The 266071-nt window shown below is 41.3% G+C and overlaps 1 protein-coding gene across 1 annotated transcript; it reads left to right on the top strand.

Annotated features, from left to right (window-relative positions):
• The first annotated feature begins 48461 nt into the window (after positions 1-48461).
• Positions 48462-211571, top strand: FOXO3 (forkhead box O3). Its single transcript, XM_036766595.1, has 3 exons — positions 48462-49210; positions 180910-182345; positions 206416-211571. The coding sequence occupies exons 1-2, from the start codon at positions 48542-48544 to the stop codon at positions 182308-182310; spliced, it is 2070 nt and encodes a 689-aa protein (XP_036622490.1). The 5' UTR covers positions 48462-48541; the 3' UTR covers positions 182311-182345; positions 206416-211571.
• The last annotated feature ends 54500 nt before the right edge of the window (positions 211572-266071 follow it).

The following is a 266071-nucleotide window of genomic DNA, read 5'->3' as shown; positions in this document are numbered from 1 at the left end:
CATTTCCTTTTGAAAAGAGGAAGTTCAGCTGAAAGCTGCCCTCTCGTGTTATCAGCTGGTGCAGAAACGCTTCCCTCTCACTTTTGTTTTGTATGTATGCCCTCCATAATTGGGACAAGACAGTGTGTGATTTTTATCTGTTTGATTTTTATTTGGCGGGGCATATCTGGAGCAACCACAGACAAGACTGCTTCTTTAAAACCCGTGTCACAAAGGCTTCTTCTAGAAGGACCTGACCTTGTTGTCACTTGGAACCTTCAGGGACCAGAGAACAGAGGCCTTAGGACAGCTAAAACAGAACCAAATTTGACTCCAAAGGGTGGCAGGCTTATAGGGCTTAGGGTGACAGTGTGGTTCGGTGAGATTGGTTCTAGGACTTGGCTTTGAATACTGCCTCAGGAATGTCCCAGCTGAGTAACCTTGCACAAATCACTTAACACCTCAGTGACTCAGTTTCCTCAGTTGTAAAATGTGGTTAAAAATACTTGTTCAATCGATCTCACAGGTGTATTGTGAAGAAATCATCTGATAAGCCGTAACATTCCACATTAAATGTTGGAGGTTGTGTTGAGGCAAGTAGGTGGTGAAGGGGATAGAGAACCAGGCCTGGAGTCAGGAAGATGTAAGTTCAAATTAGGCCTCAGCTCATACTAGCTATGGGACCCTGGGCAAGTCACTTAACCTCTCCTTGCCTCAGTTTTCTCATCTGTAAAATGGGGGTGATAATAGCACCTGCCTCCCAGGGTCGTTACAAGGATCAAATGAGATAATGATTATAAACTGTTCAACTTAATACCTGGCCCATAGTTAGCCATTGTTGTTGCTGTCGGGCATGCCCAAAGGTGTCTTAGGTGATATTATGTAATATGATGTAACAGTATGTGATATGATCGTATTCTGTCAAATCATAGCATATCATATCAAGGGGCACCAAAATTCTCAACATTAAATTCACTATTTCAGTTAAAAAATAAAAATGAAAGGAACCCAGGTGAAATCTGACTTCACTTCCACTTCTTAGAATCAGTGGTTTCCTTCCAGACTCAGCTACTCATTCCTCCCCCACCCCAGTTACCATGCCTGACTTCAAGCACCCTGGCCTACCAGGTCCTCAACTTCCTCAACTCCCATGACTACCGACTCTATCTCTGTCTCTATCTGTATCTGTATCTCTATCTCTATCTCACCGTGATAAATGGGAGTGACCATCACCCCTCCACTCCCTCTCCCCCCTACCCCCATCCCCCACCCTCACCCCTACAATTAACAGATTGACCTGCTGGTGCCAGAATTACTAGTTATGTCTCTGGCAGCAAGCATACCTAAGAGACTGTGGCGGTGAGCTGAGCCTTCCTCTTCCCCCTTCTCCCTCTCCTCTGGTGGTGAAGGGAAGAAGAAGGAACATGAGATGAACACCCTCAGAAGACCTGCACCATCTATGAAAAGATCTTGTTTCCCTTTCATTGACCAGTGAAAACCAGTTTGAACATGTACAGCTCCAGCACTCCTTGTTGGAATGGTAGTTAGGGTTAAATTTTCTATCGTCCTGATTTTTATTCCATGCTTCCTATTAGGTATTTTGAAATACCTATAGATTTCTTAAACTTTTTCCACTCCTGACCCAACCCCTTTTTGGGTCTGTGGCCTGAGGGCGTATGCAGTGCAAAGTGCACATGCTTTGTGTTCAGAACCAAGGCTGCAGTGAAAAAACACCTCGGATTCACTGCAAGTTTGATTTTGAATTAATTTTTGGTTGCTAAGCATTCAGAAACTTTTTACTTTGCCAAATTTTTAACAACCCCATGTGGGGTTGTGACCCCACTGCTTCATACAGAAAACAGGACAGTCTTCTATTGGTATCATACTGGCTCTTCATCTTAAATGATATATAAGGTCAAGTCCTGAGGGATTCTGGTCCTTTGACCAGAACATGGATATCCCTACCATGAGCTGCCTATTCCAGTCATGGAAGGGACATACTGACACCATTCCTGCTAGTAACTGTTCCCTTCCTCCCCTTGTGAATAGCAATAAAGTTTGTTAAAGCTGTTTTCTTTGTGCCAGGTGCTTGTCATATGAATTCTCCTGCACTATCCCTATAATGCTGTAAGTGGAGCCACATGGGAAAAGGAGAGAAGAAACAAGGGCTTTTGGAGATGAGCAGATATTATTGGAAGGAAAGATTTTAAGGGAAAAAAGCTTGTCACAGATGGTGGCAGAGGCAGGCTCCATCCTTATGGGAGGTACAAAGCGATCACTGTGAATAGGACCTCACTCAGGGTTAAGTAGGAGAGTTGTAAGACTGAAAAAGGTCACTGAAAGCTGAGAGAATGGCACCTGACCCCAGAAGAAAGGAGGTGAGTGAAAACAGGAATGTAAATACTGTACCTGTCATGGGACCAATCCAGTAATGCCCTTGGCAACTACGATTTTCCCTACTGGGGCTGTGAACCTATTGCAGGGACTAGAACAAATGATTCTAGGGGGAACTGGATTTTAAAAAAAACCTGGCATTTATCTGGAGGTGGAATATATAATGTTTCCCTTGCTAAGGGGGCTGGGATGCTAGTCCCTTCTCGATTCACAATCTCATAAATAATTATTTTGTGTGTTAATGCTTACTTATTGTTCACTGGAGAAGAATTAACTCAGAGCTAAATGAAGAGAGATCAGAATGTTGCTTAGAGAGGATACTCACAAGGCACAGAGTGTATTGAACTACTGAGAATCTTCCAAGATTCAACTCAAGTCTTTCCAAGTTCTTGGGCAATAGGTCATATGTGTTCATTGGACCTTGCTGCAAACTAGTGATCAACGCTTCAATTAAAATCTACTTGGAGAAAATTCAATTAAATGGCAAGCATTAAGCACCTACTATGTGCTAGGTACTGGAGAAAGAAAGACAAAAGTAAAACAGTCTCTGTCCTCAAGGATCTTAAAGTCTAGCCTGGAGAATCAATAATCAATATACAGCCAATAATCAATAATATAATCTAATCAAATCAATATAATCGATAAGTAATAGAGACAATCCCATTGAAGTGTGGTATGTGGATTTGGCCCCCTGGTAAAAGAGATGCCCATCCCTATCCCCCACCCTCTGATGAGTTGTTGCATTAAAAAGGATGGGCCACTAAGTCAGAAAGAAAGGATTGTTCAGTTGGTCTTAGAAGGAGTGGATCTACCTTCTGATACTTTCTGTCTTCCCATCTACTGACAATGTAGGGATACTATAAGCCACTCTCCTGAACTTCCTTAGGGGAGGGCAGAAAGTGGTTCCTCTTCCCTGTGACAGCTAAAACAACTGCTAGGGAAGCCCAAGTGTAGTCCCAGGGTCCAGACCTGCCTTTTCTGCTCTGTTTCTTTCCCTAAGCATAGTTGACCAGTGAGATAATCACCTTAAAATGGAGATATCCAACCTTGGAAGCAACCTCATGAGTTTGAGAGGTTGGAAGCTCCTAGGTCTCTCAGAGCTGTCAGTGGGAAGTGCTGGAGAAGATGACACAGGAAGATGAGCCTAAGTCAGATGCTGGTTTGCCAGGAGATATGGTTCTGGAGGGAGCCATTCAAACAGTAAAGAGCCACAGTCTAGTCAAGTCAAGTCAAGACAAGTGAAGAGCCACAGTAAAGCACCAAAGCAACTCTTCTAGACTCTAAGTTGAAGACCAGTCAATCTGCCCTGTTAGAGGGAATTTTCTCATTAGGAATTCTCTATAACCATAAAATCATAGGTCTAGATGTTAAAAAAAAATCTGAGTATTGTGTTTGATAAATAATAATAACATAACAAAGAAGTCTAAGAGGTGGCATGTCCTCGAGGAACTTACATTTTCCTCAGGGAAACAGACATGTAAAATTATTAAAGAAATCTGTGACACATTTTCCCTCCCTATATTCAGTGTGCTCCTGGTCTCTCCCACCTCCCCCTTTGAAAGCCTGTTCAAAGGAAAGAGGCTGGTAAACTCACCTACACTAAGTGAATAAAATGCTGGACTTGAAAGTCAGGAAGATTCAAATCCAGCCTCAAACTCTTCTTGGTTGTGTGACCCTGGGCAACTCGATTAACTTTTATCTGCCTCAGTTCCCTCATCTATAAATGGGGATAATAACGGCACCTTCATCTCAGAGTTATTGTGAAGATCAGTTGAGATATTTGTAAAGTGCTTAGCACAGTGCCTGGCATATCGGAGACACTTTTTTTTGGAGGGGGGAAGGCAGAGCAATTAGGGTTAAGTGACTTACCCAAGGTCACACAGCTAGTAAGTGTGCCAAGTGTCTGAGGCTGGATTTGAACTCAGGTCCTCCTGATTCCAGGGCCAGTGCTCTATTCACTTTGCTGCCTAGCTGCCCCACATAGTAGACACTTAATAAGTGCTTGTTTCCTTTCTTCTCTCCCTCCCTACTTCCCTCCCTTCCTTTCCTTCCTCCGTCCTTTCTTCCCTTCCTCCCTTTTTCCCTTTCTTCTTCCCTCCTTCCCTTCTTCTCTTCCTTCCTCCTGTGCTTCCTTCCTTCTTTCCTTCCTCCCTTCCTCTTCCCTCTTCCCTTCTGTGTGGGTTGGATAATTGTGAAGACTTCACAGGGTATGTCTAATGGAGAGGTTTTGGGATTTGGTCTTGTAATTTGGGGAAGGCATGCCCTTCCCTCTCTCTCTCAGATGTTAGAAGATAATGAACTTCTGTGAGCTATTTGTTCTCTGCTCTGGGAAGGGTCTCTCCTTCCCCCATCCCATTTCTCCTCCTAGACTTTCAGACGCCACCCTGGCAGTTGAGTTCTGATAGGGAAAAACCTGGACGAACCTGATCAATCTTGGTCCTCTGCGTAGTTTTCGCGCCTAGATTGTAAGCCCGCCTCTCAGCCAATCCACCTCAGGATAGAGGTGGGTGGGAATCTTCTTCATTAAGACTATAAATTAAGGAAGGTTCTCTTTTACCTCGCCTCCTCCCTTATGGAGGTGTGCCCAAGTCTTGCAAGGTTTGTATAATAAATTTACTTTGTTTCTCTTAAAGATGTCTCTCCTATTATTTAAAATTTCTGTCCCATACACTTCTCTTTCTCTGCTCTCTTCCTCCCTTCCCATTTCCTCCTTCCTTTCTCCTTCCCTCCTTCCTTCTCTCCCTTCTTCCTCCCTTTTTCTCCTTTCCTTCCTCCCTCCTCTTCCCTCCCCTCTCCCTTCCTCCTCTCTTTCCTTCCTTCCTTTTCCCCTTCCTTCCTCCTTCCCTCCTTCTTTCCTCCCTCCCCCTTCCCTTTCTTCTTCCCTTCCTCCCTTCCCTCACTCCCAACAGGGGCTGTTGGATTTTTGCCTTTGTCTCTCCAGCACCTAGACCCGTGCCTGGCACATAGTAGGTGCTTAATAAATGCCATTTGATGGATTGACTGGGTATTGCCTCCATCAATAAAATCAAAGTTCTAGTCCCGTACCTACTCCACCCCTCAAAATCTTGTTCATTGTCTGATACAAAGTTTACAGTAAGATCCCTTAAGAAATGTTCGGGTCTTCAGCACCTTCTTTTGCCTGCACTATTGTAATCATTTCCTAATTGGTCTTCCAGACCTGTCTCCTCCCTCAGATCCATCTTCCCAATGCTGCCAAAATATGACCATTTCATTCCTCTCTTCTAGAAGCTTCGATGGCTCTGTATTGTTCCCAACATAAAATACAAATTCCTCTGAAAGACATTTCAAATACAAAGACATTTCAAGGGAAAACCCTTGTTGTGAGGATACAATGAAATCATTTGCAAAGCGCTTCCCAAACCTTAAAGCACTATGTAAATGCTACCTATTATTATCAGTGTTGTTATAAATGACTACCAAAGCTTAGTGTATAACTTTTCCCGAGTTTACTATGATTTTGCCAGAAGAAAATGTCTTAAACCAAAGGAAAGAAATGCATTTCAGCCACACTAGTTGCTTCTGTCTACTCCAAAGGCTGGCCCTGCCCTGTCTTTCTCTTGGTGAGCCAAGGGGGCTTATCCTGCCTTCCTATGCCAAGAGCTAATGAGCTATGATCTTCATTTGCAGCTCTGTCTCTCCTGATCTAGAAAATCATTAAACTAATTGAAAAATCTATTACATATGTGATGTGATGTCTTACCCAGAATGTTGGATCCAAATCTATTTACAGTAGGTGTCACTAGCTACCTGACACCTTTTCTTTTATATACTTGGAGTGAGAATATATTGCATGTAAATTTATGCAAATAAATGTAAATTGATATTTTGATCCAAGAACCCTGGCATTTTTTTTTAGGCTTTCACTTCAGGGTGTGCCCATTAAGTGTATTCAAACCATCTGGTCCCTTCCTATACTCAGGGCTGGAGATGAGTATTAAAAACAGTGCAGTGTGTGTTAAATGTGTGAAATGAGAATTTATTCTGTGACCTCTAGAAAAGAAGGAAGTTTTTATAAGCGAGATGACTTTGAGGTAAACAACTTGAGCTTTTTATAAAATAACATACTACCACGTTCTACACTAACTTTGTTGGCACACATTTCTTCCATATGTTGAAGACTAGCTGAAAACCGAGGGGAGCCCAATTGTTGTTCAATCATGTCTGACTCTGTGGCTCCATTTGGGGCTTTCTTGGCAAAGATATTGGAATGGTTTGCCATTTCCTTCTCCAGTTCATTTTACAGATGAGGAAACTGAAGGAAACAGGTTTAAGTGACTTGCCCAGGGTCACACAGCTAGTAAGTGTCTGAGGCTGGATTTCAGCTCTGGAAGATGAGCCTTCTGACTCCAGGCCTGTCACTCTATCCGCTGAGCTACTTAGCTGCCTCTCACATAGTAGATACATTGCTGTTGATTCTTAATGATCCCATTTGGGGTTTTCTTGGCAACGATACTGGAATAATTTGCCATTTCCTTCTCCAGCTCACTTTACAGATGAGGAAACTGAGGCAGAGTTAAATGACTTGTTCAAGGTCACATAGCTAATAAGTATCTGAGGCTGGATTTGAACTCAGGTCTTCCTGACTCCAGGCTCAGCACTCTATCCACTGCACCACCAAGCTGAGGAAAACCTTAGTCTAAACTAAAAGATCTCAACATTTTTTAAAGTAAAATTCTTCCTCTTTAATGATGGCGAGTTATTAAAGTGCCGTTACCTTACTCTTCAATTTGCTTTTTAACAAAACATGAAATCTGAACACAAGGGCCATGAAAGTTTAGGCCACGCAATGGTTCATATATATAGAACTGGATGGAACCATAGAGGCCATCTCATTTCTCAGATGAAATAACTGAGCCCAGAGGTGTTAAATATTGTTACCCAAGGTTATACAGCTAGTAATTGGCTGAGGTGAGATTCGAACCCAGGTTCTTTGACTCCACGTCTGCCGCTCATTCCACACTCTACCTCTATGGCCAGGGGCAACTCTTTAACAATAGCATTTATATTCCAAAGTTCGCATAGCACTTTACACGTATTATCTCATTTGCCCCTCACAAGAGCAATGTGAAGTGAGTACTGCATTTCACAGATGAGGAGACGGACTCAGAAAAGTTACATAATTTACCCATGGTCCCACTGTCAGAAATTGAATCCAGATCTTCCTTACTCTAAGACTACCATTCTGTTCCCTATGATATACAATCTCTAGGCATATACCTAGAAAGGGCCTGTTTTTTTCCTGGCCAAAATAAAGAAATGAGCGTCGGGTATCGGTAGGTATTGACTCATTACATTAATGGCAAAGGGGTTAAATACCATAACGAACTCTGGCCTTGAAATATAGCTCAAGCCCCGCAGCCTTGAGACGCATTCTCCCTTCCCTCACTGTCCAGGGCACAGAATCCCCACTGGGCTGCACCACTTGGGCCTCTCTCCATAGTAACTGTGCCCCATTCAGCAATCCCTCACACACTAGCTACCGCCATGTTTCCCTCCTGTTACCTCTGAGTCTAGGTGACAATTATGTTAAAGGGGCTTATAGGGGTTTTTCAGGGTCCTCCCTTCAATTTCTCTGCCTCAATGTGAGCATCCTAACAAGGGCCTTTTGGAGACAAAGGATCGTCATTTGATCTTTTATAATGTATCATAATTTGTTTATTTACATTGCTAAATGTTGTTAAAACCCAATGTGTTGTTGCTGTTGTTTTTGTCCATTAATTGTGTTTGGCTCTTCATGACCCCATTTGGGGTTTTCTTGGCAGAGATATTGGACCATTTTTGTTATTTTCTTCTCCGGCTCATTTTACAGATGAGGAAACTGAGGCAAACAGGGTTAAGTGACTTGCCCAGGGTCACACAACTGATAAGTGTCCGAGGCCAAATTTGAACTCAGGAAGATGAGTCTTCCTGACTCCAGGCCTAGCACTCTAACCACAGTACCGCCTAGCTGCCCTAAAACCCAATAATCCCAATTAAATCCTCAGGTATAGAAGCTCCCAAAACAGTTAAGTAAAACAACGTAAGAGGAAGATTGCATATTACATTCCACCTTTAATCTGTTGTGTTAATGAGTATAAATTTTTAAAAATCTGGTATCAAAAAAAAATCAAGAGGGGCAGAGCATCTAGAACTAAGCAAGTAAAAATCCCATCTTCCTCTTCCCTGATCTTTCCCAATCAGACCATCCCTGGAATATTGTGTTCATTTCTAGGCACCATATTTAGGAAGGATGTCGATAAGCAGGGGAGTCCAGAGGAGGGCAATAAGTTTGGTGAAATACCCTGAGTCGGTGTCATATGAGGATCAGGTGAAAGAACTGATCATGTTACCTTCAAAAAGAAAAAGCATTCAGAGGGAACACGACAGCTGCGTTCAATAGATCTCAAGGACTGACAAGTGGAAGAGGAGTTGTATTTGTTTCTTTTGGACCTAGAAGGCAGGACTCCAAGCTCTGAGTAGAAGCTGCAAAGAGGCAAGCAAGCTTAAGGTTCGTGTTAGGACAAACTTCTTGACAGCTAGAGCTATTACACAACTCAAATCAAATCGACAGGCATTTATTAAGCTCCCACAATATACACTGATGCTAGAGATACAAACCAGTCTTTGAGGAGTGACCAAAGGGGAGGACATAACATTTGCAGAGAATATTAAATAGAAAATACATACAAAGTGATTTCTAGGGGGAAGGTGCTAGCAATGATAGACTTCCTGGGGGACATGCCAAATGAGCTGAGCTTCAAAAAAAGCTGAGGATTCTTTGAGGGGGAGAGGAGGCTTTCCAGCAAAGGCAGGATGGCCACCTGTCAGGTGTGGTGTAGAGGGGATTCTCAATCAAGTAAGAGTTGGATTAAATGGCTTTTGAGCTCCCTTCCAACTCTGAGATTGGGGGAAGGGATAATACACAATGCTACAGATAGTATATGTAGCAGATTATTATAATATGATTATAATATAATCCTAGGACAGCTAGGTGGTGCAGTGGACAGGGTACTGGGCCTGGAGTCAGTTAGGCTCATCTTTCTGAGTTCAAATCTGGCCTCAGACACTTCTAGCTGTACCACCCAGTCAACTTAACTCTGCCTCAGTTTCCTCACCTGCAAAATGAGCTGGAAAAGAAAATGGCAAACCGATCCAGTGTCCTTGCTAAGAAAACCCCAAATGGGGTCATGAAGAATCAGACACAAGTGAACAACAATATATACAATTCTACAATCAATATCATTATATATTCTTATGTGATATAATTTACATTTATGCATATGTGCTCATACATACAAGACTCTCTCAAGATAGGACATTCTAAAACCACATTACCAAAATGGCTTTCAAAGGACTGCTACTCCAGTCTAGCTTCTGATTCATTTTTTTTAACTTTTAAAAAATTTATTTACTTTTAGTTTTCAACATTCACTTTTATAAGATTTTGAGTTCTAAATTTTTCCCCCTCCCTAAGACGGCATGCAACCTGATATAGGCTATAGATGTACAATCCTGTTAAACACATTTCCACATTAGTCATGCTGTGAAAGAAGAATCAGAACAAAAGGAAAAAACTAGGTTCTCATTCTTGAGACTTTGTTTGCAAGAATGAATAATGGCCACAAGGTGGCAGAATCAGCTTATGAAATAGAACTGGCTGTACAGCCTTAGAAAATGGAGAGAAAATTTGCTTCCTCCTGAAAGCAATCAGGCAAGAAATCTGAAGGTCCGGAATACTCTTTGGCCTGCTCCGCCTTTCAGGGCTGGTATGATACAGAAGGCACCTTCCCAATGTCAAGCTTGAATTAAGGCAAGAAAGTGATGAGGGAAAAGATACTTGCAAGAGTCCTTCCGTTGAAATTAGCTCAAGTTCATGGTTGAAGAAATTTAGCATAAAGGGAGTTCTAATTTTGCCTCCCCCCCAGGGGCTTCTCTTGAATGACTCACTCTACTTCCTTCATGCCAACCTGTAAATGGAAATTCTATTCACTCCCTACGTAACTAAGCCTGTGATATCATGGACAGGGAAGGTTATTAGTAAGAGACTTGGCGCTCAGATGGCAAGCACTGCATGAGGGTGAAGCTATCCTTGTAGGCTACCTTGCCTGACCCCTCAAGGTCTTATTCTCTCTCTGGCTCAATGGTGTTTCTATATAATTATGTACTTAGAGATTTTTCTGGTAGAGAGAATAGTTGTTCTGGGTCACAGAGGTCAGCCTAGAAATGGCAGCTACTTGACCTTTAAGCAGTTGATGGGACAAGAGGGGGAAGCTGGTAGCTACTTAGTAAATGTTTGTTGAATTGAAGTGAATGGCTAAAGTATGTCTGTAAAACGAGGGGGTTGGACTAGAGGACTCCGAAGGTCTCTTCTAACTCTCCATCAATGGTCCTTCTTTGAAATTTAGCTGAAACAATACAGAAAGGCTCCCGACCCATCTAGAGGTCATCGCTCTACAGCTGGAAGGGATGTCAGAGGTCATCTTGTCCAATCCTTTCATTTTTCCATAAGAAGAAACTGAGACTTGGAGAGATGAAGTGACCCACCCATGGCCATATAGCTAGTGAGGGACAGGCAGGACTGAAACCACTTGTCTTCTGATTTCAAGTTCATTGCCTCCTGTGGGGCCCCAGATGCCCCCCATTGGTCTTTGGCTATTAGAGCTGTTTTTTGTTGAATGCAACAAAAGTGACCATGAACCATTAAGTGTCTGCTATGTACAGTAGACTGAAGGTGACACGATGGAACGTACACCTCAGCTGGAACCATGGTGCAAAAACAAGTAGAAAATAATGCAAAATAATATGAAGGCAATCCTCCTTCATAGAACTCACAAACTCATGCACGAACTATTGAAGTATAAAATATAATAAGAACTTAAAGTGAGAACTAACCAAAAGCTACCATTCACCTTGACATCCTGAGGAAAAGATGACCCAATACTAGATCCCAGCAATATCCATTTGGAATGATACATCCTTTTCATTCTTTTTCTAAGGGAAGGTTTTGGTAAGAGTTAGGGGGCTAGGTAGGAGAGGAGTACTTTGTGGTGGTGGTGGTCATGGCTGGCTTTAAGGTTTGCAAAGAATTTTACAAGCATTATCTCATTTGATCTCTATAGCACAACCTCTTCAGGTAGTCCTGTGATCCTTATCAGGCTTTTGTGGAGGAAGAAACTGAAGTTCTGGATAAGTTAAATGATTTGCTCGGGGTCATTACTCTAAGTAGTGTCTGAGGTGGGATTTGAACCCAGGTCTTACTCTTCAATTCCATACTGCCTCCCAACCTTTGTAGCTCTCCTTTTAGATGTTCATACTCTGTAACTATTTGTGTTACAATCTTATCTTCTTCTTCTTCTCCTTTCTTTCCTTCCTTCCTTTGTTCTTGCCTTCCCTCCTTTCCTTTCTTTCTCCTTTCCTTCCATCTTCCCTTCCTTTCCTCTTTCCTTCTTTCCTTCCTCCCTTTCCTCCTTTCTTTTCCTTTCTTCTTTTCCTTCTTTGTTCCTTCTTTCCTCGAGAAGAAGAAGAAGAGGAGGAGTAGAGGAAGGAAGGAGGAAGAAGAAAGGAAGGAAGGAACCTAAGAGGGATCTGAGAGCTAGATGGAAAGAAGGCTGAAATATGAAGTACTGACAGCATTGGGCTTGTCCTCCCTAATTTTAGCTAGGGCCAGCCCTGGTGGGGAGGAGATATTACTATGCCTTACTATGCCTTAATTTTGTTTTTAATGGCATTCTCAGTCACCCTGTATTTTAAGCATCATTTCTGCCTCTTCCTTTGAATTTGGAGTTCTTCTCATGCTGTACGTCCACTTGATTCAGTTCAGCAGCATTTACCAATTGCCTACTATGGGCAAGATGTTGCATTGTACAATGAGGGTTCAAAGACAAAAACAAAAATGAAACAGTCCCTGCTGGTGAAATTGGGGGGGAGGGGGAGGGGGAAGAGGATGAGATGTGTGTTTGTATCACCTTCCTTCCAGTCACTTCAGTTCTATAGTATTTATATTATTATTATTATTATTATATTATTTATACAGTGTCCCAAAACTCTTAGTGCATTTTAAAGCTTAATAAATTGACAAATGTAAATGCTACAAACGCAAAACAATATTTGAATGGTAAATAATTTAAATTTTTAAAATATTGATGAATTTCTCGTTAAAATTTAATATAACCACCATCTTGAGCCATGCATCACAGCAGTCTATTTTCAAACTTTGTAAAAACTTTCTTTGGTTCCTGCCCAGTGATTGAAAGAATTGTGTTTGTAGTCTTAGCATTAAGATCATCCAAAGAATGAGGTTTTCCTGTGACCCCATGAGAAAAAGTGTAACGGATCAGGTGACTGAGGTGAACAAGCAAGAGGATTTCTTCTGGTCTGAGAAAGTGTCATTCTGAAACTGCTGAACACAAAATGCATTATGACTGGGTGCCTCATTTTGTTAAAATAAAAAAATCATCATTCAAAATCCACAAAATTAAATAAGTACAAATGAAATTTAAATAAATAAGCTTTGCAGTGATGTTTTTGGTAAGCTTATAGCATTAAAGATTTCTGATATTATTAAAACTTAAACTTGCCCCAAGACTTTTGTATTTTCAATTCATAGGGGCTTACTTTCTAGGAAAAATAGCATATTTGACGTTGTACATTTTAATTTTAACAGGAAAATCATTCTTTTGATTTCATGTGAGTCTTTTATGCCCCTATTCATAACCCTTTACGTTTCCCACCATGCATTTCATCAAACTACATTTGGATAATGAAATTGAAAATGATGATAGAACTATATCAGGATTAAGACATCAAGAGCCCAGCCTTTAGTAAGAGTTGTTTCTCTCAAGGACTGTATGAGCATTTAATTTTCTCCAAGTTTAACCCTCCTGCAATTTAACAAAATGAAACAAAACACTTGGATTTCCATAGTGACTGAGGAAACATGGGGAAGTTTCTGGTTAAGATGTGGTTTGAGAGGAAGCATAGAATCAAAGGCCTTGGCTTTATCTTCAGCACTAGTCATCTGTGAAACAATAATAACAAATTCCTATCTATGTCACATCTGTGCATAGTTGTCTGCGTGTTGCCTCCCCTGTTAGACTGTGCGCTTCTTGAGGGCAGGGGCTGTTTCTGTGCCTTTTGCCTCAGTGCTCAGCACTGCTCCTGGCACATATTAATTAAGTGCTTAATAAATGCTTCTCAACTTAACTCACATTCACAAAGTTATTTCTTCACAAACAACCCCAGGAAGTAGGTAGCATAGGTATCATTATCCCCCAAACGAAGGAACTGAGATGAGAGAGGCAAGCTGACTTTCCCAGAGTTCTACTGCTAATTGTCAGCACTAAGATTTGAACCCCGGTAGCCTGATTCCAGGTCCAATACTCATCCTACCACACCTAACTTCCTTTCCACTTTAATGGAAGTTTGATCTCTTAATCAAACTGTAAAAAATAAACCCTCACAGTTTAGTGAGTAGTGATTTCCCTGATAAGCAAATTGGAGAGAGTCCAGTGGTCCAAATAAAACCCCCTCTTCTCTCCGGAAAAGAATTGGAGTGAAGATATTTCAGCCGTTTTGGAGGAACATGGGAGGAACTGACAAAGACTGGTGAAAACATCAGTCAGGCAAAATATGGGAACACAAGGAAAGCTACAATCGAACTAACAACAGGCTCGCTGGCAAATGGTACAGGTTGATTACACCTACTGCGCAGATGAATGCACAGAGGGGCGTCCTGACGTGTTGCTTTGCATGGAGCTTTGGGGGACAAAGGCAGCCCAGCCTTGGTGATGGTAGGGAGCCCACAGCCAGAGGGTTAATGACAGTCCACAGTGATTCACACAAAAGGGCTGATGTCAAACAACTCTGATGGAATGCTTCCAGGAAGAATAACAGTGGAGAAGAGAAAGCCCTGGAATATTAGGAAAGCCTTTGATACCAGGGCACAAAATAGACCAATCCACATCGGTTAATTACAGGGTTCTTGCTGGCAAACAATGGAGCTGACACTGACTAAGGCTCTCATTGACATCCCCCCCCCCCATTTCCCTTACTCAGATCTTTCTGAAAAATTATCTTTTCAGGGCAAGAATTTTTCATCCTTAGGTTTCAAACCAAAGGTGATTCATTTTAATTTCTTTTCCCCCAAAAAAGTTATACAAAGGTAAGAATTGTTTTTAAAAAACACCCCAAACAATCACAGGGATTAAACGTAGAGTTCAGCTGGGGGAAAAATTTAATGCTTTTTCTTCAATCTAATATCTTGCAGGGGCAATGAGTACGGCGGATAGAGAAATGGTTTTGGAGCCAACACAACCTGTTTTTCAAGGTCTGCTGCCTCTGATACATGCAGGCTGTGTGACCATGGGCAAGTCACTTAACCTCTCAATGCCCCAGGTAACTTTCTAAGACAATAAATTCCAGAGAAGGTGCAGGCATGTGCGGGAAGAGGAAATTCCTCCCCCTGAAATTCCCTATGCCAGTGAAATCACAGGTTCACTCACTCTTCCTAATCTTTATTTATCTCAAGTGTTTTCTTTCCGGAGATGCTCCTGGGGCAAGATTTCCGTGGTGGTAGGAAGGGAGTGGTAACGTCTTTCCTATTTCAGCCGGGGATGTGGCAGAAATAGCAAATAATTTTTGAGTGCCTATTATGTAACAAAGGCACCTTGCTGGGTGCTCTGGGGGAGATTCGAAGAAACCCGACTCGGTCTTGCCCTCAAGGAGATTATAATTGAGTGCAAAAATCTATGCGTACAGAGCTCCAAGTAGCAACTTTGACTTGGTAGGCAGAGAACTTGAAACATTTGGGGCAATATGGGCTTGGCTTCTACTTAGTACAGAGTTCTCTCTAAATGGTTCGGAATTACTGGTGACTTATATGAGGAAAGGAAAGCAGATCTGGTTCCGTTGACATAATGATTGGTGCCACACAACCATAGTGGAAACTTTAGGGAAGGAGAAAGAATAAAGGGAAGGTGGCTGCCATAGGTACAGACCTGAGGGAGGCAGAGAGAGGTAACAGAATGGGAGGCAAAGTGCCTCCCCACCAGTTGCTTCAGGTGATCCCTTAGCGATGGGATATGGGTATTCAGCACTTCCTAGTATAAAGATCAGGAGATGAGCAAGTTTTATTGGACCCTTTCCCCAGCTCCCCATCTAATCCCCGCCCTGTCCACCCACATGGAACTAGGTTGAACACTTTGTTTAAACTTGGCTCTGATTTGGGATATCCCGCAGCTGCTGCCCCAAATGCCCCATCTTAGTCCCTGGCTGTTTTTTGTACAATTCAATAAAAATCAATACTCCTCCATTAAGTGCCTAGTGTGTGCAGCGCATGGCAAGCAGAGCAAAACTGGGAGCATATACCTGGGGGGGGGGGGCATAGTGCAAACACAGGTATGGAATAATGCAAAATTATACATATCAGGTTCCCTTTCATAGAACTCACAAACTCCTACCTGAAAAAGTATACCCAAAAGCATGGTAAGGTAGAAACTAACCAAAGTCTACTATTGACCCTAAGGCCCTATGGGGAAAAAATGTCCTGCTAATAGGGCCATGACTAGAGGAGACAGGGACTTAACAACAAGGCACCAAAATTTAGTGGGGAGGGGGGGAAATATTTAAAATAATAATTTTTAAAACTTGTGCAATTTAAAAATTGGTTGCATGTTGTTCTCAGTTCCATTCCTTCAACAGCATAGAAACTTATTGGCAAAAATAACTAGTTAAACTAGGAAGCCACTAGGAAACTAGGCAACTTATTGGCAAAAATAACTAGTTAAACTAGGAAAGCCAATAATTAGCTTTCTCCTTCTGACCCAACCTTGCACCTACCGACATCAGGTTAACTTCTCCCCTAATCCTAGCCTCCCTAAAGGGACCTCTCAGTATCTCCAAATTTCCCCAACTTGGAGATTCGAATTCTGTAGTCTTTCCCATAATGTTGAATTTGAGGATGTGTTTGTTGGATGCTGCTCCCGGGGTGAGGGGGGCAGCTCAGAACTACTAGTTAGAACGCTGCTTAATGCAAATCATGTGAATCATTGAACTTCCCCTTTTTTCCCTCCCCCACCTAAAAACTAGGGTTTATCCCTCCTTCTTTAATCCTCACACACACAGCAGTTGTGGGGATAAATGAAATAATTAGTTCTTATCCTATGACCCCTGTCAGAAGTCAGGCTGCAGTAAATCATAGTCAACTAGTTTCATTAATCAATAAACACGTATTAAGCACCTACTATATGCCAGCCACTGTGCTAAGGTGCTAGGGATACAAAAACAGGCAAAAGACAGTCTCTGCCCTCAAGGAATTTACACTCTAATGGCTAGGTGGCATTGTGGATGCAATGCTGGGCTGAGAGGTAGGCAGACCTGCATTCAAATATAAACCTGGGCAAGTCACTTAACTTTAAAAAATAACAGGGGTGAGATTGGATTCAATGACCTCTAAGGTCCTGAAAGGACCTAAATCTATAATACTAGGTTCTTTAGGTTCTTTAAAAATTATTTGGTAGAGACCATGGATGAGTCAAGAAGGTGTGAGAGAATATGTTATCATAGATTGTTTGAGGTCCTCAGAAACTATCTAGTCCAAATGAGGAAACTGAAGACCAGAGAAAGGAAGAGAATTGCTTAAGACCACACAGCTGGTTAGTGGCAAAACCCCACAAGGGCAGTGACTAGAGACTTCTCCTGGTGGGGGAAGGAGAGAGAACATACTGTTGTGTGTGTCTAATAGCACCACAAGAGAGAATGGATTAAATCTGAGCGAAGAGGTGGCGTTTCTTTTTTCCTCCTTGGGGAAAAAAAGTACTATAAAAACAAATGTTCTCATTTTGGAGTGGGGATGAGGGTGAGGAAAAGGGAGGAACATATGGGGAAGAAGGGTGACCACTCAGCTCTTTTTGATAGTTCTTAAACCAAAGGCCACCAGGAAGTTGAAAGGGGTCAGCTGGCACTCAGACTCAACACTTACTCAATACTTCAAAAGCCCATGATTTTATCACCCAGTTAAGTCACATAGTGGATCAAGTGAGAGACTTGGAACCAGAAAAACTTGAGTTCAGATCTTGCCTCCAATACTTACTGTGTAACCCGGTACCAGTCACTTAACTAATGAGGACCTCTCTGGTCCTCTGCTTCTTCATCTATAAAATGAGGGAGTTGGACTCAATGAGGTCCTGTTCAGCTCTAAATCTGTGATTCTCAAATGTCACCTTCTGCATGAAGTCTGTCCTGGTGTTCAGATACGTAAAGGGGAGCAGGGAAGGCAGAGCAAGAGACTTTTCTACAAAGTTACCTCGTATCTGTCCTGAGTTTTGAATGTTCCTCTATATGTGCATATAGTCTCTCCTGTTAGAATTCAGGCTTCTACTTTCCAACAAGCTGCTTTAAGGACAGGGATGATTTCATTTTTGTCTATGTATCTCCAGCAGCTCTCACAGTGCCTGGCACATAATAGGTGCTTAATAATTGTTTATTGATCAGTTTATCAGTACAGCTACTCCCTCCACTAACGCAGAGCTAAACCCCTTTGCATGGTCATTTATTACTTAGGATTCTAGGATCATAGAGTTAGATCTTGAAGAGACCTTAGAAGCCATCTATTCCAACCCCCTCATTTTAAAGATGAAGATTCTGAAGCAGCCCAAAGTAATTAAGAGACTTAGCCAAAGTCACAGAAGGAAAAAAGTAGTTGCACCAGAATTTGAATTCAGGTACTCTGGCTTGAGGGGGCAGCTAGGTGGTGCAGTGGATGGAGTGCCAGGTCTGGAGTCAGGAAGTCTCATCTTCCTGAATTCAAGTCTGGCCTGTTACCTGTGTGGCCCCAGAAAAATCATTTAACCCTGTTTGTCCCAGTTTCCTCATCTGCCAAATGAACTGGAGAAGAAAATGACAAACCACTCCAGTATCTTTGCCAAGAAAACCTCAAATGGGGTCATTCAAGTGACTGAACAACAATAACTCTGGCTCCAAACACCATAGTTTCTACGTAGCACAACAATGCCTCTCTTTCTAATGATCTCTCTGTCTCCATTCTTTCTGCTCCTTCCTCCCCTCCTTCCTGGCCCGGAATCCATTTTGCACATAGTCACCAGATTGCTATTCCTCAGACACCACTTTCATCATTTTTCTCCTATATTTAAAACCAATCAGCAGTTTCCCCCACCCCTATTCCCCAACCGCTCCACATTGTTTATAGAATAAAGAACAAATTCTTCAACCTGGCATTAGAAACCCTTTCCCCCAATACAAATTTTGCTTCAGTCAAAGTTCCTTCCAACTTGAAGATTCTGTGATTCTGTGAGTACAAGAGGTAGAAAGTATCTTGTACTCTCTGCTTTTGTAGTTGGTTTTAGTGAGTTCCTGTGGATTCTCTCTATCTACCTGTCTGTCTATCTATCTATCTATATCTATATGTATACATACTCTGTGTGTGTGTGTGTGTGTGTGTGTGTGTGTGTGTGTGTGTGTGTGTGTGTAAAATCTGGTGGCCATTTGTGTGGTGAAGAACCTCTCTGAACTTAGCAGGGCTGGTCCTCAGATGAAAGGCATATAGTCCACAGCTGACCCCCACTTGGTAGGATCTGCCAAGAGTTCATTGGTACTTCTCTGGCCTAGCCAGAGTTCTGGGTCACCCTGAATGATGCCAGGATGAAGCATCACAGTAAGACTTGAGAGGAGGAGGATTTGGCATGGTGAGAGGAAATAATCATTCCTCAGTTAGAGCCCCTCTAAGATCCACATTAAAGAAAATTTCTACAGAGTTATTAAACAGGCTGAATGACTTTGTCAGTTCAGCAGAAACAGAGATCTTCCAGGCAAGCCTGTTCTCTAGAGTCAAGAGCCAGAAGAAGTGGGGAACTTGATTGTAGTATTTTCCCTTGCTGTCTTCCTTAACTCCAGAATACTTATCACAGTCAAGATTCTATTGGGTACCAGCAGAAGGCTTTAATAATAATTAGTTTTTAAGCAAATAAATTCTCTCTAGCCCCAAATGAGGATCTGCATGATGGCACATTCCCTTTTATAGCCACCTAAGTCTAGAACCTATCAATTGAAACTATTTTAGGACAGGCACCCTCTTTTCTACTATTCTGGAGCCCCTCACAGGGACTTGTATGTAGTTGGGGCCAAAGGATATTTGGGTCTAACCGATGGCTAATCCGTCTTTCATTGTGGGTACTGGATGCTGTGTGGAGAAGATAAAATAGAAATAGCAAATAGTGTTAAATCTCTACCAAAGAACCAAGAAGGGAGTATGGTACAGTGGAAAGAAGAATCAAAGAACCTGGGTTTGAATTCCTATTAGAATGTGAGCTCCTTCAGGACAGAGAACTTTTTTTGCAGAGAGAGGACTTCCTTTGTATCTCCACTACTCAGCACAGTACCTGGCACATAGTAGACACTTAATAAATTCTCCTCCTTCTCCTTCTTCTCCTTTCTTCCTCCTCCTCCTCCTCCTCCTCCTTCTTCCTTCTCCCTTCTCCTTCTTCTCCTCCTCCTCTTCTCCCTCCTCCTCTTCTTCCTTCTCCTCCTCCTCCTCCTTCTTCTTGACAATGACCCTGGCTCTGCCACCTACTGCTTATGTGGTCTTGAGAAGTTTAGTTTTCTTATGTGTAAAATGAAGGGGTTGAACTAAATGACCTCCAGGGTCCCTCCCAGCTCTAAATCTTGGATCCTTTGGACTTACAATCTAATGGGGAAAAATAGGAAAAAGATGTATGAACACACACATTTAGAGTGGTGGTGAAGGAGGGCTCCAGGCTTGTGATTTCATCAGTATAGGGAATTCCTAGGACCTATACTCATCCCTAACTCTTAGAGAGTCACCTGGGGCAATGAGAGGCTTAGTGGTTTGGAACTCAGATCTTACTGACTCCAAGAGTGATCTTCTATCATCCAGGCCACCCTGCCTCTCAGAGAGATCCATAAACAGAAGCAAACTGATCAATTCTGAGTCACTTTGTGGCTGTGTTCTATACAATAATGAATAAATGATGAGTCTTGCTCACCTGTCAAGCATATATACAATTGTTGCTATTCAGTTATGTCTGATTCTTTGTGACCCCATTTGGGGTTTTCTTGGCAAAGATGCTACAGTGGTTTGCCATTTCCTTCTCCAGATCATTTTACAGAAGAGGAAACTGACACCAATAGGGTTAAGTGACTTACCCAGGGTCACACAACCAGCAAGTGTGTAAGGCTGGATTTGAACATAGGTCTTCCTGATTCCCAGCCCCAGTGTTCTATCCATTGAGCCACCTAGCTGCCTCCCACATATGAAGTAGGTACAAAATAAATGTTGTCAGATGGATGTATATATATATATATATATATATATATATATATATATATATATCAACCAGTAGAATGTCACAGTCCCCTCATTTTCTAGATGAGGATACTATGTTTCAGAGAAGGAGCTGGACTTGCCCATCACACAATTAAGTTAGGGACAGAGACAAAAATAGAAATTCCAGGTCTCCTGAATCTGAGGCTTAGTGGTCCTCTTACTATGCTGTTAATTTGGATGCTGATAACATGTGACTACGGCAGTTGTGGAAATGGGGCAGTGCATGATTGGTAGCCATCGTGATAATTTTTCCAAAGCACGAGCAGGTCTTCATTTAGAAGCTCACTTGTGGGTAGGATAAAGACAAAACGTCATACAGTATCTGATGCTGAAAGAGACCTGCTGGACTGAAGTCAGACACCAACAAGAATGACTTCACCACATGGTAAACTACTGGACCGTTGCCCTACTCCAAAAAGCCAAATGGAAAGTTAAAAGCATTATAATATCATTTCTTTCCAAATATAGGCTGTACTTTTTGCCCCTAGAGTTGGCTCATGCAAAATGTAACTTCAACACATAATAATACTTTTAGGAAGAGGTTGACCCCCCCCCCCCCAAAGTGATGATGAAAGGGAAAGGAATAGCAATAATATGAATGTATAAAACATCTCTATTTGAATGTGGAGAAAATGTTTAAAGTTTTCACAGAAAATGCACTTTTATACGGTCATCACTGGCTTTAGAGTGGGAAGGACACTGGTCATTTTTACGTAATTGTTTCTCAGTGTATATCTATTCTTTTCCCCTTTCAAAGAGATCTCATTATGGTTATGGCCTATTTCCAGACCTGCATAATACCATGGAGTTTCAAACTTCCCAAGAAGTTAGTTTCTTGCAACCAGAATCTTTCTCATTCTGTTGGTCTGTGAACTAGGTAAGGCAGGCAGCCTTTTAAAGATGTGTGGTCACAAGGACATACTTGAATACCCAAATCTGACCCACCAGCACAGATTTCTACTGAAGAACAAAAAGAGACAACTTTTTTCTCTTTTTCTTCGTTGTGGGGATCCTCCAAGATCTGATGCTCTTACCCTTCCTCTTGACTGACAACAAGAATTTTTTTTTTCTGGACTAGACCTATCCTTTTGTTAATATATGGAACTCCCTGTGAGGAAGCTCCCTCCAACAAAACAGATTACCAATTGCTTTGTAATTTATAGTCTTAGAGAATTGGTTCTATCTGGGCAGATAGTTTTCCAATTGAACAGGAGGAAAAGGGTGGGCTGAATTGCCTTTTGGGGAAATTACAAAATTCTTCACATGACCCCAAATTTCTCCTCAAGACAAAGGCCAATCTTTGTTAACCCCATTTACAAAGCGTTGCTGCATGACTTCAAGGTATAGGACACTGAAGACTTTGAAGGACTGAAAAAGATTATCACCCAAAGGGCAGGGGGCAGGGGGGTGTGATCAGTCTGCAATCCATTATAAACAAGAAATCGTGGAGGCAAATTGAAATAAAGGATATCATCAGAGAAATGTATTAAGTTAAAAAAGAAGATAGGCAAGTCATGTGGTGAGAACAAAGGGTAATTGATAGATGACTGGTGTGCTCTATTAGCACCATCATAATATCAAGAGAAAGTAAGGAAGGCCCCCAGGATGTTGGATGAATCCTCTGACCAGACCTTACGGGTAGAACATAGAGACCTAGACTTGGAGGTAGAAGGAACCTTAGATGTCGTAGGTCCTTGGTCCTATGAACCAAGATCATAGGGAATAGTAAGTAGAAGAGTCAGGATTCACACTCAGCTCTTTCGACTCCAAATCCATCACTCTTTCCACTAAACCACATGAATCACAGTTAAGTAGGATGGGCTGTGGGTTATGAGCTGAATCCTTGGAAGGAACACCCACATCAATAAGATCACGGGTTCATTTTTTATATTATTTTTTGATGTTAATATTTTATCTTTCTTTTTGATTACATGTAAAAACAGTTTTTAACATTTGTTTTTTATCATTTTGAGTTCCAAATCCTCTCCCATCCTCTCTCTCCTCCCCCATCATCGATAAGGCAAGCAAATTGACAAAGATTATATATGTGTAGTCATGCAAAATGTATTTCCATATTAGTCGTGTTGTGAAAGAAAACACAGCCCCCTCTCCCCAAAAAACAGAAGAAAAATAAAGTTAAAAAACAGTATGCTTCAATCTGCATTTGAATTCCATGAGTTCTTTCTTGATCACAGGTTCATTTGAATCCCACTTGTCCTATCTATCTCACAGGAATTTCTGCTGTCAGATAAGCCTTTTATAAACAGCAAAGTGCTACATAAACATGAACTTGTACTGCAATCCTTGTTTTCTATTCTGGGGATAGTTCCCTCAGTTGATGAGAACATAGCCTGAGTGAAGCCAAGGTCAGGGATTCTAATATCCATCCTTGCCTGCAAATTCTTCTCCATCCGGTATTCATAAGTGATACCCCTAATTATAGGAGACTGTCTTACTGGTATCAAGGGAGAATACTGGAAGGATTTGGCGGGATTAGTATAGGTCTGTGACTGCTACCGGAAAAAAAACGAGAAATTTCTTTCATGCCCTTGGTGACAGTAAGTCTGATGTGTCATTTTCATACCTTCAGGGTAGCTTATTAAAAACCAACGGCTACTTACTGTGTTTTCTAGGTAGTGGAGTGGATACAGAATGGGCTTTGGAGTCAGGAAGGTCTGAGTTTGAATCCTGAATCAGACACTAGCTATGTGACCCTAGGAAAGTCACTTAACCTCAAAGTGCTATGTAAATGCTAGCTATTTTTTTAAATTAATGTCTACTGTTTTTGCATCATTTTCACTTCCCAATTTAGCTCCCCCCAATTAAAAAAATTGAGTGCCAACCCTTAAAAGAAAGAACAAAAAAGAAAAAGGGGGAGCAGTTTAGCTGTGTTAATAAACACACTGAATTCAACAGGATAAGCAACATTCAACACCAATAATCTCCCACCTCTATGAAGAAGGGAGGCAAATACATTCTCCTATCTCTTCTTGTGGGCAAAGCTTGGTCAGTATTAATGTTTTGCTTTTTTATTCTTTTCATTTAAATTCCCATGGCCATTGTGTATGGTGTTTGCCTGGTCTGCAACATGTCTTCCAAACCTTATTTTCATGTTAGTCCAGTAGAGAGATCCAAAACATTAAAAATTCGCGTCCTGTTAGAAGGTTTTTGGTAGTGTTCTCAGGGGAAGGAAAAGAGAAAAAAAAGGGATCCATTTTAGCAGCTAACTCAGTGTTCTCACCTTTAGGGTATTTCATGAATTGGAAAATAAAAACAAGAGTGAGATACTGCTGCCACCCTTGGGTTGATCTAAATATGAATACACAACTGTTGTAAAGATCCCCAGGGCAGCCAATCTAAAGTGAAAAAGGTGAATTATAGAGTCACACAGAAACTATTCTTAGGTATTGGGGAAAGGAGTGTGATTCTAATTATTCACAGGAACAACTTCTGGGTAATGTTGAATTTGTAGGAAGAAATGGTTTCATGTTGGTTGGCTGATCCTCACGGGGATCCTCTAAAAAAATAGAGAACCAGCGTCCCCAAGTCTGACACTCGGTTTTCCAGGTTCAAAATTTTGACTTTATTTGTTTACCCAGGGGATCGGACCTGGGTTTGTTTATTGGAGGATATGCCGGATTATAGGGGCAGCTAGGTGAGGCAATGAATAGAGGGCTGAGCCTGGAGTCAGGGAGACTTATCTTTTCTGAGTTCAAATTCAGCCTCAGACCTACTATCTGTGTGACCCTGGGCAAGTCATTTAATCCTGTTTGTCTCAATTTCCTCATTTGTCAAATGACCTGGAGAAGGAAACAGCAAACCGCTCCAGTGTCTTTGCCAAGAAAACTCCGAACGGGGTCACAAAGAGTTGGACGTGACTAAAACAACTCGACATCACCACGCCATGCTATAGATTTAGTGCTGGAGTTAGATCTGTCACCAAATTACAGGACTTCAGGCCAATAAATTGTCATCCAGCCTTGGTTTAAAAGACTCTAGTGGAGGTGGGGGTGAGGGTAGGGGCCAAGCAGAGACATGGTGGAGATAGAAGAGCAAAAAACATATTATCTCCTGAAGTCCCCTCTATACTTATGGATAGCTCAGCTACCATTTAGGGCAACCTCCTACTTTTGCAGATGAAGAAACTGAGGCCTCAAGGGATGAAACAATTTTCTGAAGGTTACACAAATGGCAAGAAGCCGGGCCAGGGATCTTACCACCACCCCATACTGCCTCAGCCTTGCTCTGAACTCTAAAACTTCTTCTAATTCTGAATTACAGAACCTATTCCTATTCTAAGCTGATATTCCTAAAAACACAGGTCTGACCACACAACTCCCTGTTGAAAAAACACCAGTAGCTCCCTTCAGTTTTCTTTAAACTAAAATGCAATTTCTTCTTGGCATTTAAGTCCTTCACAATTTGGCTCCCACCTATCTTTCCGGATGGATTTCACATTGCTCCTCACCATACATTCTGCATTCCAGCCAAACTGGCTGACTTGTTGTTCCCTGCATATCACATTCCATTCTTCTCAAGAACTTGTCCCTTAGATTATTCCCCCTTCTCACTCTAATCTTCAATTTCTCCTTATCTCCTTGGCTCCTTCCTTGCTGCCTACACACATACTCAGATCTCCCCCATCCTTTTAAAAAAGAATCCTGCTATGCCTTCATGTTATCAGCCTCTATCTTTTCTCCTTTTAACAGCCAAATGCTTAGGAAAAAAAGCTGTATATACTCATTACTTCTACTTCCTCACCTCTTATTCCTCCACCGCTTGCAGTATGGCTTCTCTCTAAAGTTACCAGTCATCTCTTTATTGATAATTCCAATGGCCTTTTCTTAGTCCTCCTCTTTCCTGACCTATATTAACTTTCTCCTTGTTGACTACTCTTCTCCTCCATGGGTTTTCATGAAAAACTGTTCTCTCCTGGTTCTCTTCTCACCTATCTGATTTTTTTTATCTCTTTTGTGTATGCATCATCTCTTTTGTGTATGCATCATATATGTCTTGCTGACCCTACTTTTGAATGTACCTCAAGATTGTGCCCAGGGACCTCTTCCTTTCTTTCTCTATATGCCCTCTCTGGGTTCTCCCCAGTTCCTATGAGTTCAATTATCATCTCTCTGCAGATGACTCCAAAATCCACATATCCAGCCCTCATCTCTTTACTGAACTACAATCCCACATCACGAACCAGCTGCCTGATAGTTGTCTCCATCTGAATGTCCCATGGGCACTGGAAACTCAACACATTCAAAATGGGACTTGGTATCATGCCCCACCAAATGCATCCCTCTTTCTAACTTTCTTATTTCCCTTGACTGTTGTAGTAGAAATAGTGGTTTCCTGATGTAGCTTCTCTGACCCTAATACAACTTCCTCCCCTCATGAAACCTGATTAGCCCCAGCTTCCCTGTTATAGGTTCCAGGTCTAGGGGCATAAAAGGTTCCAGTCAAGAGTTGCCTGAGAACATGGGAGTCACTACACCCTGATGACTGACTGACCAAATGCATTTCCAGATGGAGATGAGGGAGGCTGTGTCCAGAGAAACTCAGTGCACCCTGTTGTGTTAGGACAAAGTAAACTTACTTTGTGAAATGTTCAGTGACTTCCAAGTGCATCTTTCTTCCCAACATTAAACCTGAAGTAAGAGGGTGCTGGCTTTAGAGCCATGCCTACAACTAGGACACCGCCATTCTTCTCATCATCACCACCCTCTTTGACTCTGGGCTCTCTCTTAGCCCCCATATCTAATCAATTGCCAAGTCTCATAGATTCTCCCTCCATAGCTCTCCTATCTGTGTCCTCTCCACTCACTACTCCAGATTGGACTCTCATTACCTCTAACCTGGACTATTACAATAGTCTTCTAATTGATCTCCTTGTGTTGTCCTTCTTCTCTCTAGCCCATCTTCCACATAGCTGCCAAACTGATATATCTAAAGGACAGGTCTGACCATTATCATTCCTCTGCTTAAGAGGTTGTGGCAGGTCCCTATCGCCTCCAGGATAACATACAAGCAAACTTACTGCTTGGCATTAAAACCTTTCACAATCTAGCTACAATCTCTTTCCAGAATGATTGCCTGTCACCCACATTCGTGGACTTTATATGCCTACTCACTGTTCCTCACATGTGACCTCCCATCTCCCACCTTCATGGCTTGGCCCAGAGCATCCCACATGGCTAGAATGCTCATACTCCTCCCATCCACTTTTTGTAATCCCTGATAATCTTATCAAGGCTCAGGTCATATGCCACTTTTTACAGGTAGCCTTTCCTGATTCCCCTCCCATTCCCCAGGTCATTAATGTTATAACCCCCCAAATAATTTCTCTATTTTTACTTTGTACTTATTTGTAAATGTATGCATCACCCCAATCTAAATTTCCTTGAAGGCAAGACTGATTTTGGTTTTGTCTTGGGGTTTCCAGCTCCTAGCACAGTGCCTGGCATATAGTGATAAAGATAAGGCCTGGATCTGTGATTTCAGTAGTGTAGGAAATTTCCTCATTTCCCAGATGAGGAAAATCCCTCTACTAATGCAGCTTAGCACTGGCTTTGTGGCTCATAGTTTTAGAGTTGCCTAGAGCACTAAGGGGTTAAGTGACTTCCCCCAGGTCACCTAGCCAATATGTGTCCAAGGCAGGACCTGATCCACACTGGGTCAGGTGCATAATAGGTGATTAATAAATGTTAAATCCCAAACTGGACAATTCATGAGAATTCCTTGGGAAAAAGTTTTTTTTAATGAAATATTATCTAACTCTCAAAGTAGGAAAAAACTCATTTGCATTTAAGACATAGAGAATCAAACCAATTTCTTTCTGTTCAGGTTAGCAAAATTCCCTTTAACTAGGAGATGGGTGGGGAATATCACCTTTGGATAGAGAATTAGAAGAATTATCCCCCATACTGGCTATTAATCCTCCTGTATTTGATTACTCACTGGTCAGGTCATTCAAAAACACGAATCTTCCAGGTAGCATTTGCCCTTATGGAATTGATTCTTTTGTCTTCATTATTTGTTTTCTAACTTCTTATTTTTGCCAAGTCACTTAGATGTGTGAAAAGTGCTCCAAGTGGTCCATTTGAAAAGTAAATTTTGCACAAAAAAATATCAAAAATTAATACAGATATGATAGTGGAACAGAACCCCACATTTTAAGAATTGGACACTTCCTCCTTTGCATATGTCTCAATTTGGTGGTTCTGTCATCCCTTCTGTCTTGGCAGCTGCTGTCTCCCCAGAAATGAATATAAATACTTCCTAATTATATACTAATAACCATTTTTAAAGAAACTATAAACCATTTTGGGATTCAGGAGTCGGGAAAAGCAGTTAAGGTGAATAAATCCTGAGATCACATTGTAGGAAAAAAACACCTTTTTCTTTTTTCTTTCTTTTTCTCTCTCTCTCTCTCTCTCTCTCTCTCTCTCTCTCTCTCTCTCTCTCTCCTCTCTCTCCCTCTCTCTCTCTCTACTTCTCTTTCTCTCTTTTTAGAAAAAGAGTGTATTATAAACTGTTGGAGAGAAGATTACAAAATTTTCTAATTGCTTCTGCAGAAAGTACATTAATTTCCCCCAAGGCAGATTAATGAATCATCCAACAAGCATTTATTAATAATCTACTATGTGCCAGGCACAGTGGTAGGTGCTAAGGATAGAAAATAAAGCACTCTCTGCCCTCAAGGAGCTTATATTCTATTGGGAAAATTCAATAGTGAAAGTATAGGCATCACTAGGAGCTAAAAATGTCACTACTGGGCTAAAGATAGGTCTAAAATGTGAAAGGAGAAGAGATTACCAAAGTTACTGCATTAGGACCTCTATGGTCCCTCGAATTGGTAGATTGACTACTAAGGAAGTTTCCCCAAACACTCTTTTCAACCAACAGAATTCATTCTAACAATAGGGAAAGCAAAAAAATTTCTCCACTGAAGACACAAAAATCAACATGTGTGGTCCAACATCACAGAGTTTTTGGCCTCAAGGATATTGAACCACTTATTTTTCATGGCCTCTGATTGGCACCTGTCTATGTTTTAGTATAGATCAGAGCTTTTTGCACTTAGAGCAATGTGGTATGATGGGGAAATCCCTTGAATTGGAGCCATAAGCTCTGTATTGAAATCCTGTCACTGCTCCTTAGTAGTATATGTCTATGAAAAAAAATTGTTTCACCTCTCTAGTGAAAACAAAGGGTCTGGACTCATTGATCTCTAGGGTACTTTCCAGTTTGAGATTCTTTGCATTTCTTATATCTACTGACTCAGAGGTTTTTTAGAACAGATGTTTATAGCAAACTTATGAAGTTGGAGGGATTTATTAGCATTTCCCCCTGTGTTCTCCCCGTTTCACTGGTTTACCTTTTTCCCAGAGGATGGATGGAGGTAATAATATGACTTGGTGCTCCTAAAACCTTCCCCTTCACTTCATGATGACTTCACAATGCTGTATGCCAGGAGACTTTCTTTACACATTGGTGGGCACATAAACTTGCAGGAGGGAGGCTTAGCACACACTGAAAAAATAATGAATGGTTCCATATGGCCTTAATTTTTTTAAGTACAGCTCCACTGTTCTAAAGCAATTTGTATTTAATTTTCTAATTACCAGACCTTTTAAATAGACTTTTGAATGAGTTGGCACACAAACTCACTTCACAATTTCTCCGTGGATGAGAAATGGGGGTGTAGTGACTGCTTACCTAGTCAAAAACCATCTGGGACTAGCCAGCAAGCAATGCTGCCATAAGACTGTGTTCTGTTCATTTGGTACCTTTTCTAGGCTATTGAAAACTAGCCACATTTCTTACCAGCTAGTGTTCAAAGAGGATATGGTGACCAGTCCTACCTTCTCTACCCTTGTAAGCTAGAAGTTTCACAGATTTAGAATTTGAAGGGTGCTCAGAGGTCATTTAGTCCATTCCCTCATTTTATAGATTAGGAAGCTAAGGCCCAAGAAGGTGAAATTACTTGCCTATAGTTAATAAGTGGGAGAACCAGGATTTGAACCCTGGTCTTCTGTCTCCATAATCTAATGCTTTTCTCACTGTATGATGCTATCCTCCTCTAAGTGGTATCAAATTTTTAGGACTTTCCCCATCATGGTATTGATATATGGCAGGTCGGCATAAGAAATTAAATGAGAATGTTGGAGAAGTTCTGCAGAAGCTGAAGAGAACACACGAAGGCCAGCTGACTACACAGAAAAAGTCTAGAAACTCAGAAATGTATATCAACTGAAATTTTTTTTAAAAGTACTATAAATGCCCCATAACGGAAAAAAATTTAGACCTCTGGTATGAAGGGAAGGTCAGAAATTTTACACAGATTTTCCAGATCGAGGTGTGGAGGGAACACCCCTAACCCCCAAGATGTGGAAGGGATAGCTATATCCCCATTTTATAGTTGAGGAAACCAAAGCAAAAAGAGGCTAAGTAACTTTCCCAGGGTCACACAGCTAAGAAGTATCTGAGGCTGGGTTTGAACTCAGGTTTTCCTGACTCTAGGTCCAGTGCTCTAGCCACTGTGCTACCTAGCTGCCCCAATGGGCAAGTCATTTCTGAAGTCTGGGCCTCAATTTCCGCATATGTAAAATGAAGAGGTTGGGTTTAACGGTCTCTAAGGCCCCCTTCCAATTCTAGATCTCTGATCCTATGATCTTTAGTGGCTTTTTTAGGAGGGCGGGGGAAGAAAGAAGTAGTAATGCTGGATGCTGTTGTACTGGGGCAGTGTTAGCTTATTCCCCAAGAAAGTGAACTGTGCCTCCGAGGAGGAGGAATTAGACCCGGGGGCCCCCAGAAGAAAGACATCTTGGGGTTGGTGGCTGGCCCAGTCCATGGAGCTATGGTCGTTGCTGTAGAACCCAGGCAGGTGGGTAGCAGCTGGGAGGATGGGTCACTCAACCCAGCTTCTCCTCTCCATGTACTTCAGACTTTGACACATCTTCCCTTCTTCCTCCCTTGCCCCCCCCATTGCTTTAATAATCCCCCTCTTTGCTGAGATATCTGTTATAGATCTCTGATAATGAAATGTTTAAACCTATTATAGGAATCTTCCCCTCCAAAGGCTTTGGAAGTTGGGAGTTGAGTGTCAGGAAGGAATGGTTTTTGCTGCAGAAGCCTATGAGACTTGCTAGGAGCTAAATCAGAGAAAGCTTCATATTAATAACAGTTCTTACAATTCCTTTACCCAGGAGGGCACTGAAAGTCCTGGCTGATAAGTTCAATGGGGCTGTAAACTTTGGGGAATAGTGTAAGGGCAAGCAAAGTGGGACTTTTTACTGTTTTTTCTTTTGGAGTGCTTCTCAGCACTAACTCAACCAAGCCTTTTGTTGAGCCTTGCCTTTGTCATGAGAGGTGTGAAGGCCTGGAGAGGTGTGAAGTCCTTGGGCCCTGAAAAAGGGTATATATGTGTGTATATGTATGTGTATATATATATATATATATATATATACACACACACACATACATATACATATATATATATATATACATATACATACATATACTAGGAGGTTATCATTTTGTCTGGGGGCTCACTCATTGGAAGTGTTTTGTGATGTTACTGGGTAGCTATTAAGGAGCCCCCCAACTTTGAAAACTCAGATGCTGGTACTTCTCTCTCTCTCTCTCTCTGGTAACTGTGTATGTATTGCTATGGTCATACAGGTAGAAGCCTGTCTATTGATTTGTGTTATTTTTCTCTGTTTATAATTTCTGCTTGTAATTTCTGTTTGTATTTGCTCTGAAGTTCAGGGTGCTGACATTTTCCCCTGACCTAAGTGAATTTTACATATATATATATATATATATATAATTAAAGTGAGATTGTAAACCCCTTAAAGTTGCTTTTCTTAGAAAAGCAGAGCAAAGAACCTGTGCTAGCAGCCCTTCTGTGTGCTGGTGGTATTGGCCTTGCACAGCCACAGTAGTGGCAAGTAGCATTGTTGTTACAAACAGGTAAGGAATTTAACCTATAATATAGGGATAATCCTGTAATAGTTTAAGTAGGCTAAGGCTCTGCTTTCATTAGTTTTACTGTTAGCTTAGTGTTTGTGTATTTAGATATATTCTATGAATCAGTACACCCAGATCTGATAACATGGATCAATGAATAAAGTCAAAATTCTGAAACTACAAAACTGAGGATCATACCTTTGGACCCTGAATCTTTATGTTTGCAGATCCCCCCTGAGGATCAGCCTAAAACAGTCAGCCAATTTTGCCCACTTCTTTCTACAAATTTGGCATCACATAAAAGGTGTAGCTATATCTATATCTCTACCTATGTCTATCTACATCTACATCTACATCTATTTGTTCAATCATTTCAGTTGTGCCTGACTCTTTACGACCCCATTCGGAGTTTTCTTGGCAAAGATACTAGAGTAGTTTGCCATTTCCCTCTACAGCTCATTTGACAGATGGGGAAACTGAGGCAAACAGGGTTAAGTGACTTGCTGAGGGTTACACAACTAGGAAATGTCTGAGGCCAAGAAGATGAGTCTTCCCAACTCTAGGCCTGGTGCTCTAACCACTGTACCACTTAGCTGCCTCTGTATCTATACCTTTATCTATCTACAACTACAGCCACATCTAATTCTATTTCAGTCTATATACCTGCTTATCTATCAATCCTGGGACAGAATAATGGAGAAAATAGTATTAAGTGTATTCAGAAAGGAAATCAGGGATAGATGAGAGGAAGCCAGAGCCACATTCCGTAAATTGTTTGAGAAAGAGAATGCCATGCCCTTAATGATCTGTTTTAACATCTGATGACAGTAGTTAAATTGCCTGTAACTACTGGGAAGAAGTGGTGCCTTCTAGATTTTGGTGCCTTAGACAAAAACCCACTCTCGCTACTCAAGTTTCAGCTCTGTCTGGATTAGAATTTCAACTATGACACCCAGCTCTGTGTCTGGAAGCATTTCAGTGAAACGTTCTTTCATTGAACCTCTCCAGGCCTAAATTTCCTCGTCTAAAAAAAAAAAGATAATAATACTACCGCTTATCAAGTGAGATTGTCATGAGAAAAATCACTTTGCACACTATAAAGTTTTATAGAAATGTAAGCTGTTATCATTCATTCATTTGATAAAGATTTTTTGAGCATTCGACAATTGTAAAGAAGTAAGCATTAACTATAAGTATGAATGCTAGACCCTTAGCCAAATTCAGTTTGAGATGGCCTGCCATGTTCTGGTGGTCATTTAGGAAAAGGGCAGCTTCTTCTCCTCAATGTTCTCTTTGGAACCCCCATAACACAGCCAATGATCTTTGATTCCCTCACTCCAAGAGAGAAGAGGAGAAGGGGAGGGGAAAGGTTGGGAATGCAATGGTAGAGGATATAGGCACTAGGACAGAGGGACCACAATGATAGGACTCTGGTGGCAGAAGGCCTCATGGAGCTAGTGAGAGCCACGAGGCCTGGGAATGATAGGCTGAAGGACCACTGTGGGAAAGAAGAGCATCTCACAGGTGTCTGCCACCCACGCTGGCCTGGGGCATCACCTGGACACCCCATCTAGTTACAATACTGGCAGGGCAGGGGCCAGACTAATTTGATGAACTTGGGGGCTGTGTGGGTGATACAGAAAGGCAAGAGTGCTGGGCTTGGGGTCAGGGAGACCTGAGATCAAATCTCATGTCAGATACTTCCTTAGCTGGATGACTCTGAGCAGCCTCAGGTGCCTTATCTACAAAACGGGATTAACCAACAGCACAGAGTTGTTCTAAGGTTCAAACGAATGAGCATATTATAGCACTTTGCAAAGCTTAAAATGCTGTATAATATATTATTACATATTAATATGTTACAATAAATTAATATATTGTTACATATTAACATACTATAATATATTAATATATTTATATAACATATATTTATATTTAACATATAAATATAAAATACAATATTATTACATATTAATATATAATATATTAATGCACTATGATATTACATGTCAATATTATAATGTATTAATATAATATTATTATGATTCATTTTGAGAAATGGTTCCTATCCTTAAGGATGCTATCATTTCATTGTAGAGACAAGATATATACAAATGAAATAGATAATATATGATAATTATCTAAATTAAGAGTTGAGAGATGAAGGAGGGGATTAATGTGGGTTAGAGTGGTGAGGGAAGTTGGCTTCCTGTCAATTCTACTTTCATAATATTTCTCTAATTTGTCTCTTCCCTACTCTTACCATCCTAGAACAGTTCCTTCTTTACCACCTGCCTAAATTATTACAATAGCCTCCTCACAGGTCTTCCCACCTCTGCTCTCTATCATCTTTCTGTTTCTAATCCATCTTCCTTCCTACTGTTACAGAACTCATCGTCTTTCTGCATAGATCTGATCGTGTCACTACTCCCCTGCTCAAAAATCTCCAGTGGCTCCCTATTGCTTACTGAGTCAGTCAACTAGTATTTGTTTAGTGCCTACTAAGTGCCGGAGTAAAGTACTAAGTCCAAACTCCTTTTTTTCTGATATTAAAAGACCTCTGAAGTCTGTTATCATTTATTTTCTAGCCTTATCTAGATCTATTGCCTCTCTACTGGATATTACACCCTTCAGCCAAGACTCTCAGTCTTCTTGAACATGCACCTCTATGCCCCTAGGACACTGTTCTTAAGGTTGGGGTGTCTTCCCTTCCTTCTTTTAACAAAAAAGGCCAGAAAAGCTTTAGGTAGTGTTTAGAGCAGGTGTTCTTAAACTGGGGTCTTAAAGAAATATTTTAATATTTTGATATAATTGATTTTTGTAATCCTATGCATTTTATTTTATGCCATTAAAAACATCATGCTGAGAAGGATTCCATAGGCTTCACCAGAGTGCTGAATGGATCCATGGCCCCAAAATGGCTAAGAACTCCTGTTTTGGAGAATGGTATGTATGTCAGGTACCAGCTACACATGAGCAGCATGAATGAATTGATCATTCCTGTTGGGGAAAGCCAAAAGCATTCAGTGCCCAGTTAAGTAAAGTGATGTACACATAGAGGCTTGCCTGGATATAGAACCCTCAGCAGCTAGGGATTCTTTCAACCATACACCTTGTGAGGGGATGGGAGATGGAGGGAACAGTGGCAATAGGGGAGAAGTGTTTGAAATTAAGATGCACACACTGATTATCTATGTACTATGCATCCTGCCCTGTGAGGCAGCTAGGTGGCTCAGTGAATAGAGCACTGGGCCTGGAGTCAGGAAGATCTGAGTTCAAATGTGACCGCAAGACACTTACTAGCTGTATGACCCTGGGCAAGTCACTTTAACCTCTGTTTGCCTTAATGCACTGGAGAAGGAAATAACAATCATTCCAACCATCTTTGGCAAGAAAATCGCATGGATTGTACGATCTAGTGGTCACAAAGAGTCAGACATGAATAAAGAACAGTAATCCTGCCTTGTGCTACCTGTCACAAGGGACATATAAGAAAAGCCTGGTGCTTGGTCCCTATCCTCCAAGATGTGAGGCCAGGGGAGAGAAGCTAATAAGCTGTTTCAGGAGACCAACTTTCCAACCCACGTGAATTAGTGTGAAAACAATTTAAGAGAGTGTTGGATTATGTGCTAAATGGGGAGGTGGTTCTCTTTCTCCAGGGCATCCTTTCCCTTCTCTTCCCCTTCAGAACAAGTTCTCTTCTTATTTCCCAGTTTTGTTACCAGAGCAGAGTCAGACAAAATAAGTGAGTAAGACTTTAGCTGCTTGTCTCGTCTCTTATCCTCTAGGTAAAGTCGCCAGATAAAAAGAGAGAGATTTTGTAGAAACTAATTAGAATTTACTAGGGGGCAAACAACAGAATGGAGGAGAGTGTGCAGAGAACCAAGGTTGGGTCTGCTCTAAGGATAAGGTTAACAATTGAATTTTTAAGATAGGAATACTACAGCCACCATTTCTCTGTTGGATCTAAGTAACCTCATTGTTGTGACTTAATATGTGGCACCCAGAACCTGCGCAAACAAATTTAGCTAGTTAAAAAAAAATAGCTTGGATTTGTATAGTGAAGGAGTCATCAAGCATTCATTAATCATTTATTATACTCAAACAGGCCTCAAACCCTTGGATGAGTTAGGGGAATGTCTATCCCAATCATGTGAAGACTCCCACTGGCAGAATGGGCAGATGAGAATAATTTATTCCAACAGCCATTAAAGTGACTGAAGTAGGTGTTGTGAGAGCTTGGTCAGGCATCGAAGAGGCCAACGGAGAGGTCACCTGCTATATCCTGGGCCATCTCTAGTTGTCCTGAGGTTTGTCTTACCACTGGACTTCATTGACTCTGGGAGAGAGAGTAAGACTGATGGCTTTATGCATCTCTGCCTCCCTTCAATCCCCAAAGTCAGGATGACTAGAGATGACCCAGGATTCAGTAAATGAAAACAAGACTCTAAGATACTTCTTAATGGTAATAATAATAGTTGATATTTGCATAGTGTTTTATGGTTTAGAATTGTTTACATATATTAACACATTTGATCCCCTCCTTAGAGGTAGGCAGGACAGAGATGGTTCATGAAGGTATTTAGCCTGAAAGCTCCCCAAAGAATGAGGTATTTTAATATGCCTGAGATGAAATTTACATTATTCCTTGTATAACTAAAGAGAAATGACCTTTGCCTTAGGCTGTCTCATCTACTAGACTGCAAATTTCCTGAAGGTAAGGACTCAGATTTGTTTACTTGTATGTCTCCTCAGTCCTCAGAACAGGGACTTAGACTTTCTTAATCAATGTTTACTAACTGGTACCAAACCCCCTCTCATTTCCATTCAAATGATTTTTTTTAAATGATAAGGATAGAGATTGGATTGTATTTTTCTTCTCTTTGTTTTTCTAGCAATTAGCCCAGTGCCCTAAGTATTTAATAAATGCTTGTTAACTAACAATGCATTAGCGTTCCAATTTTCCCATATCTTCTCCAACAATTAGGATTTTCCTGTTTTGTCATGTTAGCCAATCTGGCAGGTAAGATGTGGTACCTAAGAGTTGTTTTGATCTGCATTTCTCTAATCAATAGTGATTTAGAGCATTTTTTTCATATGACTATAGGTATCTTTAATTTCTTCCTCTGAAAACTGCTTGTTCATATCCTTTGACCATTTATCAACTGTGAACTAATCCAACCATTCCGGAGAACAATTTGGAACTTTGCCCATAGGACTATAAAAATGTGCATACCCTTTGACACAACAATACGACTTCTAGGGCTGTAACCCAAAGAAATCATACAAGTGGGAAAAGGACCTATATGTTCAAAAATATTTATAGCAGCTCTTTTTGTGGTGGCAAAGAATTGGAAATCAAGGGGATGCCCATTAATTGGGGAATGGCTAAACAAGTTGTGGTATACGAATGTAATGGAATACTATTGTGCTATAAGAAATGAGGAGCAGATGGACTTCATAATAACCTGGAAAGACTTATATGATCTGATGCTGAGTGACAGGAGCAGAACCAGGAGAATGTTATACACAATTACAGACACACGATATCTCTGATGACTAACTTTGATAGACTTGGATCTTCTCAGCAATGCAAGGTTCTGAGACAACTCCAAAAGACTCATGATGGAAAAAGCAATTCACATCCAGAGAAAGAGTTACGGAATCTGAATGCAGATTGAAGCAAACTATTTGCTCTCTCTCTTTTTTTATTGTTTTTGTTTCTGTTTTGTTTCTCCTTTCTCGTGGTTCATTCCGTTGGTTATAATTCTTCTCTACAGCTTGACTATTGTAAAAATATGTTTAGTTTGAAGGTATATGTAGAACTTATATTGGATTGCATGCCATCTTGAGTGGGAAGGGGGCAGGAGAGGGAGGGGGAGAAAATTTGAAACTCAAAAACTTGAGGAACTGAATGTTGTAAACTAAAAATTAATTAATTTAAAAAAAAACAAAAGAAAAATGTTGGTTAATTGTTAACTGACACTACACAGTCAAGGTATAAGTATTTATTTAGTGCTTACTACGTGCTAGGCATAGGGCTAACTGATGGGGGTAGAAAGAATGGTAAAAACCAAACAAACCCCATAGTAAGACCTTCAAGGAGCTTACATGCCAATGGGGGAATACAACATATAAATTAATAGATACATAAAAGATATATACAAAGTAGGAGTTAGGTAATCTCAGACCTGAAGGCACTAGCAGCTTAAAAAAAATATGGGAAAGGCCTCAGCAAAAAGGTGGAATTTGGGCTGAGAATTAAAGGAAGCCAGGGATTCTAGGGAGGAGAGGTAAGGAGGGAGGACATTCCAGGTATGAGGAACAGGGAAAGGAGATGGAGTGTCCTGTGAGAGGAATAGAAAGTAGGCCAGTATAGCTGATTCATAGAATGTGTAGGAGGGGGATAAATTGTTGTTGTTGGTCTTTTGTTTTCGAAGAGGACCAATGACATCACAGAGTGAAGTCTTGACTCACTGGTGAATTGGATTTAAGTGAGGCAGAGTTGCACAAAATCATCAGCCTCACTGTTTCTTCTAGAGTCATTGAAGTCCAGTGGCAAGACAAAATACATGACAACTGGAGATACCCCAGGATGCAGTGGATGACCTTGGCATCTTCCATGCCTGATCAAGCTGTACACACAGCACAGAACCTGCTTTAACCATCTTCTTGGCTATTGGAATAAATTATTCTCATCTGCCCATTCTGGCTGGGGGAATCTTCACATACTTTGGGTAGACATCTCACTAACTCACTCAAGGATTTGAGGTCAGTCAGTTACCCTCAACTGGAATCTGCCAAGATGGCTTTATCTGGTTGTGGCCACTGCCCATAATACATCTTCTTGGAAATTGTAAGAAGACTGGAAAGATAGGAAAGGGTCAGGTTGTGAAATTCCAGAGGATTTTATATTTATTCTTGGATGTAATATGTAGGAGCTGGGGCTTATTAAGTATGAGGAGGGGTCAAGCCCCCTTGACATCATCACGTCTACACTGTAGGAAAATTAGTTTTTTAAAAAATTTAATTTTTTGGTTAGATTTTAAGTTCTGAACTGTCCTCCCCTCACTCCCCACCCCAAACTAGAAAAGGCCACCATTTGACGCAGATTTATAATTACATGTAAAACCACACTATGTATACTGTTAGTTCTTTCTCTGGAGGTGGATAGCATCTTTCTTCATAGGGCTATTCTAGTTGATTGGAATACTTAAAATACTCAGAATAATTTGATTATTCACAATTATTCTTTGAACAATATTGCTGTTACTGTACTCAGTGTTGTTTTGGTTCTGCTCATTTCACTTTTCATTATTTCCTACAAATGCTTCCACATTTTTCTAAAATCACCCAGCTCATCATTTCAGGAAAATCACTTTGGCAGCTCTGTAGAGAGACTTGAGACTTAAGACCAAATAGAAGACTATTGTCTTTGTGAGAGGTGATAAGGGCCTGAACTAGGTAGTTGGCTGTGTGAGTGGAAAGGAGACCTATTTGAGAAATAATGTGAAGGTAGCAATAAGATTTGACAAAGATTGGATATGTGGAGTGAATGAGGGAGGAGTTGAAATGATGGAAAAATTGCGAGCCTGGGCGATTGGGTGAAGTATGATACCCTTGACAACAATAGGACAGTTGCTTTTTTTTTATTCAGAAGAATGAAGAGCTACCCCCAAAGGTCCTAAATAAAAAGCCTTTTAAGATTGTTTCCATCTCCGCAGACTACCCCCCACTCCCAACTACCCCCAATATTGCATTTGATACAATGTGGTTTTATAATCAGGTTTTTAACTCACAGATTGCTGAGGTTGCAACCCCAGATGACTGGGAGTCTAGGGGTACCATTGATAGTGATAATGAAATTTGGAAGAAGGGACAAATAATGAGTTATGTTTAGAACATGTTGAGTTTAAGATGCCCATATCCTTTCTATTTTGAAATTTCTAATAGGCAATTGGTGATGAGGGACTGAAGCTGAGGAGAGAAAATTGGAAGAGAATTGCATATCACTAGCAATTCATAATCTCAGAGACTTGGCTAGGACCCTGATGGGAGAAGTGACTTAGTCTGGATCAATTAGTCAGCATGTGTCAGAGATGGGCCTTGATCCCAGGTCTTCCTGACGATATGACCAGCTCTCTTGCTTTGCTGTGCCATGCTGTCTCTCTCTTTTCTCAAAGCAAATATATTTATTTTGCAAAGTTATTTTCATAACATGGACAATCATTTTAATAATAGTGAGTCTTCTTAAAACTTTTTTTAAAAGTTAAAAGAAGTTGTTTTAACATGTAATTGGTAAAAACATTATCAAAAAGATAAGTGAGTCTTTACCCGTATGTCATGGGGAGAGATTGGGGAGGAAGAAGAAGATACTTAACTACAAACAAAAGGGACCAACAAAAATCCAGTTTGCATGAGATGATTTTTGGCCTGAGTTATACTTAACCATCCTGGAAAACACATGGGAAATACATATGGCATTTTACTGCAGAGCAGGAAGGCAACTGGAGCATTTAATGGAGGACGTTCCAATGTGGGACTGGGGAGGAAGGACAGGACTGCATCTTGGGAATGCTTGTTTGTTGCGTTGTTTTTTTCCTTCCCTTTCAACTTTGTTCCAGATTTGCTTGGCAGTCTGGACCAGATGCTTTATCTTTCTATTCTCTTTAGTACACCTTCGGTAAAATGAGATCCCTGAGATCAACTGAGATAGCAAAGAGGCTTGTAGAGATAGCTACGTCATTGGAATCCTCCTGGGACGCCCCCTCCCCTTTTCTAGGAGCATAAAAAAGTGAGCTGCACCACAGGTGCATTTACACATAGGATTGTTGATTCAGAATTAAAAGAGATCATAAAGGTTATCTGGGCCAGTCCCTTTATTTTCAGAAAGGAAACTGAGGTCCAGAGGAATTGCATGACTTGTCCAGACAGGTTTGCAAACAACCTCAGTGGGAAGGTGCTTGATGATAATGACTATTGCCTAGCCTAAGTGAATTTAGCTTAAAACCAGATAATAAATAAAACAAGATAACATGATCGCGAACTTAGGGCTGGAAGGGACTTCAGAGGCAATCTGGTACAATCCCCTCATTTTACCAATGAGGAAACTGAAGCCCAGAGTAGTTTAGTGACTTGCCCACTAAAGTCATTCAAGAAGTGAGTGGCAGGTTGTACTTTATTATGTCTCTGCCTGTAAAGAGAAGTCGAAGATAGTCTGTAATATTCAGCCTCTCCAATTTTCTTCTTCTAGCAATAGCAGCATGATGCAATGCAATTAGGTCTGGAATGAGAGGATTGGGACTCAAATCCCAATTCTATCACTTATTTCTACTGGTAGAACCTTGAAGGAATCACCTAAGTCTCTGTGTTTTAGTTTCTTTATCTGTAAAATGGACTAGATAAGGGGTTTTTAACCTGTGATTTCCTCAAAGATCTTTATCTTTAGGAATCCTACAAACTATAATTTTTATTCTGCTCCAGAAATCAGAGGGGGGAAAAGTTGGGGGCTGACACACTGGGGGTGGGATTAGTGGGGTACATAGTAGAAGAGGAAAAAATTCAATTAACTTCAATAAATGTATTAAAATGAGGGGGGAATCTTTAGGCAGTCAGAATTTGGAGAACACTCTTGGCTAGATGAGTGCTGAGTTTGTTCTTGTAAACAAAGTCAAGTTCTTACAAGAGTAAATTCTCTGGATCTGATATCCATTTACAAAGCCATGTTTATTTCGCTTACCATTTGAAGCTCACCACCCATTTGGCTCATTTGTCATACAATCCCTTAAGAAATCTTTTATTTTTATTTAATTTTCAAGTGTCATTTCCCTAGTTAGATCCTAAAATCCTTGAGGGCCGTGGCCCAATCTTACACTTCTTCAAATGTTGTACAGTGCCTAAGACAAACAATAGATAATACTAAATAAGTATTTGTAGAATTTCAATTACAAGTAGAAAAAAAAAACTGACCAATTCCACCCTTTAGGGCATGTTCTCGGGAACTGTAAACAATCAATGAACACTGATGGAAGGAGGCACATCGAAGTGTAAACACATGCTTTCTTTCTGGTCTGAGTGCTTTCTCCCATGATGCTTTGTCTTCCTTTTCTGTCACAAGACTCATCAATAGGGATTCCTGGACAGTTGGAAAGAAATGATTCAGATTTCTAGTACAGCATGTTATTAAGAGCTACAACTTCTTTTACATAATGTTTCAACCTGTAACAGTATGCAATAGGGCAGCTCAATCATCCTTTGGTGTCTCCCATCCGCTACATGTTACCATTGCCCCCAAGGAGGCTTACATGAGTTTCATGAATTCAAGCCCCCAAGATGACAGTGGCTTCTAAAAAGGAAACTAAGGAGACACCCCAAATGTGGATTGTGCTCAGAAAGGTAGCAGAGAGGGACTCAACAGTAGTGTAATGCAACAAACATTTAAGAGCTTACGTAAACAAGTCAGCTAGGTGTTGAATTGGATAGAGTGGAAGGCCTGGAATTCTTGAGCTCAAATCTGGCCTCAGACACTTACTAGCTGTGTGTGACCCTGGGAAAGACAATTAACCCTGTTTGCCTCAGTTTCCTCACCTGTAAAATGAGCTGGAGAAGGAAGTGGTAAACAGCTTCAGAATCTTTGCCCAGAAAAGCCAAATGGGTTCATAAAGAATCCAACCAGACCGAATAACTAACAAGCAAGGCATTATGTTGGGTGCTGGTGGAGGAGGGTGGGAGGGGAAGATAAAATATTGAGCCTCTACCCTGAAGGAGTTTACAATCTAGGATGCAGGGGAAGGGATGAAACCCATACAAAAATAGTTTAGCTACAAGTCAGAATGTAATAAATGTGAAGGAGAGAAAAGGTTCACCAAAATACTATAAGAAACTTGAGGATGTATAGTGAGATGAGTGCAGATAGAATACTTTTAAACTTTCTTTTTGTTGGTTTTTTTTTTTTTGCAACACGGCTAATATGGAAATATTTTTTATATAGCATCATATGTATAATTTATATCATATTGCTTGCCTTCTCAGTGGGTGGGGGAACAGCTAGAGGGAGGGAATATGGAACTCAACATAAAAAAATGCTAAAAATAAATAGATAAAAAATTAAATAAAATAAATGGAAATTCCAGGGCAAGATTTCCTTTAACATGGAGGTCAGGATGTATGCATCAAGGAAGGGTTTCATAATGCACCTGAGTTGAGCCTTGAAGGAAAAGGCAGCATTGCGGAGGGAGGCCTCTCAGGCACTAGTACAAATGGTCTGCACAAATGTAGAAGGGAGGATAGCTTTGAGTTTCATAGATAAATTGATAGAGGGAATCTTAGAAGTGATTGAATCCAAACCCTCTACTTTGGGGAGTTGTCCTCAGGAAACCGAGACAGAGAGGTTAAGTGACTTTGGTAAGGTCACACTATAGTGGCTGAGGGTGGACTCAATTGAATCCAGATCTTCTGACTCTAGGACTGCTCCCCTTTTCCACTGCTCCAGGCTAGGAGCAAACTTTCAGAAAAGGAGTGAAATAAGAGGTTGGACCCAAACCATGGAAGGCCTCGAATGCCAGGCTAAGTCATTTGTATCTTCTTATCCCGTAGGGCAGGAGGGCAAATAAGGTGGTGCACTGGATAGAGCATGGGACTTGGAGTCACAAAGATTCGAGCTCAAATCTGGACTCAGACACTTACTAGCTGTGTGACCCTGCACAAGTCACTTAACTCGTATTTGCCTTAGTTCCTTATCTGTAAAATGGGGACACACTGGGAAAGGAAATGGCAAACCACTCCAGTATCTTTGCCAAGAAAACTCCTCTAACTTGTCCATGGGGTCAGAAAGAATCGGTCTGAAAAGGCCATGAGAATCTACTTAGGGGACTTCTAGCAGCTATTGGGCACTATTAAAAGTGTTACTTAAAGGTTCTTTTAGTCACTGCCAGGATGAATGACAGGATGTTAGTGAAACAAATATTAAATGCTCTCAAAATATTGAAATTGGAACTAACAGAGTATCTGGAAAGTCAAGACTTCTTTTTAAAGTTTAGAAAAAGTACAGGGAGAATGTAGAAGCAAGAAAGACACCCCTCCACTGGGTCTGAGGCACTGTCAAATCCTTTTGAACCTCAAATGCTCTGATCCCAAGTTCAAGGCTTTTCCAATCACGACCACCCACTTGGGCACTGAGATCTCCTTTACGTCATCGATGCTTTATGGCCACGTGGTAGCCACATGTAACAACATGAAACTGGTGACATAATGGGGCAGTCACGCAAACCACAGGCATTACAGTGATCTAGGGATGGTGAGATGGATTTGCCTGATGCCTACAGAAACCGTTGCAGCGGCTCGGCGCACCATCCTCCGCAAGTCAGACTGAACTTGACTGGGGACCACCAAGCATTCCTCAGGCTGAAAGAAGCCCCTCAAGATCTAGGAAAGGGAGAGAAAACGCCTCTCCTCCACCGGCCCAGGCGGCAACCTCGAGGTTACCTGAAACTCAGGATTGTTGCTTTCACTGGGAATGCCACACACCTAAGGGGGGGAGATTTGGAGGGTGGGGGCGGAGGATAGGTGAGATGGGGGACAGGGGGTGGGTGGGAGAGGGAGAGAAGGAGGAAGGGAGTGGGAGGGAGAAAGGGAAGGGGGAGAGAGAGAAGAGGAAGGAGAGAGATTGACAGAAGAGAAAGGAGATATTGAAAGTAATAAGGGAGGGAGGGGTAGAGGGAATGGCAGGGAGGGTGCAAGAACGGAGGGGGGAGGGAGACAGAAGAGGAGGAAGAAAAAGAGATTAGGAAGGAGGAGAGAAAGACTGAGAAGACGAAGGAGAGATCGCGAAATATGGAGAGAAGACAAATGAAAGAGATTGAAAGAGGCATAGGAGAGAGACTGAGAAAGAGGAAGAAGGAGGGAAAGATTGGGAAAGAGAAAAGGAAGGAGATTAAGCAAAGAGTAAGAAGAGACTGAGAGAAGGGGAAGGAGATTGACAGAAGAGGAAGGAGAGACAGAGAAAGGATATTGAGAGATATGGGGCGGGGGGAGACAGAGAGTGACAGAGTGACAGACAGACTCTCTCTCTCTCCGCTGGGGACGGGGCGGGGGTGGGGAGGGGGAAGGCAGGCGCGAGCACCTCCGCTTCCCCCAGCCAGCCCGAGGCCGCTCCACGCGTCCCCACCTCTGCGCGCCGCCGCCAGCACAACATTCCATTTATAAATAACACCCACGTGCGCTGGTAAATAAGCGCGCGGTGGCTTGGAGCGGCCCGCCGCGCAGCGTAACACGCGAGGCTCCCGCCGAGCATGCGCCGGCACGCCCGCCCCTCCCCTCCGCACGTGTCCGCCGACTTCCCTAGCACCGCCCCAGCTCCGCTCAGTCTCCTCCCCTAGATTCAGCTCCCCTCCCACTGCTAGCCACCCGGGCTTTGGACACCGCCCACTAGCTCTGGGCTCGCGAGCCTCCGGGGTCCTAGAGCTACCCTAGGTCCTTCGCGCGCCGTAGGGAGCGCCCTGCCTACCACACCTCTCCCTGCAGGAGGCGCAGATGGGGGAAAAAAAAAAGAAATGTTTCTGGCTCGCGCGCTCTTTTTTCCTTCTCCATCCCACGGTTCCTTAGGATTTTACTCGATTGTTTATTATTTGCGGGGCGGGGGAGGGGAGTGGTGGAAAGGGGCGGGAGATGGGAGGCCGGAGACTGGAGCCTTAGGGGCCCGGGCCAGTCAGAGTGTGGCGTGGCTTGATGGGTAAGACTAGCAGCGAATGGCGGCGCGGCACACTGCGCGGCGGTCACGCGCTTATTGATACAATGACATCATCTGTTTGTACGCGTCGAACTAGCTTGGTGCAGGGGCGGGGCCGCACGTCACTTGAGTGACTGACCCTCTGCAAAGCTCTGAGTCCTCGGGCGCCTACCGCTTGGGGAAGTGGAGGTGGGGCCGGGGGCGGGAAGGGGGTAGAGGGGCGCGGCTTGGCTGGCAAAACCCAATGGATGCGCTTTTGGACAATTCCTGATTGCAAATGTTAAGGATCAGGGTGCTAGCCGCTTGCCTGTTCTCAGGAACTTCCCTGAGACTTCATGGAATAATAAATAACGCGTATGACTTAAAACGTCGACAATCTTTGATATTTAATTTCCACGTAGCACATGTAAAGAAGTATACAAGTAACCTGGCGTCCAGCTTTAGGCTCAGGTCCATAATGCAAGGAATGAGGGGTGAAAGATGTTCGCAGCAGAAAAATCTGTTCAGAAATAAAGCCAATATACGCAATTATTACATTAAAACAACTTAAAAAGCCAAGTTATTTTTTTCCCAACGACTTGTGACTATCGGCCTCTGCTCTTTCTTCATTCCAGTGGGTTTTTTTTTGTCGGCACTAATTACTTCGTGCCCCTTTTTCTCCCTGGCAGCCCTCCTCTCCCGCACCCCCCCCCCCCATTAAAAGTAAACCTAGTTTCCTACACGAACAACTGTGTATAAACTAGCATCTGGGTTAAGGCGTTTACTTTGTGCGTCTACATGTGGGGTGAGCCACTACATCAAATCAAAGGGTTTCTGTTTGTGTCGGTCTGTGCGAGTTGCAATATGCGGCGAGTCGATTAACCCCGTCCTAATCACGCTTGCGAGTCTTCAGCCAACGGCTTACTAAGGAAAAGAGCGGTTATCGAATTTCTCATCTTTTCTGGGGCTCATTAGGACCTGAATACTGGATCTCCCTTAAAGTGCGCACGAGGGAGCTCACAACTGTGGGTTCCAACTATACTGCATCCTGTGTACCCAACTCCACGGAAATCCTCAATGAAATTTCCAAAAAGCGAAACACTTTTTAATTAGGTCTTAGTTTCCTGGTTTTTGGGAAGTGCGGCAGGAGAGAAAGAGGAGAGGCCGACGCCCTATAGCTTGCAAACTAAACCATCCTTGTTCTTGCGGGAAGGATCCTTCTAATAAAGATCTCAACGGAGTTTCTCAGCTCCAGGTTCCCCTCGAGCTTTCTCCTCCCCTTCCTTGTCCAGCGTGGGCGCGCACGCACACACACAGACACACATCCCCCCTGCTGCCTGCCTTCTCGGTCCTCCCTCCCCCTGGGCGGGGACCTGTCTGCTGTCAGCTTAGGTTGAGGCTCCCTGCGTGTGTCTATAACTTTGTGTTGCTGCTGCTGGTGGTTGTTAGGAGAAGGAATGTGGAAGTCAGCAGTGTGGAGGGTGACAGGCTGCCCGTGCAAGCTGCAGGAGCGGCCGCAGCAAAAGCCTAAACCCTTCTCCCGCGCAGATTCTTCGCTTTCTTTTTTCTGTATTTTTGGGAGACGTGCAGAATTTTGCTTTCTTCCCCACCGTTTTTAAAGGGAAGGTGCCGCGGTAGACACAGGAACTATGCAACGGGGTTGCTGCTTCTCTCTCCTGTGACTCCGGATCTGTTTTTGAACAAGCTCAGGTTCTTCCCTTTCCCCTCCCCTTGACTTTGTCTTTTTCTCCCCCTCCACCGTCTTCCCCAATCCGCCCCACCTCCCCCTCCCCTTTCTCCTTTTCTAGTGTTTTTAAAGGACTTGAGTGAAGAGGGGGGGAAACTGTCAAGATGGCAGCAGCAGGAGCAAGGAGGTTATGAATGTGTTAGTACTGGATCTTCTCGCAGCCTTAGGGGAGACTTGAAGCTTCCAGACCTGTTGGAAGATTTCTGCTTTGATTTGCCTTTTTTTTTTTAATTGAGAGGCAAACGATGTCAGCCAGAACATTGCAAAACAAAACACCAAAGTGGGTTTTCTTTGCCCAGTTCAGCTTCTTGAGAACAGCCTCCGTTCTATTCTTTTAATTTTTGAAAGTATCTCGGACTAGACTGGCATGAATTTAGATGCATATTAACCCTCCCCTGCCTTTGGGTCGAAACGAGGAGAGAAAGGGAACTGGGGGAAAAAGTCATCGTGGTAATGCAAGAGCCCTAATCTCGTCTGCGGAAGCAAGAAAGAAGCCTGAGCTGCTCTCTGATGGATACAGTGTAATTTCTGTGGTGTGGTGCCTCCTCTTCGGTGGGAGGGTGGGGGTCCGAGAAAGATCGGAAGACGCCACAGACTTTCTCTCCACTGCCACTGACGGAGGCACTTCTCTATCTGCATGGAGTGAAATATAAACAAACACACACTCCCAGTAGCAGAGCAGGCACGGAGCTGCACCACTCAACTGCGTTTGGCTGCTCCTTGCTTTAAAGGGACAACCCTCCCTCCCCAGCACCCTCCTCCTCCTCCTCCACCTCCTCACTTCCCCCTCCCCCCTCCCTCTCCTACTCTTGCCCCCACCCCTCCCCCCTCCCTCCGCCCTACCTTCCTCCCTTCTTCCACGCCCCAGCCACCTTGTCCAGGAGACCTGCCTATCTGACCGCAGCTGGGGGAGGGGGTTGCCCCATCAGTGCCTAATCCTCCGATTGTCTCCACCCCCACCCCCACCCCACCCCCCGCACCCTCAGGCGGCGGCTGCTTTGGACTGGGAGTCGCTCGCTCTACCAGGTTCACGGGAAGGGACGTTTCCAGGTCTGCCTGTTCCCCTGGCTTGGCGAGGTACTGATCTGGGAAGAGGAGGCGGCGGCGGTAAAGGTCCGCCGAGGACTTCATTCCAGCTCAGGATAACCAACTCTCTCCCCCATTTCCCTCCCTTTCTCCCCCACCCCCCAGCCCTCCTCCCCACAGGCAGCGATCCTGATCCCTTAGCCTGTTCTCCCCCCTCCCCTCCTTCCCTCCCCCACTTTACCCCGCCCCAGCGAGAGAGCAAGGAGGAGAGCCACCGCTCGAGCTAGAGAGCGAGCGAGGGAGGGAGCGAAGGAGCGAGCAGCAGCAGGCAAAAGGCAGCCCAAGGGCCCGGGCGGCGAAGATGGCAGAGGCGCCGTCCTCCCCGGCCCCGCTCTCGCCGCTGGAAGTGGAGCTGGACCCGGAGTTCGAGCCCCAGAGCCGGCCCCGCTCCTGTACGTGGCCCCTGCAGAGGCCCGAGCTGCAGGCGAGCCCGGCCAAGCCCTCGGGGGAAGCGGCCGCCGACTCCATGATCCCCGAGGAGGAGGACGACGAGGAAGACGACGACGGGGGCTGCGGAGCCCCTGGGGGCGGCGGAGGAGCCGGCACGGCCATGGTCATGGGCGGCCCGAGCGGCGTCCTCGGCCCGGGACTGCGCCCCGAGGAGGCGGCCCGGCTCCTGGCCCCTGGAGGGCAGGACTCGGGGTCCGGCGCGCCCCCCGGGGCAGGCGTGCTGAGCGGGGGGCAGCAGGCGCCGCTGCAGCCTCCGCAGGCGCCGCTGCCGCTGCCCCCTCCACCGCCGCCGCCGCTGCAGCCGCAGCAACAGGGGGCGAGCGGAGCCGCGGGGCAGCCGAGGAAATGTTCCTCCCGGAGGAACGCGTGGGGAAACCTGTCCTACGCCGACCTGATCACCCGGGCCATCGAGAGCTCCCCGGACAAGCGGCTCACCCTGTCCCAGATCTACGACTGGATGGTGCGCTGCGTGCCCTACTTCAAGGATAAGGGCGACAGCAACAGCTCCGCGGGCTGGAAGGTGCGTACGGACTAGCCCCCCAGGTGGGATCGGGAGGGATGCACGGCAATGCAAACCCTTGGTACTTTTCCTTGGTACTTGGTGCTTTCGCAGGTTGCGGAGGCAGTTTAAGAGGCTGCAAATAAGGTGATGTGTTGGGGGGGGGGGTCCTACGCTTATGAAGAGCGGAGGATGGAGGAGATGGGATGCAATGTTTACGGGGGAAGGGGAGGGGATGGGGTGCAGCAGTGCTGTGGGATGCTCGAGGGAGGGGTGTTGGTGAGGATGAGGGAAAGGGATTGTGATGCGTAGGGAAAAATTGGTTGGGGGAGTCAAGAAGAGCTCCCTGGGACGAATTCCGGAGGTGGGAAAGGTTAAAGAGTAAATGGGAAGGGTACCCGGGAGTATAAGAAAGGAAAGGTGGATGTTGTTGAATTCCCTGGACAGCGCTAAGGCAGGTAGGTGGGAAGATGGCCAACTTTGTGAGGGGCATTCTTCATTTGGTAATTACATGACAGAGCGAGAGAGAAAGAGAGAGTGTGAGTGTGTATGTGTGTGTTTTGCCCAGAGTGTGCGTAGATGTAGGGACATTCATCACGAAGAAGGTGAATGGCTGAAGAAGGTGGATTTGGGGTTCCTTCCACTGCGGAGTTAAGTGTTTCTTTCTCAGAAGATAATGGGTGCAGTAGCTTGGCACAGCATCATTGATCTAATGAGACAACCTGTGGCCCTTAGGTTTAAGTTTTGGTACAGATAGTAACCGTGGCATACTGTACCTGTGGAGGCATCAAATCCTTTGGAAAAAAAAAAAGGAAGTACTTAGAGAAATCTTGGATTCCAGCCCAAACCTTTCCTGGCCTAAGTCCCTTTCCTTGCTTGGGTTCTCCTACCCGATTACCTTCTATATTCATCTGCAATGCATATTGCTTAAGGGATGCCTTCTGATGAGCCTTTTGTGCAGGAAGGAAAGGCTTGGACCATTAGGAACTTGGGCATTTCCCCGAGGCTGTCCCTGTTCCCCAACCTTTGTTTTTCCAGCCTGTCCAGCACTTGTCCTCTGTCTGGACTTAGTTCAGAACCCGTCCATTTACTATTAATGCCTGCGCCAGAGCTCCAGCGTTTTATCAGCGAGATGGAGCAAGGACGCCTTGGTGGCGGGCAGAGGAGCAAAGAGAGACAGAGACTTGGTTAATGGCTTCTACCTGTAAATGAACCGGGAAGAGGGAGACTCTCCTGTTCTTTTTTGGTCTCTTGGGGCTTCAGGCACGTGGTTGAGAGGGAGGTGTGGAGAGGCCTATGATGTAATGACTCTTTCTGCAGTTGGGCATCTAGAGAAATTAACTCTGTGTCTGCTGGTTGCTCCTTTATTTTTACCATCTCCCTCCCTTTTTTCCTCAACTTCATAGAGCATCCACTGGAGAAAAAAGACAAGACTTCTGGTAGCAAGTGAGCAATGTACCCATACTGTGAGGACCTGTGTTCAAATTCTGCCTTTGTGGCTTACCTGTGTGACCTTGAGCAAGTCACTTAACCACAACTTGGGCCTTAGCTTCCTCTCTTATAAAATGAGGGGGTTAGACTAGATAGCCTCTGAGATCTCCTGAACTCTAGACATATGATCCTTTGGTCATATGTAAAACTTGATTTTTTTTTTAATTTGAAAAGAAACAACCCTCCTCCCTTTCTGTGCTCATATGCGGGACTCTGGTCTCCCAAGCATCCTACAAGAAAGCTTAAAAGGTTGAGGTCTGAGAAGGGATTAAATCGAGAGAACCATTTCAGGAGACTCAGGCCAGAAAGAAAATTAGATTTTAATTTGCCTTTATAAGGGTTTTGAAAAGAAAATGCCCCCCTCCTTTTCAAGGCCTTGTTTCACAGAACTTAAAAGTAAAATCCTAGTTTTAGAGCCAACCTGTGAATCAGTTTCCTTCAATATATTCCTGTACCTTACCAAATATTGAATGGTGTTACCGCTTTACAATGGTATGTCAATTGTGTGATACAAGTGCTGTTTACAAATGAGGTGAGATTTGAGCAATTCAGTTTCTTCCAAATGCTAATATTGGGAATCTTTAAAGTTTTGGAGTGTGTGGCTGAAGCCGACCTTTGGAGGTTGTTCATTGTCTTTTTTAGCATTACAGAGGAGGGACTTGGAGCTTACAGGACCAGAAATTAATGATTTGGGAGTTTGAGAAAGTAGGAAGATTTTCCTGATTTTTCTGTCTTGAAAACTTTTTCCTTTTGAATTCAGACTAGTATATTTTTTAATTGGAATTTAATTGCAAATGAAGAATTTTTCACCCTCCCTCTGATTTTAAAACTAATAGGCTAAGAGGTTTGTCTCTAAAAAGAGGCAGTGTAGTAAGTAAGGAATTGACTGGCATTGGAGCTGTAACTGTGATCTTGGCCAAATGATTGAACTGCAGGGAGCCTCAGTTTCCTCATCTGTAAATTGAGGAGTTGGATTAGATGATCTTTGAGATCTCTTCTAAGATTCCAAGGATACTAGAGTGATAGTATTACATTTTAATGTCTATAATTGTTTAATACGTAACTTTGATAACATATATGCAAAAAATATATTCCTTTCACTAAAGTGGCTACAAATTGAGACTGGCTGTTAACATGCCTTCATACAATTTTAACATTTCCAATAGAGGTGTTAATTTCAGTCATGACCTTTATAATATTGGGTCACAACCAATATTTTGTCTCATGGTTTCACATTTCCCTACAACTATCTCCTATGCCCTTACTCCTAAGTTATGAAATACCCTAAATTGAAAGGTCAGATAACTAGCATCCTTGATAGTGAGCCTGACAAGGCTTTCTGACTATTTTAATTCAAATTTGGATATTCTACTTCTGGGTAACAAGTAACTGGGAATTAGAGTTAATTTAACACATGAAAACTTTGATCCTTGGAGACCATGGGGAGGTAATTGAGTTCAGAAGTTTTTGTAAGATGACCTTCATTAAAAGATGCAGCCAGGCAGGAACTACCAAATCTTTGAATGTGAGAGCCCTTTGAAATTGAGGTTAGAAGTGCTGAACACCCAGTATGACTAGTGGCCCCACTTTGGTTTTCCAGCCTTTTTTTTGTTGTTTGTCTGTGGTTTAGTGTGGGTGGAAGAGGAGGGAAAGAAGAGAGGTCAGGAGCTAATTGTGACCTATTTCCAGGCATCCCGATTTCAAGAGTTTGATTGCTAGTGTGGTTAGTCATTCTGGAGGGATGGAAAGGAAGGGTGTGTGTGTCTGGGTCTTCAGGTCTGTCCCTGTGTCCATCCATGCCCGCCTGTGCCTGTGTATGTCTGTGCCTGGGAATTCAAATTCAGCTGTTTTCGTCTTATACTGATGCATCAGTTCCTTGGCATATAAAAATGATCCTGGAAAATAGGCTAAAATTCTAGCCTCCTTTATTCCTCTATGTAAAATAGCACAAAAGCCGAAGTAGGTATACCTTATTGAATAAGGTTATAAATAAGTTATTCATTTCTTTGGAAATTCATTTGTTTGAAGCAATAGCTCCAAACATTCATGTGCACAAGTAAAATAAGAAATGATTATAAAAATCATAAATTCTATTATTTACTCTGCCTTTTTAAAAAAATATACATTATACTTAAAAATCTTTTTTGCTTAATAATGATTAGGATAGATGAATTTAAAGGTCCTAACTAAATCATGCACCCTGTTTTCAGTTTGGCAACTAATGTGAATTCTTGGATTCAATGTTCGATGAGCATTTATTAAGCACCTACTGTGTGCCAAGCACTCACTGGTTGGGATTGCTTTACTAAAATGTATTTTTGCCTTTTTAGTAAAAAAAAAAAATACCATTTTGACCACTTACTATTTCAGCTGATAGGTTAAATCTGTTTGAAGAGAGAAGTTACATTTTTTACATATGCAAAGACATAGATACTTTGAAAATATTAGGTCATAAAAGGTTAATTTTCAATATAGAAAGCTGGGCACTGGGTTCTTAGAAAATATTTGGTAATAAAAGGAGGTTCTCACTGGCAGAAGAAAAGTCCCATTTTGTCAGAAGCAGGAAGTCCTGGGTTGATTGATTGTACATGAGCTCCCAGGTACAAAGTTCCTGTTGAGGTGATGGCTATCTCTCAGGGTCTCTTTTAGCCAGGTCTTAAAGAAGAAATGAAGATTGAGGTATGGCTAAGAGGAAGAAGGATGATGATTTCCTTGAATCCAGATTAGAGTTGATCTGCACACAGAACTCAGCAACAGAAGTCTCATCTTTCTTCGAGACATTACTTAAAGGTTTGTTAAATTAGAAGTCAGTAGTACTGCTATTCTTCCCAGGATTGAATACTTCCTAGAACTCCAGAGCTCACCTGGGAAGGGCCTGGCTCGGCTTGCCACTTCCTTCTTCGTTTTCAGAGTGTTAGGGACAGGATTGATTATTCAGTGCGATGTTTCCTTCTTGGTTCCCTTAGCATAAAAAGATGTAGCATGTTTTTTGATGGGAATGGTTAGTGGTGATGGATCTGGGGGCGAGGGAGGGGAGAGAGAGAGAGAGTGAGAGTTAGAGTGTAAGTACACGTACATGTACATACACTCCCATATATATGCCTTTGGAACCTTTTCCAAGACGTGGCAAAATCAAGGAGTGTTTCACGACCCATGGTGTTCAGTCCTCTTTGAGATGAGTGCATCTGGTCTCATTTCAAAGAACCATATGAAGGAAAGTGTTTTTCACTGCAACTGTCCTCTGCATTTTGTGTGTGCATGCGTGTGTGTGTGTGTGTGTGTGTGTGTGTGTGTGTTTTATAACTGTCATCATGATAAAGTTAGAATAATTTTTTTGGCTTCCGAAATATGAACTCAGATGTGCTTTAAAGCGACTCAGTGAAGGGCTGCTTATGGTCATGTCTAAAGCTTCTGTCTTGTGCTTGGTATTCCTTGCCAAAAGGCTATTTTGTAATTTCCTTTAGCAGTGCTGTACTCGTCAGTGATTCTCAACGAATCTCCTTCCTCTTCCTACAGCAGCAGTACACTAGGGGGACTGTTTTTCCTCTTTTTCAAGCTGTTTCAAAAACTGATGAAATAAAGAAACTGGCCCTTTGTGCCCTTTGATCTGTAAGCTCCCGATGAACTCACATAAGGATCTTTTAGTGTCAGGCTTATCTTCTTAATGGAACATGAATGGAGCCATCGAGGACATATTTTTTAAGAGATCTCGGCAAGTTCTACTTTAAGAAAGAGACACCATAAAAAGAAAAACAAAACATCTTATAGTAGTCAGATTTAAAAAAAAAAAAAGAAGGATGAATTTTACTTGTAATTCCCACTTGAAAGATGCAAGATATTTCCATTTGGAGAGTTGAGAAAATCCATCCTTTTGCTCTCCTACTCCTTGGAAATTTTGTCTGACCCTTTCTATCCAGAGGCCATGATGGAAGACTCTAAGAATGTTTCCCCAGAGGGAGCCAGCAGGCCTAGGCACCCTAATTGGATACCCTCTTTCCCAGTAGCTAATGCTGCAGATCCCTAATAAAAATAGGACTCTAACCTATAGGTTAAGGAGTCTAACTCTCATGGGGTTGTTGTAAGTAAGGCTTAAATGAGATAATGTATATAAAATGTTTTATGATGCCAGTGATGACAGGATATAAAATAATCTGGCTCATTTTTGCATACTTGCTCATGCTTACACTCTCTAGGCTTGGGAGAGGGGCTTAATCCTGACTTTAACCTCTTATTTTTTCTCTTGTCCTGTTATTGCAATGGAGTGGAAAGAATGCTAGATTTGGAATGAAGACCTGGATTTAAACCACATCTCTACCACTTCTGTAGGGTTACACTTGTTCTCTCTTCCCATTGGGTTCAGCCTCCAAAACTGGTTGTGTGACCCTGGGGATGTCACTTAATTTTCCAGTATGTTAGACAATCTCTAAGACTAGGAGAACTTTCTCTAAATTGCAGAGAAAATGCAGACCTGTGTTGGTAATGGGAGCTTCCTCTTAGAACTTCTCTAAACCGATGAAATCATGGGTCCAGGTCCTGTCTGTCTGTTTGAGGAACTGGGGTGGAGTGAATAGAAAGCCGGATTCAAAGGTAGGGAGACTTGGGTTTAATTCCTGCCTCTCCCAAGTACTGGCTGCCTGACTTTGGGCAAGTCGTTTAACCTCGTAAGTACTAGAAGGTACTGACCTACATTGGTAGAGGAAGTTTCCTTGTCTGGGGATTGATTGCTGATACAACTGATAGCACAGGTTCAGTCTGTATCTCCAGTTCCTTGTGGCTCTGGAAATCAGATCTGCTGTACCTGTGTGCCCTCAGGCAAATCATTCCACATTTCTGAGCCTCAGTTTTCTTTGTTTGTAACATTTGGAGGTTGGACCCACGTGACCTTTAAGATCTCTGATTCTAATTCTATTATCTGTTGGCATTTTTTTTTTGTATCTTTGGCAGAATTACCTGTTCCATTGGTATCCATTGACATTTGGTTGTTGGATGATTTAGCCGATGGTCATTATAGCTTTGGGAACTAGAATTAGTAGGGTGTGCATGGTGAGTTGTTGCTGGTGGGTGTTGCCCTTGAGTAGGGTGTGCCATCCAGGATGGGAAAATCTTCTATCTAAGGGTGCTGATTGGAGACAGTGGCGGGGGGTGGGGGGGGGTGGGGGGGTGTAGAAACCAGGGATGGCTATAGTCACAAGATCTGAGTATTTTCTGACTCAACATTAGCGCATCAATTTTTCACAGGTGTAGGTCACCACGTTGTTGACATATGTGGTTATTGTAAGGCATAGGTCAACTTTGGCCTGTTATTGACCTTTCACTATAAAAATATGGAAGACACACATATTTCAAGATGTGATAAGCCATGTTAATATTTTACAAACCCATTAAAGCAGGGTATTTCAAATGGTATCGACATCAACATGAAGGTAAATAGAGACAGTATAAATATGGAATTCTCTCTCTAGGGTGTATGTATGTATGTATGTGTGTGTGTGTGTGTGTGTGTTCGATCTCTTTGGCGGTCTGCTGAAACCAAAAGACCGCTTCTTAGAATAATGTTTTTAAATGAACAAGATAAAATACATAGGATTATAGAGGAAGCCAACTATAATACAGTGGTTATCAGATTTTTTTTTAAAGTTAATAGATCCCAGGTTAAGAACCCTTGATAAATCATAAGTTTAAATCTGGAAAGGGACATTAGAAATCATCTAGTGTAACTCTTTGTTTTATGGTGAGACCCAGAGAGATGGAGTAACTTGGCCAGGATGACACAGGTAATAAACTAGTTGAGTCAAGATTTGAACTCAGGTCCTAGAAGTCAAAGTTCAGCATGCTATCTTACTTCAAATCCACTGCGTCATATGCTGATTGTACTATTTGTTTATGTCTAGTGGCCTAGAGAACAGCCACATAAACTAGTCAGTAACTTCATACCCATTGCCACTTAGAGCATGTTTAGGCTGATTTTAAGGACTCTTTCTTCCTGGGGCCCAGTTCCTATTCCTAGGCATATAGTTGTAGCTATTTGTTGCTGGGAAAACAGATAATCATTCTTCCTCCAGCGATGACAGCATCTTGTACGTCAGAAGTCCTGGTTAGATTTACCCTACTCTTGGCCTGTTCTCAGCAGCCAGTTAGATTATATCCCAGTGCCATGGAAAGTAGATTGGATCCCAGTGGGCTCAGGAGCTGTGAGATTTAAAACCTAGATCAGGATCTGAAAGGGACCTCAGCAGCCACCTCATCTAGCTTCCTTCCTTTATAAGCGAGAACAATTAGGCCCAGGGAGGTAAGTGACTGGACTGAGTTCACGTAGGTATTAAGCATCAGGGGTGGAATTTGTACTTGGGGCTTCTGACTCTAGAGCTTTGCTCCAAAGGGAAACTGGTTAAGTTTCCCTCGAGATGCCCTTGGGGATTCAGGGCCCAAGTAAGGGTGGCTTCCATAGTAGCGTTTAGCCTGAAACTCTTAATTTGGAGCTAGAATAGACCCAAGCGCCTCCTAAATGGAGATAGCTCAGATCTAGAACAGAGGATAGTTGGAGGAAAATTGTGGCTATTGGCCTTATTTTATTCGTTTTCAGTTGTGTCTGACTCTTTGTAACCCTATTTGTGTTTTTTTTTGGCAAAGATCCTTGAAAGGGTTTGCCATTTCCTTCTTATTTTACAGATGAGGAAACGGAGGCAAACAGGATTAAGTGACTGTTGACTGGGGTCACCTGACTAAGTGTCTAAGGCTGGGTTTGAACTCAGGTCTTCCTGACTCCAGGCCTGGCTGCTCTATCTCCTGCACCATCTAGCTGCCCTTTACCTTATTACTCTCCAAGAATCTGAAGCCAGAAGGGGCTTTAGCAGTCACTGAAAATGGAGTGACTTGTTCAGGGTTATGCTGTACTTTCTTTGAAGTCAGAGGGATTGTGTTTGAATCCCGACCTGCCACTTAGAACTCTTGGACCTTGGGGAAATCATTGCACTTTTCTAAGTCTGTCACCATCCTTCTCAGAGTGGTCATGTGGGAAGAGGTGGTGGTGGTGGTGGTTCAGGAATGCTCTATAAATCCTTAAAGAAGTATGTAAATGTGAGCTAATAGTAGTTTGGAATGGTGCAGTACTATAAAGTACTGTCTTGACCCCTGAATTTAGGGCTTTTCCCCACCATACTATGCTGCCTTCTTCTAGGAAGAACAGCCCTACAGTCCAGTGCCTGTTTGCTAGAGTGAGATACAGCTCTGTCTCCAAGGAGCACTGCCATTTTCACAAGAGAAGGAATGCTTCAGGGCTTTTTTTTTTTTTTTTGGTGGACTTTCTCTTGTCTTTTGATCCCAACTTGAATGAATTATGTTCCCTTCTTCTCGATTAGGCCACAGAGAACTGAGAATGGAGTCCATTGACAGGAGCAGCCATTTATTCTTGTAGCGATTAGACCAAAAGGAGCTAATTGTCCTGCTTGTTCAAATGGCTCAACACAGAGAGATGGAAAAGTAAGTGTAAAAGTTTTGGAGTTAGACCAAAGCTAGAACCTTCAGAGACTCATCTTCCTGAGTTCAGATCTGGCCTCAGACACTTACTAGCTGTGTGACCTTGGGCAAATCACTTAATCCTGTTTGCCTCGGTTTCCTCATCTGTAAAATGATCTAGAGAAGGAAATGGCAAACCACTCCAATATTTTTGCCAAGAAAACCCCAAATGGGGTCACAGAGAATCGGACACAACTGAAAAACAACTGAACAACCCAAACTTCCTGACTCCAAGCCCAGGGTTCTAACCATAGTGCCACCTAGCTTAATCTCTCTGACATGTAGTTCCCCCTCTAGGAAATGAGAGGGTTGGATGAGACAACCCCTGAGTTCCTTGCAATTCTAAATGGTTTGGGATTATGACCAGCATTTCCCTCCTGTAGGTGGCAAAACTTTTGCATGGCACAGCTCTGATTCCTGGTCTATCCTACTTCATGTTACAGATAAAGAAGCCGAGGTCTAGAGAAGGATGAGGGTCTTGCCCAAGGTCATTGAGCTAGTTAGTGACAGAGTTCAGACTAGAACCCAGATCTCCCAACCTCTAGCTGAGGGCTCTGACCAGTTTACCATATTATCCTATGAGATGAGTCATAACTGTGTCCCAGATGTCTCCATCCATACTACATTATTTCAGCATGATTCCATCTTGGAATTGTTCCACTTGGTATCTTATTGGTTCCTTCTAAAGAAATTGATTGAGAATGTGGTTGCCTTCCTTCTTGAGTTTGTCCCAGTATAGCTCACTTCTGGGAAGTTTTCTGTGATTAAAACTACACCTTAATCAATACCTTCTCTACTTAATATCACCCCATTATTTATGGGACTGTGTTTGGTCTCTACGGATTTGCAATGATTTGTCTGTCTCTAGGTAAGCTAAGTTTTTCCAAGTTTATAAGTGACAGACAGTGGCTGGTGGCTAAGTATACATGACTTAGAAGCAAGTAGACCTAGATTCCAGTCCCAGGCCTGACACTATCCCTATGTCTGTGCACTAGTCACTTAATATTCTGATTCTGAAAAAAGGCCTATCTGTAAAAAGGGGGATGATAGTCTTTGCCTTACAGTGTCATTTTAAGGCAGAAATGAGATAATTGTATAAAACACTTTGCAAATCTTAAAGCCCTATATAAACATCAGCTATTATTATGTTACATTTTCTAAATAGGGAATGTATTTTCTAATATAGTATTCTGCGCATATGTATATACATATATAATATACATACATTTATGTGTGTACGATATTGACTGAGGGCTGATTTTGTGTGTGTGTGTATTATGACCTTAGTTATAATGTAGGATTGGCTATGTTCCAAGACTTTAAAATTAGAGAGGGATAATATGAATAATCAGAATGACCTAGGGTATCAGGAATGTAATGACATCATAAGTGGAGTCTTCAGGGCACTTGGAGCCATAAAAGAGGGCATGGGCCTGGGACCCAATGGCATTCTTGTTGAAATGATACATTATAGAATTTAAATGATACTTGGACATCCTTGGGGGCTCGATTAGTGTATTAGGCTCTTTTAATGGTCCCAGAAGACTTCACAGATGCCAGAACCAAGAACATCAACTGCCGCAGAGAAGGAAGGGGACATAAGGCCTTTGCGACTACCCTGGCATCTTGCTACATTGTAATGCCGATGTGGCTTGCCCTCAACACATGTAATCAACCGTGATTTGTGCCCAGCACAGTGCCTGGCATATAGTAGGTATTTAATATTTGTTGAGTGAGTGAATGAGTAAATCAGATAAATCAAGTCATTCTAAAGAGTCCTGTGCAAAGAACACCGGCTTTTGTAGTAAGAGGACCCGAGTACTTCTGTCGCTTTTGCTTGGGAGACCATGGACAAGTGATTAAACCTCTTTACCGCTAGGTTTCCTCATGTGTAAGATGAAGGAGTTGGTCTACATGGCACATATCTGTAAAATGGGGATAATCAGCACTTAACTCCCAAGTTTGTTGTGAGGATCAAATTATAAAAACCTTAGTACATAATGTAAATATATTTGTAAAATGATTATGCATGCATAGCCTATATCAGATTGCATGCTGTCTTGGGGAAGGGGAAAAATTCAGAACTCAAAACCTTGTAAAAGTGAATGTTGAAAACTAAAAATAAATATTTTTTAAAAAACACCTTAGTACGGTGCCTGGCACATAGTAAATGCTATGTAAATGTTAGCTATTATTATACTTGTCCCAAATTAAGCTCCTGTGATCCTCTTGAGTAAGTAAAAACCCATTTTTACCAAAATAGATCCACCAGCAGAAGGTTTCTTTAATTCTTTGCAAGCAACTTTTCAGAAATATAGCCATCAAGGACATAATGAAAGTAGCAGGTCATATTTATAGTAATGCTTTGCAGTAACCTATTAGTATTTGGTATTTTCCCAGGATGTCCTTGATTTTGAATCCTTAGTGCAGTTTTAAGCTCTTAAATATTAAAACTTAAACCTATTATATGTAATATATTAATGTATTTCTGTATTATATAATATATAATGTAATTATGATATATAGTAGAATAAACTATATAGCATATAATTTATTCATATATATATATGTATCTTAAACTTTAAGCTATTAAAACTTAAAATTTTAGTCTATCATAACTTAAAACTACTCCAAAACTTTTGGGACATCCTCTACAATGCTTTAAAATTTTTGCAAAATACTTAATATGCACTATCCCATTTGATCTTCCCAATAACCCTATCGCATCTACACTACAATTCCTACTGTACACTGAGGAAACTGAGACTCAGAGGCTAAGAGACTGGGCCATGATCACATAAGTAGTGAGGATCCTAAGGCACTATTTGAACTGAAATCAGACTACTGCAAGTTCAGCCTTCTTTCCATTCTGCCTTTCAGTTCAGGAAGGCCACAGAAGGATCTCATCTGATATGGGTGCCCTGGGAGACTGACGTGGTAAGGGATTATGACCACCATGTAGGTGGAGTGTGAGAGCTTTAAGGCACCTCAGAGAGAAGTTGGGCTATCTACCCCATTGTATACATAGAGAAACAGGGCTATGTACGGTGATTTGCTAGTGACTCACCGAGGTTGGACTAGGATCTGCCCCTTGTTCTATGATTCCAGTATTCTTAATGATGATATCTCAGTTTAATAAATTTGAGATTTTAATGGTGCCTTGTTTTGCCATGTACTTAGGAGTCCAGGATAGATTGGATGGGGTGCTTGAATGCTTTGGAAAGAAAAACAGAAGCCACTTGGAAACTATATGCATTGTATCCTTAGCTTTTTTTTAAATGTCCCTAGAATTTCTGTCGCACCTGTATAGAGATGTTGACCTGCACAGTAGCTACCTCTGTGGAAAGCTCATTTCATGAATTCATCATGTCTCTTTCCAAACTGGGATGTCATGTTTTGAATTTTTCCCTCTTTTCTCTCCATTTTTTCCTCTTCTACAGTATCTCCCAACCCCATCCCCCCAGCCTCCCAAAGTTGTAGGTTGTTTGTTTTTTTTTTTCAGTCAGAGATTTATTATGGAACAAATACCAAGAAAGTGAAGTTGATTCGGTCCTTGCCCTCTCTCCTAATAAAAAGGCCTTTCTGGGTAACTAGGTGGTACAGTGGCTAGAGTACTGGGCTTGGAATCAGGAAGACTCATTTTCATGAGTTTCAGTCTGCCCTCAGACACTCACTAGCTGTGTGACACTGGGCACATCACTTAACCCTGTTTGCCTCAGTTCCTCATCTGTCAAATGAGATGGTATAGGAAATGGCAAACCACTCCAGTATCTTGGCCAAGAAAACCTCAAATGGGGGTCAACAAAGAGTCAGACACGACTGAGAAGACCCTTCTAGTAATTTTACTTCTCCTTCTCCTGGTCAGATGGCGGGGATGAAGAAGCAGGCTCTTTTTATGAGAGCCTGTGGCCACAGAAAGCCGTAGAAAGAGTTGAGGCCTTGAGTAGGAGAGGGACGCTCTTCTGCTAAGTCCCACATTTTGCTTAAGAAGGAATGGGTCTAAAAACAGGCTTAGCTCTCTAGTGAATGGGCAGTGAGTTCCCTACAGAGCATCCTTTTCCTTTGACTTTTAAGAGAAGGGTGTGGGTTTTCTTTTTTTATGCTTAGAAAAGAATACTAAGCCGTACTCCCTGCCCATCCGTACCCCCCTGTTTGGGGTGTCAGAAATGAATAGCTGGACTTCTGAGAACGTTGATTACTGCACTCAGGAGGTGACTTTGAGGATGGAACCAGCAGAGGGAGTGTACACTTACCATTCCCAAGCTTTTTTTCCCCTAGATGCTAAAATACTAACGTGCATTAAAAATAATTCTAAGGCATAGAAATATATTAGAGATGTTTGAACGTGAGACCTAAAAACCCTCGTTCTTAAAAAAAGTCGGAGTGGGGGTTAAATTCTCTATGATCTATTGCTCCAAACAGGAAACTTTAAAAGCAAGAATTCCTTTTTTTTTTAAATTTGAGGGAGGCTAGCTCTTGTCACCCCTCCCTTCTATTGAATTCCTGAATTGACCTTAATCAGGTTACACTTCTTCATAGGATAAGCTGGAAGGGACCTTAGATATTAACTAGTGCAACCCCCAACTCCCTCATTTTACAGGTAAGAAAACTGAGGCCCATAAAAACAAAGCATCCTGACCAAAGTCACACAGAGATAATAAATGGCAGAGTAGGATTCGAACCCAGGTCTTCTGACTCCAAATCCGTCATTCTTTGCCTTACCGCGTTGCCTTAGTTTAGCCTGACTCTGGTATGCATGTTTGTTTGGTTATCTTCTTTTGTTTTCTGTTTTCTCTCTGGGTTTTTTTTCTTGTTTCTTTGGACTGTTTCTTTCCTGCTCCCTCAGGTCCAGTCTCTATTTATTGTAGCTTCTTTGGTTATTACTGTTTATACTTTAGCTCTGCTTTCTGTTCTGTTTGCTCCTCCCCATCTTTCTGAAAAGCCCCCTGGAACCATTCCCTCCAGTACTGAGTCAACTGTGGTAACAACAGGAGACTGCATACCTTTCACTTGAATGGCTCCCTAAAGATGCCAAACCCAGGACAGAGTCATAGAAGTAAAGCTATTAGAGATGGGGGAGGGGATGTCAGACAAAACATAATAATCACAATAGTAATAGCTAGCGTTTATAGAGTACCTACTATGTGCTAGGCACTGTAATCTCCTTTGATCCCCGCGGCTAAGCTGGGAGGTAGACGCTGCTGTTATCCCCATGTTACAGCCAAGGAGAGGGCCAGGAAGGTCTGAGTTCAAATGTGACCCCAGACACTTCCTAGCTGTGTGACCCTGGGCAAGTCACTTAACCCTGTTTGCCTCAGTTTCCTCATCTGTAAAATGATCTGGAGAAGGAAACGGTAAACTACTCTAGGACCTTTGCAAAAGAAAAAAAAAAACAACCCACATGGGGTTAAGAGTTGGACATGACTAAAAGCAACTGAAGAACAATAGCCACATAGTGATTCTGTCTAGGATCGAATAGCTAGGAAGCGTCTGAGGCTGAATTTGAACACATTCTCCTCATTTCAGGCCCATCGCTCTTATCCTCCGTACTGCCTAGCTGACCCTGACATGCTTCCTAACAGAAATTGTTGTAGCTACTGATCGAAGTAGAGACCAAATCTTGGAAATCTTTTTTTGTTTTGTCTTCTTCCCCCGCCTTCCTCCCTCATTTCCTCCAATCTGTCCTTTTGGTGAGGAGGAGATAAAGTGGAAGAGGTTGGGTATGGAGGAGAATAATGAATTCTAATTTGGTTAAAAAGAAAAATTGAATGATAATAATACCAGTTATAGTTCATTGTCCTGGGAAGAAAAGATGGAAGGTAGGATTTTTCCCCCTGGGTTGTTAACTAGAACTTAAACTTTTTCCTTCTAGTGCTCTGTGTGTGTGTGTGCGCGTGTGTGTGCGTGCGTGTGCGTTCCGTGTTTCCCATGTTATTTTTGCCCCCCACATTATTGGCACTCTCATCTTCATCCTTCACTATAGTGCTGGTGTTGTGACCTACATTATTATCTACAGCATTGCCGAGAGTCTCAGATTCGCTGTGGCTTGTGAGACGTGGAGTAGTAGCCAGTGGTTCCCAGTGGAAGAATCAAAGCTGAAAGAGATCTCTTCTAGTTTATAGGTTGGAGAAGGGAGGGAGAAGGTTGCCTCTGATGGAAGTTGGAGGGGGGAAGAGGGAAAGGGGAGAGATTTACTGTGGAAAGAAATTAAGGGTCACTTTCCCATGGGAATTTTCACAGGAATGACTTGGAAAGATGGGAGCAAAAAGCGACATATACCTATCATGTTAGCATGGGTGCAGAGATGCCTTTATGCTTCCCCCACACACACTCATTGTTAAAGACACAGCAGTTGTTCTGATCCCAGCAAGGGTGAACAGCAACAATTATTCAAGACCTCAGAAACCACAAACAAAGAGGTCACAGCGCTGGTGTAGGCTCGGGCTGCCACCTGCATCTCATTTATAAAATGATATGTTTTGCATCAAGCAGAAACTTGAGAAACTTTATCCTCTCTGTGGAGAGGAAGACAAATGGGGATTTTAAAATAACCTATCAATTTTAGGTTTCGGAGACCTTATTGGTAGTTCATCCCTTAATAACCTTTTAACATGGCAATTATTCTTTTAGGTGAATGTGTGTCTGGGTCCTTTTAAATTTTTTTTTCCTCCAGAAGGTTTCAAGTGGTTTAGTACTGAGAAGCAATGGTTTCCCACTGACGAAAAAAAAAAAAAAAAAAAAAAAAAAACCAACTCATAAAATTGTATCAGATTCATCCAGGTAAAATAAAACAAAAAACTGAATTCAGGTAACAGGTAAGTCTTTTAGGGCAGCTTGGTTTGCTAGAAGGAGAATTGGACTTAGAATTGGAGAAACTGGGTTCATATCCTCTTTCTGTTCCTTAGTATCGGATGACCGTTAATTAGATTGTAAGCTCTTCAAGGGGAGAGTACTGTCTTGCCTTTCCTCAGTGCTTAGTGCAGTAACAGGCACATGGTAAGTGCTTAATAAATGCTTATTGATTGACTGACTTTGGCCAAGTTATTCCAGTGTCCTCACTTTTACACTCTGTAACATTAAGGGGTTGGACTGTGTGGTCCCTAAGGGTCCTTCATATTTCATTGAACTCTGAATAATTCCCTCCGTTCTTTACCAGGTCTGTGGATGCTTCCCCTGACAAAATCGACCCTTATTCTGCATTTGTTGAATATGCAAACTCAATGCTCCCAATGGCCTGACTTTTCACTTGTTTTCCATTCATTCCCCTCCTTCTCCCGAGTGAACACCAGATGTAGATCTCGAGTCACTTCTAAATAATAAATGTTAATTACTTATTTCAAGCTACAACTTTGTATGTAGGCTGGGACGAAAAATACAATTTATCTATTGCGTCAGGGAACCGAGGTCTGTCTGCTTTCAGAAGTAGGTGGTAAACTTGACAACTGCCTATATGCAGGTCATCTTACATATTTTTTTTTGATATCCACCCAGATTTGGCAGATGCAGAAAATAAGTGAAAAGCAATGGTTTTGAATGGATAAAGGATAAGAGTTTCCTGTGTGGGCAAGTCAGGTGCAATTCTGATGTGATTAAGCCACTTAAAAGAACTCCTGCATGCTAATGAAGTGCTAGGTTAGAATCCCTATGTTTAAAAATATATATTCTTAAAAATAAGTTTTATTGTGCTTTTTGATTTTACATCACAGTCATTTCTGGATGTGCTCCCTTCTCCATCCTCTCCTCCCTCTACTGAGTGAATCTTTTTCCATAACAATGAAAGGTAGTTAAAGAACTGTGACTACATCTGACTATAAATGCCACTTTCTGCCCCACTCGGCCCCTCCCTCTTCCCTCAGGGAAGGGAAGCTTGTTTTAAATATTATCTGTTTTCCAGGACTTTTTCAGATCTTTTTAGCTAATGATCTTTTTGCTTTTATGTTGTCCTGTCGTGTATATCATGTATATCATACTTCCTATTCTGCTTCTTTCAGTCTTCGTCGCTCAAAGGAATAGCATTTACAAAGCACCTATTCTAGCCAGGCCCTATGAAGCAGTCCTTGCATTCTTTGGAGGGACAGTTTATAGAAATCTGCCCGTGTTTCTCATAATTTTTCACACTGAATCTCTGTCTGTCTCACCCAGGCTCTGTGTTGGATGTCCTGCTCCTTAAAGCCTTCTGTGATGCACCAGGCTTGTATCCTTCCTTTCTCTTCTTCTTCACAACCAAGAGCATAACGGAATCAGATGCAGCTCTCACCGAATCAACACCGTCTTGGACAGCAGACACTTACCAGGCTTCTACATTATGTAGGGCTCGGTGCTAGGTGTTGGCAGAGTTAGTGCTTTGAGACATCTGACATGCTCTTGAGGAAGGCCATCGGTATAGCATACAGACCCTTATTGGCTAACTCTGGAAATGTCAGTCACAGTTTCTTCATCTGTCAGATGCATGTAATTGTAGCATCCTATCTCACGGGGTTGTTAGGATGATCAAATGAATTTAACATGTATGTAAAGTGCTGTGCAAAACTTGTATCTTTAAACATATGTTGGACATTATTAGGATTGATTCAAGCAGTAGTGTCTGTCCACCGGCAGACTAGGTGGTTGGGTGGATAGGGTACTTTACTGGTCCTCCTATCAGGAAGTCATGAGTTCAAATTTGACCGTAGCCACTCACTCTGTAGCTGTTTGACTCTGGGTAAGTCACTTAATCTCTGTCAGTCTCGGTTTCTTCAGCTATAAAACAGGAATGGAAATAGCACCTACCTCTTAGGGTTGCCGTGAAGATAATATTTGTATAATATTAGCACAGTGGGTGCTTAATACATGTTTCTTCCCTTCCCTAAAGGCACTATGGCTGTAGGTGTGCGATGCTGTCTGATCTCACCAATGATGCTCATAAAGTAAAAGGGTCCGGAGTAAAGTCTAACCTGGCAGTTGAGGCTATATAATGTGATACACCACCTTCTACCCATCTTGTCTTATATATGCCATTCAGCAGCCAAACTGGATTCCTTTTGGTTCTTCCCTCTCTAATCTCCCAGCTCTGTGCTTTGTCCTTTCCCCGGGTCTTTATTCAAGGGTTATTCCCTGTGTGTAGAATGACCCTTGTTGCGCCATCTTCCCCTGTTGAATACAATACCCTTTAGAGCACAACTCAAAACTTCCTCTTCCCTGAAGCCTTCTGTGGTTTCTCTTCATCCTCAGATGTCACATAGAACATTTATTTCATAACCTTCTAGTGCACTTATCATGCAGAACTGTGTGTTGTAGTTATCTGTGGTGCTTTTAAAAATCCCCATATTAGACATTAAGCTCCCTGAGAGCAGGAACTAGATCCTATCTAACCTGAGTGTCTCTCCCAGTGCCTAGCACTTTGCCCCTCATAGTAATAATAATTGTTGCTTTGTTTGGTGTTAAAAGTCCTAAATTAGGCTAGATTCCCTTGTACTATGCTTAAGCTTAACTTTAAAATTCTGAAATCAGTGGGATAGTGGAAGGAGTGGCCTGAGAGTTATATAATGCTTAGGTTTGTGCAGGGGTCCTTAACCAGGGGTTATAGCCCCCAAAGGGGCTATCACAAGACTTCAGGGGGCCTCAGAACTTGGATGGGGAAAGTTACTTCTTTATTTTTACTAATTTCTAATGGAAAATTAGCATTTCCTTCCATTATGAATTAAAAAAAAATTCTAAGGCCAGAAGAGGTCCATGACGCACAAAAACTAGTTAAGAACTCTTGGTTGAGTGGACAGAGCAGTAGATTTTGGAGTCAGAGGACTGGATTTGAATCTTAGCTCTGCTACTTATTAGCTGTATCACCTAGGGCAAATTATTTAATCTTTCCCTGTGCCTCAGTTTCTCTATAAAATGGGGATGCAAATAAATATGTATACACATACATACTCTCATATGTACATACACACACGTCTCTCTGTACCTATTTATACACTACTTTCTGGAGTTGTTGAGGAAAACACCTTATCAACTCAAAAGTAGTACACGCATAGGCTATACATACATATGTATACACATGTGTGCGTATGTGTATACATACATACACACACAAGTTTTATAGATAAGGAAACTCTGGACCAAAGAGGCTACATCCAGGGTTTTACTGCTGTTTTGAAGATGGAATAGAGGAAGGCCTTTTTAGTGTATCACAGGGCTTTTTTTTAATGTCGGATTTTAGGAACTCATCAAGACTAAGTAGTAGTTCAGTTCTAACCTCAGTTTGGCCAGGGAGAAATGTGTTCAAGGAGAGATTTGTCAAAACAATCTTTCCTGAAAAAAACAAAACAAAACTGAATATCTGAATCCAAACTGGGCCAGAAGTAAAATAAAATGTAACTGGAAAATATTTGACAAGAATAAATAAAAATACAATAAAACACAGATAATGTGGTTTTCTGAGTAAATAGGTGCCCACTATGTATAGTTTAGTGGCCCCATTTTTTTTTTTTTTGAGTTTAGCACCACTAGCCTAGAGCTTTGAGAGGTTAAAGGATTTACCCAGGGCCACAAGCCCCAGTCCAAGCCGGCTCCATCCATTTATTACCAGGACCTCTCCCAAAAATCTAATAGTAGGCACTTCATTAAGTGCTTGTTGATTTTGTGATGTGATGTCTACCCCCAGGAGTTTCACTTACTGATGAAATCATAGCTATTGTCAATCCCTTTAGAAATGAGTTTTCTTAGGGGGTTGGTCATCTGGTTGCTAACTTATATGCCCTTGGATAATTTTGGGGTTAGGTACTTTAAACATTTTTTCTTCTTTTCTGGATTGGCGAGGAAGAGGGTGTAATGAGCCATGGAGAGGCTATAAAAAGCTATAGGAAGGGGATTCAGTAAAAGTAATAACTTGTATTTTTGTAGTACCTTAAGATTGACAAAGCACTCTACAAGTATTCTTAAATTTAATAATAATAGCTAACATTTATATAGTGGTTACTATGTGCTAAGTGCTTTACCATGATGTCATTTGATCTTCAGCCCTGTGATATAGGTATTGCTATCCCTATTTTCTGAGCAACCTAGCTATCATATAAAAAGCCTGATCAACTTACTTGAGTTCATTGTTTTCTCAGTTTCCATACCAGTAAAATAAACAAATGAATGGAATGAACTTCGAAGTCTCCTATGCCCCTCCCACCTGAAAAACTCTTGGATTCTGAGTTTGAAATCCCTTGGAACCTTTGATAACCTATAGATACTAAAATGGAGACAATTCCAGGCCCCCTTCCCCCTCAGAATAGTTTTCAGGGGAAAAAAAATTGCCTGGCATAAGTTTGACTGCCAAATCAGATCTCATAATTAAAGATATTAAAAATATTTTCCGAGGTGGTTGCCTCTTTGCTACAGTCACTGGTTCGTGGCAGTTTGCCAAAGCAGAAACAAATAATGTTGCATAATGTGAGTTTCAGGCCAGAGCAAAATGTTTATGTTCTCCAGTAAATGCCCGACTACTTTTGTCTTCAAAGTAAAAAATGTGGTGGGAGCAGGGCCTAAAATGGTGGTTTTAATTTGCTGCAGGAATGTGAATCTCCACAGGTTCCAAGACAGACAGACTAGCAAAATACAAACTCTGAATGATGTTGCATGTTCCTGGGTACCCTGGGGGGGAAAAACAACCCCAAACTTCTGGAACAGCCAAGTTCAGAGTGGAGATGGAGAACAGCTTGTGGATGTTGTCTACATTCTGGGGTTCTTTGATAAATATGGAGCAGGCCAAGTGGTTCTGACTGATAACTCAATACCCCAAGAGAGTCAGAATCATGGGTAGAACTTTGCAAGGTGCCAAGAGTTAATAATTCACATTTAAAGAGGGAGTAAAATTATGGTCTCTAAAACTTATTAGGCATCACCTTGAAGGCCTAGTTTATACAAGCCAGGTGAAAGGGACGTACATGAATATTCCAGAAGGTTTTGGACCATCTCATGAATTTTCTAGGTTATTTTCTCAGTTCTGTGTTTTGCATTCCTAGTGTTAACTTGAGCTAATGGTTTTTCTTTAAAGTTTGCTTTATTTTACTCAGCTTTTTCCTTGTCCTTTATTTTAATTTTTTTTATTAAAACTTTTTTTATGCAACTAAGAGAATTGGATTTGGAGCTTTGGTGTAAGTCTTGGCTGCTTTATTTCTGTGATGAAAAATGAAGGGGTTCAGCTGTCTGATCTCAAAGGCCACTTCTAGCTTTAATATTCTATGATTCTGTGCAAGCCACCATGGATTAAATTTTTTTTTTCTCTCTCTGCCCTTGTTGGCTAAAGTAAAATATTTTCCCTACATCAACTTCATTTTAACTCTTTATGTTGGCAGCCAACTAAGAATAAATCTAGTTTAGTTGAAGTAGTGAAAAACTGCTAAATTGAGACTTTCATGGTCTTGGTCATAATTTGCTGGAACCGGTCTTCATTCTGAAATAGTAATAAGAGCTAGCATTTACATAATTCTTTAAGGTTGGCTAAGCACATTAACAAATATTATCTCATTTTATCTTCATTACAACGCTGGAACGTATCTGCTATTGTAACCTCCATTTTACAGGTGAAGAAACCGAGGCAGACAAATGCTGGGGACCCTCATTTTATCCCCACAGCAACTCTAGGCACTTGCTGTTACCAACAATTTGCAGATGAGGAAACTGAGACATACATGAATTAGGTGACTTGCCCAGGACCACACAAGGTAGTAAGTGTCTGAGGTTGGATTTGAACTCAGGTCCAAGTCCAGTGCTCTGTCCACTGACTCATATCCGTTGAGGGCAAGAATTGTTTTGTTTTATTTTATTTTATTGCATACCCAACATCTAGCCCAGTGCCCTACACATAGATGGTGCTTTAGTTATATGCCTGTTGATTGATTAATTACCAGAAATGAACCCCATGCCACCCATACACTCAGCAGTGGTTCAACTCACTTCATTTCAACTCAGCAAACATTTTTAAAGCTCCTACTGTGTGCAGAACAATATGCTAGGCAAAAGGGAGGAGAGGAACGGAGATTTAACAAAAAGAAGATAAAGTTCTGGACATTAAAGAGTTTACAGGAGGAAAGGAAGAAACAGGTATTATTAAATTCCTACTATATGCCAGGCACTGTTTTACAGATATTTCATTTGATCCTTATAACAATCCTGGGAGGTAGGTGCTATGATTATCCCCATGTTACAGATGAAGAAACCAAAGCAGAGGTTCAAGTAACTGGCCTGCACATGTACACACACAGAACCAGTAGAAGCAGAGGCCAGATTTGGACTCAGGTCTTCCTGACTTGAGGCCAGCTAAGAGGTGCACTGGAGATGAGAATCAGGAAGACTTATCTTCCTGAGTTCATCTGTACCCTCAGACACTGGGCAAGTCACTTAACCCTGTTTACCTCAGTTTCTTCATCTGTAAAATGAACTGGAGAAGGAAATGGCAAACTACTCCAGTATATTTGCCAAGAAAACCCCAATTGGGTCACGAAGAGTCAGAAATGACTGAAAAACGGAATGAACAACAACAAACTTCCTGAATTGATACCCATCCCTCTATCCACTGTGCCACCAAACTTCTTTTATAGTCTAGGAGGGGGCTTGTAATACACAAAGATGTGTATGCAAAATAGATAGTGATAACAAAGGCCTCTTAGAGGTCTCAGGAAAGAAAGAAAGATTGTTTCTAGCTAGAAGAATCAAGGAAGGCTTAATGGAGGAGGGAACTTTCGATCCACTTCCAGAAGGATGGAGGTAGCGTTGTAGCAAGTGGAGGTAGGGATGGGGGGAGTGGAGAGGGGGAATCATAGCATTCTGAGTGAATGAACAAAGACAAGGCTGCAGGTGAGTTTGGATCATATAGGAGGAACAGCTAGTGTCCTGTAAAGTTCCAGCTCGTTATCATTTCCCAGCATCATCTTTGATGATGTTCAGATCTAGCTCTGAAGTGGTCAGACACCAACTGTAAAATTGCATGTCAAGGGGACCTTTTATTTTTCTTTCAAGTGGACCTTTTATAACAGTTTGACTATTCATAATGGCTTTTGGCTTGAACATAGATTATGTGGAAGGGTTTATTAGTAAAGAAAAAGCTGGAAAAATAGAGTAACATCAGATTGGGGAGGATCCAAATGCCCAAGTACAGTGATGACTTGATCAGGCTTCTCTCTGCCTACGGAAAATTAATCTGGTAATGGTGTGAAGTGTTTAGAGGTGAGGGAGAGGCTATGATTATAGTCCAGGAAAGTGGCAACCACTCAGCACACTCCTAGACAATTTTTAGGTTTAGAGTTGAAAGGGACCTTGGATGGCATCTAGTTCAGCATCCTCATAAAAGTGGGGAAACTGAGGCAGGAAAAAGGTTGTTCAGTTTACTCAAGGTCAGTATAGGCAGGACTCAGACTCAGGTCCTTTTACTCCAAAGCCCCCATCATTTGTATTTTTTTACATCTTAAAAATTAATTTTTTATTATGATCTTAGCACATGTCAACAAACATCAATCACTTTCATTTTGATTTTTGAAACGATTTTGCAAAAATCATTTTGGAATACAAGGAAAAATAGAAAAAAGTATTACACATGAAACTGAACCTAGGTAGGTTTTTTTAAAAAATGTATATTAAATTGAACTTTTAGCATTCTCTCTACTGCACACTTTTTTTTTAGTAAGAAGAACTTAAAATCTATACTGAGAAGTATTTCAGCCCTTACTGTTTCTAAGACTGACCAAAACATGAGACATGTCTAATTTATTCAGATACTTTGACAGATATTTGACCATATGCATGAAAGGAAATACCTGTCAACAAAATCACATTAGCAGTGGGTTGTGAAAGAAGAAATAGAGAGGAAGGGGATCCATGTGAGATGTTTCACAGGTAGCCCATTCAAGATTTGGCAGCTAGTTGGATATGGGAGTGTGGGGGGAGAGAGATGAGATGAGCCAAAGAAAGGAAAGACTAAGATTTTGAACGTAGGGGACTATGAATGGCGGTGTCATTGTCAGAAAGTGAAGTCAGAATGAATAGTAAGGTTCAGGCAAAAACGATGCTTAGTTTTAGCTGTGTGAATTTGAGGTTCTGGTGAAATGTCTGGTTGCAGTTGAACTGCTTGTAGGATTTCTTTCTTAGGCAGCTAGGAGGTGCAGTAGACCCGGGGTCAGGAAGACCTGAATTCAAAATCCTGCCCCAGATAGTTGCTAGCTTTGTGACCTTAACCTCTGCCTTAGTTTTCTCATCTTTAAAAGGGGGATGATAATACCACCTACCTCCCATAGTAGTTGTGAGGTTGCAATGAAATAGTATTTATAAAGTGCTTTGCAAACCTTAAAGCATTGTATAAATGGTAGCGATTCCTATTTGCTTTGCTGTCTTGTACTGTTGAACATGTGAGTAAAGGAAGAGCCATTTGACCTAGCGGAAAGGGAAGTTGGTTTGGAGTTGAAATCCGAAAATTTGGGTTTTATCTTCCCTTGCCTCACTTTTCTCATCTCCAACATGTTCTTTTTAAGTGATCACTAAGGAAGTCCCTTCTCATTCTATAGCTTGGGATCTGGTTCTCCCTCTCTTCCCCCTTCTGCAATGAAATACTTACCAGGAGAGAAACTCCAACTCAACAGCAGTGTCTCTACCAGCCCATAGATACCAAAGGCCTAGAAAGAAATTGAACTAGACGAGGCCAGCAGACTTTTTGGTGGGGTGGGGAGGGGGTTGGGAAGAGGAACTGAAAATGCAATCCAGACCATTTTTCTAAATTTCCACAAAGAAGTGATGATAATTCATTAGATCTGGTGCATTATTTAACCCATAGAGGTTTGGAATGGATTTAGGAAACTGTCATGGGCCAAAAGTTTGTTTTATTTGGTTTTTCTTAAACGTTGACTTGAGGATTGATACAACACATGATATTAGGCATAAGAAGCCATGAAATTTTACATATCATATGGAATGAATACTCTAGGCTTATGAGGTCCGATGGAAAGACACATTTGAATCATGGCCCTGTCCCTTTTTCCTTGAGCCTTAACCTCTGGGTCTCAGTTTCCTCTTCTCTAAACTGAGGTTGGCCCAGATGAACTAAGGCTTCTTCCAGCTCTTAAATTTACAATCCAGTGCATACTTCCCTGCTCACTTGAAGAGCTTTCTGTCTATAAAAATCAGTGGTATAGATCCCTTCATTTATATCTCTAATCCTGCCTTGAAAAGATAAGTTTATGGAGTCTTCTTTTAGGGTAGATGCCTGCCCTGTCCTTAATTGAGCCCTTCTAAGAAAGATTTGTTTTCTAGATGCAAGTGTTGCATGATCTTGCTGTCTAATTTGTGGCACAGTCAACTTTTTTTTCCATTTTTTTCAGGTCAGAGTTTGGCATCTGTCTCTGGGGCACTGAGAGAGAGAGAGAAAGAGAGAGAGTTTGCTCACTTTTGTTGCTTTACTGTCATAGTGCTACTAGTTAGCTTTTAAAAATACAGAGAATTCTTCATTTTTATGTTGTAGGCACCATGACCAAGGTAAAACAAAATACCATATGGGAAATAAAAAGAACCAAACTTTTATAGTACTGTGGATCATTATTGAGTGCTTTAAAAAACTTTAAACATAGTATTTTTTGTAAAAAAATAAGTTATTAATAAAAGTCCCTTTTAATAATTTTATTCATAACATCCTAGCACCCTAATACATTAAGAGCTTTAAAAGCTGTGTGGCTGAATTATAAATAAAGTGCAGCTACATGTGAGTTTTTTAGTTTGGGCCACCAAGTTCTGACAAATTATAAATTGGTTCACGTTCCATCATACAGCACCTGCATATTGATGATGCTGCTCATTGTTCGTTGCTACGAATACTTAAATTTACAGGTTTCTTTATGTTCAGCATGCTGTCTCCAATGACATCAAAGATCTTTAAGAAAACATTTTATTGATGCTTTTTGTTATTGCATTATGGTCGCTAATGGAGGAATTGATAGACAAAGTTGGGTCAATGTGAAAGTATCAAATTATCAACTTTTAGAGCTTCAAAAGACCTTGTATGTCATTTCTAGTTTTAACCCCTCCTCATTTTACAGACGAAGAAACTGAGGCCTTGCTTTGTTAAGTGCCTAAGGTCAGCCAGCTATCTTCTAAAAAACTGTTAATTAATGTGTTAATAGTTATTAATGTAAACTAATTTAATAAATATTAATCTAAATTGAACTTTTTAGACTAATATTTTATTAATTTATTTAAAGCTAGCATTTATCTAGTTTTTAAAAGTCTGCAAAACACTTTACATGTGTTATCTCATCTGATCGTCACAACAATCCTGGGAGATAGGTGCTTTTATTTTCCTCATCGTACAGAGGAGGACACTGAGGGTGAGTGAGAAAGATTAAGTGAGTTGGTCAGGAAGGAGGAGGCAGGGTTTGGGTTTGAACTTATGGCCCCCCCCCCCTTTTTTTAAGTAGAGGCAATCAGGATTAAATGACTTGCCCAGGGTCACACGGTTAATAGCCAGAGACTGGATTTGAACTCGGGTCCTCCTGATTCCAGGGCCAGTTGCTTTATCCACTGTGCCCCCTAGCTGCTCCTACTTAGGGGCCTTCTGATTCCCAAGTCTAGTATGCTCTCCATTGCACCACCTGGTATTATATTTGTGTTCAAACAAGGCCTTCCTCCATGTGGATCTCAGCATTTTGATTGGTAGAAAATACTGATATTTAAAAAAAAAAATCTTTTCTAGTTTATACTGAACTCCAGTTAACATATATTGAAGTTTCCAGGAATAGGAAAGAAGAGATGTTGCTATTTCGTGTCATAGCACAAGATGTGTAAGGTTAGTATCTCTCTTTTGTGCAATTTAACCTGATATATGAGAAGCTTCCCTGTCTTCTGCCGCTTGAAGTCATTTGCCGAGCCTGTCAGATTTCTCCCCATCTAGAGACTGGATGTCAACTCCGCAACCTTCCTGGCCTCAGCACTTCAGAGTGAGGGTAGGACAATCAATCAGCCAGCATTTATTAAGTGCTTACTATGTGCCAAGCACTGGGTTAAAAAAAGAACCCTCAAAGAGCTTACAGACAGGAGTCAGGGTGTTGTCTATGGAAGCACAACAGAAGGACTTAAGCTTCTTCAGTTTGTTGTAAGCTGACCCTCAATTCTTGCTGGCCTTCATTTTTTGTTTTATTTTTAATTTAATTTATTTAATTTTTAAATTTTTTCTGTGATTTCATCAGTATAGGGAGTTTCATGTGGCCTGAGGCACTGAGTTCAGTGACTTGCCCAGGATGTCTCAGATTGTATGTAGCAGGGGAAGGACTTGAGCCCAGATCTTAGTGACTCCAGTGCTGCCCCTTATGTAGCCACTGCACCCATGCCACCTCTAAAACTTCAGTTTTCTAACCAGCAGCTGTGACATTGTGAGGGGACTACTGCTGATTCCCAGGAGAGATTTACTGAGGGAACACATTCTGTGTGTGTGTGCGCGCTGTGTTCAAAGGGCTTATGTTTGGGTTGGGTTTTTGTTGTTGTTTTTGTCTTTGGGGAATGTTCTTAATTTTTAGGAGCAGCAGCAGACAGGGGAGTTGTCTGTACTGACTCATCCCCAGACGGACGGGGGACATGTGGGAAAAAGATAAGATTAAAATATGCTGGGTGTAATCAGGACAAGAGAGTGACCACAGTAAAGGGAAGTATACTTACAACATGAGATGCTGAATGAGATCAGAACAGAGGGGAGGGAGGCAGGGGAGATAGTTTCTATCATGGCCCAGCATCTTAACAGGCTCATGACATCTACCATAAGGTAAAGCCAGGTAAAGATTAAAATAAGTTATTTTTGCTGGTTAGTGTATCATTTGTTGCTGTAGCATGATGGCCATATCAGATGAAGCCAATGGCCCAAGGAACACTGGGTTGGCCTTAGTTTCAGAATGTGGCCTTGAATTACGTGTTAAAAAAAATTTGGCCCATGGTTTTCAAAATTCCACTCCAAGTCAGCCCTCCTTTTCTCTCAGTGGTGCTTAGATTTAGGGATTAGAGACAGTGTGAGTAGCTAGAGTACTTGACAGGGTGCAAGGAGATCCTGGGTTTCTCTTTCAAGGACTGTGGATTTGACCTTGGAGGAGGCTCCAGTATCCTTTTGGGAAACTCAGGGATGCTTATTGGCCACTAGACGATATTCTTAAGAACCCCTAGTACTTTTCAGAAGAGCTCTTAAATGCAGAGCATGGGTAATAAAACAGGGAATAAAAAAGACATCACACAGCAGATAGAGAGAAAATTGCGTGAAAAGAGGGAACAGAGTTTGGAGGCAAGTCTGAAAAGTGTTGTCCCCATAGAAACCATGGTGATGAACAGGATGGGCTTGGAAACTTGGAACTGATTGTTATTGTCCACCAGGATGGGCACGGCTGGAACTTGACCAGTTCAAGGTGAAGGAACAGAGCCAGAGTTACAATGACCTCTCATGGAAAGGAACAGACACACACAATTTAGAGCTGTCCAAAAATGGAATGCATTGGCTTGAGAGGTGGTAGGTTGCCCTTCGTTGGATATCTTCAGTCAGAGGCTCAGTGACTGCTTGTTGGAGATAATGTAGAGGGGATTTTTGTTCAGGGACAGGATGACTAGTTAGCCTTGAGGGCCTCTTCATCTCTGAGTTTCTGTGATTCTGTGAAGTCGGCTACAGATCAATTGAACCCCCAGTTTTATCTTCTAGGAACCCCACCTTGCTAGGTTGTTGGGGTTTGATGGGGAAGTTGGCAGGGGAGATGAGGGGGAAAGGTGGACATATTGAAAGGAACTGGAAGTAGAACTTCCTTTTCTGAGAAGTAGAGTTCTTCAGAACAAAAACCCATCTATAGCTATCTGTCCATCTATCTCAGACTCAAATCTCTTTTTTTATAAAATATATAATATGTAACACAACAGACTTTAAAATATATTTACATATATGTTATATATTATATAAAATATAGCACTACATATTTTATATTATAATTTTAATAAGTATTCTGATATAATATAAACAATGTATATTTTAAAATTATATATTTTATGTAATTACATTAAAAAACGTGGTATGTTGTATGTATATATCAGAATATATTTAAAGTCTGTTATATAACGTGTAATAATATGATATATTAATATATATTTTTTTAAAGTCTGTTGGCCAAATCTCAGAGCTCTTGGCTTACAGCCCAGAAAAAGACCCTGGGTCTAAGGCTTCTAGGGGCCAGAACTTATGACTTTAATATGGTTCTACTTAGCCCATCTTTGAAAATTACTTTCTATAGAATGGGCCTTTAATTTCTGGTAAATTGAAGAAGAAAGGCTCTGTTCTTTGGCTTCTGTGATAGTGGATAGGACTAAATTGGAAATAAATGCCATGATTGTTGGGTGGCCTTTCATGAAATTCAAAGGAAAATTATAAGCCCCACTAGAAAGAAAGGTAATCATTTACATCCATTTTTTTCTCAGATGTGAATGAATGTTGGCCCTTCCATTAAACTGGGAGTAAAGAGTTGGGAAGAAGGCTTTTCTCTGTTCCCGTTAGTGATCTTCTGGAGGGAAAACAAGAAAAATTAAGTCAGTGCTAGTATGGAAGTGGTATGTGTGTGTGTGTAAATTTATCCACAATTTCCAAGTCTCCATTTCTGTCAGCAAATAAAATCTACAACATGAATAATTTATCCTGGGCAACTGAGGTTGTGATTTTTCAGCATGGGCCATGGCCTCACAAGAATACTCTTCTCTCCCATCTGTATCTCATGCAACTTTAGTTGAGAAGGAAGGGGAGTTATCTGGATTTGCATCAAGTAAAGAAGAGGATCTGTTTTGAATTGTGATGGATTTTACCTGCTTTTTCTCCTTCTAGTTCACAGCCCTTTTAAATCCACTAAGGCTAAAAAGCTTAAAAAAAATTTACACTCTGTTTATGTGTAGATGTTAATGTGTAAATATTTTTTTTAGACATAGATCTTTCTTTGCTTGCTCCCTATGGTCTTCAGAATAAGAGAATGACCTATGCCATTTTTACAGATTCTGATACAAAATTGAGATTTTTTCTTAAACGCTTATTTATTATTGAACCCAAATTTGACTTTGGGATTAGCTACTACCTTTTGTTTGTTTGTTTTTTTAAACTCTGCTCGTGACTTAGTGGTTAGAGAACCAACCTTAAAGCCAGGTAGATCTGAGTTCAGGTTTTGCCTCTAACATATACTGGTTTTGTGACTTCTCCATATTCCAGGCATATATCCCTTTAAGATTCCGAGTTGCAGAGGGTACCAACCTGCATCAGGAGGAGTTTCCTCATCCCTAGTAATGAAATCTCAGATCCAGCCTCAGTCCTTTTGGAGGTAGGAACTAGAATGGAAGCACAATATGTGTCACCACATGGGATTTGGAAGCAAATAATAGGTCTTCAAGCCTAGCGTTCATCCTTTAGCCAAGCTTCACAGGTTAAAAAGCCCATAAAAAAAGAAACAAACAGTCAAGGGACCTTTCAAGAAGATGTCCGAGTGGTCAGTGTTTGAGTAATGTGGAAACAAGAGGAAAAGGAGGTGGCCAAGTTCTAGGAGGCAAGACAAGTCTCTCTTTTATATATAGCTAAGCACAAGATTCAGGGGGATTTCCATTTGGGAACAAGGGATTCCAATAGGTTTCTCCTAAGGAACTAGCCTATAAGGTGTTATATGTGTGTTTGGTAGTGTGACAGTATAATGGGGGGAACCTAGGTTCTCATTGGCCTTTTCCTCCATTAAAAGGGTCGTGGAATATGGAAACACGTTGGAGATGGTGAAGCCTTTGCACGCTTTCTTTAAAACAAAATTTCAGATAACACAAAAATATAAATCATTACTTAACTGAGCAGAAGGTCTGTTGTGTTAACAAAAGGGGAAAAAAAAAAGATGGTTTCTAGCTCAGACATGGGAAAGTTGAAGCAGTTTGGTGGGAGGCATAGTGAAAGCCCCTCCTAAGAGTAGAAGGAAGAATGAAAAGGCTAAATTATCTGTGTCTTGAAAGCAATAATAATGCTCAGTGTTTTACTCATGCTCCCCAAAGAGTCCCGAATTATGAATGACTTCTTTTTTTAATTGGGCTTAGGGCCTTTGCTGGGGGGACTTTTTTTTTTTTAAATCAAACCTTCCAAAGTCACTAGTGTTTTGGGACAAAGTAGTGAGATGAAAAAATAAGAAACTTCAGACAAGGGCCTAGTCTATTTCGCTGTTGTCAGCCTTTCATAAAAAACAAAAAAAACACCAAAAAACTATCTGTGGCCTCTTGCCAAGACTATGTTAAAAGGAACTTAGATGTCTGGGTATTTCTCATCTGCATGAAAAATGAGGAATGTCTCAATTTTCCTGAGATTAATGGTAAAGATAAATGCTTTGTGCTTTAAAAGTACAGGCTCTAGGCTGTCCAAAGAAAAGACCTTCGCAAGAATGTGGTTACTTTTATAGCACATTTTATCTGAAAGTTTGAAAATGGGTTTGATATGATAGCTTTACATTTAGAGGGACAATTTTTCCTCCTTGTTCTCCTCAAACTTCATATATACTATGTAAGAATAAGTTAAGACCTGATGCTTTTTTGTGACTGGCTTGGCATAAATTTGTCACCATTCATCATCTCATCAATCAACATGCATTTATTAAATGTCTGCCGTGTGCCAGGAACTAACTAACTACAACTAGAAATGTAAATACAAAGAAAGAGATGATTCCTACTCACAGAGAGCTTATCTTCACATGGGGAGATGTGGTGAAACGTGGTGATGGGCAAAGAGCACTGGGTGGTAATGTCTCTTTTGTTGTTTAGTTGGTTAGTCATGTCCAACACTTGTGACCGACCCCATTTGAGGTTTTCTTGGCAGAGATATGGGAGTGGTTTGCCATTTCCTTATTTTACAGCTTATTTTACAGCTGAGGAAACCGAGGCCAACAGGGTTAAGTGACTTGCCCAAGGTATCTGAAGCTGAATTTGAACTCAGGTCCTCCTGACTGCAGGCCCAGCACTCTATCCACTGTGCTAATTAGCTACCCTGTAATGTTGTAGGCTAATGAATAATAAAAATAACCATGAGCGTTAATATGGTGCTTTTAAGACTTGCAAAATGTTGCAGATATGTTAATTAAAATAATGGCCAGCTAGCATTGATATAGTGCCTACTGTGTGCCAGGCACTTTGCAAATATTGTCTCATTTGATCCTTATAACAACTGTGGGAGGTAGGTGTTATTAACATCTCTATTTTACAGATGCGGAAACCGAGCCAAACAGGTTATGCGACTTGCTCAGGGTCACACAGCTAATAAGCTTCTGAAACTGGATTTGAACTCAGGTCTTCCTGGCTCTGGGGCCCAGCTTTCTATCCACTCTGCCACCTAGCTGTGGCACTATAGATTTAGAATTGTAATGGACTTTAGAAGCCATCTATCACTGCTCCCTTCTAACCCCCCTCCCCCCATTTTATAGGAAACTGAGGGAAAGGGAAGTGAATTGGCTTGCTTAGCATTATGTGGCTAGTAAATACAGAGAATTTTAGCTTTTTCTTCATTGAAATTGAGATATTCTCAAAGCCTAAAAAAAAATAGATGTGATTTTTTTTCTGCTGTCACCACCCCCTCCTCCCCAGTAATAAACCGATTCTACGTAATTCATGACCTTTCCCTTAGGCTTTTGTTAACATTGCCAAATGACGCCCCTACCTTTCCCTTCATGGCTAGGAAAGTGCAAGCAATGTGTTCTGTCTATTGGGAAAGAAATAAGCCGCTGCTTCTTTCTAGATTCTCCCTTGGAGCTGGTGATCCTTGTGACTTTTGCTGAAACTACCGTATACAGTTGGTGCTCCATAAATGTTGATTTCGGTAGTTTCCCCTCTGTTGTCTCATTTGGGGTAGCCAGGTGGTGCTAGATGTGGCATCCTGAAGATCTCTGTTAGAATCCTACCCTGTTTACGAATGGCGTGACCCTAAAATAGGAATAATTAATAATAATTATTATAATTATAGTTTGGGGCTGTTGTTAGAATCAAATGAAATAATATGCATCATGCATTTTCCACATAAAGAGCTATTTAAATGTTACTATTACTATTATCACCATCATCATCATCATCATTAGATCTTCACAGTAACCCTTTGGTAATGTATTCTGGGAGAGGAAACCTGCGGCCTTGACGCCACATGTGACCCTCTAAGTCAGGGCTGTCCAAAATGGGGCCCACACCACGTGCAGCCCACAGTGTGATTTATGAGCCTGCCTACAAGCATAGAAATTTACATAAATGCTTTTAGTAAATGAAGTTGAGCTACCGCAGAACTCTCACTAAAATGGCAAATCAAAATATATTGTCTATCGTTTCAATAAAAACCTAAGATTGGACAGCCCTGCTCTAGGTCCTCAAGTGCGGTCCCTTAACTAAATCCAAACTTAACAGAACAGATCTCCTTAGTAAAAGGATTTGCTCTGGAAAACTTGGACTCAGTCAAAAGACCTTGCCCAAGGACCTAGAGAGCCACTTGTGGCCTCGAGGCTGCAGGTTCCCCACCCCAGTATAAACACTTAACTGTGCTTGCTCCAGCTAGATTTAGAATTCTTTAGAACTGTGCCTGACACGTAGTGTGCACTTAATAAAACATCTCTTGACCTGAATTTGGAATGCAAGGACTACCTTTTACTCTCTTGTGTGTCTCCCCCATTCTCTTTTCAGCTCTCTCAACTCCTCTCTCTTTTGTATATCTCTCCTTGATCTCTCTGTCTCTGTGTGTGTCTCTCTGTTCCTCCCTCCCCGTTTCCCAATCATCTTTCTCTCTGTCCATTCTTACTGGCTACCTGACTCTCCTTTCATAAACTGATGGGCTCAAATTACTCCAGGACAGCTGCCATATTGAAGAAGATCCCCAGTTCCTCTTCATTTGGGAGATCTCTGGTTTTAGGATTCATCTTTCATGAAAACTTTATCATTTTAAAATATATGCTGTAGATAGGAGTAATACCATTTTAAGTTTTCTTTTGGAGGGGAGAAGGGAGAAGGAAAGGGTTTTAAAGGAATAATAATTTAATTTCTTTTTTTCCTTTACTTACAAGGCATTCAAGTTCTTTGGATCACAGCTTCTTTGTTGGTGAAAATGGTCCTGTCAAAGGACCTTTGGCCTGGAAATTAGGAGTCGTTGGTTCTAGCCTTAGCCCTGACACTAACACGAGTCTCAGGCCTCTCACTCCTAAATAACAAGGGGGATGAAAGATGTTCTCTAAGGACGCTTCCAAGACCAGGTCTGAGAATTTCCTGATTCTATGACCAGCTACTCTCTCATGTCCTTTTTGGTTTTTTTATTCCCTTTTGCTGATTTAGAAAATCTACTTACAGGAAATGTGCATACATAAAGGTTGTGGAAAGGACTAACGTTAGGTTAAGCAGTAAAATGGGCAAAGGAGGCCCTCCCCTCCCTATTCTGGGCTTCTCTTGTTTGTCCTCTGACCCACCTTTTCCCAGCTGTCCCCAAAGCCTTATAATAGAGGGGTGTCCCTATCAGGCAACCCCTCTCCCTCCATTTCATAGTATCCCCCATCCCCTTTTGTCTGATCTAGGTTACACAGCCTCAGGAACTTTCTAGGTGTCTGGTTAGCCAATCTAATAAACTAATGCTAAGGTGTTATTCATACATAGCCTTAAACAACTTCAGATCTGCGAGGAATCAGAGAAATCATCTAGTAATCTAAACTTGAAATCTATAAAGATGAAGTGACCTGCTTGGGGTCACACATCTAGTTTGTGGAAGAGCCAGGATAAGAACCCAAGTCTCCTGATTCCAAGTCAATGTGTTAATGGTTTAGTTGGCACCTCCACAATGATAGATCACATTTGTTCCGAGTAAAAACTCAGCTGTGCTGGAGTAGAAAAGATACTAGCAATGGAACTGGGAGATTTCCCTCACTCTGATTTCAGAGTCTTTTTTGAGACTCAGTGTCCTGATCTATAAATTGGGAAGAATAAGGCATGCCTAAACCTACCACTTTACAGAATTGTTATGAGGATCCAGGCAGGTAGAGTATATGTGAAGTGTTTTATAAGCCATCAAGTGCTATGTAAGATGTCAATAACATTAATAATATTCCCCATGGGAAAGTATGACCCTGGCTACAAACTGTGTGATAATGGGCAAGCCCCACTATCATCTCATATAGTCTCCTAGACTGTAAATTATAGACAGGTCAGCGGAAGGAGTTCCCACCAAGGACAGAATCACAGGTCCTTCACACATTGACCCATACCAAAAAGCATTGACTGCTTAAAAAGCCACAGACAGTAGCTGTGCCTAGAGGAAAACAAGTTTTTAATTTAAGCATTACCCTTTTGGAACCTGTGGTGGCAATGACCCTGGCAGAGACCACACAATATCGAAGGACCGCTGTGTTGGGGGACACTTTCAGACTTTAAAGAACTGCCAGTAGTGACAGGTTTCTGTATCTAGAAGCTGTACCCAGGTTTTTACAGATAGCTGGAGCCTTAGGGTTGTGACTTTGGGAAAGAACAAGGCTGAATATAAAGTTGCCAAGAATTGGAGGTGCGATTAGCCACGGTGCTGCTGGTACCTTCAGCCAAATCACTGACTTTTACTAGTATCATTTTGCCATAAAGGAAATGTTTGCACCATCTCAGCCTTTGCCATGATGGACCGTGCTTACATGGAGTATTGTTTAGTAGAATTAAATGTTTTTGATTGGGAATACAGTTCAAACCAACAATGATGTATACGTATCAGAGGGTGAGTAATGGCAAATGAATCTGCATTCATGTCCCACCTCTGAGTCCTTGATCAAGTCATTGACCTCTCCGGGTCGCAGTTTACTCAACAGTAAAATGAGGGGACTGGACTACATGGCTTCTGAAGTCCCTTCTCGTTCAAAAATCTAAGATCCTATGACCCCTAGTGAGGCAGTGAATGCCAGGGTTGTGAAATGGGCCGCTGTTCTTTGTAGTGTGGTGCTAAAGCCCTTAGGAGCTCGTGGGGTCAGGACCAAAAGCTAGCAATAGGAAGAACACAATGGGAGGTAGAAGAAACACAGGCTAAAAGAAATCAGTGTTTTGAAGTTTCTTAGGTTTAAGTATTAAGTAACTTTCACTGCAGAAATTTTGCTGACCAAGAAACAGTTGCTTTGGATAGTCCATATAAACTTTTAGTAAATATTGACCTATGCAACTGATGTGACTTCATATATATTAGCTGGATATCTTTCAGATCTAGATATCTTTGGCTATAATAAAGTGATTCTACTTGTTAGATCATCAGAAGATTTGTATCTCTGGGGCAGCTAGGTGGCACAGTGAGTAGAGCACCAGCCCTGGAGTCAGGAGGACTTGACTTCAAATTCGGCCTCAGACACTTGAGACGTGTACTAGCTGTGTGACCTTGGGCAAGTCACTTAACCTTAACTGCCCTGCCCAAAATTAAAAAAAAATTTATATCTCAGCATAGCCTATAAAAGGCATGTGAAGATAGACTGAGTTATATCAGATTCATCTGACTTTTAAAGATGAAACTATAGGTTTTTGATACCTTAATTGGCAGTTGTTCCTTTGGGAACAAAATAATTTTATAAAATAAAGTCTTGCATGGGGATAATGGTAGGTGAAAAGTCCCCAGATTGGACATTGCTAATGTGGGAATTTATTTGTCTTAATTGTGTATTAGTAACATGGGCTTTTCTTTTTTATTTCAGTAGGTAGGAGGGAGAGAAAAATAAATGTGTACTGATTGAAAAAATAAATTCCCCAGTTCATATGGCTTTTGTGAAAACAAGTTTTTTGCTTGTGAGGAAGCAGTTTTTTATACTTCAGTAAATTGTTTTACGTATGTTCAAAAGTAGCCAGAGCAGATTACCAGCATCAGACCTGTCTCTGCCACCGATTCATCCAGTCTGATGTTAATTGTTTCCATTGGAGGTAGGACCTTATGAGAGAGGATGCCTCAGTTTTCCTGCTTGAGTTATTACTTCTCCAAGCCTGTATGCCCTTGTTCCCTCTGTGTTCAACAGGTAATTCTTGCTATTTATAACTCCATGGTGGACATGGCCTTTGTTGACATATAGGCTTATTTACTTCCTGGTGTCTGTATTTCAGCTGTAGGGAACACCACATACTGCTGGCCATAGACCTATTACCGGTCAGATGCTCTGCAGCTCCCAGAGGGAAAAGATATAAAACAGACTCATTTGATATATTGTCGGGTACGGAGAGTTGGGCGTTCTCCCTCCTGCTTTCTCTTTGGCTTTGCTCTTTGTTTGTGTAACTTTGGTAAAATCATTGAGCCTGCCTTTTGTAAAGAAGATAACTTGGCTCATCCATGATGTGCAGGAGTGTTGGGTGAATTCATGAGTGGAAGGCATGTAATAATATGTAGCACTTTTGTAGTATTTTGATGATTTCATCTAGAATCTTGCCATCTGGAAATTTGAACATTTACTAGAAAACAGGGCCAATTTTGGATGATACTGAGTCCAATGTGTGTTTTAAATGGTTTATACTTTCATTTTAACTTGTACTTGGAGATTCTGCTTTGGCCTGGGAGGTTATGGATTAAAACACTCCAATAGAGTTCTTGATTAATCAATGTGAGTACTTCTTCCACAAAAACAAATTCCTCCCCTCTCCCATCCCACCAACATATACACTAGTAGAAGTTTTCATACAGGGACCAAAAAAAAAAAATCTACACCCTGGTGCCCAGCCTTTCTGGATGAATCTTTTTGAATTTAGCTAGGCTGATCCTTGAGGGAGAGTCCATCACCAAGTCTGTGACTAAAGACTTGTAGCCTGGTGTAGGTAGAGTGTGCCCTCTGGGACCCTGGGTCATGGTCCCACCATGATTTTAGTGGAGGTAAATTAATATAAATGAATACAGTATAATAATAACTTTTATTGTAGAGCTTAAAATTCCTTAGTTAATCCTCAGAATATCAACATTCATTATCATCTCAGTGATAAGCAGTAGGGTACAGTGGAAAGACCTTGGGCACTTAATATCCTTGAGGCCTCAGTATTCTCATCTATAAAATAGGATATTTCTTTATTTACCTCACAGGGTCTTTGTGGCAAAAGTGCTATGTCAAAAAATGCTTTATAAGTATGATTTGTGATTGTTACTTAATTAGAGTTGAAACTAGGACTAGGCCTTTGAGCCCCACCCCATTTTTTCCCTGGACTATGCTGCCTTTCAACACACATTCAACTAGAAACTTGCCCATTTATTTACCCAGACACTCTCAAGCAGGGGTACTGAACCACTCCTCTCTGCCACGGCTTAAAGTTTCCTCTTCCATGGGGGAAGGAAAGACTCCTGGCAAAGACATTCTTCTCCTCCACACTGCTAGAGACGTTTCAACATGGAATTCACTCTTGGCGATTTTAAGGCTTTGGAAAGATGAAAGGAATTTCCTTTTCACTTGGGCACCTTTGCTGTTGTTCTGTGCTATGGAATGATGAAGTTAGCAGTTCCTAAGAGAATGTGTGTTTAGTTTTTACCTCTTTTATAAAGAGAAATTTTCTGTTTTCACAACCCTGGCATTCATTGCCTCACCAGACACATCATCCTTGTGAGATTAACTTCAAGGTGTATAAATAAAGCCAAAGTGGAGAGTTCCTAGCTAGGGTAGCCTTGAGGTGAGGTATTGTGGCACCATGACAAAGATGTCTGGACTTGAGGTCAGAGAATCTGGGTATAAATCTTGGCTCAAATCTTTTCGACTTAACTATGTGAATCATTTTAGGCAAATCATGTAACCTCTCTAGGCCTCAGATTCCTTAATAATAATAATGGAAGAGGTTGGACTAAAAGTCCTCTGGGGTTGCTCATTCTGGCCTTGAAACAATGAACTCTGCTCAGAGAGGATCTGACCTCTCTTAGAACACATACTACTCTAGCGTTTTTGTGTTCATAGGCTTTAGAATGCTCCCCAGGGGAGAGGTGTGAGGCATATTCCTGGGCCTCTACTTCCTCACTGGATTTCTAATTTTCATCTGCATCTCATTTTGAGGTCCCTCACTTTCTAAAAATGGAAATATCCTATGCTCTGCCATTCCTAGACTCAACCTCTCCAGGAAAGGCTGTCCCTGACTGTAAGGGCCAGAACAGTTTTGGTGTTTTTTTGCAATTCAAGTTACATTTGGTATTTAGTTGTTTAAGATGATAAGACAGTAGACCGATTTGAGCTCCCCATGGGTAGGGCACATATGTCTGTCTTTGGCAGGGTCCACTGTCTTGTCTGTGATTGTATATAAAAAATATTTGGTTGTTTGATTTGAAGGTAAAAGCTTGTCTTTGTTCGTCTTCCCCCACTTTGGTAGGAACGATGCCCTAAACAGACAGAGCATTGTTTGAATTACAATATACTCCCTTCCTTTGGGGTTGTTACAAGAAACCCTTGATGAAATATTTAATTTGTCTCTAAGATTATTATGTAACTGGTTGATATGTTTAACAATATATTGAGCTCTGGAGGGTGCTCTTTAAAGTTCTCATTCTTACTTTAAAAGTCTAAGATGAAACTTTTTCCTCAGCATTTGGCATGCTCTATGTGCCAGTCGGCCAACCTTTCTGCCCCTCGGCCTAAGGAATTTCAGTTTGTAAATGGAACAGTTTCTAATCATTTGGGGCTCTAATAAATATTTTACGTAAGGTAAATCTTGGGAAAACACTCCCTCAAGATTTAGATATTAAAGATCACTCATGATCATTCAAGATTCCTTAGAAGATATTAACTGAAATAACTGTTCGTGACCTTCTGGCTGTTGAGAGGCGTAAAAGTGGTAGACATGCCCACCAAAAGTATTCTCCACTGTGATAGAGGAGATCCAGGTTAAGAATTTCAGTGTGCTCAGTAAGGTCCTCCAGATGCTGTTTTTAGATGACACTGTGTTGTTTGTATCAAGTTCAAAGACCCTTCTGGAAGAGATCTGTATTCACTCAAAGGAATTTGGCCTATTCATCCATACTGGAAAGACCACGCAAATGAATAATGTGTATTGTTCAGATTTCAGCATGCTTCTGAATGGATACCCTGTGGAGCTTATCTAATATGTACATCAAGGACAGACAATACAGATGAACAGTGAGCTGGGGCCCAGAGTTGAAAAGGAGGAGAGTGGATTGGAGTGGTTAGAAGAAGTTATAATATACTTATGTGTGTGTATGTATATGTGTGTGTGTGTGTGTATATAATATATATATACACACATATATATATACATATACATATATATATGTGTATATGTATATGTACATATACACATATATATATATATGTATATTCCTGACCCCAGGCTTCTCAGAACATCAAAGGCCCACTTTTTCAATATAAACTTTTTAGTGATGTTGTTATGTGGCTGCAGGACCTAGGATACTACCACCTCTGTAGAACCAAAGATGAGCATCATCCAGAGGCAATGGAAAGGAACATTGGCGCATTTGGGCAGATTACAACATAGAACCAATGAGTAACTCTAAAGAACAGGAGTAAAGGATGTCATCCAAGAATTGTAAAACAGAAAAAGAAGATTGAGTATCATTGGATTACTGAGTACATGGAAGGTAGCAAGGGACTGGAAAGGTAGGAAGGGTTTGAAAAGCCAAACAGAGAATTTTATATTTGGTTTCCTTGCTGTTCCTTGCATGTGACTGTCTATTTCCTAGCTCTCAGCATTTTTACTGGTTACCCCCCCTTGTCTGGAATGCTTTCCCTTCTAATCTATACCTCTTAGATTCCCTGCCTTCCTTTAAGTCTTAGCTAAAGTTCCACCTTCAAGCAAGCTTTCCCAGTCCTCCTTAATCTTAGTGCCTTCCTTCTGAGACTATCCCCAATTTGTCATCTGTATCTACTCTATCTGTATCTCGTGTTTGTAGATAATTTTGTGAACTTCCTGAGAGCAGGGACTGATTTTTGCCTTTCTTTGTATCTATGGCACTTAGAAGAGTGCTTGGCACATAACAAATGCTAATTAACGGACCTGACTGAAGTACTCCACTCTTACCCTTACAGCATCTGGAGAAATTGAGGGATGCCTTCCGCATTTGCAGAGGGTGCCTTCTGGTGAACTTTGGGCAGGATGCGTCAATAGATGCACAGCATGGATAGTATTTAGATTTGAATCACTGGATGGGGGTTCCCAAATCAATGAGATCAAAGATACATTTCAGTATATTTTGTGAAAAAAAATAAAGTTTTAGATAAAAAGATAAATTAGGGAGGATGAACCTTTTCAAAGGCATACAGTAGAATTCCTTTAAATTAATTACCGGCTCCTGCGATAAATAAAAAATGTGGCTTGATTGATTTAAAAAATCAGGATATATTCAACTTTGCAGGAACTTTTTTATCGAGCAAAGTGAGATAAGCCTGCATTAATTGTTACATACTCCCAGAGGCCATCGGTCCCCCCTTAGTTACTATCACTTATACCTTTCATCAGGTTGGTAGCAGAAAGGAGTAAGTAGCCCCAGAATGTTAAGGTCGTCGATGATCTTACGATTATTCCAATTACCTGGATCCACCGAATGGAAAACTAACTTAATTTAGTTCACCAAAAAAACCCACGGGCGGGAGGAACTAGGAAAAGGGAGTCTGCTGGAGCATTGACCCCAGGCATACAGCCCCGGGTTGGGAGTGGGTGGAGAGTGGAGGAGGGTGTGAGTGCTTCCCAGATTCTGCTGTGCTAGGATGATTTTCTCCTACGGGGACAAAAACAAACCCCTAGTTTGTTCTGGTACAGCCGGAAAAAGTTTGAAGGAACGTGAGAAACTTTGGCTAAAGAGACTTATTATACTGCTTCAGTTTATTTAACATTGACTATCCAAACAGTGTTGTAGGATCTACTGAAGAACGTTGAATTAGAGCTCGGTGAGTTTATGATACAGAACAGGTAGGGCGCAGATAGATTGGGAGATGGCAGACAGAGGGACCTCCAAGGTCTTCTAATAAAATACTTCCATTTTGTAGATGAGCAAAGTGAGATTCAGAGAGGGAAAGGGTCGGGGCAGAATTCTGACTTGCTGCCTTCAGGGTTCAAGGCGCGTCTCTAACGCTTAACTAGCTGTAGGCAACTCACTTTACTTTCTGCGGGGCGCTCTGGAGACCATACATGGCAGGCGGCTTGTTAATATGCATCGATTGGGGGTTGGGGGTTGGGGAAGGGTAGTTTCCAGAGAAATATCCTATACGGATGAAATCACGGGTCTGAATCGCCACACAGGGTCATTGTTCCCCACCCACCCTCCCAATACTAAGACGCACAAACGCATTTTTAGCCCCAGTGGGAGTGGCGTTTGGTGGGGGGCTCCTTTTGTTTTGAGGAGGAGTTTACAGCCTGTTACTGTTCTCTCTCTCCTTTTTGTGTCCCTTCTTTTTAACAATGCTGATGATTAATATAGAAAGGGGGAGGGGGAAAGAAAGTTATATACAGAAATGTAGGCTTGTGTCTGAGTGAAACTTTGTGTCAGTTATATGAGACAGAGTATTACAGCCCATGTCTGGGAGACCCTGTGACGCATGTTTTCTTAACTGTAAAGCCGGAGTTCTATAGGCAATCCCAGCTAGGCCCTGTGCACATGCACACACACTCACATGCACACACACACACACACACACACACACACACACACACACACACGGCATTGTTTACTTCCTCTGTGAAGGCTGCTCAGGACGTTCAGTACCAAGGAGGCTGATATGCTTGCATAAACACTCCTGCCAGATTTATCTCTCAAGCCTATCTTTCCTTTCCAGTCTTGGAAAGCTATTAATCTGCTAGGGGAGGCTTTTGTTCTTAGAGTGCAGGCATTATTCTCTAATCATTTAGAGTTCTACAGGAATCTAGTACAGACTTGCAGGTTCATTTCCCTGCAATTTAACCCAGGGCTGAAGAGTAGCTGATTGGGGTGGAGTGGGGGTGGGGGGAGGGAGTCAAACAGGGAGAGTGGGTTTTGGATTCATGGGACTTGGTTGGGCTTCCAGTTACTGTTCTGGAACGAAGCATTATTTAGGAAAGAAAGCAGTGTTTTCTTTGTATGCTTATCAGAAATTTAAGGGACTTTTGGGCTGATTACACGCTGTTACCTTGTACAGTTTGTGTTTTGCTTTAAATAGAAAGGCTCTCTACTGTTAAATGTGTAAAAATTGTTCCATACAGGATCCGCAATCAGAGGGAGGAATCACTGACTTTGGAGTCAGATGGACCCAAGTTCAAATCCTTCCTCTTACTACCCATGTGAACCTAGCCAGTCACTTCCTCTTTTGGGGTCCCAGTTTCCTTTGCTCTGAAATGAGGGAAGGTGTAGGGTGGATTAGATGGTCTCTAGCCTTAGAGATCTTCTGTTCTGATCTTTAACCTTAAAGCCCATCTGGTTAGAACTCTTCATTTTAAGGAGAAAAAACTGGGGCCCAGAGAGAAGTGCTTTGCTAAGGTCATACAAGTAGGAAATAGCAGAGTTGGTATTTAAATTCAGGTTCTCTTGAATCAAAATCTACTGCTCTTTCTTTCCTTTGTACCGTTGCTTCACATCAGAGTCAGTACCATGGATAATCAAAACTGTATCAAGCTGTCAGGTTATATTATTGCAAAAGCAGGTGAGTTTTTTTTTTTTCTTAAAGGAATTTTCTTTTACCCTGTCTGTTCTCTTTGGCATAAAGAAATTCATTCCTGGTCAAAGAAAAAGATCCTATACAGTGCCACATTTAGTCATAATGAATCAAAACCTAAACAGCCACAGTATTGAGACAAAAAGAGGCTTATAGATGTATACAGTTACATCTGAAAATTGGAACTGACTTAAAGGTTTTAATTTGCCTTTTTTGCTGTTTCCATCCAAGTTGGATATAAGAATATTAAAAGTTAGTAGAGGGAAGGAAAGGGCTTATTTAAAGACTAAAAACTTTGGAAGGCAATTTCAGTTTCGTGCAGGCTTTTGGTTTCCTTGCTATAAAATTTATTTTTAATATGTCCACTTGCTAAGACCTGTAAGTTGCCGACAAAGTGCTGATCTTCATTGGTAGAGGGAGTTCCTTCACATTAGAGTTCCCTATACTAATGAAATCAGAGGTTCATTTTCTCCTATCTTTATGGAAAAAATGTGTACTTTAAAAAAAAATCTAACAGGGATTTTATAATATTTAGATCTGGAAGGGACCCCAGAGCCCATCTCTTTGCCCAAGGTCACATAGGGGTAGCAAATATCAGAGGCAGGCTTTGAAGCCAGATCTTATGATATAAGAGCTAGTGCTTTCTCCATTATACCATAATCCTTTAGTTTAGATGCATATCTTCACAGCTGGAAGAGACCTCAGAGGTCATCAGGTCCATTTGACAAAAAAAAGGAAACTGAGGCTAAGAGCCTTACCTTGATGGCATTTTGACTACACCTTGACAGCAAGGTGCTGTGGAAGGAGTAACGGATTTGGACCCAAAAGACCTGAGTTGAAAAAGTCTTAGTTCTTCTACTTGGAGGTGGCTGGATGACTCAGAGGACAGAGCTCTGGTCCTGAAGTCAGGAAGATCTGAGTTCAGATCTGGCCTCTGACCCTTAGAAGCTGTGTGACCTTGGGCAAGTCCCCTTAATCCACTGGAGAAGGAAATGGCAAACCCACTCCTGTATCCTTACCAAGAAAACCCAAATGGGGTCGTGAAGAGTAAGACACAACTGAAAAATAACATGTCAGGCATGTATTTAATATATTTTCCTACATTTATATATGTTGTTGTTCCTGGTAGAGTGAAAGTTTCTTGGGAGTAGTGAATGTTTTGTTTCTTTTGCATCTAGTGAATTACATGGTACCAAGAACATTGGTGATATTGCGGATTGATCGATTTGAAAGGTTTACTTTGAATTAACGATAATCACAATGTCAGTGCTAAATACCTTCTCTCACTATAACAAGGTACTGTAGGGGAATGGCCAGTCAGATTTGTGGTCACAAATAACTTTGTGGCTGGGCCAGAGGATGGAGAAACGTAGTTAAATGGTACCAGCGTTCCCTGTCAGTAGGCCAATTGGACAGACAGGAATTGCTTTCTTAAGCATTTTTTCCTTTGTGTGCTCATTGCTACCGCTGAAAGTGCTTGGTGCTTGCCAACCAAAACAACCGATTTTCCTTTCGAGTCCCAAAGGTGAGAAACTATATTGGGCACTCGAATTTATGGAGAAAAAGGGCAATTTGCTTACCATGAGCCAAGCTGAAAACGAGGCAGCAAAAGCTTGAGGAAGGAAAGAGTTGGGTGTGTTTTCAATCAGAGAGGGAGACAGAAAATTCCTTTCTCTTATGGTTTGCTTTTTTTAATGTTTTAAACTGTAATTAAAATTCATTTTAGCGTTTTCTGAGGTTTTCTGTGTTCTCAGGCTTGGGAGTGGCTGGTTTCCTAAAGGGAATTTGGTTTTTTCATTTACTAACTAGGTTAAAATTTTTTATTATGAAAGTGGCATATAACACCCACACTTTTCTCCCCCCCGACTCTTGAGTGAGGAATCGAAATGAGAAAAGGAAAGAAAACCATATCTCAGTTATAAATGGCTTCATTTGAATGATCATCTGTGTTGGGATGGGGTGTGTGTGTTGTGAGTAAAAACACTGAGGGGAAGCTTAGAAGTCCATAGCAGCTGTACTTACTGTGATACTTAACTGTAAAACCCAACATTTTAGGGCAGACATTTCCTACAGAAGGAATGGAATCCTAATCTGAAAATACATTTGAAAAGTGGCCAATGTACGCTGTTTAATCTTTCTGCTCAATCCAGAAAGTCTTCCATTTACAAGCAAGTCTGAGAACATTGAGTACTAGAAATAGGATTCCTCCCACAGGGACGGCAGTGGAATCCCATGTGCTGAAACTGGTGCCCTCCCTTCTACTTCGCTTCACGCCCCAATCCTCCTCCCCTTTGTCTTCTTCCCTTCATCCCCTCCCCCAGAACTGCTACTTTTGGGTTTATCAGCTCAGGCTGTAGGAAGGAGAGCAATGGGCACTCAGATCCCAGAGTTCTGAATAATGTGCAAAGGCCTAAGAATCAGAACCCATATTAAAGTGCAGCCTCAAGTTCACGGTTGGGTCAGGAATTCAGGAAACAGTGCATGAAAAGTTGCCCAGGCACTGTTTCCTCATAACTCTTTAGCAGCTTGAAATAATAACTTGAGCTCCGGAAATAAACAAAAATTCAGGTTAGATTCTTCTTTCTCTCTGATTTCGGCCCCTGTGCATAGGTAAAAGATAGGACCTAATAGAACAGGGAACCAAATTAAGCAATAGGCATATTGTGTTTCTGGGGCCAGAGGTTTTGGAAGGTCCCAGGCTAAGGTTCTCAGTCTGTGGAAGGAATAACTCCCCTAAGTAGCCTATTGGAAAGAGGAGACTTGGCAGCTAGTACCAGATTCACGATGAACCGTGACCTTGGGCAAATCTACTTCACGGGAACCTGTTGTTTCTCCGTGTTTACCATAGGGGCAGGACACCCCCCCCCCCAAAAAAAGCATTACACCCTCAGTACTACCCACTGTATCACCTGGCTGCAGTTGGAAATGAGGTTGTAAGGGGCTGTCCATACTTGTAATGTGTTAATGTGGAGAACTCCTGGGAGGGAAACATCCTGTAGAGATGCAGATTTTCTACCTGGTTTGTTTGAAAGCAAAGAAAAAACCCACTTACTTCTGGACTGAGAGGTGATAGACTAATATGCAGAATAAGAAATGTATTTTTGGATGGGGCCTATGTGGGAATATATTTTGCTTGACTTGTGTTTATGTGATGTAGGGGTTTGTCTGTCTTCCTTCTTTCCTTTCTTTTTCTTTCTGTGGATGGGAAGAAGTAGAAGTGAGGATAAATATAATACTAGAAAAAAATAATGAAATATAAAATATAGTCCTACTAGTCTTACAAGGGATACAAAAATGTTAAGTGACTTGCCCGGGGTCTCCATACCTAAAACAAGTGGGGTTTGACCCCAGGTTTTCCTGGCTCCAGTATTGGCTTAATGAGGCAGCTAGTTGGCACAGGAGATAGAGTGCTGGGCACAGTCAGGAAGACCTGAGTTGAAATCCAGCTTCAGACACTTACCAGCTGTGTGATCTTGGACAAGTCATGTTTACTAGGTGCCTACTATGTGCCATGCACACACTTTCCTTCACCATAAAATGGGATAATAATAGCATCTGCCTCCCAAGATGATTGTGAGGATGCAGTGAAATATTTGTAAAGCAACTTAAACCGATGCTCGTTACATAGTACGTACTTAACAAGTGCTTCATTTCTTCCCCAATATCCATTCTTCCCTACTGTGTCTTATTGTTAATATTGTCTATAAGCTTTTAAAAATTCTGTTACATGGGAGAGTTCTTAGCGTTGTCCTTAGAACAATACCGCTACTCCAGCTTTGTATAGCAATAGCGGGTGTGCCCTTTTGGTTTTATATTTTCTGATTATTTCCTTAGGTCTACCATCCCTTTTCTATCCACCTCACCTTGCTCATCCCGTAATTTTGCAGTAGAGAAGTTATTTACAGCATGGGCAGCAGTCATTCTTACCGTTGAGAAACTCAGATCCCTTTTCTAAGTGGGCAACTGTATTTTAAATCAACACAGGAGTTATTGTGTGTATGTGTATGTGCTTAGGCTAAGCATGAAATACATCTTTGGAATGGGATTGTTGTGGGTGGAAGGAGCCTGATTATCTCGGGGAGTACCAAGCATATCAGGATTTTCAGTTGTCCGTCTGGTGGATTTGGTTTACCTATTCACACCTGTTTAAACTTCTGGGTTAGCACTTGGGGTGGAGTGGAGGAGATGTGTGGCATGGATTTCCGTCTGGCATTTGTTCGCTACAGCTGGGACCTCAGAATTCACCATTTGTTGCAGTTTTCAGAGGCCATCCGACAAACCATTTAGCAGCCCAGTTCCTGTGAGAGCTCTGATAATGGTCATTGAAAACAGTAATCCCAGAGGATAACGACCTTCAATAATATGTCTGCCAATCTTTACTCTTAATCATAACATCTTTAGCATTGAGGGAGGGCTACTTTTCTAAATGTGCACATGGAGAAACGGGTCTATGGCAAAAAAAATAGACAATTCAGTGTCATCAGACCTCTGAGAAGGGATGTGCCTCCCGCCCCTTTTTAAACGAGAAGCTTGTGTTGAGTGGGAATGGTGGAAATTGATGTGTTCCCACAGCAGCCTTTCTTACAGTTTTTGATGGACCAAGATGGCTAGAAGATTTGGTGTGAAGTTTTTTTCTTAGAAGATTGTATGTTATAATACGAAGATTTCCTCCTTTTCTTTCTAAATGTATCAGAAGAAGTTGATTGTGAAATGGGGGTTGACAGTGTTTAGATCATTTCCATCTTTATATAGAACAGCTTGTGGGTGAGTGCATGGGAAATGATTATGTCAAAAGGTAAAATTGAAGAAAAAAATGAGATAATGGTGAACCGAGTGCATTTCCTTTTTTATTTTATCACATTTCTGTTGACTTTTTGTGTTTCATTGCAAGCTATGCATTTTACAAGGTGCCAAACTACTAAAAGAAGGGATATAGCATTGAAATATAACATCCTTTTTCTCTTTAACCCTACCACTCTTAACTTTTTTTAAAGTTTATAAAGAAGATACTTTGAAATTATTTTTCTCCTCTTCTACCCCCAGCAGGTCTTTTAAGTAACAATCTATTTGTAAGTAGACGGCAGAAGTAAGGGTTAACAGGCATGAGAGGGAGTAAAAACTGAAAGAGGAGAAAATAGGTATCTTTTGAACAATACTTCCTTTCCTTCCTCTCTCTCTCCCCCTTTCCCAATCTCTCTCCCTCCCCCATTTTCTCTCTCCCTCTCCCCACTCCCATTCCTCTTTCTCTCCCTCCCTCTTCCTCCCTCTCTCCCCTTCTCTGTCTTTCTTTGTCTCTCCCTCTCTCTTCCTCTCCCTCTTCTCCCCTCTTCTCTCTCTTCCTTCTCTGTCTCTATCTCTGCCCCTCTTCCTTTTCACTCTCACCCCCTTCTCTCAAGGGATGCACAGCATGTAAAAAGTTATGTTTTGAAAGTCCAAAAGAAGGAAAAAAAATAAGTATTTGGACTTCTGGAGATTCTAGGTTTGTTCTTTGATAGAACCAAAAGGTCTAAACTGATCTCAGCAGTACTTCTGTCTCCCTAATAACTCCCAAGTTTTGCAAGAGGTCTCTGTCAAATGAGAGGCAGGCAATCAGTTAGGCACTGTCCTCTCCTCCTTCCATGTTGTTTATGTTCTCACTGCTTCCTTGCCTCTAAAAATATATAAAGCAAATTTGAGCCCTGTCCCCATGGCTGCTCCCCCATAGGCTTCTGTGGGTCCCCTCCCTCCTGCCTCATTGGCCCACTGGCTTTAGCTTGGCTCAGCTGACTGAGAGTTAATATAGGTCAGTATCGCAATGTGGAATTGACGAGCCGTTCTCATTCCCAAATCCAGCTTTGTTTAATCTGGCTGGGCTCCAGTCCTTTTTAAATACTACTCTTGCCCAGCCTTATGCACTGTGATAAGAACAGGCTTTACAGGAGCCAAGTTTGGTAGGGGTTTTTACCCCCCCCTTCCATCCCCTTTCCCCCTTCCCTAATATACGTAGAAAATATATAAATGTAAAAGATTAAAACATGTGGCCTAAAACATTTTTTTATAAGTACTAGAATAAATATGTGACTAATGCCTTTGGTGGAGAGGAGAGGCGATTAATCCGAGGCATTTTCACGGTGCTTCCCCAAACAGTACAAGCAAGAACTAAAAGTTCAGTTTATCCCCTGGTATTTTAATGCTCTGCCCAAGGAGAGATATTTTGTGGAGGCGTGTCCTTTTTTCCCCCCTTTTCCTTCAAGCAGCTGAGTCTTGCAAACCCTTGTTTAGACCAAGAGTGTGCAGACACTGAAAGCTTCTGGGATTGTTTTGTTGTCGTTTGCCCTGGTTTGTGAGAGGTGTGAGCGCACAGACAGTATTTTTGGGCCATGGTGTGGAATGCAAATTGAATTTTTAGGAACGCTTGAGAAGGATCTTGAAAAGAAGGGAGGGGGGAAAAGCCCCTTTCACTAAAACTGCCACCTCTGTATCCTGTGATTTCATCTAATTTTAACTGCTGCCCTGTGAAAATTTTCAGTGTTTGAGGAATTTAATTTTCCAAATACAGCCTTTGTTTTGCAAAAATACAGCACACTTAAGTGTCTATTTTTAAAGACTCAACAAAAGCCAACCCAGGCCTTTTTTTTTTTTTTGCTCTGTCACCCAGACTATATATAGAGTTACTTTTCAGTTTCTGTTACAGTCATCATTTGTACTCCTGATACTTTCTGTATTGTCCCCACCAGAAAGCATGCATATAGTATATTTAAGAGCATTTCTTTACGGAGGTGGATTGTGTTTCTAATATAGCTTCTCAGGATATATTATTTACTCTAAAAAAGGGAGGAGGCTTTTGTTTATTGTCTTTTGTGATGGGCAAAGTTTTCAGGATAGAGAATTTGAGGCAAGCAAAGGATTCGTGGAGGCTTCCCTGTGTCCCAGTCCTTGGGGTTTTTGGAAAAGCCCATGTTTCTATGTTTGTGGTGGTTATTTAAGGGTTCTGCTACTTGGATGAAATTATAGCTGCAGCAGGCAGTGCTTCTGGAAGGAGGGGCCTAATTAATACTAGTGTTACTGTACTACTGTGCCCATTTCTTCCTTTTTTTCTTTTTTAAAAGTATAAATACTTTGTTTTATATAATAATCATTTCCGGAAATACTCCTTTACCTCCTCAGTAACCTAGGAACACTTTCCTTTAAAAAAGATTTTTAAAAATGAGAAAAAAAAGCAGCCCATAACCCCTCACCTCTGTAATGAAGCTGGGGAGATCCATTTTCTCAACTTTCCTCTGGTACCAAACTTGGTCATTACAATTACGTAACATTCAGTTTTGTTTTATTCTTTGTGTTTACAATGTCATAGTATTGTATATATTGTTTTCCTGGCTCTTAATTATTTTGCTTAGTTCATATAAATCTTTTCCTATTAGAATTTTATTTTCCTGGAAATCTAATATGCATTAAAACTCCAAATAGGAAATATTTATGATATCAGTAAAATGAATATTTTAAAGATACAGCCAAGTTCTCTGATCTTTCAATCCCCATGGCCCAAACCCACCTTCTTGTCTCCTATTCCTACATTGCCCTTACTAGGAAAAATTGCCTAATGAGTAAACTACATTTATTTTAACAAATGCGTATAAAGTACCTACTACTTGCCATGCTCTGTGCTAGGTCCTGAGGCAGTACCTGCCCTCCAAAGAACATAGAAACGTTATAAGGAGATCAAACAAATAATTATATATGTGATAAATATAGTCAGTATGCAGGGGAGTGTTCAAGCAAAGTATCCTGAGGGATCTGAGTAGAATTTAAGATCCTAGAAGTTAGGAATTATTTCATTTTGGTCTTTAGTGCTACGGTCCTAATTGTTGCTGTTCATTCTCAAAGAGGACCAGTGACCCAAGAAACTCACTTGCAGAAAAGGTAATGAGTTACTCGCCCGTTGTCACAGAGCGAGGAAGACGTAATATATTGGTCAATGGGGTGTACCCCTGTCCAACTCTGGTTACAGACCTCAGCTCTGCTGGCTCAAAATTTCATGTTTTTCACTGTCTCCGGTAGTTCCCCTCAGTAATCTGTATGTGTGTTTATAACTACACATTTAAAGACTCTCTTCATTTGTCTCTTCCACATGTCCCTTCCAAATCTAATCTAGTGGGTTGATGATACCATATTATCATTTGTAAATTTATTGACCGAACTAATACAACTTGGTAGGAGAAGCTGAAGATAGGAATGGGGAGAAAAGTGTAAGGAAACCCTAGTCTGAAACAGTTACCTGAAAAGTTTTGTCGCTCATAGTTGGTTAGCAAATAGTCCTTGGAAAGCAGAGAAGGAAATCTGTGGTACGTCAGACAGACCATGTAGTATCATGGAAAGGAGCATCATCAGTCTTAACTCTAGGAGATCTTGGTTCAAGATCCAGCTCTGGTCATCCTTATCCTGCGTGACTTGGCATTTCACTTGATAACTCTCAGTCTCAGTCTATAAAATGGGACTAAATATTTTTACAAGGTACCTTCAGAAGGTTGTTGTAATGAAAGCCCCTTGTAAAACTTGATGTCTGAGACTATTTCGTTTTTGTCTTTGTATCACCAATGCTTTACACAAGGCCTTAAGCATACTCAGTGTGTAATAAATATTTGTGGGTTTTTTAAAAAATTTTAATATTTTATTTTTTCCCCAATTACATGTAAAAACAATTTCAAAAACTTTTTTACAATTATGAGTTCCAAATTCTCTCCCACCCTCCTTCCCCTTCCCCCATCGTTGAGAAGGCAAAGGATTTGATAGAGATTGTGATAAATATTTGTTGAGTAGATCCAGCCAAACTGACCTCCTTCTTGCTGTTGCTCACACATAACGCTCTCATCCCAGGGTGTTTGCACAGTCTGTCACAACGCCTGAATTGTCCTTCCTTCCCAACTCTTTCTACCTCTCAGAATCCCTCATTTCTCTCAAAACTCAGCTCAGTTGCCACTTTCTAAACATGAAGACTTTCCTGTTCCCACACCCAAGTTATGAGTGCCTTTCCCGGAAAATGATGACTTATTTATTTTGTATATATTTTGGGATTCTGATATCACATAATCATTTCATATTAGGATCAATGAAAGGAACAGGGGCTATTTAGCTTGGAAAAGGAAGTTCTATGTTAGCTGTCTGCACATATTTGGAGGGTTCTCCTGTAGAAGAGATTTGTTCTACTTGGCCCCAGAGAGCAGAACTAAGAGCCATGGGTGGAAGCCACAAAAAAGCAGAATCTAGCTTGAAAAAGAAAAAAAAAACCCTTTCCAAATTAGAGCAGTCCAAAATTGAGAGTGTCCTGTATTAGTAGTGAATTTTTCTCCATTGCTGTAGGTCTCTTAAGCTTTGACCAAACAACTGTTGACAGGGATGTTGGAGAAGAGATTCTAGCTCAGGCCCAGGTTGGATTCCAACTCAGAGATGATGTGTTTCTGTTGCATCTTTTTCATTTGTTGCAGAAGCAAACATTTCAGGGAACCCCAAACTGTGGAAGCAGTCATAGAGGCCAGAGGCCAATGAAACTTGTCCAAAAGAAAAAGTCATTCCTGATTCTGTGGCTGGAAACAAACTTACTATCCTCCTAAGAAAAGTTGTTTTCTAATTATACAGGCACGTAGATAAGGCAGCGGACAGAGTGCTAGGCCTGGAGTCAAGAAGACCCGAGTTTAAAAGTGGCCTCTGACACTTATTAGCTATGTGACCCTGGGCAAGTCACCTAACCATATTTGCCCCAGTTTCCTCATCTGTAAAATGAGCTGTAGAGGGAAATGGCAAACCACTCCATTATCTTTGCCAAGAAAACACCAAATGGGGTCCCAGAGTTGACCCACCTGAAAAAAAAAGACCAAAAACCAAATAAGCATGCTATTTTTTTGTTGCACTAAAATATTCACTGAACACCCACTAGTAATCCTAACATACTTTTTAGATAATGGCTCCATGCTACCACTACCCTACCTACTTAGCATTTAAGGTGACAACAACACAGCAAGGGCACCTTGTTATGCCATTACCAGTGCCTCCAGACGTCATGGTGTCTTGGTTTGGTGCTGGTTTAAATATAGTATTCACAAATTTTTTATAGAATCCTAAGTTTAGGTTTGGAAGGGACCTCAGAAGTAATGTAGTCCAACCCTTTCACTTTACAGATGATTAAATAGAGGTCCCCTAAATGAAGCCATTTGCCTAAAACATCACATTTTGGTATTCTGTGTCAGAGCTGGGATTCAGTCTCGTTTTCTTTGACTTCAAATCTCAGCGATCTTGACACTGAACTTCTGAAAGGTCAAATAACTTAAGGACCTTTCCAACTCTAACATTATGTTCTAAGGTTCCTTCTGACTCAGAGTTTTCTTTGAGAGTTTTTGATAAACCACAGGACCCAGATCCTAGACTTACAGGAGCTGGGAGAGGAAAGAGGGTTATTAGACATTCTCAACAATACGCCCCCTCTCTCCTTACTCTGCTGTCATCCTTGAGATCTGCTTCTCTGGACCATTTCCCCAGTCTGCCAGGAACATACAAGCTCCCTTCATCCCCCACACCAAGAGACAGTTCATTTTTATTTCCTTTTTTAATAAAAAGTTTCTCAAGCTTGCATGTATACCACCACCACCACCACGACCACCCCTCCCACCAAGGAAGTTTTGTAGCATTAAAAGGCTACAAAGGTGGCTCCTGCTGCCTGTTTTCAGATTGCCGTACCTTGGATACAAAATGGTAAATCAGACGTGTTTTAAAGTGACTACCTTTTCCTGCTTTCTTGCCTTTTAAAGGTGCTTCTTCCTAATACAAACTTTTAAGGTAGAATTTTCAATAAGTCAGCCAGCATTTATTAAGTGCCTACCATGTGCCAGGCACTGTAGTGAGTGCTGGGGTACAAAGAAAGACAAAAGACAGTCCCTGCCCTCAAGGAGTTTACAATCTATCAAACAAATAGGTACAAACAAGCTATATATGGGATAGATAGGAAATAGTCAACAGAAGAAAGGCATTAGAATTAAGAGGAATTGGGAAAACTCTCTGTAGAAGGTGGCATTTTATTTGGGACTTTGAAAAGTCCAAGCAGAAGGGTTCCTCCCCACCCCCAAATACTATTACAAAACCACCTAAACTAACTGTATTCACTGATGAAACCAGCGTCTTAAAGTTCTCTGGTTTTCCTTTGAGGATTCTAATATCACACATTTTATGGCATGCTTTGGCAAGCCTCTCTGCTTTGCCACATGGTGTAATGGGAAAAGTGTTGGATTTGGAGTCAGGAAGATCTGAATTCAAATCCTACCTCAGGCGCTGACCCTGTGCAAGTTACTTAGCCTCTTTGGGCCTCGGTTCCTCAGATGTACAATGAGAGGGACAATTAGATGGCCACAGAGATCCCAGCTGTGATCTTTTGAATCCCTTAAATGCCCCTGCTATTGACCTCTGAAACACTACACTCGTCCATAGCTCAGAACTGTAAGTCTTATTTGCCCAATTTTATCTTCTGTAATTGGTATGTGGTCCTTAAGAGTGTCTTCATTTTTCATTGGGTCATTCTTAGGCCCGTCAAAGATGCGGATGTCTCAGCCCTGCTGACTTCCTACTCAGCCTTGTTGAGTCAGACACATAAAGAGAATGGACGAGAGAAGAATGACCAAGCACTTCCTGAGTGGTGGGTTGAAATGGGGTAATCCCTAGCAGTGTATGTAAAAGAAAAGCTTCAGACAAATCAGGAAAAATAACTTTTAAGGTGTTTGGGCAAAGTAATTTTACTTTGGATTCTCAGAGAAATAAGAAGGGGGAAAAATCCAGCTTATGAATAAAACACTGTTCCTTCAGAAGTGGGATTTTTCTCCTGTTAGATGGTGTCACCAAACACAAGATATGTCCAAAGTAGGATCTTGGACAGTTCTAGACTAACCAGTCCTGCCAGTGCTGGACCTGGAGTTGGGAAGATCTGTATTCAAATCCTTCCTCCCACACTTAACTAGCTCTGTGACCCTGGGCAAATCACTTTAATCTGTGTTTGCCTCAGTTTCCTTATCTGTAAAAAAGAGAGGGTCTCAGAGGCTGTAAATTTATGATCTTGTGACCCCTAACTTCCCCTATTATGCTCCACCCGCCTCCCAAAACATACACACTCTCATACACGTGGCTTAGAACTGAATCTTAGCTTCCTTATCTGTAAAATGAGGAGAGTGGCAACTTTTTTTTTAATAATATTTTTAGTTTTCAGCATTGATTTTCACAAGAGTTTGAATTACAAATTTTCTCCCCATTTTTACCCTCCCCCCTCACTCCAAGATGTTATATATTCTGGTTGCCCTGTTCCCCAGTCAGCCCTCCCTTCTGTCACCCAACTTCCCTCCCATCCCCTTTTCCGTTCCTTTCTTGTAGGGCAAGATACATTTCTGCGCCCCATTGCCTGTGTATCTTATTTCCCAGTTGCATGCAAAAACAATTTTTTTTGAACATCTGCTTTTAAAACTTTGAGTTCCAAATTCTCTCCCCTCTTCCCTCCCCACCCACCCTCCCTAAGAAGGCAAGCAGTTCAACATAGGCCACATAGGTATCATACTCATGTTGTGAAAGACTAACTATATTTTGCTCCTTCCTATCCTATCCCCCTTTATTCAATTTTCTCCCAATTTTGTCCCTTTTCAAAAGTGTTTGGTTTTGATTACCTCCTCTCCCATCTGCCCTCCCTTCTATCATCCCCCCTTTTTTATCTCCTTCCTCCTTCTTTCCTGTGGGGTAAGATACCCAATTGAGTGTGTATGTTATTCCCTCCTTAGGTCCAATCTGATGAGAGCAAGATTCACTCATTCCCCCCTCACCTATCCCCTCTTCTTTTCCTACAGAACTGCTTTTTCTTGCCACTTTTATGAAAGATAATTTACCCCATTCTATCACTCACTTTCTCTCTCTCTCAATATATTCCTTTCTCATCCCTTAATTTGATTTTATTTTTTTTAGATATCATCCCTTCATATTCAACTCACCCTGTGCCCTCTGTCTATATATACACATACATACATATACATATATACATACATACATATACATACATACACACACATACATATATACATATATACATACACATACACACACACACACACACACACACACACACATATATATATATATATATATATATATATATATATTCCCTTCAGCTATCCTAATACTGAGGTCTCATGAATTATACACATCATCTTTCCATGTAGGAATGTAAACAAAACAGTTCAACTTTAGTAAGTCCCTTGTGATTTCTCTTTCTTGTTTACCTTTTCATGCTTCTCTTGATTCTTGTGTTTGAAAGTCAAATTTTCTATTCAGCTCTGATTTTTTCACTGAGAAAGCTTGAAAGTCCTTTATTTTATTGAAAGTCCATATTTTGCCTTGGAGCATGATACTCAGTTTTGCTGGGTAGGTGATTCTTGGTTTTAATCCTAGCTCCATTGACCTCTGGAATATCATATTCCAAGCCCTTCGATCCCTTAATGTAGAAGCTGCCAGATCTTGTGTTATCCTGATTGTGTTTCCACAATACTCAAATTGTTTCTTTCTGGCTGCTTGCAGTATTTTCTCCTTGACCTGGGAGCTCTGCAATTTGGCGACAATGTTCCTAGGAGTTTTCTTTTTGGGCTCTTTTTCAGGAGGCAATCGGTGGATTCTTTCAATTTCTATTTTACCCTCTGGCTCTAGAATATCAGGGCAGTTCTCCTTGATAATTTCTTGAAAGATGATATCTAGGCTCTTTTTTTGATCATGGCTTTCAGGTAGTCCAATAATTTTTAAATTCTCTCTCCTGGATCTATTTTCCAGGTCAGTGGTTTTTCCAATGAGATATTTGACATTGTCTTCCATTTTTTCATTCCTTTGATTCTGTTTTATAATATCTTGATTTCTCCTAAAGTCTAGCTTCCACTTGCTCCAATCTAATTTTTAAGGTAGTATTTTCTTCAGTGGTCTTTTGGACCTCCTTTTGCATTTGGGTAATTCTGCCTTTCAAGGCATTCTTCTCCTCGTTGGCTTTTTGGAGCTCTTTTGCTATTTAAGTTAGTCTATTTTTTAAGGTGTTATTTTCTTCAGTATTTTTTTGGTTCTCCTTTAGCAAGTCATTGACTTGTTTTTCATGGTTTTCTCGTGTCCTTCCCATTTCTCTTCCCAATTTTTCCTCTACTTCTCTAACTTGCTTTTCCAAATCTTTTTTGAGCTCTTCCATGGCCTGGGGCCAGTTCATGTTTTTCTTGGAGGCTTTTGTTGTAGGCTCTTTGACTTTGTTGACTTCTTCTGTCTGTATGTTTTGGTCTTCTTTGTCACCTAAGAAAGATTCCAAAGCCTGAGTCTGAATTTGAGTTCGTTTTCACTGCCTGGCCATGTTCCCAGCCAACTCATTTGACCCTTGAGTTTTTTGTCGGGGTATGACTGCTTGTAGAGTAGAGAGTACTTTGTCCCAAGCTTGAGGGTCTGCGCTGTTGTTTTCCGAGCTGTTTCTACACAGCAAGCTCTGCCACACCAGCGCTACTCCTCCCCCGAGAACCACCAGCCCAGAACTGACTCAGATCCAGAAGCAACTGCAGCTGTAGTTTTGTAGCTGCACCACTTTCGCTGCCCCTGGGGAGGTGGCCGAATCATGAACTCCTTTCACTCTGTCCCCCTGCAGTTTTTCCCACTAACCTTCTCTGTTGTCTTTGGTGTTTGTGGGTTGAGAAGTCTGTTAACTGCCACAGCTCACTGATTCAGGGCTCTAGAGCCTGTTCTGCCTGGCTCCTGGTCTGGTTGGTCCAGGTGCGGCTCACGCTGGTCTCTGCGCTGCTCCTGTTCCAGCTCCGTGCGATAGACCTTACCCCACGACCATGCAGGCTGTCCTGGGCTGGAGCCCTGCTTCTCTGTGCTATTTTGTGGGTTCTGCAGTTCTGGAATTTGTTCAGAGCCATTTTTTATAGGTATTTGGAGGGACCTGGAGGGGAGCTCACGCAAGTCCCTGCTTTCCAGCCGCCATCTTGGCTCCGCCAGTGCTGGGTTTTGAATTAGAAAAAAGGGAGTAGCAACTTCTAAGGTTTTTCCCATCCCTAAGTTTGTGAGCCTCTGGGTTAGGGAGGTGTCCGTTTTATAGCAAATGACTTAGTGGAAATTCAGCCCCCCTGAAAATGGAGGGGGGCAGGGAAGGGAAGACTTAAGAATCAATTCTCCAGAGCTTGCCACTGATGGAATTCTGTTGTAGACAGAGGTCATTTTTTTTTAGAAATGCACGCCGAATTTGTTCTTGGGTTCTCTCTTGCTTCCTGTCTCTTCGCAAGATTTGAACAGTTGGTACTTTCTTACTCCTGCAGCCAGACTTTGCTGGAAGTAGTAGCGTTAATATTAGTAACTCACACTGATTTATCAAGGGGTTTCTGAAGGCCATCCTTACAGCTAGTCTGTACTTTAACCTGTCTTTGTGCAGGTGGAGAAGGCAAACATCCCGGCATGTCTTTTTCCTCCTTTTTCTTTTTTAGTTCTAATTCACGTGAGAGGTTACTGACAGCTGTTGCAGTTATCAGATTCTCTCTTTGATGAGAAACCTGGGATCTAAGGTCATTTCATTAGAAAGTTGAGAGCCACGTCCTAATTCCTAGAATGAGCAAGTTGCTTCTATTCAGTTGCTTTCTCTGGTGTCTTTACAACATCAACGACCATTTTGAATTTACGTAAATTTGAGGATGTTCTCTTTATTTTTTTTAAAAAATTGGTATTGTTGCCCAAGATTTTTTGGAGAAAAATAAGTTTCTTCCTGTTTGTAAGTTTTATGTTGGTTATTAAGGGCCCAGGGATCAAGAGTCATATTATTTCTACCAGTTCCTCCTGATCATATTCTGAATGTAGATTGGCATTGCCATAGTCACACCTAGAGTCAAGTCATATCCAGTGCTGGGGATACCACCCCTCAAAAAAAGTATTTAAGAAGTCTAACGGGAGAGACACCATGCACATGACTATGTATAAACAAGATATATACAGGATAAAGTGGAAGTAATCTCAGAGGAAAGACATTAGCATTAAGGGGGACCAGAAAAGGGACCTTGTAGAAGGTTGGGCTTTTAGCTGAGACCTGAAGGAAGTCAGAGAAGCCTCTGGCTAGCATTTATTAATGCCCTATCATGCACTAGGCACTGCATTAAGTACCAAGGATACGATGAAGGTTAAAAAAACAACAACAAAACCCAGTCCCTGCTGATGGAGAAGATGTCTTATGAATGACTATGTGGAAACAAGATGGCCAGGATTAATGAGGTCCTCTCAGAGGAAAGGCACTAAGATTAAGGAGGACTGGGAAAGGCTTCTTGCAGAAGATGGGATTTGAAGGAAGCCTGGCAATCTAGGAGGCAAGAGACAAGGAGGGGGAGACCTCCAGTTACGGCGGACGGTGAAATGCACAAAATCTTGTTCAAGGAACAGCGAGAAGGTGAATGTGAGTGGACTCTAGAGCCTGTGGTAAGGAGTAAAGTGTAAGATGACTGCAAAGGCAGGGTGGGGCTAGGTTCTGAAAGGCTTTAAAAGCCAAAGACTTTCTGTTTCATCTTGGAGGTGAAGGGGCAGCTAGGTGGTGCATTGGATAGAGGGCTGGGCTTGGAATCAGGAGGACTCATCTTCCTGAGTTCAAATCTCACCTGAGACACTTACTAGTTGTGTGACCCTGGGCAAGCCCCTTCACCCTGTTTGCCTCAGTTTCCTTATCTGTAAAATGAGCTGGAGAAGGAAATGACAAACCTCTCTAGTATCTTTGCTAAGAAAACCTCTAATGGGGCAACAAAGTCAAATATAACGGAAACAACTGAACAGCTGAAGTTTATTGAATGGGATAGATGGAGGGAAAGGGGCAAGGGAGGAGTGACATAGTCAGACCTGCCTTTTTGGCCTTTAATGGGTGAATGGAAGATGGACTGGAGTGGGGGATATACTTGAGGCAGGAAGACCAAGAGTTTCTTATTGTCAGTAGTTTATGTAAAATTGTACTTCCACACATTGGAGTGAAGCTCAGTAGCTGGTTTTGGGATCACCTTCAATTTAGCCAGCAGGGGCATAATTAGCTTAAGATTAAGGGCTTTCCATAATGCTGCCCATAAGAGCCATCATACAATTCTAGTCTTGCCCAATGGCTGGCACTGTGGCAGCATTATGATTTAAGGAAAGCTCTTACAGCCTTTTCTCAGAAGGAAGGCTTTCCATATTGCAACATGCTGAATTTTGACAGGGTTTTATAAAACTTCGTTTAATAAAAAAACAAATCATTTGTTACACAAGACAGAGTTGTTTATTAAAATCTGTTACTAAGTGCTCTTTTATTAGGCCTATTTTAATAAGCATTTTTATCCGTGGCATAGATGAAGACATAAAATCTCTTAAAAGATTTGGGCATGATAAGAATCTGGGAAGGATAGCCAATATAATATATTAGGTGACAGAATTGTATGCCAAAAAGATCTCAATAAGGTAGAACAGTGGGCCAAATATAGTAAAATAAAATTTCTCCATTTTGATGGATCTGTAATCTTATGGCTAGATTAGGCATTTCCTTCACTGGTGGAGGTTGGTAGCCCATCTCTGCCTACCCATTGTGCCCAATGTGCTGGAGACCTTCTTCTAGGTGTTTTATCGTTTCCTAGATGTTTGCAGAACTATTGGATGCACCACCTGCTTTCTCTCAAGCTTGACCACTTCCTTATCTTATCATAGACATCCTTCTTGTCATCTCTTACATCACTCTATGTGCTGCTGTCTACACCCACCATCATCATCTCATGAGCACTGTATCTTTCCGTCACTCTTGGAACAACTTCTGGTTCTTGTTCTCAAATCAATTAAGATATTTAAATGTAGTAACCCTCCTTCATTCGCTGGAAAACTAAGATAAGCCTGTGTTCTGCAATTCATGTTCTTCTTAGTTGCTTGGGATCCCTGGGAGTTTAAATAACTTGTCCAGTCATTTAGATGTGTTTGGATTACCAGAGAATGGACGTGCACGTTTGTTTGCATCTTTGCTTGGCTTTTTAAAGGGTTGGTTTTTGGTTTTGGTTTTTCTGTTTAAGGACTCTTTTGAGAATAAAAGAAAGGTATTTCCCATTATTTTACACTTTTCAAAAAAATCCCCTCTCTTCCCACCCTCCCCCCCATTTTTATATCTTTAATGATATAGTCAAATGCTTTTCTAGTAGTTAATTCCCCCTGCCCCATTTTACGTGAACTAATAAGCAGTAGTAGGTGCCGGAAATATACTTTCCAGCAAGGAATCAGAATTTCAGATGAAGTCAGAAATATCACTTAAAAAAAGACTGGAATCTAATGAACTCAGGCTCCAGTACAGTCTCTGTTTTGACATACTAAAATCCTTGGTATTAAAAAAAAAAAGGAAAGGTTAAAGAACATGCAAAACAAAAACACAAATAAACTAAAATACACGTCAGATTAATTTACCCATTTAAAATTAGTGAGTGTTGAGAAAGTGAAGGTGGTAGGGCACAGTAATGGTAGGTATCTCTCTTTTTAGTCACAGAAAACCTCTTATAGAAAACTGTCTTCCTGGTCTCTCAAATAATTATTTCTTTTATTATATTACAAGTCTGGTTAGCTGCTTTATCCCAAAGAATGAGTGTATCTCCCCCCCCCCCCATACACTTTATTTCTTTATGAGAGACATTGGCAGATAGGGTTATGGTATCCAGGCAGGATCATTCTAGAAATTAACTTGCTCAGTCTCCAAGGCCAGCGGTGTGCTTCCAGCCAAGCGCGATCATAACTGGCCATCGGGTCTCAGTCATGCTTTACCAGTCGAAGGTCAATATAAGTTGCAAATAGGTACTTCCGTAAATCATAATATACCACTTCATTTGTCACCAACCCAAAGAATAACAGATTGGCTAATAATATTTATAGTAACTTACCATAAATTCCCTGTATTCTGGTATTGAGGAGATGAATAACTAAGAGGGCTTCAGTTTTCAGAGTATCTTGATTCTTAATGAGGGAACTGTCCATGGAAGGAGAGATGAGAAGGAGGCTGTGACAAAAAGGTACAAAAAGAATGATTTAACACATGTTATTATCAGTATAACTTTAGCCAAAAGAAAACCCAAAATATTTTTAACAGGAAAAACATTGATAACCAGGTTAGTTATGTGTTTTGTCATTCTTGTTATTTTTAGCACACTATTTTTATTTTTATTTCATCTAAGTAATTGTCCTTTGGTGAAGAATTAGCTTTGTTAGTGTATTCTACAAACATTTAGGCCATGAATGTACAAAGAAAAACCAAATAAAAACACAGCCCCTGTCTTCAGTGAATTTATATTCTTCTCAGAGAATATAAACAGGTAAGTATATGTATGATCATTTGAGTAGGGAGGGGGGACATAGGAAAGGGGCAAAGGAGATGTGATAGAGATCTTCCCCAAAGGTGTGTTGCATGATTAAATTATTTTGGGGAATGGTGGTCTTAATCCAACCCTGTTCTCTTTATTCTTGGTGGATACCAAGTTCCAGAGAGGGGACTTGAAAGAACTCAGGTCTTCTCAGATGTACTATCTCATAGTGCATCAGATTTAAAAATGAAACCAGCCCTCAACAATAATTTTATAATATACATGTAAATCTCAAAAATTAGAACCAATAGATAATTCTGAAACTTGTTTTTAGCAAATCATTTCTATTCTGTTCTCATCGTAGACTGTTTACCATAACTCCATAAACAAAATTTTTGGAGCAATTTTGGGGTATACCTTGCTCGTATTTAGAACAAATGAACTCTAGAAAATGACCAATAGTCAGTCAACAAGCGGCCCAGATTATGTACAAATTAGATAAGCAGCTTCTATTTTTAAGACTCGCTAGGCTATCTTAACACAGTAGCAGCACTCAATGTCCAAAGTTAGTGGCTGCTTCCTACATGTCCAGGAGACAGTCAAGAATTCATAATGTTGGTCATGAGGTCTTCAGGGAAAACACTCTAGCTAGAGTGGAAAGCACATTGGACTGGGCAAATGAGAAGAGCTGTCACTTGACCTTGAGTAGTAAGTACATCCCATGAGCTTCTTTTTTCTATCAAATGGAGATGATGAAATTGGCTAATCAATTCATCAGTTAATACACAGTAATTACCTACTGTGTTCAACAAAATAATCATGTTATCGTGGATAGATTCCTAGGGTTCAAATTGCCACTCTGACAGGTGCTGGCTCTATGATTCTGGGCAGGGCAGTCAGCCTCTCACTGCTATAGGAACTTTGGTAATAGAGGTTGTAGAGAAGGTGTTGACTTTAATTGGTGGTGGGAATTTTCTCACCAGTGAAATCACAGGTCTAGTCCATATCCCTATTCTTATCCCTACTAAGATGCTAGGGTGGAACACTGGACCTTGAGTCATTAAGACCCAAGTTCAAATCCTGCCTCCGACACTTACTAGCTATGTGACCTTGGGCAAGTCACTTAACCCCTGTCTAAATGCTAGGCTTTCTATTGAGACTCTATAGAGATCCTGTCCAATGTGGTGAAGACCTGCAAAATTAGGATAATAAGACCTATCTCCCAGAGTTATTGTGACGATAAAATGAGATAATATTTATCACTATATAAATGCTATCTGGTGGTGCTGGTGCTGGTAATAGTACCACCATGAACAACAACAACCCTGGACGAGCATCAAGGGAATGAGCATGTACAACATGAATATGGTACCTTGAGTGGGGAGACACTAGTAGCTTAGGGGATGGGGGATGTGGAATCAAATAACGTATGCTTTGTAAACTATATAAATGTGAACTATTGTTGTTTGTGGTTGGACCTCACCATTACCAAGGTTGTTAAAGACATCAGAAGTATTATCATCCATAGATGTTTCTTAGAAGTTTAAAAGGAGGTGCCTTACGTTAAAAAAGATTTCTCTGCTTTATTTGACTCATGTTGGAATATTCATGGAAGCCTGGCTGTTGGGATTTTTCCATTTCACCTACTTTGTCTTTTTATTAACTTTTAAGATCATAAAGAAGCCACTAAGACTGTGTTTTTGCAGAAGGCTTTAAAGGAAGGAAAGTGGTTAAAAAAAAACAAAACTGCGCTAGAGGTGTTAATCACCAGCTCCTCTGAGAGTGTGTTTGGGGAGGGGGAGCAGGGGAGAAGAGTTTTGAAGAGTTATAGCCGGCTCTTTGACCAAACTGAGTTGTCACAGTGGGCGTACTACCTTTCTGTGCCTTATTATGTCTTGGGGTTTAGTATTCTGAACCACCAGACTGGAATAATATTGTTGTAACTAACTTTAAATTTTAAAGATGTCTTGCCGTGTATCTCTGCCTTCCTGTCCTGCCGGCAGCCTCAGACTCATCATGTTCAGAATTGAACTTATCAAAACAGAACAAAAACTAACAGACACGGCCCCCTTTCCAGCTTCCCTCTTTCTATGGCTAGGATGGTCACTCAACCCTAAAACCTCAGTCATTCAGACTGAAAGCTTCCCAGGTTAAGTGCATTGCCATATTAAAATTTAGTTATTTCCTCTAGGGTCTAACACATTCCTGCATTTTTTTCCAGTCAAACTATACTCATCTTCCCTTACTCTTCAATCCTAAATTCTCACAAGTCTTTCCCTATGCATGGAACATACTAGCTCCACATTTCTTCTCATTTAAATCTCTCTTCATTCAGAAGGTCCAGTTTAGGAACCCCCTTACCACATAAAGCATTCTCAGATTCCTTTACCTGAATGTGATTTCTCCCTCTTCCTTCGAATTTCTTATTGTATTTTATCTAGGTCTTCTTTGTATTTACCACATTAACAGTTAAATCATCCATATTTTCTTACTCTTCCTTCACATAGATTGTAAGCTCCTTGAAAGCTAGAACTATGTGATTAAAAAAAAGCTTTCTATTATTCCAAGGGCCTGTGGAACATGGTGCTTTATACATAGTAGTAGATGCTTAAATGCGTTTTGACTTGAATGTGAAATGCTACATGAAGAAGGATAATTAATTAATACAAAAAGCATATGTGAATATATGGTAATTTTTGGTGCATCATAGCGCAGTGGTTCTGAGAGCTAAGGGTTAAGTGGATTTTTAATGGAAATGTCCAGGGAAAGAAGAGATAGGTGAAATGCTCTTTAATTCTCTTCCTTCAAGAACTGAATTGTTCACTGTTTCTCTCTCTGTGGCTAGGGAGTGATTTGGCAAGAATAGGAGAGAGACATGGAAAGTGTATTTGGGCTCATGGTTTAAAAAGCACTCTACATAAATTATTTCCTTTGATCATCCCAACAGCCCTACAAGACTAGATAAGTATACATTTATACAGATGAGAGAACCGAGGCTTAGAATAGTTATATGACTTTCCAAAGTTATAGCAAATATGGTGCTGTAAGTGTTTCAGTCAGCACCTTAGCCCTGCCAGCAGTCCTTTCAACTCCAGATCCCGGTCTTTTCAATCCACCCCATCGAGTGGGACCCCTACCTCTCTTCAGGGTTCAGGTCCAGTGTCGTCTTCCTTCAAGAGGCATTTTCTGGTTCCCCCAATTGTTAGTTCCATAAATATAAATCTCATGTATTTACTTATGGGTGAACATGTTGTTTTCTCCCCAGAAGAAAAGAAGTTCCTTGAAGTCAGGGGCTGTCTCATTTTTGTAAAACCTTATGTCTTTGGCACCAAGCACAGTGCCTGGCATACAGTAGGAATATAATAGGTGTTTGTTGATTGATGGTGAAAACAGGGCTCCCAATCTTGTGCTTGCTTTTTCCCCCCTCCGACACGTGTTTGGCCTTGGAGAGCTGCCATCATCTCGTGGGTTCACTGTTCTCCAACCATAGGACCAGAATCAAGATGAAGACTTCCTCTTAAATAAAACATCATGGTTGTCAGAATGGCTGTTCTCGTATAGACTTGAATGGAGCTTTCTCAGTATGGGGCTGATGGCTCAGTTATTGCAGGGTGGTATGACTTGGATGGACCCCCTTGAACAAGGGAAGTTTGGAAGATACTCATAGTGAATCAAGGGCACAGGCAGTATACCAACTTGTGGAGGGAGGAGAGACACTGCTGAGGTGTGGTCACTTGGAATGAGGAGTGGGGAGCGGGGTGATGTAGGAGAGGAGCTCACTCCTAGTGCCCCTGAGCGTGTATGCTCAGTATATTCCAAGTTCCTTGCCCTGAGTTAGACCCCGATTATCTCACCTTAGTTACACCTCCGAGTCCAAACCCTGTACCTCACCCCACCTTCATTCCCTTTTATTAAATAAGATAAACAGATGAAACGGAGGCCTCAAGGGAAATAGCCACATAGTTTTTCCATGTGGCATTTGTTTTTGTGTTGATGTGAGGTAGACCTAGAAAGGTTTAAGTCATTCGCCCGAGGTCATATAGCTAGCTAATGGTAGAGCTTGGACATGGACCTATTCAACATTTGAACTATAATTTTAGTTATTAGTGAGAAAAGGAAAACAATATATAATTTAATTTATACCTATGGGAAATCAGAGGTTTGGGGGTGTGTGACTTAATAATGGCTTACATTTGTATAGCCCTTGGAAGTTTACAAAACACTTTTCTTCACTTCCTTGGGAGATTGGTAGTGTAATAATATTCTCATTTTGCAGATGAGAAAACTGAGGCTTTGGAAGATTATGTAATTTGCCCATAATTACACAGCTAGTAAACAATGGATTTTGGGCTTGAATGAAATTCCAGTGTTCTTTCCGCTATACCATATTACCTCTTCTAAGATAAAATGCTGAGATTTATTGAGCAGATTAGAAACTTAGTTATTTTGATAATACCTCTAAAAAGAAGGAAAAAAAAACCAGTCCGGAGGGCTAAGAAGAAGCCTTAGAGAATCTTGGCTTTAGTTAGTCATAAAATTGGAATGGTTTTGAAAGGTAAGAGTAACTTGTTAGTATATTACTCAGGATTAAACAAGGAAGAGAAATTGTATTAACCTGCTTTGTATTATAATGTAAGAAGCAACTAGATATGTTTTTGTGTGATTGATTTGCTTTTGCATTCCTCTCTAAGACTCTTGCTGGACTGTACTTGGGTGTTTTTGATTTTTTATTATTTTGGCTTGGGTGACATTCCTTAACACTTGAGTATATTCATTCACCTGAAGTGAAGGGAGTGTGTCATCCATCTGAGTGAAAGGGAGTTTTTGGGCGCTTCTTTGCATTCTGGATACCACACTTTGGGCATGGTTACAGATCAGATAGGAAGCATTATGATGATGATTTATTTTTTCCTTTAGTAAATTAAATGCCCTTGGTTCTTATCTTTGCTATTCTTTCAAGAGAAGAATAGGCTGATTCACATTGGTTTTTGTCACTTCTACCTTTTTAGATAGCTGAATTTCTTAACAATGCAGAAGAAACAACCCCAGCTGGAGACATGATTTTTTCTGTGTAGTGTTTGTTTTGGTGTATCGTCCTTCATCAGTGCACGAATGTTTGTTGTTGTTGAGTTGTTTCTGTCATGTCCAATTCTTTGTGACCCCATGTGGGGTTTTCTTGTCAGGGATACTGGAGTGGTTTGTCATTTTCTTCTACAGCGCATTTTACCAATGAGGAACTGAAGCAAATAGGGTGAAGTGACTTGCCCAGGGTCACACAGCTAGTAGGTGTCTCGAAGATGAGTCTTCCTGATTCTAAGCCCAGTTTCTATCCACTTTGCCACCTAGCTGTCCCTAGAAGGAATTTGATTAGATAGGATTGGTGTTGAAGATGTTATTCAGTCATTTCAGTTGTGTCCTACTCTTCATGGCCCTATTTGGGATTTTCTTGGCAAGGACACTGAAGTGGTCTGCCATTTCCTTCTCCAGCTCACTTTACAACCAGGGTTAAGTGACTTGTCCAGGGTCACACACTTAAGAGGCCAGATTTGAACTCAGGAAGGTGAGTCTTCCTGATTTCTGTGCCACTTAATTGCCCACCTAACATGAATATAATCCACCTCTGTTTGATACGTATGTGAGAAGGAGAAAAGTGAAAACAACACTGAATAGCACCTGGGTCGACTTGACTGATCTCGAATTCAGCCAAAGCAAATAAATAGCCTGTCTGGATAATTCAGGTCCTCCCCAAAATCCTTTTTTCCCTTCAGAAACAAGTTTTCTTGGCTTGCCTTCTCTGGATAATTATTTCTTTTCTCCACTGAAACTTTCCTTTGTCAACCCAGGACCTTAACGTTCGGCGGTAAAGCTTAGGTGATGTGTATGTATGGGGTTTCAGAGCCTTCTTCTACATTCAGTTACCGATGTTGTACACCTGCAAATTATAACTTTTGATGGTCTGATGAAAAGATTGGAGAAAAAGTTATTTTAAACTGGCTGCCATCTGTTTTGTGGATTTTTCCTGACTGTTCCACAGGGCGCTGCCCTCCTGGCTTTATTTACTTTAAAAAAAAAAATTCGAGAAGTTTTCTTAGGCCTGAGCAAACTTTTTCAGATAAAATAAATTCAGTTCCAAAGGAAATCTTGGACAGGAATATTCTGTGAACCTTCTTTTAGAGGGTGTTAGAAGGCACAGGATGGACTGAAATTGACCGGTAGAAGAGTTGAGGCTTTTTTGTCCTTGTTCTGATTTGGGGATCAGAGTTGTTGGGCCATTTAATTACTATTTTTATTATTTCCATAGATGTAGTGAGCAGCCTGGATAACTGAATGATTCCTAAGGGGGTGCATACCCAGCGTGAGATGGGGTAAAATAACAAATTAGAACAAAATGGGACCGGGGGAGAGGCACAGGATCCAATTAAAGCGTAAAATGTGTTGCTTTTAAAGACAAAAAATAATTGTTTTGTATTGTAATGTGAGCTTGTGATGCTAGATAATTAATTGTTTTTGCAAATTATTGGGAGAATGTGTTAGGGGTTTGTTGTAGTTGTTTCCCCCTGATTTTTACAAGTAAATTAAGATCTTGTCAGTTTGTACCACAAAGCAACTTAGGTTAGAAACAAAACAATTATAGATGTAGAAAAGGTGGGGCTGGATCAGAAAAGAGCTAATTTAGGATTGAAAGTTTGGACAGTGGGGTCGGTCTGGTATGGGGAGGAGGTTTCTTTCCCCGAGAGTTTGTCCTATCTCTAATGGTTTGTGTCTAACTGTTTACTTGGTGCAGAAATCCAGAGAGTTTGGAGATAAGGAATTCTTCCTGAATTTTTTGTAGGGTATTCCCTTTTTACTCCCAAGGTTGGCCCTGGCTTCTCTTCCAAGAAAAATTCTTTAAAATCACAAGGACAATTCTTCCAGAAAGGCCAGTGGTTTCTGCTAAGCAAATCTGTCTTTCTGATTGTGATGCCCTTCTTCCTTGCCCCAAACTCTCTTCTTTGGCTCATGATACTACAGAGACAAAAGAAGGAAGGGGGAAAAAATCCTTGTTAAGCTGAGTAGCCAGCCCATGTTATTAGGTCTGCTCTACCCCCATCGATCAAAGAGCTTAGAGACGCAAGGGGCCTTTGATACCATCATACCTTTATGATTAAGGTTCATCTTCAGGAAATGATATCGATGAGTCTTCACACCAGGCCTGGAGCTGGAAGAGACCTTACAGTCTGTCTAGTCCAACCTCTGCATTTCATAGATGGAAAACTGAGGCCCAGAGAAGGGCCTAAGGTTACACAGGCAGGAAGTAGCAAAAACAGGATCAGAACTCAGGTCCTTTAACTCCTGAATGCTTTCCTGCGTACCATGGCCATCCTATCATAAAAATTACCATTCAGATGTGCAGTCATGTCTGAATCTTCATCACTCCATGGACTATAGCACATCAGGCCTGTCTGTCCAAGTCTGTCCAAGGTCATGTTCATTGCTTTTCTGACATGATCTGTCCATCTCATCTTCTGCTGTCCACTTCTCCTTTTGTTTTCCCAACATCAGGGTCTTATTCCAGTGAGTCCTGTCTTCTCTTTATGTGACCATAATCATAAAAATAGGTTCAGAGATTAATTGGTAAGCTTTTTAATCTTTCCCCCTCCTCGATCAAGGTCGTAGCAGTGAGGTCTGATTAGCAAGGCCCTAAGAAGTATTCAGGGGGCAGCTAGGTGGATAGAGTAGATGGAACACTGGGCCTAGAGTCAGGAAGACGAGTTAAAATGTGGCCTCAGACATTTAGTAACTGTGTGACCCTGGGCAAGTCACTTAACCCTCTTTTCCTCAGTATCCTCATTTATAAAAGGAGCTGGAGAAGGAAATGCTAAACCACTCCAGTACCATTGCCCAGAAAACCCCAAAATGGGTCACCAAGAGTTGGACATGACTCAGAATGACTGAACAACACCAACAAGGAGGGTTCACAACTAGTACTACCCAGATTGACATGTTTATATTTCCCGTGAAATACTTACTATTTTGATATCTGATTTCAGGCTCTGGACCTATACACCTATACTTACTCATTTGAAAGCTTTTGGGAAAGTCAATTGCAAGGCAAAAGTACTATCCCTCCTTCCCCTGCACCGCCCCCCCCCCCAACAGTGATGGGTGCCATCATTAAGATTAAGTAATAGGCTCCTGTTTTGCTTTCTTACATAAAACTCCCCACTGTGTACTCTATGGTCATAATGTATGCTTTTGTGCAGTTACACACACACTCTCTCTCTCCCTCCCCCCCCCCTTTCTCCCCCTCTCTCTTGCTCTCCCTCTTCCTTTCTCTCCCCTTCTCTCTTCCTCCTCCCTCTATTTCCATCCCTTGTATCTGGGCCTTTTCATTGGCTATCTCTCACTGACATATAACTGGCTTTCCTCACTTCTTCCTCTTGGAATCCCTGGCTTCCTACAAGTTTTATCCCAAGGCCAAGCTTTCGCTCAGGCTTGAGACCATTTCTAGTCTCCCCTCACTTGCTAATGTCTTCACCTTCAAAGGTACCCTATATTTCCTTTGTGTTTTGTACATACTTGTATGTATGTCCTGTCTCTACACCTCCCCTACCCCGACTCCCGTCAGACCAGACTTCTGGGGGTCAGGTGCCTAACACCTAATAGTCTCTTAATAAAACTTGCTTGATTAATTGAGGGAAGGAAGGTATCGATTCACAGAAACTGCCTCACTGTCGTCCGTTGGAATTTTTATTCCCCACTATGAAAGCACATGCAAGGACATAGATAGAAACCTGAGCTGAAGGAGGCGGGGGTAACTCAATCCAGCAGGTTTTGGTAGTTTCATGAGAGTGGGAGGTGATCAAAGAGCTTAGAGATGCGAGGGGCCTTTGATACCATCTTTTTCAACCCCCTCATTGTACAGATCAGAAAATGAGACACAGAGAGGTCATTTCAGGCATCCCCCTCACTCCACAGGGGAGTAAATTGGGGCTCAGAATTACCTTCCTCATAAGCATGCGGTGAACTTTTGTAGAGCCTAGAACTGGGTCTTGGACTCTTAGGACTTGGGACTGAGGAAAGTTGGGAACATGAAATTCATGCATGTTCTCACCTAGCTCTTCAGACTTAACTAGGCAAGTGTAATGAATTGAGAAGGCCTTCTTTAGGGGTTGAGAGATTTATTATCAGTTCGTCCTAAAGCTGTCCCAGCAGTAATGGCTCCCAACCACCAGCTATCCCTTCCAGCTTGTACAACGCCTATTTTTTTTATGGTAGAGGGTTTAGGTCTTGGAAAATGGAACTTAAGCACATTTTACATTTGTTTATATTTTATACATTTGTGTATATATATGTATATATGTGTGTGTGTGTGTATACATACACATACACATATATAGAAGTGTATATATATATATATTTTAGGACATTTTACATTTGTTTATATGTACATTTATATGTAAGTGTGTATATGTTTAGCACGTTTTACATTTGTTTATATTTTACATATTTGTTTATGAACATTTATATAAATGTGTATATATGTATTTATAGATTGGTTCATATGTTTATATTTGTTTGGTTTACACAGAAATAAGGCCCAAGACTTTGGGTCATTAAAGCCTGGGTCACTATCTTCATTTCTTCTCAAAAGTCCAATATATCATGCACCTCCATCCTAATCCTTATACTGTATTGCAGGCATCTCTGCAGGGTTCATGTATCAAATTCTTTGGTGATTCTGTTTTTCAATCTGAAAGCACTGGTGGGAGAGGAAAATGGTATTATTTAATCAAGGAAACTACCGAAAAGAGTTTTCCAAAACATGAACTGTAATTTCCATTTGGCCTTTGAAGCAGCCTGAAGCTGTGGCACATAGGATATACAGATGTTGGGAAATCTGGCTCTCTTTGGATGACCCTCTGTCTTACTGGTTCTAGAACCCTTTCACCACCTTTGACTACACACTGAATTTCACTGGATTTACAATGGGAATTAAACTAGTTTTGCTAGACCTCTAAAGGCAGACCCAGGAACAGTGGCTAGGCATTAGAGAGACCTGATTCTTTTGTGCTTAGGGGAAAATTTTCCAAGAATTAGAGCTATCCAAAAGTCCCCATAGCCACTTGCTGATGTTATCTAGAGGGGATTCCTACTCATTGTAATTTTTTAAATTCAATTTTATTTACAGGTTCTCATTCTCTCCTTCCTACTTACCCCTGCCCACCTCTATTGGGAAAGCAAGGAAGATAAAACCCAGTACAAACATGTATAGTCAAGCAAAACAAATTCCCACATTGGCACGTCCAAAAAAAATATTCGTCAGCCATGAGCTCTCTATCTAGAGATGGGGAGCACGTTTCCTGAATCCTCTGGAGCAGTAGTTTATCGTTGTGTGGATCAGAGTTCCCAAGTTTTTCAAAGTTACTTGTCTTTGCAAGTACTGTTGTTACATAAATTGTCCCCCTAGTTCTGCTCACTTCACTTTACATCAGTTCATCTAAGTCTTAACCAGGTTTCTTTCAAATCGGGGGATTCCTCTTCAGGTACAGGTTAGACTAGAGAACCTCTGAGGTTCCTTCTAATTCCTGAGTTTCAGATTCTGTGATGTTGGGTCTTGTTGCAATGAAGTCTCAAAGCCACCAAATGGACGGTACCAGCACAATTTTCTGATTTGGTGGGGGAGGGAGGTGGACAATTTCCAAAACTTTCCTGACTTATCGGAATAAATGTGTTGGTCTTGCTCCAAGCACTAACTAATTTACTGTATAACCAAGAGAAAATTTTGTACTGCTTCCCCAGGACTCAGTTTCCCCATCTACAAAATGGAGGGAGTTGCCCAAAGTGTTCTCCAATTCTTACGTTAATAGTTTATAACATTTCTTTAAAACTTCCTACCCACCCTCCTGATTGGTCATAGAATTTTGTAGCTTTTCCTTCCACCTCTGATTGACCCCAGAACTGGACTTCCTTATTCATATTCCTGCCAGGAATGGTGCCGCTTCGTTTAAAAGCGGCTGTGAGTTGGCCATGCTCCATCCATTTCCAGATCCCACAGGTAGTTTTGCCAAGGAGGATAAGTCCTACCAAGGAATTATCTTTTTTGCCCCAAGAGGAAAATGAAACAGGAAAATTGTTAAAACGCACAACCCAGACACAGATTTCCCAAGTGGAAAAAGGTTAGAGTTAAAAGAACTTTACAGAAACTTTCTGTTCCCTCCCCAAAACCAAACCAAACCTTTCCTGATAGCCTTGCATGTAATTTCTTCATCACAAACAAAACCCAGGAACAGAAATGAACTAGCAGAAACAGGGAAACCAGATATCCTTACCTGCTAGCCAGCTGTATGGTTTCTGAACACAGTGTACCATTTAAGAGTCTGAGCCGCTATTTGGTTTGTTTGAAAACATCTTTCACTATGGTTGTAAGCCGAAGAGTGTTTAAAAGTGCTTGCCTCGGACTTTTAGGAGGGTTTAGTATTTCTAATAGTGCTCTCTTTCCAAACAGTTGTGGGAGACTTTTGCAAGTTCAGGAAAATAATGCACTACCTACCCACATAAGTTCCCTTTTCTCACTTACCACCACCCCCGCTTCAGGAAGCTGATACTGTTGTCTTAGAATTATGGAGTCCTGGCATGGAGAGGCAGAGGGAGATAGGGACTCCTTTAGGGTGTGGGTTAGACTCTGACTTCTGTGAAGTCTCTTTCAATTCTCAAATTCTGTGACTGTGGTGGCGTTGTCTTGGCCAACCCCCTGTTAAAACTATTATAGAAGACCAGCTTTGGAGTCACGAAGTCCTGGGTTCAAGTCTTGTCTCTGGCTGAGTGAACATGGGCAAATCTCAGTGCCTTGGACAACTCTCTAAGGCCCTAAGCTACAGATGATTTAAATCTTTACCGGGGAAGGAGTTTCCGTACAAGCAGTGACCTATCGTGATTCATCATCATCACAGTGATGGTGATGATTTTTAGGATTTATATAGTGCTTTAAGGTTTGCAAAGAACTTTGCACGTGTTATCTCAAGGTGGCCGGTCCTTAAAGTGACCCTGTGAAGTTGGTACTGTTTTACAGATGAGAAGTGACTTACCCAAAGTTGTCACACAGGTAGTAAATGTCTGAGAGAGGATTTAAACTCAGGTCTTCCTGACTCCCATCAATGAAATGACACATCCAAATCCACTTACGGCCTCCCTCCCTTAGTCCCCCCCCCCCAAAAAAAAAAGGTATAATAGACTTTCTCCATGGAGAAAGACTATCTCCAGTTACCTTTGCCGATGATCATTTCCCCCTAAACTTAAACACCTTAGGGATGGGGAACTCAGTAATAAAACCACTCATTTCATTTTGAAAAAAAACTTCCCTGTTAGAGGGATAGGGACAGGACTTGTGGTTTCATTGACATGGGCAATTTCCAGGAGAGGAGATTCCCTCTGACTGGCCACTAAACGATGGTGCCTCTCAGAGGCAACAAGTTTTTAACAGTCGTTATAAAGAAAAACCCAGCTCCCTCTAACTTGGTCAGGTTAACAAGCTGGTTTGCTCCTAAGCTCTGGCTAGCCAATAAACAGTTAATGTTCGGTGGCATGGCATATGGCGTGACTTCCTTCCTAACATGGGAGGAGCGGCTATCAGCCAGCTCTCTGTGGTGAGGTACCTGTGCTGTTTCATTAGCAGAAGCATAAGAGACTGATAGGAATGTCTTAGTTTGCTTTCTGCCTAAACTCAAATGAATAGTGGCCCAGAGTGTGTGGTACAGGAGAGGTTACTGGAGGTCACTTCACAAATGTCTTCAGGATCCGTCCTCTTTAGATCTCACGTTAGATGATGTGTAACAGGTGATGCTGAGCAGGTTCGTCTCTGAGGTCATGCTGTTCAGGGCTTTGTCGAAAAGAGAAATGGATTGTGAACCAATTACTCATTTAATTCAAGAGATTTTCTTTAATGGGCTCCTCCTGGGACGATAGTGGAGAGAACAGTAGACTTGGAGACAGAAGGCCTGGGTTTGGGAAAGTGCCTCTTCCTAGAGAAGATGCTGCATCTCTCAGCTCCAGGCATTTTCTCTGTCTGTCCCCCATGCCTGGAACAATCTCTCCTCTGCTGACCTTCCTGGCTTCCTTTAAGACCCAATTAAAACCCCATCTTCTACAAGAAGGCTTCCTCAGCTCCTCTTAATGCCATGCCTTCCCTCTGTTAATTATTGCCTGCTTATCCTGAATATAGCTTGCTCTTCACATGTTTTTTTGCATGTTGGAAGCTCCTTGAGGACCTCAACTGTCTTTTGCCTCTTTTTGTATCCCCAACATGTAGCCCAGTGCTTGGCACATAGTAGGTACTTAATAAGTAATTACTGATTGTTTGATAAGTGATCCATTTAATGATTTATTTAATGATTATTTGATGAATAAAATGACCTGTCAGTAAACGAGCATTTATTAAGCACCTGCTACATGTCAGGCACTGTGCTACACAGTAGGGATAGAGAGAGACAAAAGTCAAGGAACTCACCATCTAATGAAACATGCATGACAACATGCAAACAACTACGTGCAAACTATGTACGAGATAAATCAACAGAAGAGATGCATCAGCATTAAGGAGGTCCATAAAGGTTTCTAGCAGAAGGTAGGACCTCTGTTGAAGGGATATGTAGGAGAAAGCAGCATCTCAGAATAGCTGTGGGTATTCTTGAAATAGGCTGTTGAAAAATCATGGCATGATTATAAAAGACACCAGAGAAGGAGTCAGGAGACCTGATTTCTAGTCTCTGCTCTTCCAGTTACCAGCTGAGTGACTTCGAGCAAGACCCTTCTGAGCCTCTGTTTCCACTTAGTAAAATGAGGATAATTCCTTCCTTGTCCATTTCATAGAGTTGTGAAGATCAAATTAAAGAGAAAGAGCATAGCTTAATGGGAAAGGGTGATAGGCTTGGAAGAGGAGAGCTTAGTTTGATGAACCCAGATCTGATGGTTATTGCTGGGAGACCCTAGTCAAGTTGGACCAGGTGATCTCTATGGCCCCTTCCAGCTCTTAGCATTCTATCAACTTAATATGGATAGAATATTGGGTAGTGAAGTGGGCAACTAGGTGGTGCGGTACACATAGTGCTGGAGTCAGGAAAACTCATCTTCCTAAGTTCAAATCTAGACTTACTAGATGTGTGTGACCCTGGGCAGGTCACTTCACCCTGTTTGCCTCAGTTTCCTCATCTGTAAAATTAACTGGAGAAGGAAAAGGCAAACCACTCCAGTATCTTTGCCAAGAAAACCCCAAGTGGGGTCAGCAAAGTCAGACATGACTGAAAGGACTCAACAGCAGCATCATGCAGTGAAAAGAATGCTAGATACGGAGTCAGGAAGACCTAGGTTCAGATTCTGCTTCCACAGTTAGGTTACTTAATCTCAGAGATTTAATGTCTCTATCTGTAAAATGGGGATAGTATCTGTAGCACCTACTAAAGTGAGGATCGAATGAGATAATGGACGTAAGGCCCTTTGCAATCAAAGTCTCATAAAAGTTAGCTTGCACTCATGTATATTCTATCAGCCCACATATGTGTTATACATAGATCCCAATGGAATGTCAGGGCAAGGACTTCTCGACATTCTTGTATTTTGCACCCCTGGCACTTAATACAGTGTCTGGAACATAGTACAGTAGTTACTTAAGAGACCTTGCTTTTCCTGGAAAGTCTTATACTAACTGATGCAAAGTGAAACGAGGAGAACCAGAATATTATACACAGTAACAGCAGTGATGATGTCCTGTGAATAACTTGGCTGTTCTCAACAATACAATGATCTAAGACAGTTCTGAGGGACTTAATGATGAAAGGTGCTGTCCATAACCAGAGAAAGAATTGGTGGAGCCGAAATGCAAATCCAACATACTTTTTCTTTGCTTTATTTATTTTTCTTGTGTTTTTTTTTCTGTGTTCTCACAGCATGACTTACATGGAAATGGGTTTTGCATGACTACACAAGGATAACCTATGTAAAAATGCTTGCCTTCTCAATGAGGGGGGAAAGGGAGGGAAGGAGAGAATTTGGAACTCAAAATTTGAAAAAAGAATGTTAAAATTGTTTTTACGTGTAATTGGAGGGAAAATATTAAATTAGGAAGAGAGAGAAAAAGAAATTTTGTTTTTTAACTGTTTACTCCCAGAAACTTTGAAGAAGTCACTTAAACTGTCTGGGCCTCAGTTTCCTCATTTGTGAAATGAAGAGATTGGATTAGATTGCCTATGAGGTCCCTTCTTACTCTAGAGCTGAAATAAACATACCTACATTGTCCATCTAAATCAGGTGGTTCCGTTGTTATTTCAGAAAGAGGAAGGGAAGGCTCAAGAAACTCCAGGCCACAGAGCTTCTATTCTCCAGCTCTGTCTCTGCCTATCTTACTTTCCATCTGTTTTCTGTGTTACAGATAAGTTCTTTCTTGCACTCACAAAGCCTGCTTTGTTTTAACACCCAGGCATTGGAGGTGGGAGGACATGGAGAAAGTGTCCAAGCAGGCTGACTTTTGACTCTGTTGACAGGGGCAACATGGCCTATCCTTTTTTTTTTTCCCCTCCTTAATGGGAGCTTTTTAATGCTTTCACTGAAAGGTTTGGTTTACATTTAAATTGCATTGGTCTTGTTGCATAATGTCTAGGATCACCTTTAGGGCCAAGACGCTTGGGTTTCTGGGTCTGCCACATGGGCCAGAAGAATATCCTCTTTCTTTGGATGGAAGTGTGGTCTTCTCACCTGTCTGCTTCCTCTAATTCCCCCACTCCCATTACCTGCTTTAAGAGCTGGAGCTTGTCTCCAGACAAAAATACATATACATATGTGTCTACACCGGCCTTCTATTTTTGAAAGTCTGCTTTTAAAAAATCTTACTGATATCTCTTGTTTTTGCATAACCTACATTTTCTAATAAATCCCTCCTCCATCCTCTTGTAACAAAGAATAAAAAAAGAAAAGGAGGAGGGGAGAACAGCTAAACCACATAGAACCTGAATGTGACAATGTATGTAATATTGCATACCCACAGTCCCCCACCTCTGCAAAGAAGGAAGAAAGAAGCATTTATTTGCCATCAGCTGTGCCAGGCACTGTGCTATGCTATGTGCTTTACAGATATTTCTCATTTGATCCTCTGAGGTGTAGGTGCTATTATTACAGCCTTTTTACTTGAGGAAAATGAGGTTAAGTGACTTGCCCAGGGTCACACAGCTAGTAAGTGACTGAAACTAGATTTGAACTCTTTGGAGTCTTCCTGACTCCAGGCCCAGTTTTCTGTTCTTTGCTCCACCTTCCAGTCGTATCGTCTACACCTTCTAGCTCACCATCCCTGAACCTCAACCAACAGGTTATTAGATAGGAAAATGAAAGGTGCAGAGGCTTGAGATCTTGCAAAGATTCTGTCCTGTTTGAGTTCAGATTTTCTGGGCATTTGGAATGGAAGCAGCCAGAGTAAACTAATCACAGGGAGCTTTAGCCAGCAGAAGCTCATTAGAATTAACAGGGGAGGAGATTTATTCCTCTTAAGTCTCTGCAAATGACAGTCAGGTGGCTGGAACCCTCTTGTCTTCCTGGTGGAACTCGGTACTTCCCCAGTCTCTAAGCTGGATGGGGAAGACAATGTTTCAGAAAAGAAAGGCAGTGACTCTTTATAACAAATAGGTATTACATTTATAGAGGAAAATGTAAAGCATTCACGAAGAATGCATCAGGATACGGTGCTGACTTTTGCGGGGGGGGGGGGGGGAGGGAGGTAGGGGCCTTCCATTTAAACTTTCTCTGCCCACCAATTTAATTCAACTTAGTATAGTTCCATGAACATTTATTAAACACCTACTGAGTGCAGAGCACTGTGCCAGGTACAGAATTTAGCAGCACTGCTTTCTTGTACAGTCTAGTAAGGATCTAAGACACATATACATACACATACATAGATAATTGTAATACAAAACAGTACATAATATGCTTTAGGAAGATGCAAACAAAATGCTATTTTAGGGAAGAAGTCATTACCAGTGGGGGACAAGGAATCAAGGAAGACTTCCTGTAGAAGCTAGCATTTAAATTGGTCTTTAAAGGATGGACAAGAATTCCTTTAGATGAGAAAACCTTTAGAGGTACAGTGGGTAAGAGGACATTTCAGGTACAGGGAATAGAGATTGGAAAGTGGAGGTCTGATACTAATTAATCCACTTAATCCAAAATATATACAATCTCCAGGCCTCTGGAGGGATGAATACTTTTCTCCCATCACTGTGTGAGGCACTTGTATGAATTTACTCAGAGATAAAAATGAACCTGATTCATCCCCAAACTTGACTATCTCTTTTTTTTTTCTAAAAAGGCCACAAAAATACTGGTTTCTATGTTAACAACCCAGCTTATACTAGCACTATTTAGATACGGTTTTGATGAGAGTGGGGAGGGAAGAGCCATATGGAATTTATTTGTTTAATTGTGGAACAATGGTAGATAATTTTCTACCTGTGCACCACAGACAAGGTACAATTCTTTCTGACTCAGGGCTTTTGCAATTTTCAAAAGAGCCACCTGAATTTCCTCCAGTCATCATTTGAATAATTGCTGTTACCATCCTTTGTCAGTCAGCCAACTAGGATTTCTTAGACACCCACTGGGTGGGTGGGGGCTCAATACTGGCTCTCCCTCACTACTCTCTAGCAGTTGACTGATGCCAACCAAGTCTGTTCTAGACTCCCTAAGTCTATTCTAGATAATTTAAGTCTATTCTCGATAATTTTCCTCTTCTAGACACGAGCTGGACCTTTTGGTTTCCACCGTCCAGGGCTTAATATTAAGAAACTAGAAATGGAATCTGTGATCGGTTTTTGTTATTGTTTAAAAAAAAAAAACCCAAACCAAAACAAAACTCTAAACTTATTCCGGAGAGACCTGGATTTGATCCCTGGACTCTGCTGATGCTTCTTGGTTTTGTGACCCCCAGCAATTGGGTTTATTTCTAAGCCTCAACTTCCTTATTTGTAAAATGGGGATAATAATGGTTATCCACCTGCGTTCCCCCAGGGCTGCATTGAGGATCCATGGAGAAAGTACAGTGCACGGTCACTTCACAAACCTTTGAGTGTCCCCTGTGAATGTCAGCCTTTATTAATCCTATTCTTAGCTAACTGCAGGAGGCAACACCATCAAGAACCTCATTTCCTGAGTGACCATCTGCCTGTTTGTGTTCACAGTCATAAAGCTGTTTTTTGTTGTTATTTTAGAAAAAAAAATTACAGGAAATTTTGACAGGAACGTCTCAGTTGGGTAGCATGACTGTTTGACAAACTCTGTGTCTCCGATTAAAATTAAATACCAGCCCTGTCTAAGCATATGTTTCACTACCTTATCTGAAGTCACGGGGGTGTGATTAATGACCTTAAGAGTTTTAATTTGGCTTGTCTTACTCTTAAGTCTCATTTAAGCTTGGTTACAAAGCCTGACAAATGACTGTCCCACGGCACCGCCCCCCCTGGGGTTTGTGCATCATCCAGGAGAAAGATGTGATGTGGACTCGGGTGCGACCTGGGCAAGGGAAGGAGGGTTGGGCTGGGCTGACATCTCCAAAAGTTATTCTCAGCAGTTAAATAACACTCATTGGCCAAAGGCAGATTTGGTGACCCCGACCAATCCTGATGTGACTTTGACTGTTGCGCTTTGACATTTTCAAGGCCAGAAAACTGACCTGTCTTGTCTGTTTGCATTTTGTAATCCCAATGAATACAGGTTATGAACCAACTTGTGCTCGAGTCTTTTTCATATATAATCCTCCCCACCACCACCTTTTTTAAGCAAAGTCTTATTTTCTTACACAAACATGAAATATACATGCGATCTTTTAGTTTCTTGGTAGTTCCTCTTCTTCCTAAAACAAACAGCAGGGAAGGAATTAGCATTTACATGATGCCTACTGTGTGCTAAGAGCTTTTTACAAATAATATCTCCTTTAACCCTCACAACAACCCTTCAGTTGGTGCTGTTTGTTATCCCCATTTGACAGTTGGGTAAAGTAGGGGTTAAGTGACTTGACCAGGGTGACAGTTAAAAAGTGTCTGAAGTCAGCTTTGAACTTAGGACATCTTGACTCTTGAGAGAGAGAGAGATTGTTTGAAGTTTTGAAAGAGAAAAAGTATAAAATAGAAAGATCTTGGGAAGTCTGATATAAAAGTTTTCTCTCCCCTCCCCCTAAATCTGCCCTTTTATATGTTCTTTTCTATCTCTGGTGCTGCTAAAACAATTTGTGTTCTAAGCCACACTTCTGAGGCTGATTATGGGAACACTAAGTAATTATTTATCTTGGAAAGAATTAATAGTTTGTTTTTAGTAATAACAATTCAGTTTTACTTTTCTTTCTCCCTGATCTTGAAGCAACTGCTTTTGGCAGTTTGCTAAAAGTTTGAACACTTTTTAATCTTGGGTTGGGGGTAGGGCAAAGACAAATTAATGCTCCCCAACCCCCAAAACCAAAAAAAGTCTTTTGACACAAGTTGCCTTATATAGGATAGGAACTCCATCCTGATGACTAGGGATAGATGCTTTCTCACTGCTGCTGCTGTGGCTTTCTATGGTCACTCAGGGACCCAGCCAGAATGATACTGGGCCGGTCAGATTGTATTTATTTTGCCGAAGTCAGAGGGTGTCCTTATACGAATTCATTTTAATGGAGAATCTCTGTCCTTGTGCAATTGGAGTTTATGAAACAGGATTGGAAAAATACAGCCTGTAATTGGGCACATCCTGTACTACTTAGTGAATCACCAAAGCCATGTAATGGCCACTTGGCGTTCTGGAAGCAAGGTCTGAGCATCCTGAAAAGCCGGGAGTTGCCTGAGCAGCTCATTCAGCTGATGATGCAGGGAGTCCCCCGTTCTTTGTGGGCTGCCCTGTAGGGTGACTCCTTACGTGGTGCCTACAAGTAAAACCAGATTAGTATCTTTCTTGAGCCTGTTTGAAATATCCAGTTGAGCCAGTAAAATTGTCGCAAATCACATTCTTCTAAAGGCTTTCAGCAATAGGAAAGTGTGGAAATTAAAAAAAAAAAACAACCCTGCATGTTTTATGCACAACCTTCTACTATTATCTGTTGTTTTAAGGGTCTCTGTCTTACTTCCTTAGATGTGCAAACACCTGGAGAACAGGGACTATATCTTAAACATCTTTTTTACCATCCCCCTAGTCCCCCAGGGTCAAGTTGGTTCTTGTTGGCTGGTTGGTAAAATGTTGATCCCATCCCTCCAGGCCCTTCAAAGCTCTTTGTATCTTATTTATCCAAGTATCTGGTGGGGTGTACTTAATAAATGTTTGCTGAATGAATGAATGAAATCACAGAATGGCTGAGTGGCTGGATGTGAGTTTTCTCATTAACTAAGGAGCATCACAGAATTATGTAAAACCTATTTGGAGTTTTTAGAGGGTACACTGGAGTGCATTTCCAGCACTTAGTGGTGCCTGGCACATAGTAGGCACTTAATAAATGTTTAATTGATTTTTTTTTAAAGTTCTATTAGGAGACCTTAAATTTGGTATTAATTTCTCTTAACTAGATCAGTGGACTTTGTTGCTTTGCTGCAGGCAGTTACCTGGTGGGCCAGTGAGGCCAAGGCCGTTGGTTCAGTCTCCATATGGTCTAGTTTAGCTTCACACAGAGAAAAAGCTCTGTTTCATGGACAAAGGCAGAAACTTGAATTCTAGCCAGTCTTCTTGTGGAGGCATGCTGTTGGTCACAAGAGGGACTGGGCAAGAGATTGTGGTTGGCTCAATTCGTCCTATCACTGTGACTAGAAGAAAATAGCTCTAAGTGTATGTCCTCCTGATAGTGGGTCAGCAGTATCGTCTTCACGTAGGAAGAGTACAGAACATTAGGCTATCAGTGGAGTCAAACGAGACTGTATATTGGCCCTGTCAAGAATAATAATAATAGGTATTTATATAGCATTTATTTTAAGGTCTTCACAGTGCTTTACAGGTATCTTATTTTGTCTTCACAACAACCTTGGAAGGTAAATGCTGTTGTTATCCTCCCCATTTAACAAGTGGGGAAACTGAGACAGAGGTTAAGTGACTTTCCTAAAGGTCACACAGCTAGTTAATATCTGAGGACATCTTTGACCTCAGGTCTTTCTAACTACTAGGCTCAGAGCTGTATTCATTTTGCCACCTAGCCACTGCTATGGCCCAGAACTCCCAAAATGTTCAGGATCGATAGTAGAACCAGCTCTAAACAAAATAGGTCAATCTGATATCTCTGCTTTTTTTCCTCTTCCCACCCAAATTTACCCTATCTTATTTATCTACTGCTAAAATCTTGTCCTTGTTTCTCATCAGCTTTCTCTCCAGTGCCATAAGCTAATTCACACTAAGGTGTTTGTTGGTAGCAGGTAATTTAGAATCCAAAGCTTAGTAGAACTACAGAATATTAGCAGGCACTTTAAAGGTCATCCCTTCCCTTCCAACTCTGTCGTTTACAGAGAGGCAAACTCAATGAGATGACATTATTTGCTTAAAGATGAATTGGTTTTGGAGGGGGAGAGGATATTTTCGTAGTTGGAAGCCTTTCAGCATCTTCGCAGTTCGGCACCTCTTAGGCCCTACCTGCACACAAGGCCAACCCAGGCCAAAGAGTATGGGGAAAAGGATCTGGGTATGGATTCAAGTTGAACACCAAATGACAATGTTTATGTGTCCTTGGAGGCACAGTTAGGGATGAACAATAATTCTATTGAGTCTGTTTCTTAATATGTTTTACAGTTTCTTATCCCTTTGGTACAGGAAAAAAAAAGACAAAAAGCTAAAGAGAACCAGGCAGAGAGTTAGGAGAGGATGAGGAAGAGGAGAGGAGGCAGAGTTAAGAGAGGATGAGGAAGAGAAGGAAGGGGAGGGGATGGCAACTTTCTCCTTAAGAGCAACCCATGGATTCTGTTCTAGGCAGAATAGTAAGGAAGGAAAAAAGAGAGGGAGGGATACTTGGGTAACGTCCTCCTAGCAAGAAAGAAAGTAAAAAGAAATCAACTGTATCTAGAGGACTTCCCTTATCATCAGGCTGTAACAGAATTCTTGGTTCCCGGCCCCACACATACACACATTTTTCCCAGGGTTTCTCTTTTATATCCACTAACATCTCCCTTCTTCTTCAACACACCTCTCCCGCTCCCCACCGGAAACCCCAAACAAAATCAAATTGCTTCCCTAGGCAAGGAACCCCCGGGCCATGAGTCATCAACTGTGTATTTCACATTGGACCACGTTGGATGCCTTCCTCTTCCCCTGATACCATGATAATTAACAAAATTAAGGGTCGGTGTATCACATGTGGGGATCCAAATCAATTTGCTTTACTCTTACTCTAAACAAATGTGGTAGCAATAGTAGCCGGCATAGAGAAAATGAGTCATTCCACTCTGATGCCTGAGAGCCCGGGAATCTTATATGCTGGATCCCTCATTCATGCATTCTTTCAGAAATTCCCCTCCCTGGTTTCCCAGAAACATGCGTAATGGGCCTTTGAACAAAGAGTTGGATATGTTCCTTTTCCCTGAGTGGAGTAGGAGAGTTGAAGTATTTTGTAGAATAAATGTGGTACTGGCCATTAGGGATGATGGGGGTGGGCGTGAAGTGTAGGGCCGAGGAGGGGGGGGCGGTAACACAACTGGGAGTCCTCAGAGGTTCAAACCTAAAATGCTTTTTAAGTCAGGCTAATACTATTTGTGACATGCTCACCTCTGCATTTCAAAGACTTGTTTAGTGGATAGTCTCTTGAGGCTTTTGTCTTTGCTTGTCACTGGGACAACTCTTCACTCAGATCAGTCCTACCCACCCCTACTCTATCCCACCCCCACCCCCCCCAAAATACCATGTTAATGGCCCTGTGGTGTCAAATGGTTAGAAATGCCAATTGATAGACTAAGCTTTTCCCTTTTCAATTAGTGTGGTGGTGTAGATACAGTCTCTGTACCCTAAAGAACATATTGTCCTTTCTACTACTTAGACAGAAAAGACAAAACACAGCTTAAGAATGGCCCGGGGTATTGGCCTACTGTGGAATGGACTGTGTGATTTGGAGTTTGTGGGTTTCACTGCCCTAGCCTTTCCTGAGGAAAATGTCCAACTTGTGTAATTACAACCCGGGAACCATTTATATTATTATCCACAATGTCTCTCTGACACACATGTAAAGATCTAGACTGACGGTAGTGGATTACTGCAGAAGAAAAAACACTTCCGGATATCCTAAAAGCAACGTAAAATCTCTAACATAAAAGTGTAACAAAAAATGGTTTGTAAGCTTATAGGTGTATGGCGAGGGTTTGTTTGTTTGATGGTCCAGACCCCTGTGGGTTGGGCAACTCCTAATGGAGATCAGCAACTTGACTGCCATGTAATAGTCTCCAAGAGTTGCCTGGGACACTGAGAAATGACTTGTCTATGGTCATACAGCTGAAATGTATCAAAGGCTGGACTTGATCTCTGGTCTCCCTGACTCGAAAGCCAGGATCCACTACTCAGCACTGCTTCTCGTAGGTATATGTAGATTTACATAAACATATTTGTGACTTTTTTAACCACTTTGGCCTGGTCTTTGGAAAGATTCTGGTGGATGGACACTGTGGTCCTACCTCCTCTGTCTTTGATGCCCAGAACAATGCCGAATTGGCCATCTTCGATCAATCTGTGTACACTCTTGTCTTTCATCTTGTCTTAAAACAATTGCCTTCTTATTATTCTTTCTAGTATTCAGTTCCATTCAGCAGATACTTATTAAGGCTAGTGGGTAGTATGGGATAGTAGCCATTTTACAGGCTGATGATGTTTGTGTGGCCAGATGTTAAAAGAACTCACCTGAAAACTGTTTTATTTTTCCTTGGAAGTTTCAGAGTCATTTCCTTTCGGGATGGAAGGGATGGACCTCCTGGTGGAGACACTGTCTCTGGTTCACTGATTGAGAACACCTGTACTCAGATCCTATGAATGGTGCCATGCTTGGTACTTTGCTTGTGGGGAAAGTCTATTTTACCCTATGGGGCTCTTGTCTGACATTTTGCTTTCAAGTTTTGTGTTCCCTTTTAGTTTGAATTTATGCAACACTTTAAGGCCTAGAAAGCACTCTACATACTTTATTACTAAAATATACATATTTTATTTGATCCTTACAACAGCCCCATGAGATAGATACTATTGTTGTCTCTAGTTTACAAAAGAGGAAATCAAGTCTCAGAAGTAAAGTCACAGAGCTAAAATTGTCTAAGATGAAAACCCAGGTCTTCCTAGCTCCAGTTCCTTCATATTATTCACAGTGGCTTCTTAATACATCTTTGCTACTCTGTGACTTGGGCCCAACTCTGGAAGGCAGAGGAATAAATCTCAGATCTTAATCCTTCAGGCTTCATTCTTTTTAGAGCTCTGATCCTCGTAGAGAAAATAGTTGTAAGAAATAAAGTGTATGCCATTCTGGGCTGTATATTTTGTTAATGTAATTAATCCTCTGCCCATCTGTCAGGTGGGGGTTTCATTAAGAAGTAAATAATCTCAGCTATAGACTCTGTGGAATAGGAAGGAAGGAAATTCAGGTCATTCGCTATAGATCCATAAGAGAGAATTAACAAGGAAGACCTTTCCTCCTTGGAAATGCTCAGGCTTGTTAATGTTTCCTACTCTGTGAGCAAGTAGCCAGCCAGTCACCAAGTGTTTACAAAATTCATCATGCTAAGTGTTGGGAATGCAAAGAAAGATGCCTCTTTTGAAGATAACAACAAAACAGTTTCTTGAAGTCTGATTGTTAAACTACTTTTACTTTATCAGGAGTTCAGGAGAAATGAGAACTCCTCAGTGAAAATGGAGAATAGTTGATTGTGTGGGCAGGAGTCCCCAGAATGCCACCAACATTCTAACACCATCTGAAGAGTTAACCGGGCCCTAAAACAGAATGGGACAATTGTGTTATTTCCCATTGCTCCTTAATCTTAGTGAGTTTTGTCAAACTACCACAAATTTATCCTGTGCATAGTTATTTGCATGTTGTCTCCCTCCCAAGACTGTAAGTTCTTTGAGACCTGGGACTATTTATTCCTTGTCTTTCCTTGTATCACTTAGCCCAGTAGGTGTTTACTAAATGTTAGTTGATTGGCTTAGGGACCCCTTTACTCTTCCAAAAGCAGAATTGGGGATATTCCCCAGTAAAAATTTGATTTTTGCTTGCTTAGAGCAAGGCCCACATTTTAATACCCAAATCGCATAGTTCTCTGGCCTTTCTAGGGGCTCTTCCTGTCTCCTAGACTAAAGGCTTTCTGATACCTTTGTGGATGATTAAAAAAGGAATTTCCTCTTTTGGTGCTCATGCAAGACTTCCTTGGTGCAAACTAATGGCAAAAGGCCTAACTTTAAGTCTGCTCTGGGAAGATACAAATATTTTGGCACAGTTCCAAGATAGGGTGAGTGAGGATTAGGTTTTATATTTTTATCTGGCAATGTTAGTTGGAAATTATCAAGTGTACCAGACTAGCAGGGTACTTGCCTGATAAAATGTTGCAAGAGGAGAGCTAGAGTTCAGGATAAAAGCAGTTTGAAAAAAAGATTATTCACTGTTCACAAGTGCAGGTGCTAGCTTGTCTTGAAGTAAGACCAGAGATCGCCACTTTGCTACAAATGAAATAACCCAGGGACCAAGGGTTGAAGCATATGCCTCCAATTTGGTTAAGCTTTAGAATTAGTTTGTATCTCTTAAAAATAATCTTTATTTCTTCACTGATTTAAAAAACAAACAAACACATACCTGAGTGATCCAGGAGATGAAATAAATCACAGTGCTTCCTAAGTAGGATGGAATTGAGTGTTGAAGTTTCCTGACTTTTTTTCCTTCACGATTTTAAATTGTCCAAAACTCCTTGGATCAAACATTTCATTCATTTAAGTATTTGATGACCCATTGAGAACATAATGTAAACACCACCACCAGCAGCTCCTGGCACACCTCCCCACCCCCCCCCCCCCAATTGATTGCATATGTAGTAAACATAAAGCCTTAAAGATTTTGGTGAACACTACTAGCCTAGCTCTTCTCTCACTGAGAATGTGCCCAGAAGAACTCTGGATTGCCTCTCTCTGATCATCCTAACAGAGGGGAGCCTGATTACAATTAAAATAAACCAGAGTGTATTCAGAATTCTGCTTTTCTTATTTTGATAATGATTATCATATCCCCCACTCCATTAAAGTTCGGTGCTGGTGCCTCATTGTGGCTTGGAAGTGACCTTGACTTTTTGAAGACTTATACTAGTATAAACCCAGCAGGTCTTGCCAAGATGGGAAAAATTTCCCCTATGGATTTAGTGACTGAATATGTTTACCATCCAAGAACCAGCCTACCTCTATTTGGAGAGGCTTATCCGCCACCAAAGGGTTAGCTACCAGTGTGTGAATTTAATTTTATTTTATATTTGGTCACAGCCACTTGTGAAGACCATCCATTAAGGCATGGAGGACTTGTGAGCCATGCCTTTGAGAGTTCAAAAATTGGAGAAATCCTGGACTGTTTGGAATACTCAGATATTTACTTTCCTATAAAAAGCTTAATAACTCTTATTTCCTAGTTTTTTCAGTGAATGACTTTTTTTAGTTCTCAAGTGACTAGTTCAATCTTTATTATTAGTGACAATAATTTCCTTTGTCAATTGATGAATCTCATAAAAATTTTTATTATTAATTTAACATAAAAATCTAATATGTGCATATATATATTCAAAACTATTTAAAACAAAAATATACATAAACTAGTGATATAATGAATTATCTTTGAGTCCCTCTACATTCTCACTGAGTTCTTTGCCCATTCCCACCCTTCAGACATATATAATGTTATTTTAATGTAGACATTTTCTTAGGTTCTGCCTCAGATCCTAATCTCCTATAGGGTCTTTATTCTCATGGCTTCATCTGTCACATCTCTGTAGATGCTTCCCATGTCTGTGTCTCTCCCCTTAACTTCTCTCCTGAGCTCCAGACCCACATTTCCATATACCAGCTAGACCTGTGTAGAGTCTCTATGCATCCTTCAAGCCCAGCCCAAAAGTCACCTTCTACATGGACTCCAAAAGAATGCTTGTCTCCCTATTCTTCTTTCTTTGAACTCCTAGAACTTGGCATCTCTCTTAATCACTTATTCCATTTTTGACACTTGTCATATTCTGTTTTATGCTGAGAACCTCGTTTCATTTATTTCCTTCAAGGCCTACCAAAAGAGTTGCATGTAAAAAATATTTGTTAAATGGGATTTAGTTAATCTCCAGAAGGACAACAATACCTGCTTCCTTTATGGCCATTGTTGGTTTCAGATGAGGAGGTTAAAACACACCTTCAGATAAATGATAAATTAAAAGACATGGCCAATCAATATAGTGGGTGTTTTTGCTTGATTTTTTTTTATGGGAAGGTACTTGAGAAGAGTTTATTTATTGTTGTGTCAATAAAAATAAATAACAAATAATACCTTTATCTTTCCTGATATTCCTGTATCTCCAAAAATAAATACAGTAACATCTGTGTAGAGCTTCAGATTCTCAAGAGAAAACCATTGTATCAATCCAACGAGGTCATAAAGTTAGGGGAAAAAAATCCAAAATGATTTAAAAAACCCCTTTTTTATTAAAAGAAAATAAATCCAAAGTGGCAATTATAGATTTTTATCAGGTGGCTTTTGATGCCACAGTTTCCATGGCTGCAAAATTCTAATCTTAAAATTAATTTTCAAAAATGTCTTTACCTACAATTCCAACAAAAGAGGTTATTTTCCAAGAAAGTCTCATTTTTCCTTTGCTCGGTGATAAGGATTAAAACTGTCACAGAGAACTATAAAAATGAATGTCATTGTTAATGATGCAGTAATGTTCCCCTTACCTGCTGGGGTGATCAGGCTTCTTTCTGGCACTCCATCCTTCCAGGAAACACTCTGGAAGGTAGTATTCATTTCTGCTAGTTGCTCCCAGGCCACAGTTCAAACTTTTCTGAGAGTAGTTTTTAGTTTCAGCCCTCCCCCATTTCCCCAAGGTTGATCATTGATTGGGATATGTGTAGGGAGGGGCAGGGTAGTTTGAATTGGATACCCTGGGAAGTGTTTGAGAAAAAGGACATGACTGCATCTGAGGCATGAGTGCTGAAGTTAATCCTGAACTTACTTACATTTAACCTTGAACTCTTGAGCTCAAAGGATTCTCCAGCCAGCCTCAATCTCCCCAGCATGGATTATAAACATGTGCCAGCACACAAAGATTGATGTTTAAGACCCTGGGCTAAGTGCTATTTCATTTTTTTTTCCAAACTAAATTTTTATTGCTATCTTTGGTTTTTACAAAGTGTGTGTGGGGGGAAATCTGCAAAGCTAACCAACACATCAGAAAAGCTTAACATTATATGACGTGTGTCGTCCCCCGTCCCGTCCCCCCCCCCCCCCCCCCCCCCCCGGTCTACAAAGTAGGTGCGAAGACAACTGTCTTCTCCCAGCTCTTATTTGGGGCCAGGCTTGGTCATTATGGTTTCCGAGTGTTCACTCCTATTCTTTTGCTTTCTGTAGTCACTCCCAGCTCCATTGTTCTAGTTTCTCAGGTATTTTCAGTGAGTCCTTGGAGTCATTTGGAAGCGCAGATTCAAAGTATTCTTCATGAAGGGGTGTTACAGGGGAGGCCGGTGCTGTCCTCAGGTCTCAGAAGTAGTATTGGCTGGGTTATTGAACAGGTTAACTATAGCCGCCTAATCCTCAGCACCAGATAGTCACTGTTCTCTGGCGTATGGTCTGCTCCCTCAAGGTACACTTCATTCTTTCTTAGCTTTCAATCTTTATTCTTGGCTGACTTAATAACTTTAGCACAGGTGTGAGAGATAAACCGATATGGTTCACGGGAGGTCGTTTGTTTTTTAAGATAAGCAGCAGCTTATGTAACTAGAAGAAAAGATACAATCAGGCCCTCCCTAATACAGTTGAAAGTTCCTGCCCCACTCCCCTCCTTTTCCTTAGTTTTTTTTTTCTTTCTTGTTCCAGGAATCATTAGTTGTTAAATCTTAACTAAGGCTGTTTCCAGATAAGATTTTTTTTGGAGTATCAGCTGTGAGAGCAGTCAATCAGTAAACATTTATTAAGTACCTACTATGTTCCAGGCACTGTGTTAAACCCTGGGGATACAAAGAAAGGCAAAAGACAGCCCTTGCTCTTAGAAGTAGAAGTCTGCAGTCTAATGAAGGAGACAGCACGAAAACAATTATATACAAACAGGAGCTATATTTCAGGATAAATTGGAGATAATCATCAGAGGAGAGGCACTAGAGTTAAAGGGAATAGAAGGTGGGGTTTTAGTTGGGGCTTGAGAGAAGATAGGAGGTGGTGGAGAGGAAGAGGGAGCGAATCCAGGCATGGGAGCAGCAATGATAGAGTAGATATCTAAAAGCCTATCCCAGGGCAGGCACATTAAAGATCATGGAGGACAGCCCTGAGAGTTTACAGGAAACTGAGGAATCTTGAAGACTTGGGAGGACAGGGGCTGCAACCTTTGGTGATTTTTTTTTAAGGGGAGAAGGCAGGGCAATTGGGGTTAAGTGACTTGCCCAAGGTTACACAGCTAGTAAGCATGTCAAGTGTCTGAGGCCAGATTTGAACTCAGGTCCTCCTGACTCCAGGGCTGGGTGCTCTACTCACTATGACATCCAGCTGCCCCTATACTATAGATATGTTCGTTTTTGGGTTTGTTTTTGGGTTTTTGAGGCAACAGGGGTTAAGTGACTTGCCCAGGATCACACAGCTAGTAAGCGTCTAAGGCTAAATTTGAACTCGGGTCTTCCTGACTCCACTGCGCCACCTAGCTGTCCCCCGTTGGTGATTTGAGTACCATAGTTTTATCTAACAACACTCACATCAGCAGGCGATTGAACATTTGAGAAGCGTTGACATTTCGGCGAGTTCGGAGAACTTTCAGGTTCATAAATCAGGTTTGTATTGTTTTCGCTGTTGAGTTGTTTCAGCCATGTCCGACTCTTGGTGACCCCCTTTGGGGTTTTCTTGGCAAAGATACTGGAATGGTTGGCCATTTCCTTCTCCAGCTCATTTTAGAGGTGAGGACACTGAGGCCACCATGGTTAAGTGACCTGCCCAGGGACCAGATTTGAACTTGAGCCTTCCTGACTCCACGCCCAGCGCTCTATCTGTCACACCACCCAGCTGCCTCAGGCTCTTGTAGCTTACTATATTTTTATATTATTATTATATTTTATATTACTATATTTTCCAGACCCTAAGGTGCATTGATGGGCAGCTGTGATGTTAATGAGTATGGTAAGGAAGACCTAGGTCCAAGTCCCTCCTTTGACGCATGATTTTGTGAGCCTGGGCTAGTAACCCCCTCCGCGCCCCAGGAGGGACGTTGAGGTGACAGTGCAGTAGATTGGGCCTAGAATCAGGAAGACCTTCGTTCAAATCTAGCCTCAGACACTTAACAATATGACCTTGGGCAGATCGCTTAACCTCTGTTTTTGCTTGAGTTCCCTTAACTATCACATGGGAATAACCGCAGCACCTCCCTGTCAGGGTTGTTGTAAAGGTCCAGTGAGATAGTGTTTGCCTCATACATCGCAGACACTATATAAATGCTTATGCCCTTTTCCTTCCTTCTTCCCAAGGAATCTCTAGGAATTTAAATTGCCTGATTCATACACACGGAGGGAGATTCTTGGCGCAGTGGATAGAGCGCTGGGCTTGGAATCAGGAAGACTCATCCTCATGAGTCCAAATCCAGCATTAGATACTTCTTAGCTATGTGACCCTGGGCAAGTCATCTGCCTCAGTTTCCTCATCTGTAAAACGAGCTGGAGAAGGAAATGACAAACCATTCCAGTATCTTTGCCAAGAAAACCCTCCACAAAGAGTTGGACGTGGCTGAATGACTCAACAACAACAACATACCTTTTAGAATCAGACACGTAGTCCAACAACAACAACAACCCCTCCCCCCACACCCCCCCACAATTCCCAATTACACTCTGAAATTTTAAGAAGAAATACTATATTTAAGAAGCTAGTGTTAAGAGGAAAGTCAGATCTTTGTATCACCAACTTCCTCTTTTAAGTGTTTTGGTTTGGTTTGTAAGCCCCACAGTCCCCTGCCTCATTTATCTGAAAAGATAAGACCTAAACCAACTATGGTCCATGCAAGGCAGTATAGCTTTGTGGCCAGCTTTTTTTTTTTTTAAGTGCCCAGCTCATCCACCCTAGCTTAGTTCTGTTCTGAAATGAATGCATCTGTAATTTAATCCCCAGAGTTATTTGTATGTGCATATAGGTATATGAATGTGTCTGGGTATTTTGGTTGGGGCAGGATCGGGACCTGTCATTTCCTAAGTATAAGGAATTCCAGATTAGGGACATTCTGAGCAAGTCACCAATTGTCACTAGCTCTGAACTATAACTTAGAGTCTTAGAATTACCTAGGACATTGAGACATTCAATGACTTGCCTGTTTGTCAAAAGCAGGATTTGAACTCGCCTTCTTGCGCCTAAAGTCAAACCTCTGTCCACCACTCCCTATACTCTTTTGTATACACACTCTCACTATGTTTATTTTAACTCCATAGTTTTGCCTTCAGATTCGAAATTAGCATCCAGAAACCTGGGATAGTGGAATGTGAGTCAGAGAACTGGGTTCAAATTCCACTTTGCTTTTTACTACTTGTGTGACCTTGGGAAGGTCTACTCACCTCTTAGGGGTCTTCAATTTCCTTATCTGTAAAATAAGAGAGGGTTGGACTCTATGATCTCTTAGGTCCCTTCCAGCTCTAAATCTATGAACCTGTGAAAATACATTTCTTAAAAGTCTTTTATCTCATGCCAACAACAACAAAAAAGGTTATAATTACATACCTGTATGTACTATCCAGTCACTGCAGATTTGTCTGATAATAGTAAGGTTTTTCCAGAGATTGGTTTGGTTGGTGTTTTCTGATGACTAATCCGTAGTAGCCTAGTTTCTCGGGTCTTTACACATGTGAAGAGAAGTCAGACTTGGGAAAGTTAAGGCATTTTGATAGGAATCTTAAAATACTGTCATTCTGTGACTTGGGATTTATGTGTTTGGTTTGTTTGGGTGGTACCTGTTTTTAATGACCTCTGGTTATTTCATTTTATTTTTTTTACTCTGAAGCTTATCATTCTACCTGCTATATTGCATTGGCCAAGGGAAGCTGAAGGGCTGGTGATATTAAAGACAAATACTCTTTCTTCCCAAAAAAGGATTAGGAGGAGGTGGAAGTATTAGGCAATGTTTTCCTTTAATAGCAAAGCATGTGAATAGATGCTAGATTATTTCATAATCCTAAAGAACTTTCCAAAAGGAGACATTGAATAACTTCAAGTGAATATAGAATTCATACCTTTTTTACATGAACAAAAGGTCATGGGTTTTTATGGATCTTTTGGGTAAATTTAGACCACAAACAAGGGAAGGAGGAGTCCTTGATTTAAAAAAAAAAGATTAGGAATAGAGATCAGGAAATTGACTTAAGTAGATTTACTTTAATCTTAAGGTGGTTTTTCTAAATATGGCATATAAATTATCTAATATTATGGTACCTTCCTTGCTATTTTGGATGGTGCAGTGCATAGGAACCTGGGCCTGGAGTCAGAAAGACCTTTGTGCAAACCCAGCTTTAGCCACTTACTAGCTGTGTGACCCTGGGCAAGTCACTTAACGTTTGCCTCAGTTTCCTCATCTGTAAAATGGGGCTATCTCCCAGGGGCCTTGTGAGGCTCAAATAATAATTGTAACATTGTAAGCACAGTGCCTGGCATAGATGTTAGATAAATGTTGTTAGTTATTATTATTATTGTTGAAACAATTAATACCATGAGGTTATACGATGATACTATGATAATCCATGTCACAGAGGCTGATTTCCAGGTATGGATACTGTCTCTCTCTCTATCTATCTTTGTGAGTTGCTACAACCTCCCCCCCCCCAAAAAAAAAAATCACCTGGTGGTCAGTCTTCTAATGTTAAGTCCTTTTGATTAGCTAGAATGGACCCCAAGCAGCAGATGCATAGGCTGCAGCCCAGTACCATACAGGCCATCCCACTGTGAGGCCTTGGATATCTGTCCTTAGTTTTATTCCACAGCTTCAGAATACCAGCAGAGAAACTGGAGGGAGAAGGATACTCAGAGGAAGGAAAAGTGGAAAGATTGGGAAGTGGAAGAAACAAGAATTGACAAGAAGAAAAACTCTAGAGAGGTAGAGTAAGGAGATGGAAACTGAAAGCCAAGTGGGCCAGTGGAGGAGAAGAAGAGTATGAGAAGGAGGAGGAGGAGGAGAGAAGACTAGGGGGTAAATTTAAGGATATCTAAGTTCTAAGATTTTTTTTTTTAAGTGGAAGCATGAGAAAATAATCTGCTTTTTTTTTTCATTATAAGCTTTTGGTTAAATACAAGCAGAGTGTTATGGGTGATCATACCACCCCAGAGAGCAATTGAAACATCTGTCCTCTTTATTATGGGGTAACCTGAACTTTGTGCTTTCCCAGTGTTGGGGACGGAACAGTGGAGGCCACATCTGTCTCCAGAAACTTTGTCTAGGGGCTTAGTATCATGGGAATTTGGCTTATCTGTTCTGTGTAGCTCATGTAAGCCTGGTTACATGGCTTTAAAATGTCTCATAAATGATATAAAATCTCATGTTTCCCTCCGCATTCATGGATGACACTATCTTATCAGGAAGTGAATTCTGGGGGGAAAAACCAACCCGACAACTTTATTTATTGGCCTTAAGAACGTAAAGTTATTATTCCACGTGAGACCCATGGCTTGGCCTCATATTATCTCTCTGATAGTAGGGTATTGTTGTGGGAAGAGTGTGATTGCCTTGTTTGATCACAGCCTCAGAGGTTAGATGGAATCCCTGAAACATCCTGACTTGCTTTAATAACCCATTATGGATTATCACTAGGACCACTGATTATTATACTGTTATGACTCAGTACTTTTTTTCCTCCCCCATCCCCCCCCCCCACCTTACTGTTAGCTGCTTTCAGTATCCCCACCTCCTTTTGTTGTAGTATTACCCTATCGAGTTTGATCATACTGTATACCGAGGTTTGGGGAAAGAAAATCCCTCTCATAGGTGCTTAACAACAATAGCTAACAATTATATAGTATCTGCTTTGTGTCAGCCACTTTACAATCATCATCTCATTTGATCCTCACAACAGCCCTTTGAGGTAGGTGCTCATTTTACAAATGAGGAAACTGAGGCAAATAGAGGTTAAGTGACTTGCCCAGGGTCACACAGCCAAGGTTGGATTTGAACTCAAGTCTTTCTGACTCTACACCCATCGATTGTGCTTTCCACTGGCTTTCTGGCTCTAATAAATGGTTACTGATTGAATAAATGAGTCTTCAAGGTTGTTAGCTTTTTTACCCGAAATACCCAGGCACACTCATTGATTTTTACTGTATTAGACATTAACACTCCTCATATTTTCTGTATTAGACATGAAAATATCTTAGTAATCTTATCTTAATAGAGTTGGGCAGCGTGATATAACAACCAGAACAATGGTAATTAATAATCGCTAGCATTTACATAGCACTTTGAAGTTGGCAAAGGCCATTTACCCATGTTATCTAATCAGGCCTTCCTAGCAACTCTGGAACTACGTGTTAGTATCATCCCCATGTTACAGATGAGGAAGCTGAGGCAGACGGGTTAAGAGACTTATCCGGGGTCACAAGGCTATTCAGTTATCTGTGGCCCAGGGATACTGCATCCGTGAGATTTTTAACCACAAAAATATAGAAAGAATTCATACACCCTAAGTTTCCTACCACTGACAAGTACAATAGATCGTACATTTATGTCTAGTTGGTGTTGTAGAATTATGACCTGTTTTCATCAAAAGCCATTTAAAAACCTTAAGAAATAGTTTTTGATATTAGCATCTTTCTATCTTAGGCCTACTTCTTCAATCTGTCCTTCACACAGCGGCCATAGATAGGCCAAAGAGATTGTACCACCCCCATCCCTCCCACTCCATAAACTCCTATGTACAAACTTGTCTATTTGACATTTAAAGCCTTCCCAACCTATACTCAAACCACCTTTCCAGCTTTAATATTCTCTTTCTTTCATATACAACAGAGTCCAGACAGAGTCGCTTTATTATTGTTATTCATGCACAGCACTACACCTCCCAACTGTACCTTTACCTTTACATTGATTATCATCTGTCCCCCCCCTCCCCCCAATACTTATGCTCCCTCCTGAACATCTTTAGACTCCCTGGTTAACCTGAAGGCTTGTTGGGGGGGGGGCGGGGTTCAGGGACGGGGGGTGGGAATCGCTGCACTTTGAGTCTTTGTATACCTCTAGGGCCTAGCATAGTGCCCGACACATGGTAAGTATTTAATTCAACATTCTTAGTCCACATTTTTATTGATTTGGTCATAATTTTACCTTTTCCTTGAAGCCAGTAAGGCCATTCTTTCCAAAAAGGTAAATTTCCTGCTTAAAAATCTCTCCTCCCAGGAGAAAAGGAGTGGGATTTATAAGCCTTGAATTTGGAGGAGTTAAATACAGAAAAGCCTGCTTTCTGGTGCACCTCTTCAGGCATTGTGCTGAGTTTTAGAAATTACAGCTGAGCTTGAAGTAGGATTATAGATTTTTGAGCTGGAAAGAACTTTGGAGGCCTAAAATAGGATCATAGATTTGGAGCATGGAAGCCTGAAGTGGGATCAGAGATCTGGAACGGGAAGGAATCTTGGAGACCATCAAGTCCAGTCCTTTGCTTTTACAAGTGAGGAAACTAAGAGCCTAAGAGGTTAAGCACTTCGCTCACTGCCAAACAGTGCTTAAGTATCTGAGGTAGGATTTGGATCGAGGTTCTTTGTGAAAAGTGAATATTTCACTTTGGATGGGAAAATCTAACACCAGTATCACTGTTGGTTAATTGGTCAGCAAGCATTTATTAAGCACCTAAACCTTAAAAGTTGGGAGAAAGGATAGCCTACCCCTAGCTAGCTGCCAAGTTTATAAAATTCATTGTTTGTAGGAATGGAGATTTTAAAATGTCTGTCTGCGTGCGTGTGTGTGTGTGTGTGTGTGTGTGTGTGTGTCTGTCTGTCTGTCTGTCTGTCTGTCTGTCTGTGTCCTTTCCTGATTGATTATTTGATTTGTGAAATGTCGAACTAATCTTTGAAAGAAAGAAAGAATGGAGTTTGTATATGGGTAGAAAAAATTAAAACTTTTAAAAATCCATTAAAAACAAAATTTATAACAGTTTATGAATGATCAAAAACTTGATACAAGCCCAATCTTTACTGTCTAAAGGTCACCATAATTCTGTGCTCTTTTGTGTTTGGGGTACAATGAGGTCTTTGATGACATGACCATCCTGTGTTCTTGAAATTAAAGGATCACATGCTCTCAGGCAGAAACAGCATGATCTCTCTCCTTTTTAGGTGCCATGTAAGTGGCTTATTGAGGCAAGAAGCGGAGGATGGGTTGATTCCAGGCACCTTTATTCCCAGTCTTTCCATTTCCTGTTTAAAATCTAGGATCCTGTTGATTTCTCAGTAAGGAAAGTTGAACAGCTTAGGCTCAGGCCCTCTTGGAATGGAGAAGAGCCATTGACCTCTCCTTCTAGTCCACAAAAACACAGCGTCCTGGTCATCATTGGTCCCCATCACTTGGTAGCAGACTCCTCACCCTCTCCACACTGATAATTGTTGAGTCTTTTTGTTCTCTGCTCTATAATAATGCTTCTGTGAAACGGTGGTGGTGAGAGACTAGGCTGATCTGATCATGGCCTCATAGTTTTAGAGCTGGAAAGGACTTTGCAGATTATCCAGGCTAATCCTTGATTTTACAAGGAAGGAAACTGAATTTTCACAAAGTTTAAATGGCTTGTCCCAAGATCCCGGAGGCCAGGGGTGGGGAATCTTTGGCCTCTCGAGGCCACACATGGCCCTCTAGGTCCTCAAGTGGGGCTCTTCGACTGAGTCCAAACTTCACAGAACAAATATTCCCCACTCCTGCCATAGGGAGTAAGTAGGTGCTAGGGCTGGGATTTAAACTTGCCTCCTCATCCTCTCCCCATCCTATTCTAAATCCAGGACACTTTCCCACTGTATCATGAAGATATTGGAAGCAGGAGGTAGGTTCTACCTCCCACCTGGCACCAACCTTCTAGGTATTCATTTCCACCAAGGGAAATGGGAGTTTATCCTTGGATTACTGAGCAATAAACATTAGATAGGAAACTGAGTCAGTCAGCCTCTATTTCCTTCTTTGTAAAATGTAGGGGCTGGATCTGTTACTTCCAAGGCCCTTTCCAGCTCTCAGTCTACGATCCTATGTAATAGGCCCTCTGATATTTTATTAATGTTGTCAAAAACCATGTAAAGCAAAGAGGTAAAATCAGTCTATAGGTCACAGTTTTTTAGGGCATCCTATTTTAATTATCTTCTGTTTATTGCAGCACGTGGTTTTAGATTCCATGTTTAAAGTGTAAATATACTCACATATTTCTCCCGAAACCCTTGAACAGGTGCCATTTGTTGGGCTAAAGTATGAGACCCAACCTTTATCTAAAAAAAGTAGTTTTGGAACCATGGTGGGTACAAGGCTATGTTGTATCAATTTGTGCCTATGCTTTTGTTTTAGCTCACAAGAATTTTACTGTCTACCCAGGATAAAGGCTTCCCCAAAACTTGTCAAAGAGAATAAGACATGAAACTGCACATTCATCACCAAGGGGTGATTTATGTTTTTCCTCCCCCACAGTAATTTGGCCATTTAGTTACATTTGGGGAATGTTTTTGAAAGTAAATTTTATATAATGCACACATGAGTTTTATAGAATCCAAATCAAAGGAATCCCGTTCCTTAATGTCACAAAGACTACCGCCGGCTCAGTGATCCCCACTTGAGATGAACTTCATTTTGACTTTTCCTTTTTTATTGTACTAGGCCTTGTTTTCTGGGACCTTGTCTCTTAAGTAAAGATGTCTGGATTTGGCTGCTGTCTTTGCCCCCTCGATTGTTGGACCACAAAGGCTGCCCGTAATGAAGTGATGTAATCCCTCTCTGAATGCGTCCATTGATTCAAAAGCTCAGTGCTGGGTGATGGGTTAGGGAGATGTATAGACAGGCTGACTGCCTGGCCCAGGCTCCTAGTAGAGAGAGAAGCAGCTCTTTTCTTCTAGGGGTCTGGGACTTAAGGATTCCTAGCCTCTAAGGACCCCTTTGTCATCCATTTTCCCTCCCTTTGTCCTCAGATTATCTCCAGGCTCCTGCTCCCTTCCCTCACATAGCTTTCAGGTTCTTGCCTGATTTCACCAGCTAGAAATACTTTCTCCCTGGATCAATATTCCCTATCATTTTCTGTGTGCTGTCTCTCTCTGTATTCATCTGTGTACGTGGTAATAATGATACAGATAGCTAACATGTATGTAACGCTTGTTATGTGCCAGGCATGGTGCTAAACAATCATTTACAATCGTTATCCTATTTGATGCTTACAATAATCCAGGGAGATGGCCATTTTACAGATTATGAAAACAAGGGACCCTCCTAGGGGCGTGTGCCTAGGGGAACACAGCTATAGCGATAGAGGGGTTGGTTTGCTTTAGAGTCAGGACAATCTGTTTGTAACCCAAACTGTTGGTGTGACTAAGGGGTCCTGAGAACAAAACGTTGTTAAGAATTACAGGTATAGAATATATGTTAGACTGTGAATAATGTTCACTCCTATTCTCCGACTCTCGGGGGGAGGGGGGAATTGGTGTCACACATGCACACACATACACACACACACACACACAGATACTCATGGCAGAATTGTTTGTGTAGCAGAACTAGAAACAAAGTAGATAGATGTCCACTGACTTGGAAGTTGCTAAAAGCAAGTGGTGAACATGTAATTCAAACACACACACACACACACACACATCCATAAACAAACTGGAAAATCATAAGAAATGAGGAATATAGGGAATTTGGAAGAACATTAATTTGCACAGAATGAAGGTGTCAGACCTCAGAAAAAATAGGCATGCTTAAAAAATAGAAACAAAAAAGCACTGTATTGGAAGCACAGAAAGGCAGGCTGGCTTTGAAAACAATGTGTAGTATTTATTACATAGTTTGGTTTGGTGGGTGGGGGGTGTTTGGTTGTTGTTAGAGGGGGGAAGGCAAGGCAATCCAGGTTAAGTGACAAGTGACTTGACCAAGGTCACACAGCTAGTATAGGTTTGGTTTTTCTTTTAAATAGTGAAATGGAGATTCATGGTTTCATATTGAATCCTCTTTTGGGGTTGTTTTGTGTTTGTGTTGCTTGTATTATGTATATGGAAATGGTTATTGGGGTTGTTTTTTTTAAATCATTCTGTATTTAAGTTCAAAATGAATAAAAAAAAATTAAATGCATTATAAAATGGAATAGAATTTCTGTGTAATTATAATGACCAATCTTGATCCCAGTAAGTAATAAGGAAATACATTTCCTTCCTGTTGGGGGGGGATTTGGGGGTGCTTATTGATGTGGAGTGTTGCCCATGCTGTCAGATATGGGTGACTGATCTTTGGGGTTTGCTTCACCTTTTCTTCCCTTTGTTACAAGAAGGCTTACAAAATTCTAGGAGGGGTAGAAAGAGTGTGTGTGTGTGTGTGTGTGTGTGTGTAAAACAAAAAGAAAGAGGGGTGTATATTCCAAAAACAACTATAATAAAAGCAAAAGACATCAGTAATTTACTTCCTCCAGAATATTCTACCAGTCTTGTTTCAGGACTCCGTTTCTCCTTGTTGGTTAGAACTAGGTCCAGAACAGCAGTATGCTTCTTCTGCCTTGTGAAAGTTGAAGCAATCAGAAAGGCAAGTCAAGGATTTTGCATTTTGCCCAACTTCTAGCAGAGAGTCCAAGCAGCTGAGGTCCTCCCATCACCGTTTCAGGTTATCTCATTAGAAGTTTACTGGGTGTTTGGAACAATGAGACTGAAGTTGATCAGTTCTCAATACTGGAGTTATTTTTGCAGCTTCTTTGGGTAAAAAGCCAAAGAGGGAACACAGCTAAGGGCCTAGTTGGCTTAGCTGAGAAAAGACTCATTTCTTTAAGGGGAGGGGGCGCGGTTTAAGGCAGTTTACAAAGAGTTGGGGCCAGTTAGCAGGCCCAGCTTAGTGTTGCCAGTACTACCCCACGGGTGTCAAACTTTTCAGCATGGTTTCCGTTGACATTGAGGTGTATAGCAGAGCATTAGATAGCTTTCATTTATACATTAAACATCTAAGCTCAAAAGGGAAGAGAGGATCTTAGCTGCTGTTGTGTGCCGAAGACACCTGGGGTACCTGGCCCAGTGCCAGATGTGCTTGTGCTTGGGGCTAGGATCACATCCTTCTCTTTCTTAAAGGCCCTCTTATCCTTAGACACCGAATGAGAACCCAAGTGAACTTTGCATTCATATGCAAAACTTAATCTTAGCACAAGGACCACTCAGAGAGAGAAAATATTTATTCCATTGGGTTTATTACATAAAAGTATTAGCTTTTTGATCAGGAAAGCTTTTGGGTCTAACTACAGAAACAATACAACTTTTTGTTTGCTTTGTTTGGAGTTGGGGGCCATACTAAATAAAGGAAACACAGATGCAGAGTTTTCCTTTTTTTTTAACAATAATAATAATGATAGCTCAGATTTCTATAGCACTTTGTAGGTTACAAAGGACATCCTCATCTTAGAAATAAGGAAACTTGATGCCTAGAGAGGAACCTGTATCTGTACATTAGATTTTTTTTTTAAGCAGTGCTTGCTTATGCATTTGTTTTGGATTTTTAAAAATTTTTTCAATTAACAAAAATCTATTTGCCCTTCTTGGGGCAGCTAGGTGGTGCAGTGGATAGAGTGCTGGGCCTAGCCTAGTCATCCTTGTGTGTTGAAATGTGGCCTCACACTGTGTGCCTGGGCAAGTCACTTTAACCCTGTTAGCCTCAGTTTCCTCATCTGTAAAATGAGCTGGAGAAGGAAATGGCAAACTACTCTAGCATCTTTGCCAAGAAAACCCCAAATGGGGTCACAAAGAGTCTTAACACTATTGAAAATTTTTTTTTTTGCTGTGGAAGGAAATGGCAAACCACTCCAGTACCTTTGCCAAGAAAACCCCAAATGGGGTCATGAAGAGTTGGACACAACTGAACAACATATGCTCTTCGTCCTACCTTCCCTCTGTACCCCTTTCTCCAAAAGAAGGAAATACAACAACATGCGTTTAATTTTTTTAAAACTTAAATGCTATACTTTTTATACATTTTTAGCCAACTGGCAAGTTTTTATTAAGCACCTACTAGGTTTCAGGCATTGTACTAGGCTCCAGAGCTACAATTTTGTCTTGTTTGTTCAGGTCCAGATCTTCACGAACCCTGGTAATGGGATAGTTGGTAGAAGGCTGGAGTCAGAGTTGGGAAAGCCTGTATTCAAGTCCCATCTCTGACACTTACCAGCTGTGTGATCGTAGAAAAGTCATTTAACACCTCCAAGTCTCAGTTTCCCTAGCTGTAAAATGGGAATAATTATACGTGCAGTACCAACCTCATTGGGTTGTTGTAGGGTGAGTATAGTGGATGGAGGGTTGGAACCAGAGTCAGGAATACCCGAGTTCCAATCTGGCCTCAGGCACTAGCTCTGTGACCTTAGGCAGGTCACTTAGCCTCTTTTTGCCTCAGTTTTCTCATCTATGAAATGTTGAAAATGATATCACCTACCTTGCAAGGTTGTTGTAAGGATCAAATAAGGATCTAAAGTATTTTGCAAACCTTAAAGGCTACGTCAGTGTTGGCTATTATTATGTACATGAAGTGCACCGGCTCACCTTGGAATGCAATAGAAGTGCCAAGTATTGCTATTATTTGTTAACTCTCTGTATGTTTTCTGTGAGTTCAGCAGGCAGGCCTCTGCCTTCTTCATTCAGCTCGATGAAACGGATAAATCTTAAAAATGTAGGTCACTGGAATAGAGATGGACAGAAGAAGGGAGAGAGAGAGAGAGAGAAACAGAGAAAGGAGGGAGGGAGAAAGAAAATCGGGGAGAGACAGAAAGAGAAACACAGAAGGAGAGAGGGAGAGAAGGAAGAAGAGAGGAGAATAGAGAGAGCAAGAGTGAGCGCTATCAGAGCCGTTCTCTCTCCTGAATTAGAAAACTAATGTAAAGCATTTGTCTTACTGAGTGAGGGTGGGATCCAAGAGAGTGATCTCCTGTACCAGATCACTGAGATATACCCATCTATAAAACTGAGCATTACTTTTATGACCCATCACCCTGACTTTAAAATTTTCTGTGTGACCAATTTAGTTTCTAATTCCAGAGTACAGCTCATGAAATATAAATAGGCATTCAGATTATCTCTGATTATATGTATTAGGGGTGTGTGTGTGTGTGTGCGCGTGCGCGTGCGTACGTGCTGTCTTTTTTTCTGGTGTATTATTTCCTATCCAGTTAATGCTCGAGATTTGACTGTGTAAACATTGCTCAAGTAAATTGTCTTTTCCATTAATTAAGTTTAGCCTTTTTAGACAGTGTAATGGCAAGCAAAGTGGAACTTTTTGCTGTTTTTTCTTTTGGAGTGCTTCTCAGTACTAAGGTAATCAAATGTCTTTGAATCTTGCCTTCGTTTGAATCAAGGGTCCTTGATTGGAGACAGTATGTATACTCTGAGGTTAGCATTTTGCTTGGGGGCTGGCTCACTTGTTGGAAGAGTGTTCATGTGATTTGGCCAGACAAGACTCTGGGTAGCTTTTAAGGACAGCTCCCTGCCCCGCTTTGAAAACCCACATAGTGGTGCTTCTCTCTCTCTCTCTCTCTCTCTCTCTCTCTCTCTGGTAACTATGTATGTATTGCTATAATCCAACAGTTGGAAGCCTGTGTGTTGATTTGTGTTATTTTCTCTGTTTGTATTTGCTGTGAAGTTCAGGGTGCTGACTTTTTCCATGGACCTAAGTGAATGATATATATATGTTTAATTAAAGTAAGATTTTAACTCCTTAAAGTTGCTTTCCTTTAGAAAAGCAGATCAAAGAACCTGTTCTAGCAGCTCCCCATATGCTGGTATTATTGGCTTTACGCCTCCACAGTAGCTGCAAGTAACATTGTTGTTACAGACGGTGAAAATTTATCTGAGAGGGGGAAGAAAGACCCAAGAAGACAGAAAAGAAAACCAATTGGGCGTGGGTACAAAGGTGCCAAGGTTAGGTCGCCTTTGTCTTTGAGGACTTAAAAGGCACATTTATAAACAGGCAGCCACATCTTTTTCATGGTCAGGTTAGGAGAAGAGAACATTTATGTCATCCTTTACTCTTTCCTTCACTCCTCCCAGGAGGAGTTCCTCTAGCTAGAGCAAGGAGTTATAGATACATAGTTCCTGTGCTCTCTTGGTGCCCAAATAATGGTGAGAGATTAATAGGTAGGACCTCCAGCACATAGAATGGATTGATGAGTTGAGATTGACAGTAGAGCCATGGAAGACATGTTTGCTCTAATGATTTGTACTAATGAGTGGGGCGTAGGGGGGTGGAATCTTCATCATCGAGGCCAGAGATCCATCAAAGTGTGAATCCGAAACTTAGAAGAATTTCTTTTGCTAGTTTTTCAGGAAATAATTGTTATTTCCCTTACCACAGGCAAATTGTGCTATTTTTAAGAATCCAGATCATGACTACATGTTAAAAGATTTAGACCTTTTGTTTCAGACCTCATGCTGTTGGTAACGTTCGAGTTTTTCAGACAACAAACCGAGAACCCGCTCACTTGGTTTTTATTAAAGTATTTCAGTCTAGCTTTAAGAATTAGGTTTTTTTAAAAAAGTACCGCAAAAACTAGGCATTGGCTAACATCTCACACCATATACCAAGATAAGGTCAAAATGGGTGCATAATTTAGATATAAATGATACTATAAGCAAACTAGGAGAGCAAGAATAGTTTACCTGTCGGATTTATGGAGAATGGAAGAATTTATAACCAAATAAGAAATAGAAAACATTATGTAATACAAAATGGATAATTTTGATTTCATTAAACTGACAATTTTTTGCACCAAGAAAAGCCAATGCAACCAAGATTAGAAGGAAAACAAAAGCTGGGAAATAGTTTTTACAGCAAGTGTTTCTGAAAAAGGCCTCATTTCTCAAATATATAGAGAACGGAGTCAAGTTTATAAGAATAGAGGTCATTCCCCAATTGATATACGGTAAAAGGATATGTATGAACAGGTGGTTTTCAGATGAAGAAATTAAAGCTATCTATAGTCATATGAAAAAATCTTCCAAATCACTATTGATTAGAGAAATGCAAATTAAAACAACTCTGAGGTACCCACATCACACCTATCAGATTGACAGAATATGACAGAAAAAGAAAATGCTAAATGTTGGAGAAGATGTAAGAAAATTGGGACACTAATGAGTTGGTGGAGTTGTAATCTGATCCACCCATTCTGGAGAACAGTTTGGAACTATGCCCAAAGGGCAATCGAACTGTGCATACCCTTGGACCCAGCAATACCACTACTAGGTCTGTATCCCAAAGAGATCATAAAAAAGGGGAAAGGACCCACATAAACAAAAATATTTACTAGCAGCTCTTTTTTATGGTGGCAGAGAATTGGAAATTGAGGGAATGCCCATGAGTTGGGGAATGGCTGAACCAGTTGTGGTATAGGAATGTAATCAAATACTATTGTGCCATAAGAAATGATGAGCAGTTGGATTTCAGAAAAAACCTGGAAAGACTTAAATGAACTGATGATCAGTGAAGTGAGCAGAATCAGGAGAACCCTGTACACAGTAACAGTAACTCTGTGCGATGATCAGATGTGATTGACTTAGCTCTTCTCAGCAATACAGTTCCAAAAGACTCATGTCAGAAAATGCTCTCCGCATTCAGAGAAAGAACTGTGGAGTCTGAACGCAGGTCAAAACATATTATTTTCTCTTTTTATTTTATTTGTGGTGACTTTTTCCTTTTCGTTTTGTTTCTTCTTTCACAACATGACTGATGTGGAAATATGTTTCCATGATTTTACATGTATAACTTATATCAGATTACTTGTCGTCCTAGGGAGGAGGGATGGGAGGGAGAAAAATTTGGAACTCAAAATCTTATAAAAATGAATGTTGAAAACAGTCTTTACATGTAATTGGGAAAAAAATACCATTTATAAAAAAGGAAAAGAATTACAGTTCTGTTTCGCCACATTTTTTTGGCAGCCACATGAGACCAAAGTTGATGACCCAAAAGCTATTATTCATCTTACTATATTTTGCCACTATTGCTGTGTATGGCCCCTCCCCAAGTGGAAGGTGGCCCCTTGTGATGATGACTTGTGGTACCCGTGTGAAGGTGACCCTCCTCCAACCCCGGAGGGGTCATTTGATCAGGCTTTGGTCCTTTCATTTATTCTTTTCCATACATCACCACAAACAGCATCCCAACAAATTGAAGTAATATTTTGATTCTTGTGAGGAAGAACAAGAGAAAGCTGGCTGTGTTCAGTGGCCAAAATACCACACAGTGTGATGGGAGTTAAACCACTGAGCCATTTTATGGCCTTTTAATTGATAATTATTTTCAAAGAGTGCATTATTTGGACATGTGGCAACAATCCAGTGTCATTCCAGAGGCATTTGATATGTAGGTACGTGTGAACGCTATAGTAAATAGACTTCCTTTTGCCAAGAATGGAAATAGGTTATTTAGAAGGAAAAAAAGTAGCCAGTGGGATGGGAGGTGGAAACCAGCCTTTATGACTGTACCAGAACATAACATATCTGGCTTAAATTAGTAGCCAGAAAATGGATCAAGTGATGAAATCTTTTTTTCTGGAAGGGTTTTGTATTCTGTAGTTAAAAAAGAAAAACTTAGGTTGATAGTCTAAAAAAATTGAAATTTAACCTCTCTTGTGGTGGATTGTTTTTTGTTTTGTTTTGTCTTCTAAAAAAGTGGGAGTCTGGGCATACATGCATGTAGATGTGTTCAGATGTATGTGCACCCAATGTGTTCACTTATGAATTTGTGGGACTTGCTTTTTTGGTTTACAGATGCCAGAGACTGTCTATGAAATGACGGTCTTTGGGTTCTTAATAAAGGAGCTAGATAGAGCGTAAGGAGTTGGGAAGGAAGAATCCTTTGTTTCTTACTACATATGATATATCAGAACCACATAGGAGGGAAAAGAGCCCAAAACCTTTCCACCAAGGTTAAATTGAGGGCAGCTGATCGCCAGACAGGGTGAAGTAAGAGGAGTTCTTCTCTCTGAGATGCCCTAAGCCGCCGTGAACACTTAGTAAATATTAATCACCACTAGTACCACTAAGAGATAAGGTAACCCATTTGGAGGTGGGGAAGACAGCAGGGTAGACTTGGTTTTTTACTGTCCTTTGGTGTTAATTAAGGAAAGTGAGAAACTAACTATTGTGCTGTTTATTTAATAAATAAATACTTTGTTGTATTTAGTATAGTCAAGATAGCAGCCACTATAGTTGGAATGGAATAAAAATCACCCTGTCTGCTTTTTTCTTTTTTCCTTCTCTGGCCCTTGTTTTGTCAGTGGGATTCCTATTTGTTGACAGAAACCTTTGCAAAGCTCCCTATCATCCAGAATGGATGTTCAGAACGTGCCAAATGCCTAAGCTCTGCACATGACCCCATCCATTGGCCTCTCTTAAGCGTTCCCCCACACACACACACACACACCTTATTTTTGCTTCTAACCCCACCCATTCTGCCTGCCCATCCCTCTGTTCACTAATGACTCCTTTCCCTCCTGGTTCACGTAGTAGGGAAGGGAGGGTAGAATTGGCTCCAGATAGATCAGCTAGGGCCATTTGATGACGTTTCAACAATGGCAGCAGTTTATAAGCCAAAGGCAACCAGCTTGTTAACTTTATTTTGTAAATGACATTAAATACTGTATTTAGGTCTTAGCAAAGGAGCATCCTGACTCCCCTTTCAGGCTTCGGCTTAGCATCTATGACTCAGCTTCCTTTCTTCTTTGGAAGGCCAGCCAGGGTCACAGCTATGATTGAATAGACCTGATGAACTTGTTTCTGTGGAAATCATTAATATGGTCCATTTTCATTCCTCAGAAAGCCTCAGGAGATTGGAAGTGTGTTACTTGAAGTTACCCTTGAATTGGTTCAGTAATATTTATTACTGTGGTTTTTTTTTTTTCCCAGTGTATTATGTGTACAGGGATCCTTATGGTCAGCCAGACTGGCCCCATAGTCAGACTCTGGTTTTTAAAAGGGTTCTCCTAGCCTCTCATTTGTGTGTAAATATACAGCACTATGCCACACTGGATGAAAGGAAGGGAGAGGGAGAAAGAGAGAGATGGAGAGGGAGAAAGAGAGAGATAGAGAGATTGGTTTTCCCTATCAATAGGTAATTACCTTGGTTCGTTGGCAAATAGCTATCCTCAGGATCTCCTCTAAGGTTAGGACCAAGGTGAATTCCACAAAGTTGGAGAATTTCAGTCATGGTCTAAATTATCAGTATAATAATGAAGTAGGTATAACAGGAAAACAGTATACACAAAGACTACAACAGTATAAGTGGAAAGTACCACCCCCCAAAAAAAACCCAACACCTGAATGCTCTATAATTATAATGACCAACATTAGCCCTGAAGTAGTGTTGAGAAACTCTTGTTCTTTGCAGAAGTGGGGAACTATGGGTATGGAATATTGTATATACTATCAAACATGGTTGATGTTTGTGCTGACTATTGTGCTGTTTTGCTGAGATGCCTTCCCCCCACTCCCTACCCCCACCTCCCTTCCTTTTGAAATCTTGAATAAGGGAGGGGAAAAGAAGATGTATATAGAAATAAACGTCATATAGAAACAATCTAGTAATAAAAAGATTTCACTACACACACACACACACACACACACACACACACACACACACACACACACACAGCATAGCTGAGGAAGTCTGGTGTTCACATAAGGGTGGTACCCATTCCTTAACACCACACTAGTATTGAGAAGGCCTCTGTTTCAGAATTTCATGATGGTGGAGTGTCATTTTCCTGTTACTCTAGAGCATATTCTGGTTCCCTTTATTCTGAAAAGAGCCCTTGTGAGCAGGAGGGCCTTATTCCAATTGGTTTCTTCCTGTATTCTGTACTTCAGTACTTTCCTGGGTTGACTTGTGTGTATTTAGCTTTTCAAGTCAACTACTTGGGTGTTTATCCTTGTCTGCTCTTCAGTTTTTGAACTTGACATATTGAACCAAACCATCTTATTCTTTTTTCCATATGTCCTCTGTTTATTGAGAGGATAGGAAGGACCAAGGATTGGCAATGATTCAAAAGCTTCACCAGTGCCACGGCTTCCCCAGACTCCTAACATTGAAGGTGGTCATTTAGGATGGCTCTGGTTGATGATATTAGCGACAGTAAATACTGTAGGTAGCAAATATTCTTCTAATGGGTCAGCTTTATTAAGGCTGAGTCATTGGCGGTGAGGTTTGGCCCCTAAAGAGGAAATCTTGTATTAGTGCAAGATTACTTGAGTCATGTTTCTAGTTCAACTGCCTCAGCACTTTTAAGCCTTGGGAAGGACAATGTAGTATCATGGAAAGACTGTTGGATTTTAGATCAACTCTCAGTTCTGCTCCTTCATACCTGAATTAGGAAATTGAATTCACCTGCTTCTCCAGGTCTCTTTTTTTTCTTATGTGTAAATAGGGGGTGTTGGACAAAATAACCTCCAAGGTCTAGTTTTAATTCATCCTATCCAAAGTCAGGCAGTCAGAAAGTATTTATTAAGCACTTGGTATGTGCCAAGCACTGTACACAGCACTGGAGTGTAAAATAAGATACCAGCATTTCCACTCTTATCCTGCTCTGATATCTCACCATGGCATGGAGGTAAACCTGAGTTCTCAAAGACCCTATCAGTGGACTGGAAATTCTGACAGCTTGGTTCCTACCAAGCTTGAAAAGCTTCATTTGGGGTACGGGCTTGGCAACTTGCAGGTGAAGGCAGCATAGTAACTGTGGAAAGAATGTTGGATTTGGAGTCAGAGAGGCTGGTTTCAAGTTCTGGCTCCTGGTGACCTTTGACAAATCACTTAACCTCATAGCATCATTTTCCTTACTTGGAAAACCAGATGACATCAGAGAACCCCTTCAGCTCTAAAAATCATGATGTTACTGTGTTGTCCACCATCTAAGAATCAGTCACCAAGGAGAGAGACAGAGAGAAATTCAAACTTAAAGGTAATAAATTTCAGCCGCAGAAATTCTCAAAAACAAACCCTACACAGGGGTGGGGACAGAATCAGTGATAATGGGAGAGATTCCCCACACCTGTGGAGTCCCAGATCCTTAACATATTAATGTTTAAGAGCCCAACGCAAGGACACTACAAATACTACTTTTCTGATACTGTCTCTAAAAGAAATGTTTCTTCTATGCAGGTTCAAACTTGGAATATGAAACTGCCATTCATCTCTCTTCTGTTAGGATTTGGTGTCAGGGTGTGGTGCTAATGGAGTGTGATGAGGGCTTGCACATTTGGATGACGGGCTTGCTTTTAAGCTAGCCCTCAAGATGTCTTAGTGGCTCTAAGGATGACTATTGGGGTGAATGTTTAGATGCTATGGTCAGGAAAATATGCCTTCCAATGTGGTTCCTTTACTGAGACTTGCAGGCAGTGGAACTGGTAGTGGTCTGTTTGCCTTTAAATTATACCCCCACCTTGAAGAACAAAATGGATGATTCACCTCTTGTTTAACAGGTGTCATCTTTCTCTATCAGCAGGAATTTAATGCTTTTCCGTTCTGTGGTTTTAAGCCAAAAAAAAAAAAAAAAAAGGTAGAAACCCATCTTGTGTAATACAGACCCAAGTGAGTCTGTATAGGAGAGAAGCCGCCCCTAAAGTGTATCATGGAACAGTAAGAGGAATCAGAGTGAAGGAAAGAGAGAAGAACTAGACCCAAGCAAAGGTCTGAGTCTCCATGACTTGAAGGTGTATACAGCGTTTTTGTTTTTTTTTAATCCTTGGACTTCCTCAGTCACTTACTGAATGTTTTCCCCCTTTGTTGCTGTTGTTTTTAATCCAGTTGACTATCTTCCAGGCTTAGTTCTGAGGCTCCTTCCTCCATGACACCTCAGGTAGTGAGGTCTAATGGATGCATTGCTGGATTGGGAGTCAGGGGTGCCTGGGGTCAAGAAGTCTTCATCTGACAAATACTTGGCAAGACATTTAAATTCAGAACTTCAGTTTCCTCACCTTAAAAATGGGGAGAATAGTGGTACCTGACTCACAGAGTTAGTTTGTTGTGAGGGTCAAATGAGATAATGCCATAATTCTAAATTATAAAGCACTATGAAAATGTTGGCTGTTATTAATCATAAGATCATAGACTTAAAGTTAGAAGGGCCAGAGAGTCTAACCTCCTTATTTTTACAGATAAGGCAACTGAGGCATAGTCACAAAGCACTTAAGTCATTTGCCCAGAGTCAGGCAGCTAGTAACTGTCTGAGGCAGGATTTGAATCTAGGTCTTCCTAACATCGAGTCTGGTGCCATATCTGTCTTGTACTTGTCGCTGCTCTCCCTCCTCAGGTTTCCTTGTATTTACTTATCAGGGTAGATTCTGTCCCCTCCCCCTCCTAGAAGGTAAGGTAGAGGGATAGATACTGTTTGGTTTTTGTCTTGGTAATCCCGCCGCCTATCCCAATGTCTGGCACACAGTTGGTGCTTAATAAATATTTGTTGAATTGAGTTCCCAATGCTGTTTTTGCTCAGATTTTTACTTTAGCTGAAACTGAAGTACAAAAGATGGCCAGTTTCCGAAAGCATGTACCATTGCCCCTTTTGTAAGTATTGGCACGGATTTTTTCCATCTTTCCCATTTAACCAAAAAATGCCCCTCTGTCCTTCCCAGTCTTTCCAGGGTGTGTGCTTATGTACGGCTGTATAAATTGGACTGAGTCGAAAAGAATCTATCCCCACACATTGGGACCTACTTCAGAGGAGCAATGAGGAAAATGTGTTGCTCTTGAAATAACAACTCCCTTCCCTCCCCCCCCCCCAATCTCCCCCCAAAAAGACGTGTGTATGGAATGGGTTGGGGAGTGGCAAGTTCCAAAGCGAAAATGTCTAAAGAGCTGGAAATACTGTGCTGGTCTGTAATGTTAAAGCCAGAAGATTCATGAGCTTAAAGGGAGGGAAGCAGTTTTCCTGAACTTTAGAAATCAAGCTTTCAAACTCTTTCATTCACCCACTCGGTACCTCTGGCTCCATCCCCACAGTATAGTTACATTAAGTCAGTGATTCCTAGCGCTGAAAATAAAAGAGCAAAAAGAAGAAATTTAGGGGCCAGAAAGAAAAAGGAAAAAAAAAAAGCCACGTTTCACATCCACCCTGAGTTTGGTGGAGGTTAAACAGAAGGATTCTGAATGCATTGTTGGTTGGCAGGCTGAAATGCATTATATTTTAAAAACTCAAATAGTTTTGAAGCTGCTAATCTCTCCTGGCTCAATCATAAACTAATTACATATTTTAAATAGTACAGAGCAGCATCTCTAGTTCAGATTAAGCTTCATAAGAGAATGGTCCAGGACAAAGGCAATATTCGCCTAAAAGCCTCTCTCCTCACATTTTCTAGCTCTCTTCCAGCCACTGTGAAGCCTGCCCAGGCCTGCAAGCACTGGCAAGGGGTAGAGTGGATTGGGCCGTTGATGTGCAGGCACAGGTTAGCTCTACCAACAAAGGCAAGCCTCCAGATAGGAGGTGGACCTTGTAGGATAGCCCAAGAATAAATAACAAGCAATTTGCTTCTCCTACTGCCATGTTAATCTTCAGAAGTGAACTTGATATCCCACATCAGGCCAGGGCATGCAAAGCAAGTCCTATTTGAATTTGCCTAATCGTGGGATCATAAATTGAGAGTTTGAAGGGACCTCAGAGGCCAGCTAGTCCAACCTACTCATTTTACAGTGAGGAAACTGAGATATCCAGGGAGGTTATGACTTGCCCAAGGCCACATACAGTTAACTAGGACCAGAGGCAAAATGTCTCTTTTATTACAATAAAAAGTTAAAATATAAGCATAGTTTGAACAGTGTTTTAGAACCTTGCCTCCCTCCCTTCCTGCCTTCCTGCCTTTCTTCTTTCCTTCTTTCCCGCCTTCCTTCCTCTTCCTTCCTTCCTCTTCCTTCCTCTTTCCCTCTTTGCTTTTTTCCCTCCTTCCTTCCATTCTTTTTCCTTCCTTCTCTTCTTCCTTTCCTTTTTTATTCCCTCCTTCTCTTCTCCCTTCCTTCCCCTTTCATTTCCTATTGCTAAAATGTTCATCAGATGTAATATCTAACAAATACAGACACTGGGATACTTATCAACTCAGCTTGTACTCAAAAACATTACTCTGTAGTTTTCTTGAATGCATATGAATAGAGATTTTTATTTCCCAATTTGCCCAGAACGTGGAGTGGTTTTGAATCTGTTCCTGGGGATTATGTGTTTGAAGATGTGCTGGGATCTTAGAGAGGCAACTATCTTCCCAGAGTAACCAGTGAGTCACTGGTATAACCTGGATGGATTTAGGGAGGCCTTTCCGCTTACGTGGTATACAAACTGAAGACCACACAATATTCTATCTTCTTATCCCTTCATACCTTTGCTTACACTTCTCCCATACCTGGTATGGTCAGTAGTCTTCCTCCTATCCTCCCCGGCCCCAACACACACACACACACACACACACACACACACACACACACACACACACACACACGTTGACATCCTTTCTTTCCTCTAAGGCCTCAAATTCCCCTTTTCACTTCTTTATAAGTGATTTCCTTGAAGCACAGGTCTCTTTATGTGCTGTCTCCTTTGCACTGGCTTTATTATAATTTGTATTACTGGCTTTTGTGGACTTGGCTTAGCCTCTTTACTAGATGGTTAGTTTCTTGAAGGTAAATCATTGTGTCATGATTCACTCTAGAAGTATTCCAGTCTCCCCAGAACTAGTTTAAGGCTTTGCACATACTAGGCCCTTAACAAATGTTATGTGAAGTAATAAATATTATTTTGCATTTTATTTTCCTGTGGCCTCTTTACAGAAGACCTCAGATGTAATTTTTAGACTGGTGATAATTTATTTTTTAAGTTGTCATGTAATTCAAAAGGAATATTAAAGGGTGAGACCACTAATACCAGCTTGCATTAGTCATTGGCAGTCATGTCTGACTCTTCATGACCCCTTTTGGGGTTTTCCTGGCAGAGAACTGCAGTGGTTTGCCATTTCCTTCTGCAGCTCATTTTACAAATGAGGAAACCGAGTTAAACAGACTTGTGACTTGCCCAGGGTCTCACAGCTAGTAAGTGTCTGAGGTCAGATTTGAAGTCAGTTCTTCCTGACTCCAGGCCCACCTAGCTGCCCTTAGCTCACATTTATAGCATTTTGTAAAGAACTTTACATTATTATCTCATCTGATCCTTCTAGTAGTGCTGTGAAGAAGGTATTGTGTGTATTTTCCACATTTTACTGATGAGGAAACAGGCTGGAAGAGGTTAACGGCCTTGGAGAGTGGTACAGTGAAGAGCTCACCAGATTTAGAGTTAGAAGTCCTGGGTTCAGGTCCTAACTGCTTTTTATTACCCATATAACTTGGGGCAAGTCATCCTCTTTCTGGTCCTCACTGTCCTCATCTGTAAAATAAAACAGTTGTACCAAATGACCTCTTAAGAAAGAAAGAGCCAGCTCGAAAATCTTTGTTCCTGTGAACCCATGGTCACACAGCCAATGTCTGACGTGGAATCTTAACCTAGTCCTCTACCGACTCCATGTCCAGCGTTCTTTCGCTGCATCTTGCTATGCTGCCCGCCTCTCATCAACCTTTAAATCCATCCAACTCTGAAACGGCCAAAGTACTCAGCCTCCTTCCCTAATTCTGGATTTTACAATATTCGGTTCAGTTCCATTCATAATATTCAGTTCCATTTGGACCAATGAAGAGCCTTCATCAACCTCTCCTTTGCAAAAATCTTGGGGAGAAGCAGTTCAGTGATGACATTATTTATTGTCAGATATACAGGAAAGACTTCTTTTCAGAGTAGCATCCTGTGCACCACCACCACCCAAGGAGACCACCCAAGATACGAAGCTTCTCTCCGACGTTGCACCCACTAATGCTTATACGCCTGACTGTCCTATCTTTGTATGCTGTTACAGAAGTTGGATTTGGGTAAATGGAAAGTTTATATTTGAACCTTTATGGACAGTACTCACACTCATGATTCTCCAGCTGGATTATTTGTATATGGGTCATGCCCAGGGCCCAGTTTTCAGCAATAGGGTGGAGTTGGGGTTGGGGTAGGATTTGCTTGACTATGTTCCAAAACTCTAAAATAAATATTTGAAAAGAAAAACTTGAAGGGGCTGGGGATTGAAGTATTGTTTATATTATCTACCTCTCTTCTGCCTTTTCCTTTCATTACTGTGGCTAATCCAGGAATTGACTGACTGCTTATTTCTAACTAACAAGAAAGGCATGGTGGTGTAATATTCCTCAGAATCAAGAAGGCCTGGATTCAAGTTTGGCCTCTGGCACAGACTGGCTGGGTGAAAATAGGCAAATTAATTAACCTCTCAGTACCCGTGGAAAATTCTTTAAGAACCAATCTGTGCTAGTAGAGCGAGTTTCCTCACTGGCAGCTCCCTATAAGAGTGAAATTACAGGCAAGGGTAAAACATGTTTCTTTGGTTTTTGTTTTTAGTGATCTTTAAGGACATTGATTTGACAGCTGAATTGAGGATGGATTGGAGAGGGGAGAAACATGAGGCAGGGAGACAAAACTATTGCAGTAGGACAGGTGTGAGATGATGATGGTCTGCACCAGTATGGTGATAATACTAGAAGAGAGAATGAGGCATATGGTAGAGACGTTATGAAGGCAAAATCAACAGGCCTTGGATATTGGGATGGAGAGAACATGAGGAGTGGAGGATATAAGCCTGGGTGATTGGGAAAATGGTTGTGCCTTCCACATTAATAAGGAAGAACTGCTATCCACCTCCAGAGACAGAGCTGATGGAGTCTTGGGTAAGGGAGAAAATGGTGGTGCCTTCCACATTAATAAGAAAGAAACACTGTCCACCTCCAGAGAAAGAGCTGATGGAGTCTCAACGCAGATCAGAGCATACTTTTTAAATTTTTCTTATTTGTTTTTTGGTCCAGGTTTTCTTTTGCAACATGGCTAATATGGAAATATGTTTTGTATGATGACTTCATGTGTATAATCTATATCAAATTGCTTGCCTTCTCAAGGGTGGGGCAGAATTTAGAGCTCAAAATTTTAAAAAACAAATGTTAGAAATTGTTTTCACATGTAATTGGAAAAAAATAAAATAAAAATCTTAAAGGAAATTTTTTTTAAAAAAATCACACTAATGAGAAAGTTAGATTCTTGGGTTGATTAATGCATGTTCCCTTCTTTTCCCTCAAACCCATGAAATTTCACAAGAGGGCATCCAACTTTTGTTTGATCAGAGTGGAAATTCTGTTTGTAATAAAAGTATGTGACGTACTTAGATATGATGGTACTATATCTTCATAAGATCATATAGAGAGGTAGAAGGAGACTTCTGAGACCATCTAGATTAAACTGCTTGTTTTACAGATAAAGAAAATGAGGCACAGAGAGTGACCTTGCCAAAGGGGCAAAGTCTGGGATTTTGAAGCATACCTGAGAATGAAAACCAGGCCCTCAGAATTCAGAGCCAGCATTATTTCCAGTGCCCTATTATTGGTATTGACTAAGAAGGAGTGTCCAGTTGTTCAGTCAAAAAGAATAAAAAAAAGTTATGGGGTTGAGTAAGTGGTAGAGAGGGCAGCTAGGTGGCGTAGCCAATAGAGCATTGGGCCTGGAGTCAGGAAGACCTGAGTTCAAATATGGCCTCAGACACTTCATAGCTGTGTGACCCTGGACAGGTCACTTTATCCTGCTTGCCTCAGTTTCCTTATCTGTAAAATGAGCTGGAGAAGGAAATGCAAGGGACTCCGGTATCTTTGCCAAGAAAACCCCAAATGGGGTAATGAAGAGTCACACAACTGGAAACAACTGAATAACAAAAAAAAAGATGGGGACAAGGACAAAAGACTTTGGGGAGTAGAAGAGGGGAGTTTGGTGAGAGTTGGGGGAGTGGGTGTGGGCAGAGTGTTGCCAAAGCAGAGTTTTGAATGTTCCTCGTATGACGGAAGTGCAGGTTTGGCTTTGAGGAATGGAATGTTCTCTCTTGCCCTCCAAGAACAGAAACAGCTGGGGAAAGAGGTTGGGGAAAAGAAAAAAAGACTGAATTTAAAAACACACACATAGAACACCCCAGCAAAAATGACTCGATCCTGTGATAGCCATCTGTTTTCATGCTATTTAAGAGGTCTTTCTTACCCACTCCACTTCTTCTTTCCATTTGGAAAGGGGGAAGGGGAGGGAAACTCGTTCGTGGATATATATATGGTGACAGCTCCACCCAACCTACACACTCACCCAGCACTCATACAAGTACACATGCCCGAAAGGCCTCACATTTGTTGCTTCTTGAGTCCCATTGTATCATTCAGGTCCCAAATGTATTTACGTAGGTATTTATTCATTCTCCCTTATGAGTGAGCCGGATCTGTCACTTGTCTATTCAATGAAAACTTGAACCAAATGTTAGTTATTAAAGATCTTTGTGGGCAGGGGCTTGTTGTCTGCAAATTAACTGGAAATCTTGCTTCTAACTGGAAATTCGATGCATTCAGCCAAGTCCCTGACAGTATTTATTTTCAGCACATCATCCCTCTCCTCAACCCCCCCCCCCCAACACTTTAAGGGTTTAAACTTTTAATGTTTTAGGAAAGATTCAGAATAGGACTCGTCTGGCAGCTCTGCTCTCAGCAGATCGCCTTTGATTTCACAACAAAGGCTGGATTCATTTGGATTTTTATTTAAGTCATATGGGCTTGTTTTTCCATTATATCAGGCATCCATACATTCACCGGCACAGGTTTCAACCTATTTAGCTAGTAGGTGGAACAGAGGATAGAGCACTGGGCCTGGAGTCAGGAAGACTTATCTTCCTGAGTTCAAATCTGGCCTCAGATGCTTACTAGTTGTGTGACCCTGGGCAAGTCACTTAACCTGTGTTTGCCTCATTTCCTCAACTGTAAAATGGGGATGATAATACTGGAGTGTTAATAGTTGTAATAGCGCTTAGCATAGTGCCTGGCACATAGTAGGTGCTTAATAAATGCATATGGTCTTTCCTTCGCTACTTCAAAATGTGATCCTTTGAACCTGCTTCTAAATTATTTCAAGCTGAAGTCCAGAAGGCAGTGTGCTGATGGAGTGTCAGGATCCGGGAAGTTCATCTCTAGTCAAATTATAGTTGTTGATGGTGGGGGGGGGGCATGGCTTTTTGGGGGGCAATGTTTTAAGGATGTTTAAATTAGCTATGTGACCTCGAGTAAGTATTAGACCTCTCAAAGCCTCATCTTTACAAGCAGGAGGTTGAACTAGATGATCTCAAGGCTCTGAGCTTTAAAGTTCTCTGAGTTTGAACTCAAATGAGGCAGTTCGTTACATAGAGCTGTATCCACAGTCAGGAAGTCCCTGAATTCAAATCCTGCCTTAGACTGTGTGACCCCCCCCCCTCCAGGTAGGTCACCGAACCTCTTAGCCTGAGTTTCCTCATCTGGAAAATGAAGGTGATAAGAATGGCTAACTCACAAGGTTGTCATGGGGATCAGAGTGAATAAGATGTGTTAAGTGCTTTTCATGTCTTAGAACATCTTATAAATAAAATTAAAAGAATGAGGCATCACAACCCAAACCTAGAAACTAGAAATGTTTGAGAGTGATGATAACCTTCCTGCTTCTCTTTTCAGGTGGGCACCAGGAAGGCAAGGGATTAATTAATAGGATTTTGCAATTACTTACTTGTACCTGTTTTCCTTCCCCCCCATCCCCATTCCCATCCCCAGAAGAGCATAAACTCTTTGAGGACAAAAACTGTCTTTTATTTTGTTGTGACATATGAATACTAGAAATACTTTTGGTTCAACTGAATTTTTCTAGTAAAAGTCAATTTGTGTCTTATCTGGATAATTGCCTCAGTTCTCCATTTCACTTTTGTATTTGTGCAATGGCCTTTTTTTCTTACTAGTCAGTACCTGTCCTTACAACCTTAAATATGGGAACCTTAAGGACCACCATCACTGCCATAATAATAATAATAGTGATATATAAGTATATAATATATTGTCTATAATACATATTATATATAATATGTGGATACATTAGTATAGTGCTTTAAGCTTTGCAAAGCACCCAACATATTTTACCAGCTTCTTAAATGCTACAGGTATGATTATCTTCACTTTACATTTGAGGCTCAGAGAGATTAAATAATTTGCATAGAGTCATACAGCTAGCTAGTGAGTGTCAAAGGCACAGTTTCAGCTCAGGTCTTCCTGCCTCCGGTTCTGCCCAGGGTTTCCCTGCTAGAATAACATTCAATCTTAGAAGTTTAAAGCAGAAGTTCTTTTCTGTCTCCAGAGTCTTGCCCTGGAGGTTGGATTATACCTATCTGTCATTCTGTTGTAAGAGTTTTTATTGATAATCCTTTGTTTTTGCATCACCTATATTTCTCCTCCCCATTGGAGGATCGTTGATGAGAGACTAATGATGACAAATTCATTTCTCCGGTTTGAGGGTACAAGCTATCTGATGCACTCCCAAGAGGAGCCATCCCTTATAATAGGATTAAGAACTAGATTTGTGATTCATTGGTATAAGAAGTTCCCAGATGATGAAACTCCCTTGACCCATACAGGTCAGCTCCTCTGCAATTTATAATTTTGGAGGGTTACCTAGAGGCATGAGTTTGGGGGTTTCTTTTAACTTTCTTTTTTTTTTAAGAATGTTTTTATTTTCATTTTTCTCAAATTACATCTAAGAATAATTTTTAACTTTCATTTTTATATAATTTTTGAGTTTCAAATTCTCTCCCTACCCTCTCCCCTCCTTGAGGAAGCAGTCACTTTGATATAGATTATACATTTGTAGTCATGCAAAATATATTTCCATATTAGCCATGTTGCAGAAGAGAACACAGACCAAAAAACAAAAGAAGAAAAATAAGGAAAGTTTTAAAAAATGAGGCTTTGATCTACATTTCAGCCTCTGTCAGTTTTTTCTCTGGATATATGGATGGCATTATTTGTCATAAGTCCTTTGGAATGGTCTTGGATTTGTTGTACTGCTGAGAATAGCTGTCATTCACCTTTGATCATTGTTACAATGTTGCTGTTACTATGTGTAGTGTTCTCGTGGTTCTGCTCACTTCACTTCGCATCAGTTCATATAAGTCTTCCCAGGTTTTTCTGAAATCATCCTGCTCATCATTTCTTAGAGCACCTAAATACCACACAACTTGTTCAGCCATTCCCCAAGTGATGGGCATCCCTTCTGATTCTTTGAGGCATGAGAGATGAAGTGAATTGCCCAGGGTCACAGCCAGTATGGGTCAGAGACCAGGTTTCAGACAGGCTATCTCTCTGTCCACTACATTCTTGTTCTTCCATCAATCATAAATCAGTAAACATTAATTAAGTGCCTGCTATGGGATAGGCACTGTGGCAGTTCTGAAGAACTAACCAACAGCTTTTTCTGATAGAAAAAGCCTGACATTTCGTAAAATGCTCCAAACCCACAGTCCCCCAGCTCTGCAAAGAAGGGGTATACAGGGAAGAATCACCTTCTTATGTCTTTTTTTTTCTTTAAGGGCCAAAGCTTTTCATTTTAAAAAATTTCTTTTCCACTCTCTCTGTTTCCCTGCAGAAGGTGTAACTTTACATTTTCTGCACTGTGGTACACACCCTAATACCCATGTGACTCTTATCTTCCCTTCTTCAGCAGATGCAAATATAGAATTAAGACACTTGCTGTCTCATTTTGCATTATCAGTGACCACAAGTCTAGCAGAAAGATAGTTGAAATACTGGAGCTTGGAAATGACCACGTGCATAAATGGGGGAGGGGTGAATGGAGGAGGAGGGGGAGGGACTGTGTTTCTTAGGCTGTCTTCTGGAAACAGGCCTGAGTGCCAAAGACGCAGCAGAGTCACTTGTACTAAATGGTGACCTGCAAACAGACAAACGTGTAAAGGGGCTCAGGAATTGCCAGCTGCAACTCATTTTGTTGATCTTCCCTCCCTGCTACACCCTCCCCGTTTCGAAAAAAAAATTGGAAGGGAGGGGGCTCTTAAGAGTAAAGTTACACAACTCCCTTTTTATTTTTAAAGTGAGTGGATTCCTTGTTGCTGTGGCTGAGAATGATAAATTGATACCACATGTTGCTTCTAGACAAAAAAGTCTCTGTTTTGCATTGGAAGCCTTTGCAGCTGGTGTCTGGGTTAATGGACAGGCTTCACAAGGTAAACACAGTTTGGAAGAGGCTGAAACAGACATGGAGAGGAGGAGGAGGAGGAGGAGTTGGGGGATTCTTGCATTTATAAGATGAAGAAGAATGGAGAGTTCATCCAGTTGCCCCTGACCGGTACCAGTGCCAATAAAGCACTCGTCAAAAGTTTGAAGTTTTTTCAAGTCAAAATTTCTTCAGCTCTAGTTTTGTATAGGACCTTACACAGTAAATAATATGTATGTCTGTGTGTAGATTGAAAATAGATACAGTTTGAGAGAGAGAGCAGATTCTCAGTTTTAATACATAGTGTGGATTACCGATTTAATGATTTCTCTACCATCTATCTGAAGTGGCCGGGTAGTGCAGTGGGTGGAATGCTAGACTTGGAATTACTAGGAAGGCAGTTGAAATCCTGCTTAAAACACTTACCAGCTGTGTGGTCTTGGACAAGTCAATTAACGGCTCTCAGTTTCATTTTTTTTCCTTCTTTCACCATCTGTAAAATGTAGATAATAATAGGTTTGTTGTCAGGATTAAATGAGATAATACATACAAAGTGCTTTACAAACCTTAGAGTGCAAAATGTATGTCAGTTAATATCTTTTCTTCAAGAGCTAATTTCTTTGGATCGTAGATTTAAAGGACTTCGGAGGTCATCCAGTCCGACACCTCCCACCCCCCAAATGACAGATAAGGAAACAGGCCCTTAAGAAGTTGTTAGGTGGCTTCCACAGGGTCGCTTTAGATATTTCTAGACCATATGCCTTCACTTCAGAATTGATTGGGAACACAGAGTCAATAACCTGTGTTGCAGGTAGAAAATTATTTTCAGTATGTCCTAGAAAATAATGAGCTGGTTCTAGTTAAGTACAGTCATTTTTATGCTAATTCCTTCGAGGAGTGCTGAGCTAGGGAAACTCTGGCCTGTGGTTTTTACATAATGTAGCCTTTGTGAATGGGAACTGTTAATTCCTTAATTCCACTGCCCCCTTGACAGAGCGAAGTGCTAGGTGAGGTTATGCTAATATTGCTCTCCAGTGGAGTCATCCCGGACACAAATTTACCAGTCCTTTTACTGATTAATGCTCATGGGTTCTGGGTAGCCATAGAGATAGCTTCCGTTTGAATTCATTCATAAAAGTAAATTTTAAAAATATAATTAATAAAATTTTTAAAAAATAATATTAAAACAACAGCATCAAAAGAGGTCACAAGAATACATACCTTTGTCTTCTCTTCAGACATAGCATTTATATAACATAGTTAAAGTTTACACAATTCTTCACATGTTATCTCAACAACCCTGGCAGGTGGATGCTATTATAATCCCTATTTTATAGATAAGGAAATAGAGGCAGAAAGAGGTCAAGTGCCTTGCCCAGGGTCACACAGCTAGTGAGTCTGTGTCTGAGGTAGGATTTGAATTGAGCTCCTCCTGACTTCAAGTCCAGGGCTCTTTATTCCTGCCACTATGGGGAATACATAATGTGGATTACGCATTTTATGATTTCTCTCCCATCTGTCTGAAGTGGCTGGGTGTGCAGTGGGTAGAGGGGAGGAGGTGTCATGCAGTCTTTTCCCAAGTGCAGAAAAACAGTATATTTGTGATGCTGTACCCTTCCCAGAGGGGTTCTTTCTGTTGGGTGACTTGTCAGAATCTGGTAGCTAACGTTCTAGGATAAGCCTCTCCAAACTTAGCCAGGCTAGTCCTTTGGCAACAGACATAAAATCATGTCCTGGAAAGAGTGCCGGGTTTTGAATCAGAAAACTGGGGTTTAGCACCTACTGTGTGTCAGGCCCTGGGCTAGGTGCTGGCAATGCAAAGACAGTAAATGAAATGTCTATCCCGGATCTGCCATGTGTAGTCCATGTGAACTTAATGAATCATTCCACCTCCCTAGGCTTTAGTTTACTCATCCATAAAAGAGGGGAGAGGATTGGATTAGATGAAAGATTGGTTTCCCTCAAGTAATACCTCCCACATAAGACCTTTCTTTCGATTTCTAATTTCTCCCCCTAAAGAAATTATCTTGTACTTTTTGTGTGTGTGTGTATGTAAGCGTGCACACACACACACACACACCGGTGTTACCCTGGAGTCAGGAAGACTCATCTCCCTGAGTTCAAATCTGGGCTCGGAGACTTGCTAGTTGTGTGACCCTGGGCAAGTCACTTAACCTTGTTTGCTTCAGTTTCCTCATTTGTAAAATGAGCTGGAGAAAGAAACTGCAAACCACTCCATTGTCTCTGCCAAGAAAACCCCAAATGGATTCACGAAAAGTCAGGTATAACTGAAAAATGACTAAACGTATTTGTGTGTGTGTGTGTGTGTGTGTGTGCACCTAGACACATGCTTGTGTATTGTTTCCTGTCCAATAGAATGTAAGCTCAGTGAGGACAAGAACTATTTTTTTTTCTGTTATAGTATCCCTAGCACATAGAAAAGGGCCTGACATATAATAGGTACTTAATAAATGCTTGTTGTTTGGACAAGGGCAAATGTCCCAATTTTTGAAAGGAGGGAAAGGTGTGGTCTTTACACTTGTCTTGACTTCTACTCCTAGCAAAATTCTAGAACACGTTATTAAGGAAATGAATGGTGAGCATTCAGAAAGGAAAGCAGTGATCTGGAAAAGCCAGCATGGTTTCATCAAAAGCAAGTCATGCCAGTCTAACTTCATTACCTTTTTGACAGGGTTATTAGCCTGATAGGTCAGAGGAATGCCATAGACATCATATGATTAGATTTCAGCAAAGCTTTTGACAAAGTCTCTCATGCTGTCCTTGTGGACCAAGTAGAACAGTATAGGTTAGATGATAATAGATATGGAATTAGGGGAATGATCAGACCCAAAGAAGAGTTGCAGTGGTTTGGTGTCTGTCACCTTAGGGGGAAGTCTCTAATGGGATGCTTCAAGATCAATGCTTGGCCCTGTGCAATTCCAAAGTTTTATCAGTATCATAGATGAAGTCTCATAAAGATATTGCTTACCAAATTTTGAAGATAATGCAAAGCTGTAAAGTATTAATACATGGGAAAACAAAATTAGGATCTGTCACCTACATTTCCCAGAGCTTTGCACGGTGCTTGGCAGATAGCAGGTGCCTAATAAACGCTTGTTCCTTTTCCCCTTGCTCCCTTCATCCCTCCAAGAGAGACATTCCTTATAATTAAATCAGTTTTTAAAAGGAAAAAAAAGTTCATCAAAACTAACATGCTTGAGAAAATCCGATGTTTTCCATAGTGTTCCACACCCATAATTCCTCCCATTTTCTTCCCCCTACCCCTAACCCCAGCCTCCCCAAAGAGAAGTGAAAGGAAGTGTGTTCTCTTTGGGACCAACCTGGGTCATTTTATTTTCACAGCATTCATTTTTGATCACTTTGTTGCAGTTCTTTTCATTTACATTATTGAAAATGTTCTATTGTTTCCTTGGTTCTGCCTTCTTCACTGTGCATCAGTTTATATAAATCTTCCCATGCTTCTCTGTATATATCATGTTCCTTCTTTCTTAGAGCCCAGTATTATTCCATTATGTTCATGCACCAAAACTTCTTTAGCCATTTCCCAATAGATAGGCATCTTCTTTGTTTCCAATTCTTTTCTGCTACAAAAAGCGCTGCTCTAAATATTTTGGTGTATGTAGGGGCATTTCTTTGTATCACTGACCTTCTTGGGGTATATACCTAGAAGTGGAATATCTGGGTCAAAGGATGTGGGCATTCTGACTACTTTACATTCTGACTACTTTATTCACATAATTCCAAATTGCTTTTGAGAAAGATAGGACCAATTCAGAGACTCCCCAGCAGAGCATTAATGTGCCTTTCCATAACCCCTCTAAGATTAACTATTCCCAGCTTTTTGTCATTTTTGCCATTTTGCTAGGTGTGAAAACTTGAGAGTTGTTCTACTTTGCATTTCTCTCACAAGTGATTTGGAGCATTTAGCAAGATGAAATCCAGTGGGAATAACTTTAAAGTTGTACGTTTGGTTCACACAATCAACTTCATTAAGTATAACGTACATGATCTATAGCTAGATTGGGGGAAAAGGGAGTTGGTGGACTTGGAAGTTGGCAGACCAAAAAAACCTAGTAACATCAGAAGGGAGATACAGGGTTCAGAAGATGATCAATTCCGTTTTACTTGATCCAGATTAGAACATATTTACTTACAGTACAAGATTCCATTCTGTGCACCACGTTTTAGGAAGAATGAAGACAAGTTGGAGTGTTTCTAGGATAAAATAACCAAGGTGGTGAGGAGGGGCCTGGAGACCAGGGGATACACAATGATCAGTAAAAAGGACTGGAGATATTTAGCCTAGAGAAGAAAAAAGTTAAGGCAGGAAGAGAGGATTTGGTAACCATGATAGCTGTCTTCCAAAAGACAATGAATGGTAGAGGGTTCCTCCTCATTGGGATTTTCTAGGATGGTTGGATAACCACTTTGGGAGAATTTTATAGTGGGGATTGTTGGTCAGATATAAGTTCAACTAGATATCATCTGAGGTCTCTTCCAGATCTGAGGTTCTGTGATTCTAAGCTTTTTTCCCCAAGTTTCAGCAGGAAAACTAGTAATAACGTTAGTAACAGTGATTAACATTTACAGAACACTTTAAAATTTGCAAAGCAATTCACACGTATCTCACATTTTATCTTTATAACAGCTCTGAGAAATGCGAATACTCTTTATTTCCCCCATTTTACTGAGGAGTAAACTGAGGCAGAGAGCAATTAAGTGGCTTGCCGAGGTCACATAGCTAGTAAATGTCTGAGGCAGGATTTAAACTCAGGTAACAAGAGCATCACATTTGGAAAAAGAATGGCAGCACACACATCACAGCTGCTAATTTTGGCATTTTTCAAGATGATGATAGTAGAAGATGAGGAGGTAGTTTTTAAAGCAACCGATATTCCAACTCTAGATATTTTACAAATGTTCCATCATGTGGAGTGTGAGATGTATCATTGGAAGGTCTGTGTATCTGGAAATCTATTCCTATATGGGTGTGTGGGGATGGGGGATAGTGGCAGAGTATGTTCGTATATATGCGTGCCTTATGTTTTACTAATGTTACTGGAAAAACCTGTCTGGGTCTTATTAGGTAATTTAATGAGACGCCTCGGGGAATGTATTCTGTCACTAATAACCTCCAAAATGAGTCTTGCAGACTTGGGATGCAGAAATAAGTCACCTATTTAATAAATTAGATTTCATTTTGGAATCCAAGGAGAATCAGAATTGTTGAGAACAATCAATGACGGACTCTCTTCTTTAGCGTATTATAATGGCCACTTTCCTAGGGGCAAGAATATCTTGGGACAGTCATGTGGCATAATAGAAGGAAGGTAGAAACCAGGAGCTTACCTTTTCAAGGCAACTCTTTTAAAAAGACAACCTCTTTTAAAAAATTTGTTGATTTTTTTTTTTTTAAGAACAGTAAATTTGTCTCCCAGCACCCAGTAGTATTAACCCCCTGGCTATTTTGTAAAAATGTAGTCAGGTGGCGCAAAGCATGATTTACTTCTAGTTATTTTTAAATACTTACTCTCAGGAAGTAAGATATAAAGAAACAATTTAAAAGTCTTCTTTTCTAGACAGAAATGTTCTAATTCTTGTACCACACCCCCTCTGGATAGTAACTTAGATGGAAAAACACTTCTTTTACTCTATCTCCAAATTCAAACCAAAATGATCGTTCTGTTTGATAAGTATATTCACCTATATTGGGGTGGAGGGTATAGACCAGTGTTTTTTGGGTTGATTTTTTTTAAATCAACCTAGGGTCCTCTTAGTGAGGAAACTTCCTCAGTGAATACAGGTTGTCACCTGCTCTGCAATTTACAGTCTTAGAGAATTTCATGGGGCACCAGAAGTGACTTGCCCAGAATCACTCACTGTGTGTCAAAGTGGTTCAGTCATGCCCAACTCTTTGTAGCCCCAGTTGGGGTTTTCTTGGCAAAGATGCTGGAGTGGTTTGCAGTTTCCTTCGCTAATTCATTTTACAGGTGAGGAAACTGAGGCAAAGGGGTTAAGTGACTTACCCAGGGTCACACAGCTAGTACGTATCTGAGGCCAGATTTGAACTCAGGAAGATAAGTCTTCCTGACTCCAGGCTTGGCACTCTATACACTGGGCATAGGGAGTGTGCCAAAGTTAGGCCTTAAGCCCATATTCCTGGTTCTGAGGCCACCAAGCTGCCTCTCATAAACAGGTGTATGTAAGATAAAAGATTGTTAACGCTGGGAAATTCTTCAAGGGACCAACCCCACCTTTTCATAGTTGGTTTGGATTTAGCAAAACTTGAAGATACATTCTCTCCTTCCCTAATCTATCCCAAATGGGAAAAAAAAAATGCCCTCTTAAGGTTGCCCACTAAATGGAAAAAGACATGCATGGTAAACGACCTCCAGTACATTGAGGGCATCCTCAATGAAGGGTCTGTGGGAAGATGAGTGTCTCATAGAATAAGAAGGATGAAGGATGGAAGAAACACCCACATCAAAGACCTTAGACAGCCACAAGGTACCAGGAGTCTTCCTTAAAGGAAAAACAAGCCTATTTCTTATTGGTTGACATTCAATTTCCCAAAAGAGAATCTTGTTGGTTGTAGGTGTCATTTTAAACTCCTGTCTTGTACATCAAATGGTACCTCTAGTCCCATTAAATGTGAAAGAGATGGATGAGACTGGAAATTTCTAAAATGCTTTAATGCAGTGAAAGGTTGGCTTAGGTCTTGGTGGTGACCTGCTGCCTGCCTGACTCTGTTGGATCTAGAGAATATTCTTAGCCCACATTGTTGCCTAATAAAGCTCAAAGCCTTTATGTAAAGTATCTGCTTAATTGGTGTCCATTTTGATAGAACATCTACCCTGTAACAGGACTATTTTTTACCTTTGTCTCCCAGTTGTTTTTAATCTATGTTTTCTTGGGTATTCCTAGTTTCTTTGATAGGAAACTTTTTTTTTACATTTTAAAGAAATATAATTTCTCAAGCCATTAGCAAAAAATATTCTTTTAAGAGATATAAGAAGAAAAGGCAGTAGAGTATAATCTTCTGGGCAAACTTGGTTTCACTGTTCAGCCATTCATCACACGTGTCGCCTATATTCTCATCTCAAAGCACTTCTTTATGGCAGTTGTATAAATGCCAAAGGTACTGGCTTCATGGCTCTTGGTTATGTTGCCCCATCAAGCACTGCGGTCCTGTCTTCCATGAGAGCACATGCTTCAAATGTTTGGAGTTGTTTGCTTATAGTAAAATCCTGTTGACTCTCTGTTTTTTAAAGACATTCTGGTGGAACACATGGATTTGTATCATCTACATAAATACAGTTGGTGATTGCCAATTTTCTAAAACTCGGATAACTTTAAAATTTGTTCTTTTAATATAGAGCGCCAAAGTGCTATTTCATCTTTAAGTTGCATTGATTCAGCCGGCCTCAAAGACCTGATGGAGAGAATGCCAGCCTTTCTCTCCCTCTCTCTCTCTCTTAGGCTTCCTGTGAAGCCTTTTGCAAATTAGGATCCATCCATGCTGGGGCGTATGCCATCACCCACCGGATCCATCCAGCGAGCTCAGTAATGACAAAAAACGATAAACCCTTGAATTCATTTTGAGCCTGGCTTCTGAAGAGCCAAAAGACCTTTCCATATATTATCCTGCATTATTCTTACATCATCACTGTCAGGGAGGTATGAGGCAGGTATTATCATGGCTGTAATGAAGATGGGGAAATGGGAGTGGAGGCTGATTAAATGACTTGCCCATGGTCACAGGGGGTTAGTCAGTGAGGGAGCTGGGACTAGAATCTAGGTCATTCTTGTCAGGTGTATTTATCTACCAGATGGAGTGGATTATTTCGTGGCAGATGCTATGGTTTGTATTTTTTGTGGTACAGTGAGGAGTAGGAGGAAGATAAGAGTAGGGTGGGGGGTGGGGTAGAATTCATTCTTCTACCTCCCACCTTTTAGTACTGAAGCAAATCTCTCTGTCACTCTTAATATGTTTGGGAGTAATGTCCCAGGTAGAGATAAGAGCCTGTCTTTGGCAAGAGAGGATGTAGGGAATGGAACCACAGGCTAACAGGACTGTGTTACCGATCCTAATGGCTAGAAATAAAGGATGCATATCTACTTTAGACACCAAAAAATGCAAGGGGCAAATTCACTCTGTCCATGTGTAACATTTAATTTTATTCCAATATGCTTAGTTTTAATTAGACTTTAAATAGATTTGGTTTTTTTAGGCAGAGGTAGAACACTTTTTTCTAAAATTTGTGGATTTTTTTTCTCCCTCTTACAGAACTCCATCCGTCACAACTTGTCCCTACACAGTCGATTCAAAAGGGTACAAAATGAAGGGACCGGGAAAAGTTCTTGGTGGATGATCAACCCAGATGGGGGCAAAAGCGGAAAGGCCCCCCGGCGAAGAGCTGTCTCCATGGACAACAGCAACAAGTACACCAAGAGTAGGGGGCGAGCAGCTAAGAAAAAGGCTTCTCTGCAGGCTTCTCAGGAAGCTGCAGAAGATAGTCCCTCCCAGATCTCCAAGTGGCCAGGCAGCCCCACCTCTCGAAGTAGCGATGAGCTGGATGCATGGACGGACTTCCGCTCCCGAACCAACTCCAACGCCAGCACAATAAGCGGGCGCTTGTCGCCCATCCTGGCGACCACTGAGCTAGATGATGTCCAGGATGACGACGCGCCGCTTTCCCCCATGCTGTATAGCAGCTCATCGAGCGTGTCCCCATCGGTCAGCAAACCGTGTACCGTGGAACTCCCACGGCTCACCGACATGGCAGGCACGATGAACTTAAATGACGGACTGACGGACAACCTCATGGATGACCTCTTGGACAATATGACACTCCCACCCTCCCAGCAGTCGCCCCCATCAGGACTCATGCAGAGGAGTTCCAGCTTCCCATATACCGCCAAGGGCTCAGGTCTGGGTTCTCCATCAGGCAGCCTGAACAATGCTGTGTTTGGCCCCTCTTCTCTGAACTCTCTACGCCAGTCTCCCATGCAGACCATCCAAGAGAATAAGCCGGCCACCTTCTCTTCCATGTCTCACTACAGCAACCAGTCGCTCCAGGACCTACTGACGTCCGACTCACTGAGCCATAGTGATGTCATGATGACTCAGTCGGATCCACTCATGTCCCAGGCCAGCACAGCCGTGTCTGCCCAGAATTCACGGAGGAACGTCATGCTCCGCAATGACCCGATGATGTCCTTTGCTGCTCAGTCCAACCAGGGAAGTTTGGTCAATCAGAATCTCCTCCACCAGCAGCACCAGAACCAGAGTCCTCTCGGTGGTAACCGTGCCTTGTCTAATGCCGTCAACAGCATGGGCTTGAGTGACACCAACAGCCTAGGGTCAGCCAAACACCAGCAACAGTCACCCGTCAGCCATTCTATGCAAACCCTTTCTGACTCACTCTCAGGGTCCTCTTTGTATTCCACTAGTGTGAACCTTCCAGTCATGGGCCACGAAAAATTCCCAAGTGATTTGGACCTGGATATTTTTAATGGGAGCTTGGAATGTGACATGGAATCCATCATTCGCAGTGAACTCATGGATGCCGATGGGTTGGATTTTAACTTTGATTCCCTCATCTCTGCTCAGAACGTTGTCAGTCTGAATGTGGGGAACTTCACTGGTGCTAAGCAGGCCTCATCTCAGAGTTGGGTGCCAGGCTGAAGGACCTTTGAGGAAAGGGGGAATGGGCAAAGCAGGTCAGTGCCCCTGTGGCTGTGATGAAATGTTAAAAGGAGGGTGGATAGATCTGGGAAAGGGGGGATTTTCATCTGTTTCCCATTACTTTGGTTTTTACAACACATTAGGAAGTGAGTTCTCAGGGATTTTCATAAAAAGCTGGTCATTTAGTGCCAAGCCAAGTAAAGCTTTAACACAGGGCATCTGCAAATAGGAAACCGCTATCTGCTCAAAGCCTTACCTGATATATCTCCAGGCTGCTTGCTACCCACTGTCTTCCTGGCCCTTCTGCCCTGCTAGGGTTTCCAAGGTAGAGATGATGACTTTGGGATTTCACATGCCCCTACGCTCCAAATTCAAGGTCCCTGCTGTCAGTAACAGGCCTTCTACTGCCTCTCACCCTCTCTCCACCCTCTGATCCACTTGAAGTAGTTTTAGTGAACGAGGCCTGGAACCACCCCAGGCTTACCTGATCTCTTGGTTTTGTTTTTTTCTTTAACTGTGCTTTCCAACAGTTCTAAATTTAGCTAGCATTTTCTCTAGCCTCTAACTTTTTAGGGACCATCCCAGAAGCAAAACCTAATGGGTTATTTTTCCACAGCCATGTTAGTTTTTTTTTTTTTTAAGACTTACATTGATTCCATTTTTTTAAAAAATGTATTTGGAAGCAAAGCCCTTGATAGACCTTTGTAAATGGGAGTTGTTATTATTCAGTTCCCCTCCCTCCCCCAGATAATCAGTCAGTCGACAAATATTAAGTGTTTACTGTATGCCAGTCACTAGGGGATAAAAAAAGAAAAGAAAATATTCTCTGCCCTCGAGGAGCTTATGTTCCAACTGAGGAGATAGGTACCTTCTGTACACACTCTATACAGACTGTGTACCTACGCATATGCGCGCACACATGTGCACACGCCCACACACAGATAGCGTAAATATAAAGCGAATAAATACAAATACAGGATGTCTCAAAAATCTTAATAGTTTTAATAATTCTTAAGGATGTCCCAAAATCTTAATGAAATTCTAATAAATCTGCAATTTTAGGTGGGAAGGCACTAACAGTTGGGGGGGAGGGGCAGGTCTGGAAAGGCTTCATGCAGAAGATGGTTCCTGAGCCGTGTTTTAAAGGAAGAGAAGGACTCCCACAGGAGGAGGTGCATTCCAGTTAATCACTCAGTGAACAAGCATTTATTAAAGAGTTTACTATGTACCAGGCACTGTGCGAAGGGTTTGGGATACAAAAAAAAGCAAAAAACATTCCCTACCCTCAGGGGAGTTCACTTTCTTCTGGAGATAATGCTGTGGGTGTTGAAAAGGGATGAGTTGGGATTTGGAGTGTTATGTTTAAGGGAGCTAGGGAGGGAGAGGCTGGAAAGATAAGGCTATGGCATATGACTTAGACACAGCATGGAGACTAGTCTCAAGACTTCCCAAACTTTTTGAGCCATAGCAATTCTTCGGGATTGTATCCGGAAGGCAAAACACAAGGGAGACTTTTCACCAAATGCTAAGGGGGTAGCCAGACTCTGTTTGGAAGTTTGGCTCACTGTTACATTCATATGGAAAGAGGTCTGGGCTCAGCAGAAAAGTGCAAATTAAAAAAGAGAAATGATCATAAACTCAGCGATCACAGGTGTCGAGTTGGGAAGGAACTCAGAGGTCACCTAGTCACTGATCTCGAGCGACGAGGACAGTCAGTCAGTAAGCACTGATTAAATACCTACGGTGTCGCATGAACTGCACCATACCTCAGAGGACACCTAGCCTGACCCCTTGGTTTTACAGATGAGGAAACTGAGGCCAAGAAAAAGAGATTTGCCTGAGGCTATACACAGATAGTAAGTAGCAGCAAGGTCAGGATTTGAATCCAGGTCTTCATTCATTCCAGTGTACCTACCACTGCCTGAAAATTAAAAGCCAAAACAGCTTACCCTTGTTTGACTCACCGTGCTATGGCCAAGGGGCAGCTAGATGGCATAATGGATAGAGCTCTGGGCCTGAAGTCATAGAGATATGAGTTCAAATGTGGCCTTAGACACTAGCTGTGTGACCCTGGACAAGTCACTTCACGCTGCTTGCCTCGGTTTCCTCATCTGTAAGATGAGCTGGAGAAGGAAATGCCCAATCTTTGCCAAGAAAACCCCAAATGAGAAAGACTGAAAACGACTGAACAATAAAAAACAACAACGAGCCGGAGCCAGAGATTTCGGGGGTCTCTTAGAGACAAACTGGCCCCAGAGGATGGGTGGTTGTAAGTCTGGGAATGTCAAGAGTGTGATAATTCTAAAACTTCTCAACTTTCCCAGGCACTGGCAAGACCCTAATGTAATTCAGACATCTGTTTTCAGTGATTTAATGGCCTTTGAGATGGTAAGGAGGCTGTAATGGAAGCTACTAATTAGGGTGACAGCCCTTCCTTCCTTGCCAGCCTGTTAATGCCTGGAGCCCACATCAGCATGATGGGACATTGACTTCAGAAGTTTACATATTTAGTTCTGGAAGACTAAATTAAATACTTTGGCCTCTGTTACAAAGCCGAGACAAATGTGTCAAAGATAGAAAAGTTTAATCTTTGGGTAGGAAGGCTTGTTTTGAGCCTATTTAAAAGAATAATTTCAGAGAATGAATATGCAAGAAAATTATTGATTTTCTTGGCTGATGTTTCCAGCTGTTAGGAATTTTGCAAGTCACCCAACCCTCATTTTTCAGATGAGAAACCTAGTTAGTTACCCAGGGTCACCCAGACAGCCCATCTGAGTCCCCTCTGAATTAGATGGTTCATTTATTTGGTTTTTAGTTTGGTCTGGTTGAAAAATAGGCACATGCACACACGCACAAAAAACTTCTAAGGGGAAGAAACATTCCTCCATTGTTTTAGGAAGGTGATAGAAACTGGGTACTCAGTAGTTAGTTGTTTCCCCTCAATACCCCCCAGAAAAAAAAAAAAAAAAACCAAAGACTCAAACTTTACTTACTTGGCTTGGAACATGTTCCTTTAGTTAAAAGGAAAAAATCATTTAATCTTAAAAATCTAAAATAAGGAGGAAGATTCAATTTCCTTTGTCTAATATCCATTATTTAGACCTACCTAGGAAATTTACAAGAGTAAAATGTCCCTGAAAGGATTCTCACTGCTTGGCCACAGTACAAGTAATCCTTAAATACCCAATGATTGATTCATCTCCTCCCCTCACCCATTTCTGTCTTTGGGGAAGCCTTCCCTAAAACCATCATAGACCAAAAGAAATACGGCCTGGGTAATAGAACCCATTTTTCCTTTATAAAGAAAAGATTTCTCCAGAATAAGCCCTGTGCCTACAACTCATGGCGGTAAGATTGTGCATACCTCATCAGGTGGTTACCCTGCTCCGCTGTGAGCATCGGGGTGCAGTAGAAAAGATATTTGGTATTAGAGGACCTAGGTTCCAATCTCAACCCTGCTACGTAACTGCCTGGAGCAAATGACTTAACTTACCTGGGCCACCTCAGTTTCTTCATCTGTTAAATAAGGGCATTGGACCACATGACATACAGTGAGTGAGATGGCATATCAGGGAGAATTCTGTAGTTGGGAGTCAAGAAGACCCTGAGTTCAAATCCTGCCTCAGGATTTGCTTTACTAGCTGTGTGACCCTGAGCAAGTCAATATTCTCATTTTCCTCATGTGCAAAATGAGGGGACGGGACTCAGCCTCCACTGAGGAGGTACGAACACACCCACGTACACGCACACGCACATGCATACACTCTTTAACTAGTACCCAGAATTTTCTGTTCTGCCCCTTGCTACTTGTGTGACCTTGGATACTTCATTAAAACACTTCGGGCTTCATTTACTTCATCTGTAAATGAGGGCTTTAGGCTCATTGGGCCTTTTAGCTCTGAATCTCAATGATCCTATGAACAGGCTTACCCGCCCTGAATTTGTCCCATGTCCAGGCACTGGAGCTGCCCCAAATAGGCCTGCTGACCTCCTGATTTGACATGTTGAAATTGAGAACAATGTGGGGTGAAGTTGAAAGATCCTGCTAGTGCTATGAGAAATTGGAGGTGAAAGAGATTCCTTTGGCCTGAGTGTAGAGGAGGGAACTTAAGAGAGGCTTCGTGGAAGAGGCGGCCTGTGAGTTGGGCCCTGGAAAAAAGGGGCTCTCCAATTGCTTATCAGATAAAATATAAACTAGTTTTGGCATTCAAAGGTACAGTGAGGTGACCTCAGATTTCTCATGCTTCTTTTGAAAAATGTTATTGATGCCTTTAGGTTTTTCCATCACTGTAATTTCCCGATGTCCTATACCCACACACTTCTCCCACTTCACTACATACCCCAGTGCTCACCTTAGCAAGGCAACAGGTGTCAAGAAAAAATTCCAATCCTGGTCCTATGGAGCAGGGCTGTCCAAAATGCGGCCTGCAGTGCGATTTATGAAGCTGCCTACAAGCACAGAAATTTGCATAAATGCTTTAGTAAACACAGAGCTCTCACTAAAATGGCGAATCAAAATATGTTGTCTGTTGTTTCAATAACAACCTAAGGTTGGACAGCCCTGCTCTGGAGACAGACCTAGAACTCTGTCTGCGGTGTTCACCTCCCTTGTTAGCATGTTTATCTGTGTATATAACTTTCCTGCATTAGATTTTTTAAACTTATCTTTGTTTCGCTTTCCTCACTTTCCCAACCCATCCCGCCATCCTGTGTAACAAAGAATTGAAAAAAAAAAGTAATTTAGCAAAACTAATCAACACAGTAGTCAATTCTGGCAGTAAATGTATCATTCCATACCTGTAGTCTCCCATCTTGGCTGAGAAGGAAGGGAGGTGCATTTTCTCAACTCTACTCCATGGCCAAACTTCTTGGTCGTTGTAAATTCATGGTCCCTGTAAACACAGTTTGGGGTAGTTTTCCACTGTGGCTTGGGTAATCCAATTAAGATTGGCCATAAACATTAATCTTGTGCCCAGAATTACTTTCTAGGCCAGCGCTTACTTTTGAAATAGATTGTGTCCCAGTACTTTGTTTATAAGTGGGCTACTTAAAACTGAGGTTTTTTTTTTCTTTGTAGAAAAAACCTTTATATGTGATGGCCCCCAGGCCAGCCCTTATAAATCAGTTTAACTACTAATGAACTTGATAGGCATCCACTAAAGTCTTCTTCCAGTACCTGATTTTTTTCTATTAATCAGTTAATAAACATTTATTAAGCACCAACTGTGTGCCAGGTACTTTATCACCCTGGCAATATAAAAAGAGGCAAAAGACAGTTTCTGCCCTCAAGGAGCTTAGAATCTAATGGTGGAGAGGAAACAAGCAAAGAAATACCTGCGAATAAGCTACATACAGGATAAATAGAAAATAATTAACAGAGGGAAGACATTAAATTAAGAGAGGTTAGGGCTTCCTGTAGCCTAGAGGTGACCTTGATTTCTCAAAGGTTCTGGGTTGGTTTCTACCAAGATACAAGAGCTTCACATACAGGCCCAGCAATGGATTGTATGGCTCTCAGAGGACCACTGTGGCCACATGTCACTAGTGTTGACTACTGGGTAATTTATTTGGTCACAACTTCCCCTTAAACTACTATCATTAGATCTTAGATTTAGACCTGGAAAGGGCCTTAGAAAGTCATCTAATTGGGGCAGCTAGGTGGCGCAGTGAGTGGAGCACCAGCCCTGGAGTCAGGAGGATCTGAGTTCAAATCCAACCCCAGATATTGACACGTTTGCTAGCTGTGTGACTTTGGGCAAGTCACTTAACCCCAATTGCCCTGCCTTCCCCCCCTCCAAAAAAAAAGCCATCTAACTAATAACCCTGTCATTTTCCAGATGAGGGAATAGAAATGTAGAGAAATTAAGCTGTTTGCCCAAGTTTTCACAGCTAGAAAGTGGCCGACCCAGGATTCAAACCTGGGTTCCCAAGTCCAAAACTAGCACACTTTCCCCTGTACTGTACTGTCTTAGGACACTGAGAACTTCATTCTGTAGGACCCACATACATAAAGTCACTCATCCTTTGAGATGTAAAAGCCTGAAAAAAGTATCGTGCCCTGCTAAGTTTCCCATGGAACCTTTCCACTCTGTAGGCTGAGTATTTCTGTTGGGGCATCGTAGTCCTGACTCCAGCTGCCATGGTAGAGAGTGGGGCAAGGGGGCTTGAAAGAGCTAGGAGGTCATCTGCCTGTCAACTCTTCCCTTTTTTCCCTGATGTACCCAGGGATTGGCTTTCCTGCCTCTATTTCCATATCTGCCATCTGTTACTTCCTGCCAGGGTTTGTCTGCTTCACCGGTCTCCTGCAGGACAGAACACACAGACAAACCCAAGAAAACAGCTTTCTTGTTCCTGGATAGGATTACAGATTTAGGGCTGGATGAGATACCTCAGAGGTCACATTGTCCAACTAACTCTTCCTTGTTTTCTAAATGAGGAAACTGAGGCCCAGGCAGGTTAAATGAGCTGCCCAGCCATAAAGCACCAGACTCAATTCCATTCTGGACTGCTACTAAAATGAGGTGAGTAATAGAATCAGACCTACAGAACAGATAGAAGCAACAAGAACATTTGCAGTACTAAGGTAGAAAGCATAAAAATGCCAAGCAGTAGCAACTGAGGATGCTCACAGCGCTCTCTCTCTCTCTCTCTCTCCCCCTCTCTCTCTCTCTGTATGTCTCTTTTTTCTTCACTCTTTTAAGATTTACAAATAACTTTCCTCAAAACAACTCTATGAAGTAGGTAGTATCATCCCTATTTTTTAAAGACAAGGAAACTAAGACATCCGGTGGTAAAGTGAGCTGTCCAGGGTCATACAGCTAGTAAGCCAAGAAGAGAGCATCAGTGAGGCAGTCTGATCCAATAAGGAATTTTTGTGACTTGTTCAGTTGTTTCAGTCATATCCTACTCTTCAGGACCCCATTTGAGAGTTTTCTTGGCAAAAAATCTGGAGTGGTTTGCCATTTCTTTCTCCAGCTCATTTTACAGATGAGGAAACTGAGGCAAGCAGGGTTAAGTGACTTGCCCAGGATCACACAGCTAGGGAATGTCTGAGGCAAGATTTGAACTCAGGTCTTCCTGACTCCAGGTCCACTGCTCTATCCTTTGCACCACTTAGCTGTAATAATACTCTGTATCTTATACATCTAAAAACATGAGAAGAGGTGCATAAGCTTTGCCAGATTGCTAAAGAGTGCAGGACCCAAAAGAGGTTCCGAACACCTGATAATGATGCTTTCAGATTTGCAAAATACTGCAAGCAATTAATCACAAAGCATTTATTAACCACTTTTATGTGCCAGGCACTGTGGTGGTCATGAAGTAGCAGAGACAACAATTAAACTCCAGGTACTTAGTGTATCCTACGTTATCTTTACAAATACTATGTCATTTGAGTCTCACAATATTCCTACGAGGTCGATGTTTTTATGTTCAGCCACAGATAAAGAAACTGAAACACAGACTGGCTAAAGGATTTGCCCAGGGTTATACCAATAGTGAGAGTCTAAATCGGAATTTGAACCCACGTCTTCAGGGGTCCAGTCAGCTTTGGGTTATGCCATACATGCTGGGTGTGTTTGTTAGGTGTCATCCATCAAATAGCACCAGGGAGAGATCCCATGATTGAGCATCGTAGTAAGGGAATAGTTCTTGCAGGTTATTTATTTTGGATTTCAGTCCTGCCTGCTTCCCAGAAGTTGCTGCTTTGAGCTGCTCCAGTTAGTTATCTTTTTCTGTTTGTTTAATGCTAGGTTTAGGACTAGTGTACACCAGGTCAGTGTTGCCTTTTCTCCAGGTGGTTACTTGCATTCCAAGGAGACACGATTTGACCTCTGGTGATGGCTGAGTCTCTGCAAAGTGGCCTCTTGTTGGGTCTTTGCCTGCTTGTGCATGCCTCCTACTCTGCAGTCTCTGCTTTGAATAGACTTTCCTGAAGAAAGATGCTTTCCCTCTCCAGGAACCCTCATTTACCACAGGCTTTTCAAAAGCCCGGAGTCTGAACTTTTGTCATTCAGAAAGGGAAGAGTTGTCTGGGTCTTTTCCATTGCTGGCAACCAGCAGAAGAAAGTTGATACAGCTGTAAGAAAGAGTTTTCCTATGGAGAAGCCTGGCATTCTAAGTTAGGGACATTCTTTTCTCCAAGGTTCTGGCATCCCACACTTGGAGGCTACTACTGTTCCTAGCCTCTGACGCTCATGGCATTCTGTGTGTCCGTCAGTGAAGAAGCTACTACTCTCAGATAACCTTGGACCTGCCTGCTGAATGTGGGGGGTCTATAAATAACTCCTTAGGCTTCAGATTATGGTAGTTAAGCCTAGCTTCCTGGAAAGGGGGTGGAGGGGATGGCCTGTGTTGGTAAGAGGGCCTTTTGTAAAGAATAAATGACTGAAGGTAGGGGGTAGACAGAACAACCAAAATTACTGCATTATTGTTACTTTCCTGGATTTGGGCATGGAATTAGAAATTTCTCATAAATGCATTTTGGGAAATTTTCTCAATTGCAAAGCAAAAAATATCTTTGGTAATAATTTTTGCAGGGACCAATTTCAAACCCAGATATTCATGACAGCTGATAGGGTCTTGGTAGAACACCTACAGCTCATCACCCCCTAAAACCCGACATACCCCATTATGAGGGCATGCAAATGTTTCATGCTTCCCTATGTGTGTAACGCACCCTCAGACCAACTCTGCTTTCACTGGGAATGAGAGAGTGGTTGTCATGGTACAGCCTGGCATTGCCAACTCAGCAAGCCTGATAGCCCCAAGGGTTCAGGGGGCATGCCCCAAGGAGATTGCCTCACTATCCTCATTGGAGAATTGTAATCATTATCACAAGATTGGAGCTTAGAGGTGGAAAGAGCCTTAGAGGGCTAAAGTGGCTTGCCTAACGTCACACAGCTGGTAGATTGCTGTGCCAGGGTTTAACCCCACCCTCGCCTCCCCCCATCTTCTGATTCCAATTTTAGTGCCCCTTCCACCATACCAACCCACAGCTGAGCTTCGCACTTTGCCCTGTCTTGGTGATTCCCAACCTTTCTGGAGTTCAAAGAAGCCTGTTGTTGGTTAACTTGCCACCTCAGTTCTTCCTGCTGCAAAGTGCTGTATGATATATATTTATTTTTTTAAAATGTAAGTGAGTAAAACTTAATTCTGCTTTGCAAGTCTACCCCACCCCGACCCTACCCTTTTCAGTAATTGTAGACATGCTAAGTCTAATGGGGATGGGGAGTCTTTAGAGTTTATTTTTTTATTTTTATTTTTAACTTATGGAATAAAAAAACATTTCTATAACATAGTATAATAAAAAAGAAGATTGAACATGAAGCTGCAAATCTATTATGTACAACTTACTATTAGAATTTTAGACTCTTACCTTCAGTCTCTACACTGAATTTTTGTTTCGTCCCTTCTAGCCCTCGAAATGCTCTAGAACAGGCCCGCTGCGTGTGTTCCACAGTGCGATTTATGCAGCCCACCTACAAGCATAGAAATTCACGTAAATGCTTTAGTAAATGAAGCTGAGCTACCGCAGAGCTCTCACTAAAATGGCAAATCAAAATATATTGTCTATTGTTAAAGTAAAAACCTAAGGTTGAACAGCCCTGTTCTAGAATGCCAAGAAGAGACACATTTTTCTCCATAAGGAGTCCCCCTCCTAAACTGGAAGAACATGGGCTTGGGCCATAGTGTGCTTCTCCATAAAAACTATGGGACAGATATCATAAGGTCTTTGTGATTCCAGCATCTTTGACCAAATTCATGGATGTCTTATTCCAACTGGGTTCAATCCATAGCCTTGTTTCTTTAACTTACCCTAGGATGTTCTAGTCTGAGAAGTGCTGTTGATTTAAGAGGCCTTACCAATGAGATGATCCTTATAGGTTTAGCAATTTTGTTTTTGACCTGGAAGCTGCTTCCTCTAATCAATGCAAGTTGGCACCTTTTCTGAACCCTACAAACATGAGAGAGTTGCCCAAGAAGTTAAATGGCATGCTGATATATCTAAGGTAGGACTCAAGCCTAACTTCGTTCCTCCAAGGCCAGGTCTTTTCTTCCATGCTGCCTTTAAGGTTTAATGATGCCTCAGTGTTTCATTGGTCTTATTAAAAGAGCAGCTAGGTGGTGTAGTGAATAGAGCACCGGTTCCGGAGTCAAGATGATCTGATTTCAAATCCAGCCTCATACACTTCCTAGTTGTGTGACCCTTGGCAAGTCACTTAACCCTAATTGCCTCCCCCACCTCTTCCAAATAATAATCCCAGGCCACCTTTGATATGGCTCTGAAGGGTACTGTGCCTCACCGTAGACAAAGAGGTATGAGGGAGTGGGCAGGTGTTAGGGACCTAAATTGTTTCATTAGGGTCTTTAAAACAGTGCTTGATAAAGAACCTTACATCTTGATTAGGATTAGTGAGTGCACATTAGTAATCAAGGCATCCTAGCCATTCCTGCTTACATCAAGGAAAATATAAGCTCCCTGAGGGTAAGGACTATTTTTTTTTCTTTGTATCACCACTGCCTAGCATTTGGCACTATAGGCTCTTAACAAATGTCTGTGAATTGAATGCATGTTAGCAACTCTATTTCATCAGCTTCAGGAAGGGGTATCGTAAGAGAATACTAGTCCTAACCCTCTTCCGTTATGCCTATCCTCCCAGAATCTCATCAACTCCCTCAAAAGAAAGAGGGGGGAACTGTGTTTTTCATCCTCCCATTGCTGAGACCTCAAGTCTCTTTAGGTATTTGGCATCATTTTTGTGTTTTCCTAGAAAGGTAAAACCTGGCTGCCCCCTATTGCGCAGCGTTGGCTATAGTACACCCCCTGATTGATTACCTCTGGTTTGGGGGGTGGTTCTTTTCTTTTTTTTTTCCATAAGAAAATCAAGCAGTAGAAATTTTTATACTTCTCCCCCCACCCCCCAGCAGTAGAAAGGCACTGAAGGCTGATTACAAATTCCAGGTGTTAAGCTTTTCTCACAGCTTCTCATTTTTAATTGACTGACGTAGTGGAGAAAGCCCAGGACTTGAAATCAGAAGACTTGAGTTCCAGTCCCCCCAACACTAATTGGGTGACCCTTGGGCAGGTCATCCCTCCCCAAGGCTCATTTTCTTGATCTACAAAATAAACATGGTTAATAGTTGCACTGTTTATCTTTATGGAGTTGTTGTGTGAGAACAGTGCTTTATAAACCTTTAAGGTACTCTAGAAATGTGAATGACTCTACCATTTGGAATTAAGGTATAGAAAGTGCTTTTGCTTAGTATAAAAGTTCCAGAGAGTAATACTCTGTGTGTCTAAGAAATAAAACTAACTTCTAGTCACTGCATGATGCAGGCTCCTTACAAATAGGGATGATTTCACTCTTTGGGCCTAGTACAGTGCCTGGTACAAGGTAGTAGTTTAGTAAAATACTCATTGGCATAGCCATCTTTTTCATGATAAATACAGACAGCTGGAAGAAAAGACAAAGTGCACATATACACACATAAATATATATAAAATCCTACATGCTTGTATGAAAACTTAATGATTGATACAGTTTGATCCCTTGGAGAAATTGAGGCTGTGGAGGAAAGAGGGGATGAAGTTTGAGGTGGGATTTTCAGTTTATTTTCATTCAGACTGACTTTTTTCACGCTTTACCACTGCAAATAAGGAGAACCACAAATGGTCAATTGTATCTTCAAATGACTGGACAGATACAGTACAGACTTAGGTACCTTAGGACAATCAGTAAGTGATTGTTGGCTGATAAACGAGGCCGTATGTCTGTAATTATGGGTGATACCAGTCTGAGCAAGTTAAGATGCCACCTCATCTCTTCACATCTGTCTTCTTTGACCTCTTGGACAGCAGGCTCACATCCTAGGCCCATAGAGAGTTCAGTTCCAGTAGGACCCCTGGAGATAGTCCCGGCTAGTTTGCTGCCAGTCCAGTCATTGCTGGTAATACCGCTAACCCATTTTTGATTTAAAATGCTGGGGCATGGATTTTTATCACAACTTGAAATTCTGTACTCCAGTTGAATCCATTAACATAGAAGGGTTCTTTTCCTCATTATCGTGGTGTACCCTCCACTGTCCCTTCCCATCTATATTCATTCTTTTCCATATTTTCTCTCCCTCCCTAGCTATCCATTACCCTTGGATTAGGGTGTCTGTGTAGTCATGTCACCAGCTGTTTTTCGGCTACATCCTCAGAGATTATTCTCAGTGCTAGCCCTTGGCGTGCTACTGAGTAATTAAGGCCAGGATTCCTTTCAGAACCACTTTTGGTGTGGGTTGGGAAAATTAATTCGCATATGGCTTTAGTACCCTTCAAACACTTACCAGCCATGCTCAATTCTAGCCTTGGAATGAGTATCTCCTTTTAATGTCAGGACCCCTCCAAACCAAATATTATGCAATTAGACATTACTAGTCATCATCACTGAAGAGAATGTGGGGCACCCCAACCTTCAAGGGGCAGCAACATTCATTACTCAAGCAGTTGACAACTCCGCTTAGCCAAGGGATTTTCATTTAATGTGATGACGCATGGAACAAGCTGAAGTCACACCCAGTGAACATAAACATTGTGATATTTCAAGATGTGGTTTATGACCTTAAGCATTTCCTCTCGTTCCCTTTTGTTTTAAATGATGAATCAATTTATCAGGGCAACTGCTTGAGGCTCAGGACTAAGGGTTTTATTTCATTTCCAGATCACACAATAGACAAAGTTCCTAATTTTGAAGTGGTAAAAGGGTGTGATTTGGAGCTCAAAAAATGGGAGAAGAGAGGGGGAAATTATTGAATACTTACAAAATTGACAAATAAAGGCTATTGAACATTAAATGTGCCCTACACTATTCTAGGCATGTAGGGATACTGAATGGATGGATGGATGGATGGATGGATACGTAGGTAGACAGTTCACTAGATACACACACACACCTTAATCCTTAACCTCAAAGAACTTACAGTCTTGTTGGGAAAATGACTCCCATTCCAAACAATTAGAGGACAATACAAGATAATATATAAGTAAGTTGGGAATTACACAGTACAGCCTCAAGTGCTATAGGAGAAGAGGTTTCTTTGGACTCAGTGGATTATAGTTTTAGACCTAGAAGGATCCTTAAAAGCTTTCCAGCAATTAGAGGGCATCTGACTCAGCATCATCATACTGGTAAGAATACTGAGCATCCAAAGTGCTTTGGCTTTGTATCTCCAATGCCTACTATAATGCATGGGACATAGTGGGTATTCAATTAGTGATTAATAACACACTGACTGATTGAGGAGAACCTATCTTGAACTAAGTAAGACTCAGATTGGCAGATATTAGGGAGGTGGACATTCTAGATGAATACTTCATTAATTCAATCAACGTGTATCGGTTACGTACTGTATACCCTAGCCCTAAGCTAGACACGATAGGATACAAAGAAGTAAATGTCTGGGACTTGTTTCCTTCACCACATTGTAACTTCTTTATATTACTACTCACAAAACATATCATATTGGCTTGCAAGCAGTTGATAAGAAGAGCCCTCCTCAAGGAGTTCATAGTTTCATTGAAAAACAAGACACACAATTATATAAAATACAAGTCCAATAATATAAAGCCACATGTGATTCAACGATGAATGAGTAGTATAGACAGCTATAGGAATTCAGAAAAGGGAAAGATCACTGTGGCTGGTGCCATCGAGTACGATTACATTTTATTGGTTTTTTTTGTCTTTACATCACAGTTCTTCACTACTCAACCACCCCACCCCCCATATTGAACCTTCCCTTGGAACGAAGAAACAGATAAGCAAAAACATCTGCTCCAGAAACTGTCTGACAGTTTATATACTGTTCTGGTAGTCTAGGGAAGGCTTTATAGAGGAGGTGAGACTGGACCTGGGCCCAAAAGGATGTGCAGGGTTTGTGTGAGTGAAGATGATGGGGAAGGACATTCCAAGCAGAGGAAGCAGCGTAAGCAAAAAACACAAGTAGAACATGTTTGATGTGTTCAAGGGACAGTACGTTGAAACAACCCTTGTGTATAGTAGGTAGAATGGTGAATTGAGGAATGATAGACAGTAAGGTTTGACTTGACAGGAGGTGCAGACTGGGGAGGGTTTCCAGTGCCAAGGAAAGGTACTTGAGAGTATGGCATAATGGAAAGAACATTGTACTTGGAGGAACAATCCAGAGTCTTGGCTCTGACAGTAGTTGTATGATCCCAGACAAATCAGCTATGTTTCCTCATCCATAAAATGGATACTATAATCATACTTAAACTGCATATCTCAGAGGGTTGATGAGAGTAATAGCACATGAAGTCAGTGCCGTATAAATGTGAACTGTTATAACTGACCGTGTGGCTTTGAAAAATTTAAACTTCACTTTTAATCTGGTTTTTTCCACATAAGTGTAGTGATTTGGCCTAAAATTTTTTTCCTATCCCCCCAAAAAATAAAATAAAAAACCCACCAAAAAATTATCCCTTTGCCTAATTTACAAAGTAAATGTAACTTATTTTTTTTTAACAATGGCTAGCAGCCTAAAGATTTGAACAACAAAAATTGGAAATCCTCCAACATTACTGTAGGAATCTCTCTTTTGGACAGCTCTCCATCAGTCTCTACTCTTTCTCCCTTCTTAAAACCTCTGGACTTGGCCTTCCTTTCTCTTACCTTCTCCTTCCAACCCCCCACTCCCATCCCCAGGTGTTTCATTAAGAGGCCTTACAGCTCACAGGTAGACTGAAACTCCCAGGGCCTAGGAGGTAATGGCAACACAGGTTCTAGTTTTTGCAGCTGAATGTGTCTGTGTGTCATGGAAAGTAAAAGTTTTATTAAGACTCTCTTGACTACCTCCATGAACAAGTTTTGGTGTACTATCAGGGAACCTCCCTGAAGCAATCCAAACTTGTTTTAAGTCAAGACTCAGTATTAAACTTTAGAAAATAATACTTAAGAAAACTTCCCGTGGAACATAGACAGATGATAGGTGCCTTTTCCTGTTCCTTCTTCATCCCTGCCTCATCCTGGCCTCCACTAAACCTTTAAGAAACACTAAATAACTTAGGAGCTAGATGTCTTGATTTTTTTCCTTTTGGGAGAGTCTCTGACCAAATATAAATTCAATTTCTGCCCTGTCTGCCACTAGAAAACCAGTTAGTTTCTTGGCTTTCCTAACCTCTGTACAGAGTCCTGAGATCACAGACGGCATGGCTAGAATTGTGTAGAGCTACATCTCCTAATTCTTTCTCTGGCAAAAACAAAAGGCTTATCTGGCGCAACTTGGCTCATTGTACCTTTGGTAATCCTGCTAATGTAGATATTAAGTGTGCTACCCTCTCCTCTCTCCTTGATGCTAGACAGTGTCTGATGAGTTATTAAGTTAAACTGTGATGTTGTACCATATCTGCATGCTCCCCCATGCTGTTCAACATCTCATAATAATAACAATAATAACTCATTTATATAGCATTTTAAGATTTGCAAAATGCTTTATTTATATATTCCCTATTGGATCTTGCAACAGCTCCGTAAGCAAGATGCTATTACCCTCATCACCTTACAGATGGGCAAACCGATGGTCAGGAGGTTTGGTCACTTGACCAAGGTCACTCAGCTAGTAGTGGACTAGGATATATTAAGCCCCTACTATGTGCCAGGCGCTGAGGATACAAAGAAGGGCAAAAGACAATTCCTGTTCCCTAAGAATTTCAAGTCTAAAGAAGGAGACAATGTGCAAACAGCTGTGAATAAATAAGAAATATATAGGATAAACTGGAGATGATCATCAGAGGTGAGGCATCAGTGTTAAGGGAGATCAGGAAAGGCTTCTTGTAGAACGTTTGTTTTTTTCTGTCATTTTTATTTATTTTTGTTAGACATTTTCTTTTTGTTGTTCAGTTGTTTCAGCCATATGTGACTCTTTGTGACCCCTTTTTAGGATTTTCTTGGCAAAGATACTGGAGTAGTTTGCCATGTCTTTCTCCAGCTCATTTTACAAATGAAAAAACTGGTGCAAACTGGTGTCTTGCCTAGGTACAGGGCTAGTTAAGTACCTGAAGCTGGATTCGAACTCAGGGAGAAGGAGGAATTTTTAACAGGAACTTGAAGAAAATCAGGAGGCAGAGATGAGAAAGGAGAGGATTCTAGGCATGGAAGAAACTGGTGAGAATTCCTGGAGCTGAAAGAGGGAGTATTTGAGCTGAGGATTCAAATCCACATCTTCCTGTGCTCTCTCTCTTCTTGTAGAGAACTGGAAACAATCTTGAAAGTCTTGTCCGACTCTCTTTTTACATATGAGGAAACTGAGGCTTACAGGCATGAAGTGCCTTGCCCAAGTTTGGACAAGTTAACAGATTTTAACACGGTTCTTCTGAGTTAGTGGTTTTCAAACTATCACAAGGAATCCTGAAACACAAGTTTATTGTTTGTTTTGTTTTGGAGGGGGGGAGGTGAGGCAGTCAGGGTTAAGTGACTTGCCCAAGGTCACACAGCTACTACGTGTCAAATGTCTGAGGCCAGAGTTGAACTCAGATCCTCCTGACTCCAGGGCCAGTGCTCTATCCACTGAGCCACCTACCTGCCCCTATTGTTGTTGGGTTTTTTTTTAATGAACCTTATGTTGTTTATTGATAGTCATTAAAAATAATAATTTTAGAGAATTTTTACCAGAAAGATTCTGCCAAAGTCTTGGATTCTACCACTGTGGAAACAATCGAGATCCACTACTCTAAGTCTGGATTCACTTTCTACTATACCACCCTGCCTCTAGGAAAGCTTGAGACAAAGAGGACTCTCCTTCAATAGATCCAGCTTGTACCTCAGAGGCAGCAAACCAAATCCCTTTGCCCCCGTGTTGATTAGGGCTTTAGGGATAAGCAAATTTAATCCCCAGTATCCACAATTGCCTAGAATCCACCTGAAGGGTTCTGTATTCAAGTTAATTCATCATTGCTTCATTTCTCTTTTTGTCCCATTTTCCCAACCCTACTATGTCACAGGGGCTGGGAAATGGGTTTAAATTATCTGGAGAAAAAGGGGGGGGAGGAGAGAGTGCTTCCTGTCACCTTACCTGGCCACTTTAACCAGGCCTTCCTTCACCTAATATTGCTATTTAGTCACTGTAAAAAAGAGTCACTGAGCTTAATGGATCTGGAGTTGTGAGGCTTTCCTCCTGCGGGTTTTGGTATTTGCTTTTGGGTTTTTTCCTGTGTTGTGTTCAGCAGTGGGGTCCAATTTTTTTTTTCCATTTTTCCCCTCCCTTTGCCACAAAGATAAAAATAATCCTTTTTTCAAAAATTCATGTTTTTCTCAGTGGAATTAAGTTGTGGGAGGACAACAGTACAAACATTTATGGTCTCATGTTCTACCACTTGAATAAGCTGGGGTTTTTTATGTTTTTGTTTAGGGTTTTTTTAAATATTTTGGGGGGGGGTCAGGGAGGTGTTTCCCGTTCTTAGAACATCATGTGTAGTCACGTGACTCGGTGATAATTAGACAGAAACTTGCTGTCCCTGCAGATGCCAAGATTATAGGATGACATACTCTCACCAGATGACAGCATAAACGAATATTTTTAGAACCGGCTGCATCATTTGGCCTCCCCATTTCTTTTTTCTTTGTATTCAACACCATCTTGATTTTTGAAATCTGTTTCTTTTGAGGAGTACAGCTTTGCAAAGTTCTTGGGGGTATTTCTTTCCCCTCCCCCCACATGAATGAAACGTAAGGGTAGTTAAGAATTCCTTATTAGCATTTGTTCTGATGACATATTGCCTGATAACAGTAAGGTCTAGTAGCTTTCTTATTTCTAAACTTGCTTTTCTTTCCAGAGAAATACATTTAATCTGTTATGTATTTAAAACCACACGTACCCCCCACACTCTGACCTAATAGATTTTCCCTTTGAAAGCATAAGAACAATTTATACTTTACCACAACGTACGGGCTATGTGACCCTTACTTTAGGTATTGTTTGGTTCCCAGTCTAGCAGAATGTTTTATTGCTTCATATTCTCCCTCTACTCCACCCAATCAATTGGTAAACACTTATTAACACCTACTATTTGTCGGGTACTGTGCTAAACACTAGGGATTCAAAAAAAGGCAGATTCCAACTTGAGTCAGCTTAACATGCAACAACTTTGAGTCTTTACAAAGGAGTGAGAAGGAATCAGACAAAATGAAATGCAGCTTTCTCTCATTTCCTATTTTTTCCCCTTTATAAGGGGGCTATAAAGGAGTTCTGTTCATGTTACTCAGATGATTATACTTCTCTGGCACATAATGATATCTTAATATCAGAGATTTAGAGCTGGAGGGTTCCGTAGACGCTTTGTAGTCCAACCCCCTTATTTTACAGGTGAGGAAACTGAGGGACAGAGGTTAAGTGGCTTGTCCAGGGTCACATAGTTAATTAGTGATTGAGATAGGATTTGAATTGAGATCTTGCAAATCGTGGACTCTGAAGTGTAAGCACTTGACCCCACTGCCCCCAGCTAGAAGGAACCCTACAGCTCATTTGGCCCATCCTCATCATCTCATGGAGGAGGATGCTGAGGCAAGAGTGGTCGAAGTGATTCATTAAAAATCACTTGGTACTGTTGGGCTTTCACGGTATTTTGCAGTCTGCTTTCCTTTTAACACAGGGAAGTCAGTTTAGTTTTTTCCCCCGTGGATTTTTTATCCTTTTTTTCCTGTGGACCTGGGATAGCATTTAGTATAGAAAATTCAAAATTCCTTTTCCAATTCAGATGGGCAACTTGTAATGTGGAGAATTGCTTGGAACTCCGAAAGGTGGAGGGACTTGCTCAGAATCACACCATCAATATGTGTGAGGGGCAGGACCTGAACCCAGAGCTTGGTAATTCTGAAGCCAAACTGACTCTCCACTGTGCCATATTACCTCTCTTTTCTTCTGCACCGGCAGCCCAGTAAGTGTGCAGAGAAATGCTAGGGCTCGCTTTGTTAAATTTGCAAAGACTATTTCTAAACATATACCTGTTCCTTTCCCAGTCTTGGAAGGAAGGAAGGAAGGGAGGGAGGGAGAGAGAGAGAGAAGAAAGAAAGAAAAAGAGAAGGAAGAAAGAAAGAAAATAAAAGAGGCATTCTCCTGAGCAGATCTCCCTGTGAGCTCCATTACCTATGAAACCTGCAGTAGGTTCTCTGATGTTGTCATAGGTGGTAATGGACCAGGAAAGAAAACAAGGAAAATACTGATGTATATTCTCTGTGAGATGATGATTAACCTCTCTGCATTTCATGATGAAGGCCCCTGAAGACTTTTCATTCTGATGAGGGAATTGTTTCCAGGTTCCCTGGCCTGGGGAACCGAGCCCTGACTATTTCAGGGCTAATAGGGCCTTCCCTCCGAACACTTTGGCCAGATTGTTTTGGTTACCCTCCCAACTGCACCCCATCCAGCTGGGCCCCTTCAGGGGCCTACATCACTCTTTCTCTCTACTTGGGGAGCCAAGTGTATCACTTTTCCATTTGGAATTGCTTTCCAGGGCCACCTAATTAACACCAAGGGGAACTAGAAGGGGAAAAGCACCTGAATTAGGTAATAGGCTAACATTTCTCTCCTGGCACTTTGCAGTAAGTTAAGACTGGGACCTGAGGGACTTTGTTCCTTGCTGACTCATTGCATAGTGATGTTAGTCTGTGGTTTATAAAATGTTATTTTGAAAAGAAAAACTACCTAATAACCCTAGTAAAGACAAAGTAAAGGACATTGGTTGGGGTGGGGCCCTCCAAAAATCTGCAGGCTGATAGAGGGACATGAGTAGCAACAGCAGGGAGGAAAGCATTGTTTTTGCATCTTTCCACCCTCTAAAACCCAGAGATGACCCTGGTTAGTTTCTACAAGGCCAAAGTCACTGAAACCGCCTAAGTCACCAAGATTAAGGAAATGGACAGCAAAAAGGGGGAGAAAATCAGTGATTTCCTTGACTGGTTTCCCTACTTTCTCGAAAGAAAGAAAAAGAGGGAGAAGGAAGGAAAGAAAAAAAAAAGAAGGAAGGAAAGGAAGGGGAAAAGAAGAGAGAGAAAGAGGAAGCAAGAGAAGAAAGAAAAGAAGAGTAAAGAAAGAGAAAACAAACCCACTAAAAGGTTTTCCGCTAAGCTGCATAGCAGTTAACAAGGGTTCCCATGCCCATGGGTGTGCTCTGTTCTAGGGATGAAACATGACTAGGCTAGCTTCCTGCATATTTGTATACAAAGAGTGTGACTTCAGCAAGGATGCCATTTCAGAGGGACAGATTGAGACTTAAAGTCACAAGTACATTTGTGAAAATTCCAAATGCATTTACGATAATGTCACCCCTAATGGGAAGTTGCAGATGTATGTGACATATTTGTTTGTGAATTTATTGATGGATCTTTCATCACCTGCTCTCTCTAGCTGGTAAAAAGATGGGCAGCTAGTGTATCTTGACAATTGCTTCATTTCCATCTTTGCTGTCTGTTTTATGAAACTTTATACTACCAAAACTGTGTTGTATCCATTTAAATTAATTTTTTCCCTCCCTCCCCCCACATAAATAAGACAACTTGTGGCCAGAGGCCTGTCATAGTAGCAATTTTTTTTTTAAATTATACTGATGTATTTTGTTTTGCTTCACTTGTATTTCCCAATATTTTTCTTTTCTTACTTCTGATGGGCTGATGGGGTGCTTGTGCTTGGATCCTCATTCTAACAGCCTCTGCTTGGGTGCCTGTGCCCAAACCCCAATTCCAAAACCACATCCAGTTCTAAAATGACATCTCTCCCTAGCTTCAAAACATTGGCCCCTAGCAGTTTCTCTCTAGCAAAGGACAGCATGCCCTAGCAAAATACTTCTCTCTCCTCTTGATACTGTAGGCAGTTGTGCCTATCTACTCCCCGTGTACTGACAATTGGCTGTACACTAGGTCATGACAATATTCACTATTTACTGACCTTACTGATATGCATCCTAGATACAGTAAAATGTATACTCTCTTACATAGTATTTTGTTTAACAAGACATTAGATGAGAAACTACATAGAGATTCCTCTTTAGCCCTGACCGATAGTTAACTTAGTGACGATTCACAGTAAAAACCACACCCCCTAGTAACCGCCACCACCACCAATGCCCTCCCCCACCATTTCCCAGTGAACTCTGGGTAATACGCCTGCACAGTGGATACAAAAAAGTGCATGTTCCTTTAAGAACTGCCCACCCCTTAACCACGCCCTAATCCCACCTCAAAACACCTAATTGACATGTTTCACTCCTAGATCTCTTATAAAAGCTCTCCCTGCACCCCTCTAAGGTTGCAGGTTCCTTAAGAACTCTTTCCTGCTGTAAAGTGTAAAAATCTTTGCCATCTTGACTTAAAGAATGCTTGAGATCATGAATTCATTCCGGACGGGCCCTGACCTTCTCCAGTACTCCAGTCCTTAAGGGGCACTCCCCCTCAACACTTCCTACTCCATGCCAGAGAGACATCCCTTAAAACGAAAAATTAAAAAATAGTTCAGCAAAACTAATGAGTATATTAACCCAAAATACAAACCTGTGTAGAGTCCCAGATCCATAATCCCTCCTTGCCTCTCCCATCCCCTCCCCCACAATGAAGGAAAGAGAGGTGCATCCACATGACTCTTCTTGGGAGCCAAGCTTAGTTGTTGTTACAGCTTCTTAGGTTACTGTTCTTTCTGTTTACGCTGTTGCAAAGTGTAATGTTGTTTCCCTGATTGTACTTGTCACCTATTCATGTAAGTCTTCCAATGCTTCTCTGAAGTCTGCATATCTATTTCCTGTAATATTCTGTTACATCACTGTTTAGCCATTCCTCCAATCTGTGACCATCTACTTTGTTTCTAGTGCTTTGCTACTATGAACAGCTTCTAGAGTGGCAACTTCTGTTGCTCCCTTCTCTACAAACATACCTTTTCTATTCTCATCAGTTCACATTAAGCGGCCACTTTAAATCTAAATCAGACTGTGCTTTGTGTATATTCAGCTCCATTCTCAAATAGCTGTCTTTTCCCTGAGAGGAATGTGGGAGGCAGAAACGTTCGTTGCTGATAAAGTTGTTTTATCGGGGATTTGTTTTGGGGGTGTGTGTGTGTGTGTGTGTGTGTGTACACATACACATTTTTCTTCCGATTTTTAATGATTTAAGAATCAAATTTGTGGGACTTTCTACTTAGATGTTAATTAATCTCCTGTAGTGTAGGGAGTTTAAATTCCCCCACCCATGCAAACTAAATTAGCAGTTATCAAAGGTGGCAGTTTCTAACCCACCTGGTAATGAAGAGTTAATGAAAAAGTTGGGCAGCCCTGTGGAAAGCATGACTCCCAAGTGTCAAAATGTTTAAAGAGGAGGAGTCTTAATAATTCTAAGGCAGCATAGGACAGTGGGGAAAGCACTAGAGTCTAGACCCTGGGTTCAAAATAATTCCAACATATGGAAACGAGGAAGGTGTCTCGGATTTACAATGAGATGATCTAGGTTTAAATCCTGGCTTAGCCACTTCATAGCTGTGTGACTTTGCACGGCTCACTTAGTGCCTACTTCCTCTTAGGTAAAATGAGAGGATTAAATTAAATGACCTCTAAGGGCCCTTCCATCACGAAATCTGTGATTCCATGACCCAGCCTCTGATCCTCACAATTTGTGGGATATTAGGCAAATCACACAAGCCTCTCCCTGGCCATCTATAAAATAGAGGGATGGGAATTTGGACTCAGATGATCCTATGATGTAGGCCTGTAGTTATATCTAACAGAAAGGCCTTGAAGGCTGTGACTTGTTCCTGAAGCCCAGACAGGAGAGGGGGTCACTTCTAAGTAAGCCTTGTTTTGCCAGCAATTGATTGATTTCTTCGTGGAATGTGATTACAGTATGAGAAACTGTGATTTGAGGTGGGGTGAGGGGGTGGGAAGCAGAGCACGTGCCAATTTATCTCCCAAGCCAGGACCATATGTATAAATATTTATATGTATACATATATAATGTCTATCTATATGTATACATACATACATATATGTGTGTGTGTGTGTATATAAAATAAGTTTATAATAAATGTGTGTTTGTGTCTGTGTGTGTAGGCAGCTGGGTGGTACAGTGAGTGGATAGAGTACCAGGCCTGAAGTTCAGAGGACTCATCTTCCTGGGTTCACATCTGACCTCAGATACTTCCTAGCTGTGTGACCCTGGGCAAGTCATTTGACTCTGTTTGCCCCAGTTTCCTCATCTGTAAAGTGAGCTGGAGAAGGAAATGGCAAACTGCTCCAATATCTTTGCCAAGAAAACCCCAAATGGGTTCATGAAGAAGAGTCAGACAAAACTGAACAACATATAGTACTTTAAAGAGCTACACATGTATCATCTGATCTACACAACCCTGAAAAATAGGTGCTATTAGTGTCATGAAAATGCTAAATGGTGAAATTAAGGCTGAATGATTAAGTATCTTGTTCTTCTAGCTCTAAATCTATGATCTAAGGCTGCTACCCTCCTTTTCTATTGGGACTTGTAACTGAAAAGAACAAAAGGCTGTTTGGCTTTTAGAAAAGAATGCTAGGATTCATCCTTCCCCACACCTTGACAATTCCCATGTTTTAGCCAAAGGACTCAGCTTCCAGACATTTGCCTTTCTTTGTATTCAAATTGCTTATTTTACTTAGGTTCCTAGTTTGGGTACATTTGTGGGGGAGGAAAAGCAATCTCCAATGAAGAATCTTTGAGTGTTACTACTCCCCTGTAGAATTTTGATCCTTGTGGTATTTGTCAAGTAACCAGGCTTTTTCAGAAGTAGAAATTCACCAGTTCTGTAGTGGAAATGAAAATTTCAAATCAAGAAGTATCTATTAAATGATCAGTTTTGTGCTTTACCTTCCTGGGACTCACTTTCCTCACCTGTAAAATTTGTCTTTGCAATGAGTATGTAAAGACAAAAAAAAAAAACCGAAGGAGAAGGAAATAGTCCTTGCCCTCCAGGCTCTATACAAAGTAAATGCAAAACAGTTTCAGGAATTGAGGACGCTGGGTTTTGTGCACAACATTAGGAAGTCCCACAGTATGGGTTGAATGTTCTAATCATCTTACTTTCCTTCTTTTTCTCCTTCAGACCCTCAAACTGACACAAGATCTAAAGAGGAGGAAATAAAAAAACCCTTTGCCAAATCTGCTCTCAGCAAGTGGACAGCGACACCGTTTACAGCTTAATGACCTTTGTGAATCAATCCTGCATCATTTTCCTAATCAAGCAGAGACTGTTAATGGCCCCCTTATCCCCCCCTCCCCCCTCAGCAAAGCTCCTATTGAACTTGAGAACGTATGCAAAATCTTCCCTGTACAGGATGATGGAGCACCTTCCGTGGACACAGCACCCAATGCCCCTGCGCCATCTTGTCAAGACACACTGTGTGCCCTCTAACAGTAGTTCCCTGCCAATGATTATGTGGTGTTATAATATAGCAATGGTTTATGGGCTATTTTAAGTTTGGGTTTTGTGTTTATTTTCTTGCTTTTCTCACTCCTGTGCCCATGCAGTGGTTTTTTGGGTTGTTTTTTCATTTTTTCTGTTAACTGGTTTCACCCACCCTTTCTTTCCCTGGCAAGTTGAAAACTTTGGAAGGAAGCAGACACTTGCCAGTTATGTTCCTGCTTCAGGAGTCACAGACATTGGATCCCTCTGACTCTATAGACTGACAAGTCGCATATTCTAAGGAGCATATTCTTTCGTGTTTTGTCTGATAGAAAACTCTTCTCTTCTTAGAAACCTAACAATGGCACAATCATTTTCAAAAAACAGGACATAGCACAGGAGAAATGAAGAACAATGCATCCTATACAGTGTTTTTTTTTGCTTTTTAAAATTCTGAATGAGAAGATTCTTTTGGAGGGTCCACCAAAGAGACCCAGAAGCTGACTTGCTACTGTCTAAATCAGGATGGCCTGTGGTTTTTGTGGACTGATCCCCATTCAATGTAGTGGACCATCTGTTTATTGGTTGGAAACTCAGCTATTTTCAGGAGAGAAATAAGCTAAGGTACCCATTCATTGCCAAAAGCCACTTAGAAATTTCTTTTTTGGAGGAAAGTAGTGGGGAAAGTAGTTCTTTACTATGTCGAAAATGAGATAAGGTTTTTGCAAGTATATGTCAGGCGTAAAGTGGATAATCTATGTGAAAAGTGCAAACCAGATTGATGAGGGGAGTTTGGATCTTTCATATTTCTTTGAATACTTTTCCTTGATTACTTTCCACCTCAATGTGTAATCAGATCTCCTAGAACTATACAAGGGAGAGAAACAATACCCCACAAACTGATTTTTTAAAAAATAACCCTGGATTATATTTGAACAAATGAAACAGAAATGAAAGGCCATTTTAAACTTTTTGTTTTATTTTTCAGGCTTTTCCAGGCTTTTCATTTTTTTTTTAAAGTTAATGGTGCTGTATAGGTGCTTTCTGTTTAACCTGGAAAGTGTGATTCTTTTTGTTAGTTTCTTTGGTAAGGAGGAGAGTTGGGCGTTCCATTGGTACAGGGAGAACCTGGTAAGAAGAAGCTCCAATTAGTCCAGCATTGGATCACTTGTCCAACATGCTCTATGAAGACTTTTTTTTTCCCCACTTTGGATAAAATCATTATGCATATAAGTGTATAAATATATTTTATTATGTAGAGTACAGAAATGAATAATTATGCATGGGTGATAAGAATACAAACCCGTATTCCATCCCGAAGTTTCAGTGTAGAAGTTCTCACTGATAACGGTCCCATGCAGCACATAGTGACTTCCTTCCACGACACACGAAACACACACGTGCACCTGCTGCCATCTATTGAGCCCCTTTTTTGTTCCTTTACATTATATTAGGGGCCAATATTGGTAGAAATTATACTTGGTGTGTTGGGCATCCCATTTGGTCTCTCAAATGCCCCCACCCCAACCCTGCCATGCTTGTATTGTCTTTTTTGAGTGATGACCCTGTTTGTTTCATCACGTTTCACAGAATTTGTAAATGCTTGTGTAGTTGTGGTTATGGTAGACCAACCTGGACGTAGCAACTTTTTGGACAACTTAAGATCTTATCCTTTTCATTGCAAAAGGTAGTAGTAAGTGTATTCAGATTGGTCGGTTTGTCAGTGGCAAAGTCTTGCTTCCTGTGTCATTCTGCCATGATGAGAGCATGAAAATTGTACAAATAAGGCACCTGTCAAATTTTGCTCCCTAGTCATCTCTGAAAAGCAAAAGGACTGTCTGTTCAGGCATCGGTGAAAGAGAAATACCTCTTTCCATGTTTATTCCTCTGTCCTGAGAGGAGAAGCTAGCCAAGTGGGCCAGAGGAGGGGAATGCACTGTTTTTAGCTATTTTGTCAGATGACCAAAGTGGAACCAGCTGGTGGTAGGGAGCTATTAGGCTATATGAAAGTTGAGGGTGCTCCAGCTAGAGAGCCTAGAGATTGCATTTCAGCTCCTGAGTTAGAAGGAAGTTGTTTTTTCTTTGTTGCTCTAGACCCCAAGAGTTGTTTGGGGGTGGGAGAAGGCAGGAAGTAGATCAGAAAAAGTCCTAAATGTGTTTCAACTGAAAAAAAATGGTATTGAGTTCTCTTCAGTTATATGGTATCTTTTTATTCTCTACTTTTCTTACATTTGATGGGTTTTAATCAGAAACTATCTTGAGAAATGTTTTGAACCCAGATTAGAATTTAATCTAAGACAGCTGAGTACAAGAAAGCACGGGACCAGGGAGCCACAGAACTGAACAGGAAGTCTTTTTCCCCCCCTTATTGAATGACTCAGTGAAACAATAGCTTAAGCATTGGGTGTTCTAAGGGACTGAATCCCTGAGCCATGCAAAAGGGCTGCAAGAGGGTGGAGAAGGTCTGATCCCTTCTGATTTTGTACCTAGAGTTGTTACAGCCCTTCCCCTTTAGCTTCCCACTGCTTTGAAGTCTCCCTGTTCTGTACTATGTCCCCTGCAGAAAGGAGACCCAGCCTGAGCTAAAAGGCCAAAGAAGCAAGGGGCCTGCTAGAGTTGTAGCCATACCTCTCTTAACCTGAGCTGGGTGGAGGTGCCACTTACGGCTTTTGTCTCTCTGGACAGATTAGACTTAAAGGAAAAGCCAGTCTGCCATCTTCTCAACCCATGCATATCATCTGAAAGTACCATTACTGACTTCTTTTGTCAATAGAACTAAGTTTGAAAGCAAAGTAGCAAACCCTACTCTCTCTGGCTGTTTTCAGATATAGGATACTAAATAGAAAAAGCAGTTCCCATAGGTGATGTGATCACTAGGATCAGCCAACCAAATTCCAGTCCTTCTCACCCCTACCTTTAACGGTAGTATGGGGAAGGCTGCCATTATTTCTTTGATAAGGAAACCAGAAGAGTAACTAATATTTCTAATTAGACACGCACTCTGGGGAACTCCTTTCCTCTGAGATCCCAGGCCCAAACATCTTTTACCAAAGTTAGGAAACAGCTTTATCACAAGCTTTCCCTATATGTACTCAAGTGCAGAATATGCACTGCCCTTTTTAGGTTCAGGTATATCCTTAGCTGTGAATGAATCTGAAGTTGTTTTTCTTTTTTTTTCTTTTATTCCCTCATCTACCATAATGTTATTCTTGCTGAAGAAGAGTCATTTGGTGGATGTGTATTATTATTATTTTTTTTTACTTTAAAAAAAATCTCTCCTGTTAATCAGAGGAGGATGTTTGATACAGTACAAAGCGGGCTTTGTGGTATTGTATGTGTGTGTGTGAGAGAGTGTGTGTGTGTGTTGATTTTAATAAACACGTCTACTGCCTCCCCTCCCTGAAGATGAAGCTCATGGTGGCTTTCACTACTACCAGCAGATATTTCCCATTCATAGGGGTGAGATTTCAAGTTAGTTAACAATTTGTGTTCATTGAACTAAGGATGATGAGGACAGGTTTATCTCCTGCCCGATGGATCTTTCTGTTTTTTTAATGGTCATCATTTGGGCTTCTTGAAGATGCAACCAAGACCAAAGTAGTACCACAGCCACTTAATTATTCCCCACAGGAATGAAAGGGACTCCATGGGGATGGGCAAGGAAAAGGAAAAAGCATTGGAGAAATTCAGGCCTTCAGGCTTTCTGCAACCAAAATCAAAATTTCTGCCTTTCCTTTAAAAAAAAAGTTTCTTCTAATATTTTCACACTGATTAAGGAAAACTAATCTTTCCAATACTAAAATTCGCTGATTCTGTTTTCTCTTAGAATATTTTGAGAATATATGATTAAGTACGATTTGTTTTTTAATTAAGAAAACCAGTTGGTTAATGGGGAGATAATCATTGGCAAAGAGGTACGAAGTTCAGCATCTCTGGGGAAAGGGGAAAAAGACTAGTTTTCCTGAAATCATGTCCATCAAATAAGATCTTATAGCAGATACACAAGTTATTAAAGAGTTTTAGTGTTAATATTTAATACATAAGCGCTAAGCATCTAAAGTGGTAACATTTATGCAAATTGAACGATTGTGTATTTTTCTTATTTAATTTTATTTGTGATTTTTTTTCTTTCATGAACGATTGGTTATGAGGCTTCTGCCTAACTCCAGAAATATTTGTACCATTGCTTTAAAAAGCTGTATGTTAGGACATTTATTTCTCTAAAATTATGTTATTGCTTGGCAATCAGCCTCCTCTCATATAATTGTCTTAGTACATCATGTGCATTGGAAATGTAAACAGATGTGGAGGACCAGATAAATTAGTTAATATTTGAAAAAAAAATGTATTGTGCATTTTGGCTTCACATGTTAAACTTTTTTTTTCAGAAAAAAAAAAGTTGCATGAATGGAAAAAAAGTATCTGTATACAGTATCTGTAAAATTGTCTTCTCTGTTTTAGTTTCTTGCTAATAACCTGTACAAACTAGAATGATGTTAAACCCCCGTCTTTGGTGCATGGCCAGAGTCAAAACACCTAAGAGCTGAGAGGCTCCTCCTTTTCTTTGGTGGTGCCTCATCCTCTCTTTCAGAGTGAACACTATCCATTTGCATTCTCACTGAAGATCTTGTCAAACCCTGTGTTGCCATGGATTGACTAACCAACTATATGCCCTCTCTCTTCAGGAGGATCAAACTGTTTTTGATTTGAGAATCTTTCCAAACGAAATAAGAGATGCTGTGCTTATTTTTCCTCAGTGTTTATCTGTAGATATCACCTTGTGTATTCCATTTTCAATTGTAATCTAGTTTGTAAGAGATGGTGACCGCATGTAAATAAAGCATAATGACTCTCTACCCTGTTTCGAGAAAGTGTGGTGTTCTCCAATTCCCTCCCCCTCCACTCCGTTCCCTCTTCAGTAACAGAATCTCCCAGATTCACCCTGTTAGAGGACAATGGAGGTAGAAAGCTGCTTCTATCCAAAAAGGTTCATTCAATTGAGTATACCCAGGTCAAGACCTTGGGGAGCTGGGAACGGAATATGTAAACCTTTCTCCTAGAAGTGCCGAAGATCTGGCCCTTAGAAACACCTAGACATCTTAGCAAAATCAAAATATTATTAGCAAGTCTGTCCAAGGCATCCGAGGTCTGTATGTTGCTTATGACTCCTAAATGAAGGTTCTATTATACCAGTATTGAAGTTGGGGAGACCTTTAGAACCTTTCACCTTGTCATAATTCACATGGAGACCTTTCTCAGGCAGGTGAGTCCCGTTGAAAGAAACATCAGGCATGCACACAGTCTACTGCAAGTCAAACACAAAACTCTCAAGGTTATAGTGGGAACAGAATCAATATTTCCCATATGTACATGTTGGGTTTGGGGCCTCTCTCGGTTAACTTAGCTGCTGGTGCTGAACTCCACCCTGTTGTAAAACTATTCTTAGTAGTCTGGTTCTGGATTCTTTTTTGTTTGCTTTTTTTTTTTTAATGGCTTGATCCTCTAGGAAAAAGTCAGCTTCTAGAAATCCCCCAGGTTAGGTTTATTTTTAATCTAAAGCATTGGCCCAAGTATTCACAGAATCACACCAACTTAGAACTGGAAGGAGAACCTAAAGGTCATCTAGTCCAACTCCTTTATTTTACAGATGAGAAACTAAGGATAAATGACCTTTCCAGTGTCTCTCAATAAGGAGCAAAACCAGGATTAGAAGCCAGATAATGATAACTACCATGTCTGTCACACTAGTGCAAAGCACTTTACAAATACCTCATTTGATCCTCAAAGCAACTCTGTGAAGTAGATGCTACTATTTTCCGCTTTGCAGATAAGGCATCCAGCTGCCTTTGACCATCAGACTCCCAAATTCAGTGCTCTTTCTACCCACCATACCATGCTGTGTCCTGATGTCTTATGTTTGAATACCAGCACCAAATTAAAGTTCCTTGTGTCTTGCAGTAGATTGGATCCTATTTTGAGAATCACGTTTGATAGCAAATATTTTGATTCAAAAATTTTGTCAATAGAATGTGAGCCCCTTGAAGGCAGGTACTAATTTTTGTTTTGTCTTTGTTTCTCCAAGCCATCTTATGTCGAGGAGACTGAATTCCAGTCTCCTGTTCTGCAGTTAAGATGCAGGATTTTAGCATCCTAGGTTTAGAACTGGAAAGATCCTCGGAAGCAGGAGATAGGAAATACAGTTCATCTTTTTGTCAACAGAGCAGGTGGCTCAGTGCATAGAACACTGGGCCCAGAGACAGGAAGACCTGAGTTCAAATCAAGCCTCAGACACATCTTGCCAGGTGACCCTGGGCAAGTCACTTAACCTCTGATTGCCTGAGAAAATGGATTCGCTGGATAAGGAAATGACAAACCACCCTGGTATGTTTGCCAAGAAAACCCTCAATTAAGGGTTCACAAAGGATTGGACAGGACTGAACGACAACAACATACTCTCAAATGCACACCTTGTCTCCCAGTTGTCACTGCTGAAGTGTGCCGTAGACCCACGAGCATCAGATGTGAGAATAAAGAGAGGCAAAGATTGTTACTACTGCCTTCCCCCACTGATCATTATAGTGTCCCCACCTCAGGTCTTGAGTAAGAGTATGGATAGTGTGGGTATAGGGCCATGTTTGGGGGTATAGCGGAAGAGAGACAAGGGGTCCTAAAATAATGTTTGACCTGGCTCTGCTTTCTTCCTATTTAAAGAGAAAAGCTAATATATAGGCAACCAATGGCTAGCACATGGTAGGCATTCAATAGATGTTTGATGATGATGATGAGATACATATCCGCTATAGCCATCAGTGAAAAGTTAAAATAGGGCAAAAGATAGTTTGAAATCTTTGAGACTATCCAACTTAAAGAGTCTCCATTCCTTGAGCTCCTCAATCATCGACCTCTTCAAGTGAAAACCGGACCACTCGTTTTGAATACCATAGTATGGCTTTTTCCTTCAGGTAGGGAGGAATCAGATCACAGTTCTAGAGAAAGATGAAACCTTAGACATCATCTGGTCAAATTACTTGCCCAGTATTACACTCAAAGTGCTCGAGATGGGTAATCTCCAAGGTCACATCTGATTCTTAAACATTTTATGACTCCAGTGTCAGACTTCCATCTAGAATTCTTAATCTGTGATCCGTGGATCTATTGTCTCTCTACGGTCCATGGATAGTTTTCAGAGGGTCAGTGAACTTGGGTAGAGAGAAAATATGTCTTTATGTTTGATAACTTCAAACGGAAATTTAGCATTTTTAAAAATTTATTTTTATTTTAATTTTTTGGAGTGGGGAAGGCAGGGCAATTGAGGTTAAGTGAGTTGCCAAGGTCACACAGCTAGTGTGTCCAGTGTCTGAGGTCACATTTGAACTCAGGTCCTCTCGACTCTAGGGCCGGTGCTCTACTCACTGCGCCGCTTAGCTGCCCCTAGCATTTTTTCAGTTATGACTATGTTAGGCTTCAAAAGGGTTCATGACACACAAAAAAGTTAAGAATCCCTGACCTAGAAAAATATTTTATCGCTTCATGTCACCACAGCACCCATTCCTGTGAGATCCACAAGTCAAGAAGCACCTCTCCTGGATTTTTTTTTCCCAAGGAAGTAACTAGGTGGTGAGGTGATAAGAGCCATCAGTCTGGAGTCTGAAAGACCTGAGTTCAAATCCAGCCTCAGACACTTCCTAGCTAGGTGATGAGGGGCAAGTCACTTAACCTCTGTTTTCCTCAGTTTCCTCAACTGCAAAATGAGGGATAATACCAACACCTGCTTTGCATGTTGTAAGGATCAAATGAAATAATATTTTAAAGCATTTAATTAATACATAAGAGATGCTATATAAATGCTCGTTCCCCTTCCCCACCTCCAAACGAAGCAGAGACTTACCAATTCATCTCTCCTGCTTGCATGGTCACAACTCTAGCTGCCTGAAAAATAAAATAAAATTTCCCTTTTTTCCCCAAGAGTGATTTCTGTCATTTGTAAACCAGCTCACCTGTAAAGATGAAATAGATGGAATTTTATATTCTGTCCATGAGCTCTACTACAAATGCAGCAGTTTCTCTGATACAGAGGGTGCCATATCATAATTAAGTGGAATATATGGGAGTCAGAGTGGTAAAGGAGAAATAGATCTGAGGCCCTTACCTAGACGCTGGCATCAGCTTGGATTTCTGACTTTGAGCAAGTCACTTATCCTTCAATCTCATCATTAAAATGGGTCTCTCCAAAGTCACCAGTGACTGCTTAATTAGCAAATATGTTGGCCTTTTCTCATTCTTCTTAACCTTTCAGTAGCTCTGAGAAGGTTGAGCACCTTGTCTTTCTGTATATTCTCTTCCCTCTGTGTTTTCTCAATTGAGACCTCACTGTGGCAAGACAATCCTTTCATATATCCCTGAATGATTCACTAGCACACTCACCGTAGCAATTTTTGCAAAGCTTTTTATTCCTCCTCAAGCCTCCCAGTGTTCCTCCCCACCCTCCCACCCCCATCCTCAACTGAGAACCTTGTCTCATGTCACAGTGAAAAACTGAAAGTCAGGGCAGCTAGGTGGCTGCCGGCCCTGGAGTCAGGAGGACCTGAGTTCAAAGCTGGCTTCAGACACTAGCTGTGAAACCCTGGGCAAGTTACTTAACCCCAAATGCCTCAAAAAAAAATTGAAAGCTCCCCCTTCATCCTTCCTCCTTATCTCACATCACTCAGATGCCTTCCCCTGCTATCCCCTCTCTTGCCCCTGCCTCATAGGAGGAGGTAGGTGGCCTTTCTTGCCAGGGCAATCTTTTCTTCATACAAAAGTGATCCCATTCTATACAGTCTTGTCCAATATATTACCCCCTATATCATCCCCACTGTCTCACTAATCTTCAATCTCTCTCTGCCTACCAGCTCCCTCCCTATAGCCTAAAAATACTCATACATCTCCATCCTCAAAAAAACTTCACTTGATCCATCCACCCCCGCTAGTTATTGTCCCATGCCTTCCCTCCCTTCCATTGATAAATTTGGAAAGGCTGTCTACACTCAGTGCCATCATTTTCTTTCCTCTCCCTATCTTCTTAACTCTGAAGTGTGGCTTCCAACCTCATTGTTCATCTGAACTGTTCTATTCAAGGTGACCAGTGAGCTCTTAGTTACCAAATCTAATGGCTGTTTGTCAATCCTTATCCTTCCCTACATGATGTCCCTTCTGCCTTTGATATTCCTTAATACTCTTCTCTTTGGGTTTGGTGACACTGCTCCTTCCCAACTCCCCCATCTGACTACTCCTTCTTAACCTCCTTTGCTGGATTTTTATCTAGGTCATGCCTGCTACTTGTGGTTGTCCCCTAGTGCTCTGTCCTGGACCTTCTCTTCTCCCTCTATACTATTTTATTTGGTGCTATTGGCTCCCATAGATTTCATTATTGTCTCTATCTGGGTGATTCTCAGATCTACTTGTCCAACCCTAACCTCTCCCCTCATTCAGCTTTTCTCTGACAGCCAAGGGTACCACTATCTTGTCAGTCACCCAGGCTTACAACCTAGGTGTAATCTTGACTCCTCCCTCTCTTCCACCCCCATATCCAATCAGTTGCTAAAGTTAATCAGTTCTACAAATCTGTCATATACATCTGACATTACCCTGGCGTAGACCTTCTTCGCTTCAAACCTGGACCATTGAAGTAGTCTTCCCTGCTTCGTGTCTCTCCCCACTCCAATCCATTCTCTGTTCAACCGGCAAACTGATCTTCTTTAAGCCCAGGTCTAACCATATAATCCCCCTATTCAACAAACTCCAGGGGCTCCCTATTGCTTCCAGGATCAAAGATAAGATCCTCTGTTTGGCTTTTAAAACCTTTCATAACCTGGGCCCTTAGCACCTTTCTAGTAGTCTTATACCTTTATCCCCCACCTACTGTGCAATTGAGTAACACCGGCTCCTTGTTGTTCATCACATGAGATACTCCATCTGCCTGCTCAGTGCGTTTTCCCTGGCCCTTCCCCATGCTTAGGACACTCTCCCTCCTCTTCTCTGCCCCCTAGCTTCTCGGGTTTTCTTCAAGTCTCAGCTAAACTCTCACTATTTGTCTTTAATCTTAGCATCTTCCCTCTGAGATTACTCCAAATTAAAATATATATTTTTAATTTATTTCCATTATATTTATATTAATTTATTTTATATTTATTATTTATTTATATTTTATTCATTTTATATTTATATTTACATTATATTTATATACATATATATACAAACATACATGTATAAATACAAAAATATACATGCATGTATAGATACAAACAAATATATATGTATAAACATATATATGTATATATGCCTATATATCTTGCTCATACATAGTTGTTTGCATGTTGTCACCCCCACTAAACTGTGAGCTGTTGAGAGCAGGGATTAGAGTTTTTATTTATTTATTTGTTTGTTTATCTATTGCCTTTCTTTGTATTCCCAGCTCTTAACACAGGGCCTGGCACATAGTAAGTACTTAATAAATGCTTGCTGACTTGTTGACTCAGCAGTGGCTTGATTCTCTTCCTACCTCCTTGTGTCCTTGGCTGGATTTGCATCCAGGTCATACCCCCTACGTATCCTCTTAGGCATTGTCCTTTGCCTTCTTCTCTTTTCTCTTTATGTTCTCCCACTTAGTAATCTTATCAGCTCCCTCAATGAACTCATGAAGATTTTACTCAGATCCGTTTTTCATCTTTCTCTCATCTTTTCCTGACCTCCAGTCTCAAATCACTAACCATCTACTGGACATTTCAGAATGGATGCCTTCGAAGCGTCTCATACTCAACACGTTTAAAACAAAACTTACTGTCTTTATCCCACCAGCCTTCTAATTACCCTGATTCACAAGCTCAGTGTCACCCTCACTCTCACTTATTTACCCCACCCAAATGTCCGATCATTTGCAAAATCCTATAACACATCAGCATCATAAGTTGACCCCTTCTCTCCACCACTCTAGTAAAGACCTTTATTGCTTTTCTCCTGGATTCTTACAAGTCTTTTGTTGCTATCCTTGCCTCAGATCTCTGCCCCGCACCCCCCATCTCTCCTCCACCCAGTTGCCCAAGTGATTTTCCTGAGTCACAGGCCTGACCATGTCAGCCCTTACTCAATATACTCCAAAAAACTCCAGTGGCTCCCTACTACCTCTAGGATCAAATATTAACTCCACAGTTTGGCATTTAAAGCTCTTCACAGCTTTACTTCTTGTCTTTCCCATCTTTTAACACATCCCTCCTTTCCATGACTCTACTGGCCTACTTACTATTAATCACACACTGCTGCATTAATGCACTGCCTGTATGCCTTTCCAGGAATGTTCTCCCTCCTTCCTTCTGCCTCCTAGAATTCCTGGCTTTCTTCAAAACTCAGCTCTAGTGCCAGTGTCCTGCAGGAGGCCTTTGCTGCTAATGCCTTCTTCCGCAAGGCTACTTTCCATCTACTCTGGGCGTATCTTGTATGTACTTGTCCTCTCTGCCATTAAAACGTAAGCTTCTGGACAGCAGTAATGTATTTTATTTTTCAATTTGTCTTTGTATCCCCAGCACTTTGCACAGTGTCTGGCCTGTAATTAATAAATGTTATTTTATGAATTTATTTGATAAGGTGACAGAGGTTTTACAAAGAGACAACATGTCATAGCAGACAGTCAGCCTTAGGGTCAGGATGGCTTGGGTTTATGCCAATTCTGATGATCAGAACTGTGTGTCCCTGAGCAGCTTACCTAACCTCCCAGTGTGCCCAGCATTGCAGAGGGGCAGCTAGGTGTCACAGTGGATACAGCATGAGCCCTGGAGTCAAGAAGACCTGCATTCAAATATGACCTCAGACACTTGACACTTACTAGTTGTGTGACCTTGGGCAAGTTACCTAACTTCCCAGTGTGCCCAAGTGACTCTCTTTGACAGCTTGAATCAGTTCAAAAAATTCTTCCCTGGGAGCCCCCCATCCTGATGAAATCATAGGTCCAAAAAAAATGGGAATAATGTGTGCTCTTCCGCCCAGGGCTTAGACGAGACTGCAGGGGTGGGGGAACCTTTGGCCTGGAGGCCACATGTGGCCTTCTACCCCCTTGGGTACAGCCCTTTGACAGGAGCCCAAGTTTTACAGAACAAATCCTTTTATTAATGGAATTTGTTCTGTGAAGTTTAGATACGATCAAAGGGCCGAACTTGAGGACCTAGAGGGCCACACATGGCCTCGAGGCCGCAGGTTCCCCACCCCTGTGTAAGAGCATGTGCTTTGTAACCCATAGTGCTCTAGAAATGTAAGCCCTAGTGCACATTGGGTATGTCCCCCTCCTAAACCCCCAATGGAAGGCTACGTTTTCAGCATGGAGCTGAGGCATTGCCTTGAGGACCCAAGAACCTTTCCTTCTGCAAGAAGGAGCCCAGGAAAGTGTCTAGGGGACGTGTGGCACTTTGCATCAACAGCAGTCAGAGGAGGGTATAGCTTGGGCCCAAGCTCTGTCTCATCCCCGGTGTCCCCTTTTTACAGCTGAGTCAACCAGGAGGGACAAAGATGCAACTCAGGGGGCCTTGCTCCCGAAACCCAGATTTCGAGACGAGCACTCGCGCTCCCTGTGCAGAGCAGCAGGAGGCCTGGCCCGAGCCAGCTCTTTCAGAAACGTCCCTGTTAGAACAAACAATAGAAAGCAAGGCTCTTCACAACCGGCCCTTCCAGTCCTTCCGTGGGGCCGGGCTCGGCCTCCGCCCCGCCCCCTCACGCCACAGAGGCTGCGGAGGGCCCAGCTGCTCAGGTCCGGTACCTGGGCTCTTCTCCGCCCAGCTGCAGCCCGTCACTTCTGCGGGAGAGAGAGCTGTCCCCGGGGGGTAGGGAGCCAGGGGCCGCTTCACTGGTGGCGAACCTCTTCATGGAGAGATTGCGCAAGATGCTCGGAACTGGGCCGGGCATCAGGAGATTTCGATCTGCGAGCGAAGTTTGGTTCACTGACCCGCTGGGGGACCTTGAGCAAATCATTCATCCCCGGCTGGGGGCGGGAGGTGGGAGGTGTGTGTATGTGTGGGGGCGGGGGGATGGCGCGGTTCATTCACTTTCTCAATGCGGTAGGTCGTAGCATAGTAGATAAGAGTGCTTTAGAAAGACCTGGGTTCAAATCCAACCTCAAGTACCTTACTAGCTGTGTGATCTGAGCAAGTCACAACCTCTCAGAACCTCAGTGTATCTGTAAAAGGGAAATAAAAATACCACCTCTGGTAGCAAGCATTTATTAAGCTCCTACTATGTGCCAGGCATTCCGCTAACTTCTGGGGATACAAAGTCAGGGTCGTGTGAAATGATAAAATGTATGTAATACTCTCCCACCTCATTTCTGCCCCACTTGGCTTTCCTCTGGCTTTTTTAAGCTCTACCTGCTTCAAGACTTTCCCAATCCCCATTGAGGCTGGTGCCTTCACTCTGTTGATTATCTCCGATTTATTCTCTATATAGCTTGTTTAATCAGAGCTGTTTGTGTGTTGTCTCCCCCTTCAGACTGAGCTCCCTTAGAGCAGGGACTCTCTTCTACCTTTCTCTGTTATCTTAGCACAGTGCCTGGCACATAGTAGGTGCTTCACAAATGCTTATTGTCTGACTGCCTAACTTGGCAACACTTGAAATGCTATGTAAATGTGAGCTATTACTATTATTCCATCTCCTCGGAGGTGTCTTTTAAAGAGAAAACACTGAGTAACTTTATGAGCTATTCAGAACAAAAAGCCAATAAAAAATGACAGCGATTTGTGCATCTCTGTTTTCAGAGTGTTATAAAATGCTAAGTTAGGTGTTCCCCAAGGGCTAGCTGCTTGCTGTCTCCTTTGACTAATCCAGGTTCATAGTTTCAGAGTTAGTAAGGATCTCAGAGGCCATCTTGTCTAACCTCCCTATTATATAGATAAGGAATCTGGGTCTCATAAAGGTCAAGTGACTTGTCCAGGGTCACACAGTAAGTAGCAGAGTTCAATGTGAATTCAGGTCCTCTGCCTCTAAATGCCACACTTCTCTTGTACTATGCTGTTAATACAGATTTAGTTTCCACCCCTCCGCACCCCCCCCCTTTTTTTAAGCCAAGGCTTTGATTGGGTTGGCTCCCCAAGGATTTCAAATCAGAAGTTTCCTTCTTAGAAGGCACAGGAATAAAGAGCTAGTTTTGTCTTTGCTTTTTCCAGAGTAGGGAGCTGAGATGACCACCCACTGAAGGAAGGGTATCTAAAAAATAACGAATAACCCAAAAACTGCTTCTCCCCCACTTTTGTTGCTATTTAGTGTCCAACTCTTCATGACCACATTTGGGGTTTTCTTGGCAGAGATACTGGAGCGGTTTGCCATTTCCTTCTCCAGCTCATTTTACAGATAAGGAAACTGAAGCAGAGTTAAGTGACTTGCACAGGGTCACTGTTTCAACAATCTGGCTAGCAGCTGTTGTGGGGGTGAAAGACCAACACCACCCCAACAACAAGAATGCTGCCAAAGCCCAGGTTCTTTTGATCTGCTTTACTAAGGAAAGCAACATTAAGCTTACTCTAATTTGGCATACAAATACCATTCACTCAGTTCAGGGGAAAAAGTCAGCACCCTGAACTTTGGAGCAAATACAAACAAATTACAAACATCAACAGACAGACCAAATACAATTCAGAGTTACCAACATCTAGGTTCAGCCCGGGAGCTCATAACAAGGGCTGGCCCAGAGTCACTCGAGCCACCATGGCTGTGGGTAAGAACTCCGAAAAATAGAAAGCCAACCCCTGGTTTTATATCTTTTTCAGGGTCAGGGGTGAGTCACACATTCGACTCACCCACGTGACCTAAAATCATCACAAAGAGGTGACTTAAAGCCACATGGTCTAAAAGCCTCTGATGTCCCAAACGTGTCACTCAAACTCATGTGTAAACTAGGCCCACCCCTGAGGTAAGGAGGTCACCAAGGACTCTCAAATCTACTCAGGGAAACAAAGGCCAAACTCTTCAAGGGCACTTGGTTGAACTGGGTGCTAAGAGCCCATTTTGTTTACCAACACAGTCACACAGCTAGTAAGTGTCTGAGGACAGATTTGAACTCAGGAAGATGAGTCTTTCTGACTCCAGGATCATCATTCCATCCCAGGAGTGGGGAACCTGCAGCCTGTAGGCCACATGTGACTCTCTAGGTCCTTTTTGACTGAATCCAAACTTCACGGAACAAATCCCCTTAATAAAAGGATTTGTTCTGTAAAACTTGGCCTCAGTCAAAGGGCCAAACCTAAGGACCTAGAAGGCCACATGTGGCCTCGAGGCTGAAAGTTCCCCTCCTCTGCTATCCACTTTGCCACCTAGCTGCCCACACCCACTTTACAGATAAATCACTATCTTACTCAAACGATTTGTCTAAGTCAGAAACTTGGCAGATAGTTACTCCCCTCTTTCAAATAGGGAGACTGAGGCAGGACTCAACCTGAGCTCACTGGACCCTGACTTTCTCAATTTTCCTAGCTGCAACTCCCTCTTGTAACCTGCCTGTGCTGTGCTGTTGCCCATTCTTTCTACTGGGTAGCATTGCTTTTGGTGATATCCATTCTGTTTGCCCGGTGAATGCCAGAAGCAGGTGATGACTCACTGGATAGAGTGATGGGCCTGGAATCAGGAAGACCTGAGTTCAAATGGTACCTTCCTAGCTGTGTGACCATCACTTAACCTCTGTCTGCCTCAGTTTCCTCCACGATAAAAAGGGGTAATAACAGCACCTACTTTGAAGCATCGATGCTTCTTTCTTTCTCTTCTGCTGTATTGTCTTCCCCAGGCCTGGCAAAGCCCCTCCTGTTGACCATTTGGAATTTGGGACCAGACCTGTTATTTCATTGGTTTCTGGAACTGCCAGGGCAATTGGCACCTTTATAACTTGGAATATTGCCCAGAGCAAATGATTGACCCATGGTCACACAGCCAGCATGTATCAGTTAGGCTTGAACTCTGGTCTTCTTGACTCTGCCCACTACTCCACATTGCCTGCTAGCCATAACTCAAAGAAAATAAATCAGGGAAAAGGAAAGCACCAGAAAAATGGAATAGGAGAAGGAAAATGGGAGAAAAGCAGGACAGAGACCTGAGAGAAAGGGGGGAAAGCTGGAAGACAAAGAGTGGAGGGAAGAAAGGGAGGGACTTCTTGATACTTTCAGAGGAGGCTGTTTCCTTGGGCCCAGAGGGGTAGCCCTGAGAGCCAGCTGGTGCTGGGACTTGCTGCATCCAGGTCTCCCTGTTCTGAAGAAGTAAGCTGATACAAGAGCCCAAAGCTCAGTTGGAATGTCTGTCAGAAGCTGACAGAAAGCCAAGATAATTCGCTGCCAGTTGAAGGGGTGCTATCCACAGAAAGGCTGCAAGTTGGACTCAGCCCAGACGACAAGAGGGAGCAGTTTACATCAGCATATGTGGGTGGGGGAGGGAAAGGGGCATCTTTCTATCAGCCCTCCATGCCCCCATTCCCTCCAACTCCTCAGGGACATTCAACCCTTGAATCTTTGGGGGGAATAACTCTACCTTGAGGCTCTGCAAATGAATACAGAGTCCCCTCATGGAAAGCCATTTTGTCCCGAGACTGAGTTTTTCTTGATTAAGTTCCAACTCTGGCGGTGATCCAGCTTAATGCTTGAGGGAAATAGATTAGACCTAGGAAGGCAATGAAAATGGGTTGAAGAGGCAAAGCAGTTCAGTGCCACGGAGGCTAGATTGGTAAATTGGTAGGCCTGTAAAATGAGAGTTGGTCTTGCTGGCTGGTCTCTGAGGTCCCTTCCAGCTCTGAGGCTAGGCTACTATTTATTCACCTGTCCAAGTTCATACATACCCTTTCACCTTCCACCTGAAGAGGTTCCTGTTATCACCCTTAAATAATCTTGCAAACTCTGGGACACAGGCTTGGGGAGGATCACTTTTGGGTGGGGGGCGGGGAGTTGCTGTGCCCTCAGACACCTAAATTTACATAGCAAGAGAGACTGCCAGACAAGGTCTGGATACCTTATTAAAATGTTTTTCAGGGTGCTTTGCCAATATTCTCCATAATTTTCAAGTTCCACTTGGTGGCCCTTCAAAGGAATTTAGTACATTTCACTCTCATTCATTTATACTCCACCCAGCACAATGTTTTTTGAGTAAGACCATTCTATGTCAAGGGAACCCTCTCAGCCCTTTCCAGGCACAGCCAGGAAGCTGCCAGTTAGTTGCAAAAAATAAACAGGCTTGAAACCCAAAAGGCTTTAGTGGGTGCCTAAACCCCCAATGACAAAGCCTTGAATCAACTGAAAACTGGACTCATGGAAGTTCTCCTCAGAGGCCTAAAGAATAAGAACTGCCTTCAACAACCCCAGAGAGTGCCCCTTCCCAGCCCAGCTGAACGAGATAGAAGATGTCCATGCCGACTTGAGGGATGAGACCTGGTGTACTGCATCATCCCCTCCCCCATACCTCCTAAACACACACACACACACACACACACACACACACCACTGTCATGAAACCCCCAGATGGTACGAACAGAAAGAAAGAAAGAGGGAGCTTCACAATTTACACTCTCCACAGGATCTAGAGATGTCCTGCTGTTCACAGGTGACTGGGTTTTATTTTGTCGAACTTGACTTCCCAGCAGAATTGGGCACCTCCTTTTGCTTTTCAGCTTTTCTCCATCATCTCCATCTGCCCATCCTATACCCTCTGCCAAACCTCAAGGACAGCTGCCCTCCTACCCTTTGCTGAGATGGAAGGGAAAGGAGAATGGAAAGGGGGAGAGGGGGATCAGAAGGGACGTAAGCTAGAAGTACAGGACTTTGGACTTAATCTTTGAGAAAGATAAACTTTTTATCTTAATGAAATCTTACTGAGGGAATAGCGGCAGGTATTGGAGCCAGGGAGACCTGAATTCAAGCACTCCTCAGACATATACTGGTTATGTGAGTTGGAGAAAGTCACAACCTCCCAGGGTGCCAAGCACCTTGTAATTTCATTGGTACAGGTAACTAGCAGTGAGAAAATTCCCCCAATAAATGTAGGTTGGCATCTTTTCTGCAAGAGTCTTGGAGTGTTGAGCAGCTAAGAGAAGGGCCCAGCATCCCGTAGTCAGAATGTGTCAGAGGAGACCAGAACCCAGATCTTACTAGAAACAGAACCTTGTGAGAATCGGGAAGGCTGAAGGAGCAAAGGTTGCATGAATGGCAGAAACCATTGTGACTGGCAGGGAATGAGGTACCATCAGAACCCTGAAGAATGACCTGTTTTACTCAGCCCAGCAAAGGACCAAGCCAATAGCAGAGGTGCCTTAACAGAGGAGGGATTTATCTACCTTCAAAAGAGAACTCGGGGGTGTGAATGTTTGTAGCAGTTTGAGCCCAATCTCCAAAGGGACCAAAGTGATAGAGAAGAATGTGTCCCCTAGTTTGGGAATTTGGGGTGGGGCTTCTGTGCTTGTTATATCTTCTCAATAAATATATATTTGTAAAAAAATTTTTTTTTTAAAAGCTAACCCTAGAGTCCAAGAAAGAGCTGAGTTTGAATCCCAGCCAGTTGTATGACCTTGGCCAAGTCATAGCCTATCCCAATCATCTCATCTGTAAAATGGAAGTAATATTAATACTTATTTTACCTACTTCACAAGTTTGTTCAATTCTAGAAATATTTTCAAGTACCTACTTTGTGCTAAGCACTATGCTAGGCACTGGGGATTATGGTGTTAATGTGATTAAAGATCTTCCTAGACCATTAATCCCATTAATAGGTCTCAGGTGGAGCTAGATAAGGGAAGCTTGATTGGGGAGGCTTGTTTGTATGAAGGCCTACACCCTTTTGCTAATAAGGTCAAGAGGGTTGGGAAGCCCTCGGGCTCTTAAAAGGGTATATATATATACTCTGAGGGTAGAGGTTAGGCTTTGTCTCAGACCTGTGGGAGGAGAGGAAGGCAGGCAAGCAGACAGCTAGGATTTGTGAGTGAGTATTTATGGGAAGGCCCCAGCAGAGGGGAAGGTTATGGGATGGCTTAGCTCCCTGCTGTGATACTGTGTTTTAAGTTCTTTGCTGTTATAATGAAGTGGACTTGCTGGTTTGGAGATATAATTGTTGCTATGTTGAATTGGAGTTATTGGTTTTGGGATTTGATCCTCTGGTGTCTGAATAAATGTTTTACTTCTTCTGCCTTCTATATGGAGAGTCTCTTATATTCTTCGGTATGGAAATATACAGGCATATTCATGGTCATCATGGATATTGTGACACTTGCCTTACTGATACAGGGATACAAAAACAAAAATAATCCCTGCCCTCAAGGAGCTTATATTCTACTGAACCGAGGAGTAAAAGATGAATATAGATGAGTAAACACGAAGCAGTATGAAGTAATTTCAAAAGGGAGAGAGTGTTTGTGTTAACACTCTCTGGGGAGATCTTTGGCTTTGGGGGATCTGAGGGAATCTCTGGATCTGGGATCTGTAAAGGCCTCCTGTAGGATTTATCATAGAGGAAGTGAAGGATTCAAAGAAAGAGAGTTAAGAAGGAAGTACATTCCAGGCACCAAGATTATTCAAAGGCCCTGTAGCCCTCTTCTGGTTGGTGTGTCCTTAGCCTGGACCATCATGTCATGAGTTGCCCAGGTCATACTCACTTCATTACTGGCTCCAGTGTTCATTTTCCGGATTTCTCCACCTCACCTCCAGTAGCCTGGACCCACCTTGGGTATCTTCCATCACCACTACCACCACCACCACCCCTACTTTCCAGTTCTCTTTTATCTGTCTTCCCCCATTAAAATCTAAGTTGCTAAGAATTAGAAACTCTCTTTTTTAAAAAATTACATTTCTAACTTCAGTGCTTAGCATATAGGAAAGCACTTGATAAGTCCATTATCTATCAAAACAACAATGATATTTTTTCTCTTTTCCTTTTTTATTCCAAAATTTTTATTATTTTATTTTATTTTTATTCCAAATTTAATAGACACCAAGTAAAATAAGCATTTCCATAAATATTGTAGAACAGAGAGGATTGGACATGAAATGGCAAACCTCCATTACATAAAAAGCCTGCTATTCTTTTTAAAGAATATAATAAATTCAACATGTAATGCTGAAAGCTGCCCTGATTGTCATTATGCGGTAAGGATAACGGAGCCACATTTTGAAGAGATAACCTGGAGACCTGAACACCCACTGACCTTTCACTTGAGGTCCCAAATTTCCAAAGAATAAAGCTAATGCTGCATCTTTCCCATCAAGGCCTTCAAGGTGATTCCTATTGGGAGATCACACTCTCCCCTAAGCTCAGCAGCTATTATAGATGGATGGACAGCTATTTCTCTGAGTGGGCTATAGAAAAGCTGAGTCATTTACTGACCAGTCTATCTGAGACCTGCCAAGAGGGAAACTGAGAATAGAAGACACAGACAAGAATCACCACTTTGCAGCTATGTGGCCTAGGGCAATGCCCCTGCCCAATCACTGGGCCTCAGTTTCCCCATCTCCAAAATGAAAGCATGGGACTAATTTATCTTGTAAGAACACAACTTTGTAAACTGTGGAGCTATATAGAAAAGTGAGTTGTCATTCATTTCCCCCTCTCCTGTTTACCACGAAGAAATGGGTCATCTTACTGATACCTGAATATCTACTTGGGCATTCACCCAACCCCATATCTCTGTGAGGTGAGAAAGGCTGGTTTCATTATCCTTGTTTCGTAGATTCGATTCAGCATTCATTGATCATCTACCAGGTGAAGGCAACCATGTTAGTGGATAGAGATCTAGCTCCAGAGTCAGTAAGACCCTGGTTCTGGTCTTCTCTGATGCATTCTGACTGTGGGATCCTGGGCCCAACATTTAAACGCTCAGTGCTTTAATCTAGGCAACACCTCTAAGACTCTAAGTTCGGAAAAGATGCCAACCTACATTTGTAAAGGGAATTTTCTCACTGGGAGTCACCAGCACCAATGAAATCACAAGTTCCCCTTCCCCTCCCAAATAAGAGTTTATCAGACACTGTATTAGGCTCAGGATATACAGTGATAAAAAAGATACAGCACTTGCTCTCAAGGCACCAAAAGGACACAACATGTTCACAGAGAAATAAACTAAAAAGTAAAGTGAGGAGTGAGACAGATCACTCTAGCAATTGGAGGGATCAGGGAAGGCTTCCTGTAGGAGGTGGCATCTGAGCCTTGAAGGACTCTAAACACAGAGGGGGGGATGTGGAGGGGGTTCATTCCATACATAGGGAGTGGCTGAGGGAGGTGCAGGGATGACATAAACCTTTACTGCCAGCCCACAATGAGTTCACTGGTTTACCAGATTAGAGCTTTTTCCACAAAATTCTATTTCCAAAAAGGGATGTGCAGGGAGAGGTAAGACTATGTTTCAGGGTCCTTTCTGGTACATAGTGGGAGGAGACCAACCTTGTGTATGTTCCCTAAGCAGGAGCCACCTGTCTGGATGTTCCAGGGCCTGGCTGCAAGGCATTTACTTATCTTATCCAGACGTGGATCCTTCTGGCTTTTCTTAACCAGAGAAATTAAAGGGTCATACATATTACCTCAGAGCCTCACTTTTTTGCCAAAGAAAATTATAGACTCTGGTAACATGGGGACCCACAAGTTTCCTCTGAATCATTTCTAAGGCTGCACATTGCGTCTTGGAAGGTTGAAAGGTAAAGGCCTGCAGTAAGTGTGAAACTAAGTCATTTCAAAGCAATCTTAAATATGGCAACCAGAGAAATGGGGAGGTGAGATCCACAGTGGAGTTACCTCTTAAAGAGCCCATTTGGGAACAGTTTTAGAGGCTGAGTCTAACTCTCTTTCTTACAGATATGGAAACTGAGGCAGAGAGAGATTAACTGACTTGCCAAGGGTCAAACAGCTAGTAAGTGCTGGGGTCAGTTTAGAACTCAGGTCTTCCTGATTCCAAGGCTAGCATACTACTTACCCCATTTTGTCATCCAACTGCACAAGTCATGACATCATGGGTCCCCTTCAAGAGCAAAGGACCACCACCACCACCAACAACAACAACCTAGCTGCCTAAGGCTGACTCTCTACCCACTACACTACACTGCCTTAATGCCTTCTTCTTACAATAATAATTTTTATTTTCTATCAAGATGCCCAGGGAAATAAGGAGTTAATGTGACTGTGGTTGCTGGCACAGCTGGGGATCATTAGTACCAAAGGCGGGCCAGCCAGGAGAAGGCAATGGGCAGCTGTGAGGTGGGGCTGCTAGGACGGTGTGTTACTGAAGGAAATGGGAAGGGAATGTTGTTTTTCTTATTTACAACTTTGGTTTGGATTTTATGCTCCAGAGAGGAGCTGTGAGCTCTTACTTGAATGTGGCTTTCCAACCCTGGCACCAGCAGTGCCCACAGTAAATCCACTAAATCTCTTTCCACCCCTTGTGTGGCACAACACAGAGCAAGGCTGATGTTGGTTCTCGGCCAATTGTCTGGCTTGGGTAGAAGATGGGATTTTCCAGCCTGGGATGGGATGTTTTTGCTTCACTGGGCTGTGTCCCCACAAGCCAAGCAGAGAATTGGGACAAATACCCAGGTGAGCCCTCCACTTTCTTTTCCCCTGGCATTCCTTGGAGCATTGCTTCAACTCTCCCCTTTGTTCTAAACCTAGGGGTGAAGGATTAGATTTGTTATGGCTGATTGGGCTCAGAAAAGACAAGGGAGGTCTCAAGAACTGGTGCTCTTCAAAAAAAAAAAAGGCAACCCAAAGGACAGATGCCCATTGGCAAAATCCATCCTTTAACATCCTGTCTCCCCCCCACAAATGATGGCTTGGTCCAAGCACTCATCCTAGAGTTGGGGAGGGAGGGAAATAGTGAGTGATAGGATCTAGATACTATCTAGAGAAGATAAAAATCTGGATTATCCTCTACTTAACTTGGTACATGTCTTATGCAATTCTTCACATATTGCCTTTCCCACTAGAATATGAGCAACATGAGGACGGACTGTTTTTTGTTTTGTTTTGGTTTTTTGCCTCTTTTTAAAGCATAGCAGCTTAGTGCCTGGTGCATTGGAGGGCAATCCAAATTTTTCTCTTCCGTGGAAGGTTTCTAGATGCTGTCATTCATCATCTCTCTCTTCCTCCCTGGCACTTCTTACAACTTGGGAGTGAGTGCTTGGACAGAGCCATCATTTGTGAAGGGATACAATACTCTAACTTAGCTAAAGCATATAGTAAGTGCTTAATAAATGTTTATTGGTTGGGGAGCTTTTGTCAGTGACATGGGTCCGCTAACGATAATGATAAATGATAATAACAGTTAGCATTTATACAGCAATTGAAGATTTAACTACAGGCAAAGATTCTGGGTTGGGTTGTAACCTTTGGTTATCAATGAGACACAGAGGGAAAAAAAATCATCAATAAAACATTTTTAAATGCACAAAAAATCCAAAAGGACAGAAATTAATAGAGCAAATTTTTACTACCTTGTTAAATATTAAAAATATATTAAATATATATGCTATACATATATATCTATATGTATGGCTCTGTGTGTGTGTTTTGTTGCTATACAGTCACGTTCAACTCTATGTGACCCCATTTATGATTTTCTTGGCAGAAATCCTGGAGTAGTTTGCCATTTCCTTCTCCAGCTCATTTTACAAATGAGGAAACTGAGGCAAACAGAGTTAAGTGATTTGCCAGGGTCACACTGCTAGTAAATGTCTGAGGCCAGATTTGAACTCATGAAGGTATACATGCATACGTATACACACATATACATACTATACATACATATACACACATATACATACTACACATACATATACACACATATACATAAATACAGAGAGAGAGAGACATATACTTCTCAAACAAACTATAGCTAACAAAAGTTTATGGTTTCCTATGAAAGTCCCTCAATCTTTATTATACAATATATCAAAGCGTTTGTATCTGTTGATAGCTGTTAAATTCACAATAAAAAAGGGAAACTTTATTTTTTAAAAAGGATCCATGGCTCTTTTTAAAATATTTTATTTTCCCCCAGTTACGTGTAAAAACAATTTAAACATTTTTTTTCAAATTTTGAGTTCCAAATTCTCTCCCCCACAAACCATTGAGAAGGCAAAAGGCAAGTAATTTGACATGTGTAGTCATAAAAAACACATTTCCATTAAGTCATGCTGTGAAAGAAAACACAAATAAACAAAAAAACACAACAAGAAAAGGAAAGAAATCATTCTTTCTCTGGAGATGGACAGCATCTTTCACCATAAGTCCTTCAGAATTGTCTTGGGATCCATTGACTTTTGCCCATGTTTTGGTTGTCTTCAGCCAGCCATGTGGTAGATAGAGCACTGGACTTGAAATCAGAAGACCTGGGTTCAAATCTTTTCTTTGACAGCTATTAGCTGTGCAACCTTTCTAAGTCTCAATTCCTTATCTGTAAAATGGATATATTTCTAGAACCTAGCTCATGAGGTAGCTTTGAAGATTAAATGGGGTGATCCATGTAAAGCACCTTGCAAACTTTAAAGTGCAACATACACATCAGCTGTTATTATTGCTATTCCAATCTCATGAAGTTTTTTTGAGAATTAATCAAGAGAATATATGTTTTGTTTCATAGAATGTTATTATTAGATAGACAGCAAGGTATAGGTCCAAAGGCCCAACTATAAGTTCCCCATTCTACCATTTGCAAGCAGTGTCTTCACAAATTACAGAATTCTAGTGTCACAAGAGACCTCACTGGCTATTTAGTCTGTTGTTGTTGTCCTTTGTTTTCAAAGAGGACCAGTGACATCGCTGGTGGTATCTTGACTTGCCAGTGAATTGGATTTAAGTGAGGCAGAGTTGCATAAAGTCAGTCTCACTCTCTCTTCCAGAGTCATCAAAGTCCAGTGGTAGGACAAAGGTCAGGATGCGGCGGATGACCTTGGCCATCTTCCATGTCTGACCAAGCTCTAAGTGCTCCACGGCTCCTACTTGCGCTGCCTTTATGGCCGCTGGAACAAATTGTTCTCATTTGCCTATATGATCCTAGAAAAGTCTAATTTTTCTCACCTCTAAAATAGAAAAATAATTCCTGCCTCAGGGCCATTGTGAAGAAAGCACCTTGTGAATGGTTATTATTTTATTGAAAACACTTCCCCATACCAAAGAGTGTGCAATTATAATGACCAATCTTGTCGTTGAAGAAGAAATGAGAAATTGTACCTCCTTCCCTTTATTGAAGAGAGGTCATGGTCTATGATGTGGAACATCGCATATGTATATACTAGCCAACTAAGTCGATATGTGTGGATTAGCTTTCCTGAACTACTTTTTCTTCTCTCCTCTCCCTTCTTCCCTTTATTTTGTTGTGAGAAATAGCCTCTTATATGATGGGAGAGTATTTTCAGAAATGAAGGTACTGTTAAAAAAAGATAACAATAAAAAAACACGAGAAACCACTTCCCTGAACATGAGGTCATGTTCGCTGATGTATTTTTGATATTTATCTTGCTTTTCAGATTCTGGATGGAGAGCACAGGCCTCACACCAATTCTGCATGATCCCCTCTGGGCTGATGGGGAATGAGATGGAATATCAGCTCATGGTCAATGTGTTCACTGACCTAAAACTTTAGTGTGTTACAGATGATGGTTGTATTCTCTGACCTTCACTCTTCAAGAGTGTCAAAGACCTCGGAAAAGTAGAACACGGTATAGGGCCTATAACAAATCCTTTTATTAAGGGGATTTGTTCTATAAAGTTTGGATTCAGTCAAAGGGCCTCACTTGAGGACCTAGAGGGCCACATTTGGCCTTGAGGTCACAGGTTCTCTGCCCCTGGTATAGACTGAACAAGGTCTGGCTTGCTGTTATTATGATTTAGGATGCAGAAGAAGATCCAAGATACTACACTTGATGGCCCAAACACATAATGTGTTCTTTCTGTGAGTTCATGTTATCTTTTCTCATCATAGAAAGGCACTTATTGTATACCTAAGTGCATCAAGTTGTTGTTCAGCCATGTCCAACTCTTTGTGACCCTATTTGGAGTTTTGTTAGCAAAGACAGTGGATTGGTTTTCTCTTTCCTTCTCCAGTGTTCCCCCATTTTATAGATGAAGAGCTGAGGCAAATAGGGGCAGAATGACTTGTCTGAGGTCAGATTTGAACTCTGGTCTTTCTGACTCCAGGCCCAATCCTCTAGCACTATGCCACTTAGCCTCCCCAGTGCATCAAATAGAGACTTCCATTAACTGAGTTCCTGCCCATCAAGAGCTCATAGTCTAAGGAAAACACCAATATGGACTTGGGTATGATAGCCCAGAGCCATATCCAAGACTGCTAATGCCTAGAACAAATTAAATTGAGGAGATTGGAGGTAAAGGAAGGAGATGGGGAAATATATAGAGACTCTGAGCTAAGAATAATAATAATAGCTAATATTTATATAGTGCCTACTATGTGTCAGGCACTATGATAAGCACTTTATAATTATTACTACATTTGATCCTTGCAACAATCTTGGGAGGTAGGTTCTATTTTTTATTCCCATTTTACAGATGAGGAAACAGAGGTTAAGTGACTTGCCTAGGGTTGCATGGCTAGTCTGGACTTAGATTTTAATTCAGGTCTTCCTGACTCTAGGTCTTGCACTGTGCCGCCTAGCTTCCTGAGGCAAGAGCTCCTTCAGCTTGGTGGCATGTAATCCCTAGTTGGGTAGTGCCTGCCCAGTATGATGGTGGGAGTGGAAATGGATACCATCAGATAGCTGAATCCAGCACACTTGGACCAGGGTCCTCTGCCAACCCAGTATCTCTAATACCTCCCATCCATGGTGGAGAAGAAGCATGCCACACCAAGTAGGCACCCTGGGACACAACCTTTGGTTGCCCCCATGCTGATTATGGTTTTGTAAATGGAATTTGCAAATGAACTCCACCCCCTCTCTAAAACCTATTAGACACCCCCTTGCACTATCTTCTTATCCAGCTGATAATATTCCTAGTTCTGGAGCTAGAAATAAGGATCAGTTGGAGCATCATAAGATCTTAGATCTTTCTATTGAAGGTACCTTAGAGACCATGCAGTCCAATCCCCGTCATTTCCTAGTGGAGCCAACCAAGGCCTAGAGAGGTTATCCAAACTTGTCAAAGAACACACAAGTAGTAAATGATATTACAAGGTTGGCACCCAGATCCTTTGACTCCAGAGGCAATGCTCTGTACCAAAAATGCCTCTCCGAGCGGGAGATGTTGAACCTGGGGAAGACTCAGGGAGTCTAGGAGAACTGTTTTTGAGAATTTGAAAGGGTGTCACATGAAAGAAAGGACTGGATTTATTCCATGGGGCTCAAAGGGCCAGAACTAGAGGCCACAGGTAGAAACTACAGAGAGTCAAATTTTTGCCTGATACGAGCAAATACTTTTTAAACAATTAGAGCTCTCCAAACACAATATGGGCTGCCTACTGATAAAGCCAACATTTATAGCACCTTTTATTTTAAATGTTTTTTATTTAGTTTTCAGCATTGATTTTCACAAGAGTTTGAATTACAAATTTTCTCCCCATTTCTCCCCTCACCCCCACTCCAAGATGGCATATATTCTGGTTGTCCTGTTCCCCAGTCAGCCCTCCCTTCTGTCATCCCACTCCCCTCCCATTCCCTTTTCCCTTCCTTTCTTGTAGGGCAAGATAAATTTCTACGCCCCATTGCCTGTGTATGTTATTTTCTAGTTGCATGCAAAAATTTTTTTTTTTGTTTTTGAACATCTGTTTTTAAAACTTTGAGTTCCAAATTCTCTCCCCTCTTCCCTCCCTGCCTACCTTCCCTAAGAAGGCAAACAATTCAACATAGGCCACATGCGTGTCATTATGTAAAACCTTTCCACAATACTCATGTTGTGAAAGACTAACTATATTTTGCTCCTTCCTACCCTATCCCCCTTTATTGAATTTTCTCCCTTGGCCCTGTCCCCTTTCGAAAGTGTTTGTTTTTGATTACCTCCACCCCCATCTGCCCTCACTTCTATCATCCCCCCTTTTTTTATCTTCTTCCTCCTTTTTTCCTGTGGGGTGAGATACCCAAATGAGTATGTATGGTATTCCCTCCTCAGGTCAAATTTGATGAGAGCAAGATTCACTCATTCCTCCTCACCTGCCTTCTCTTCCTCTCTTACAGAACTGCTTTTTCTTGCCACTTTTATGCAAGATAATTTACCCCATTCTATCTCTCCCTATCTCCCTCTCTCAATATATTCCTCTTTCATCCCTTAATTTGATTTTATTTCTTTTAGATATCTTCCCTTCATCTTCAACTCACCCTGTGCCCGCTCTCTCTCTTTCTCTCTCTCTCTCTCTCTCTATATATATATATATATACACATACATATATACATACATACATACACACATATACACATATATACATAAAGATAGAAATATATATATATATATGCATGCTCCCTTCAGCTACCCTAATACTACTGAGGTCTCATGAATCATACACGTCATCTTTCCATGTAGGAATGTAAACAAAACAGTTCAACTTTAGTAAGTCCCTTGCAATTTCTTTTTCTTGTTCTTTTTCTTGATTACCTTTTCATGCTTCTCTTGATTCTTGTGTTTGAAAGTCAAATTTTCTATTCACTTCTGGTCTTTTCACTGAGAAAGCCTGAAAGTCCTCTATTTTATTAAAAATCCATATTTTGCCTTGGAGCATGATACTCAGTTTTGCTGGGTAGGTGATTCTAGGTTTTAATCCTAGCTCCATTGACCTCTGGAATATCGTATTCCAAGCCCTTTGATCTCTTAATGTAGAAGCTGCTAGATCTTGGATTATTCTGATTGTGTTTCCACATTACTCAAATTGTTTCTTTCTGGGGCTTGCAGTATTTTCTCCTTGATCTGGGAGCTCTGGAATTTGGCAACAATATTCCTAGGAGATTTCTTTTGGGGATCTTTTTGAGGAGGCGATCGGTGGATTCTTTCAATTTCTATTTTACCCTCCGGCTCTAGAATATCAGGGCAGTTCTCCTTGATAATTTCTTGAAAGATGATATCTAAGCTCTTTTTTTGATCATGGCTTTCAGGTAGTCCAATAATTTTTAAATTATCTCTCCTGGATCTATTTTCCAGGTCAGTGGTTTTTCCAATGAGATATTTCACACTGTCTTCCATTTTTTTTCATTCCTTTGGTTCTGTTTTATAATATCTTGATTTCTCAGAAAGTCACTAGCTTCCACTTGCTCCAGTCTAATTTTTAAGGTAATATTTTCTTCAGTGGTCTTTTGGACCTCCTTTTCCATTTGGCTAATTCTGCCTTTCAAGGCATTCTTCTCCTCATTGGCTTTTTGGAGCTCTTTTGCCATTTGAGTTAGTCTATTTTTTTAAGGTGTTGTTTTCTTCAGTATATTTTTCAGTATTTTTTTTGGGTCTCCTTTAGCAAGTCATTGACTTGTTTTTCATGGTTTTCTCTCATCCTTCTCATTTCTTTTCCCAGTTTTTCCTCTACTTCTCTAACATGCTTTTCCAAATCCTTTTTGAGCTCTTCCATGGCCTGAGACCAGTTCATGTTTTCCTTGGAGGCTTTTGCTGTAGGCTCTTTGACTTTGTTGACTTCTTCTATCTGTATGTTTTGGTCTTCTTTGTCACCAAAGAAAGATCCCAGAGTCTGAGACTGAATCTGGGTACGTTTCCACTGCCTGGCCATATTCCCAGCCAACTAACTTGACCCTTGAGTTTTTCAGCGGGGTATGACTGCTTGTGGAGTAAAGAGTACTTTGTTCCAAGCTTGGGGGGGATGAGCCAGCTCTGCTATACCAGCACTCCTCCTTCCCCAAGAACCCCCAACCCGGACTGGACTTAGATCTTCAGCAGGCTCTTCACTCCTGCTCTGATCCTCCACTTAATTCCTCCCACCAGGTGGGCCTGGGGCCAGAAGTAACGGCAGCTGTAGTTCTGTAGCTGCCCCACTTCCGCTGCCCCCCAGGTGGTGGCCAAACAATGAACTCTTTCTACTCCCCCGGCTTTTCCCACTAACCTTTTCTGTTGTCTTTGGTGTTTATGGGTTGAGAAGTCTGGTAACTGCTGCAGCTCACTGATTCAGGGCGCTAGGGCCTGCTCCGCCCGGCTCCTGGTCTGGTTGGTCCACACAGCGCACACTGGGCTCTGCTCCGCTCCAATCCCCTCCACTCCCAGCTCCATTTGGGATAGACCTCACCCAGAGACCATCCAGGCTGTCCTGGGCTGGAGCCCTGCTTCCTTCTGCTATTTTCTGGGTTCTGCCATTTATAGCACCTTTTAAGAGTAACAAAGCACTTTATATATGTTATCTCATTTGGTTCTCACAAAAACCCTGGGAAGTAGGCTGTATTATCATCTCCATCTTACAAATAAGGAAACTGAGACAGAGAGAGGTTAAGTGATTTGCTCAGGGTAACACAACCAAATGTCTGAGGTAGGATTCAAACTTGGGTCTTCCTGACTCCTAGTCCAGCCTTCTGTACCACTTAAAAGCAATTTACTAGTGAAGTAGTAGGCTCCCCTCTGTGACTGTCTTCAAGCAGGGTCTAGGAAGAGGCTAGACAATAGTTTCCCTGTTAGATTGTAACTGCCTTGAGGTCAGGGGTTATCTTTTGCCTCTTTTTGTATTCTGTAGGCACCTAATAAATGGTTTATTGACTGAAGATAGAGTACAAGGTGTTCCTTCCCAGCTAGAGTTGAACTAAGCTGGCTACTGAGATTCCTTTCAATCCTGAGACCCTGTGAAGTCTGTGTTAACGTTTGTCTGTAAGAGCGACAATGTGGTATTATGAAACCTTTACAATCCCTGGAGTCAGGAGAGACCTGAGTTTAAATCTAACTCTAGAACTTATGTATGTGGCCATGGAGGAGTTACTTACCCTCCAAGCCTCAGTCTCCTTATCTGTAAAATTGGCAGAATAAATATCACCTTTCATTAGATTCCTGTGAAGACTGAATCAGGTAATGTATATAATAATGTACACAGAGTACTTTTCAAAATCCTTAATATACATAAATGAAGCAACATCCATTCAAGCAAGGTCCAGATTCTTGGCCCCAGGCGAAATGCCTGAGAAGGAGAGCCCAAAGAAGGCAATGTCTTTGTTCTTTTGCCACCATGAAATCCTAATCCTGTGTCTTTGCTATTTACAGAACAGAAAGGAAAAGCTATGGTTTTCTTGGCACTGAATTAGGCTGCACTACCTCATGCAGCTAAATTATACTCACCCACAAGCTTTAGAAGAAAACTGGGTAAAGTCCTGACCAGTATATTTAGAAGTTGACGGCGGACATTCAGACAAAGTCATAGAGTATTTTTTGCCATGTGGGGAGGTCTGGTGAAAATAACGACTTGACCTGGTTCCAGTTAAACTAAACTTGACTAGGAGAGAAGGGGGAAAGGGAAGCAGTCAAAGTTATATTAGCTTTCCTTCTTTTGAAGTAGATTTTTAATCTATGATGTCGATAAGAATATGTTGAGCCAAGGAGGAGAGAGGAAGCCACAATCGGAAGCAGTGAGATTATTAGCTGGCATTCCATCAATAAAATTTACCCAAAGACCGTTCAACAGCTGGCCTTACATGGGATCATAGGATTTAGAGCTGGAAGGGACCTTTGAGATTAGCTGGTCTAATTCCCTCATTTTACATGTAATCCTGTGTCAAAGTGCCTAGTGAACCCTTCACAGGATTTCCCTGCTCATTGCTTCTTTTTGCTTATTGCTTCCATCTAGAAAATCTGAAAACGTCATACCTACACGAGTACCTAGCATGTTGACATTAATTCTCCTTACAAGCACATAATTCACAATGCTCAAACAACAAACCGGTTTATTACCAGATCAGAGAGAACAAATGGACTCATAATAGAGTTCATGGAAAATAATAACACCTGTCTATGAACAGTGCTTCTCCAGAAACCTAGAGAGCTTCAGTCACTAACAGTCATGTCCTGGATAGGGCTCATAGTGAGGTGACCTCTAGATCCACAGTCCTCACAGTTATTTCCCATGTATTATCTACACATTCCATCTGCCATCTTGCACATCACCAGCACCCTCTCTTCAGAATCAGAATCGCAGAACCTCAGAGTTTATAGGGAATTTAGAAGTCATCTAGTCTAAAGGGCTTGAGTAGAAATCTCTGCAACAGAGGTTCCCAAACTTATTTGGCCTACCACCCCATTTTCGAAAAAAGTTACTTAGTACCCCCTTGGAAATCTACTTTCTTTAGCTCTTTAACAGTTTTTTTTAATTTGCATCATTTCAAAAGTATATATAAAACATATTTTTAAATGACACATCTTAAATTTGATAATTTATTGTAAATTGTGAGATTTTTCCTGCATTGAAATTTTGATGACACAATATTGTGTCATGTAACCATATAGTATAATATTGTAAATAAGTCATTACACTCAAACATTTCTGCTGATTCATGCTGAACTTCCCAACAATGTGCAACAAGCTTGCCTGCCAACACTTGCTTGTTAAGACCTGTTGGTGGACTTGACCACTGATCAGGTAACTTGCATTTTGTCTGTTTATTTGGAAAATGATATAATTACTATGACTAACTCTGTTATAAGATAGATAAAACATGTATGAACAGTTTTTCAAAATTTCCTTAAGTTCTTTTCTTTCCTTAAGCTTCCACTGCCCCCTTATTTTTATTCAACACCCTCTCCACTGCATTATTCCAGCACCCTCCAGGGGGACAGTATCACCCACTTTGGGAATCTATGCTCTACAACATCTCCACCATTTTGCTTTTAGTTGACAACATCTAGTAAGGGGAAATTCAAGACCTCCAAAGTCAGTGTACTACATATTTGGAAAGATCTAATTGCTCAAAAAAACATGGTTTTCCTTATATATCAAAGTGAAATCAGCCTTCTGCAGCTTACTCTTATCCATTGCTTACTTCTGCCTCATAGAACCAAGAACAAGGCAGATCTCTTTTCCACATGGCAGCCATTCAAGTATTTGAAGATAGTCATCTGATTTTTTGAAAGTCTTCTCTTCTCCAGGCTAAATATTCCCAGTTCCTTCAACCAGTCATTGTGCAACATTGTGTACCAGGCTTCTCAGACATTCCTTTTTTCCACTCTAGTCTCAATGATTTAATACTTTTTCTAAGATTAATATCTCTAATTTTCCCTTCATCTCATGCTCTCCTGTTTCCTCCAAGAGCTTGTCTCATTGACCATTCTCTCTCTGTCTCTCCTCTTCAATTCAATCTGTTACCTATAAATATTCTCAGGTCCCCCCATTCTCAAAAGAGGGTGACTATTTATGACCATGCCATTCCTGTTTCCCACTAAACCGCAAAAAGGAACGCTATACACTTAATATCTCCAGTTCATCATTTGCTCACTCCTCAGCCCCTTATAATCTGGCTTCTGGCTCTATCACACTATAGAAAATGTTCTCAGAAACATTTTTACATATCTTAACTGTTATACTCAATGACATATTCCCAGGGCTTGTCTTCCTTGATTTGTCTATAGCTTTTCACAGTGTGGATTACCTTCTCCTCCTGAATGCCCTCTCCGTCTCATTTTTTTTCCTGTCCTTGTATGAGGCAAAAACTGTTGTAAGGTACTGGTTAGAGAAAAGCAATGACTTTCTTCTCTCCCTCCTGGCCATGATGTGTCCATAAGTATATAGTATTTTGTTTCTTTTGTGTTTCTTCTTACCTGATCTTAGGGGGCAACTAGATGGTGCAGTGGATAGAGCGCTGGGCTTAGAGTCAGAAGACTTGAGTTCAAATGTGGCTTCAGACATTTACCAGCTATGTGACCCTGGGCAAGTCACTTCACCCTGTTGGCCTCATTTTCCTCATCTGTAAGATGAGCCAGAGAAGGAAATGACAAACTGTGCCGGTATCTTTGCCAAGAAAATCCCAAAAAGGGTCATGTAGACACAACGGAAATGACTAACAACAATTATCTTAGGACCCTGAATTTCCAGAGATGAAATTGACCAGGTTACAACCCTGAGAACTTCAAAAAATCAGAAGAACTATGAGAGGTCACACTGGCTACTAGAGTTGGCTGCAGAGTCCACTAGAGGTGATTGCAGAGGTCAGTGGTAGAGAAAACCCATGCACATGAAGGTAGAAAGACAGTTACTCAAGCATAATAAGGGGAAAGGAAGAAAGGGAAGGGAACAAATATTTATTAAGAGCCCGCTATCTGCCAAGCACGGTGCTAAATGCTTTACAAATATTATTTCATTTGATCTTTACAAGAATCCTGGGAAGTAGGTGTTATTATTTTATGATTGAGGAAACTGAGACAAACAGAGGTTAAGTGACTTGCCCAGGATCACACAACTAGAAGGTGTCTGAGGCTGAATTAGAACTCAGGTCTTCTTGACTCCAGGCCCAGTGCTGTATCCACTGTACCACCTATCTGCCTACAGCAGCTTCAGAGATCATGGCCTCTTGTGCCAGAGAGATGTGCCATTCGTGGCCTCTCCAAAGTCACCAACAATCAGACCCCTTCAGAGAGCTACACATAGGAGGAACCTTACAAGAATTTCACAAAGAGAGAAAAAGACTCCTGGTAACCTTTAAACTTATGCCTCACCATCTTTATGTTTGAGCCCATGGCCCCAGAGACCTTATACATGTGCAAGGGAAAAGAGCACTCTCCAGTTTAGGGAGATTGTGTTTGTAACTGCTGTGATTGCTATGCCTTCTCATTAAATACTTTTTCTAAACACTAACAAAATTCTACTGGCTGATTGATAATGGAGAGCATGCAGGACGGGAACTTGTTAGCAACAATACTAGAAATTCCAGCTACCCTCTGGGTTATTCTGTAGACTTTTGAGTTGAGTAGGCAGCCATCCTTTGGGGATCATGACTATCTTATTCATGTGAATAAGAATTGGTGAATTATCCCCAGAATGGATGCGGTATCTCCAACAAGAGGTCATCTAGTCTCTGTTCAAAAAAGTCTAATCAAGGGGTACCCACTGCCTCCTGAGGCAGTCCTTTCCACTTTTGGATGGGTTTAATAGAAAATTTTTCCCAATGTGGACAGTGATTTGCATAAAGACATAAATGGCTTCAAATTTGTGAATGACACAAAGATGACAAGTGACAGAATCCAGATAAGATCTTGGAAGGCTCTCAGAGGTGTCCAATTCAAAGCCTGGCATATGACTTGTAAAACTCCTCATGTGCCCAAACCAAATTAAAATGTAATTGGGAAATATTTAACAAAATAAATAAAACACAAATACTGTTAATTTGTGGTTTTCTAAGTAAATATGCAGCCTTGACACCACTGGGCAAGAACACTGGACTGAATCTAATGAGATGAAATTCAGTAGGGATAAAGGTCAAATCTTATACTTGGGTTCAAAAAATCAACTACTACGTATATATCTCAAAGCAAATTCTCTACTGGGCAACAAAAACAAAATCATCTTCACAAATAAAAGACTGGAAAAGTACAATCAGATAGCAATTTGTCTGAAAAGATCTAGGGAATTCAGTGGATTTCAATTTCAATGCACGTTGGCTGCTGATGCAATCATGAGCCAAATTAAGAAAAACAGAGCTTCTAAGAATAAGGAGATGAGAGTTATTTTGCCTTGGTCAGATAATAGTTTAAAAACATTGATAAGCTGAAGAATATTCAGGAGAGAGCAAGTGAAGAACCTTGAGTCTAGGCCATTTAGGAATCAGTTGAAAGAATTGGAGATGTTTGGGATGGAGAAGAGAAGAGTCAGGGGCACATGATAACTGTCTTCAAATATTTGAAGAACTGTATGTGGAGGTTGGGAGTTTGACTTGTTAAGTTTCACCCCAGAAAACAGATCCAATAGCAGGAGGCAAATTTAGGGTTGACTTCAGGAAAAACTTCCTAACAATCGGAGCTATCCTAAAGAGCAGTGGGTTGGCTCAGAAGATAGTGAGTTCCTTGTCACTGAAGGTTTTCAAGTAGAAGCTCAGTGACAGCTTGCAGATATGTTATAGGAGAGATCCCTTTCCAGTTTGGGTTAGATTAGATGCCTCACTTAAATCCAATTCACACACAAGTCAAGACATCACATCATGATGTCATTGGTCTTCTTCAAAGTCAAAGGACCACCACCACCAACAGACTAGATGGCCAGTGAGGTCCCTTCTGACACTAAAATTCTGCAATCTATGAAAACACTGTTCTTTGCAAATTGTTTCAGATCAGTCTTGTCTGAGCATTTCTAAGCAATCCTATATTGAGTTGAGTCCCACCCCCTAGGCTACTAGGCTAAAGCTGTTTCCCTTGATAAATTCCACTTAGTGTTGGACAAACAAAATAAACAGCCAGGCTAAAAACGAGGTTCTCCAGAACTGGAGAAAAACCTTATGTATCTCAGTCTTACCACACTGACCACAAATCCATTCATGATTGTAAGCATAAAAGCATTTTTTTTTTTGCTAAGTAATCTTGCCCAGTCTCCTGTCATCAAAGTCCATATTCTGTTAAAACAGCAGCAAAGGGAGGAACCAAGGTGGTGGAGTAAAAGCTTGAGCACTCTCCCAAACCCCTCTAAAAACAATTCTAAACAAAGTCTAGAGCAGCAGAACCCACAAAATGACAGAATGAAACAAATTTCTAGCCCATGACAACCTGGAAAGTCAACAGGAAAGGTCTATTGCACTGGGCTGGGAGAGGAGCACAGTCCAGCATGGGCAGTGCTCATATAGACAGGGCCCCAGCAAAGTGGGAGCAGGCCTCAGGGGACTGAATCACTGACAGCTGTGGCAGTTTCCAGACTTCTAAACCCACAAATGCCAAAGACATTAGAAGGTCAGTAGGACCTGGGTGAGAGAGGAACATAATTGGGCCCCAGCCCTGGGGTGGGTGGCAGCAGAAGCAGTAGCTGCTTCTGGAGCTCTTGGGCCCACAGATGGTGGGGGGAATCAAGCAGCTGATCAGAGGGGGTTGCAAAGATCTCTTTGCTGGTGCTGAGGCAGGATTCTCTTGTTTTGTCCATGATTTGATCTAGTCCTGGGTGGCTGTCCTTGGGTAAAGAGGAGTGCTGGTATGGCAGACCTTGTGGTGGAGATGGAGAGAGAATCCTTCACACAGTTCCAAGTCAAAAAACAGTGCTTGTGGTCACTCATAGACCAAAGCACAGGCCAGGAGAGGCATAAACACCTCTCCTTTTTCATACAACCTTGGAAGAACTGAAAATTTACAGGTAACTAAAAATATCTCTGAAAACAGCTAAAACAGCTGCACAAAACCCCTGAAGATTGGGACAGTACACCCTCCACACTGGAAGCAGTGTCCTACCTTAACAAAGAGCTAAAAAGTCAAGTAATTGCCTGGGAAAATGAGCAAACATTGGAAAAAAAATCAGACTATAGAATCTTACTTTGGTGACAAGGAAGATCAAAACATACAACCAGAAAAAGAGAGCAAAGTCAAAGCTCCTACATCCAAAGCCTCCAAGAAAAATATGAATTTGTCTCAGGCCACAGAAGAGCTCAAAAAAGATTTGGAAAATCAAGTAAGAGAAGTAGAGAAAAAATTGGGAAGAGTAATGAGAGTGATGCAAGAAAATCATGAAAAAGAAGTAAACAGTTTGTTAAAGGAGACCCAAAAAATGCTGAAGAAAATAACACCTTAAAAAATAGAATAACCCAAATGGCAAAAGAGAACCAAAAAGTCAATGAGAAGAATGCCTTAAAAAGCAGAATTGGCCAAATGGAAAAGGAGGTCCAAAAGCTCACTGAAGAAAATAATTCCTTAAAAATTAGAATGGAGCAAATGGAAGCCAATGACTTTATGAAAAATAAAGAAATTATAAAACAAAACCAAAAGAATGAAAAAATAGGAGACGACGTGAAATATCTTATTGGAAAAAACCACTGACCTTGGAAAATAGATCCAGAAGAGATAATTTTAAAATTACTGGACTTCCTGAAAGTCATTATAAAAAAAAAAACACCTATATGTCATCTTTCAAGAAATTATCAAGGAAAACTTCCCTGACATTCTAGAACCAGAAGGGAAAATAGAAATTGAAAGAATCTACCAATCACTTCCTGAAAGAGATTCCAAAAGGAAAACTCCTAGGAATATTGTAGCCAAATTCCAGAGTTCCCAGGTCAAGGAGAAAATATTACAAGCAGCCACAAAGAAACAATTCAAGTATTGTGGAAGCACAATCAGGATAACACAAGATTTAGCAGCTTCTTTACTTAGGGATCAAATGGCTTGGAATATAATATTCTAGAGGTCAAAAGAGCTAGGATTAAAACCAAGAATCACCTACCCAGAAAAACTGAGTATAATCCTTCAGGGGGAAAAATGGAAATTCAGTGAAATAGAGGACTTTCAAGTATTCTTGATGAAAAGACCTGAGCTGAATAGAAAATGTGATTTTCAAATACAAGAATCAAGAAAAGAATGAAAAGGTAAACAGGAGAGAGAAATCATAAGGGACTTATTAAAGTTAAACTATTTACATTCCTACATAGAAAGATGATATTTATAACTCATGAGACCTCTCTCAGTATTAGGGTAGTTGGAGGGTATATATTATATATACATATATATACAAATTACATATATGTATACATGTATGTGTCTTCATGCTACTTGTGATCTATAGCCCTTGTGCATTTGTGTGTGGACTTCTGGGGCCATGAATCTTATTGTTGTGTTCTTTCTAGTATTTTGTCTCCTCTGAATTTCTAGGTATCTTAAATGTTATTCTTTTTGTGCTCCAGATACTCTCTATGGCAGTTGGGTCTTAATCTAGGGTCCATGAACTTGTTTTAAAAAATACATATTTTGGTAATTGTATTTCAATGTAATCGGCTCCCTTTGTAAGGCTCTGTGTTTCATTTTGTGCATTTAACATTCTGAGATGGGGTCCATAGGCTTTACCAGACTGTCAAAGGAATCTGAGAAATAAAAAAAGTTAAGGACCCTTGCTCTATGGCATATAAACAGGATGTACTAAAAGCCTTAGTGTAGTTTAAGCAGTTTTAAACTATTAAAGTTTAAAGCAGCACTAAGACTTTTGGTACACCCTGTATTGCTTGGTGGATGTGCGCTTGGCAGTTTTTATCCTTCTCCTTCCTTTTCAATATGAAATCCCTTTGACTAGTTTGCAAATCTCTAAGCAAATATATTCATACTAGCCCTCATTAAGTATGCTCCATCCCTGGCTTGTAGCCTCTCATATCTATATTTTCATTTGTGATACAGAAAGCCAAATCCTTTTCTCGGAAACCTTCTTAACAGGATGTCCACCTCCCAAATTTGCCTTTCTTTTCTGAAGCACTTTTCTTCAATTAACATCAGTGATTAAAGTGAAAAAAAAAAAACACCACCCTTGTCCCAAAGGTTTTTTGTTTTCTGCCCAAGATTCTGTATCTTTAGCAATGCTTTCTATATTCCTTCTGGCAGTATCATTGGTGCCCATCTGAATAACCAGGTGTGGGCGGCAATCATCTGGTTTGACGAGTCTTGGGAGATTCTCTGTCATTTCCCGGATCTGTGCCCTGGGGAAGACAGCAGACGTCCCTATTGTTGTTAGTTATTAGGTCAACAAATAGATACCTCTTCAGAGTTCCTTAGAGGGTCATCAACCACCACCATTCTTTATTCCTTCCTGTGACTTTACTGGTTGATCTCTAACCTGATAGCACCTGGGGATTTACAGTATTATTTTTTTTTTAGAATAAGGAGTTGTTACCTCCTCAGAAGGTTGGCTTCTTTCCTCTTTGGGGAGATCTTCATATCTGTCACTTAGCTCCAGACGCTCAGTGGTGCTTCTCTTTCTCTCTGGTGTCACACTCTTTTACCTTATCGTTGTTTGAGGCTGTCTGACTCTCTGTAACCCCACTTTGGGGTTTTCTTGGCAAAGATACTAGAGTGGTTTGCCATTTCTTCCTCCAGCTCATTTTACAAATAAGGACACTGAGGCAAACAGGGTTAAATGACTTGCCCAGAGTCACATAGCTAGTAAGTGTGTGCAGCCAGATTTGAACTCAGGAAGAGGAGTCTTCCTTGATTCCAAGCCAAATGTTCTGTTCACTGCGCCACCTAGGTGCTCTTTCTGTCTTCTTTTGAAATAGGTGAAGATTCCCTTCTTCTCCTATGGATACTTTTCCTCTTCTGGTAAGAGAAAAACTCAACATGTCCAAAACAAAACTCATCATCTTTTCCCTCCCAAGCCCTCACCCCTTCCCAATTCCTACTGAGGATGCCTCCATCCTCCCGGGCACGTAGGCTCACAATCTCAGTGTCATCCTCAATTCCTCACTCACGCTTTCCCCATATATTCAATCTGTTGCCAAGTCTTATCATTTCTTCCTTCCTCAACATCTCCTACATATGGCTCCATCTCTCCACTCACACAACCACCACCATAGAGCAGGCTCTTATTACCTCATACCTGGACCATTGCCTTCTGGTTGAGCTTTATGACTTAAGTATGTCCCCACTCAGATCCTCCTTAACTGCCAAAGGGATTTTTCTCAAGTTCAGGTCTGACCATGTAGCCACCCTACTCAGTAAACTCCACTGGCTCCTTCTTACTTCCAAGGTCAAACATAAAATGCTCTGTTTGGCATTTAAAGCCCTTCCCACCTTTCAGACTACTTACTGTGTGCCCTACCATCTAGCTACAGTGGCCTATTTGCTATTCCTCCCACAAGACACTCCATTTTCTGTCTCCATTCCTTTCCATTGGTTGGAGCTCTTTCTTGCTTCCCATCTTCACCTCCAGGCTTCCCTTAAGTCTCAACTCAAATCCCACCTTCTGCAGGATGCCTTTCCAGGTTCCCCACTGCTGGTGCTCTCCCTCTGAAAATACCTTCCTTTTATGCTGTATATATCTTGTATGTACATAGTTGTTTGCATGTTGCCCCCACCCCCCCCACCCCTCCCACCCCCACTCCCCCTCCCCATTCAACTGTGAACTGCTTGAGGGTAGGAATTGTTTTTTCTCTTTCTTTGTATTCCCAGAGCTTAGCAAAGTGCCTGGTATATAGTAAGAGTTTAATAAATGCTTATTGACTGGTTGATTTTATTTTCACATTCAGACTTTTCTTCCAATTTTGAAAATGCTTAATTCATAGAGAACAGAAAAGTGTTTTTCAGTTATCTTCAAGAGACATTCTTCTAGAAAAGAAACCAACTTGCATAGGCAAGAGTCATTTGGCCATGGCAAAAATACCAATATCTTATACTCTCTAGTTTATTGCAAAATCTTTTCTGCTCTCCATACTTGCTAAACAGTTCTCATTTAGCCTGGATAACTTCTTTGTTTTAGTTTTACCTTGTACTTTGTGTTCATACTGTGTCCACTTATAGGTGTCTTCCTGCATTTATATCTGTATCACTATAAGTCAAATATTTCTATAGCAAAAGAGTGTGGACAGGGCTCCTCTTGTGCTGTATCATGTGACTTGCTGGAAATGAGTGAGCCATTATCTTCTGTTTGGAAATCATTTTGTTATATGGAGAATTTTGGTGTAACCAGATCTGAGTTTGAGTATATGCTCTTGGAGATCTTGAGATCTTAGAGATCTCTTAGAGATCTTGTGGAACTGAGTGTTATAAACTAAAAATAAAAAATAAATTTTAAAAAATGGGTGACCGGGGATAAAGAGCTATTTCTAAGGTCAATTAAGGCAATTAACAACCTCCTCTCTCCTCTTCCCAACATAAAAACCAACATAAAAAATAAAAATAAAGTGCTATTCGATGTCATCTTAAAGGAAGCCCATGCTTATATTTCTCTAGAAGTGGGAGTGATATGCACAGTACTGAGGGAAGCCTGTGGCTCTTTATGCCTATGGAGGAAATTTCTCTTCCACTGAGAAATCTTTCCTTCAAGCAATCTAACCTGTAATCAAACCTATAATGATGAAGCTATTGCTAAGAATCCATACGGTCTAGTTCCTCTAGGAGCTGATACAAGATAAAAATATATTTTAATTTGAAAAGAGGCAGTCATGGTACAGTGGAGTGAGTGCTGGACTTGGAATCTGGAAGACCTGGGTTCAAATCTTGGCTCCAATACATACCAAAGTGTAACTTTAAGTTACATAAACTTTCTTAGCTTCAGTTTCCTGAATTTATAGAATTCCCATTCTATAAAATGAGAATATTAATATTGTTACCACCAATCACCCAGGGTTGTTGTGAGGGAAAGTGCTTTGTAAACAGTTATTAGAAGGGAACAGGAAAGTAAACTTGATTTTTAAAAATATTTTAAAAATTAATATATTTTAACATTACCTTCGTTTCCAAATATATCCTCTTCCTCCCCTTCATCCATTGAGCTGTTTCTTATAAAAAGGATTTTTTTTGGAAGAGAAAAAAAAAAGCAGTCAAGCAAAATGACAAAATCAACTGTCTGACCATAGATGTGATATTCTACACCGATCTATAGTCCCTTGCTTCTGCAAAGAAGAGATGGAGATGCATCTCCTCATTTCTTCTCAAGAGCCAAACCTGGCACCTATAATGACACACCATTCCATTTGGTTTTATTGTTCTTTCTGCTTACATTATTATATGCATGGTTCTTCTGGTTCTATGTACATCCCTCTGTGTCAGTCCATTTAAAGCCTTCCATGCTTCTCTGTATCCTTCACATTTCATCAAATCTTACAGCACAGTAATATTCTATCGTCTTCATGTACTACAATTTATTTAGCCGTTCCTCAATGAATGGGCATATACTTTGTTTCCATAAACTATGTATTTTTGTTATTATCTATTAAGATATAGATATGTGTGTATTATAACAAATTATAGAAAATTTAAAATTTATGGTTCTATGTGGCATCTTTCTATTGTTTGTGCATTTGAAGGTTTGTTTTTGTTTATGGTTCTCGGCTTGGCATTTAAAAACAAATATCAGCTACTGTCATCATCGTTATTAGGAAGGAGAAGCATTTATTAAGCGCTCATGCCAGACAACATGTTAAGTACTTTACAAGTATTATTTTGTTTGATCCTTACAACAACCTTGGGTGGCAGGTGCTGTTATTATTCCCTTTTTACAGTTGAGGAAACTGAGGCAGACAGAAGTTAAGTGACTCGCCCAAGGTCATTCAGCTATTAAGTGTCTGAGGTTGGATTGGAATTCAGGTCTTCCTGATTCTAGGCTGAGCGCTCTATCTGCTGTACCACCCAACTGCCTCTATTATTGTCTTGTTGGTATTTTAAAGGATATATTATTTTATTAGTAGCAATAATCCCTCCAGCTGGGCCATCGCCGGTTGTCTTGACATACATCTTGCCACTGGACTTGGATGCCTGGAGGAGAGACTGAGGCTGATGACTTTGCACAGCTGTGCCTCACTTAAATCCAATTCACTCCCAAGTCAAGACATCACCCTTGTGATGTCACTGGGACCTCTTTGAGAAAGAAGGATGAACCACAAACAATCCCTCCAGCAATCTTTTTTTTTCAAGTTTTATTGATGTCTTTTTTTTCCCTACCAAAGTCATTTCCCCTTAACGGCACCCCACCATTATCGTGAAACTCTTCCTTGTAACAAAAGGGACAAGAAAGTTAAGGAAACCCAGCCAATTCAGAAGTCTCGACTGACAGCATTTATCTCTTTCTGCCTCCTTACCCAACAGAGAGTGGGGAAGTGTACGCTACATCATCAGCTCTCTGGGGAGATATTGGTCATCCCAATTAGTCAGATCACAATTGCCTTTTCATGTTATTTTCATTTAACAAATGAATTATTCATTCACCAGTCCTGCCCTGATACCTCATTTAGCATGGAGGTGACCCTTGATGTTTAAAAGCACTGCTTGCGTAGCAGGAGCTCTGGCAGGTCCTAAGACATTGACACAACTTTGAATATGGGCTTGGTGAGGGTCTGGATATCTCTGGTCCGAGGGCCAGTCTAACTGATTGTCTTCATCAAGGTTAATCACCAGTCTGCTTGTGAAGTTTTAGATCTCAGCAACTGTTGTGGACCATCTCAAGGTTAGCTGAGGACATAGGCATGGCATAAAATCAAAAATCCTTGAAGTAGTAGTAGTAGTAGTAGTGGTGGTGGTGGTGGTAGTAGTAGTGGTAGTAGTAGCAGTGGTAGTAGTAGTAGTAGTAGTAGTAGTGGTGGTGGTGGTGGTGGTGGTGGTAGTAGTAGTGGTAGTAGTAGCAGTGGTAGTAGTAGTAGTAGTAGCAGCAACTAGCATTTATATAGTACCTTAAGACTTGCAAAAAAGCTTTACAAGTTTCTCACCTTTGAACATCACAACAAGCCACTTGGGAGGTAGGTGCTATTAATATAATAATACAGATGAGGAAACTCAGGTAGACAGAAGTTAAATTACTTGCCCAGGGTCACACAGCTAGTATGTGTCAGAGGCCAATTTGAACTCAAGTCTTCTTGAGTCTAGGCCGAGCTCTCTATTCATTGTGCCCCCTAGCTGTATTTATACATGTAATTTATTAATTATATGTAATATATACATTATATATGATATAAATTACTTGCAATAGATAAATTATATCATTTATGTGTGCTTATAAATATTCGTAAATATGTGTTCACGTATATTTCAACAGACTGGATGAGCTGTACCAATGAAAGGCAGAAAGTTAGTATGGTTATCCCTTCCACATTGCAGGGGTTAGGGGCACAGCACCACCACAATCTGGAAAATCCGTGTAAAAATTTTTTAGCCCTCACTATGTTCCAAAGAAGAAGTCTGAATTTGTCTTTTATAGGGTGTTTACAGTACCTTACTGTAAAATTTGGGTTAAGTATTTGGTCATATGTTCAGTGTCTTCTGCTGACCTTTGTGTGTCATCTGCAGCTTCCCCAAAACTGCCCCCAAATTCCCATTTAATTTCTTATGCCAACCCATGATATATCAAAACCATAATGGGGCAAGTTGCAATGTGGAAGGGATAACTATACTTTGATTTAATTCAACAAGCATTTATTAAGTGCCTGCTCTATGGAAGGTATTATTCTAGATGCTAGTAATACAAAGATTAGAACATGGTGCAATCTCTGTCCTTAGGGAGAGTGTACAGTCTACTCAGGGTGGGATGGAAGATACCACACATACACATGTTGCAATCTGTATCAATAGAGGAAGTTCCTTACAGGAAGAACCCTACACAGGTTTGATAGAAAATACACACACACACACACACACACACACACACACACGCACACACACACACACACACACACACCTGGAAAGCCCAAGTTGGATTCAGATTGTGAAGGGACATAAAATACCAGACTAAGTAATTTCCCTTGGGCTTTGGAAGTTTGAATGAAGTGAATCATGGAAAAAAAGTCTTATGATGACACTGCAGCTGACTTGCCTTACTAATTATGTCTCACTTAAGCTAATTAAATTTGCATTCTCTTAGCACACTCTGGCCTGGTGGTAGGAGTTGGTTGGCCCAGGTGTTTGCTAGCTGGAGGAGTGAGCCAACAAAAGATTAAAAATAGCCTTGCACAGTCTATACACTGATTACTGAGAGCTGACCAGGTGGGGAACCGAAAACCCAAAATCCTTATTGGTGCTTCTGGTCATACTCTCCATTAAGCCTTCCTTTTATGAGGCTGTGTGTTACACAGGGATACTTCCATATTATTGGCACAAACCAGCAAGTTGGAGGTTATTTCTAAACAGGTTCAGCAGGTTCTTCATCCTGGAGTTTCCAACATGACCCACACCCACTGAGACTAGTAAGGACCAGGGATCCTAATTACTTGGAGCCACCTGTTGGCCTGCCCATTGACTCAGTCTTGATCCCAGGAGCTCCCCTTGGCCCAGCTCAAACTTTCTGGCAATTAATTCCTTCGCTAGTGATGTTCTATCATCACAGCCTCCTATCCAGTTTTACTGGTTGATATGCTCAGACAGCTGGGGATGAGCTCTCCATATTTAGCTACGTGAGTCCTTAGATAGCAGACATGGTTTGTCACTGGGAATACATGTGGAAGCCTGCTTTTATTACACTCGTAGACTTTGAGAACTTAGGGTCACTTCTATATGGGTTTTCTATACAAAGGTTTCTCTCCTCTCTCTAAACTGTTCAGCATTTCTCCCTAAGTTCCCTACACAAAGAGCATTCCAACCCCCAACCCAACACTAAGGATCCTTCTCCTCCAGACAAGTAGGACTCATGTTGCCCTTTGGTTCTATAATTCTCATAAGTCATTGAAGGCTTTGGCACATGGTGACATCAGGATTATCGGTCACAGAGGCCTCAGATCAGAGATCTAGAGCTAGAGGACAGGTTAGAGGTCATCAAACTCAACCCTTTCATTTTACAGATGATGAAAATGAGTCCCAGAGAGGGTAAGTCACTTGCCCAGGGTTATATAGTTAGTAAGTATTTGAGTTAGGATTTGAATCTAGGTCTTCGTGACTCCAAGTCCGGTATTCTGATTCCAAAGTCACACTGGTAGAAGGGGCAGAACCAGGAATTAAATCCAGGTCCCATAAGCCAGTGAGCTTGGGAAAATTCTGGAAAAAAAATCATTAAAGAATTGGTTTATGAACATTTAGAAAGGGAAGCAATGATTACGAAGGGTCAATGTAGTTTCAGCAAGAACAGACTAACCTCATTTCCTTTTTTGAAAAGATCGCTAAACTAGAAGATGAGAACCCTGGGGATATAATCTGCCGAGATTTTAGCAAAGTTTCTGATGAGGTATTGCATGTTATTCCTGAGGAAGAGATGAAGAAGTTTGAATTGGATAATAATAAAATCAGATGTGCTCAGAATTGGTTGGGTGGCCAGATTCAAAGAAAAGCAATTTTTTTTTAATTAAAAAAAATTTTTTTTAGAGGTGGGTAAGGCAGGGCAATTGGGGTTAAGTGACTGGCCCAGGGTCACACAGATAGTAAGTGTGTCAAGTATCTGAGGCTGAATTTGAACTCAGGTTCTCAACTCCAGGGCCGGTGCTCTACTCGCTGTGCCACCTAGCTACCCCCAAAGAAAAGTTTTTAATGGAACAACATCAGTATGTCAAGGGGTGTTTACAGTACCTTACTGTACCTTTTTTTTTCAAGTTTTATTGATGTCTTTTTTTTCCCTACCAAAATCATTTCCCCTATATGGCACCCAGGCCGTGGAGACCAGTGGAGACCCTCAGGCATCTCTGCTTGGCCTTTTGGTGTTTACCATTCTTATCAATGACTTAGGCAAAGGCACACGTGGCATGCTCATCAAATTTGCTCAAGACACAAAGCAGTGAGGGATAGCTAAAACAAGATGGTAGAATCAGAATCCAAAAGAATCTTGGCAAGCTAGAACATTGGGTGGAATCTATTAAGATGAAGTTTGGTAGAAATACAGCAAAATCTTGTATTTAGGTACCCAAAAAAATCATCTTCATAAGTATAAGATGAGAGTTGTCTGGGGGCGAATGGAGGAAACACATGGATGGAAAGCAGTTTTAGTAAGATAAATCTGGGTGTTTTAGTGAACTGGAAGCTTGATGAATCAACAGTGTGTGATGTGACAGCTAAGAAAAGGTTTGGCCTGCATTAAGAGGGACATTGCTTCCAGGAAAAGAGAGGTAAGAGTCTCACGGTCCTCATCAAACCTCATCTGAAGCACTGTGTTTAGTCCTAGATGCCGCAGTTCAAGAAGTGATATTTGTTGTTTTCTACATTAGATTGTGAGTTCCTTGAGGGGAGGGATTGTCTTTTGCCACTATATCCCCAGCCTGGCACATAGAAGGTACTTAATAATTATTGGTTGGAAATTGAGTGGATTCCCATCAATTGGGGAATGAACAGGTTGTAGTATGATTGTAATAGAATATTATTGTGCTATAAGAAATGATGAGCAGGATGATTTCAGAAAAACCTGGAAAGACTTACATGAACTGATACAGAGTGAAGTGAGCAGAACCAGGAGAACATATACACAGTGACAGCAATACTGAAAGCTGAACAACTGTGAATGACTTAGCTACTCCCAGCAATACAATGATCATAAAAGACAATCCCAAAGGATGCACGAAAAATGTTATCTCCTCTAGAGAAAGAACTGATGACATCTGAATATAGACCAAAGCATACTATTTTTCTCTTTCTCTTCCTTTCTTTTCTTTCTTCTTTCCTTTCTTCCTTCCTTCTTTCCTTCTATTCTTCCTTCCTTTTTTCTTCCTTCCTTTTTTCTTTCTTTTCCTTCCTTCCTTCCTTCCTTCCTTCCTTCCTTCCTTCCTTCCTTCCTTCCTTCCTTCCTTCTTTCCTTCCTTCTTTCCTTCCTTCCTTGTTTTCTTCCATGAAATGACTAATATGGAAATGTTTTACATGACTGCATATGTATAACCTATATCAGATTATTTACTGTTTCAGGAAGGGGGTGGGGAGGGAGGAAGGGATAGAATTTGGAATTCAAAACAAAAAATGAATGTTAAAATTGTTTTTACATATAATGGGGGGAATACATTTTTTAAAAAATTAAATATGAGTTATACTGCTGAAAACAAACAAATAAATATTCATTGATTGATTAATTGAGAAGTTGGTGAATGTCCAAAGGAGAACAACCAGGACAGTGTGGAACCTTGAATCCATATCATATAAGGATCCGTTCAAAAGATTGTGACTGTTTAGCCTGGAGAAGATTTGGCAACATGGAAATTCCAAGTATTTAGAAGGACATTATGTGGAGTCTGCTCTGTTTGAACTCAGAGGGCCAAACCAGGAGCATTGTGGGAAAGCTGAAAAGAAGCAACTTTAAGCTTGACGTCAGTGAAAAATACTTCCTAAAAATTAGAGCTGTCCACAAGTGGGGTGGGCTTGATCAAGAGGTTCTTGTTTCCCTGTAGTCAGAAGTTTTCAAGCTGAGGTTGGGTGAATACTTGTCAGGTATGTTACAGTCGGGATTCCTTTCAAGTTTAAAATAGCTTGGATGGCCACTGAGGACCCTTCCAACTCTCAGATTCTTTGATTCTCTCCTCTGATTCCAAAGCCAACATTCTTTCTTCTGTGCTGCTCTGACTCTCAGAGTAAGACTTTTTTGAAGTAGTATAGCAGTAAATTTATTTTAACATGTAATTCAATTCAATTTGGTTCAACAAACATTTGTAACGCTCCTACCAGATTCCAGGTACTGTGCAAGATGCTGGGGAAACAAAAACAGAACATTTCCTGCCTTTACAATGGTTACATTACTTTGGAGCATTATCTAAGGCAATGGTTTTTAAGGTGACAGATAATGGCCTGGTTTGAATGGGGTGTGTGATCGTGTATTGGGAGGTCAATAAGAGGTTCACATCCCACTCTCCCCACAATAACCTATCTTGGGGCATACCTCCAACACAAGCATGCCTAGCTGTGTTGTGTTCTCCAACATTCTTGTACTCCAGTCCTAGCTCTCTCTACTGTTGGAGCTCCCAACCTTCCCTCTTCTGAGTCAGACATCAGCCCCTCAGGGCAGTAGCTTCGAAGATGACACTGGGAAAATTCCTCCCCTCCCATGGCACCCCTCAGCACATCCCCACCCCCTGTTCCCCAAATCACCTAATGGCACCATCAGAGGTCAGAGACTGAACTCTGTGTTCCCTTTAGAACAAAATGAATTTCAAAGGATGAATAGGAACATATGAGCTGGGATCTCCATTTTAAATATTGTTACACTATCTTTCTCCCAGCATGCACTTTTCTTCCAAACACTTCTATCTCTGCTGAGGGCAACACTATCCTTCCAGCCACCTGGGCGCACAATCTAAATGTCATCTTTGGCTCCTTACTCCCCCTGCCCCCATCCAATCTATGGTCAAATCTTGTCATTTCTACCTCAATGGGTCTCACATCTATCCCTTTCTCTCAGCTCACATGGCCACTATCCTAGTTGTATAACCCTCTCTTAGACTTAGTTTCCTCTGTAAAATGAGGGGTTTGGACCCTATGGCCCCCATGCTTCCCTTGCACTCTTCATCTATGATCCTATGCATGTACTAGCTGTGTGACCTTGGGCAAGTCACTTAACCCCAATTGCCCTGCCAAAAGTCAAAAAAATCTATGATCCTATGATCTCTTGCCTGGACAATCACAATAGCCTCCCATTTGGTGCCCCTAACTCAAGTTTCTCTTCTCCCATCTTTCCACCACACAACTGCCAAAGTGATTTTCTTATAGTGTAGATCTGTCCATGTCAGTCTCCTACTAAATAAACTGCAATGCCTCCTATTGACTTTTATGATCAAATATTATTTAATCTTTATTCTTTTTAATTTATATTTTTGTAAAAATTTTATAATGTGCCTAACTATGAGTATAATGGTATATGTATATAATTTTTAAAATAAGTAAATTTTTGTATATGGAGGTGTAGGCTTAAAATTTTTTTTACTGATAAAGGTATGCAATCAAAAAAGTTTGGGGACCACTGATCTAAGATACAAAAAAATAAGGATGGGGAGCTGGTCCTGGTAAAATTAATAATTAAATGAAATTTGACTTTGCCACCTCTCCAGACCTTAAGGAAACAAAGTTACACTAATGGGGCCCCAGAAATTGTTATGAGTGTACTGATATCATTGGTTCGTTGAATTATCAATCAATGGGTCAGCCAGAGAGAGTTTTCGTTGGTTGTTGTGCAGTAGCTGGCTATTCTGATGTTAATTGATAGTTTCACCAACCAGTGGCGGTGGATGTAGGAATATTGGAAGGTGCTTAAAATGTCCCCTTCTCTGGTATATGAATGGAATGGAATACTATTGTGCTATAAGAAATGATGAACAGGTGGACTTCAGAAAAGCCTGGAAAGACTTATACGAAATGATGCTGAGTGAAATGAGCAGAACCAGGAGAACATTGTACACAGTAACAGCCACAGTGTGAGATGACTGACTTTGATTGACTTAGCCCTTCTAAGCAATGCAAGGTCCTAAAACAATTCCAAAGGACTCATGATGGAAAATGCCATCCACATCCAGAGAAAGAACTATGGAGTCTGAAAGCAGAGTGAAGCAGACTATTTTCTTTTTGTTTTGTTTTGTTTTTTCTTTCTCGTGGTTCCTCCCACTCATTCTAATTCTTCTATACAACGTGACTAAGGTGAAAATATTTTTAATAGGAATGTATATGTAGAGCCTATATCAGATTGCAGGCCATCTTGGGGAGGGGGAAGGGAGGGAGGAGGAGAAAATTTAAAAATTATGAAAGTGAATGTTGAAAACTAAAGATAAATAAATTAACTTAATTTTAAAAAAAGAATTCTCCCTCTTCTCCTTCCCCTGCATTGACTCCACCCAAGAAGAAGGTCCCCTATAACAGTTTATGGTTATAGTGTTTCTGAGACACTAGGACAGCGGCAGCAGAATGAATGAATGAATAAATGGAGTATTTTTAAAATGTTCACTATGTGGGAAGCATCATATTAAGTTAATAGAACAGTAATTCTATGACAGAATAGTAATATACTAATAGAAAAGCATATCTGTCAAGGACCTCGCATTATAAGGAGGAGACAACACATTTGGGGAGTGTCAATTGCAAGTCAAATCCTAAGGACCTAAGGCACAAGAGCAAAACAGGTGGCAATGCCTCTTTCTTGTCATTCATTTTCCCTGATAAAATCCTATTGGTTTTTGATTCCTATTGGACACTGGGCCAAAAGCTTTGTTATTCCAAAGGCTCTTGGGTTCAGAGGGTTGTCTCCATCAGAGTCTGAAGGGAGATGGCAGTCAAGGTAGTGGTAGTGTTGTTTTGACCTGCCCAGCATAAGGTGCCTCCTGTCTCTCTCCCAGGTTGCCTTGCTGCTTCACAAGAAGACATATATTGAAGACATAGTGAAGCGCTCAGGTTGCTTCTGGATGTTTCCTTTGTTCCTTTGTAACACATGAACTTCAGACCCAGGCCTTTTTGTCCCTAAATCTTACAATGATTTCATATTATGAGCCTGTAGCACCTAGCCACCCACTCTCAGTGTCCTGATGCTGGACCCTCAAGCTCCCACTCTGGCCTACCTTTCCTGTTCACTGCCCTCTATTCTGAACCTTCACGGTCCCCTCTTTTGCTGCCATTAGAGCCACCCCCAAAGAAAGAATGGGTGGATTCGGGAAGTCATAGTTTCTAGCATCTAGGTGACACAGTGGATAGAGTGCTGGGTTTGGAGTCAAGAAGACTTGAGTTCAAATCCAGCCTCGGACATTTACTAGCTGTGTGACCCTGGTCAAGTCATGTAACCTCTGTCTGCCTCAGTCTCCTCCTCTGTAAAATGGGGAGAATAATAGCACCTACCTCCCAAGGTGATTGTAAGGATCAAATAAGATAATATGTAAGACCCAAATAAGATAATATTTGTAAAGCACGCAGCACAGTGCTTGGTACATAAAAGGTACTTGTTTGCTTCCTTCCTTCCTTCCTTCCTCCTTCCTTCTTTTCTTCCTTCTTATCTTCCTTCCTTCCTTCCTTCCTTTCTTCCTTCCTTCCTTCCTTCCTTCCTTCCTTCCTTCCCCTTCACTGGGGGTATGTAGGTTTAAAACTGGATGGAGCCTCAGAAGGTATTTGATTCAACCTCTTCCTTTACAGATTGAGACCCGAGAAGATTAAAAGCCTCCTCCAAAGTCACACAGGAAATAAATGTCAGAAGGAGAATTTGTTTTATTTTTTCTTAATAAGCTACAAGTAGAATTTGAACCCAGATCCTTTGACTCAAGTCAGTGCTCCTTCTACTGTGACATCCTGCCTGCCCATGTTCAAGCAAAAGCCAGTGTATTGAAGAGGGGCTTTTTGTTTGGGTACGAGTTGAACTAGATGGTCTCTGAGGTCCCTTTTAACCCGGAGATTCTTAACCCATGATAAATGGGAATTTGGAGGTAATACTACTTTACTCCAAAGCAAGGACTCTAATGGGAGGAATTTCACCTTTGTGGAGCAGGGAGGTCGCCTTGTTGCTGTTCTTGTTGAGTCGTATCTGACGCTTCTTGACTCAATTTGGGGTTTTCTTGTCAAAGATACTGGAGTGGTTTGCCCTTTCCTTCTCCAGCTCATTTTACAGATGAGGAAACTGAGGCAAACAGGGTCAAGTGACTTACCCAGCCAGAAAGTCTCAAAAGAGACAGGATTCGAACTGAGGTCTTCCTGATTCAAAAGTATAATATTCTAACCGCTGCTCCTTGCTGACTTTCCCTTTGGCACTCCTCAAATCATTGTAATACTGTCTATCCTGCTGACTGGTAGAACTGATCCTAATGAGGAATTAAGTCAGTCTGGCTTTCATTTTAAAACATTTCTAGAAAACTGGAGTTGAAAGAATTCTCATGGAGCTCACCCATATTGTCATTCATTCTACTTACAAGAGATTTAAATTGTCAGGCTTAATGGAAATCTGAGCAAGATTGTTTACCATTTTCTAAAAGTGAGATTCAGGAGTTAGGTCGAAACTGTCTCTGGGAATTTAAAAATATAAAAAAATTGATCCAGTTACCATCAGTGAGAATCTCTCCTCGCAGCTACTTTAAATCTTTGTATGTATATATGTGTGTATATATATGTATACATATACACATGTATGTATACATATATGTGTTGGTATGTGTGTATGTGTACATATACATATATGCATATTTCTATATCTATATATCTACATATCTATATCTATATACATATCTACATTTACATATCTATATCCATCTGAAAGGTTTTCCTCTGCCTTCTAGTTTACATATCAGATGAACCAGAAGGGGTGGGAGGAGGGGAAGAAGCATTTATTAAGTGCATATTATGTGTCAGGTATTATGCTAAGTGCTTTATTGATGCTATCTTATTTGACCCTCACAACAAGCCTGAGAGGTAGGTGCTATTATCAACCCTATTATACAGATGAGGAAACTGAGGCAAACAGAGTTGTCCAGGGTCACACAGCTAGTGTCTAAGACCATATGGAACTCAGGGCTTTCTGACTCCAGACCAGTGCTCTATCTCCGCTGAGCCACCTAGATGTCTAGGAACTAAAGAGGACAAAATAACAATGGGCAAAGTAGAAAGAATGTTGGTCTGGAGTCAGAACACCTGGGTTCAAATGTCCCTTCTGGTGCTTCCTACTTGTGTGGCCTTGAGTCATCTGCTTAAGTTCACTAGGACTCAGTTTCCTTGTCTATAAAATGGGAGCTCTGATGGGAAGACCAGGCCCCTATTAATTTAGGTTTGAAACTGGAACAGAGAAATATCTTCGTGGGTCATTTAAGAGTAAACGAAAGGCAGTTTACTTAACTGTATCTTAGAATGAATATTCAACAAAGATAATGCACTTAGCTGAGGAAACTCCACCCCTGTCACCTCCATGTAGAAAACTGTCTGGTCAGCAGGGTGGGGTTCAGTGCTTTGCTCCCACAGCCTTGGGACATCGGCCAGGTATGAAAGGCACCAACTCCAAGTGGGTGGGCCATTCTACATCCTTAGGTGACCAGGAAGTCACATTAAAATGGCCAGAAGCCACCAGGAAGCTGCATCAAGGGAGATGAACAACAATGTTTGAAGTCTGTCTTCCAAATATTAGAGGCCATTATTGTGCCATTTTTTGGGTAGGGTTACTAAACTGTATTTTAGTCTCCAGGATGAAAATCTTTCCTCCACTAGGTGCCAGCCCTTATGTTCCAGTAAACACAACTGAGGAACCAACCACCTGGAGAATAGTTTTAATCTAGCACTGTCAGTTTTCCATTTTTCCTTCACTCTTCACCTATTAGTGTCCTCATTTTCCAGAGCTTGTGTCCAACTTGAAATTTGTATTTGATCATCGAGAGTTAGTCTTATATGTTTGTGGGCGCAGAGTGATACCTTCAAAGCCCTGGGGGCCTCCTAAAAAATCTTCAGTATCCCCAGAAAACAAAGCACCTTTGTCAAGCGAACTCAAAGGTCTTTTAAAGCTTACTCATTAATTTCCTTACTCCTAACTGCAAGGGAGGTAGATTGGCTACTTTCTAGGTGTGACTCACCTGCACCTGTTCCTTGCTGGCCCTTTTGGAGAACCCTGCACCTGCATCTCTCCTTCGGTTTCCTCTGATGGAATTGCTGTCTCTAGGTGGATGCGTTTATTTTGCTTGTAATAAGTTGCAGCATGGGTGAGATAAAGGTTTTAAGCCACCTTCCTAGGCTTCTAACTTTCTATCAGACTTTGGAGAATTGGATTCATATTCTCCATTTCTAGTGCATTTGCCCAGAAGCTCAAAGTGCTGAGTGAGCACTCCTCAGTTCTCTAAACCTCAGCACCTCCACTGACTCTTCCAAATGCTCTCTGAGCTGATTAGATGGCGGTGGGAGAGAAGAGAGAGGGAGAGGGAGAACGAGGCACAGAGACCTTGATGGTCTGTTTCAGATGACACAGAAAGATGCTGGCAGGACTGAGATGAAGATCCAAATCTATTGGCTCCCAGGGCAGTATCCTAATGGTTGGAGAACACCAGTGAAGTAACCACCCTAAGGGAAGCTCCTCAAACCTCTTACAACTCTGCTTTCTACTCCCTTCACAGCTCAGAACCTTACATCCAATTTCATGGAAAAAAATTGAAGGCATTTGCTAACAGCTACCTTTTCTCTCCTCCTCCGCATCACTCAGATGTCTTTGCTCACTATCTCTCTCTTTGTTGCTGTCTCACATGAAGATGTGACCCTTCTCCTTGCCAAGAAGATCCCTTTATGTTGCCCATGATCCCATCCTGTCTTCTCAAACAGATTGCCCCCTCTGTCTTCCCTATTTTCCCCCACTAGTGTTCTTTTGGGTTGGCTATTTCTCTACTATCTACAAACATGTTCATGTCTTCTCCCATCCTCAAAATAACCTTACTTGAACTATGTATCCCTACTAGGTATTGTCCTATATGTCTCTTCACTTTAATGGCTAAACACCTTGGGAAGGCCACTTACAACTTTATCTCTTAACTCCCTGAGGTCAGTGGCTTCATTCAAGTAAAAGTGTCCTCTTCACAGTTACTAATGATGTCTCCTTTTCTCAATTCTCATCCTTCTGGACTTCTTGCAATTTTGGATACCACTGACCACCTTCTAAGATACTTCTTCTCTCCAGACACTCTCTCTAGATATTCTCAACGATTTTGCTCTCTCCTGTTCTCCTTCTACCCGTCTGACTGCTCCTCCTCATCAAAGTGTCCTTTGATGGATCTTCAAAAAGTCACACCCACTAATTATGGGTGTCCCACAAGGCTCTGTCCTGGGCTCTTGGCTTTTCTGCCTTTATGCTGTTTCCTTTGGCAATAACATCAACTCCTGTCGATTCAATTATCATCTTTATGCAGATGATTCTTAAATCTATTTATCAAGTCCTAACCTCTCCTGACCTCCAGGGTCTCATTGCTGTCATCTTGAACAAGATGTCCCAGAGACATCTTAAATTCCATATATCCCAAACTATACTTACTATCTCCCCCACCCCCTACCAAAAATTCTGCCTTGTTTTGAATTTCCTTATTACTGTCAAGGACACTATTATCCTCCCAGTTTCCCAGACTAGATGCCATCCTCAATTCCTCACCCTCTCTTACCCTGTATAACCGCATGCCAAATCTTGTCAATATCCACAATATTTCTTTTTTTAAAAAATGTGAATAGTTTATTTTTTCCAATCACATGTAAAGACAATTTTCAACATTCATTTTTTATAAGATTTTGAGTACCAAATGTTTCTTCCTCTCTTCTTTCCCTCTTCTCTTCCCAAGATGGCAAGCAATCTGATATAGGTTGAACATGTACAGTCATGTTAAACATATTTCTACATTAGTCATATTATAAAGGAAGAATCAGAGCAGAGGAGGGAATCCATGTAAAACATAATATTTCTTCTTTTTTAAATTTATTTTTAGTTTTCAACATTCTCTTTTATAAGATTTTGAGTTTCAAATTTTCTCTCTCTCTCCCTCCCTCCCCTCCCCACTCCCCAAGCAATCTATTATAAGCTATACATGTACAATCATATTAAACAAATTTCCACATTGTATTGTTGTTGTGTTTCTCCTTCATTCTCAAAGAGGACCATGAAATCAGGGAGATGATGACATGACTTGCAGTTGACTTTGATTTGAGTGAGGGAGGTTGTGAAGGAAGAATGAGAACAAAAGGGGGAAAACCATGAGAAAGAAAAAAAGAGAGAGAGAAAATAGTCTGCTTCACTCTGCATTCTGACTCCATATTTCTTTCTCTGGGTGTGGATGGTATTTTCCATCATGAGTCTTTTGGAATTGTCTTAGATCATTGCATTGCTCAGAAGAGTTAGGTCCAACAAAGTTGATCATCGCACAATGTTGCTGTTACTGAAAACTCACGATATTTCTTAACGATATCTCTCCTCTCTACCCCTTTCTTTCCTCTGATACTGCTGCTACCCTGGGGCAAGCCTTCATCCCAATCTTCTGGTAAGAATCCCTGCCTTATCTATTCCCTCTCCAATCCATCCTCCCTCAGCTATCACGGTGATCTTCCTAAAGCACAAGACCGATCATAGGACTCCCCTATTCAATAAACTCCCATGGCTCCCTATCATTTCCAGAATCAAATATAAAGCCCTCTGTTTGGCATTCAAAGCCTTTCACAACCTTACTCCCTCTCACCATTCCAGTCTTTCACCTTACTCCTCTCCTCCTCCATATTATACACTCTGTGATTCAGTGATACGGGTCTTATTGTTCTTTGTATCTCCAGACTCCAGATGTTCTTCCCTGCCCTCCACATCTGGAATGCTCTGCCTCCTTACCACTGCTCCCTTGGCTTCCCTGGATTCTTTCAGATCTCAGCTAAAATCCTACCTTCTGTAAGAAGTTTTTCCTTATTCTCAGTGTTAGTCCAACTTATCCTGTATAGCTTGTTTGTACATAGTTATTTACATGCCGTCTACCCCATTAAACTGTGAGATCTTTGAGGGCTGAGACTAGGGTTTTTTTTTGTTTTTTTTTGCCTTTCTTTGTATTTCCAGGGCTTAGTGCAATGCCTGGCACATAATAGACCCTTAATAAAAGCTTATTGACTTGACTTGATTTGACTTGACTTGATGGGGGTCTTTAAAAAAGAAGGATTAAAAAAAAAGAACCTCAATTCCAAAATGAGAGCATTTCACGATGCAGATTGAGCTGTTGTGTCTAAATTTTCCAAGTCTTGTACCTTTTTGATTAATGTTCAGCTAACTTAGCATCTAGCAGTTAGGTTGCAGAATGGATAGAGCCCTGGGGCCTGGAGTCGGGGACCTGAGTTCGAATCTGGTCTCAGACATTTACTAGCTGTATAACCTCGAGTAAGTCACCTAACCGTAGTTTGCTTTAGTTTCTGCATCTGTAAAATGGAGATGATAATAGCACTTAACCTCCCAGGGTGGTTGTGGGAATCAAACAGATGGTAATTGCAAAGTGCTTTGCAAAGCGCCTGTCACAATAAGCGCTATATAAATGTCATCTCTTATTGCCGTTGTATCGTTATTCAGCAACATGGTACGGTGGAAAGAAGCTGTTGTCAGAGGAAGTGGGTTCAAATCTATTACCTATATAATCTATTATCTATTACCTATATAACTTTGGGGGGGTTATGTAATTTCTTTGAGTTTCAGTTTCTTTATCTGTAAAATGGGATAGTTGGAATAGATTGCTCATGGAGTCCTTTCCAGATCTAAATGTACAATAGAATGGAATAAGCATTAAGTGCCTACTTTGTGCCATGCCCTGTGCTAAGTATTGTACCATATTATCTCATTTGATCCTCACAACAACCCTGGGAGGGAGGTACTGTTATGATTTCTGTTTTACAGTTAAGGAAACTGAGGCAGACAGAAGTTAAGTGACTTGCCCAGGGTCACACAGTACATATCTGAGGCTGGATTTAAACTCATGACTCCAGGCTTACTGCTCTATCTACCCTACCACCTAGTCACTTGTGAAACTCTAAAATACAGTTGTATGTTAGTATCGGAATTGAATTTAACTAACTGAAAAATAACTTTCAGATTTGTCCGTGTGGCAGTGAATAAAAGCCCTGGCTAGAGAGTCAGGAGAGGCGGGTTCTGTTCTTGACTCTGTTCTGGAACCTTGGAGTAAGATGATTTCTAAGGTCCTTTCCAGTTCTAATATGCTGTGAGTCTGTATCTTCTTTTCTGGCCTTCACCTACCTTCCTGATGTATTACAGGATTAGATTGCATCTGTCTATTACTTGGGCTGGGGTTTTTGTGGGGAAAGGAGGTCAAGGAAGTGATGAATTCACTCATTAAAAAATTGATTCTTCATGACATTCTATCAGGATGAGCTCCTGGAAGAGCTGAGGGGTACGTACATTCTGTCTATCTCCCTCTGTAAATCTAGCCCCATTCTCTCCCACCATGGGAATCAGAAAGGCCTGATACAAGGCAGGAAGCATTTGAGCTGAGCCTTGAAGGGAGCTAAGAATTC

This window comes from Trichosurus vulpecula, chromosome 7 (assembly GCF_011100635.1).
Source record: "Trichosurus vulpecula isolate mTriVul1 chromosome 7, mTriVul1.pri, whole genome shotgun sequence".
Taxonomy (NCBI): domain Eukaryota; kingdom Metazoa; phylum Chordata; class Mammalia; order Diprotodontia; family Phalangeridae; genus Trichosurus; species Trichosurus vulpecula.
Note: the sequence above shows the minus strand (reverse complement) of the source record. Positions and strands in the feature narration are given on the sequence as shown.

What these genes read in the sequence shown, in the direction of transcription:
- FOXO3 (XM_036766595.1), top strand. Translation starts at nt 48,542, where the DNA reads ATGGCAGAGGCGCCGTCCTCCCCGGCCCCGCTCTCGCCGCTGGAAGTG. An exon ending in ACAGCTCCGCGGGCTGGAAG is followed by an intron (nt 49,211 to 180,909) that starts GTGCGTACGGAC and finishes TCCCTCTTACAG; the next exon opens with AACTCCATCCGTCACAACTT.